At 38.6% G+C, this 216,122-nt stretch overlaps 2 protein-coding genes and 1 pseudogene across 2 annotated transcripts; 1 reads left to right on the top strand and 2 right to left on the bottom strand.

The window, feature by feature from the left end:
• Positions 1-217: 217 nt before the first annotated feature.
• On the bottom strand, positions 218-139,328 carry TRPM6 (transient receptor potential cation channel subfamily M member 6). Its single transcript, XM_068553856.1, is given in 40 exon segments — positions 218-1,062; positions 3,612-3,718; positions 8,214-8,265; positions 14,941-15,146; positions 15,904-15,986; positions 18,197-18,480; positions 20,689-20,754; positions 22,739-22,789; positions 25,436-25,461; positions 27,343-27,401; positions 28,730-28,821; positions 32,160-32,283; positions 37,267-37,379; positions 37,526-38,658; positions 46,145-46,277; positions 49,138-49,331; positions 52,822-52,936; positions 53,141-53,315; positions 55,214-55,465; positions 56,771-56,899; positions 60,279-60,425; positions 65,323-65,475; positions 68,957-69,185; positions 70,502-70,782; positions 72,572-72,706; positions 74,972-75,112; positions 76,946-76,999; positions 78,104-78,238; positions 81,209-81,309; positions 81,429-81,501; positions 83,548-83,671; positions 84,700-84,868; positions 89,725-89,896; positions 94,300-94,424; positions 99,713-99,926; positions 110,648-110,825; positions 117,789-117,827; positions 119,983-120,062; positions 138,992-139,069; positions 139,071-139,328. Coding segments are annotated over 40 exon segments (6,414 nt in total). The 3' UTR covers positions 218-928.
• On the top strand, positions 62,087-63,038 carry LOC137770846 (dynamin-like GTPase OPA1, mitochondrial pseudogene; annotated as a pseudogene).
• Positions 139,329-203,036: 63,708 nt separating the features above from the next.
• C10H9orf40 (chromosome 10 C9orf40 homolog) lies at positions 203,037-209,015 on the bottom strand. Its single transcript, XM_068552506.1, has 2 exons — positions 208,308-209,015; positions 203,037-204,241 (listed from the first exon to the last, which is right to left on the bottom strand). The coding sequence occupies exons 1-2, from the start codon at positions 208,734-208,736 to the stop codon at positions 204,083-204,085; spliced, it is 588 nt and encodes a 195-aa protein (XP_068408607.1). The 5' UTR covers positions 208,737-209,015; the 3' UTR covers positions 203,037-204,082.
• Positions 209,016-216,122: the final 7,107 nt, after the last annotated feature.

Raw genomic sequence — 216,122 nt, 5'->3', positions numbered from 1 at the left:
AATTACCTGTGAAACATGTTTTCATTCAAAAACCCCATCTTTCCTCTTAGGACCTGACATAAAGTAATTTAGCTTGTAATATTATATACCCAGCTTTGAAAAAGGGAGTAATACTTTAGAGGTTGGCTTAGTCAACTCTCTAACCAATAGTGTCCCTGAGCGTAAGGGAAGGGAAAACATTTCTTAATAATTTCTAGTTTTATATATCCTTGTTCCCTTCAAAAAAAAAAAGGATGCAAGGGCATTTGTTTTAGATTTCCCTTTTCTCTCTTCCAGAGAAACCTGAAATGCCCGGTTATCATAGGATTCACTGACAATACTCAAACCCATCTAGATTTCACCAGGATGCTAGCTTTTCACTGGTTAGTTTGTACAGGAGCGTGCTCCAGTCTGTGCAAATACACCCTTACTCCATTGTTTTCCTTTCTGTCACTATTCAAAGCCCTATGCTGCTGGAAAGGAGAGGAGGGAGTCAAGTGACTTTTTTATGTACATATATACATAAATACAATATGTGGGTGAGGTGATGAATAGTAGTGGAGGTTAGAGTCTGCACACATAGTAAGAAAATAAATTAAATTTATCTGCCTGGTTCTTTAGTGCCCAGCATTCTGCACCAAGGAATGAGGTATGAAGGAGCAGCATTCCTGGCTGAGTCACCTGTCTTCTTGTGCAACCTGAGGATGACGAACACACGCAAAGCACCCTGCACACAGGTCAATATCTAGGAGAACCCATTCATCATACACCAGTGAGGTCCTTGGGGAGGGGAGACATGAGGCTCAGAAGGCATGTCCCAGGAGGCCCTCGGGGTAAGGCCATCCTGGCAGAGGCTCTGACATAACCAGTGTTACATCAGTCAATCTATGTTACCATAGAGTTCATAGAAGGGAGGGCAAGGGCTGTCATCTTCTTACTTCTCCCTTTTTTACAGTCGTGTGAGGTCTTCTGGAGAATTATTACCCTCTTCCTCTGCTGGAGTCTCGTCAGCTGGTTCAGTTTTGATTTCAAGTCCAAAGGCGGAATTTATCCTTCCGGGGGAATAGTCATTTCTTTTTAAATCTGCAAGGAAGACAATTAAGACAGTTATAGAGAATCCTTAAGAACATAACATTCACACAGATAGACTGGACTTCGGGACTTTAGGCCAAGTGCTCAGAGAGGACTCTGCTCCCTTGGGCCACTGCTATGTGAAACTCAAACCCTCAACCATGTCCAAACTACACCCCACCATGCACATGTGTGACTCTAACTCCCCAAGGCCGTGTTCACTGGGGCAGGGGAGGCAAGCTTTGGTCGCTTGACTCAATACACGGTGCCCTGTAAGACATGACCTGCCCAGAGTTAAGTGAGGCCAAACTGGAAACAGGGCATTTTCACTTGTTGAATGATGACAGAGCCAGAGAGTGCAGCCAAAATGGTGGACTCGGGATGTCAGTGGTCAGTTTTCTGCAACAAAGCTGTACCTCAGGTTTGGCTGCACCTATAAAGACTTCATCCAATTATCAGATCTTATGCTTCCTGAAGCCTCCTTCTTTAATTTCACAGAAAAATTATCAAAAGAAATCATTAATAAAGGTAACCCTTGGGGAGAAACTTACGGAGGAGAGTGACCTTTAAATGTTTGTAAACCGTTGTATGCTGTGTCGATTAACCTTGTTAACCTTAAACATGCATTCCTTGTATTATTTTTTAATGTTAAATGGGGATTCTCTGGACATAAAACTAATACATATTATAGTTTAATAATAACCAACAGTTATTACATTATTTCAACCCTCACGCCAACTTTATGAGATAGGTGCTATTATCCCCAGCTTACAGATGAGAATGAGGGCCAAGGTCACAAAACTAGTAAAAAGCATTTCTGGGATGTGAGCTCAACCTATGAATCCCATGCTCTTATACTATCCTAAACTGCCTCTCTTTAAAAAAAAAAAAAGAAAAGAAAAAAAAAGTAAAACATAAACAAAAAGAAAAATCACCCCAATCCTGTTTTCCGAGCTAAACTTTTTAAAATTCAAATTACAAAATGTTCAAGTAAATGAGGATATTTTTTGTCTCCATTTAAATGTGTTAACTAAGGTTTTGAAAGGAAGCAAGGATTAGGTCCAGAAATGGAGGAATTATTGAATTACTCAAAAGCCACCATGGTAGGGAAAGAAAGAAAGGAAGAAAGGAAGGGAGGGAGGGAGGAAATCTTAATCATACAGAAGAGCTAACTGGATGGAAGCAGTGAGTTATGCCTCAAGGCCCCCTTTCTCCTGGCTGACCAGATACAGTCCCTGATCAAGAATGAGAAGCTGCCCTGCCCAGGAAACAGTGAATCAGTCCTGGGAAGAGGTCAGCGCCTGAGGATGCTGAGTTCATGGGCTGGACTCCAGCCTGCAATCACGGGATGGAGATATGTGTCAGCTCCTGCCTCCCACAGGGCCCTTACCTGGGGGCCTGGATGCCACTCAGCCCAGCCCCCTCTCCTTCCTGGGCTCCTTCTGACCAGAGGAGGCCAGTGGGCAGCTTGGCCAATGTGCTATGGACTGATCACTTTGCCCAGTTCTTCTGGGTGGTTTGTGAGAAGGAGTCCTGGGCAGCTCCAAGATGACATCGAGACCCCTCCTGTCTGTACTGCTCCAGTCTGATGTTCCCACCGCCACCACCCCTGGCTAATAAGCTATTTCCCACAGGAACTGGAATCTGCTCCCCATCCCAGTCTTTTGCTACCTCGTGCCCACAAGAGCAACTCCTACCTCTAACTCCAACAAGATTAGAAATTGCCTTTCTTTGTTGTAAATTTACACCTACTCCATCCCAGGTTACAATGGATGTTGATCTTTTACTGATTTCCAATTCAGGGTTTGATCATTTATGATAAGGCTGGAAGGGCTACTCAGCTTAAAAGATGTGAAATTCCATTCTAAGAACAAGTGTGGCGCAACCTTAGAAAAATAGTGAGCAAGCTGAGACAGACATAAAGCATCCCTTCTGAGATAAAAGGAGAAAATGCAGCAGAGCTGGGGCTGCCAATCTGGGGGACACAGACCTCCAGCCGCTTACTTTTATGTTAGAAATATTTTTCTGTGCTGACTCTATTAGTTTCAGAGAAAGTGTGCCATATTATCAAATCAGATTTTTAAAATATACCTTGTGATGTATGTTGAAAGTGGCAGGTTTTTATAGTGAAAAGCACTACTTTAATTGATAGCTGTTGTTTCCCTCCATGCCACACCCTCCCAAGTGTCCAATGAGTAAATAAGAATAGAATAGAAACTCTGTGGGCTCCACTCAAGACCCAAAGGGGAGGGGGCGGGGCGGGGAACAGAGACCTGCCTCGGTCCAATTTTGCCCCAATTAAGTAGGAAGAACTTTTCCCTTGGAGAGACTGTGACAAGTATTGGGCCCAATGTTGTTTTATCACATTTTGGCAGAACCTGAAGTAAATCCCTGTCCTTTTAATCCCTTTAGAGACTTGAAAAATTTGCAGTCAGAAAGTCAGGCCTCGACTGCGAATGAGATAAAAATGTGATTAAGATTTTCTACTCTATCCCAGGTTACAATGGATGTTGTTCAATGAGAGATTTACTAAGAGAAAAATAGAATTGTTTGGGGCATACCCGGGAGTTTGAGCTTCCGGCAGCAGGAGTTGCAACGATGTTTTGCAATGAAGTTTCTAATTGCATCTTCCCCTAAATTGGCTGGTCCAAACACCATTCCTCTTGATCTAGAGGAAATATCAGAATATCAATTAGATCACAGCTCAGAAAAAGGAGCTCAACTAGGATTCTCTGAGATACCGAACAGTATCCCATAGTAACCCAGTAAACTTGAAGGAGCCAACAAAGAACAGAGCACTTTGGGGAAGCAACAATGTTAGGTTTGCAAATTTAAAATTCAAATGCACTTCAATCTTTGTACCCAACTCCAAGACCTACTGTGAAACTCATTTCCACGCTAATCTGATAGAAAAGTGAATTTTCTATGTACCACATTAAAACAAAATACAGTGAGACCCTTTTTAATGCATACGAGGTGAGAGAATGACATTCGTTACCAACTGTTCTACTAGAATACCTGAAAGGTAAGTATAAAGTAAAATAAACTTGCTATTGGAAAACCCCTTCTGAAAAAATTGATATGCATTGTTTCAAACCCAAATACTTTTCTGAAAATAACCAATGTCCTCAAACACAAAAGCCCGACAAAACCCGACACCCAGTATTCATGGCTCTTTTGATAGCTACTTCTACCCTGCAAACTGCTATAGCTGGGCTCTTTGTGAAAAGACAAGACAACTAGGAGATGATGAGTTTGTGGAAGTAAATCAGTATATCTTAGGCACATTTTTAACACTCTATAATTATAATAGATCCTTAGCAGATTCTAGGATCAACGTTCATCCATTATTTGATCATTCACAACCATTATTCTTCGGCTGACACTCTACACACCAAGGAATAGAGCACACCAGAAACACTTCCAAAGAAACTTTATGAAAGCTAATATTTTATTTTAATGACATGCAGAGTGGGAAACAGCACATTTTAAAATCTGAACTCAATTACCGCTCTTAAATACCATGTCTTAAGAAAAAAGAAAAGCAAACTATCACAAAAGGAAACAATAAATTTCGCTTCTAAGGAATGCGGTTTTTCAAAAGGGATGTGGTGTAAAAATGGACTTTTCCATCTGAGTATTGAAACATTTATCTCAATTTCCACTTCCTTTTGGCAGAATAACAGTAGCTGCTCTGAAGATGTGCCAAGCTCGGAATAAGGGCTGATGTCAGTTTGATCTCAGATTGCCTCTTTGCTCTGAGGCGAGTAGGTGGAGGAAATCTCTTGGGAAGACAACGTGAACAGACACCCAGGATTAACTTTCCTGGTCACTCAATCGCCCTTACAAAATACAGCTCTGGTGGTATTTACCAGGCTGCATAAGCTGCCTCTGTTAACTATTCCTCTTTCAATCCATCTGGTAAGGAACCACTTCTATAAGGTGAAACCAAATATGGCAAAGAAATAGAATCACTCAATATTTAGTACTGGAACTCTATGATGCTGATAAAGTGAAAAATGAAGGCATTATTTTAGTCATTAAAACTGAAGAATTCCTTTTATAGTCTCTCTGGCATGACCCTGTTGGAATATTTCACTCGTTTGCATTCCACACTGCCATTTCCTTCCCCCCAATAAAGCATGAAAGTTCCCAACTTAGAAATGTAACACTGATTCTCAGATAAAAGCTGTAAGCAAAATTGTTTCCCTCTATGAGCTTTGTTAAAGTTAAGACAAAAGAATCAAAATGACTATAATATGTATGTATCAGGCGTTCTACCACTCCCTGTGCAGGGGAGAGTGAAGGAGGGTCGTAGGGACATTCATACGCCATGCCTACAGCCTTGCAGTCTCAGATAACAACATTTGAAAAAATATACAACTGTTTTCTAGATTTTTCACAGCACAGGAAAGCAGGAGGTAGCTTGGTTCTGCCTTCAAGGAAATGCTAATTAGTGCCATGTACACAGAGATTTACTAAAGAACATCTCACCATCATCATCGTCATCATTATCATTTCATACTTGTCAAATGCCCAAAACCATCAAGGCAGTAAGTGAAAAAAAAGGTGCAGTCCCAAACTACCAATAACACTGAGGCAGCCTCCACTGAAGGCCAGTGACCTGAGGAACCAAGTTAAGTGGCCAGAAAGGATTTGGGGGAGCAGGTCTGATGACTTTGTCTTCATGTGCAAAAGGTTGGGAAAAGTTAAGAGACAAGAGGCATTAGAGACAATATCAGAATTTGCACTCCAAAACATCTTTCCTTTTGGTAGAGGATCATTCCCTTTCATTGACCCCCTTCTCCTCACAGGCTAGTTGCCATCTCCACTGAGCTTCAGTTTTCTCATTTGTGAACTGGGATTGAAGACACTTCCTTCCAAGGTTGTTGTTAAGAATAAAACAACATGTGAAAGCACTTGCTTCTCAAACTTTAATTTACACCAAAACACCTAAAGATCTTATGAAAATTGAGATTCTATTCAGGAAGTCTAGGGAGGGTCTTGAGAGTCTGTGTTTCTAACCATCTCCCAGGTGATGCTGATGCTATTGTCACGGCCCGTGCTTTGTGTAGCAAAAGTTTAACAAATAGACGGCATCCCAAAATGTGAGCCTCATTGAACTGATTAGATGTAATTCACCACATTGTGAGAAAATAATACTTATATCTTCACCATGAAGACCAACTGCACCCAAAATTAGGTGACCCCACAAAACCAGGCAGGCTACAGTGATACCAATCTATCAGCTTCCAAAGTTTATGACATCCTCAAGTCATAAAAAATAAAGTTTGACATAAGACAGAGGCTCCCAACCCTGACTGCCCATTAGAATCACATGGGGAACTTTTGAAAAATACAGACATCAGGGTCCTATACTCTGAGATTCTGACTTGATGCTAATTCTGAGCAGCATTTTTTTTTAAGTTCCCTAGGTAACCCTAATAGAAATTGAGACCCACTGGCCTATAGAATGCAATTAAATACTCAACTGTCAAGAGGAATAATATAATCTTCTTAGAATTCTAAAAGTTGGAAATATTCAGGTCATATTACATATATATACCAAGGTCAAAATTTAATAAATGATAGAGTATACATCAACTTGATCCATTTTATATGCAAAACAAATTTTCACTGCAAAATTATAAAGGAAGTACTTGTAATACAGGTTCCTACTAAAAACCCTTGGGCACACTGGGCTGCTGAAGAAATAATATGTATTTTTAGCCAAAAACACTTCAACTCTGCTAAAGTGAAAAATAACCAAGCCTTTATCTGTACCCTAAGGGTTACAACATGAACTCCATGGTCAAATATCATGGGATTTGGATTCACAGGAGCAACATGGCTCACCTTTATCTTCTCTAGCTCTCTTAGTTCACAGGAGTAGCTAATACACTTTTAGATGTACCTCTTTGCATAGACGCCTACAAATGGTACCATATTTAGATTAAATCGTTCAGTAAAAGAACAGAGCATTAAAGCAGTGAATATTTACAATATGAGTCCAATAGGAGGGAAGTAAAAGTTTCAGATTTCATCATATATGAATTGCCCACTTATATAATTATATATATGTGTGTGTGTGTGTGTGTGTGTTTTACAACCCAGGGGCCAAGTATAGACACTTAGGACAACTAAGAAATTAGAATTTTGTATGCTAGCAGTTCTCAAAGTGTGGGCACTAGGCCAGCAGAATTAGAATCATCTGGGAACTTGTTACATTATTTGGACCCATCCCAAACCCACTGAATCAGAAACCAGGGTAATCAAATGCTGGGGGTAGGAGGCAGCAATCTGTGTTTTAACAAGCTCTCCTGGTGATTATGATGAAAGCTCGTGTTTGAAAACCACTGTCATCTGCCATGTTGATCCTCCCTTAATCATCACCATCTCTTCCTTTTACTCCACCTTTAACAGAAGAATACCATCTCCTCTACTGCCAAGTCTTCCCAAAAGCCTGCTTATGGGATAAAATGCCCATGGGAATTCAAAGGATAGGCAGATGACTCATCTCTCTATATAATTTACACTTCAGTCCTGAACTAGCAATCTGATGGCTCCATATTTAAGCCCCACTGTTTTGTCCTCTCATAGATTTGCTGTTACTGAATACCACACTTCATGCCCTCAGCTTTCGTTTTATAGGCATGTAATGGAAGACAGTGCCCATGATAAGATGCAATGACTCCACTGTGATGACAACAAAGGAAACTGTGCTTCTCCTATGACATCAATTGTTTTCATGTCAAAGCCTATGGAGGCTGAATTTACCCATATTTCTCTTCTGTCTGGGCCACTAGAAAACTCAGAGTCAAATTTGCAACAAAGTTCTGGCCACTGCATTGGTCTTTATACATAGTTTCCATTTTTGTGTACTAACAACTCCAGATTTAATCTTATTTTATTTCCTTATTTTCTTTTTGCCCCTATTTCCTAATCTATGCATTCTTTAAAATCTTATTGTATTTTAAATCTTACTGTATTTTATTGTATTGTATTTGGATATAGATATTTTTGGATATAGATACAGATATAGATAAAAGGGACATCAAAACCTTTCTAGGATCTAGGCAAGATATAGAAATGTTTAAAAATTATTTTTAAGAAACCATGTACAATGTGTTAAATGCAATTTTCTAAATGATAAATTAACTTACTGTTTTTCTTCAGGTTTTATAACAGATGGATCTGTCAAATTTTCTCCAACACCTCCAAAGAAAAAGAAAATTCATTTACCAAATGGGGAATTTCATTTTCTCAGAAATTCAAGAAAATAATAACCAAATTTAAAATTCTTTCTTATACCTACATCCACCCTGTAGTAAATTCAACATCATGTGAATTAACTCTACTATTAACTATACATCCATCCTGTAGTAAACTCAACATCCTGTGAATTAACTCTACTATTAACTAGACACCCACCCTGTAGTAAACTCAACATCATGTGAATTAACTCTACTAAATTGTCCAGGCAAGTCTGAAAACTTTAGTTGATGCCCTGTCTCCCGCAACCCCCTCTATTATGCTGCAATAAACCTCTAGGCTACAAAAAAGTGTTTTTGTGATGTGTTCACAGTTCCTGATAATAGCATCCATCATTCATTTACCACTTGTACATACTAGACATTCTAATTTTATTTTTTCTAATTTTATTTTTTCTAATTCTTGGCAATCGTGAAAGAAAAGTATTAGTATCCTCACAGCCTCATTTTACCAATGAGTACACTGATGTTCAAAGAGATTAAGCAACTTGTCAGAGGTTGCACAGACCACAAGATGTCATAACAGGATTGAAGCTAAGCCAAAGCTTGTGTCCTTCCCCCTAGTCCGTGGTCTCCTTAGATGGAGTCCATCAGTGCTCAGCAAGGTGCAAGGTGCTGTGTGGTTCTGCAGGTATCACCTCCGCTCCATCAAAGACACATATCAAATGCTATATATATATATATATATATATATATGTATATAGCGTTTATAAACAGAAGAATACAAACACCCCACATGCCTGATCTGGGTGCTGGTTACACACACGTGTTCAGTTGTGGAAATTCTTTGAGATGTACGCTCATGCTGTGTGTAATTTCCTGAATGTATGTGATCCTTCAATAAATTTTACTTCTTAATAAACGGCACCAAAGCATAAAAGGATAGCATGTCATATAAAACTAACATTTATCAAAACAGGGATCAACACCAAAGTGAATCTGTTATAAAATGCGAGTGGTGGTGAGACTGACTTCCAAAGGCAGCATTTCACAGGTGAGCCAGTCAGACAGGTGAATGCACCATGTGGGATAAGCCGACAATGTCTGAGATCGTCCTCTAATCAGCACTGGTCCCCTTGCTTTGGAAGAGACCAACCTTGTGGGAAATTTATTTAAAAATCATATAAAATGTATAACATGATTGTATATTTCTATTTGTTTAAAAAAAAACACATTTTCTAACCACTACTTTAAAAAAGAAAGATTTTTACTATGTTCTGTATGTTTTACCATATGTTAAACCTTTCACAAGAAAATGTAATCCTTATAGTTTATAGACCATTCCCCTGAGAAACTGACTTCCTTAGGAAAATAACCTGTTTAAGTAGGGGGTTTTCAACCTTTTTTGGGTCATGACCCTTTTGGCAGTCTGATGAAGCTAAGGGACCCCCTTCTCAGAATAATGTTTTTAAATGCATAGTTTGAATACATGAGATTACAAAGTAAACCAATGATACTGAAATACAGTGATCAAAATATTTTTTAAATTGTATTGCAATACACGTGCTTCTTTATTAGTATGTTAAATAACAGGACCAAGCACAAGTCTAATAACACTATAACATCCAACAAGTAACAAATACAACCAGTATTTTGAGATATCTGCCAACACTGCAATGTGCTATGTTAATACCTGTAATTGCTATTGCAAACAGTCACGGGTACTGCTAATACCACTGTGATCTGTCGTCTCCGTTATAACTGAAGGAAATGATGAATTTCAGCTATAGGTTAGTGAAATAAAGGTGTAATTTTAGTTTTTTTACTATTATTTTTTAAATAAATGTATTTATTTATTGGCTGCGTTGGGTCTTCATTGCTGTGCACAGGCTTTCTCTAGTTGCGGCGAGCAGGGCTACTCTTTGTAGTGGTATGCGGGCTTCTCACTGCAGTGGCTTCTCTTTGTTGCAGAGCACAGGCTCTAGGCACGGGGGCTGCAGTAGTTGTGGCACGCGGGCTCAGCAGTTGTGGCTCACGGGCTTAGTTGCTCCGCGGCATGTGGGATCCTCCCGGACCTGGGCTCGAACCCATGTCCCCTGCATTGGCAGGCAGATTCCTAACCACTGCGCCACCAGGGAAGTCCCAAGGTATAATTTTAATTTCTTTTTTCATCAAAGTACACAGATCCTCTGAGTTCTACCCAGAGCCCCTTTCAGAACCCTTGGCTTAGAATCTCTTTGTACACTGATTTTGAATAGGGAAAGGGAAAATAAGTCTGAAACACAGGCTCAAGGGGCAGTATGCAAAATGTGCTTTGCCTTTTAAAGAAAAAGTCATATGAAGAGGCTGCGCTCTTTATGCTTTTCTCATTACAGATATAAAAAGGAACAGCCTAACAAGACGCTAACTATACAGCAAACATGTAGCAAATAAACAGAACAACTATGTTTAACTATGTAGTAAATAAACAACAAACAGACAGCCCATGTACCACCAATAGAGAGACTAAAGGCTACAAATCCTTCACACATTTAAGCTCAGACCTGACTTTATGCCTACAATTCCCAGCAGTGATGAAAGCTTTAGGCTGTCGTCTGAGTAAACTGTAAATTTAAGCTGAAATACGCACAATACCTAAAGAATTGTGGAAAAGGAGGTTTTATAGGGGAAAAAAATGTCTATCAAAATCACATCAGCTCCCATTTACTTTCAGTCTTGTAGCCTGTTAAATAGGCAGAAGTCAAAGGATCTGGGTCCCACTCACAGCTCCGTCACTCCCTAGTTGTGTGATCTGGACACCTTCTTTAATCTCTCTGAGTCTCAACTGTATCACCTGGAAGTGTGGATAATCACAGGCCTTATCCTATAGGGTTACTGAGAGGATTACATGAACTAGCATATACAAACTGCTTGGCAAAATGTCTGATCCAGAAGAAGCTGAAACATGTCAACTGCTATTTTTATTGTCTTTATTCTATCAAGAGCTCTTGTGAAGTAAAATTCTATTTTCTTACCACTGGTAAAATCATGTTCTGATTATCTCACTTTCCTAAAGTACTATTTCCTAATGAATAGAACCTCCTATAAGACTGAGGGTAAAGAGTTTCTACAAACCTTTATATCCCTAAACTCAATCTGACAGCTCAAAGCTTAACTGCTAAAAACATCTTTTGGGACCCTTGAATGGCAGAAGGGGCATTCCAATGAGTTAAAAAAAGAAAGCAGTTCAGAGAACCAATCATGCTGCACCACCACACCCACTACTACCACCCCAGCCTCTCCCGGCTACACAGGAGTCACCCAATTGGCAAACTTTAACATAGGTACCCGTCCTACCCACGTACGGAGATATTTGGAAAACATGAAAGACAATAAGACATTTTAAGATCTAAAAATTCCAGTGCTATCTCTTTACTGGCATTAACAGAGTAAATGCCCATGTACAGGCAATACATAGCACGCCCTTATGAGAAACTCAGAGACCTACATTCTGATTCCAATCACCTTGGGATGCATCAATAAACTTCTACATCAATGGAAAGAAGTCACCTTCCCTGTAGCAGCAGAATGCACCATGCTGATGCTGATGCTAATGCTGACTTATACTGGAAACTGCTTTGTTGAATAAAAAATTAATATCTCCAAAAGTTCTTTGAAAAAAAATAGTGAGCTTAAAAAAAAAAAAACATGCCACAGACCACTGTAATTTGAAATACAATTGTTTTTCATTCCTATTGCTGGAAACTAAATATTGGATTTCACATATAATGATGACGATTCAGGCTCTCACGTGTAAGATTTTTCAATGGAAGGAGGCTGGAAGACTACAGTATAATTACAAGTGATCAGAAATTAGTCAAGCCTCTCCCTAGAGTTCAGCTTCCTGGCCTGATGTGGTAGCTCCTGGGTTAATGATTGGCACTCCCTTGGAAGAAAGTAAAGAGAAGAAAAGAAGAAACTGAAAGAATAAACTGCCCTGAGTGTTTCTCATTCCTTCTTTCCCTCAAAGCAATAGGGAGCCACAGCAAGCCGATCAGGACTTCACTCTACAGAGGCCAAAGCTGGGATCTCCCTCAAGTATCACCAGGACCACACAGCAAGGAGTAGACTACCCACAACTGAAGATTAACTTCCATTTTAACAAGCCACACAGAGACTAACACTAACAACAATAACTAACATTTACTGTGTCGGGAACTTGCTTCATTTCAGCCCCTTAACAACCCTCTGAGTTAAGTGCATAACATTATTTACCATTATTATTACAAATGAGGGAAGTGGGACTCAAGGTGGTTGCCCCCTGGTCATGCAGCTAATTCACGGTGGAGCCAGGAGTCAGCCCCCAGGACCGCGATGACAGGGCCTCTCCTAACTGCAGCTAACTGGTCTTTCAGTCTCCACTCCCTGCCACCCAGACAACGCACATCATCTCTCCAAAGACTAGAAAGACTAATCAATTAAATGTAAAACATAACTGAACTGAAAACTATTATGATATTTTAAGGATACATTATATTACCCCATTTTTCCTTTCCAACCTGGTTTGGATTAAACATATTAATGCACATAAGCCTTTAACTTAGTGACTGACACAAAATAACTATTTAGTAAATGTTAGCTAGTAGCAGTAGTAATATAACTGCTTGTAATTACTATTATAGGATTCACGTTCTTCCGTAAATTCAGGGCTAACCAATTGGCAAAACTCTCCGATAAGTATTTCAATTTCTTCATGTTCATTCTATGATGTCCACTCTTCCCTCCTTTGAAGGTCAATGTTTTGATATAGTTTACTTGGAGTGGTCTGTTTCTGCAATTCACATAATTGCCCAGTAAAAAAATAAAGTTAATTCCTTTTTCCCCCAAGACTATCAATGCAGTGCTTGTTCTGTTTAATGTCACTTTGGATTACTAAGAGACATAAAAATCCCCAAATATAAACATCATTAAACAAAAACACACTGAAGAGTCATCATTAATTCCTTAAAGTTTTTCTTTGATTGTTTTTTTGTTTGTTTTTTACTTTGTAAACATCTCCACCCAAAACTCAAAGCACAGACACTCAAGTATAGATGAAAACAATCAACCTTTCCCCAACATGAGCTACAAAAGCAGCCTTGGGCATCAGTGTGCAGGGTTTACATGGATCATACTGTACTTGCTGGTTTAAAAGCTGAATCATCTTGACTGTTTTAACTTTGTTTATATTGCTTCCTAAAATATTGTGTTTGAGGGTTAGAAATATAATTCACACCTTGTGAACAGCATAGATCTGAAAGGACAGAAGGACTTAGGTGTAGTTTGAAAAGTATATATATATATATATATATATATATCCTTGAGCATGTGGCAGAAATTTCAGTCAAAATGGGTTTGCAATCTTAGTGTACATTGCTCATGATGTCCCAGGATTGCCTGTTCATCTCGACTGTCTCCATCCTCCAAGTCTGGCTTTCAGCACAGAATCCCAGGTGTGGAGAGATGGGAAAGTCAGAGAGGACAAGGAAAAGGCCTTATCATTTTAAATGAACCAGAACATGGTAATGTCCTATAGCTATGAAACTTATAGAGAAATAAAAGACAGAACAGTGAAAAGGAAAGAACATGGATGGTCAAACCAGCTCAAGTCTGCATCCTGGCTTCCGCTTAAGCTGCTGTGCAACCTTGGGCAAGTTATTTAAACTTTCTGGGCCTAAAGTCCCCATACTATCTACCTCAAGGTGCTGCTTCTGGGATTAAATGAGATAATTTCTATGAAAGTGCCTGGGCTAAATCCCTTATTTAAAACCAAAGCCCCAGTCAGTGAGCCCAGAGACTAAACTTTGACCTTAATACATATTTTGTTCTGTCCCTGCAAGGAAAGCCTGCTAGAGATACTCTGTTTCATGCTACAGGATTATAAGTCACATGTGAGGTGTTGATAGTAGAAAGATGCATTGATCAAAGGCTTCCATTAAGTAAGAGTGCACTGAGTTGCCCTTCACAGACTGAGTTTATACTTTTGTGAACTCTTATATCAAGGTACACAGCAAAGAGAACAAGCTAAACTATAAACTGCTAAAATACTGAGCTCAAAATCATGAAAAATGACCAGAATTTAAACTTTCCTGTGTGTATAAATGCATGCCTAAGTGTTATTGTGAACATAAGTTCAAAGAAAAGCCATAAAACTGGAAAATTGGGTATAAAACTCATTCCCCATTTAGATTAACATTTTAGATAACTTTAAATTCTGGGCAGCTAATCATCTGCCTATATTTTTCTCTTGATCTAGGTGAGAAGCAGCACAGTAGGTGCTCATGATCATCGCTGTACAATGTCTCTGAAATAAATGGTGCCACCTCCCTTCAAAGCTAGATAGAGCAACTCCATACATTACCCATCTTGGTTCTTGCATGATCTCTCGGGACACCTGTCTGGCTCCTCCCACTTAGTACAGTTCCAGAAACAATAAATAAGTTCAGAAAACAGATACCATCTCCTGTTTTTAAAAAAAAAAAAAAAAAAAAGTACACACTGCCAAGGAATGTCTCCACTGAAAGACCTTAACTATGGCTTTGAGTAAAGAAAGAGCTGGGGTCAAATGTAGGTGACAATGACACTGAGAAAGCAATCCCTGGTCAATGTTTCCTGAACTTTGCCTCATGCTTGTTGTGTCAAATCCTCAGCTATCAATCACCTTGCAAGTCTAAAACCAGCAGCTCTCCCCGAGTATACTCATAGGTCCAGTGAGAGAAAGCCAACATCAGCTCCTCCAAGGTGTTGCTGGGGGCAATTTCATCACCGTTGTTGTTGTTGTACTTCCGGAACTCCCCAGTCATATACTTCTCAATGGTCAACCACTGCTTGGCTGAATGGCAGTAGATTAAGAAAACTTCCAGGAACCTATGGCGAGGGAGGGTGGGAAGAGGCCATTGATTCCCCGAAAGGCAGCAAAGGTGGGACTTATATTACTGAACAGAGAGCACCAGGGGAGATGACCTAACTCTAGTCCCAGCAGCCTCAATGCACATGCCTTTGCCTTTCTACTGAAAGAATGGAATGCAAAGACTGGGAGTTTTCCCCCCGTTTATCCACCTCCCTTCTTTCTGAGGAACTCTTTTATAAAGAGTACTGGATTCAACTTTTCTTGTCTTGCTCTATGAAGTTCCTTGTAAATGAGACAATAAAACTTTACTGTAAGTCCTCAGCACCAAACTATGAACTGTCTTGCTAAATGAATACAAGTGTATGGAAACACTCAAGTTAAAGTAACAAGAGTTCACTCCTTTAAGGTTCCTAATTTCTGTAAGATAACAGAAGAAACTATGCTTAAAATAGAAGTGTTTTTCTACCATCATGTTTCTGGACATTAGTAACTACACCCGGGATCTGCCTGCTTTCGTAACTGAGAGGTTAGTCATGGCCTCTGCTTGATCTTCTCTTTTCCACTCACATAAATTCAGCGATTTAAGCCAAAACATACCTAGGATGTCTAATTCTCTTTTTACTGTCTCCGAGAACTATGTAAGGAAGAAACCAAAGTTAAGGTCATGGGGAACTTCCCCATGGGTCTGGTATTTCTCATGACTAACAGGGGTGAGAAGAAATTGACAGAAATTCCTACATAAGATGAAGGACCAGGGTGCCAATATTTCCTCACCTTGGAGTGTAGGGAATGGTTTGTGGTTTCACTTGGTTGAAGGTATAGATCAGTTTCTGAGCAGCTCTTTGTTGTTGAATTTCCTGCAAAATAGGGAACATTGATAAAAATATTGGTTTACTATCAGATGCCTACTAATTAATGATCACAGAATTACTAGAGGCCTCCCAAGTGTGATTTTCAGCCTTATTCAGCTTCCACCACTACCCACTCCAAAAGCTAAAGCCAAAAATAACAGTATACCACCACCTCCAAAAAAGAATAGGCTATCCTTTGGGTTGAAGATAATGGCCTTCATCTAAAAAAACAGTACTGATGAACCTAGTGCCAGGGCAGGAATAAAGAGGCAGATGTAGAGAACGGACCTACGGACAAAGTGGGGGAAGGGGGAGCTGGGACGAAGTGAGAGAGTAGCATTGACATATATACACTACCAAATGTAAAATAGATAACTAGTGGGAAGCAGCTGCATAGCACAGGGAGATCAGCTCGATGCTTTGTGATGACCTAGAGGGGTGGGATAGGGAGGGTGGGAGGGAGGCTCAAGAGGGAGGGGATATGGGGATATATGTATACATATTGCCGATTCACTTTGTTGTACAGCAAAAACTAACACAACATTGTAAAGCAATTATACTCCAATAAAGATATTAAAAAAATTAAAAAGGCATACTCAGAGAAGTGTCCTCTTTCCCCTATTTTTTCCATCTTAATCTCCTCTTCCCTCTTGCCTTCCACCTCCACACCCCTTTAGGCAATCTATTTCACTGCTTTCTGGTTTAACCTTCCTATGTTTCCTTTTGCGAGAGTAAGCAGATACATTTACGTATGTTTTATTATTTCCCTTTCTTTCTAAGTAGGTGTCTAGCTCCAGAAAAACAAAAGAGTTTATTGGGATTTTTATTGGGATTTTTTTTAAATTGAAGTATAGTTGATTTACAACATTGTGTTAGTTTCAGGTGTATAGCAAAGTGATTCAATTATACACATATATATTCTTTTTAATCTTCTTTTCTATTATGGCTTATTATAGGATATTGAATATAATTCCCTGTGCTATATAGTAGGACTTTGTTTATCTATTTTATACATAGTAGTTTGTATCTGCTAATCTTTATTGGGATAATATTAAATTTATAAATTAACTTTAAGAGAACTTATATTTTGGGCTTCCCTGGTGGCACAGTGGTTGAGAATCTGCCTGCTAATGCAGGGGACATGGGTTCGAGCCCTGGTCTGGGAAGATCCCACATGCCGCGGAGCAACTGGGCCCATGAGCCACAACTACTGAGCCTGCGCGTCTGGAGCCTGTGCTCCGCAACAAGAGAGGCCGCGATAGTGAGAGGCCCGCGCACCGCGATGAGGAATGGACCCCGCGTGCTGCAGCTAGAGGAAGCCCTCACACAGAAACGAAGACCCAACACAGCCTAAATAAATAAATAAATAAATAAATAAATAAATAAATAAATAAATAATTTTTTTTTTTAAAAAAAGAGAGAACTTATATTTTGATGATGTTGGAACATCCTAATCAAGATTAAGGATTGTCTTTCTCTTTGTTCAAATTTAGTTTTATATCTTTCAGGAGTGATTTTTCCTCATATAGATTTTAAATATTTCACATTCCACTTATTTCTAAGCATTTTCAATTTCTTGCTATTGTAAACAGGGTTTTCTTTTCCAAAATATCTTCTACTAGTTATTATTTGCTTATATGAAAGTTATTAATTTTGGTGTGTTAATTTTATTGACCTTGCCACCTTGCTGATTTCTTTTATTGCTTGAGTTGTTTTTATCACTAGTTCTTCAGGTTTTCTAGCATTACTATCATATCATCTGCAAAGAGAGTTAGTTTTCATTCTTTTTCTGTTCCAGTTTTTATACTTTTGTTTTCTCTTGTCTAACTGAGTTGGTTAATACCTCCAGTAATGTGTTGAATAGTGGTGGAGATGGTGGGCATTCTCGCTTTGTTCTGACCTTGATGGGTGTGCCTCTGTTTTCATATTAGGTAAAATGTTGGCTTTATAGATGAATGTGTGTGAATATATACATACATATGTATATAAACATACACATATATATGTGTGCATATACATCAATATGTGTGTATGCCTACTCTAATCATATCAGTGGTATTTGACATTTCCTAATCAATGATCTGTGATATATGAATATTATACATAAAGGAAATATTCACCAAAAAAAAAAAAAAAAAGATAATGGCCTTTGACCAGGATAGACCCAGATCCCCTTTCTTCGACCTGTCCATCTGGGCTCTGGGTCTCTGACTTACCCTGAGGCAAAGATGAAGCACAGTACTCTCCTGGAAGATTTTGTGCCATGCTTGCACAACCTCAGGAAGAAAGGACTTCACAATGAAAACGTGCCCCGGCTTGAGGACATCATCCTCAGACCAGGTACTAATGACTCTCATGGCTTTGCGGAGGCCACCATCCATCTCCTCTTGGGACAACACCTGGATCATTGCAGATCTCCCTCGCTGGGACCAAGAAGACATGCTTTTATCCAGATTCAAAGGGGAACTCTCCTCCAGCCTGTAGACGGTTACTTCTTCTCCTGCGGCAAAGAGAAGTGCAGGGGAGGGGTTCAATGAGATCCATGTCTGTGACATGAACGGCGTCCTAAATATCAACTCAGAATCAGTTCAGTTTCTCAAAGGATCAGAGGGGAATGGGAATTTCATCTGTTCAGAGGCAAGTACAGACATCTGGCCATGTTACAGTCCAGTAAAGAGGGAGGGGGAGAATGAACAAAGCATCAGATGTCACATAAATATTAAGTTGTTCTTCTTATAAATTATAACTAGACAAAAATAAAATCAGAGTAGCAAGGCTATGCTTCTTTTGTTAAAGACAAGTACTTTTCTTTTTTAAACATCTTTATTAGAGTATAATTGCTTTACAATGGTGTGTCAGTTTCTGCTTTATAACAAAGTGAATCAGTTATACATATGTTCCCATATCTCTTCCCTCTTGCATCTCCCTCCCTCCCACCCTCCCTATCCCACCCCTCTAGGTGGTCACAGAGCACTGAGCTGATCTTCCTGTGCTATGCGGCTGCTTCCCACTAGCTATCTATCTTACGTTTGGTAGTGTATATATGTCCATGCCACTCTCTCACTTTGTCCCAGCTTACCCTTCCCCCTCCCCGTATCCTCAAGTCCATTCTCTAGTAGGTCTGCATCTTTATTCCTGTCTTGCCCCTAGGTTCTTCTGATCATTTCCTTTTTTTTTTAGATTCCATATATATGTGTTAGCATACTTTTAAAGAGATAGTTTAACCCTGTGTTTATTATCATCCCCCTTAGGAGCTGTTTTAGACTTTTTCTCCTAATTGCCCCTTCCCTGACATTGTAATACCAAATATATACCGTTTATGTTTATGTACTCTGTGTGTGTGTGTGTATGTGCTTTACACATAAAAATAAAAAGATGTTTTTGCTCTCTTGGGGGTGATATTACCCCACTGAGAATGCATGTTTTAACCCAGTTAAAGTTAGAACCAAAGTCATACCCCAGAGCCTTTCCCTCCTTCCTTTGTGCCTTTGGACAAGTTACTTAAAGCCTCACTTTCCTCATCAGTAAAATGGAAATGAAAATAACATTCTCTTCATTGGGTTGTTGTAAAGATTAGATATGTTAACCTGGCTAATGTGAAGTAGACCCCTGGAGACAAACCCAATCCCACTTCAAAGATTTTACACACAAATGTTCTTTAACCGCTCTACAGCTTCCACTTTTAGGCTGTTGAACAGGGAGCCATTCTTATTCAACCTAGACTCCTCCTAATATATTGGGCAATGCTTCCTAACAGAAGTGACATATTCTATACAACTTCTGTCCAGCCTGTATTTAATTTTCTCCTTACAACTCAGCTTCAAATGACTTTTCTTATAAACACTGTACTGGTTTACCAAGAAAAGAATCTATTCGCTCACTCTTGCATTTAATTGCTTACCAAAGAACATGTCTAGGTAATGCTTAGTAACATGTTTTGAAATATGTATTCCTGGTGCCCAGATAAATGCCACTTTAGAGTTCTAATTACCTAGAGGATCTGAAACAGAGCTACCGAGTTGTAAAACCAGCTATGGAGCCAAGTGGAAGGAGAAGGCATTTGCGTTGACGATCAGAAGCCACCTCATCTGTCCCCATGTGAAGGGTTTGAGGAGAAGCAAGATCTAGGACAGTGTGGCGACCCTTGTTATTTTGTCAATTGGCAGGACAGAGAAACGCCGGTAGCCTTGGCTATTGAGAGCTTGTTTTTCCTTACTATTCCAGCCTTTAAAAATTACATTTGCTCTCTGAGTTAAGAGCAATTAGTTTACATGAAGCAAAACAAACAAAAACAAGACAAACAAATAAAAAGCAATATACAAAGCGTTTCTCTTTAGATGTCTATTAGCTTCTACTGTATTGACGTTTAATGCTTTCTTCTGTATTTATTACGCATGGTGGGTTGGTTCTTTTCTTTTCTACTTACTTCCAGCCTGAAATCAGTGAATGCCAGGTGCAACGTTATTGCTTTTTCCCCAACTGCTGCTCATTATAGGTCCCATCCCCATAGTATATCAGATTTTGACTCTAGATACCAGCCAGGCAGTTAACAAGACTTTCCATTTTAGGAAATTAATATCACTAAACTGCAACCATGGGCAAAAGAAAATTTGCAGCGAAAATTATGCAAAATGGTTTCTCCTATGATTCACTCAGATGTTATGCCTTTGCCCTGGCACAACCTCAAGAAGGTAGAAATGGCACTCACCAAACAGTTGGATTGGCGTAAATGGTATGGTCTGAGAAAGCCTCATTAAATTGTTCCTTTCAATGGCTGCAAACAAAAGCAGATTTACTAGTTTAAGTATGCATCAGTGGGCTGAATTTACAGAAAGCCTCCCCCACATCAATATACTCATATAATGCTAAAATATTTTATTTCAAAGACCCTTTATTTTTTATTTTATCAAAAATATTATCTATAGGGACTTCCCTGGCAGTCCAGTGGTTAAGACTTCACTTTCCAATGCAGGGGGTGGAGGTTCAATCCCTGGTAGGTGAACTAAGATCCCACATGCCTCGGGGCCAAAAAACCAAAACATAAAACAGAAGCAATATTGTAACAAATTCAATAAAGACTTTAAAAATGGTCCACATCAAAAAAAAAAAAAAATCTTGGGGCTTCCCTGGTGGCGCAGTGGTTGAGAATCTGCCTGCCAATGCAGGGGACATGGGTTCGAGCCCTGGTCTGGGAAGATCCTACATGCCGCGGAGCAGCTAGGCCCGTGAGCCACAACTACTGAGCCTGCGCGTCTGGAGCCTGTGTTCCACAACAAGAGAGGCTGCGACAGTGAGAGGCCCGCGCACCACGATGAAGAGTGGCCCCCCCTCGCCGCAACTAGAAAAAGCCCTTGCACAGAAACGAAGACCCAACACAGCCAAAAATAAATAAATTAATAAATTAATTTTTTTTAAAAAAATCTTAAAAAAAAATTATCTATAACACAGTATTTAAAATAAACTATGCCTTAAACAGGAAGGATATCCCAGTCTTAGGAATAGATTATATGAGATTATATAATATGTTCTGAGGCAGCACTATTACCTCCACTCTCCTGAATACCAAATACCATACTAATCCATTCAGATGCGGAACTTGCTTTTAAAGAGCATTTTAATCTGTGGTCTTTCTGGTTTTTCTTTTCCAGATCAAATCTAATGCACAGCGGACTGTGGGGACATCTACTGTTGATTTTGCAGAGTTCATCTTCTTTTCCCAGAGAGAGCTGAAGACCAGTTTTAATTAGAAGCAAGTGATCTGCATTTTCCTGTTAAGAGCTGTATCTTAACAAATCAGAGTCGATGTGAGTTACAGTGTTCCTCACCAGATACTTTCTTCAGTTGACAGCTGGAGTCAAAATAACGGATTACTGCTGAGCTGAAAGACCCAGTTACAAGAGCCTGGAATGTGGAGTCTGAAATCCACAGAAACACTATTCACTACAGAGGAGAATTCAGGATAAGGTAGCCTATTACTGGACCCTGAGCACATGACCTTGATATAATAATAACAAAAATTATCACACCAATACACTTGTACTCTTGTACTGAGCTTCAGATTATATAAAAAGCTTGCTCATGTATTAAACCAATACTGAGAGCAACGATGCCCAAAAGACCACCCAATGGCACGAGTCCAGTTGGTTGTTACACTGCTTTGCATTTCAAAGTGTTTCCCTCTTTATTCTCAACTAGCCCTTTGGCAGATTTTTCCTCAGGAAGGGCAAGTACAATTATTCCCACTTTGAGAGAAAGACAACTGAATCACTGTGAAGTGATGTTGCTTAAGAGAGTCAAGACCCTTGACATCTTGTTTAATAACATCCCTTAAGGTGTCTTTGTTGAATTTACCCTGTGAGGTTGGCATTCATTCAGTGGTTACCCTCACTGAGGGCCCAGTGAGGGTGCAAAACCCTTCCTCAGAGGACTAGCCTCAGGCCTGTCTCCTCCCCAGTCCAAAACACAAAGATCTCTGGCTTTTGAGCTTGTAAGGAATTTTCAGATCTCAAGGTCATCTTTCCTCTTTACAATTTGGAACTTACCAATACACACATTTCTTTTTTTAATCCAAATTCTCTTAAATCCTAAAAGCTTGTTTTCCCAAGTTAAGAAATCTGAATGTTCTCTCATCAGAGTAAACAACAACTTTCCAAGTTGGAGCCATATCAACACCACAAATTCACCAGTATTTCTGTTTCCAAATGCAGAATCACAGACATTTAGCTCCATTGACATGTCTATGTACACAGGCATCCTACCTGAATAATGATGGTGAGACTCTTGAGGGCTTTTTAAGGCGGTTGAGATTTCTGAAATTACAGAGAAGACTGGCATTTTAATTACTCGGCTGGAGATAAATGCACACTTATGAATATATTGCCTTCAAAGTTATTATTGAACGGGTTAATCAGAATGGCTTCTCGGTTTTCGAAAAAGATTGCCTAATATCCTTTAACCACGTTATTGTGCATGGTATCCTGACAGCTTCCAATCATCAATGCAATGTCTCCAAACATATTTATATAGGGAATTGAAGAAAGATAGGTAATATTAGCCTCAAAGATGTATTTCCTTTGAACCAATTACACCTCTGTGTTGCAGAAGGCACTCGGCTGCCCATCACATTGCACGACATCCCAGAAGCACAGTTCCCTGAGCTCCCTACCAAGATGCAGTACCCACATAAAGACATTATTAATACCAAGTTATTAGCACACTACTTCACTGACTTAAAATAACAACAAAATGATGAAAACACATTAAGAGGAATATAAGAGAAACAAAGAAGGAGGCAGAGAACGTGACAGCAAGGGATTTGTTTGGTTACAGACAGACTGTGTGTTGGGAACACCTCTTGCAAGTTTAACTGGTTCTCTTCTATCTGCTCAAGTCCTAAATTACAAGGCTCAAGAGAAATCCTTTGCAACAATTTTGCCATTTCATAAAATCAAAATTAAAGTCGAGAACTTTAGTCTCATGGTGGGAACTACTTGATACCTTGTAGAGGAAGCAGCATAATGAGCCCAGTTTCACAGATGTCTCTGGCTTCTTGTTGCTGGATAAGGAAGGGAAGAAACTCCCTCCCTCTGGGGGTGCTGGGTAAAAGGTAAGATCATCAAAAAAGACCGTTCCTTTCTAAGTTCGATTCAATAATTAAAAAAAAAAAAAAAGTATTTAGCTCCCACTAAGGGTCATGCTAGGCATGAGAGATGTGAATAAGATGTGGCTCCCACCTTAGAGAAAAACAAATATGAAATACATGTAAACTATAATCACAATACAGTTTGCTAAGTAATATAATAGAGTTGTAAATAGAGGCTTAGGGACTCTTCATAGACAAACAATGTGAAATAGAGTACGGGCATCTGAGTCTGACAAAACTGAGTTTCAATCCTGGCTTCACCACTTAAGGAGCTGTGAGATCTTGTTCACATTCATTCAGCATATATCTATTGACCTACGATGTGCCAGGTATTAGTCTATCCTCGAGAGAAAGAGCAGTACTGAAAACAGATAAAGGCTACATTGTAGGAAAGGGAAATAGGAAGTAAATAAGTAAATATATAGTATTATAGTATATTACATATATATTGAGAGAGTTAGGAAGCGTGGGAGACAGGGAGATTACTATTCTATATTATATAGGTTGGTTAGGAAAGACCTCTCTGATAAGGTGAAATGTGAGCAAAGACCCGAAGGCAGAGAGGGGGTGAGTCATATGGATAAATGAAGAGTATTCCAGGCAGAAGTAATGGCAAGTGCAAGCATCCTGAGGCAGGACCATACGTGCTGTGTTAAGGAGGAGAGAGTGGCCAGAGTGGACTGTGCCGAGAGCAAACGAGAGGGGAGAGTTGAAGGAGGGGGAGCAGATCAATAGGGCCTTGTAGACGGTGTTTGGACTTTGCTTTTACAGAGTGAGCGGGAACACCATTTGAACAGAAGAGTGACTCAATATGACTTTGAGTTTAAAAGTGATATTCCAGCTGCTCTCTGGAAATAGAGCGACAGTTTGGAGGCCATCCTGTAATCCAGGGAAGAGGTGAAAAGTGATATGTGGGGGTAGCAAAGTGATCAGCTTCTCAATATATTTTGAAAGACTTACTGATGGGTTGGCTGTGGAGATGTGAGAAAATGGGAGTCAAGTACGATTGCAAGACTTTGGCCTCAGCAACGGGAAGGATAAAGTTATCATTTCCTGAGATGGCAGAGAAGGGAGGTGGAACATCTTGTTCCACATTTGAAGATGCCTTCTAGACACCACGTAGAGAGGGTAATAGGTAGGTGGTCACATTCTTCATGGAAGAAATATTGCATAAAAGGGCTCATTCATGAGCCTGGAAATTTGGACTGGGGCCAGACTCTCAAGAGCATTGAGAAAGAGTAAGGGATTTGCAGCCCATCCTACAGGTAATGGGAAGCCACTGAAGGTTTCACATAAGCGATGAAGGTGCCCAGTCTGTATCAAGGGGTCAGGAAGATGGAAAGGTACAGTTTGTGATGAAATTTGAAAGTAGCTAATGAGAGTGGCTTCACCAGGGAGGTGTCTCACCAAACTAGGCTTGGTCCTACTTAGCCACTTGGGGCATGGAGTCCCACTGAAGACATATAGGAAAGGAGATCCACATACAATCTTATGAATGGTTCTTAAATAGCAATGTGTTAAATGATGACAGTAAGAGTTGTTGAACAGTCTAAATGAGCTCAGTGGCTATACCCTCACTCACAGAGAAAACTAAAATCACAGTCAAAAACAGGTAACAAAAAATTTTAAACCAGACATCACTCCTGATTTATCTGGAGAAAGACATTCAACTTTCTACTTTTCTACCGAACTTGCTACTTTGTATAGTAAACAAAAATCATAAATAGGATTTCAAGAACTATAAAAGTCTGAGACAGCAGGAGAGTAAACCTCACCACTGATAAGATGAAAAAATAAAAATATAAAAACTTACTGTTAACTCCATTTGAACTTCTCAACCTGTTTGAAAAATTAAAGTTGTTTAGATAATGCTTCAAATTTTTCAATGATCAAAGAAAGGAAAAGTGTGTGAAACAGTAATAATATAATCTATAAGTATATATGTATATACATGTGTATATATTAGTTTGAAGGAAGAGTATTAGTTACATTTGACCCCTACCTTTAGAGAAACAGTTTACAGCCCTACAATTGTTTTCATAGAAGAATGAGCACCAGATATACATGTAATTAATTTACTGAGTAGGCCCTAAGCTAACTGAAAAGCAGTTGTTGGTTTTTGTTTTAAATTAGTTATGTGATCACACAACATATATAAGATTTAACTGTGTTTGTGTTGTTCTGGATCAATTAAACTAAAGGCTTCCTGAACTATGCAAAGCAGATGCCTACAAATGAGTCTGTGAATATCTCTGGACAAGCCAACAAATCAGTTTCATTAGCCCATATGGCCCCTAAATGTTCACAGGCTGAAATTAGCTCTCTTTAAATTGTTACATGCCCTGCTCAAGTGCACAAGTGGCCATGGGCAAGTTGGAATAAATACATTCGAAGAATATCTCCAGTATTTAAGGTCCTTGGGGAAGCAAGTACAATTACAATTATTGTTTAATTTCATGCTGCAATAACCCACTACTCTGCATGAGCACAAACTACTGAACCTTTGGGAGAAGAAACTCATGTGCACATTAAGGCTAGAGGCAGGCTTGCACAGAGAGACCTTGAGAGCTCCAGAGAAAAGGCCATCTCAAACAGAGCTGACTGCAAACTGACCGCCATATTCCACCTGCCTGGCATCAACGGGCCCTTTGTAGAGTACAGATGCTTTTGAATTCTGCTCCTGTAACTCTAAGAATGGTTAATTTGATTACGTAACTGGAAAAGTCCATAAAACACTACAAACAGAATAATCTTTGCTTGGTTGGCTTTCAAATTTTCTCTGAATAAATAAAAATCCAGGAGGAACCTCAAGTCTATAAAAAGGTGAGTTCTCTATCTCCTCTCTCTAGCCCTGTCTTCCTTTCTCTCTGTCTCAATCCTTCTCAAACTGTTACTGTTTTGACAAACACTTAGGATGTTAAGGAGAAACCAAAAAGATCCATCTTATAAACTAAAAGGAAAATTTTGAAAAAAAAAACTAAAAAAATGATTTAGTCTTCATTCTAAGTCTTTTTATTTTCAGTCAAGACAAATTTATTCCTACTTTTTAATGCAAATTTCACTCTTATCTATCAGAAAATATATGATACTCATTATTTCATGTGTGCTTTTTCAACACTAAAAAGACAAATGGTTAGGGACTTCCCTGGTGGTGCAGTGGTTAAGAATTCTCCTGCCAATGCAGGGGACACAGGTTCGAGCCCAGGTCCGGGATGATCCCACATGCCACGGAGCAACTAAGCCAGTGCGCCACAACTACTGAGCCTGCGCGCTAGAGCCCGCAAGCCACAACTACTGAAGCCCGTGCGCCTAGAGCCCGTGCTCCGCAACAAGAGAAGCCACCGCAATGAGAAGCCCATGCATCACAACGAAGAGTAGCCCCTGCTCGCCGCAACTAGAGAAAGCCCGCGTGCAGCAATGAAGACCCAACGCAGCCAAAAATAAAATAAAATTTAAAAAAAAGACAAATGGTTAATTTGCTACAGTAGTACATGTATCATTATATTCTTAAAAGGCACTAAGGTGAGATCGTGTTGCCAGAAACAGGAAAACTAGGAGAATAAATAATTTTCATTCTTGCTAACACAAGAAAAATACTGTCATTGAACACACACTTTTTTTTTTTTCTCCTTTTCTGACCCAATTAAACCTTTATTCCCAATCCAGTTAAAAAAAATAAAAGCCAAAGATGCTTAAAGACAGACATTTAGAAATACTCACTGAGAGTTCCTATTGACCTTGGTGCTCCCTGAATTCCACAAAGAGTTTTTGCTTAGATCCTGGGCAGAAGGGAAAGGTCATTACATGTTCACCCAACTCTCTCCCACCCCAAGCTTCCAGTAATACATTTGCAGAACACACTCCTTGGAGGGTATAGTTCTTTTTTTCCCTTCCTCTAGGCTCAATATTTCTCTTACTAAACATGCGAGACTCAAGCTAGAAAGATGCGTAATGTTAGCACAATATATGAGTAACTCAATGTGGTGACTGACCTTAACAGAAAGAATTACTTTTATGGGGACATCAAAGAGAAAATGTAATACATAACAGTTTTTACAAAAATGAGAGTGAACATATAACATCAGTCAATGACATGAAAGAAGAAAAGAAGGTCAAAGTTGACAGGAAACATTGACCATTACATTATTATATCCTATCATCAGATTATTGTTTCAGTTGATGATTATTTAGAATGTTACCTTGAATATATCTCATTCTATTTCTATACTCCAAGCATTACTCTAGGCATTTTCATTGGTGTTATTTTTGTTATCCAGTATCAGTCTCGTAAGGATGGCATTAACCCCATTTTAGAGATACAGGTAATGAAGCTCACAGGTTAATTGATGTATACAGCTTTGAAACCTAGGAAGTGACAGAGCCAGGATTTGACAGGGCAGACAGGTCCCTGCCTCCAATTACTTTCAAGTAGTCTTATATTTTACTTTCACAGATTGCATTCCGACAAGAACATCTGAGGTTGTTAGTATATGTTCATATAGTTCCCAAGGTCATAGAGGTAATATTCAAACCAAGACCAAGATAAGATTTTGGGGGCTAGTCTAACTAGATCACGCTTCCCTCATGGTGGATGGCAATAAAACAGGCACATATTTGCAAATTGTAAGAAAAACAGACTGCAAAATCAGTGGTAGAGAAACACTGAAAGTCCTTTACACCCTGCAATGTCCAAATCCCCTCCAACACATCTGCAAAGATGTTTGCTTAGCCTGTTTAATTAACCACACTAAGTGAGGCACTTACTACTTCAAGAAATAAACCATTCCATCCTTGGAAAGCTCCAACTGCTAAAAATTCCTTCTCAAATCAGGCTGAAATCTGTCTCCCAGTAGAGTCTATATGTTGATGTTAGCTCTACCTCTTAAAAGTGTATTGAAAATATCTTATTTTTCTTCCACATGGCAACTTTTATATATGCGAAAACAGTTTCAAAAATTCCTAAATTCTTTCTATTTCATGATAAAAATACCCAGGATAAATTACTGGGTGGATAAATTGCATAAAGGCGAACAACAAGGAAAGAATAAAGTGTGGGGACAAAGGGTGAGAAACTGAGCTTTTAAAATATCAAATAAAATGTTTTTACCTCTTGAGATTGCCTTACATAATCACTGACTTGTACAGAATGCCGTTCAGTTTCTCTACTTTTCATTTTCTGATATATGTAAGATTCTAGACCTTGTTAAAAGGAAGGAAAAAAATAGAGAATACGTGAAAACATGTTACACTTGAATCACAGTTCCAAATAAAAGATCTGAACACCGTGCATTCATCTAAATTGGAATATAGGGTTTTCTTCCTTTTTTTAGCAAGTTTTACCAAGATTCCTTTGTCCTTTTTGAGCTTTACTCAAGTGGTTGAAAGCTATATACCCTATTTCTATTCTTCAATAGTTACCTTCACATTTATAACAATTTATACTTCTCTATCAAAGAATTAAGTTATCCATAACCTGCCCTCCTATTAAACACCTTTAGTAATTTTTGCACACTTACCTTCCCCTGCACCCTATCATCCATGCTTTATTTAAAAATACATGAAATTTGAGGTCCAAACTGTTAGGAATTCTTCCTTAACAACTGCATCAGGCATTACAGTAGGCTACTTAAAAAAGAAAACGAAACAAAAACAAAAGAAAGATAGAAAAGAATGCCAGCCAATAGTTTTAATTTTTATCCTTTTCTTAAAAAAATCTTGACAAGGATCATTACTGTTATTATTTTTTATACCTGGTACTTACAGAGTCACTGGCACATAGCAGATGCCCAATAATGATTTAATAAATATTTGGTTGGATTAATTCTGAGAATAATACTTATTAAGGGTCCCTGGCTAAGGACATGGAAGCAACCTAAATGTCCATCAGCAGATGAATGGATAAAGAAGATGTGGCACACATATACAATGGAATATTACTCCACCGTAAAAAGGAACAAAACTGACACTAACGCATATATATGGAATCTAAAAAAACGGTACTGATGAACCTAGTGGCAGGGCAGGAATAAAGATGCAGATGTAGAGAACAGACTTGAGGACACAGCAGGGCAAGGGGAAGCTGGGATGAAGTGAGAGAGTAGCATTGACATATGTACACTACCAAATGTAAAATGGATGGCTAGTGGGAAGCTGCTGAACAGCACAGGCAGATCAAATGGATACTTTGCGACCACCTAGAGGGGTGGGATAGGGAAGGTGGGAAGAGAGGCTCAAGAGGGAGGGGATATGGGGATATATGTATATAGCTGATTCACTTTGTTGTACAGCAGAAACTAACACAACATTGTAAAGCAATTATACTCCAATAAAAATGTGGAAAAAAAAATAAGAGTTCCTGGCTAAATGTAGGAAATAACCATTTAATTTTTTTCCTACTGTTTTATGCTGAAAAAAAAAAAAAAGGATACAGGAAATGCAAAAAAGCTACTGGAAAAAAAAATCAAAAAATTTCATGTATGATACTTTTCGTAACATCATAAAATTACGATAAATATGATTTCAATGATAGCACAGTATTATAATTAAAATTAAACAAACTATGCTTTCCTTTTTTTTTTTTTTTTAATTCTTTCCTTTTCATAGTTGATTTCCTCAGAACTTTACTTTTTGTCTTTAGAAAGATCTACCTGGGCTTCCCTAGTGGTGCAGTGGTTGAGAATCTGCCTGCTAATGCAGGGGACACGGGTTCGAGCCCTGGTCTGGGAAGATCCCACATGCCGCAGAGCAGCTAGGCCCATGAGCCACAACTACTGAGCCCGCGCGTCTGGAGCCTGTGCTCCGCAACAAGAGAGGCCACGATAGTGAGAGGCCCGCGCACCGCGATGAAGAGTGGCCCCTGCTTGCCACAACTAGAGAAAGCCCTCGCCCAGAAATGAAGACCCAACACAGCCAAAAATAAATAAACAAATAAATAAAATTTTTTAAAAAACAAAACAAAGATGGCTCATGGCTGGCAAGCTTGCCTTCCACCAGCTTTAAAATCTCAGCTGAGAGAGAATGCTTCTTTAAAAAAAAAAAAAAGAAAGAAAGATCTACCTGATAGGGCACCTCCCCACCCTCAAAATTTTATTTTTTTTAAATTCTTTTTTAATTAATTCTTAACTCAGACAAGTTTTTAAAAAATAAAATTCTCAACCCAGAATGTGGTTCAAGTTGATTAGCCAGGCGCCTGGAGTCAGCCTAACTCCCTAAATCTTCTCTTTCTTTCTGATCATCAGATTTGAATGAGATTCTTTGCCAGAACCCTCCTGCCACTCCCATCTTTCTCAGTTTGAAATTTTTTGGAAAGAACTTAAATAATTTGGGGGATGGGAGGGTGAGAGAGATGAGTGAAGATGGTCAAAAGGTACAAACTCCAGCTATAAAATAAATAAATACCTGGGGAGGTAATGTACAAGCATGGTGACTGTCGTTAACAATACTGTATTGTATATTTGAAAGTTGCTAAGGCAATAGATCTTAAAAGTTCTCATCACAAGAAAAAATAATTGTAACTATGTGATGGATGTTAACTTATTGTGGCAATCGTTTTCAACACATACATATATCAAACCATTATGTTGTACACCTAAAAATAATACAATATTATATCAACCATATCTTTTATAGTTTTTTAAAAAACATAAATAATTTATGCAAAAATGACGCCAAGAGCAACTGCCCCTCCTTCAGTTGTGACAACCAAAAATGTCTTACAATGTCTGCAGACATTGTTGGTTGGGGAGGGGGAATCACCCCTTGGTTGAAAACCAGTGACCATAGAGCAAACAAAGTTTTAAAGAAGCATAGTAACATAGATTTCAATACAATATCTATTTGTACCTTAAGGTTAGTATTTCAAATAATTTTAAATATTTATGACTCCTTAATCACATAGTCCCCTCTGTTTAAAAATTAGTAAAGTTCTCTTATTATCAAATGCAAGAAGTTCAATGTTCAGTTCATTGCTCTTAATTCATAATCTGCCCTCATATATCCAGGCTTATTTCACATTCTATGCCTAGCTCAGTCTTCATTCCTAGCTCATTGATCTGCCTTCTATCCTCTACAAACATCATTACGATTAAGCTTAAGAGATATTTGCCAATGGAACAAACACTATATGTAAGCAGTAGTAAATAACCAACTACAACTCAATCCACTGAATTCTGTGTAAAGGTTCATATCAATGTCACTTGAACTTTAAAGAATTTGTAAAATTAGACAACCCCACCCATAAATCAGACTAAATGAATATTCTCTGATCCAGATTCAACAGCTCTGAATATGAGACTATCTAAATTTTAATTAATTTTAATTTTTCTTTTCTAAATTCTGACAACTATTCCATTAAGCAAATGGAAATTGCATCCCTTTCATAAAAACTAAAAGCAGAAAAGAGCTATTTTCTTAAGAGAGTGTGGTCATTCTCATCTCCCACTTGAAAGAACAGCAGGGACCGCCACTGGTCTAAAGATCATACCCTGAGGAAACACTACCAGAATTTTTGGGATTCAAGAGTGTAGACTGTTACATACTTATCTGATTAAATTTGGACACTGGAATCCAGTTCTTGCTGCAATTCTGTTCTTCTGAGATCTTATTTTCTCCTGGCTCTGGGTTCAGTTGGTCACTTTGAGAGCAGGTGTTGACTGTTATGACCTGGAGAGAAAAACACTTGTTGGAACACAGTGACATTAATCTGAATACGCTTTGAATCACATTAATAGAGGTACTATGTTGAAGAGGAGTGGTTGTTAACATTGGCTGCACATTAAAATCACCTTGAAGCTTCGAACTTCCATCACTCATGCTGGCAGGACCCAAGCATCCATGTGACTTTTCTATCTGCAGTCATGACTGAGAACCAGGGTGGGGAGCAGTTCTTAAACTTGAGTGTGCATCAGAATCACCCAGGACTGTGTTAAACCACAGATCACTGGGTCCCACCCTCAGGATCTGTGATTCAGTAGGTCTGGGGGGGAGGGAGAATTTGAATGTCTAGTATGTTTCCAGGTGGTGCTAAAGTTGATGGGAGACCACAGTTTGAGAACTACTGGTATAGAGCAAAACAACAAAAACGTAAGGGTTGGATCCAAAAGAACTTGTTAGAATTCTAGCTCTGTCACTTAGAAGCTATATGAACTGGGCAAATGATGTAATGTCTGTGAGCTCCATTCCCTTCATCCTTAAAATAATAGATAGCCAATAATAATGGCTGCCTTATGTCCTTCCCAGGGGCAGAGAAGAAATGCGATAAATTGACAAACTAGGACAAACTAGAAGACAACAAACAAATGCAAGTTATTAGTACTTGAGCTCAGTTATAATTTCTAGTTTGACTCTGGCCATTTTAACTATTTCCAAAATAACTCTATTTAAATTCATATTTTATGGGGTCCCAGCAATTCGTGGTATTTTCCCTGAAAGAAGAGTCTTTATCAAAGCTAAGTCTCTCCTCCAAAAGGTGATTTTACATAATTGATTCAATATTTACCTTTTTGCTTCTGCTTCTCATTCTAAAAAGAGTTGAGGTGCTTTGAAAAATGCATACATGTTATTATATGGAAAAATATATGTAGAACAGAAATATGAAGCAGGGCACTAAGATCATGAAAAGTGAAGTCCTACAGAATTGTCAACTCAGATCTAAGGCTTCCTAACAATAAACAAAAAGATTTACTGAATGCAAATGAAAACATAACATATCAGAATTTGTAGGATATAGCTAGAACAATGATTAGAAGGAATTTTATAGCACTAAATGCCTTTACTAGAAAAGAAGAAAGTCTCAAATCAACGACCAAGACTTCTACCTTAACAAACTAGCAAAAAAAAAACAAAAACAAAAAAGGAGCTAATTAAACCCAAAGTAAACAGAACAAAGGAAATAATAAGGAGCAGAAATCAATGAAATAGAATTCAAAGAAAAATCAATGAACCAAGAGCTGGTTCTGTGAAAAGATCAATAAAGCAGATAAACCTGTAGCCAGACTAATCATAAAACAAAAAGAGAAAACACAAATATAAAATATTATGAAAGAGAGAAGTGATGTCACTACAGATCTCACAGACAATAAAAGGATAATAAGATAATATTATAAAAACTTTATGCCAATAAATTTAAAAACTTAAATGGACAAGTTTCTCAAAAGACACAAAGCACACTCAAGAAGAATCACATAACCTGAATAGCCCTATATCTATTACAGAAATTGAATCTGTAGTTAAAACTTTCCCACAAAGATGGTTTCACTGGTTGATTCTACCAAATAAGTAAGATTTAAATAATATCTATACAAACTCACCCAGAAAAATGAAGAAGAGGAAACACTTCCCAACTCAGTCAATAAGCCCAGCATCACCCTGATACCAAAACCAGACAAAGATATTACAAGAAGAGAGATCTGAAGATAAATATTTCTCAAGAAAAAAGATGCAAAAAAATTGTATCAAGATTTTAGCAAAATGAATACAGCATCTAAAAAAGATAATACATCATGACCAGCTGCGGTTCATCCCAGCAAGGCTGATTTAACATTCTAAACATTACTTCTAACATTATAAAATTAATTAATATAATTCATCATATTAACATAATAAAAATGAAAAACCATCTGACCATATAGGTTGACACAGAAAAAGCATTTGACAAATGTCAATATCCATTAATAATAAAAATTCTCAGAAAAGTAAGAATAGAAGGCAAATTCTTCAACCTGATAAAGGACATCCACATAAAAACCCTACAGCTAACATCATACTTACTGCTAAAAGACTAAATACTTTCCACCTAAAGAGAAGAAACAAGGAAAGGCTACCTGCTTTCACCACTTCTATTCAGTATTGTACTAGAGGTACTAGCCAATGTAACTGGGCAAGAAAAAGGAATAAAATACATCCAGATTTGAAAGGAAAAAGTAATAGTATTTTCATTTGTAGATAACATGATCATTTATATAGAACATTCTAAAGAAGTAACAAAAAGAAAAACCCTACTCAAACAAATAAGTAAGTTTAGCAAGGTTGTAGGATACAAAATCAATATTTTAAAAATTATACTTCTATATACAACCAACAAATAATCAGACGTTAATTTTTAATAATTGCATTTATAATAAAATTAAAAATTTAAGTACACAGAGATACATTTTAAAAACCCCTGTTCACTAAAAACTACAAAACATTGCTGAAAGAAATTAAAGACACAAATAAAGAGATACATCATGCTCATGAATCAGAAAGCTCATTATTGCTGAGATGCCAATTCTCCCCAAATTGATTCACAGCAATTCCACTCACCCCAGCAGGCTTCTCTGGAAAAACTGACAATCTGATTCTAAATTTATGTGGAAATGCAAAGAAACTAGAGTAGTCAAAACAACTTTGAAAAAGAAGAAAACATCTGGAAGACCCACACACATGATTTCAAGACTTATTATAGTTACAGTATTTGAAATAGTGTGATACGATATAGACATAAAGACAGTCATATAGATAAACTGAATAGAATAGAGACTAGAAATAGATCCACCCATATTGTGGATCTATATGGTCATTTAATTTTTGACAAAGATGTCAAGGCAACTCAATAGGACCAAGATAATCTTTTCACCAAAAAACCTGGTAGAAAAATTTGATATCTGTATTCAAGGAAGGAAGCAAAGTGGGAAGGAAAAGGGAAGGGAAGAAAGAACCTCAATCCTTCCCTATCACCATGTACAAAAATTAACTCAAAATGGGTGCTAGACCTAAATATAAGGAAAGGAAAAAGTAATAGTATTTTCATTTGTAGATAACATGATCATTTATATAGAAAATTCTAAAGAAGTAAAAAAAAAAAAACAACCCTACTCAAACAAATAAGTTTAGCAAGTTTGTGGGATACAAAATCAATATTTCAAAAATTATATTTCTATATACCACCAACAAATAATCAGAACTTAACCTAAATATAGACCTAAATATAAAATTCCTAGAAGAAAACGTAAGAGAAACTCTTAGTGATCTTGGGTTTGGCAAAATTTCTTAAATATGATATGAAAAGCATAGACATTAAAGAAAAAAATCAAATATTGGACTTCATCAAAATAAAAGTGTCCTATGTTTCCAAGGACATTTATGAAAAATAAAAGGCAAGGGGGCTTCCCTGGTGGCGCAGTGGTTGAGAATCTGCCTGCCAATGCAGGGAACACGGGTTTGAGCCCTGGTCTGGGAAGATCCCACATGCCGCGGAGCAACTAGGCCCGTGAGCCACAACTACTGAGTCTGCGCGTCTGGAGCCTGTGCTCCGCAATAAGAGAGGCCGCGATAGTGAGAGGCCCGCGCACCGCCATGAAGAGTGGCCCCCGCTTACCGCAACTAGAGAAAGCCCTGGCACAGAAACGAAGACCCAACACAGCCAAAAATAAATAAATAAATAAATATTTAAAATAGTGTGGGGAAAAAAAAAACTTTCCTTTAAAAATAAAAAAATAAAAAAAAATTTTAGAAATAAAAGGCAAGCCACCAACTGAGAGGAAATATTTGCAAAACATATATCCAACAACAGGCTTATATCTAGAATAAGAAAAAAACAAAAAATACTCTTACAACCTAACAAGACAAACAACCCAATTTTATTTATTTATTTATGGCTGTGTTGGGTCTTTGTTGCTGCGCACGGGCTTTCTCTAGTTGCGAGCGGGGGCTACTCATCATTGCAGTGCACAGGCTTCTCACTGTGTTGGCTTCTCGTTGCAGAGCACAGGCTCTAGGCACACGGGCTTCAGTAGTTGCAGCACATGGACTCAGTAGTTGCAGCACGTGGGCCCTAGAGCATATGGGCTTCAGTAGTTGCAGCTCATGGGTTCTAGGGCTTGCAGGCTTCAGTAGTTGTGGTGCGCAGGCTCAGTAGTTGTGGCTTGTGGGCTCTAGAGCGCAAGCTCAGTAGTTGTAGTGCACGGGCTTAGCTGCTCTGCAGCGTGTAGGATCTTCCCGGACCAGGGATCGCACCCGTGTCCCCTGCATTGCCAGGCGGATTCTTAACCACTGCACCACCAGGGAAGTCCCACAACCCAATTTTTTAAATGAACAACAGATTTGAATGGATATGTCACCAAAAAAGATATACAGATGGAAAATAAGCACATGAAAAGATACCTAGCAGCACTAGTCACTATGGAAATGCAAACGAAACCACTGTGAGATACCACTACACACCCACTAATATGCTAAAATTAAAAAGACTGAGCATACTAAGGATTGGCGAGGATGTGGACCACTGGAACTCTCAAACTACTGCTCATAAGCTGGTGGGGATGTATGTTTCTTCTAAAATTAAACAAATACTTAGTATAAGACTCTAGCATTCCACTTCTAAATATTTACCAAAGAGAAATTAAAACGTATGTCCACACAAAGACTTGTACACAAATGTTCATAACAGCTTTGTTTGGAATAGCCAAAAACTGAAAATAACACAAATGTCCTTCAACATATGAGTTGACAAATGAATTGTGGCAAATCCACTCTGCTGACTCTTAAATTTGCATCTTCATTCCTTCCAGGACAATGCTATTTTGTGTACGTGGCACTTTAGAATAGAGAAAAACCAAGCTAAGTTAGGATACTACCTCAATTGCCAAAAACATAAATGATACTTACTGGCACCTGTAGTCCTTGTGTTTTCTTCTTTTTCTTCGACAATTTCCTATCCTTGGTTAGCATTTTTGCTTTGATCCATTTTGACTGTCCTATCTCTGAGGATTTTGAAAGATCTGTAAGGGAAATGATTTACATGAGAAAGTGTTAAGATGGTAGGCGGAACCATTCTGTTTCACAGAAAGGACTGACAGAATGGGGAGAATGAGAATGGTAGCAATGCAAGAATTTAATACTGGTTGTAAAAATGTTTACTTCTTACTTTTAATCTTACAGATCTTCAATTTCTCCTCTTTGTGCAATCTCAAACTCTGACTCCTAATGAAGGGCCTGTCTCTACGAAGGGGACTGATCCGAAGGGATGTGTTTTGCTGAAGCCATGGTCCCACCTCTGAGCAATCCCTCTGGGCCAATCTTGTTGAGTTATCAGATAGGGATCTGTCCCGGATCTGCCTCTGACATTGTTCACTCTGTTTGGAGTCACAGTTACAAGTGGAGGCCAAGCAGGTTTGCCATTGTTTCTCGGTGCTAAACACACCAGTTTCATCGCCTTCTGAAAATGCCCAGTTCACATATCCACCTCCAGTTTGCATGCTCTTGACTTGGGAAGGGAGGGAGGTCACTTTAATGGGTGCAGGTGTGCAAATCAATGTGGGTAGCACTTGCTCCCCCTTGTCTTGTCTGGCTGGTAACTGAGCAACTGACTCATACTGCTCCTTGGTTTCCACCACTGAGCCCTGAGCTGAGACAACCGGGGTCTGCCATGTCAGATGAACAGGGACCTCACTCTGGGTGACATGTTCAGTTGCCAGCACATCTGTGCCTGCTTCCAAAGATGGTCTGGACAGAGGCAAGTTGGTTTCTGCAGAATAAGGAACTTGCTCTAGATGAGAAGGGACCAGGAGAAATTGGCCATACTTTGGGTGTGCTTGCCTGTTCAGGGACACCCCAGAGGCAACTATACTATTTTCTGTTTCTTGCTCTTCCTGGTCATCTCTTACGTTTGAAAACTTTCTGTCTGTAATCTCAAGAAAGGGCCCTGTCTGCACTCGTGGGGGATGCCAGCCTCTGGCCAGGCTCCGCAGCAAAGAAGGGGGCATGCTATAACACTGGTATTTCTTCTTTCCAGAGATCTCCAGGCTGCCTAGAACCTCTGCACAGATGACATTGCTCCAGCTGTGGGGAAGTTTTCTGCAAGTAGAATGCTTTCTGTTGGCCAGGAGGGCCTCATCCTCTTGTAAGGTGTCAACAGCAGAAAGGACTTTTAAGGTATCCACTGTCAGGGCAGAGAGGTCCTGCAGGTGTCCCACCTGGCTGTCCAAAGACAATAAGGAGTCCCTTATGAAAGACACCTTTTCATTCATTTCTTTCAGTTGGAAGCACATTTCTGTAACCCTAAGGGAAAAAGGGAGGGAGAAAACCAATAAACACAGTAAGCCAGTGGGAACTTGCCTTACTCTCTTCCTGTCCTGCTTCCATCCTTAGGTGGCTCCTCAGCCTAAGCCGCTTCCCAAAGTTAGGTCTGTCTCCTGCCTTCTTCTCTATCCAACACATACTCTCATCCCAGGTGATCTCACCCACTCCTGTAATTCCCACTATCACCTTAATAAGGAAAATTACAAATTGTATTTCTACCCCTTATTTCTCTCCAATATTTCAGAGCCACATTTTCAGCTTCCTACTAGTTATCCCTTCAATTATCTCATCAATCAGCCCATTTGTATTCATTAATACATTCGTTAATTTACAAGGCAAACATTTTAATATCTCTTATTGTCAAGCACTGTGCTATTTTGGTAGAGAAAGGAAATCCTGAGGAAGAAACTAGAATGATAGGAACAGAATCAATAATCAAATACATAGTTAGAAAAAAAAAATTACAGATCTTTTAGAATAATATTCCAAGTCTACAGTACAACCAGGCATCCCAACTTTCAAACAAAACCCATTTTAAGAGACCTACATTCAGAGAAAGCCCGAGGCAAGTTTTTAAATGACTTTGAATACTTTAACCCAAAATTATGATGTCTAGCCATTGATTCATGTAAAAGCAACACAAGGCACCTTCAGCTATGCAAGTACAAAAGTAAATTGCAAGTAGAGTCAAATTAAATGTAACAATTGATTTCATTTAGAGAATTAGAAAGAACAAAGAAAATATATCTGTATATATCTTTGTAAATACCTCTGTATGGGGATAGGTTTTGTTTTGTGTCCTCCCCACCGCCCCAAAAGGTATGTTGAAGTCCTAACCCCCCAGTACTCCTAGAATGTGACTTTATTTGAAAGTAGGGTCTTTACAGAGGTAATCAAGTTAAAATAAGGTCATTAAGGTGCGCCATAAGCCTATACAACTCATATCCTTATAAAAAAAGGGAAATTTGGACATAGAGGGAAGACAGTGTGAAGATACACAGGGAGAAGACCACCTTATGACTGGAGTGATGCATCTACAAGCCAAGGAACACCAAGGAGTGTCAGCAAACACCAGAAACTAGAAGAAGCGAGGAAAGATTTCTTCCCTAGAGCCATCAGAGAAAACATGGACCTGCCAACATCATAATTTCGGACTTCTAGCCTCCAGAACTGTGAGATAACAAATTTCTGTTGTTGTAAGACACCCAGTTTTTGATACTTTATTATGACAGCCCTAGGAAATTAATACAGTTATCTAAGCTTAACAATCAATAAAATAAATTACAAAATACATATATTGTGGTTACATAAAATGAAACTCATACACATGAAAATAAAACACAAAATTTTGAAACAAAAAATAAACAGGAAATTATTCTAACAAATACAGTGAGGTGTTTGTATCCCTTAAGTAGTCAAAAGTTTTTACAAATTGTTGAGGAAAAAAAAATATAAAGGCCCCAAAGGACATGAATAGATAATTCACAAAAGATAATGAAATGTGGTAAAATATCCAATCTCATTAGGTAAGCAGAGAAATTATCAATAAAAATAAGACAACAATGAGTTCGTCTACACTGTAACATTTTTTTAACCTAGCAAATTTTAAAAAAGAGATTTAGTGACTCAAGGTTGGCAGGGATGCAACATTGGAACGTTCAAATAGCCAAGACAAATAAAGAGGCAGGAATTTTACTATGCTAAGGCAGACAGATGAGATAGAATATTATGCAGCCATTAAAAATCATACTTACATTGTTAATAGTCATTTTCTTTGTCTATTTCTGATGACAGGGGTGGGGATGTGGATGTCTGTTGTGTTCTGCATTATATACTTTTAAATTTGGTATAAAAACCTTGTAAGTCAAGAAACAATAAAAATTAAAATATGTTTACAAGGAATATTTAATTATTTGGAGAAATGTTTTTGATGTGTAAGGTGGGTAGGGGGACAAAATGCAAACCTGTATAATTTTAACTAAAAATATATGGAAGACTAAATGGAAAAAGACCAAATTTTTCACAGTGGACTCTAGCTTATGACATTTTTTTTTCTTTCTTTTCTCTGTGTTTCATTCTTTTATTTGGAGGAAGGAGTATACTTTCCAATTTCCCCATAATGAAAATCTTTGATAAACAGGAATAAAGGGAAAAATTGCAAGGGAGGAAACCAACAGTTTCACGGCTGACATGACCGTATGCAGAAATAACGAATTGCCCCCAGTCTTATTTGAGGGCTGGGAAAAGCAGTAATTATACCATGAAGAGCTTAGCACTCAGCTTTAGCAAGCACTTCCCAAAATAGTGTTAGTCATCCCCTCTCTAGAATATATCTCAAGTCACATGGATTGAGAAATCTTCCACTTCTTCCTGGAAGCTTTGTAGATAGGAGTTAAAGAATAAAGAGGATGGTATAATTTTGATTATCACCTATGTGGGTGGAACCCTCTCTTTCTTGCTTCAACTTCTATAACTCAGTAGAGCCTTAGTAAAGGCTTCTTGACCTTCTGGAACCTATAAAACTAGAATTGGCAAGGATGATGAAGAAAAGAGCACAAAATATATGTATATTCCCTTCCAAATATGCTTAATTAGAGCCTCTTCATCTAGTGCACTGTTTCAACTAATCCAAAAACTGTACAGTCCAAACAGCAGTAATGGAGACTTATTAAGTTCCATTAGCAGCAGTCACATGGAAGGGATACAATAGACACCAGCAACTATTCACAGCGACAGGTAACATTGCTACAATAGAGACTTAGACAAATAACCAGATCCCTCTCAAATCAGGCCCTCTTGCTTTCATAGGCACTTCTTTTCTAAAGCTCAATGTCCTATTAAATATATTTTAATTATATTCCTCAGCCACCATCTACATTATTTTAATCTAGTCTTTTAGTCATTCTGATATGTAAAAGAAATTCTCGTAATTTTAGTTTCCTCTGTGCAAGGTTTGAGGGTGGTGGGAAAACCAGTATGGTTATTATTTCATTGTGGGTCTCTGGACCAGATATTGTAAAATGAAATTATAACAAGTATGATTATAATCATCATGATAATCATAATATTCACTGAGTGCTCATTATGTGCCAGGCATTTTACATTATTTTATTTAATCCACATGACCACCCTACAAGGTAGGCATTACTACTATCCCTTCATGAAAAGAGGTCACATGGCCAGTCACACGGTCAATGACAGGGTGAGGCTTCAAAGCCAGAGAGTGCGGCTCCATATTCAATGGCATTAACCACTGCACTACAGCACCTCTCAGCAACTCAGCAGGGATCCAGGCAAAGTTCTATTGGGGTCCTAGAGTCCCATGAAGGGGTAAATGAATTGCACCCACATTTTCCATGCTGGGAGTTGTTCACAAAGGTTTCCCAGTAAGGCTTCATGGCAAAATGATTATAGGACCGGCTCAAACTATAATTCTACTGAGTCACAATGCCCGTTATGATAAAGTGTTTAAACTTTTTTTAAATGGAGTATTTCCCAAATATGACATACCCAAACATGCTTAATATGGGAAAATACCTCGTTAACATCTTACTCCATAGGACAGAGAGAGGAAAAACACTGGCTTACGTAACTAGGGACAAAAAGTAGCTGGCGTTCCAAATAGAGAAAGTAAGATATGAAACAGCCTTAATATGTTCTCCTTCCACTTTTACAATTCACTTAACTCTATAAAGATATAGGTGATCTCTTCTTCAGAGGTAGGCAAACATGCAAATATCTTCCTAACTTCCTTTCGCTCCCTCTTCAAACTGCTGCTCAGTTACCACTGGAAAATATTCTTCCCTCTCTCCCACACTTCATTTACAAGGTCCCCAGAATGACCTCAACAAGGACAACCATGTAAAAAGAGGGCTGGTGAGACAGCTCTATCAAGAAGGAAAATTGATCGACTGTGTTTTGAAGTTAAATTAGGGCTTCATAATCAAATGCTAGAGCCCTTGAAAGCATCTAGAATATTTTTCAGAAGCTACATAACCATCTACCATCTAACCCTTCTCTACTCAAATCCCAAGAAAAAAATTCAAGATAAATGTGATAGCATATGACGATTACTGGTGTTCAGTTTACTATTAGTATTATTATTATTAATTATTATTATTGAATTACTTTTTTTAAGTGTCTGGTTCTCAAATTTTTACTCTGTATTCACTTGACTCATGATACTACCTTCTCCTGGTTTTCCTTATACTCTTCTGATCAATTATTTTCAGTCTTCTCCATGAGTTCCTCTTCCTCGGTCCATTATACAGGTGTTGACACCTCGCAGGGTGAGACCCTCAACCCGCTGAGTCGCCTCACTCCACTTGCTTCCTGAGCATAAGCGCTTCCTCTGTCATAATTTTATTTTCCTAAAATAGGCAGATGACTCCCAAATTTCCTTGTCCAGTTCAAATTTTGCCCGAGGGCTTCAGATTCACATATGTAAAGCCTTCCAGACATCTCTGGATAACTGCACCACCAGAATCTCGGGCTCAACAAAATCAAACCTCATTGCTTTCCCTCCACACCCTCCCTGCCATGCATTTTGTACTCTTTATCCTTTAGTGCCAACTTTCACATAATTACCCTGCTACAGATATGAGTCATCCTGGACTTCAACCTCTCCCTTATTGCCACAGCCAATCCTTAACTCACCTCTTGAATTGTCCTCTCTAAATATGCCTTTATCCTCTTTGCTAAGGCCTAAATGTTTGTGTCCCCACCCAAAATTCACGTTGAAATCCTAACCCTCAACAGTGATGGTATTAGTAGGTGGGGCCTTTGGGAGGTGATTAGGTCATAACAGTGGAGCCCTCACGAATGGGATCAGTGCTCTACTTTTTATAAAAGAGACCCCAACAGAGCTCCTTAGCCCCTTCCACCAGGTAAGGACACAATGAGAAGTTTGTATCCCAAAGAGGGCCTTCACCTGACCATCCTTGCACCCTGATCTCAGTCTTCCAGCCTCCAGAACTGTGAGCAGCAACTTTCTGCTGCCTATAAGCCACTCAGTCTATGGTATTTTGTTACAGCAGATCTAATGGACTAGGATCCCTTCTTTCAATGCTACCACCAATTTGGCTAGCCCTTGGGCGTCATCTGTCTGCTGTATCAATCTCTCGCGTGGTCTCCCTAGTTCCAATTCTGACTCCTCAAATCCATATGGTAACAACCTAGAAGGTAAATCTGTTTGACCACCTAAAATTTTTCCTTAGTTTACAGTGTAAAGTGAAGGGCTCTCCGTGACCTTGTTCCAGTGCATAATATTGGGGGGCGGAGGTGCCTATCTTGACCCATCTTATCTATTTACATCCCTTTTCTTAAGGTTTGGAAGGGAATCTGTATTTTAGAAGAAATTATACTCACAAAATTGGAGTCTGATTTTACATAATAATAGATAACTTTCACTGCTCCCTTACTATCCATTAGCACACTGCCACACAGTTCATCTATATTATCCCATGGAATCCTCACAACAACTCTAAAAGGTAGGTCTATTTTTGTGTCCATTTTACAGAGAAGAAAACAAGGCCCAGAGTAAACTTGCCCAAGTACGCATAGCTAGAAGCAGGACTTCATGCCGGCTCTGTAAACTCCTATCTGGGTACATGTTCCATACAAAGCAGAACCAAGCTGGCCCGCAGGACTCAATGAGCATAGCTACAAAGGAGGCAGAATGTGTGGAAAAAGGAAAGGGAAAGAAGGAAGCTCACAGAGTTTTGGCCTAAAGATATTATTTAAGTAAAACAGAATGTTGTGGGTTCACAAATTGTTACTTGATACTCAATTTTTTCCTCAATATTAAAATTTGATCTGAAATTCAATCAGCTACCTAAAACATATTTACATAAATATGGTATTAATTTTAAAAGTTCAGAAATAAGTCATATGCCCAAGGTGACCATTTAGCAAGTTCTTAATGTGATTCAATTTTAAATAAAGCCATATTTAAAGATTCACTATCTATCTATTTGGACATCAGAAAATATATATGCATAATTAGGTATAACATTTTATAGTCAGGTCCGTGTGTTATTTAAAAGTAAGAGAACACATTTAACTTCTGCCAATTTGCTTCCAATTAAGAAAGCAATGCTGCATTTTAAAAAATGCATATAATCACGGGGACTTAGTTCATAATACTGGATTGTACATTTGAACGCTGCCAAGAGAGCAGACCTTGAACACTTCATCACAAGAAAAAAAATTGTATGGTGATGGATGTTAATGAGACTCACTGTGGTGATCATTTCACAATATACAAATATCGAATCATTATGTTGTATACTTGAAACTAATATAATGTTATATGTCAATTATTTCTAAATTTTTAAAATGCATACAATCACATGCAGTCCATATTTTGATCCAGTGCTGTGTACCCGTGATTAGTGGCACATGTACAGCAGCTCTGACCTACGGGCTTCTACGTTTGTCCACTTTCTCTAACACGCCTCCTCTTTCCTCAAACCTCTGAATGGCCCCCCCAAATCACACACACCCACAGACACCCTTAGCTGATGACTGCCGTGAGATCTGCGTCCCCGCAGCCTGGCTGCATCCTCTGGAGCGCTCTCCATATTCTCTCCTGGCCCCCACCGTTAACTGCCCTTCCTGAGGACTTCACTCAGCAAATCACCTCCTCCCTCCGGCTCCTGCAGTTTCTCCCTTGCTGGTAGATCTTTTCCAGGAACAAATATGTTACTTTTATTATCTCCACATGAAACAAAACCAAAGAACCGCACCATGTCCCCATACCCCTCTTTACCTCCCTTCAGAGTAAAACTTCTTAGAAAATCTGCCTCTAATCACTGTCTCTACTTCTATTCACCCTCCACACGCTTCAGTGAATCTGCCCTCAACTCCACTGCACAAGTGCTAGTCAGGCGCCCCGAGACTATGACTCCATGATTCCCAGTGCAACCAGCACCCTGCTGCTCCTGGACTCACCTGCATCCACGTTTGCTGCTCCAGCCCACCTCCCTCAAGTCTCTCCTCCTCAGCTGCCTCAGAGCGACCTTCCTGCACCAGGCTCCCAAAACGGTCCAACCCAACCCCCAACTCCAGCAGACCTTCACCACGATCCATCTCTATTCCCTTATACTACTTTTTTTCCCCTTCATTGCTCTTTTACTGTCTGACATTAAATTACATATATCTTTTTTGTCCTTCACTCCACCCCCACCCCTCCACATGCACGCACTAGAATGTGAATGCTATGAAGGAAGGGCCCCTGCTCTCTTATTCACCATTTATCTCCACTAACTTAGAAGACTGCCTGGAACATAGTAGATGCTCAATAAATGTGCACTGATTGCATGAATATTATACGATACTAGAGAAAATTTTAGAAAATCAAAACCTCTGGGTTTTAAAAGTAGACCTTTCTACTTTTTTCAGACATTCTAGTAGAATCAGGTTTAGGTAGCAGTTTACAGGGTGAAAATACATATATGACTTTTACCTTTCTGACGTCACTCGGATTCGTTCCTCACAACTACAATTCAGACCTTCCATCTTCTCATGGAAGTATTTTTCCACACACTGTTCTTCAAAACTGTGAAGTTTTTTCAGATCCTCCTTACTCAGGTAGAGTTCTATGGAAATAAGTATAGTGCATAAAAAGAATCATTATTCATCCTCCATAGGAAGCTGGTACAGCGTCTGAGTGACTTTTCTTCCATTGGTGTTAAAAATGGATAAAACCATAGCTTGCATGATAATAGTTTGCTGCCTTGTCACACTGTATTCCTAATATTAATTGGGAAGCACTATGTAGAAATAACTGGAAACACCAGGCTGGGTCTTTCCTTTTTGTCCTATAAACAGATGTGGGAATTTGAAGGTGACCCGTGGAACAGATACTTTATCTTCAATATTTTCTTAAATTAGAATACTTTTACACATAAAAATTCACCACACTTATATGCATATGGAAGTTCCCCCACCAACTGGTTTATCTGTCAAAATGACAATAAGTAACCTACAGGTTAAAATCAAGGTTAGAAGAAGTCAAAGTCTGTTGAAATTAATCCAGTAAGTAAAAGAAAGTTTTACCTTGTTGCATTGAGTTTATATATACACTGAGTTTGTATATACTAAGTTCTTCTATTGAAGAAAGAGACATTATGACCAGTCAATGGCCATTCAAGGCTATACTTCTTCCTTGACAATTACAATTAATTCATTAAAAGACACATCATTTCATGATGTTATGAAACTAATGCAATTCTACATCAAACTTCAGCAATCACATTTGGTCTACCACCTTGACTCTTACTCTGACCTAGCAGAAAAATGCATTATCTTTTGAGCAAGTTTCTAATACTTGTTAAATATAAAAATGATGTTGCAAAAAGGGTAAAATTGGAATATTCTTTTCCTTCAATCATTTCACCTAAATTAGGAAAAAAAAAAGAACCATTAAAGTTCTCCAGAATTTATTAGATATGCAAATGTTCTGTAATTTTCCAATAAAATGAGAGACAAAAATATTCATTTTAAAAGATAACTAAAAGAAAATACTCAGCCATAAAGGGTGTTCACAACTCAAAGGTACAATGTTTTCTGATTTTTATGGCTTGGAAGCATCTTTCAGACACCAAAAAAATCCCCATTCCCCACTCAACTCTAAATGTGTGTTTGCACTAAAGAATCTTGTATGAGTAAGGAACTTTAGAATTGTATGATTTGAGCCTTCTGTGGATTCCTAAGAGCAAACACCCCACAGAGCAGTTCCAGTGATAGGTGCAGCTTGCAGTTATGTGGCACGTTCTTGTGACTGTCCACCAGGTGGCACTGCTGCCCCATGTGCAAACGTCTTGATCCTCAATACAGAGAATCAAAGGCAATCTCACACAAATTCAAGAATTTCCCAGAGTTCAGGGTGAATGTACCTCTGTCCATCAGAATACTTCCTCGAGTTTTATAACCGAATCATCCTATAAACTCAGATCAAGGTAAGCCCAGGAAAGCGTTGTTTGTTATCGTGCTAGAAAACGGGGCCAAATCCTAGTTAATCCCAGGATCTCTCAAGTGGTTCACACTCTCCTGTTAGATTACAGTTGTTCTGGGATGGCACTCCATTAGAAGCCGGGAAATTATAATATAATTATAAGCCTTTAAATTAACTTCAGTTGTGCTTTGACTTCCATATAAAGGCTGAATCTCTTAGGGGAAAGAAATGGAACAGAAAAATAAATCACCAAGTGACTCAAGAGAAGAAAAATACTTCACGGAGCCAACTACAGCAGGAGCAAAAGCATGTCACCCTGTCAACCTTGTGATAACATCTGTCCTCCTAAAGGCCCACCGAAATGTATAAATAGTCCACAATCCCTTATCTGAAACTCCTGGAACCAGTCCATTTCAGAATTAAGAAGTTTTCTAGTTTTGGAAAGGTAATATAGTGCATATGCCATAAATGAAGTAAAATCCCTAGTTGTAGCTAGGGCAATACCCTGAAATCAAACACATCATTTCTGCAGCAAAAATCAATGAATATCCATATTACAAGGGATAAAGAGTATAAATGGCTTACATTAGTCCCGTTAGCCTCTTCTGTCCAAATGAGTCTTTCTCCAACTTATGAAGAAAAAGACTTTCCATTTTCAAATGTATTTTGAATTTAGGGATTGAGATAAAGGATTGTGAATTTATGCTATCCATTTCCTCTATATCTAGGAATTATCTAGAAATGGGCCTAGTACCAGTGGGCCTAGAGGAACTACAAAAGATCTCTGAACCACAAGACGGAATGTTCTCCTATGACAATTAGTATGACAGTCATATCATGCAGGCAATATATGGATAAGCAAAATGAACTAGGAAAATCTCAAAATATGTCGAGTTAAGCTTTGCCAAAAAAAAAAAAAAAAAAAAAAGAGAGAGAGAGAATCCACATTTCTGCATCCTGAGTTGAAGTTCTTGAAAATATGAAACATCTATAAAGAATCACCTCCACATTCAGTAGATAAGAGAACCAGAGAGCCATGATTCTGGTGAATAAATTAAGCAAAGTCTGGTTTATCTATTTCCCTTAGTCCACAAGACCTTCTGTATCCTTTCGATTTGGATTCCATCTTCAACGACAGGGAAATAAGTATGGGTCACTCTGACTACTCTCTAGGAGTTATTCTGACGTCTTCCCAGCTAAGCAGAGTAAAAACACGGGGTTTTCCAGGTGACAAAAAGCCTTTACACATTCAAGCAGAGATTCTGTTCCTACCTATTCCTTTCTTTCAAAGTATCAGCTACTTTTAGCGAAAGGTACTACAACCACGTAATGAGATCCATGTATTTACTTAGACCCAGGTGCTCAGCTGATACTCTTTTGTCAGTTAACTCCCAGAGCCTTCCATCCTGTGCCCTGAATTTAATCGACAACGTTCCAGGTGTCTTCACCTTGGATCTCCACTCTTGCACGCTCTTCCTCCTGCCCCACCAATGAAAACTTACTTAATCCAACATCACCCTCTTCTTGGTCATTTGGAGCTTGGTGATGGCAAAGACGGCGAAGGAGGAGACCAATGTGACTCAGCAGGATAAAAGGCGGGGGCAGCCAAGGCTTCTCGTGGTAGGTCATGATGTAGCGATAGCGATTGTATTTCCACAGGTTATTTGAAATGGATTTCAGATCTATGTAAACGTTACTGTAAGTTGTAGTAAGAGAGGGACAGTGTTTTAATATGGAATCCTGAAACATAACAGTTAGATTATTGCTTTATTTTCCAACTTTTATGATTGGTTCGCCTGACATGGATGGTAGTTAGTCAATAAAAATAATATCCATTGCATTTACGATTCTTCTTCAACCAAACAACATACATTAATCACCTTCTACAATAAAATATGCTAATCAGAATAAGCAAAAGGTAGAAATTACAATCAGAGAGAAGAAAATGCCAACATTTTAAATGCAATGAACAGAAACTGTCCTCTGGAAGTAACATTATTCTTGATTCACCATCTCTTCTCACATAAGAAGATCTTTTCAGTCCATAATTCATCATTCATGGTAAACAGCTTTAATGTCCCTCTATATCATCAACCTTATGAAGAGATTCTCCTAATGTCAAATGTGAGACGTGCTAGAATAATCCTAGTTAAAACATTCAAACGAAAGAATATTAATGAAGAAGAAGAGATGGAAGAAAAATCAATTCATCCTAAAATAAGTCAATAAGCAGAGCTTCGATTCAGCAGCTAGATCAATTATTTACATTAACCTTACAATGAAAGTGACTCCTTATTGGTAGGCCACCTTGGAATTTTTCTCCCTTTAATTGTATCAATTATAATATGCAGATAGTGCAGTAAATATGTTGATATTATAGAACTTGTAATAGAAGTTGTGGTGAGTGGTACAAATTCTCAAACAACATATCACCCTTAACTATTTAAGTCTATAACATGATGTGGGTGGGGAAGACATAATGGAATATCCATCATAATATTTTGCTTAGGCTAACATGTAATTTATTTTCTTTAGAGAAAGATGGCAGAGAAGTACTTGAGAAGGGCAGCCACATTTGGCAAATAAAAATGCAGGTAACCCTAAACTGCAGTAATGATAAAGAGAAGGAACCCAAACTATCCTGGGGAAAGCCGGCTTAGGATAAGAGGAGGAGGGAAGTTTCAGAGTTCATAAAATAGATGAAGGAAACACTGACGACTGACTGAGTTTAACAGTACTTCTCAAAGTGCAGTCACTGAGCCAGCAGCACTGCATCACCTGAGAACAGGTCAGGAACGCAAATTCTTGGGCCCTATCCCGGAACGACCCAATTAGCGATCTGTGTCTCAGTGAGTCCTTCGGGTAATTCTCCTGCACAATCAAGTTTGAGGGCCACCAAAATTACATGTTACTCCCACTCCAAGTGTGATCACAGCCTGCCCACCAGCAGGTGGTGATCTTCACAGTGTATTTCAGGTTCTTTGTAATTACAGAATCTGGAAAGGGGCCTTTGGACAAGTAGTCCGATCTGGGGTTGCTCAGCTTGTGTGGTCCTCAGTGTATTCATCTCAGTGAGAAGATTGGCCTGTGGGAGGATTTGTCAGCCTCCCTTTTGACACCTGTCGTTTTTGAGAAACAAAAATCTCATACCCACTCTTAATCTTATTTGAAATGTCAAAAAAATAGCCACAGTAATTAAACACCAACAAATGTTACAAGTGCATAAAATGGTGAGGCTAAAGGGAGATGATAGCTATCATATAATCTTGCAACAAGCAAAAAAGTATGTTTTCCCCATATATACGCAACAACAGTCCTGTTTTGTGTGTTCTGATTTATTTTGCTTGCCTTCAGCCTTTATCTCCTCTACCTTCTTTACTTAACTTCTATGCATTGATTTCCCTTTTCTTATCTATCTCTCTTCAGTGAGATAATTAATGAATAAAATACCTAGTACAGTGCCTGGCATAAAAGAGGCATTCAGAAAATACTAGTTTCTTCCCATCACTTCACTTGATTTCTTTCATCCATTAAACAAATATGTGCCAGGCACTCTTTTCAGTGCCTGGGATAAATTCATGGGCAAAAAAGGCCAAAAAAAAAAAACCCCAAAAACAAAAAAACAAACTTGTTCTTGTGGAGCTTATATTCCAGTATAAGAGATAAACGGGGGAAAAAACACAATATAGAGATAAATTATAAAATATATTTGTATATATAAGTGGATAGTATAAAGGAAGAAGAGTAAGGGGCACCAGGCATGCCAAGGAGATGGTCAAAGGAAAGGGGGCTGCACTTTTAAATAATATCCTTAGGTTAGGGCTAATTAAAGAGGGGACATTTGAGCAAAGGCTTGAAGGAGGTGAGGGAATGGACCACACTGATATCTGTGGGAAGAGCATTCCAGGCAGAGGGGACAGCAACTGCAAACACCCCTGTGTTGTTTGAAAAACTGTGAGGGGCCAGTGTGGCTGGAGAGGCATGGATTCGGGGAACAGTAGTGTGATGGGTGACTGGAGAAGTAGCAGGGAAGCTAGGTCATTGTAGAAACTTTGACTTTTACCCAGAAGGAAATGGGGAACCTTGAATGGTTTGGAGCAGATGAGTGACATCATCTGACATATGTTTTAAAGGTCATTAGGGAATAGATTGATTAATTAAGTAATTTAAAAAATTTAAGTGTCATTAGGGCTACTGTGTTGAGAACAGAATATAGGGGCCAAAGACAGAAGCAGAGAAATAAATTAGGAGGCTTTGTGGTAGTAGCAGTGGGGTGGTGAGAGGCAGTTGGACTGATGATCTATTTGAAGATGGAGTCTACAGGTATTCCTGACAGTCTAGAGCTAGAAATATGAGACGCATTAAGAATGCCAAGGTTTTTGGTCTGAACAATGGGAAAGACGAAGCTTTGACAGAAACATGGGGTCTTCCTTATAGATTTGGGAAAGAATACAAGCAGAATAAGTGTATGTTGGGAAAGAGGGGAGATCAAGAATTTGGACATTTGAAAGTTCAGAAATCTATTGGGTTGGCCAAAAAGTTCATTCGGGTTTTTCCGTAAGGTTACTGAAAAACCCGAACGAACTTTTTGGCCAAGCCAATATTATACATCTGACTGGTAATGGAGCAGGAAAGCTGGATCTACAGGACTGAAGTTCAAGAAAGAGATCTAGGCTGAAGATACAAGTTGGGATTTGTCAGTGTATATATACAGGAAACTGAACAAGATCACCAAAGTGTAAACAAAAGGTCTGGGCCCAGGGACATTCCAATGTTAAAAGGTTGAAGAGAATATGATGATCCAGAAAAGAAGATTGAGAAGAAGTGAGAAGTAATATAGAAGAAAACAGAGAATGAGATATACTGAGAGCCAATGAAGGAAAGTTATCAAGGACTCTTTAACCAACTTTCAACCTCGTCAATTGTTACTCTCCATGATTCCAAATTATTGCTTAATTACAGTGTATGATCTCCTTTCAGTCCGCTTTTATTACACTCTCTATTTATTGTTTTTTCTCTTCTCATACTCTGCTGCCTTCCTGCCAGTAGTTCCATGCCCATATTTTAAAACCATAGTAATTAAACATGAAACACACAAAAAACAAAGGTTACATGTGAATCTTTCAAAATACCTGCACCCATTTTTGATTCATACAAAATAACTGTATTTGATTAAAATAACCTACTTGAAGAAAGCAATCAACAGGTTCACCATGATGATATATTGCACGAAGAGGTAGACAGCTTGCAGGAATGGAGTAAGAAAAGAACCAGGAGGGCAGGACGGCTGGCTTGAACAAACTACAAATAAAGAATTTAAAAGAATGAGAGATAAGGTGAATCATAGTCCTATGACTCTAGACAAATATTTAGCATATTGACTTAGCAGAATACCACAAACTCTTGACATTTTTAAGATTCAGATGGTTGTTTTCCAGGGTTCTTTATTACTCTGAGTATCTACAAAGGTTCACTTGCTGCACGGTGGCGGAATCCTCTACGTACCATCTATCTCTGAAGCATAGACTTCTCCATAGATCATCCAGTATGGCTCAAACACGATATCTCGAGCAAGGCTCCAGGATGGAGGCTCCTTTGGTGAAAGGATGGCCTTGCGTGCCACTCCAAAGCTCAGCAGGACGATGGCCATGATGATCACAATGTAGAACATGTTTGCTGTCTGCAAAAAAGCACGTCACAGCCAGAAGTTTACTACAGATTTGAAATTTAAAACAAATCAAACACCTGCAGCCATCATAATTATACCTGCCAATAATAAGACTGTCTAGTCATTGCCCAAAATGCCTAGTCCATGAATAGCTGGATTTCCTTTGGCTAAAACATTTTGTTTTCTCTGCACAGTATATGTTTCATGTCAATGTAGTCTATGGAGTAATTTAAGTGTGCTAACTGTAGAGGATCTGTGCTTCTTTTTTTAAGATGTGATGAAATATGAATAGCTTTTGATTAGCTAATATCTAACTTTTCATCAGAGATTAGGAAAAGAAAAAAAAATAGGGATATTCAAATTAGTAAAATGGCTCCTTATTCCCAGGATTATCTTTAGGAGTTTGAGTCTAAGAAATTGATCAGGCCAAGAATCTGCTCCAAGGTACTGAACTCCAAGATACTGAACATCTTGATGAAGTGAAGAATTTTGTTTTAAAGATGCAAAAGCAACTATAAAATGTTTGTTAAATCCAGTGGTTCATTAACTCCCAAACACACAGTCTTTGTATTAAAAGTAAGCCTGATTGTTAAAATGCACAATGGAGCACATACAGTACACACATGTACTATACACACATGTATATATAGCACATGTACTGTAATTTTCTAAAGGCTCTTTTAAATATTTCATTTCAATTACTAAATGTACATCAGTTCAACCCACTTGTTCCCTGTGGCAGAGACATACTCCGTGAATAGTCCATGAGCTTCCCTTCCATGAGGCAGGAGCCACCTGACCTATTCCTGGCCAATGGGCTGTGGAGTAACAGTGATTTAAGTCACTTCCTATCCAGAGCAGTTAAAAGCTGTTAGATATTCTCCATCCCTCTTATTCCCTGTCATAGGAAACCTCAGAAGCCACAATGTTGACACAGCTATATCCCAAGATGGAACGATTTGGGATCCCTGAGTCACTGGGTAGAGGGCGGCCTCCATGAGCATACATCAATCTTTGTATCAGGGAGAAATAAACTTGTGCTAAGTCACTGAGATACAGTGATTACCTCAGCATAACCTACTGAATTAATACCAATGTCACCAAGACCAGAGAAAATATTGCTGGTCTAAGAGAAAAGTAAAAAATAAGAAAAATCTATCTTTGGAATCCTGGAGGTTCTCCCTTTTCTGTCTTCTTCCTTTGTTTCAACACTACCTTTCCTTCTCAAGAACTTGCCCCTTCCCTGCCAGTGAGTATTCCAGAAGAAAAAGCAAAGATGATCTTGAGGTACTGTCCTTCTTAGGTCCTGTGCAAAGCCAGTTGGACAGGGCTAATACAAGTGCACAGTGAGCTCAGATGGCAGACAGAGCCAGGTGGCCCAGATTTGAATCCTGGCTCCCCGACTTATGCCTTTGGGAAATTTACCTGAACTCCATTTCCTTGAACGTACAATGTGGATAATAATAGTACCCATGTCATAAAGTTGTTTTGAAGATTAAATGAGTTAATACATACAAAGTACTTAGAACAATGTGTGGCCCACAGTAATCACTATTTAAGAGTTGGCTGGGGGTGGAGAGGTAAAAAGACAAATCACTATTTCAGCAGAAAATATTATTGGCGATAGCCTCACATAAATCTGGCCCTCAGCAATTACTGTGCTCAGAGACAAATATGATTCAACCCCCCATCATCTGGCCCTAACCAAAAGGGTAAGCTGAGTATAGTAATCAACTACCCAATATGCTATCCAAGGACATTTGTTAAATAAGAGTTTATGGTTATAAGGAAAGTGGGGATGAAGTGTGTGCTTCTTTAAATAATTTCAAAAGTTAAACCAATGTATGTGAACCATGAAATTAAGTAGAACTGTTAAAAGAACACCTGATTATACAGCAGACTGTACTCACCATTTTTGCAATCATGGTCACATAGGGACCAGCATGTTGATTCACAGCAAAGAAGTCCAGGAGCCGTGAGAACCAGAATATGATGTCGATGCAGTATATTAGTCTTCCCGCTGTGTAAAAAGGAGGGTCACCCCACCGAAGGCCAAAACCCACCAAAAACAGGCCAATAGCCACAGTTTCCATCAGATTCCAGTACTCGCTAATCCATACCTTCACCTTTTGAGTAAACTTCCCAGGTTCTGAAATATAGACCTAAAAGATGAAAGAAAGAGGGAAACTTAAAGAATGGGTTATAACCCAAGATCAATATGATCTTTAATACATCAACTGTTCTTTTAAGGAGTATTTGGAATCATGCCAAACCTTAGATCATAAGGGGATTTTGGAGACGTAAGTTATCCTTGGGGAATGAATTATTTAAACAATTCTATAAATGTAGTTTAATCTCACTGTTAGTACTGGCCAGCTATTTAAAAACGAACCAGAAATTTTTCTAAAAAAGAAAAGTTTTTCTAGCTTTCATTAATCCTAAACTAACACAGGGAAACACCAAGACATTTAAAACTCAATATTGCAATGGAATATAGCCGCAATTCCATTTCATGACGTATAGCCTAGTGCAAAGAAACCAAAGAATCCTGTAATCTGGCCCCACTACTGCTATTTAGTGAGTAGTTAGCAAATTACTCAGAACATGATATTAGAATTCACTATTATAAGAAATTACCCCTGCAACAAAACATCAGACAAACTGAAATGTAAAACAGTAAAAAGCCATTTTCCCTGAAGCATAATAAAAATGGTAGAATTCGGATAACGTTTTTCTGCTGAATTGTTTTCTACATAATATACAAGGTTGGTCATATTAGCTCTAGGACAAAATCATTGTATGTAAATGCACAGAGGTAGAGAGAGATACATATACAATGATATCTAAAACAGCCTAAGTCATACGGTATGTGATTGCAGTTATAACTGGATAGGAATATTCATTCCTTTTCTTTTGTTTTAAGTGACTCATTGCAAACTAAAAATGAAAAGTTTGCTTTGTTTTGTTTCTTGGACTACTTGCCCCAGAGGGATTTTTATCTTAAATGTTCAAAAATGTTTAGTAGGAACTTTCGAAAACTATAAATGAATTCTTTACACATTGCACAACTTTAGCCATTTATGTGCCACTCTGTGACATGAAAGCAATAATATGCAAGTAATGTTACGCTATAAAAAAACATCAACTTTATTAAAAAAAAACACTTTTGGGAAATCAAATAGTTGGAGGGTCTAAAAACAATTAGATACCATCACTCTAGAACTGATAAACGCACTAAGATGTCCTCTAAAATAACTGCTTTCAAAGAGCAGCAACCAACAGAAAGTATTTGGCAACAATAAAAGGTTGAGATCAGAAATTTTCCCCCTAATTACCTTTCCTGTAGCATACAAATCAGGATCATTGCCTGACTCACCCTCATGCTTGACCTCTCCATTTTCATCACCCAAGCGCAGAACACGTCTAGCAGAGGTATGTAGAAGACAAAGGTAGAAGGGATAACTCACCTCCCTGACTTTCTCAATGGCATTGGTGAAGATGTAAATGATAACGAGCCACTCTTGCACGGTGGGCTGGGGTTGCATCTCCACCAACACGGTGTAAGTGAACAGCATGAGGAATGCCAAATACACCATCTGTGAGGGGGACATGGATTCCCTGCACATGAGTGAGAGTCATAATGGAGGATGCCAAGCACACACAGACCCAAATGAACAGAACCACACACATGAACTTCACCATGATAGCATGAAAATATAACTGGGACCACCCTCTGATTACTGATGACCTAATTATCAAAGAAGGCATCAGAATCCACAGTTTTCTATTCTAGGAATTTGTGGAAGGAAAGAAGATCACTGTTCTCAAATGCATGGAAGTGGGCATGGTCACATCTTGTTGACTCCTGACCACAATTTTCAGAACCCTGCACATTCCGGCACGGACACAGTCAGGCCAACAGCAAGCCAAGAGAGAATCACACACCTGCCCCTCCATTTAAACAGAAAACGTGTGTCCCAAGAATGCCAAAGGAGCAGTGTTAGTAGGTACCTATTTTCAAATATAATAAATTGTGATATTTACTATTGCTGGGAGTTTTATTTTATGCTGATTAAAATATTCCGGTTACCACTTATGGACTGGGTTCACGTCTTCTAACACATGACTCACTGGGCCTACGCAGATTACAGAATTTAGCCAGGCAGCTGTTTCACGGTCCTGAGCTTTCCATAAGTGAGGGGTTCTCAAAACAGTCTATGCCACCTAGAGGCTGCTCTGCCCAGAGCATTCAACCTAGACCTGCAGGAAAATGCCTCACTAATGTCACTTGCCAGGCTGGTGGAGTGTGATCTCAGACCCAGGCCGATGGCATTGCGTACAGAGTATGATAACTTCCATAATGCAAGTCTACTAAAGGCATGACAGGAATGCAGAGGATGAAGCTGGATTTGAGACTTGGAGAAAGAGGTATATCAGCTGAGTCTTGTAGGATGAACACCATTTCCAGATAAGCAGATAAAGGAGGAAACAGTTTTCCATTTGGAAGTGGCAGAACAGAAATTAAAAAAGCTTAGAGGCTGGAGGTTAAAGAGCCAGAAAAGTATACATTAGTATAATAGAAGGAGAAAGAAGACAAGATACAAAAGGGAATTTTTACATAAACTGCACATCCATGAGATGCAGATATGTAAAAGATAGAAACGTACTTATAAACATTAAGCATAATCCTTCTAGTAAATTTTAAGCATTTGTGATAAACTGTTAAGTTAAAATGGTTTAAAACTGCTGCATACACTATGATCTCACTTGTGGAAAAATTTGAAAATATTTGGATAGAAAAAAGTTGAAAGCAGATGTTAAGAATCGCTATCTCTGGGTGCTAGAAATATAATAAAATTTGATTCTGTTTTTTTCTTAAAAAAAAAAAAAAAATTCTGGTTAGTGGAAACGTATTGTCCAATTGTGAGTCTTCGTAGTTAAAGACTGTTGACGTTTTTATCTACAGCACTTAAGCACTCAGCCTGACACATGATAGACATTCAAGAAGTGTATGTTTAATTACTGTGCATATTAAACCTAGATTTCCAGTCTATTCCAAGAATTAAGACGCGGTAAACACGTACACACAGATACACAGTGATTAATAGCTTTGTGATCTTATCTAACATTCTTATCTTCTTACAATTCCCAGAAGTAGAATAACTACACACACATTTAAAACTGTGACACATATTACTAAGTTGCCTGCCAGAAAGGCTTTATCAGTTTCCACAATCACCAACAATGCATGAGACAGTGCAGTCTTTTCAATAGCTTCAGAGACAATGCACAGTGCTAGCTAATAAACACGTATTAAAAATCCCAGATCAACAGAGAGAAAAGTGCCTATGTATGTGTTCCTTCTCACAAGAATCATATTATTTTAACCTGGATCCCTATTTCTCATATCTTTTTAAGCTCTACCCAAGTTTGATAAGTCTTCTTCTAAGCTTAGTTCTACATAGAGAATGGCTGAAATCACTTCTGACTCTACCATTTGATATTATATACAATAGGTGATATTTCAGGCAGGCATAATGGGTATTAGCATTGCCTATGAGTTAAGAAGCTTAGTAGAGAAGCATATAAAAAAGTTAAAGCAAATTCTATTAATTCTATACTTCTCTAGGTCTATGTTTCAAGGGTTAATATATTTGATGACCCCTTAGGAACATAATTTAAATAAATTTATACTATTAAGCAGTCATTTTTTACATTGTTTTCATGGTGGCCAGGCACTAAAACACTGTAGATATTGGTGGTATTGCTTCTGACTCTTCTTTTTTTTCTTTCCAATTCTTAAAAAGATATCCAAAAATGTTTACATTTCTTTTTCATCATAGCATTTATAACAAGACACTGCTTCAATAAAGCACACGTACCATAACCTAGCAATGTAACAGCCATGACTAAAAATGCCTGTGCTCACTGCTAACACCATCCTTAGCTATTTTTGTAGTTGTTGTTGTTCCATTTGCTTAGCTTTACTACTGTCTCTAAGAGTTCATAAGCTAGAAATTTCTAAGGAAAGAAATAGCTGAATACTCTTTACCCAATGATGTGACTATGGTTAAATTCTCTCGAAGCTACTATCAGAGTCTCTAGGATTTTCTGTATTCACAAAATACAGAAAATACAGTATTTCCATATTCACAAAAATGGTGAAATCTCATCATCTGAATGAAGACTTTATTTTTGAAAACAGATAAAAGTTATTCAGAGCTACATACTTATTGAATAAGTATATGAAATAAGTGACTGGTTGGGCAGGTAAATATTTTGAAATATAACACATTTAGACAAATATCCTTTTATAATCACTTCAAAATGTTTTAGAAATATACAATCTTGAGCAATTTAACTAACTATAGGTTAGCATTAGAAAAATAAATACTGTTAAATAAATGTGAAAAGCACTCAATACATTTAGTGTACAGTTGTTTTCTCTGTATCTCTCCCATCCATGATAGATTTAGTATTTGTTTACACAACTTCTAAAATGTTTCTTGTCCTCTACATATTTAGAAGCATTTGCAACTGAAGACAAAAAACAAACACTTGAATTTTTTGGTCTATACTACCCATTATTCCTACAAAGAAAAAATCAATTCAACTGCTGATTTTTTGCCCAAGATGGGCAAAGAATCCACCCCCATCACTTAATTCTACAACCATATTGTTCATTCTGTTGTTCCACACAGTTTCGGATTCTGAGTCCCAGCTGTGTTAACTGGAAGCACTCAAAAAACGAAGAATGCTTGTGCCTTCACTCCCAAAGTCGGAGAGATCTGCTCTCACCTTTTCTCACCTCCCTCCAATCTTCTTCCCTACCTCCTTTGTCATCCCTCCCTTTTTTTTTAACTGCACTTTTTACATTTTTATTACAAGTTGGTAAATCAGGCATATCACTATCAACATTATCATTAACAATTAACCATCCTGAATACTATATATAATTTTTGAAATGAGACCAACCGTATAAAACCAAAACTTGACAATTGGAGCACTGTAGAACTCATAGACTTTCCTGGTCCATGGGAGGCTTTGGGGCACACTCTTTAAATCAAAGTGCTGATTTTCATCTGGTTTCTCATCAGGGCCACTTTCCAAATCATAGTCTTTCTGTAAAATGAGCAAACAATCATTTATTGTCAGAGGCGTAACTAAAATACTGACATTTACAAGTATCTAAAATATTATATATTTCATAAATACATAAATATAATAAAAATATTAGAAATTAACTGGGCACCCACCTGACAAATTACAATCTTAGTCTTGAACAGAAGGAAAACTACATTTATTGTATCAATCTTTGACAGGGTAAGGAGAACAGGGTATTTCTGAAAAGCAAGCTGAGTCTCCCATAAGAAAACCTAGTCAAACTGAGTAGTTCCAAGCATTTAAAAATGGTCCCTCTTCCTGTTCTTTTTAATCTCCTTCATCAGTAATTTTGGAACCTAAGGATATTAATAAAATCCTTGTGAAATCAATAACAGAGAATAGAATTATTTCCATAATACAGGAGGACAAAATGGACACATAATGGTGATACATCTTTCCCAAATTATAGGGAAGTCAGGCACAGTGTTAGTTTGAGGATTCTGGCTTTGATAGCTTCTCCACTCATTTATAACAGAGGTTTTACGTGAAACTCATGGACTCTCTGAGCTTCTGGAGTTCCTTGAACCTCCTGAAATTATATGCAAGTATTTGTGTTGTGCATGCATTTTTCTAGGGAAAGCATCTTCCATCAGTTTCTCAAAAGTTATGGGCCAACCTAAAGGGGTTAACAGTTGTAGGTGGTGAGAAATGAGTATCTGTGTGACAAGGAAGTGGTTGCATAAATGTGACTACAGAGGTGTCTACATAGAAGAGCTGATAGAAAGAGAGAAAAAAGAAAGGAAAAGAAAGGAGAAGAAAGGAAAAAAAAAAAAGCACTTGCAGCCTGGTTGCTTTCGAGAAGAGGGAACTTAGGGATGATGAAAGAAAAGAAAAAGAGATATCACCCTACTTCATAGATTTCTGTGTGGTTTTAATCTTTTAACAGGAAATGTGGGCTTCCCTGGTGGCACAGTGGTTAAGAATCCACCTGCAAATGCAGGGGACATGGGTTTGAGCCCTGGTCTGGGAAGATCCCACATGCCGCGGAGCAACTAAGCCCGTGCGGCACAGCTACTGAGCCTGCACTCTGGAGCCCACGAGCCACAACTACTGAGTTGGTGCGCCAGAACTTCTGAAGCCTGTGCGCGTAGAGCCCGTGCTCCACAACAAGAGAAGCCACCGCAATGAGAAGCCCACACACCGCAACAAAGAGTAGCCCTTGCTCACTGCAACTAGAGAAAGTCTGCACACAGCAACAAGGACCCAATGCAGCCATAAATAAATAAATAAATAAAGTTAAAAAAAAAGAAAAGAATTTTTTTTGGAATTCAAAACTCCTAAAGACAAGCATGCTAAAGGCACACCAAATGACTACAAGAAATTGAAGCCTTGTTGTGTTGGACTTTTGGAAAATGGTATGAGAGTCAATTGAACAACAGGCTGATAGTTTCAAACCAACACGTTTTAACCTTGAAACTGAGTAGAAGAATAACTATCCTCGCCTGCGAGAACTTGACCGGAAAAAACTATTTGAAAAAACTAAAAATGAAATCCTCAGTGAAGTTATCAGTCTGAGCCACGTTACACCAGAACACTGGGAGGAAATTGTTCAGCAATCTTTGTGGGAAAGAGTATCAATTCATGTGATTGAAAACATCCATCTTCCAGCTACACAGACCATGAATTCAGGGGCTTTTAATACTACAGTGGATATCAAGCTTAAACAGTGAATTGATAAACAGCTTCTTAATAAAGCAATAGAGGTTGCTTGGGAGACCCTACAGGAAGAATTTTCCCACTTCATGACAGAACCAAGAGGAAAAGAGCATGATAACATATTTGATAAATTTAAAGAGGCTGTTAAGGAAGAAACTATTAAACACCAGAAGTGGAATAATTTTGTGGAGGACAGCTTGAGGGTTATTCAACACAATGCTTTAGAAGACCAGTCCATGTCTGATAAACAGAAGTGAGATGCAGCTATTTATTTTATGGAAGAGGTTCTTCAGGGTCATCTCAAGGATACTGAAAATGCAACTGAAATATGGAAGGTCCAGATTGGGAAGAGAGGTGGTTACATTGGAAGAATCAGACCCAAGAACAGTGTGTTCACAATGAAACCAAGAATGAACTGGAGAAGATGCTGAAATGTAATGAGGAACACCCAGCTTATCTTGCAAGTGATGAGATAACTACAGTCCAAAAGAACCTTGAATCCCAAGGAGCAGAAGTAGATGGAGCTTGATTAAGGATACCTGGCACCACGTTTATAGAAGACATTTCTTAAAAACAGCTCTAAATCACTGTAACCTTTGTTGAAGAAGCTTTCATTCCTAACAATGGCATTTTGTAGATTCTGAGTAGGAATGCAATGATGTTGTCCTATTTTGTCAAGTACAGTGCATGCTTGCTGTCACCACAAATACTTTAATGCAGCAACTTAGAAACCCTGAAGTCAGGCAATTAGAGAAAAATGTCAAAGAGGTATTAGAAGATTTTGCTGAAGATAGCGAGAAGAAAGTTAAATCACTTACTGCTAAACAAGTTCAAATGGCTGAGGACCTCAAGAAAGTTAGAGAAACTCAAGGAAAACTTGACGCATTTATTGAAGCCCTTAATCAAGAAAAATAAATTGTAATAAAATCCTACTCATATTATAATCAGCTCTGCATACATACAAGAAAATTCCAAAGTCTTTGTCCTCCATTTTTTTCTTCTGCTATTCCACCTTTCTGAACATAAAATAATCATAGAATAAAAATTTTTAATAAATAAAAAATAATTTTTAAAAAAGAATAATGGCTTTCATTCTCCTCTTACCAGTGCTTTCATCATATTTATTATCACACTATTACCATGACGACAAAGCACAAAGACACTCTAAAAGAGCATCTATGTCCCTCCTGTCTTTGGCTTTCCGCCAAAATACATAATGCCAATTGTGTTCCTCAACTAATCAAGTACATTATACTTAATCAGCATTATGAAAACTTGTATGTCCCACCAAATGCTGCCTCTAACCCCTTATTCTCTGGTTAACAAAATTTTAAACACAAAGCAGATAATCCAAACCTGTTGCTTTAGTTAAATTCAAAGATAAAAGAACATTGTTACTATGATTATAATCCATTCATAACAGACCAGATTTGAAACACTTTTTCAATAAATGCTTTAAATTGAATAATGGTGAGGTATCTCGGATAGTCAGTCTGATTATAGGCTCCATGGTAGCAGGGGCCGCATCTGCCTTAGTTAATGAAATGCCCCCAGAACTTGTCTGGCTCGTGGAAGGTAGCTATTAGATATTCGTTGAATTATTAATTGATGTGGCCATGTCCAAACCACCAGGTGAGCAATTGCTGTAAGAGAACCACTATATTACAGACAAAATTTAATTTTTCAGGGAACTGTGAGGGCTTACTATCTTTTTTGAATGTTAAGAGCACATTTAATTGCCATTCAAGGAAGGAGTTCTTTCCCTAAGAGTCTCTGCTTTAAGAAGAACTGCTTAGTGGAATGCTCCAGCTATCTGCAATGCCTTCAGTTTCAGTGAAAGCTTGTCTTTCTATGAAACCTCTAAGAGTCAAAAGTGAAGTTACATCCACTTCCAAAGCACTACTTGCAACCAAGTGCCAACATATTTACATATTTGTTTGTAGATAGATGATAAACAGTTTCCTTCATTGTTTACTTCAACAAGCTAATTAAACTTAATGTGAACACTGAAGTAGTATAAAGGCAAACATATATATGTGAATGTCTCACATATAAAGATTGTCTTCTATTTCTAATGGGGTTAGGCAAGCACTACATTTCTTCTCTTTCCTTAAAAAAAAAAAATTGAAATGGCCTAAACTTAGTAACCATATAATCTAACCAGTACAATCACAATTATGACAACTTGACTAACCCAGCTTTGCAAAGGAGAACTCACACACTCTATTGAGTTTAGAATGTACCTGCCGTCTTGGACTCTGAGAATCCCAAATGGAACTATCAGGCTTAGAAAAGTAAGAAGGGAAGGGAAGGGAAGGGAGGGAGGGAGGGAGGGAAGGAAGAGGAAAGGAACACACATATACCGAAACAGGCATGATAGCAAAAATATTTAACAACTGATCCGGTTAACTGTTCTGGCATTAACCAATCAGAATAAAGGCTCAACCAATCACAGCAGATGCCAGCCATACAAACTAATTATAATTATTTTTCATTTAACATTTATCAAATACGTTTTTAATATTATGACAAATACCTCATAAGTACAAAAGCACATCAGACAAGATGCTAGCTAAAGATGCCTCACTGAAGTATTAAGTACCAGAAAAGATGTTTACTACATCTCACAGTAAATGACAACTTTATCAGCAGTGATCCAAGTTGAAACATAAAATTCAAAAAATGTATGCATAGACAGCATATTGGAGACTCTCCAGTGAAGATGGGTTGCAATAGAAGCAGCTCAAGTTGCCCATGAAAGAGTATACATCTGGGAACTCAAGTAAAACTATTCAAACTCATTGGATATAACAAATGAAAAAACTATGGCGTGAAACAGTGAAGATCAATGCACATTTTAAACCAGCATCTTTTTAAATAAAGATTTTTAAGGATGTGAGGCATCCCTTATTGTAGCTTTAGAGAAATATTAAGTCTATTTATTCCACTAGTCACAAAGGAAAATGAAAAGTTAAGCAGCTTTCAAGACATAATAAAGTCTTTGATTTTGGCAGAAATAGGATATTTTGCTTAATAATATACGGGGGTTAATTAGAACTATCATACACGCTATACCTGACCTTACTATAATATGATTAAGATTGTTAAATAATTTGTTAAATAAATAAGCTTTGTGCCTGTGTATGTTTGAGTGCAGTCAATGCCATGAAAACCTAGTTCATTATGATATTGCACTAACCAGACAAACACTTTCTTTGGGAGCGCTGGCATTCTGGTCACCATTATACCACGTAAACTGGGAGTCCTGGGACTGGGGAACATGTGACATCTCTGCTTTGCTTTTAAATTCCAATGTCAAAATGGTGGGTGGGAAAAGAATACTGATGATGATCTTTAAAAGAAAAGAAAACAAAGTAAGTAGTGGGGGTTATGCAAGGCACAAGTATGATCCAAATAAAGTTAAGATTTGGGTGTATATAAAATGTCAGATCCATCCCCAATTCAGTGGATATCCTGATTGTATACATACTTTCCGACTCGAGAATTCCAATTCTAGAAGTGTCTCCCTCAGAAATACTCATGAATCCAAGCATGTGTAGATAGGGATGTTCTTTGCATGGCTATTTGTAATAGCAAAAAACTAGTGTCAACCTGAATGTCCATCTATAGAGGGAGAGCTGATGTGGGACAACCTAACAGTGGAATACAGTCAGCCCTTCATATCCATGGGTTTCGCATCCACAGACGCAACCAAGTGTGGATTAAAAAAAAAAAAAAAAAAATCCAGACAGTTCCAAAAAGCAAACTTGAATTTCCCATACATTGGCACCTATTTACATAGCATTTATATTGTATTAGATAGTATAAGTAATCTAGACGCAAAAGTTATATGTAAATACTACACCATTTTATATAAGGGATTTGAGCATCCACGGATTTTGGTATCCTGAGGGGTCCTGGAACCAATCCCTTGTGGATATTGAGAGACAACTGTACTATGTAATCATTGAAAAGACAAAAGCAGTTCTGAATATAATGAAAGTTATATTGTTAAGTCTAAAAAGAGCAAGTTATAAAATAATATGCACAGTGTAATCCCATTTTATTTAAAAAATTAAAAATTAAAAAATACGATGCATATACATACATGCATTTGAAAGTTTAAAATACATATACCACACTGTTATATGTTATAATACCCAGAGGCACGGCAGTGAGAAGTATTCTTTTTCAATGAGCATATTGCTTGAATAATTCTTTAAAGCCACTAAGTAGTTACTATCATATAAAACACATGAAAATTTATTCATATTATAAAATCAAGAATATAAAAACATAGCAAGTCACCTTCTGTTAGATGCATCTCCCATCATACATATATTTTCTCTGCCAGTAAAACCCAACAAAGATAGAAATCTAGACATCCATGATTTTTTCATTCTATTGCTAACATTCATGAATTTATTTATAGTCTATTCAAAAGAATTTTTATGTTCAACCTGTATTGGCCTTTCAGGGTAAAGAGTTTAGAAGATTTACTAAATATTGTAACAATCATCTTGGTGAACATTATCTCTTTTGAGCTAAAATTAGGCCTGGAATTCTGGGATTCAGTGAATAAAGGTAAGATTAACCCAGACTATATACCACTCATGATTAAAGAAACTAAAGTCATGTCCTTGTCGACTTCATTTTTTTTTATGCTGAAATGACCTTTTGTTGTTTTGTTTTAAAGCTTGATTTCCTGTGAAGGTTCTCTGGACTTTTCCCAGTCTGATAGGATTGGTTTGTTTGTGTGTTTGTTTTCTTTTCGCATGTAGAACCCAAAATACATGCAATCTTCCAGGTCTGGAAACACCATAGTTAGCAGGCACAATGATAATATTACACTAATTAATTCCTAACCCACTTCCTGAAAAGGCTCCACATTCTTTTGCCCTTGACCATTGCAGAACAATTGGCTTGTGAAACAGTATTCAATGAAATAAATATTCCATTTCCAAGGAATAGGTCAGAGTCTACCCCCCAGAAGCACTTAAATGAGTTTTCCCTTCCACATAAAACTCTACAAGGTCTTCCTCCAGTCTTCATCCACATGGAATTAGTCTGACCAGGACATTTTACATTTGCAAAAGTGTTCCCAAAACTCACAAGCCAAGCACTGAGGAATTAGGATCCAGGCATGGAGAGCAATATGGTCTACTGCAACTCAAAGATTTTAAGTAGCTAATCAGTCTTCTTTGTCAACTCACTATGTTTTGGGGCAAAAACATTTAGTCTTGCTTCAATTAAGTCTCTTTGTTGATATAAAAATAAAGTATATGAGGAGCAAAAAGTTATTAAGTTCTCAGTAACAAGGATTTCTATTCAACTAAAGTATGTACAGGACAGAGCCATGGAGAAAATTATTCCTCAAAATCCCAGCTACCTATACCCCCATCTCTCTCTCTGAACATTAAAAAGATTTATTGCCAGCACTTGTGTAGCTAGAGGTGGACCCATTTACATCTCTGCTTCATCATTTCCAAGGCTGAAATCGAAACAGATCAAAGGAGAACTTCTTCTAGAAACAATTGTTGTTTCTCCAATATTTTGTTAAAGAGGAATCTATGTGAAATAATTTCTGGTTGACATTTCTCTTGTTTCCACAATCTCATTAGTGGAATTAAAATGTACAAGCTCTTTTATATATTTTATGTCATATCTTTTATTTGTTTGTGTTTTCTATAGTTTGCCCACCAAAAAAAAGTTTTTAAAAACAGTCATTCTATTTGGGACACATCATACTTTTAAGAGCTCTAGGAAGAATAAAATTAAAATATAAATTATAACCTTGTGTAGCTCTTAATGATCATGCTTCATCTCCTTTTTTTCTGTTTCATAAGCTATGTACTTCTTAAGCATGACCATAACCTAGAGCTTTTTAGGCTTAGGTTTGATGTCAAAAATTAAATGCCTTTAATAATTAACTAAATTACTCTTGATAATTCAAGAAGAAAGATGAGGCTAAACCATAATGGAATAGAAAAATTTGGAGATAGTTAGTGGTGTGAACAAATGTGTTTGAGGGCAGCTTTATAAAATCGCCATTTATTTCCTGAAACATCACATTAGATGAACACAACAACAGAAATTGCTAATTTTATTTAGTTTATCATGAGTTAGTATTTTTAAGCTGAGAAAATTTTCACTAAAAAGTCTCATTTACTTCTGTTATAATTATCAGAGACAATGGTGTTTACTAATAACGAAATCTTGTTTATGTTTGTAGATGCTTTTAACTTCTTCTAACCACCTTCTCATGAGTATGCCTTTGTGACGGACGGAGCTGGCACAATTATGCCCATTTTTAAAAAGAAACTGTGGTAGGGCTTCCCTGGTGGCGCAGTGGTTGAGAGTCTGCCTACTAATGCAGGGGACATGGGTTCGAGCCCTGGTCTGGGAGGATCCCACGTGCCGCGGAGCAGCTGGGCCCGTGAGTCACAGCTACTGAGCCTGTGCGTCTGGGGCCTGTGCTCCGCAACAGGAGGGGCCGCGATGGTGAGAGGCCCGCGCACCGCGATGAGGAGTGGCCCCCACTAGCCACAACTAGAGAAAGCCCTCGCACAGAAACGAAGACCCAACACAGCCAAAATAAATAAATAAATAATAATTAAAAAAAAAAAAAAAAAAAAAGAAACTGTGGTAGTGGGAGATAAAGTAGTTGTCAGAGGTTCCACTGTGAAGATCTCAGCTCATCTATGAGAATCAAAGACATTAACTGGTTTTCCTGAAGGTAATCTTCTGGAGCAAGGGAAAAATGAACTCAAGAGTATAGACCTCAAGAGTATAGACTAAACTAACGTTAAACTCTATAAAGCAAGTAAATATACCTTTAACCAAGAGTTTTTCCTCATTTTCAGACGCCCCATCCACATATCTGTCAGTAGCATTTGGGTACAAGTATGTGAAACAAAGGGCCTCAACCCTCCAGAAACAGCCAGTTTTAAACAGGTAGAATTACTCCAGTTCTTGAGTTCATAGGTCAACAGTTTCATGGCCATTCTTTCATTCTGTTTGAATGCCTTCTCCAACACATCCAGGGCAAGCTGGCCAAACTGTCTGCAATGACACAGTGGTGAGTGGCAAAAATAAATGCAGGTGAGAGCCCCAGAAACATTAAAAAAGATTAGATATGAGACTCAGAAAAGACCAAAAGAGGGAACAGTAAAATGCAGAAGCTGTTTTAAAGGGATTGCTGCTCAGGAAATGGATTGTTCTCCCTTTCTTAAAAGAACAGAACTAGAGGGTTTCCACCAGGAGTGCCTGAGCTATCCATGGGGAGAAGCGAATCCACACCACAAAACAAGCTGTGTATGGCTTGGTGTGGGGCTCCCTGATAGTACCTAATAAAGAATTTTTTGACAGAAAAGATTGTTCATAAACCGAACTAGCATTTAAGGAAAAACTGTGGAAACTCCCCCCGCCACTCCTTTTTTTTTTTTTAAAGATTTTAGGGACTTCCCTGGTGGCGCATTGGTTAAGAATCCGCCTGCCAATGCAGGCTGAAACAGGTTTGAGCCCTGGATCGGGAAGATCGCACATGCCGCAGAGCAACTAAGCCCGTGCGCCACAACTACTGAGCCCGCATGCCAACTACTGAAGCCTGCGCGCCTAGAGCCCATGCACCACGACGAAGAGTAGCCCCTGCTCACCGCAACTAGAGAAAGCCCACGCGCAGCAACAAAGACCCAACACAGCCAATAAATAAATAAATAAATAAATTTAAAGATTTTACAAAATACACAGATGACTTAAGTAAGGAACTAGACCTGGAGACACCCCCAGGTGATCTTCTTGGAGGTTGTTTTCTCTAAAAAGTAGACACTGTCATTCTCTGGAATTTTTTAAATCAAAATGATAAATTAGTTTCTATTAACTCTAGCTTGCTTTCTTTCCCTACTACTATGATGCTTTACTACATCAAAAAACCAAAACATTTCTAATTCTTCTATCTTCTACCATCACTCTCTGGTAATTTAATACCTAATATATTTATTTGTTTTCCTGCCTGAGCTGTACTTAAAGAACAAATTTTAATATAACTTAGTATCAAAGAGTTTGAGAGTTAGGAGGCACTTCCAAAATCATTCATTGAACATTTTAGAGTTAAGAAACTGAAGTCCCAAAATCTGGTCAAGTGATTTGACAATTAGTAAAGAGCTGGACTAGAACTGGAACCCGAGTCTCCTGACTTGAAGGCCACCTCTCTGCCTTTTAGTCCTTAAAATACCTCAAGACCCTTATTTATGGGAGAGTCCCTGAAACACACGGCTATTAGTCCACTCATCTTACAAGTTCTAGGCTGAGGGAGATAAACGTGTCTAACCATTCTAAGAACTGTCGATGTGAATGTTAGGTAAAGGTAGAACTCCTACTTTGAGTAATTTTTCAGCTCTTCTGAGGCATCATCCACCATGTTGCTCTCCTTGGCTTCCCGGGCCATTGCTCGGTAGAGTATACAAGCAATGACTGCCTTGACTGTGGCCTCCTCTCCGTGCTGCCAGAAGAACATGGCCATCTTCTGCCTTTTCATTAGCACAGCCCAAACCAGCAGGTCATTATAAGGATAAATAAAGCCAGTAGAGTCAGGGTCATCTGATATATTTTGTTCTTCTTTTGACTTCTTCCTTGATTTATGAAGGGCTACAGACTTTTCCTGTTAGAATATAAAATAGGAATGGGTGTCCAAATACTCAAATGCACGATGTTCTACCTGACAAAACACATCGGGTATCTTAAAAATATTTTTAAATCACCGAAAAGAGATGGAAATAATAATAGAACTTTATAAATCAGAAACCAAAATTTTGGCCTTTTTTAATCCATTTCTTGTTGCATCTAATAATTCCAGGGTCCCTAGGCTGAGATACCTTAAGTTCACTTAACACAACTTAAAACACTATACCTTTGGAATAGAGCCACTAACTATACAACAATTTTCAATTTCTCAAGGAAATGGGCTAAAATAACATATTAGATAAATGATAACTATTAAAAAAAAACTCTAACCTCACCTTACAAATAGATTCATTATCTTCCTCTTAGAAAAATGGCACTAGTGTTGCCAACATTCATACAGATAGATTGGTTTTAATTTTGCTTTCCTTTATTCTGACTATATTCCCCTAGTGATGGTAATAGGTAATAATGAAATACTATTCTCTACCTGGTAAACCCACCTTTTACAGCTCATCTCAAAAACCATTCTCTAACCCCCATAGTCTTCTATATCACTTTGTATGTATCTCTCTCTCAATGCTCATCATACTGCACTGTGGTTATTACTTTGGGAGGGAGGGTGGGACCATTTCTCACTCATAATTATATCTTCTCCAACACACCTGCATCTCAAATTAAACCAAGTGTCCAAAATAATGCCTGGCAAATAACAAGATTCAATAATTATTCTTTTTTTTTTTAACATCTTTATTGGAGTATAATTGCTTTACAATGGTGTGTTAGTTTCTGCTTTATAACAAAGTGAATCAGCTATACATATACATATATCCCCATATCTCCTCCGTCTTGCGTCTCCCTCCCACCCTCCCTATCCCAGCCCTCTAGGTGTTCACAAAGCACTGAGCTGATCTCTGTGTGCTATGCGGCTGCTTCCCACTAGCTATCTATTTTACATTTGGTAGTATATATGAGTCCATGCCACTCTCTCACTTCGTCCCAGCTTATTCTTTCTAATTAAACGAGATCATAGCAAAAATAGTAATAAGCTTCCTCTATTTCTATAAATGAAGGGAATTTATGTTCATTGATTATGACCAATGGTAATTTTATGAAACATCTTTTCATTCTAAGAACTATAAAAAGCAAACCTCTTTCAGCCAACATAGGAACCATTTATATGGAAACTCTTAAACAAAAGCATTCACCCCCAGAGGAAAGTGGGATTGAGGTAGTAAAGGGAGGGGGGCATAATACTGCTCACACACACACATGCACACACACAGTCATAAATACATTATCATTGTCATACTGTAACATTAGGCCAAAATTATTTTTTAGAAAGCTTCAAAAGGGAAAAGAGAAGATGCAAGAGGACAGTGTCAGAGAAAAGAAAGGAGAAGGAAACAGTCACCTCCAATTAGCCTTGGGGAAAGGAGGAGGAGGGTGCAATGTTGGGCTAATGATTCTATTTTTTAGTACCATCCCATGGACTGCCTTCCTGAGTCAACATCTGGACATGGTAGAGGTAGGAACAAGGAAGGCAGCCTGAGGTGCCAGCCCCGGCAAATCATTTAGTTGCTTGTCCTGGGCGTTTGCTCATCATTGTTAGAGAACACCTGTATTATGCTTTTGACTTGCACCATCTGTTTATAGTACTTGTAAATGATCCCTCTATTTGTATTCCCCATTCTCAAACTTTAAAGGAAGAAAAGATCTCTGTCTTTAAGGACAATTTTCTTTTCAAATCTAAAATAAGTAACTGGTACCTTGACTTTGTAAGGTTGGGCAGTTCTAATGAACTGGTAATGCAGTGTGCTTTCTGCAGATTCATTTCTATTTCCTGAGCGGCATCTTCGGTGAAGAGGGGGCTGGGGAAAGCTTTGAGTAAAAGTGGTCACTTGCTGGAATATGTTATTTTATTTTTAAAATAAAACAAAAAGGGAAAAAGATGATTATAGTGGTAACAATTAACATTTTATTTCTAGACAACAATAAAACCAAATATAATATTGTGTCCTATCCAATGGTTCTGTCTCTGATCCAAGATTAGTAATTAATTACTCCTCCAACAAGAGCCTCTCATGATCCCCTTCTTACTAAGCACACTCTTATTTCCTAACATCTTAGAGAACATGTTCTTTTGCTCCCTATCATATATCTGTATTCCTTTTCTATGTGGAAATTCCATTAGAATCAATCGATGTTCTATACCTGAAACAAGTTCAGAATAGGCAATAAAGATTCACAGTTCTGATAAGAAAAAGTTCCCATTCACAAACAGCTCCAAGGTTAAGCTTCAGTTAGAAAGTTACGGAATTTCTCCAGGTGTTATATCGCTACTGGAATTCCAGTGGCTAGGCCCAATAACAACATAATTAATTGCTTGTCAGCATGAAGCTTTCATCAATGAAAAACAAAAACAAACGAGAGCATTCTTAAAGGGACTGACATAAAATTCCCAATACAAACCGTATCGGGAACTTTGAACTTTATTTTACTTATTTATTAATATTTATTTATTTATTTTATTTGTACTTTATTTTCTTTCTTTCTTTATTTTTAGTTTGTGTTTTACAGATATAAATTAGATGCAGAAGTAATGGGGGTCCAACTTTTTAAAGATGCTACTCAAATTATTATCATTATTATTACTGTGATATAGAATTAATAGTATCACTAGTAATAATCATAATGACTATTAGTATTAAGTTACTCTACACCCTCTATGTACCAGGAATATGGGTTTTCCTGGGTATTCTAGGTATTATTTTATTTAATCCTTTTGATAAATTTATGAAAAGGGTATTATATTATTATTCCCATTTTAAAGATAAGGAAACTGACACACAGAGAGGTTAAGTTTCTCACTCAAGATTACACAGCTACTAATGAGCAAAAACTAAGATTCAGTCCCAGATCTCTCCGATTCCAAACCATGTATTCGTTAACTGCTACGATCTAATTTACTAGGAAACACAATAAACTCTGTACTCCTTCACTAGAAAATAACTAGAGAAATGGGCAATTTCCTACCCATTTCCAGAAAGGGCATTAGAGGAACCTGCCTAGCATGTTCCCCACTGGGCTGCACCAAGGTCACAGTCAGTCCTATACCTGCCACTGGTAACCTCATAGCAAGGCGTATTTTGTTTACATGAAGGCACTGATACCTCAAGTGTATCCCTATGTCTGTGAAATGCCAATAAAGAACATTTTCTCTTTGAGAATTGGGTTTCTTTCTGTTTTGTTTTCTCATCCCTTAAAGCCAAGTTGGGTTTTCACTTCACCTCATTCTTTAAAAATAAAGGTCAAAAGTAGCTTGATATTCTAGACTCTTCATGTGATCTTATCCCAAAGTATCTTTCCAGTGTCATCCCTCACAACCTTCTGGCGCTTGTCCAGTGACAAAGGTCTCCTTGTCACTGCAAAACCATACCCTGGTGTCCACAGCACTGTGCCTCTAACTGTTCCCGCTCTTCTCTCAGCCAAAAATGCCCCAAACTACCTTTTCTAACACTTTCATCATCCCCTAATAAGAACTAGGCTCTTCAGTTTACTGATCGGTACTGGCAATTTTAAGAAACAAGCAACGTTTTCTCTGCTAATCAACTAACCAGCAACTCTAATTTTACGTTCCTAGACTTTCAAAAATATGATGGAAAATAAAATATGTATAATATGTATTTTTACGTGGTACGTTCTGCATGCATCTTCCAGTATAACCCCTAGAGACTTGTTGCAAGTTTGTCATCTCCAGGCTATGTACTATTATGAGTTATAGATATAATCCTATTAAGCTTTTCACTTCTGTATTTTCAAAAGAAAAAGAAAGATAAGGAAAGAACCGGTCATCTCTCCCTCTAACCCTTCTCACCACATACTTCTGTGTCAATACGGCACATATTATATCCTGTTTTGTATTGTGGCTAGTTATTCATAAATCTGTTTCCTCTAAAAGTTTCTAAACTCCTGATCTTTATGTCCATCCCAGGCCAGCATGCCGGCACTTAGCACAGTAAGTTACATGCAGCAGATAGTCAATAAGTGTCGATAAATAGCATGTCCGTTTTGGAAGCTCTTCCCACCTAAACTTCCCGAGCCATTTTTCTAACAGTATAACTCCTAGGAATCCTTAATTTTACTAGGGTACTTTTCAATTATGCTACCTTATGTTTTCTGTAGAGGTTGCTGTAGAGGGCTCTGAAATTTTTTCTGGTATAGCTGCTGCGATATGCTCTACCAATAAGGTATTCTATCACCAGTCCAACGTCAATCAGCGTTATTCTGTAGCCTGAGAGAAGGGCATGCTGAAACAAAAACATGTAACACGTAACTGTCAGTTCTTTTTTTCTATCTCTTTTGCCATGTCACTAGAACATAACCAAATCAACTGCAAAGAGGGAGACTCACACTCTTCAGCCCTAGAACAATGCTTAAGACTCACAAATGAAGGAAGAGCCCCTGAGTTATCACTAATAACTAAAACAAGAACAAAAGCAACTGATCACTTAATATGGCCAGCTACTGATACAACCTGGTTGTTCAAATGGGAAAAAATACTTAGCCTTAAGATGTTTTTAGTTTCATAGACATGGAATGTCTGCTTTTAAGAGCTCATTTCCTCTCTTTTTCTCTCTCATGCATATACACACTTTAGAATAAAATACATTTAAAGAGAGTACAAAAGATTGTTTTTAGCTGGAAATGACAGAACCACTACAACAAAAGTATAATCACTGGAGGATATGCTGGAGGGTCCAAAACTAACACTAAGTTAAATCTTAAGCTTCTCTATTGAAATGGCTGTAACACTTGGCACCATGTTGACCAAATCATACACAAAACAAGAATAGGAAAGGAAGTAGAACAAATAGAAATAAGGAACATGAAGCGGCAGAGCAAAATGAGATTTCAAAACACGAGGCTGTGCCAAGACCAACGTCATGGCTGGTAGGGGCCTGAGTAGCAGGTTTCCAAGCACATGGGCCTTAGGCCAAATGAAAACTGCTCTGACCCCTTAAAGGCCACCACAGTGCCTCTTCATAAGTGTTACTTCCGCACTGCCATTCATAGCACACTTTTAAAGGCACAGAGTGCTGAACAAGATCTTTGAAATGAACAGATTGTGAACAATGTTCCCAAAGCTTTGAACAACAAATAAGGTTACAGATATAAATAAATGCAAATAATTTAATTTTTCTCTTTCACATTCATAATTCACTTTTTCCAAGGAACACAAATCATGCTCTCATTTTGCTGCTAGTTAAACACACATCTAACTATTTCACTCCTTTTTCTTCAGTTTACCATGATAGAATCAGAGTTTAAGGAGATAATCTAAGGAACATCATTTTGACCCAACATGAATCAATGTAAAGTAAATTTACATCGGCATGGACACTTCTGCTTACTGCTAATCTGCCAACCAAATGTCTTCCTCCAGTACTTTTACTCCCACCAAGTCAACATAATCAGAAAGAACACGCTCTCTCCATCAAGATATTAGACTTCAGAATTAAGGCAAAAAAAAGTCCGTTAAAGTTGGAAAGTTCTGGTAACTAATGGGGGATCAGAGATGATTTTAAGTCTGCCTTAACTCAAAGTTCAATGAGAATACCATGAGCAAAATATTAGCAAAGGTATAGACCAGTGGGATCCATCCTGGTTCCCTAGAACAATGCTTAGACTCACCAAGAAAGTGAGAGTCCCAGAGTTATCACTAATAGACAAAACAAGAACAAAAACAATGGAATCACATACCAGTCCTTCAATAAAGATAACAGAACCAGGAAGTTTCTCTATTTTCAGCAGGTATTATTATCATCATTGGCAATATTGTTGTATCATGTTAAGCTGAAATTCTGCTTGGAAGTTTCTATGTCTCCAATTCATGTTTTATAAGAGAAAATAATTATTAGCTAATTCCACTTACTTGGTGGGTCAAATCTTTTAAAACACAAATATCAAGAAAAAATATGAGTGTGGTTTGGTGATGAAATTGTTCAGAGTCACAGGTAAAGAAGGTAGGTAATTCGCTAGAAAATCCAAGTCTACATTTTACAAAGCAAAATCTGGTAACACTTCACCACAAAGCTAAGACAATACCAGAAGAAATTTGTACACCTTCATCATTAGGTTACCTGTTTTACATCTCGGACAAGATGATGCAAGAGCATATTGGTTGGTCCTTGTTTCTGTAATAAAGAACAAAAGGAAGAATTTTAATTACCTTTTAATTACCATGTGCTAGGGAGAAATAAAAAACCTTTATTTCAGAATTCATAAATAATCCAGAATACTGAAAACTTTCTTCAACATCTTTAGTAATGAAGCTTAAGCCAAATTAATTCTAAGGAAGGTATTTCCCAAGAGAAGATGTGATTAGATTGAAATATTTTTCAGTGCAAGATGTATAGTAGGAAGTAAGGCCTTAATTAACTTTTATAGTAGGAAGTAAGGCCTTAATTAACTTTGTGTGGCAAGAGGCAGAAATAAATTTTAACTAATCTGTAACTATCCTTTATTATATATAAATCACACAATTACAAATTTCATCACACAATTATATTCTATCAACAAATATTTATTGAACACTTACTACATTCATTCAAGCTACTGAGGGATTCAATGAAGAATAAAAGTACTTTCTTCATAGAATTTTTACAATCTAATAGAAGAGAGTGGGACTTACACTAAAAATAACCAACAATATGAAGATAGGTATGTTCAAAAGAGTGGCAAATAATCTGTATTATAGGGGCACTGTAATATGTGAATTGGAATAATCAAGAAGATAGGACTTGAACAGGGCTCTAAAGAAAGGGTAATATTCAAAGGCAAGGAAGGACATCTCAAGAAGGGTGCTTGGCTTAAGCAAGTGGTGTCTTTACAAGGAGTAAGCCAGTCTCGTTTCAATAAAAGGTTTACATAGGAAAATTGCAGGAACAAAATTTTAAGTGTCCTTAGGTTGAAATGCTTCTAATTACTCAATAAAAGCAATTTGTTCTTATTCACATCTTTGGCTTTAATTATGGTCTTACTATCCTATTTTCTTAAATTAGTTTATGCTTCTATTCTGTATAATTAATTAAAATGGGAAACACAGAAATGACTATAGGATACAATGGATTTGGTAAGAAAGTCTCTTCTTTGGTTGAAAAGTCTGTCCCTCTATAAGCTATCTTTGTACATGAACGCTGAAGGAGACTTGAACATTCAAGATATAGTTTAAGCTGAGTGTTAAGCTAATTAATAAATAAATCTTAAGGAGGTGACTAATGAAATGTTCCAGTACTCACTGTATTATAGAGCTCTTCCAGTCGGGAGATGGTAAGAAAGCGATGGAGGTTCATGCCATATTCTATTAAGAGCTTCACGAAATCCACTCGATCCATCACCAAAGCATCTAACATTGCTTGTTCTAGCGAGCCAGGCTTCAGAGGACAGAAATAAATAAGAGATATACAGAAATCAAGAAAGTAGAAATAACTAAAGAATTACATGTATTTGAACTCAAAACTAGACAGACAAAATAATCATAAAATACAATCTTACTAAGAAATGTTCAGGACCTAAGTGAAGAAATAACAAAAGGTAAACTGAAGGCATAAAAGACCTCTTGAATAAATGTGTTCTTGGATGAGAAGATTGACTGTGGTAAAGATCTCAATGCTTCCCAAATTAATGTTTGAATTTAATGCAATTCTAATAAAAATCCAAGGTTTCTTTCCCTTCCTTCTTTTCCTTCTGCTTCTTTTTCTTTTTTGGTAACTTGGCATGTTCCCATTTAAACTATACCCGACTTCTGGGTATAATGGCAAATTAAACACACTCATCTACTTTTACTCCTACCTAAAACCCCACTAAAATTATAGTAAAGGGTTTTTCTGTCTTTCTGTGTTTTTTTTTTAAAGAAATGAATCCACAAGAACAAGGAGGTCAAGAGTGAAACATTTTAGAAGTTGAAAAGCAGATGGTCAAATGGTAATTGACTTAGCAGTCCCCAAAAAGCCAAAAAATGGAAGTCTGGAAAAAAAGTCAAGAACCAAACAAAATCTATGCCACAGAATTCTGGCAGCATAAATTGCTAACATTGGGACCTTCCCACTCATCTTTCCCTATTGGTTTCCGTAACAGTAGGAACAAGGCTTTACCTTCTAAGCAGGAGATTGGAGGATTTCTTTCTGATATTGTGATGAACACAAGAGAAAATATATGAATATGCTAACACTTCAGGTTCCCCAACAAATGGGGGCAGCCAGATCACCCTACTGTGAAGCCCAAATCTACAGGCTCAGAATTTCTAATGAGCTTTCTTTCCTCCACACTTAAACAAAGAGTCCAGGACAAACAGACCAGAAAACGTCAACTAGGAGGAATCAGACAAAACAGGAAGAAGAAAACTTCAAAAGAACTATCATTAATAGCTTCAAAAAGACAAAAGAAGATATTATATTCAGGATGGTAAGACCTAGGGTCTGTCATACAGAGTGAAGTAAGTCAGAAAGAGAAAAACAAATACCGTATGCTAACGCATATATATGGAATCTAAAAAAAAACGATGGTACTGATGAACCTAGTTGCAGAGCAGGAATAAAGAGGTAGACATAGAAAATGGACTTGAGGACACAGGGTGGGAGGGCAAAGCTGGGGCGAAGTGAGAGTAGCATCGACATATATACACTACCGAATGTAAAATAGTTGGCTGGTGGGAAGCAGCAGCGTAGCACAGGGAGATAGGCACGGTGCTTTGTGACCACCTAGAGGGGCGGGATAGGGAGGGTGGGAGGGAGGCCCAAGAGGGAGGGGATATGGGGGCATGTATATGCATATGGCTGGTTCGCTTTGTTGTGCAACAGAAACTAACACAGTATTGAGAAGCAATTATACTCCAATAAAGATCTATCAAAAAAAAAACAAAGGTACATGTACACCTTCCCTATGACCCAGTAATTCACTTGTAGAGAAATAAAAACATATGTCCACAAAAAGAAAATAAATAAATAAACAAATAAAATTTTTTTTAAAAAGACAACATATTTGCTCTCAGGAATTAATAATATGCTATCAGAAACAAAAAGATACATACAAGGCGTGAAAAATTAAACTTGAGGAAATCTACCAAAGAAAAGATATAGAAGATTAAAGGAAAAGATAAGATTAGAGGAGCAGTCCATAGGTCTAACATTTAAATGACAAAATTCCTGAATGAGAGCAGAGAAAACAGGGGAGGAAACTCCCCAGAAAGGAAACACATGATTGCCAAGTTGAAAGCAAGTGCCCAGTGTAATGGATATAAAAACTCATAACGACGCACATCATTGTGAAATCTAAGAACACTGGAACAAGAGAAGATTTTCTTAAACTCCCAGAGAAGAAAGAAACGGTCATAAACAAAGGATCAGAAAACAGAACGATTTTTACTTCTCAACAGTACTGCTGGGTGCTGGAAGCTAAGCATTCAAAATTTTCTAGGAAAATTAGTTCCATCTTGAATTAAAATATATCCAAACATATAAGGCCTCAAAATTTTTATCTCCCATACTCCCTTTCTCAGGAAGTTACTGCGAGATACACATCATCAAATAAAGGAGTAAAACAAGAAAGAGGAAAACAGGGGATACAGAAAACAGGCGTTCTAACAAAGGAGGGAATCTCCAAGATGATGAAGGATGACAGTTCAGCACCAGGAATAGCAGGCAACCAGTCCAGATTGCAGCAGGGAGGGCACAGACAGAAATGTTAAGAGCTCTCTAAAATTAATCAGAAAACAGCAATATGACTTATTATTTAGAAATACGGAGATTTATAAATGTCAGAACAGTCCAAAAATGTCAAAAGTGCTTGGCTCTACTGATTAGCAGGGCAGGGAACTACTGTCTTTTTGGTAGCTTTTTAGTACCACTTGATGTTTTAAACAATGTGCACAAATTAGTTCAACCCCAAACTAACAGACCTATGGTCTGGTCACAACTGTAATTTTTTTAAAATGAAATGTTAACGGTGATTAGCATTAGCACTATGAGTAATCTTTCTTCTTCCTGCTTTTCTCTGTTTTCACTCATTCCTATTGTGAGCATGCATTACACTTTAATGCAAAAACATATGATAAACTTTAAGTTTTGAATAACAGTATAAAAATCTGCCCATTCAAAAAGTAAATAAAAAATCCTTCCATTTGTCTTTCCCCCAACTTCCTTTGTCAGCTTCAATTAGCTTTTCAGGGAGGCAAAGTAGATGAGAGAAATGTCTTAGCGATGGTGTGTAGCCAGCATCAGAGATGCTACCCTATCCCCACACCCGTCCCCAAAGCAACCTATCTCTCCTCCAATTCTCTCTTTTGTCCCTCCCTAACAAACCAACACACGACACAGGTCTTCCAAATAACTTCATCTTCATTATACCTTCCAATGTTGTCCATAAATTAGGATATGTTTCTTGGCAATGTCCATCCTGTCCCAAGCCATTGCCAGATTTAATTGTTCTGATGCTGATAAATTTGTGCCTAGGGTAAAAGAAAGGAATCACATATTCTGTTTACGATATCAACATAAAAAGCACAAAGTGCCACAGAATGTGAAAAGAGGGAAGGAGGAACAATTGTAACCTTATTTAGACACTCACCCTTTAGCAGAGCTGTTAGGATTGCTAAATCAAGGTCCTGTGACTCCTCAGAATCAGCATCAAAAATGGTAATCTGTAACAGTTGAAAAACAGAAAGCCATACATTTTGGAAACTAGCAAAGAAATGCTTTCAAAAGTACCCACAAAATTTGCTCTTGAGCTAATGAATTACGCGAAACATTCATCATTAATGTCAAAAATCACAGAGTTAAAAAAAAATTCTTTTTTTTTTTTACTAATAAGAGAGAAAACTTTTAAGTAGGGTAAAGGCGAATTGTATACATTCAGGGGATAAAAAAAAAAACTGAAAAATTCCAAGTATCTTAGAGGAAACATGCATGAAAGAACATTATTACATTAATTTACTATTCACATGCTATAATGGAAAGAAACTCAGTGTCAATTCCTCATGTAAAGAAAACCATTCCTCATTTTGAAAGAATACGAAATGAGATCCTTCTGTTCACCTAGCTTTAGAAACTAAGACTTTTGCTTTTTAATGAGAAATGAATCCTCAAGGATTTGTCATAAAATAAGTGAGGCAATTACAATGCACCCAGTGAGCAAGTACAATGGACAGTGAAGAAAGCCTTCACAACGTCAAAGCCTCCAGTGCATCCTGGCACGTGACTGATTTTTTTAAGACAAATAAGGACATTATTTATGATTATAAAAGGTCTTCTCCTGTTAATGAATGTATCTCAATCTTTACAAATGAAAATATATAGTAAAGGGACCTGTTCAACAAAAAGAGCCAAGATTGGCAAGTTCTAGCCCCAGATATGCCACTAACTTGTCAGTCCTGGGTAAATATCTTAAAACCATTGCATCTCAGGTTCCTCACCCACAAGATGAGAGGAACCCACTAAATAATCTCTAAGGTCTCATAAAGATAGAATTTTTCTACAATTCAAGCTAATAGCCCCTCTACCTAACAGCCCCCCACCATGTGCATGAATAAAATCAACCCTCAACTGTGCAGGAGTTGAGAACCTTTCTGTAACATGCAAACCCTTAGCTGCCTTCTCTAGTTCCCTCTTGATTATTACACCGCTCCCTGGTTACTCTCCTTGATGACAGGAGGAGACAAATATAAGGGTGATCCCTTTAATATATCCTTTTCTTAACCTGCTGACTACTGTGGGGAATATAAAATGTAGTAGCTCATGCACACGATTTCAACTCTGAGCACCAGTTTCAGTTCTACTCTTTCATAACTGCATGACTCTGGGCAAATCACTTAAATTCTCTAGGCTTCAGCTTCGTTATCTCTGAGACTGAAATAAACAATCACTGCCATATTGAACTCACTCATGGGGCTATTTCACGTGAAAAAATATACTGGAAAGCACACCGTTAATTGTAGACATGGTTGTTATTTTCGTTGTTACTAGGTCAACCAAAATCCCAAAGGGTTCTTCACATCTGTTTAGCCATGCTTAGTCTAGACTGAACTTGTTCAATTGGTTTTTTGAGGGAAGGTGCTTTAATATTACCAAAATCTTGTATGATTTGGTCCAGCCTTCAAATTCTGGAAAGATCACTATGATATGACATATCTGCATATTTAATGTAACTGTCAGCTACATATTATCCAAATCACTGATAAAAATTTTGATCAAAGTACCCTAAAACACTAAAATCTTTTCCTGAATCTATATTATGTTCATAGCCCAAAGTTCGTGGCCTCTATTTTCCATCTGAGAGTTTATTCACATATTTCCATTGTCCAGTGCATCCCCAATGATCTCCTATGGGACATACTGAGGATACTGTGATAGAGTCATCTAAGCCAGCAGACTTGAGTTTATTTAAGACATGGAGCTGTTCCTTTACCCTCTGAAAATATTTACATGTAATTTTCACTAAATTCAATCACTTTTCTGTAATACTGTTATATTGTCTAAGTGTTTTTTCCCAGGTACGGTCAGGAATATGAAGCATGGTTGGAGGGCGAGAGGAAACAAGAAGTCAAGTTTACTCAACTTAAAGGTCAAGTTCTGTAGAGCTATATATAATCAAGTAAGAAATGAAAAAAAAAATTTGTGAAAATAAATATCACAATTGTTGAACATTAGCATTTTTTAAGTCAGTTGAGTCATCAACTCATCATACTCACAGAATCCCTGTGCACCATACACTCCATCAGAATTTGAAAAAGGTGCTTGGACTGTTTAAGACTAAAGTTGAAAGTGTTCTGAATCATGCAGATGATCTCCTCCTTCACTTGAGGACGCAGGGTCCTGGGAGAGAGAGAAATGGTCGTGACTTGACACAGTGCAGAGAAGGGGACAAGCCAGAAACATCAGTACAAGTACAACATCCCTGCATCTGTCCCATGTGATGGAGAAGGTTTCTATGGACAGGACTGCCAAGAGACAAATGAATGGGAAGGAAAGCGAAGCAGCAGCACGAGGAGAAGGCTGAATTGAAAGAGAGAATGGACTGATCTGCCATGCTCCTGGGAAGAATGCACTTGGGGCAGGGTTCTTGAGCTGATAGATTTCCAAGAGTCTGTGAATCTCCAGAAATTACGGGCATAATATTCTCAAAGAATCTGACACTGCAAAACGAAAGAGAGAGGTGTAATAGAAGAGGAAGGGGGTACAGGGTGGAAGCAGGGCTGAAAGGGGAGAGAAACTGTAAGAGAAGAGTTGTCAGAGAGAAATTATAAGCAGTGAATGAATATTTATTAAGTAAATGAGTGGGGTCCACATTTCAGTTTGTACGCACTGTATTTACTTACCTGGCAGAAATATCACACTTTTGAAATTGGAAGAATCACAATGTGTATAGGGATGGATAGAGAAAAACTACCATCTTGTTTAAAAAGGAGAAAGAGTTAAAACTTCAACTAAGTACAACATATGCGACAAAAATGTCAGGATGTTGATTTCCCCAATTTCTGCTATTTTTACTAACGGCAATTGAACTTAAAGGTGATCTGGGGCCACAGTGGTCTCCTCCCTCACTCCCCCTGGAAATGCTTTTTCCCTAAGCTCAGACAGGGCTCAAGGTCCTTGTTAGAGGCCAGCCATTCTTCAGCTAAGCTAATAGCAACTTGCATCACTGGAGGGTATTTTGGTGTTGCTTAATAAATACAAAAACCACTGAAAAATGAATTCCAGTCTCAACCTCTGTCCTCCAAGATATCCAGAGAATTCCAGTCTCTGTCCTCTAAGGATATCCGGCCTACATGAAAGCAGAAATTAAAGAACTAAAATGGAAGAATAAAGAGCATACTTTCAGAAATGAAGACTCAACAACTCACCCTTCATCTGCAAAGTGTTTGTGAGTGAAGGCCAGGAGGTCGGCAGCCCTGCCTGTACCTTCACACACCACCACTGGATCTTTGTCTTTCACAGTCTCCCACACTGAGAGGATGACATTGGGACCACCTTCCACCACCAGCCCCACCACAGGCACTCCTTGTCTTGAGCCTATTTCAGATGACAAACAATATCAAATTGTTACAAAGGAACCCCATCAGCAATTCTGATTACCAGACACAAGTCTTTCAATTACCACATGTATTTGTTGCTTGCACTAGCCATTCTCTCTTCTTTGACTCAGGCTTGCTTAGTTCAAGGCCAAGCCAGAAGCTTGGACTTTAAATAAAAGTAACTCAAATATGGTGAGAGCATCTTCTCCCAGTTAAAAAGTTACCGAAAGGCTTTTGGTAATTAAAAAATAATAATAGGGCTTCCCTGGTGGTGCAGCAGTTGAGAATCCGCCTGCCAATGCAGGGGACACGGGTTCGAGCCCTGGTCTGGGAAGATCCCACATGCCGCGGAGCAACTGGGCCCGTGAGCCACAACTACTGAGCCTGCACGTCTGGAGCCTGTGCTCCGCAACAAGAGAGGCCATGATAGTGAGAGACCCGCGCACCGCGATGAAGAGTGGCCCCTGCTCACCGCAACTAGAGAAAGCCCTCGCACAGAAACGAAGACCCAACACAGCCAAAAATAAATTAATTAATTAAAATAATAATAATAATAATAATAATAATAATAAGTAGTAGTCTTCAAGAAACTAACTTTTTATCGTGGAAATTTTCAAACATATCTAAAAGAAAACAGAATGATATAATGGATCCCAATGTATCCATCACTCATCTCCAAAAATGATCAAACTTTTGCCTGTTCAATCAACTTTGAATAGTGGTTATTTCTAAGAACAAGATGGGATGGGTAAACCTCAAAGACTTTTATATTTCAATTTATTCCATTTTTCACTATTTGGCTTTCTTATCAGACTACATATTACTTTATTAAAGTAAGGAAGACAAAAAAAGGAAAGACCATGGAGTCATTCTTTTTAAAAAGATATTAAGTGAACAAAAGTTACAGAAATGATATGCCCAGTATGATCCTATTTAAAATCCTATTTAAAATTTTAAAACCATATATATGGGTATATATTTTATATATACATATGCATATATCTATAACATGTTACATAAATAACCAGAAAACTCTGGAAGGATATATATCAAATTATTAATAGTAAAGAAGAGAGGAGAGGATTTGGAGAAATGTTGACTGTTTATTCTATAGATTTCTTACTTGATTGAATTTTTACACCACATGTGTATTGATATATTTAAATCAATTTTTTTTTTCCAAGAGAAGGAAAATTGGCAGGCAACACCATGTTCACACCTGAGCGACAGAGGACTTTACTCTGGGCCCCATGTTCTGCAGCGCCCTCCTCTGACCATGTCCTTCCCCTCACAGTGAGGAGTCTATAGGGTCAAGGTTCAAGGAAAGCCTGTGCTCCCTCTCCTACTTATTAGATTGCCCAAGACCCCAAAATTCTTGCTTCCAGGGGCTGCTTGAACCTCTGCCCCAGGAATATACTTGTCAAAGTCAGAGGCAGCTTTGGGGAGTAGGAGAGAAGTGGATAGAGCTTGGACACATAGGCTGGGGTGTCCAGGTGACAACGTGTGTGAAGCCTGGACATCACGAGATGGAGCCAAAGGTGGGAAGAGAAGCAGAGAGTGACCTGTAGGCCAGGGGCCAAGGTGCTAGTTCTCTTTCATCTCCACGTTCTGGCTTAGTACTCCCAAAAATCCAGGACTCTGACCTCAAACCTGGTCTTCCTGCTACATGTACAAAAGTAAAAGGATTGAACATTATTCTCTTGTTATTTTTGCTGGTTAGCTTGATTTAAAGCTTTTAAATATTTAAACAAATAGTATGTGGGTTTCCATGTGTAACCTTTGTCCTGACTCCACAAATGTTAAGGGTGGGCCTCTTAGCAGGCACCCAAATATCTCATTCAGTCTATTTAATGGCTTTGACATTATACTTCTTTCCTTTTCCACATATCTCCACTTCCTTATTATTTTCTCCTTATCACTAAAAATCAGACGAAAGATACACCAATTGATAGTCATAGGGTTCTTTTAACAACATTGTCCTGTAAAAGCTAAATGAAATGGTGACGATGGTTTATTAAGGCATAAAAGTAATAGAAGAAAATTTAGATGAAAATGTCATTAATTATAGAATTATTGAAACGGATGGAAAAAAAACTTTTTAAAGAGAATCTCATATCCTATATAATGAAATACTATGCAGTCATTAAATATGTGCTCAATTATGCTTACTGATATGGAAATACATCCATGTTTAGTGGAAGAGGAGGGAAGGCTACAAAAGATATTATATGATCCCAGTGTTCATTTTTAAATGTTGCTCTGTGTGTACATAGAAAATTTCTGAAAGCATACAGGTGAAAAAGTTAACAATGGTTATTTTTTATAGTAAGATTACAGAAAGCTATACCTTCCTTCTCTTCTATGTTTTCTTTCTTTATCTGAATGTGAGAGTATGTAACATTTTTATCATCAGAAAAAGAAATCAGTAAGGGTATTCTGCAGGAGAAGGGAAAATAATTCAATTTCTGTTAGATACATCTTTTTTAAAGCAATAACTAATCCTCACAAAAATAAATATAAATATATTTATGATTGTTTTCTACAAAAAGGATCTTACTGATGCTATTAATTAAATTTGTTTTAAAAAAATCGTGAAGTTCTTTGCTGACAAATCTCATGAGAGAGCTGCCTCTACACCTGGCTCCCAGTTTAGGCAGGAATACAACATTACAGCTCCAATGAAAGGCTCTTAGAATACGCATCCCAGGAAAGGGCTCTCTTCTCCACCAAGACTTGGATTACGAAGACATACAGAGCTGATCCTATGCTTTCCATCCTCAGAGGCTTACAGAACAGGAACTGACATTGGCCACATTTCAAAGGGATTTCTACAGCAACTTTATGAAGTCATCCTTTTTTTTTGGTAAGTGCTTTCTGTGAACATCAAGGATTTGCCAGGGACTCCAAGAAGCCCAGTTGAAAAGAAATGAAAGAAATCAAGAAAATATTTTTAACCACATCAAAGACAAATACAAATATGGCAGAAAGCCTCCCTAGTGAGCACAGGAGGTGTGAAGATCAGTTTTGATACCTAAGAATTTTGGGCTTGTTAGGGTCTGTTTTCATTTGTCTTTCCTTTCTCTCTTTTATTCTTCCTTTCTTCTTTCCTTCCTTCCTTCCTTCTTTCTTTCTTGTGTGTGTGCATGCATGTGTGTGTATATGTGTGTGCGTGTGTGTAAGTGGTTTATTGTTTTTGCTGTTTTCCTGTCAGTTCTCCATAGAATAATAAATATTACCAATCCACTGAAATTGACTCCACATTCTCTCTCCATGGACAGCAAAACCCTCCAAATGAATCCTAAATTTTAAGGACTTTGAAAGTAGAAATGTAGAATGGCATATGGCGATATGCAAGCTCGGGGCTGTTTTCATTCATCAGGGCTGTTTTCACAAATGGAGAATCAGCAGGAAATAAGAAAGACAGAGACTTTGCTCTCCTGGGACACACATCGTAGCGCTGCACAGAATCCCTGAGCACAGGTGGTGAGCCCAGGTCATCAGAGGCAACAGGACAGTTCAGGTAACTGACATTTCAGAGCCCTGCTGGGCCCTCGCTTCAGGGATTCTCCTTCAGGGCAATCTCTGACCTGCCCTCCTTCTCCGCTCCTCTGTGGGTCTTCCTCCCCACGAGCCACCCCCACCCTGTAGAGGACCACATACCTGCTCCTCTCTCCCCCTTCCTGACCTAAATAAGCCTCCAAACTTCATTCACACTAAGCTCTAAATGACTGACAACAATTCCCAGAGTCCCTCTCTGTACCCCCACCCCAACCAGCAGACGACCCCCTGTACCAAAGGAGAATAAAAGGAAAGAAAGAAACACATTTGTTGAGGACATGTTATGTACCCAATACTATTCTGAGCACACCTAACATATTTTATCCCCTCTAATTCTCACAACAAAAGGTACAGGTAGACAGTTTCTTCTGTCTTGTATTAAGAGAACAATTTTTTTTTTTTTTTTTTTTTTAAGAGAACAATTTGACAGACGCTAATTTCATTGCCCAAGGTCACAGGCAGTAAATAGAGCTTTGATCCATCTGACCTCACTACATCTGCTGCTTCAGGGAATCTGGGCCAAAAACTCAAAGGATGTTCAGCATTTTCAGCCCAAAGTCAGAGGTTGAAGAAGACTGAGCCTCCTGAGAATCTTCCTATTCCCTGGCATCTCCGCTTAAAGGGTAGGAGTAGTCTGTGGAAGATTTAACTCACCAAAAGAGGCAGGGGCCACCTTCTGCTGCCCTGGATGCAGAGTCTCCATTTCTCCAGGCAGCATCCAGCCCTCTTCCTCCCTGTAAGGATTCCCACCTCTCCACCCAAGGACACTCACTGATCTTGCCCCCCACTCCTCCTCCTTAGGCACTACCAAAGCACCACTGCCAGCATGTCACAACATACCTTCAAAGGTCCTTATTTCTAAAAGTCCTGACTTCAACCCCTTCCCTGACTGAAGCCACACTACCCACATAGAAATGTCATCTTCCCTGACTATCAAGGCTCATAGCCCTCTCTTCTCAGGCTAGTCTCTTTACGGCTTTTCAGCCATCCACGTTCCCAAATCAATTCTTTCTCTACTTCCTCCCTCTATCCATCCAAGCCTAAGGACTCCCAGAGACTCTGCTAAAGTCTCCACTCTGACACCTCCCCTCTGCTGTCCCACAAGATCCCTTCCTCTCTTCTGACTGTCACCCACAATTTCATATCCTGCTTTCTTCTCACTGAGGGTTCACAGGTGTTAACTTAAGGCAGGGGCCGGCTTGGACCTCTCTACCCTGTACAGATGGCAATGGAGCACCTTGCTCCACAGCAAGGCCCCCGGCCAGGACCTGTTGGTTGAGCCCCTGTGGTACTCACGGCTGTGTATTTTCTGCAGAGAGAGGTACTTTTCCAGGTTCCTCCTGAGCTTCATCTCATTGCCATACTTGCCCACGGTGCCATCATCGGCCAGGATGAAGTGGGAGTGCATGCAGTTGAGTGTGGTGAGTTTGCTGAGGGGGTTGCCCAGGGTCTGGTACAGGCACACCGCCTGCGAGACAGCGAGGACAAGAGACGGTCAGAGCTTGAGATCCTTCCCAGGCCGACGGCTCCGAAGGCCTGTCTGTGTCCTACCGAGTTCCTGTCCAGGTCAAAAAGTAGTACCTGCTACCAAGGGCAGTGCTTCTCAGGCTATCTGCAGTGAAGAATCAATTTGAGATTTCTTATTTCTTATGTCTTTATGGACAGATAGGTAGTCCCCTAACGCATGACTAGTATGCGGCTTGTACTACATGAGACTCACAAGTTCAACAACACTCGCACACACAGCAAGATAAGCACACTTACCATATGCTTGGATGTCACAGCACCGTCACATGGCTAAAAATGGTTCCATACATTTATTTTCAATTTCTGTACTTACCTTGTCTCAGATCATTAAAAAACAGTTTAAGGATCTGCATTGGTACACAGACTACATCACTATCCAGAAACTATGCCTTTTAATAGATCTATTCCAGAATAATATTTGGACACTGATTTTTTTTTTTCTAGTATTCCAAATGAAGTGAAAAGTAAATGGAGATGCATTCATTCAATAAAAAATATCCAGATCTTTATTAATATTTGCTGATTCTTCTATAAGCTACTCCAATTCTCATTTGTTTTTAGAGAGGAGAGAACAGTACAGTCATTTGGTACCTGTGGGGGATTAGTTCCAGGACCACTCGCAGATACCACAATCCACGGATGCTCAAGTCCCTTATATAAGATGGCTCAGTAGAGTCGGCCCTCAGTATCCCCTGGATCCGCGGTCGGTTGAATCCTTAGGATCCACTGTCAGTTGACTCCTCAGATGCGGAATCCACAAATAGGGAAGGCCGACTGTGTTTGGAGTCAAAGAGCCCAAGTTTAAGGCTAGGCTCTTCTGCTTTCTAACTTTAACTCTGGGTAACACCTGCTTCCTTTCTCAGGCTTATTTTCCTCATGTATAAGTGATGATAATGATTCCTAGAGCAGAGGGTTGCTGTGAGGCTTTAAAGAAATAATGGGGGCTTCCCTGGTGGCGCAGTGGTTAAGAATCCACCTGCCAATGCAGGGGACACGGGTTTAAGCCCTGGTCTGGGAAGATCCCACATGCCGTGGAGCAACTAAGCCCGTGCACCACAACTATTGAGCCTGTGCTCTAGAGCCCGTGAGCCACAACTACTGAAGCCCGCACACCTAGAGCCCGTGCTCCACAACAAGAGAAGCCACCTCAATGAGAAGCCTGCGCACCGCAACAAACAGTAGCCCCCACTCGCCACAACTGGAGAAAGCCTGCGTGCAGCAACGAAGGCCCAACACAGCCAAAAAAAAAAAAAAGAAAGAAATTAAAAAAAAAAAAGAAATAATGGATGTAAAAAGCACTATAAACATTACAAACGTTAGTATTTAAAAGTTACTTTTATAATCCCTAAGCATGACACTGAGGCCAGAAACCAAAAAGAAAATAATTGATAGATGTAACACATATTTTTTACACATGGAAAGATGTTCATAAATGATACAAATTAAAATCTGGGAAATGCAGCACACATGGCAAACAAAAATGTTAATAGAATGAATTATAATACAAAAGGTCTTTCAAAATATAAAAACTATGCTTAAAAATGCATAAAAACCACATGGAAAGATGTTGAATCTCACTAGTAATCAGAGAAACGTACATAAGAAAAATTACGTGTTATTTTATACCTATCAGAATGGCAAAGTTTAAAAAAAGCCAGAATACCCGAAGCTGGAAATGGTACAGGGAAATGGGCACCCTCATATCCTGTTGGTAGGAATGTAAATTGTTACCACCTTTCTGGAAGACAATTAGTCACATTTTAAAAGTTACATACCATCTGGTCCAAACATTCTACTTTGAGAATAACTTCTAAGGAAATAAGCGTTTTCAGCTAGTTTCAAAAATATATGTGTCTCATCACAACATTAATATCATTTTCTGTAAAAGTTAAAAATAGAAAACATAAATGGACAATATAGAGGAATGGTTAAATAAATTATAGTACTTTAGTACAATAGAACTTTATCAGGCATGAAAAATAAAAATGCACCCTTGGCTCTCAGAATGTGGTCTCTTAATACTACTTCCCACTAAAAGCAACCAGCCATTTCTCTAGGAGCAAAAATTATATACAATGAGCCAAGAACAGTTTTTTTCATACTAAAACGCAAGGAAGCAATGATAAATGACTAGATTTGTGTTAAAAGGACTCAGGAGACAACTTGAAAGGCTCCACTGGCCACAATGGGACAATATGAGCGTGATAAAGAATAATAACTATATTAGAATAATGGCTTAAAACATACCAAATATGTTTAACTTCCTGAATCAGAAAAAAAAACAACAACAACAGACTGTTCACCTTGGGGGATGGTAGATAACCAACTCAATGCTTTGAAAACTGGCAAATAAAGAAAAAGAATCAAATATTTATTCTACCCTTTCCCATACAACCGTACCACAAGGTAAACCAAGCAATTGAGGAGAAAATGTTTCTCTTTATAGAGTATTTAAGCTAATAAATGAAGAAAGAACACTATAATTAAATATTAGCATTTTTGCAACCCTGTTGAAATAATAAATCTAGGCAATGACATCATAAAAAGAGTGAGGATGTTATGTCACAAGGGAAGGACACATCTCCTAAACCTGTACAAAAAGAACCTGAATCTGATCATACCTTTGGATCAAACTACCAATTTACAAGAAAGACAAAAGACAGAGAAATAGGCTAAATGCTACTACAAGAGCTTAAATCTGCAAAATCCAAACTGTGGGAAACTCTTTAGGAATGACCCAGTTTCTTCAACAAATAAATTGAAACAAACAAACAGAAAACAAAAAAGGAGACGGAGGGAAAATCCAGAGATCAAAAGCGACTCAAGGAAAAAAACTAAGTGACCGAAGAGACAAATCAACCCATCACAATGTAGGGAAATTTTTTGGATAATGAAATCAAACAACTGAAAAATTGAGACAATCAGAAACTTGAACACAGACTGGATATTTGATGATATTCAGAAATTATTGTTAATTTTTTAGGTACGAATATGGCAATGTGGTTATATTTTTTAATTGTCCATATACTTTAGAAATAACTACTAAAATATTTACCAATGAAATTATTTGACGTCTGGAATTTGCTTCAAAATAATGGAGGGAGGAGATGGAGAATGGATGAGGGACTAAACTAAACAAAATTGGCTCTGAGTTCATAACTGTTGAAACCGGGAGAAGGGCACGAAGGAGATGATTATTCTCATCTCTCTACTCTTTAATGTGTTCGAAATTTTCCAAAATGAAAGTTAAAACAAACCATAAGCATGTCTATATTAACTGACATAGAGAATTAATTATGTTAAATAGTTAAGCTGAAAAACAGATTCACAACAATAGGTTTCTGTTGTTACTTTTTTAACACACAAACTTTTTTTTACTATACATACGTACGCATACATAGAAAAAAATTCTAGAATGATACACACCAAAATATTAACAGTGGTTATCTTTCTTCTTCATACCTTTTGTAATACTTGAGATACCTACCAAAAATATACATTAGTCTTATAAACAAACTTAGACAAGTCCGTCCCTTTAGAATCATTCTGGCTACTGTGTTGGGATCAGACCTTAATAAGAGACATGGATGAGAGTAGGGAAGGCTATTACAATCATCCAGGTGACAGAAAATAGTGGCTTAAACCTGCTCAGTAACAGTGGAGGTAATAAAAAGAGGTCGGATTCCGGATAGATATATATATTTTTTAAAATAAATTTATTTATTTTATTTATTTTTATTTTTGGCTGTGTTAGGCCTTCGTTGCTGTGCGTGGGCTTTCTCTAGTTGCGGTGAGCAGTGCTACTCTTCGTTGCGGTGTGCAGGCTTCTCATTGTGGTGGCTTTTCTTGTTGCGGAGCATGGGCTCTAGGCGCGCGGGCTTCAGTAGTTGTGGCACACAGGCTCAGTAGTTGTGGCTCGCGGGCTCTAGAGCGCAGGCTCAGTAGTTGTGGCGCACGGGCTTAGTTGCTCCACGGCATGTGTGATCCTCCCGGACCAGGGCTCGAACCCGTGCCCCTTGCATTGGCAGGTGGATTCTTAACCACAGCGCCACCAGCGAAGCCCCCAGATAAATTTTTAAAGTGAAGCTAAGATGATAATTTACTGGTGGATCGGGTTTGAGGCGTGAGACGGAGATCATTCCAGGATAAGTTCAGGGTTTTGGCTTGAGAACTGCAGGACAAGATTGTCACTTTCTAAGATAGGGTAAGGGAGGCAGTAGGAAGTCAGGAGTTTATTTGGGGTATATTACATTCAAGATGTCTACTAGATATCCGGATATAGTGCTAAGCTGGCAACTGGATACATGTTTATCTCCTTTTGTTGTGAAAGGATTGTCTACTTACATCTCTTCCAATAAGATCTTTCCGGTTCTCAATGACACCCCAAGGAGGGATTCCAACTGTCCAGATTTTTCTCAAGGACTGGGAGGAATGGGCTTTCAGGGCATCCCCAACATGTTTGGACACACCTATGAACAATCAGTTTAGAAGTCAAACTTTAACTCACAAATCACGCAAAACACTGTGACTGCCGGAAAGAGACAAGTAGACAAGCATATGCAAAAGACTGTTATCAGGGAAAGTTGCTGGCACAGTGGAATTAATTTCTGATACGTTGACTTGCTCTACTCCCTCTTGACACCTCCTTCTCCTATCACTAACCTTTCTACCTGAACAATTCTCCTCTTCCTTTGAGAAATTTCTGCTTACAACCTCAGTTCTGCCCCTATTCTTGCCTGGCCAGAACATCCTGTAAACCCACCCCTGACATCATGAATGTTCTTAGTATTTTTTTCTCTAACCTTCTTGACTGTCCCAGTAAAACATCCTGAAGATCCTTGCTTCATTGAGGCAAATTAATTTAACAGCTCTATATTCATAAATATTCCAGAACTAATACATTAATGTTTGCCTTTCTGGGACTAATAATAATAATAATAATAGCCAACACTTACTGAACTCTTAACTACACACCAGGTGCTTTTTTAAGTTTTACATGCATTTACACTTTAAGTAGGAATATTTTTAGTCTATTTTATAGGCAAAAATTGAGGCACAAGGAAGTTAAATAATTTGCCCAAGGTTATAGAGCTGGTAGCTTGTACAGTTTGGATTCCAATCCATGATCTGACTTTTCTTTTTTCAATAGACTTTACTTTTTTTTTTAATTTTATTTTATTATTTTTTTATACAGCTGGTTCTTATTAGCTATCTATTTTATACACATCAGTGTATACATGTCAATCCCAATCGCCCAATTCATCACACCCCCACCCCCACCCCCGCTGCTTTCCCCCTTTGGTGTCCATACGTTTGTTCTCTACTTCTGTGTCTATTTCTGCCCTGCAAACTGGTTCATCTGTACCATTTTTCTAGGTTCCACATGTATGCGTTAATATACGATATTTGTTTTTCTCTTTCTGACTTACTTCACTCTGTATGACAGTCTCTAGGTCCATCCACGTCTCTACAAATGGCCCAATTTCGAATGGATAAAGAAGATGTGGCACATATATACAATGGAATATTACTCAGCCATAAAAAGGAATGAAAATTAGACTTTACTTTTTAGAGCAGTTTTAGATTCACAGCAAAATTGAGCCAGAGGTACAGAGATTTCCCATATACCCTCTTCCCTACACATTTACAACCTCCCCACTGTCAACATCCCCTACCAAAGTGGAACATTTGTTACAAATGATGAACCTACACTGACACATCATAATCATCCAAAGTCCACAGTTTACATTACATTAGAGTTCACTCTTGGTGTTGTACATTCTATGGGTTTGGACAAATGTATAATAACATGTATGCACCATTACAGCATCATACAGAATAGTTTCACTGCCCTAAAAGTCCTCTGTACTCTGTCTATTCATCCCTCATTCCCCCAATCCTTGATAACCACTGATCTTTTTATTATCTCTATAGTTTTGCCTTTTCCAGAATGTCATATAGTTGGAATTATGCAATACATAGCCTTTTGAGATTGGCTTAATCTGCCTTCTAGCAGAAATAGAGTCACAGACATAGAGAACAAACTTATGGTTACCAAGGGGGGAGGTGGTGGGTGGGATGAATTGGGACATTGGGACTGACATACATACACTACTGTGTATAAAATAGATAACTGATGAGAACCTACTGTATAGCACAGGGAACTCTACTCAATGCTCTGTGGCAACCTAGATAGGAAGGAAAGCTAAAAAAGAGTGGCTATATGTATACGTATGACTGATTCACTTTGCTATACAGCAAGAAACCAACACAACATTGTAAAGTGACTCTACTCCAATAAGAATTAATTTAAAAAAAATTTGCCTTTTAATCACAAACACTACATTACACCACTTACTCTTTCTATGTACAGTCTGACTCTATGTGTCATTAGCACAGGAAAAAAAAAAAGCCAACAAAGCCCTGCATATTGCATGTATCTAATGCATAGCACCTAAATCATTTCCTTCTCTCTGGAATCCTCCCCTCCAGCCATCTTTTGCACTTTCCCCAGTCATTTTCTAAAATTGGGGGTCTGGACCACAGAACACACATCAATACCAATAGAGATTCAGATCCATAGGTTTGGCATGCGTTACCAGCATGTGGGGTGATCGTTTGTCAGCAGCCCACATGTGATCTTAATACATATTATCTGCTAAGACTCTCTGTAAAACCAGATCTGACATTATCATTCCCTATTCATTCTTCTGTTCAAAATCTTTTGAGGGCTCCCTGCTACATAGAGAATAAAACCTCAGCCCAAATAACATGGCACCCAATCTGGCTCCAGTCTCCCTTGCTGTCCCTGTCCTCTGCCACACGGCACATCTGGCTAGCAGCCTTATCACCTCTTTCTACACATGTCTTAATCTCCAGCTGTGTACCTTGCCCTGAACTGCCACCTCTGCCTAGAATGCTCTTTCCCACCCTTCTCTCAAGGCCAACATTAAGTGCTATATCCTTCACCAAGCTTTCTTCTCAGGTTCCCTCAGTTGGAACCGGAATTTGTTGTCCTCTTCCTCTTCCTTTTGCTCCCAAACACTTTCTTTGTATCTCAACTATGACCCATTCAGCATCGATTTTTGGTTAGTTGCTTACTCTCTGTTTGTTACAGTCACCCACCCCATCACTAAACCCGGGGTCCATATCTTACTCGTCTTTCACCCATAGCATCTATCCAAATGCTTGATACACAATAGATTCTTAAAGGCTTCTGGCATTCAATTTAAATAAATGTAAAAAATTCATGCCAAATAATGTTCAACTACAGTTGAGAAGCATCTCAAGCATAGGTTGGAGCTGGTAAGCAAAGCTTCTCAAATTTCAATGTGCCTAAGAATCACCTGGGGATGTCATCAAAATGCAGATTCTGATCCCACCGGTCTGAGAAGCCCGATATCTGCATTCCCAACAAGCTCCTAGGTGATGTTGATGTTGCTGGTCCAGGGACCACTTTTTGAGCAGTCAGGGCCTAAGGAGCTGAGGCTGAATCAGGTCAGACCCTGATTATTGCTTCAGGAAGCTCCAAGTATACCTCATTTCTCATTTCTTTTGTTCATTTGAACTATTTCAATAGTCTTCACACTATTATATTTGTGTTCTTTAACTGGCCCTAATCTAAAATATTTTTTTCTTAAAAAAGCAATAAGTAAAATAAAGCCTGTAACACAATTCAAAGAAAAAAACCATGCCCAAGTTCACCTTTTTCTGGACTCTACAAAACTTCCCCATCCACCCTCTTGTTTTTACTGGAAATAAAATAAGTACTACACATTGGACTTAGAACTCTGCAACCTTTGCTTTTTTCTAAGAATGTGAAACAGTAATTATCTCAATGAAATGTACCAGAGGAACTACCAGGTTACCCATTAGTGACAAGACGAATCCCTTGGTTTTATTTTTATTTTGTTTTTTCAATCACTTGCTTCCTTCATTCCTTTTTAATCAAAAGAAATTATTCATTACATTAGTACCTGTTGCTCAGTTCTTAGACATATGTATGGGCCCTGGCCTCTACCTCACAATCAGGTAGATTCATCCTAACCTAACCTGTAAGGCAAAACATAAACGTGCTACAAGTGCTACAGTCAATAAACGCTATAGAAATTAAGAAACAAAAGCGAGTTGAGATAGAGAATGCTTCCTGGGTATGTTGGCATCTAATGTAGATCCTAAAGGTCAGGCAGAACTTAATAGGAAACATTGGCTAGGATATCCCAAATCAAAAGAGGGAGAAGTAAAGGGAAGATGGAAAGCCACAGGTGTGATATTGTGACTTATAATAATATATATTTGGTCTGTTATTGACACAGAGCTCCTTAAAACCTTGGAATTTCCTAAGTGGTGAGAGTGACAGAGGTGCCTTCTGTTATGTTAATGAGGTGACTTTTTGACCTACTGATGGGGGCTGGTTGCCAAGGGAACCAACCAACCACGTGATTAGAGGGTAGGAACTTCCAGTCTCACCCTCAACCATTGCGGAGGGGAGAGGAACTGGAGATTGAGTTCAATTGTCAATAGCCAATGACTTAATCAATCGTGCCCAGGTAATGAGGCCTCCATAAAAATAAAAAAAAAAACAGGGTTCAGAGAGCTTCCAAGTTGGTAAACTTGGGAGGTTTACCAACTTGGGAGGAGGGCATGAAAGCTCCGTGCCCCTTCCCACATGCCTTGCCCTATGCATCTCTTCAATCTACCTGTTCCTGAGTTACATCCTTTTATAATAAACTGGTAATCTAGTGAGTAAACTGGTTTCCTGCATTCTGTGAGCTGCTCTAGCAAACTCATCAAACCCAAGGAGGGGATGGTGGGAACCTCTGATTTATAGCCAGCCAGTCAGAAGCACGGGTAACAACGGACTTGAGGCTGACATCTGAAGTGGGGACAGTCTTGTGGGACTGAGCCCTTAACCTGTGGAATCTGACGCTATTTCCTGGTAGACAGTAATTCAGAATTGAGCTGAATTGTAAGACACTCAGCTGGTGCTGGAGAACTGTGGTGTGTTGGGAAAGAACCCACACATGAGAACTGGTGTCAGAACTGTAACATATCAGTAACAGATTAGTAAGAGAGGAGTTTGTGAAGTCAGTAATCCTCAACCCTGGCTGCACATTAGATACCCTTCAGAAGCTTCACCCTGAAAAACTCTAATTAATCTGGGGTAGAACTTGTGCATCTGTATTTTTGCAAAGCCCCCAGATGATTCTCTAACACGCATACAGTTCATAAACACTGATGCAAAAGAGTAGGGTTAGAGGTTCAGGGGCTACTAAATGAAGTTCTTGAATGTCAGATTTCAAGAAGTATGAAAGAGTCATTGACAGAAACAAGTGAGTGAAATGCCAGTTACGTAGTTAATTATCTCCTCATGCCCCATACACTCAATGCAGTTGTTGCACATGTCACTGATTTCCAATTCCTGAGAAACCTGACCATGGTGAGTTTAGCTCACGTCTATGCCCACACACTACCTCACCACAGTCCAAAGCTCATGAAAACCTATTTTCTTTGCCAGACGTTTACCCAAAGTTATATTAAAATAGCATATTTTAAACAATGGTAAAAATACATTCCAGGAAAGGGCTAGGATTCTTCTGGGTTTCTTTTCCAGTCACTACACTTTCAGTCTTTCTCACGCTACCACATCTCCTGGGAGCACTGCAGAGCAGAGGTTAGGTGCTATACTGCCTGATTCACAATTAAAAAGAAGGAATTTAAAAAAGAGAAAAAGACTGAAACACGGAATGTGCCTTACCGGTATTAATGCCTTCTGTTATTATCCACGCTCCCGTTGTCTCTGCAGCTTTGACCAAACCTTGGCTGAAGATCTCTTTAAGTTTGGAGGGCATCTTGAAGTTTTGGATGCCCCCGTGCACAGAGATCACCAACTTTGGCAGTTCCATCTTCCACTCTTTCAACATTAAATGTAACAGATGATCCAACTTTGTGTCATAAGAAGTTCTAATATACTGGAAGATATGCATATACACATATACATAAAATAGTGGAAAATACCTGCCACGTCGCAGTAAGCACACAGCAGGGCAACTGAAATGCCAAAACTTGAAAGAAAATGTCTAGGATCTCTTTAAAAGTTCATCTTCATATAATGGAAATATTTACTTTGAAAAGATCCCACACCCCCTTTAAGTTCCTTCTGAGAATTACAAGTCACGATCGGAAGGCTTCCTCTGGTTTTCAGGGTTAGTCCACCAATGTTCTCTAGAAGGTCTGAGGTAAGGCAGAAGTACTTCAAACTGGCAAAAATCACTACGCCAGCAAACCCATTTAAAAAAAGTTTTAGAAATAAGTGAAATGAGGTTTTTTCATAAATGCTATGGCTTTTAATTTACTGGACCATTTCACATATTTGCATAATTTAAATTAAGAACCAGAAGCATGTTCATTTATTTTAAATTTTACATTCTAACCATTTCCTATATATATCATCTCTCTAAAAACTTCTTTTCCAAAATAAATACTTTTCATAAGAGAGTCAATGTAACCAAAAGAAAAGACGAGGGAAATCAAGCAGCTCCAGAATCATTTTGCATTTTACCCAAGATTATAGTGTGTGGCTGGGTTTCTTTTCCCAGCCAATGCAGCCACATGCAGACTGGTAAAATCATATTGAGATATGCAAATAGGAATTATCCATTGCAATTACACATTGTCCTCCAGAATGTGATAGTGATTTAAAACAATTGTCTTCATCTTTGAAATTCTTAAAACATAATCTCTTCATTTCATAATTAAAATATTAGAATTTCTGACATGAGGATGGTGCAGCCATCACAGGATGTAGTAGAAAGAATCTAAGGGTAACTAGGATTCAGTCTACAAGTGAGAAAACTGAGTTGCCACGGCTTTATCACATATTCAAAGAGTAGGAAAAATACAAGTTGACCTTTGTGAAAGGGTTCATGTTGCCCCGAATGATGAATAAGGGCAGAGGAGGCAGCTCTGGTTTAGTTCTCCTTCTCTCTCTCTCTCAGTTCTTTCTCCCAGGTAGCCCTCCCTTTCAGTTATAAGTCCTTTTAGTCCTAGAAGATACTTCTCCTTGAGATTTCAGGATAAACACCTTGATCAACTAAATTATCAGCACTAGAGTCTTTTCTTCCAAAGGCCAGCTGAAAACGGTGCTAAGGTTTAATGACTCTCTTTCCCCTCCTCCTCCTTTATCGTAGCTCACCTCCAAACCTCTTTGGAAGGAGGTGGGAGGGATAACAACTAGGAAGGGAAATGCAGCAGAGGGAATGAGTAACCAGCTCTCACAAGCTCTCCTGCTGTGCACCCTAAACCTGAAGTGCAATTCCAGGCTGAAATATAAGGGTAGCCTCTTCTGAAAGATCAAATAAAATGCATTCAGGCACAGAGGATGTAACAGGAGCCTAATGTTAGGCATAAAACGTATTAGTGATCAGATCTGTCTAAACATGTTTTCAGTTTTCCTAAATGTACCATATTCCCCCTTGGCCTTCCCACAAGCTATTCCTCACACCTACAGTGTTCTTACCCTTCTGTCTCACCAGACACCAAACACCTCACTCATCTTTCCCATCTCAGCTTAGCCATCCCTACTCTCAGATGGCTTCCTTGACACATGCACACCACCCCAGAAAAACAGGAGGAGTTCCCTTTTCATTCTCTCAAAGAACCCTGTATTCCCCTTTCCTAACATCCCCACCGTCTGGGGTAATTGTATATTTATTTCCTGTTTCCCTCACTAGACTGTGAGCAATGTTAGTACACAGAACATATTCTCTTTGGGGCATAGCAAAGTATGGGCAACTGATAAAGATCTGTTGAATGGATTAAAAAAATGAGTAAATGAAGATGATCATGAACAAACATAAAAGCAAAAGGAAGAAGACGAACAATTAAGTGAAAAACTACATAGAGTTCTATGAGAGTCAGCTTCCAAAAAGGACTGGAGGACAGTTTTCTTGCCAACTAAAACAAACAAACAAAAATCAATGCACAAAGTTAGATGCAAGCGGATTAATAATCAGAAATGTAGATTACTGTACAATTATATTATGAAACCTTATTATGATTGCACTATTAAGAACAGTTTTTCAAATCCTTTTGACTGATGATGCACTGCAGGACACAACTGATTCTGAGCTTTCCTGAGGTAGGCTCCCCCTGTATTTTCCCCAAGGAAAGCTGCCTCTAATAAAGCAGTGTACAGTTAACAAGCTCAATAGAAAACAGCTGAAAGACAGCTGACCTGTCAATACTATGTGAATCACATGTAAAATTACTATATTAGGGACAGGAGAAAAACTGGCCTGTAAAGCCCAGCACTATCATTCAGGGGGTACAGAAATTTCTCCATTTTCTTCCTGAGAAAAGGCTCTCACAAGGGCATAGCAGGCACCAACAGCCACAGGTTAAGTTACTGGGAATTGCTATGGCCGTGATTCAGGTGAAGTCTGTTCGTTGGTAGTAACTTTTGTACATTCCTTAAGAAAAGGGAAGCCGTTTGGCAACTGCCTCATGAGTAATAAGCCATTCTCTTCTGCAGAGGGCACTAACCTGGCTGAAAGAAGTCAATCAAAGAGCTGGCCACACCACACCTGGGAAAGGTATCATGCCCCTCAGACATAAAAGAAAAAGAAGAGTCAGGTCATTTTTGTCAACAGGTGAGTAACATGGATCGCCTTTGCAATAAAACCTGGTCATTTGATCATCTACACTTAGAAATACAATTTGGAGATACATTTGGAGGTTATAGCCTCTGTTAAAAATCAGCAAAATAGGAGACCTTCAAGATGGTGGAGGAGTAAGACGTGGAGATCACCTTCCACAAATACATCAGAAATACATCTACATGTGGAACAACTCCTACAGAACACCTACTGAACGCTGGCAGAAGGCCTCAGACTTCCCAAAAGGCAAGAAACTCCCCACATACCTGGGTAGGGCAAAAGAAAAAAGAAAAAACAGAGACAAAAGAATAGGGACGGGACCTGCACCAGTGGGAGGGAGCTGTGAAGGAGGAAAGGTTTCCACACACTAGGAAGCCCCTTCGCGGGCGGAGACGGGGGATGGCGGTGGGGAAGCTTCCGAGCCACGGAGGAGAGCGCAGCAACAGGGGTGCGGAGGGCAAAGCGGAGAGATTCCCACACAGAGGAGCGGTGCCGAGCAGCACTCACCAGCCTGAGACGCTTGTCTGCTCACCCGCCGGGATGGGTCGGGGCTGGGAGCTGAGGCTCCGGATTCGGTTGGATCCCAGGGAGAGGACTGGGGTTGGCTGCGTGATCACAGCCTGAAGGGGCTAGTGCGCCACGGCTAGCTGCGAGGGAGTCCGGGAAAAAGTCTGGAGCTGCTGAAGAGGCAAGAGACTTTTTCTTGCCTCTTTGTTTCCTGGTGCGCGAGGAGAGGGGATTCAGAGCGCCGCTTAAAGAAGCTCCAGAGACAGGCGCGAGCCACGGCTATCAGCACAGACCCCAGAGACGGGCATGAAACGCTGAGGCTGCTGCTGCAGCCACCAAGAAGCCTCTGTGCAAGCACAGGTCACTCTCCACACCTCCCCTCCCGGGAGCCTGTGCAGCCCGCCACTGCCAGGGTCCCGTGATCCAGGGACAACTTCCCCAGGAGAACGCACAGCTGGTGCAACCTCACGCTGGCCTCTGCCGCCGCAGGCTCGCCCCGCATTCCGTACCCCTCCCTCCCCCCGGCTTGAGTGAGCCAGAGCCCCCGAATCAGCTGCTACTTTAACCCCGTCCTGTCTGAGCGGGAACAGAGGCGCTCGGGAGACCTACACACAGAAGCGAGGCCAAATCCAAAGCTGAGCCCCAGGAGCTGTGCAAACAAAGAAGAGAAAGGGAAATTTCTCCCAGCAGCCTCAGGAGCAGTGGATTAAATCTCCAAAATCAACTTGATGCACCTGCATCTGTGGAATACCTGAATAGAGAGCAAATCATCCCAAAATTGAGGCAGTGGACTTTGGGAGCAACTATAGACTTGGGATTTGCTTTCTGCATCTAATTTGTTTTTGGTTTTATGTTTATCTTAGTTTACTATTTAGCATTTATTATCAATGGTAGATTTGTTTATTGATTTGGCTGCTTGCTTCCTTTTTTTTTATATATATATATATTTTTTTTTTTTCCTTTTTCTCTTTCTGTGAGTGTGTATGTGTATGCTTCTTTGTGTGATTTTGTCTGTATAGCTTTGCTTTTACCATTTGTCCTAGGGTTCTGTCTGTCCATTTTTATTTTTTTTTTTTAGTACAGTTTTTTTTTCTTTTTTTCTTTAGTTTTGGCTGCCTTGGGTGTTCATTGCTGCCTGCAGGCTTTCTCTAGTTGCGGCCAGTGGGGGCTACTCTTTGTTGCGGTGTGCGGACTTCTCATTGCGGTGGCTTCTCTTTTTGTGGAGGATGGGCTCTAGGTGCACAGGCTGCAGTAGTTGTGGTGCACAGGCTTAGTTGCTCCGTGGCATGTGGGATCTTCCTGGACCAGGGTTCAAACTCATGTCCCTTGCATTGGCAGGTGGATTCTTAACCACTGCGCCACCAGGGAAGCCCTTTAGTATAGTTTTTAGCGCTGGTTACCATTGGTGGACTTGCTTCTTGGTTTGGTTGCTGTCTTCTTTCTTTTGTTCTTTATTTTTTTTATTACTTTTAACTTTTTTCATTTTAAATATATTTTTTTATTTTTTATTTTAAAAACTTTATTCTATTTTTTTTTCTTTATTTCTTTCTTTCTCCCTTTACTTCTGAGCGGTGTGGCTGACAGGGTCTTTGGGCTCGGGCTGGATGTCAGGCCTGGGCCTCTGAGGTGGGAGGGCTGAGTTCAGGACATTGGTCCACCAGAGACCTCCCAGCTCCATGTAATATCAAAAGGAGAAAGCTCTCCCAGAGATCTGCATCTCAACGCTAAAACCCAGCTCCACTCGACAACCAGCAAGCTACAGTGTTGGACACCCTATGTGAAAAAACTAACAAGACAGGAACACAACCCCACCCATTAGCAGAGACGCTGCCTAAAATCATAATAAAGTCGCAGACACCCCAAAAGACACCACTGAATGCAGACTTGCCCACCAGAAAGACAAGACCCAGCCTCATCCACCAGAACACAGGCACCAGTGCCCTCCACCAGGAACCCTACACAACCCACTGACCCAACCTTAGCCACTGGGGGCAGACACCAAAAACAATAGGAACTATGAACCTACAGCCTGTAAAAAGGTGACCCCAAACACAGTAAGTTAAGCAAAATGAGAAGACAGAGAAACACACAGCAGACGACGGAGCAAGGTAAAAACCCACCAGACCACAAAAATGAAGAGGAAATAGGCAGTCTAACTGAAAAAGAATACAGAGTAATGACAGTAAAGAGGATCCCAAATCTTGGAAATAGAATGGAGAAAATACAAGAAACGTTTAACAAGGACCTAGAAGAACTAGAGAGCAAACAAAAAATGATGAACAACACAATAAATGAAATTAAAAATTCTCTAGAAGGAATCAACAGCAAAATAACTGAGGTATAAGAACGGATAAGTGACCTGGAAGATAAAATAGTGGAAATAACTACCACAGAGCAGAATAAACAAAAAAGAATGAAAAGAATTGAGGACAGTCTCAGAGACTTCTGAGACAACATTAAACTCACCAACATTCAAATTATAGGGGTCCCAGAAGAGAAAAAGAAAGGGACTGAGAAAATATTTGAAGAGATTAGTGTTGAAAACTTCCCTAATATAGAAAAAGAAAGAGTCAATCAAGTCCAGGAAGCACAGAGAGTCCCATACAGGATAAACCCAAGGGGAAACATGCCAAGACACATATTAATCAAACTATCAAAAATTAAATACAAACAAAAACATTAAAAGCAGCACGGGAAAAACAACAAATAACATGGAAGGGAATCCCCATAAGGTTAACAGCTGATGTTTCAGGAGAAACTCTGCAAGCCAGAAGGGAGTGGCAGGACATATTTAAAGTGATGAAAAGGAAAAACCTACAACCAAGATTACTCTACCCAGCAAGGATCTCATTCAGATTCGATGGAGAAATTAAAACCTTTACAGACAAGCAAAAGCTAACAGAATACAGCACCACCAAACCAGCTTTACAACAAATGCTAAAGGAATTTCTCTAGGCAGGAAACACAAGAGAAGGAAAAGACCTACAATAACGAACCCAAAACAATTTAGAAAATGGTAACAGGAACATGCATAGCGATAACTACCTTAACTGTAAATGGATTAAATGCTCCAACCAAAAGACACAGACTGGATGAATGGATACAAAAACAAGACCCGTATATATGCTGTCTACAAAAGACCCACTTCAGACCTAGGGACACATACAGACTGAAAGTGACAGGATGGAAAAAGATATTCCAGGCAAATGGAAATCAAAAGAAAGCTGGAGTAGCAAATTCTCTCATCAGACATAATAGACTTTAAAATAAAGACTACTATAAGAGACAAAGAAGGACACTACATAATGATCAAGGGATCAATCCAAGAAGAAGATATAACAATTGTAAATATTTATACACCCAACATAGGAGCACATTAATACGTAGGTGAATGCTAACAGCCATAAAAGGGGAAATCGACAGTAACACAATCATAGTAGGGGACTCTAACACCCCACTTTCACCAATGGACAGATCATCAAAAATGAAAATAAATAAAGAAACACAAGCTTTAAAAGATACATTAAGGGCTTCCCTGGTGGCGCAGTGGTTAAGAGTCTGCCTGCCAATGCAGGGCACATGGGTTTGAGCCCTGGTCTGGGAAGATCCCACATGCTGTGGAGCAACTAGGCCCGTGAGCCGCAATTACTGAGCCTGCGCGTCTGGAGCCTGTGCTCCGCAACGAGAGGCCGCGATAGTGAGAGGCCGGCGCACCGCGATGAAGAGTGGCCCCCACTTGCCGCAACTAGAGAAAGCCCTTGCACAGAAACGAAGACCCAACACAGCCATAAATAAATAAATAAATAAATAAAATTTTTAAAAAAATTAAAAAAAAAAAAGATACATTAAACAACATGGACTTAATTGATATTTATAGGAAATTCCATCCAAAAACAACAAAATACACTTTAATCTCAAGTGCTCATGGAACATTCTCCAGGATAGATCATATCTTGGGTCACAAACCAAGCGTTGGTAAATTTAAGAAAATTAAAATCGTATAAAGTATCTTTTCTGACCACAACGCTATGAGACTAGATATCAATTACAGGAAAAAACCCGTAAGAAATACAAGCACATGGAGGCTAAACAATACACTAGTAAATAACCAAGAGATCACTGAAGAAATCAAAGAGAAAATCAAAAAATACCTAGAAACAAATGACAATGAAAACACGATGACCCAAAACCTATGAGATGCAGCAAAAGCAGTTCTAAGAGGGAACTTTATAGCAATACAAGCCTACCTTAAGAAACAAAATATCTCAAATAAACAACCTAACCTTAAACCTAAGGCAATTAGAGAAAGATGAAAAAAAAAAACAACCCCAAAGTTAGCAGAAGGAAAGGAATCATAAAGATCAGATCAGAAATAAATGAAAAAGAAATGAAGTAAATGATAGCAAAGATCAATAAAACTAAAAGCTGGTTCTTTGAGAAGATAAACAAAATTGATAAACCATTAGCCAGACTCATCGAGAAAAAAAGGGAAAAGACTCAAATCAACAGAATTAGAAATGAAAAAGGAGAAGTAACAATGGACACTGCAGAAATACAAAGGATCATGAGAGATTACTACAAGCAACTATATGCCAATAAAATGGACAAATTCTTAAAAAAGCACAACTTTCCAAGACTGAACCAGGAAGAAATAGAAAATATGAACAGACCAATCACAAGCACTGAAGTTGAGACTGTGATTAAAAATCTTGCACCAAACAAAAGACCAGGACCAGATGGCTTCACAGGTGAATTCTATGAAACATTTAGAGAAAAGCTAACACCTATCCTTCTCAAACTCTTCCAAAATATACCAGAGGGAGGAACATAACCATACTCATTCTACAAAGCCACCATCACCCTGATACCAAAACCAGACAAAGATGTCACAAAGACAGAAAACTACAGGCCAATATCACTGATGAACAATGGTGCAAAAATCCTCAACAAAATACTAGCAAACAGAATCCAATAGCACATTAAAAGGATCATACAACATGATCAAGGGGGATTTATCCCAGGAAGGCAAGAATTCTTCAATATATGCAAATCAATCAATGTGATACACCATATTAACAAATTGAAGGAGAAAAAATATATGATCATCTCAATAGATGCAGAAAAAGCTTTCAACAAAATTCAACACCCATTTAAAATAAAAACCCTCCAGAAAGTAGGCACAGAGGGAACTTACCTCAACATAACAGAGGCCATATATGACAAACCCATAGCCAACATTGTTCTCAATGATGAAAAACTGAAACCATTTCCTCTAACATCAGGAATAAGACAAGGCTGTCCACTCCCACCACTATTATTCAACATACTGTTGGAAGTTTTAGACATTGCAATCAGAGAAGAAAAAGAAAGAAAAGGAATCCAAATCAGAAAAGAGGAAAAGCTGTCACTGTTTGCAGATGACATGATACTATAAATAGAGAATCCTAAAGAAGCTACCAGAAAACCACTAGAGCTAATCAATGAATTTGGTAAAGTAGCAGGATACAAAGAAATCTCTTGCATTCCTATACACTAACGATGAAAAATCTGGAAGAGAAATTAAGGAAACACGCTCATTTACCATTGCAACAAAAAGAATAAAATACCTAGGAATAAACCTACCTAAGGAGACAAAAGACCTGTATGCAGAAAACTATAAGACACTGATGAAAGAAATTAAAGATGATACAAACAGGTGGAGAGATATCCCATGTTCTTGGCTTGGAAGAATTAACATTGTGAAAATGACTATACTACCCAAAGCAATCTACAGATTCAGTGCAGTCCCTATCAAACTACCAATGGCATTTTTCACAGAAACAGAACAAAAAATTTCACAATTTGTGTGGAAACACAAAAACCCCGAAAAGCCAAAGCAATCTTGAGAAAGGAAAACGGAGCTGGAGGAATCAGGCTCCCAGACTTCAGATTATACTACAAAGCTACAGTAATCAAGACAGTATTGTACTGTCACAAAAACAGAAATATAGATCAATGGAATGGGATACAAAGCCCAGAGATAAACCCACGCACATATGGTCACCTTATTTTTGATAAAGGAGGCAAGAATATACAATGGAGAAAAGACACCCTCTTCAATAAGTGGTGCTGGGAAAACTGGACAGCTACATCTAAAATAATGAAATTAGAACACTCCCTAACACCACATACAAAATTAAACTCAAAATGGATTAAAGACCTAAATGTAACACCAGACTCTATAAAACTCTTAGAGGAAAACACTGGCAGAACACTTTGACATAAATCACAGCAAGATCCTTTTGACCCACTTCCTAGAGAAATGGAAATAAAAACAAAAATAAACAAATGATACCTAATGAAACTTAAAAGCTTTTGCACAGGAAAGGAAACCATAAACAAGATGAAAAGACAACCCTCAGTATGGGAGAAAATATTTGCAAATGAAGCAACTGACAAAAGATTAATCTCCAAAATATACAAACAGCTCATGGAGCTCAATATCAAAAAAACAACCCAATCCAAAAATGGGTAGAAGACCTAAATAGATATTTCTCCAAAGAAGATATACAGATTGCCAACAAACATATGAAAGGATGCTCAACATCACTAATCATTAGAGAAATGCAAATCAAAACTACAATGAGGTATCACCTCACACAAGTTAGAATGACCATCATCAAAAAATCTACAAACAATAAATCCTGGAGAGGGTGTGGAGAAAAGCGAACCCTCTTGCACTGTTGGTGGGAATGTAAATTGATACAGCCCCTATGGAGAACAGTATGGAGGTTCCTTAAAAAACTAAAAATAGAACTACCATACGACCCAGCAATCCCACTACTGGGCATATACCCTGAGAAAACCATAATTCATAAAGAGTCATGTACCACAATGTTCATTGCAGCTCTATTTACAATAGCCAGAACAGGGAAGCAACCTAAGTGTCCATTGACAGATGAATGGATAAAGAAGATGTGACACATATATACAGTGGAATATTACCTTGCCATAAAAAGAAACAAAACTGAATTATTTATAGTGAGGTGGATGTACCTAGAGTCTGTCACACAGAGTGAAGTAAGTCAGAAAGAGAAGAACAAATACCGTATGCTAACACATATATATAGAATCTAAAAAAAAAAAAAAAAAAAATAGTTCTGAAGAACCTGTGGGCCAGACAGGAATAAAGACGTGGATGTAGAGAATGGACCTGAGGACACAGGGAGGGGGAAGGGTAAGCTGAGACGAAGTGAAAGAGTGGCATGGACATATATACACTACCAAATGTAAAATAGATAGCTAGTGGGAAGCAGCTGCATAGCACAGGGAGATCAGCTCGGTACTTTGTGACCATCTAGAGGGGTGGGATAGGGAGGGTGGGAGGGAGACGCAAGAGGGTAGAGATATGGGGATATATGTATATGTATAGTTGATTTACTTTGTTATAAAGCAGAAACTAACACACCATTGTAAAGCAATTATACTCAAATAAAGATATTAAGAACAAAAAACAAAAAACAGCAAAATAATGTAGGTTATTAGCAAACCTTAGAGTGGTGGGTGTGCTCTCCATCTTGGAAGTTAATCGTGCCAAAGGTATCTGTAGAGCTTTTCGTTGTGTGCTTTTCAACAGACCATTGTTCATTTTCACTACCGTTGGCAGCTGAGATGGTCCAGGCATAATCTATCCCGTAATGGTCTCTAATCAATCGCCCACAGTAACACCTTAAATTTGGGATGAATACCAATTTCAAAAGAGAAAACACACAATTTCAGAATAGAAAATAGATGTAATGTTTCTACATGTTCCTAGGGTAATGTATAGATGACACATATGAACAATTTTTAAAACTTCACACTGAGATTTATATTTGATTTCCAACACTGGGTTGTTTTCTAAGTTTAAAAACATTCTCACTGGTTCTGTCCCTTGGCTACACATTAGAATCATTTTTGGGATGTTTCAAGAAAACACTAAAAATCTCTTACACACCCATGTTCATAGCAGCGTTATTCACAACAGCCAAGAGGTAGAAGCAACCCATGTATTCATCAATAGATGAATGTATGAACAAAATGTAGTATACAGATTCAATTTTGCAAGATAAAAAGTTCTGGAGATCCATAACACAACAATGTGGATATACTTAACGCTACTGAACTGTACTCTTAAAAATGATTAAAATAGTAAAGAAAACAAAAACAAACATCAAATTGTATATTTTAAATATGTGCAGTTTATGTCAATTATACCTCAAAAACTATTTTTAAAAAATAACCTTGTGAACAATCATTGACAGGAAGACACTGGAACTCACCAAAAAAGATACCACACATCCAAAGACAAACGAGAAGACACAGTGAGATGGTAGGAGGGGCGCAGTCACAATAAAATCAAATCCCGTAACTGCTGGATGGGTGACTCACAAACTGGAGAACACTTATACCACAGAAGTCCACCCACTGGAGTGAAGGTTCAGAGCCCCACATCAGGCTTCCCAAACTTGGGGTCTGGCAACGTAAGAAGGAATTCCTAGAGAATCAGACTTTCAAGGCTAGCAGTATTTGACTGCAGGACTTCGACAGGACTGGGGGAAACAGAGACTCCACTCTTGGAGGGCACACACAAAGTAGTGTGCGCATCAGGACTCAGGGGAAGGAGCAGTGACCCCATAGGAGACAGAACCAGACCTACCTGCTAGTGTTGGAGGGTCTCCTGCAGAGGCGGGGGGTGGTTGTGGCTCACCGTGAGGAGAAGGACACTGGGAGCAGAAGTTCTAGGAAGTACTCCTTGGCGTGAGCCCTCCCAGAGTCTGCCATTAGCTCCCCCAAAGAGCCAGGTAGGCTCCAGTGTTGGTTCACCTCAGGCCTGTTTGATTGTTTACCAACAGGGAGGGAACCCAGCCCCACCCATGAGCAGACAAGCAGATTAAAGTTTTACTGAACTCTGCCCACCAGAGCAACATCCAGCTCTACCCACCACCAGTCCCTCCCATCAGGAAACTTGCACAAGCCTCTTAGATAGCCTCATCCACCAGAGGGCAGACAGCAGAATGAAGAAGAACTACAGTCCTGCAGCCTGTGGAACAAAAACCGCATTCACATAGAGATAGACAAGATGAAAAGGCAGAGGGCTATGTACCAGATGAAGAAACAAGATAAAACCCCAGAAAAACAACTAAATGAAGTGGAGATAGGCAACCTTCCAGAAAAAGAATTCAGAATAATGATCGTGAACATGATCCAGGACCTCGGAAAAAGAATGGAGGCAAAGATCGAGAAGATACAAGAAATGTTTAACAAAGACCTAGAAGAATTAAAGAACAAACAAACAGAGATGAACAATACAAAAACTGAAATGAAAAATACACTAGAAGGAATCAATAGCAGAATAACTGAGGCAGAAGAACAGATAAGTGACCTGGAAGACAGAATGGTGGAATTCACTGCCGTGGAACAGAATAAAGATAAAAGAATGAAAAGAAATGAAGACAGCCTAAGAGACCTCTGGAACAACATTAAATACAACAACATTCACATTAGGGGTCCTAGGAGGAGAAGAGAGAGAAAAAGGACCCCAAAAAATATTTGAAGAGATTATAGTCGAAAACTTCCCTAACATGGGAAAGGAAATAGCCAACCAAGTCCAGGAAGCGCAGAGAGTCCCATAAAGGATAAACCCAAGGAGAAACACGCCGAGACACACAGTAATCAAATTGACAAAAATTAAAGACAAAGAAAAATTATTGAAAGCAACAAGGGAAAAACGACAAATAACATACAAGGGAACTCCCACAAGGTTAACAGCTGATTTCTCAGCAGAAACTCTACAAGCCAGAAGGAAGTGGCATGATGTATTTAAAGTGATGAAAGGGAAGAACCTACAACCAAGATTACTCTACCCGGCAAGGATCTCATTCAGATTCAACGGAGAAATCAAAAGCTTTACAGACAAGCAAAAGCTAAGAGAATTCAGCACCACCAAACCAGCTTTACAACAAATGCTAAAGGAACTTCTGTAAGTGGGAAACACAAGAGAAGAAAAGGACCTACAAAAACAAACCCATAACAATTAAGAAAATGGGAATAGGAACATACATATCGATAAGTACCTTAAACGTGAATGGATTAAAAGCTCCAACCAAAAGATACAGGCTCACTGAATGGATATAAAAACAAAACCCATATGTATGCTGTCTACAAGAGACCCACTTCAGACCTAGGGACACATACAGACTGAAAGTGAGGGGATGGAATAAGGTATTACATGCAAATGGAAATCAAAAGAAAGCTGGAGTAGCAGTACTCATATCAGATAAAATAGACTTTAAAATAAAGAATGTTACAAGAGACAAGGAAGGACACTGCATAATGATCAAGGGATTAATCCAGGAAGAAGATATAACAATTATAAATATATATGCACCCAACACAGGACACCTCAATACATAAGGCAACTGCTAACAGCGCTAAAAGAGGAAATCGACAGTAACACAATAATAGTGGGGGACTTTAACGCCTCACTTACACCAATGGACAGATCATCCAAGCAGAAAATTAATAAGGAAACACAAGCTTTACATGACACAACAGACCAGATAGATTTAATTGATATTTATAGGACATTCCATCCAAAAACAGCAGATTACACTTTCTTTTCAAGTGCACATGGAACATCCTCCAGGATAGATCACATCTTGGGTCACAAATCAAGCCTCAGTAAATTTAATGAAAAGTTAACTCATATAAAGCATCTTTTCTGACCACAACACTATGAGATTAGAAATCAATTCCAGGGAAAAAAACATAAAAAACACTAACACATGGAGGCTAAACAATATGTTACTAAATAACCAAGAGATCACTGAAGAAATCAAAGAGGAAATCAAAAAATACCTAGAGACAAACGACAAAGAAAACACGATGATCCAAAACCTATGGGATGCAGCAAAAGCAGTTCTAAGAGGGAAGTTTATAGCTATACAAGCCTACCTCAAGAAACAAGAAAAATCTCAAATAAACAATCTAACCTTACACCGAAAAAACCTAGAGAAAGAAGAACAAACAAAACCCAAACTTAGTAGAAGGAAGGAAATGATAAAGATCAGAGCAGAAATAAATGAAATAGAAACAAAGAAAACAGTAGCAATGATCAATAAAACTAAAAGCTGGTTCTTTGAGAAGATAAACAAAATTGATAAACCATTAGCCAAACTCATCAAGAAAAAGAGGGAGAGGACTCAAATCAATAAAATTAGAAATGAAAAAGGAGAAGTTACAACAGACACCGCAGTAATACAAAGCATCCTAAGAGACTACCACAAGCAACTCTATGCCAATAAAATGGACAACCTGGAAGAAATGGACAAATTCTTAGAAAGGTATAACCTTCCAAGACTGAACCAGGAAGAAATAGAAAATATGAACAGACCAATCACAAGCACTGAAATTGAAACTGTGATTAAAAATCTTCCAACAGGGCTTCCCTGGTGGCGCAGTGGTTAAGAATCCACCTGCTAATGCAGGGGACACGGGTTCGAGCCCTGGTCCAGGAAGATCCCACATAAAAAAAAAAAAAAAAAAATCTTCCAACAAACAAAAGTCCAGGACCAGATGGCTTCACAGGTGAATTCTATCAAACATTTAGAGAAGAGTTAACACCCATCCTTCTCAAACTCTTCCAAAAAACTGCAGAGGAAGGAACACTGCAAAACGCATTTTATGAGCCCACCATCACCCTGATGCCAAAACCAGAAAAAGATACTACAAAAAAAGAAAATTACAGACCAATATCACTGATGAATATAGATGCAATAATCCTCAACAAAATACCAGCAAACAGAATCCAACAACACATTAAAAGGATTATACATCACGATCAAGTGGGATTTACCCCAGGAATGCAAGGATTCTTCAATATACACAAATCAATCAATGTGATACACCATATTAACAAATTGAAGAATAAAAACCATATGATCATCTCAATAGATGCAGAAAAAGCTTTTGACAAAATTCAACACCCATTTATGATAAAAGCTCTCCAGAAAGTGGACATAGAGGGAACCTCCCTCAACATAATAAAGGCCATATATGACAAACCCATAGCAAACATCATCCACAGTGGTGGAAAACCGAAACCATTTCCTCTAAGATCAGGAACAAGACAAGGATGTTCACTCTCGCCACTCATATTCAACATAGTTTTGGAAGTCCTAGCCACGGCAAGCAGAGAAGAAAAAGAAATAAAAGGAATACAAATTGGAAAAGAAGAAGAAAAACTGTCACTGTTTGCAGAGGACATGATACTATACATAGAGAATCCTAAAGATGCCACCAGAAAACTAGTAGAGCTAATCAATGAATTTGGTAAAGTTGCAGGATACAAAATTAATGCACAGGAATCTCTTGCATTCCTATACACTAATGATGAAAAATCTGAAAGAGAAATTAAGGACACACTCCCATTTACCACTGCAACAAAAAGAATAAAAAACGTAGGAATAAACCTACCTAAGGAGACAAAATACCTGTATGCAGAAAACTATAAGACACTGATGAAAGAAATTAAAGATGATACAAACAGATGGAGAGACATACCATGTTCTTGGATTGGAAGAATCAATATTGTGAAAATGATTATACTACCCAAAGCAATCTACAGATTCAGTGCAATCCTTATCAAATTACCAATGGCATTTTTTACAGAACTAGAACAAAAAATCTTAAAATTTGTATGGAGACACAAAAGACCCCAAATAGCCAATGCAGTCTTGAGGGAAAAAAATGGAGTTGGAGGAATCAGACTCCCTGACTTCAGACTATACTACAAAGCTATAATAATCAAGACAGTATGGTACTAGCACAAAAACAGAAATATAGATCAGTGGAATAGCATGGAAAACCCAGAGATAAACCCATGCACCTATGGTCAACTAATCTATGAGAAAGGAGGCGAGGATATACAATGGAGAAAAGACAGTCTCTTCAATAAGTGGTGCTGGGAAAACTGGACAGCTACATGTAAAAGAATGAAATTAGAACACTCCCTAACACCATACACAAAAATAAACTCAAAATGGATTAGAGACTGAAATGTAAGACTGGACAGTATAAAACTCTTAGAGGAAAACACAGGAAGAACACTCTTTGACATAAATCACAGCAAGATCTTTTTTGATCCACCTCCTAGAGTAATGGAAATAAAAACAAAAATAAACAAATGGGACCTAATGAAACGTAAAAGCTTTTGCAAAGCAAAAGAAACTACAAACAAGATGAAAAGACAACCCTCAGAATGGGAGAAAATATTTGCAAATGAACCAATGGACAAAGGATTAATCTCCAAAATATATAAACAGCTCATGCAGCTCAATATTAAAAAAACAAACAACCCAATCAAAAAATGGGCAGAAAACCTAAATAGACGTTCCTCCAAAGAAGACATACAGATGGCCAAGAAGCACATGAAAAGCTGCTCAACATCACTAATTATTAGAGAAATGCAAATCTAAACTATAATGAGGTATCACCTCACACCAGTTAGAATGGGCATCACCAGAAAATCTAGAAACAACAAATGCTGGAGAGGGTGTGGAGAAAAGGGAACCCTCTTGCACTGTTGGTGGGAATGTAAATTGATACAGCCACTATGGAGAACAGTATGGAGGTTCCTTAAAAAACTAAAAATAGAATTACCATATGACCCAGCAATCCCACTACTGGGCAAATACCCAGAGAAAACCATAATTTAAAAAGACACATGCACCCCAATGTTCATTGCAGCTCTTTTTACAATAGCCAGGTCATGGAAGCAACCTGAATGCCAGTCGACAGATGAATGGATAAAGAAGATGTGGGGCTCCCCTGGTGGCGCAGTGGTTGAGAATCTGCCTGCCAGTGCAGGGGACACGGGTTCGAGCCCTGGTCTGGGAAGATCCCACATGCCGCGGAGCGACTGGGCCCATGAGCCACAGCTACTGAGTCTGCGCATCTGGAGCCCATGCTCCGCAACAAGAGAGGCTGCGATAGTGAGAGGCCCGTGCACCGCGATGAAGAGTGGCCCCTGCTGTCCGCAACTAGAGAAAGCCCTCACACAGAAACGAAGACCCAACACAGCCAAAAATAAATAAATAAATAAATAAAATTAAAAAAAAAAAAAAGAAGATGTGGTACATATATACAATGGAATATTACTCAGCCATAAAAAGGAATGAAATTGGGTCATTTGTAGAGACGTGGATGGATCTAGAGTCTGTCATACAGAGTGAAATAAGTCAGAAAGAGAAAAACAAATATCATATATTAACGCATATATGTGAAACCTAGAGAAATGGTGCAGATGAACCGGTTTGCAGGGCAGAAAGAGAGACACAGATGTAGAGAACAAACGTATGGACACCAAGGGGGGAAAGTGGGGGGGGGGGGGGTGGTGGTGGTGGGATGAATTGGGAGATTGGGATTGACATGTATTCACTAATATGTATAAAAGAGATAACTAATAAGAACCTGCTGTATAGGAAATAAATTAAATTTAATTTAAAAAATAATCTTAATACTGAAGGAGATTAAGAAAAATCCTCATGTGAAATGTTAGATGCACATCAAAAGGAAGGATTGTTAATTAATGCAAAATATAGATGCAACTTCAGAGAAATATATAAACATAGAACGGTTTATCTGTCTTACCTGATTAAATTCTGACAAACCTGGCATCCTGCAGTACATCTAAATTAAAGAAATAAAACCACTGTTAGTTTATTAATATATTTGAAAACATATTTAATGCTTATACAGTAAATATCTGTTAATCTTCCATAACCTGGAAATCAGGGTTTACTGAGTACTCATACATCACCTCCCAAATATTCCCATATGTCATTTACCATATATAATTACACTGCAGCAACTATGATCTAATTAACAGAATACTGAGTTTGGAACCAAAATACCTGGATTTAAATCTCAATGATTTAACAATTTCTCTAAGCCCCAGTTTTCACATCTGAAAATAATATCTGACCCATACAGTTATTAAAAGGATTAAGGGTGATAATATATGTAAAGTGTCTTATAGTATCTGGTACATTGCAGGATGTATAATAATGGTGGCTATTATTATTACACTATGAAGATAACACAGAATTCTTGAGAATTAAGTAAGAAAACATACATATACAATTTTAAAACCCTAAAACACTATCAAACTGAGGAACAGTTGGTATGATTATAATAATTATCTTTATTAATATATTTTTTATGATTCAAAAAAGCCTTCTGGATTTGGGAGTTAGCATTATGATCATCAATGATCATATTTTAAGTGTGAAGAAGTTTTAACTAGAAGAGAAATCTAGATAAAATAATGGAAGAAAAGGTAGTGTTCACAGAATCAATCATTCTAAATTATTCAGAGATGAATATTCAGGCCTTTCACTTCTTCCTGTCCCCAGCCTTTTAGAAATCTTTTTTCTCAGAAGCTTCACTTCAGCAAGTTCCAAATGAGAAAGAAAAAGACGTTGTAATCAAGTCTATCAGATTTGTTTCTTATTAGGAGCTACAAAAAGAATCAGTAAAAGACAAACCTTTATCTTAATTTAAAATAGTGAACTACCACTCTTTTGCTGTGCACCGTAAGGAAGAAAACTGCAAGAAAGCCACAGTTTTGAAAATCTTACTAGGATCTAAGAAAAAGGCTGGCATGGAAGGAATAGCCATAGTCATCCATCCATTTTTTACAATTACCAAATAAGAGAGACTGCTTTTTTCCCATAAAAAGTAGTATATCTTTGACCATTCATGGAATTATGATCACTGATACTCTTCTTGAGTCTGTGGGCTAATGACCTATAGGTTTACCACTTTTCATGAGGCTCAAGGTGACTGTGAAGATGATTTTCCATTTACAGAGCAGTGGAAGCCACCTGAGCTCAATGTGCCTTCTACTGCAGCCACTATCATATTACAAAATCTCATAAAAGATGAAGGGAAAAAACAAGGTTACCCTGCCTTTTTATTCTGTAAACATTTTATAAGCAGGTAAAATGAGGATTTCCAATCACGGGGCTTACAAGCCACAGGTAACTCAAAGAGGGTGGGACTAGTAAATATTTAACAAAGGCAAAGAACACTATTTTAGTCATCATTCCCAAAGAACTAGAATTTCAGTGGCCTCACCATGCTACCTTTCATGAGCATACAGCTGTGATTTCTAAACTTCAAATGAATGTAAGGCCAAATGCTCAGCAGAATCTAAAAATAGAGTGGTCCCCCTAATTAAAATACTGCTCTCCTATTTTCCTTTCCTTTTAATTCTTTTCCCCCAGGGCAATGCTACCCAATCTTAATTTCATGGACCCGATTACCCTGGGGAATTTTCCATAGACCTCTCTTCCTCTATCTTTCACTGGCTGCTGTTTTGAACTTTGTTCTGCAAGTGGAACTTCCAAAGGGTTGTCAAGAACTCAGAATAATCAAACTCAAATCATTCCATTCTGCTGCCCATTATCTGTTCAAGCAAAAAGCCTGCAGGAGGAAAAAATTAACTGTTTGCATAATCTGAGCATGGAGTCCTGAAATATCCCAGTTACTATATTCACAGACACTTGGGGATAAGGAAGTCACACTATTTTGAATATTCAGTACTCAAAAGTTGTAAATTTTTTATCCAAACCCGGTGGAATGGATGTAGCACTAGATATTTCCCTGGTATCTATCCTCCCAGGAAGAGGAACAGGAGCATCAAAGATAAAACAGCAGAGTGAAATCTACCACAATATTAACAGTGGCTCCATCAGGGTAAACAAGTCATATCTCTAAATTTCAGTAAACAGTCCTCCAAGTACTGTTGCTTTAAAAAGAAAAATGTAATTAAAAATTGTACCTGTGAGGGTCTTTTGAGCTGGGTATGATTTTGTTACATTCTCTCTTGTCGAACACTCCTTCAATCCAGGATTTCTGGGACTGAATAGAAAAATGTCATTATTTTCATAGTCTCATTAAATGAGAACACAGTATAACCACAGTAGTCCAGGTAGGCAAGATATACTTAAATATAATAGACCCTAATTAAAATGCCAAGACCAGCCCCAAACCCCTAAGCATTTATTGGCTTCTATTACAGACAACATAGACACAAATAAGCCAATGTGAACACAAAAATATTCACAAAGTTAATTGGTCCACAATTTCATTTTAAGTGAAAGATCCCTAAATGCACAAAACTCTACCAAGGAAGTAAAGATATAGAGGAAGCATTCTCTTAATTCTGCCAAAAGTCACTTTTAAATCTTGTACCATAACCCTACAGAGTGAATATTAAGCTCTCAAACTTCAGAATTCTCACTTATAAAATCCCACTTTGGCTAAGATTTGACAGGAAGCTGGGAAGAGTGTCAGAGGAGAGATGTAACCTCAGCAAGATTCTGTAAACTAAAACTAATCTGGAGGATATGGAATGGAGAATATCACACGTGTGCCCTCAGAAGGGAACTTAACTGAGAAACTGATTTCCCATAAATGCCTGACTCACAGAAGACGAGACTTATTTCCTGACCAATAACCATATGCCAAGAATCTCTCTCCATCCTCAAGACAATGAATTTACTGCTTAGACACTGGCTGGACGTCCCCCTCTTTGCACTTCCTGCCCCAAACCCTCAACAGACTCGCCTGTAGCTTGCTACAGCATGCATTTCCCAAATTGCAATTCCTCTGCTATTCCTGAATAAACTCAATTTCTGATCATCCAAGCTTGCCTCAGTTTACCTCTTTATTTAGGGTGACAATTTGATACACATTGTATAAGCATGGCTTACCATTGGCTGAATTTCAAAATATCTGAATTCATTCTACAAATATTTTAAAATAGGCCTCCATATGGCATGCTGGGAATTCTATGGCAAATAAGACAAAGTTCTTACTCTGAAGGAACTTAGAATAAAAAGAAGGAAACGGATAACAAATTGATATCATTAAACTTCATGTGTAACATTTACCTATTAAAAATGGCTCCAGGGACTTCCACGGTGGTCCAGTGGGTAAGACTCCACACTCGCAATGCAGGGGGCCCAGGTTCAATCCCTGGTTAGGGAACCAGATCCTGCATGCGTGCTGCAACTGAGAGTCCGCATGCCACAACTGAGTCCGCATGCCGCAACTAAGACCCGGTGCAGCCATAATTAATTAATTAATTTTTAAAAAACAGCTCCAAAAAGGGTCCCTAATTTAGGAGCCCATGTATACAAATTAAGCAAGCTATGCTCAACCACTCCCTTCTTTTAAAAGGCTAGACAGCTGAGTCTAGTAGAACTATGTGGGCAAATTACTTTCTTCAGGCCTGTTTTCCCATCTATTAAAAAGGAGATAATAATAACAGTAATACCTCATTGGGCTACTGAAAGGAATTAAGGCTTAGATTTCTCCCTGGGACTTACTCGGGCTCAGTAAAGCTTAGTTATTATTATTGGTAATATCAAAGGTAAAAATTAGCTTTTTGGTTGGTAGCATGGGAACTTAACTTTGATGTATTTTTTTCATAGAAAAATACTTCCTGACCTCCAAATCTCCCTCCTAGAACCTCTCATATTACAAACAAATGACTTTTATGGGTCCATTTTCCCCCACTAGACTCCAGCTCCTACAGGCCCCATGCCAGTCATTTCTGTTGCCCCAGGGCCCAACCCAATGATTGTTGAATGAGCAACAAAATGAACACACTTAAAATAGAACTTCAAGAATCCATGTATACAATTTTCTCTCCAAGGGTGTAAACAGGAAACCTGTGCCATAACAAGAACATGGAAACTTTCCTCCTGCAACTCCCATATCTTATCTCAAAACTACAGGAAAAGAAAAGCAGGCTTAATTTGCAAGTGTTTCAAACAATTCTCAATTTAGAACTTTACTTTTTCCCTCTACCTCATAATGGTAGCCTTTGCAATATACTCTTCAGCACATATGGAAGAGGTCCCCCCGTGTTCAGTTCAACAGAGAACTATTAGGAACCATATGTTTGTTAGCTCTGATTCAATAGCCCAAATCTATTAAGGCCAAATACTCAACATGTGTTTGCCACTTGGAGCAGCACACTGTCGTTGACGGCAGAGAATATGTCATTTCTGCAACTATCATGACAGTCTTTACAGACTGGGTGTTTTTTATATACTGGGGCAGGAGAGTTGTGTTTTAAATGTGGTTGTTATTTGGGGAAGGGAAAGGCAGAGGATAAAGAAGGGAAATAGTGTTGGTCTCAGGCTGTGTTGGCACAAACAGTTTGCCTTACCCTAAAATATAATCAGATTTTACATACAAGCCCAGGACTGGGGAATAGCAAAGAAATGTCCAAAGACTAATCCTCTAATGGTAGCTATACATGAATTAATTCCTGATGTCACTGAAAGTATTTCTACACTGGGGCTTTTTAGGGTTTCCAGATAACAGAGTCTTTCTCAGGGGAATCTCTGAGAAGGAATAGTCTTACAGGCATTCCTTGATTTAAAAAAAAAAAAAAAAAAACCCTTCTAAATGTGCATGGATTTTTTTTTAACAGGGGACTGTGTGATTGGGGGTTGAAGGGCACACAGGTAACAAGTAATTTATTTTCTTTTTTAAAACCTTTTCATACTTAAAAAAAAAACTAACATTTAAAAAATACTTTTCCAGGTGAAACTACTTCCTTTTTATAGCCCCCACTCTATCTTATATACATCGCAGCACTCACAATGCTTAACTGCACCTATTCTGTTGTTTTTTTCTTAACATTATTGTAATCTACTTCAAGATAAGCATTAGTTTATTTATCATGGAATCTATAGCATGCAGGGAAGCACCAGGATGGATCAAATAGAGAAAATATTTTCAGACTCCAGACTGACATTTTTTATTTTCTCTATACAGTCCCTCCCTTGGAGCAAGGACCTCTTCAAACTGAGTGCCAGGCAGATGGATTTCCACAGCGCACGATCTGTTGGCTGGGGAAACTCATCAGTGCAAAGCCAGCCTGTATACTTCAAAGACTCAGCTCAGGGTCTCCTACAGGGTCTTGTCCACAATCTGAGGGATACCTTGGGGGACTCACTTGATCCAAGATTAAGAGTCTCAGGCAAAGGGCATCCAAACCTAAAATAACCCAAACCCAAGGATCTGGCTCGCCAACACTGCCACAAGTTGACCTCACTGGTTTTCCAGTAAATAATCTTTCCAGAAGGCAGCATTTAGGAGTACTTCATAAAGAACACAAAATAACCTTACATGTTTCCTTCTCTTTGGGTAGTTAGAGGTAAGCACTATTTGCTGGTAATGATTTCTTTTTTCTTTTTTCTTTTTTTTTTCTCTTGTAACATCTTTAATAGAATGTCAACTAAATAACTCACAATTCCCTAAAATGCCACTTCTTCTGTTTAGGTGAGAAATTTATATGAAATGTTCATATACTGCCTTGTTGAGCAAAAGCATTTAGAACTTCAGAATGACTGTTTAGATTATATAAACTCATGAGTACATGAGTAAAACATTTATGAATTCTCCACAGAGCCTAATGGGGAATTAGAAGAACTCAACAGTGACCTACTTAGTAGAGCATATCATGAAAGTTCAAACTAAAATGTCATACCCCATCCCTTAACTCCCCAGATTGGTGGAAGCCCTCTTTATGTTCGTCCAAAATCACAATTTCAAATGGCAATGAGAAGACATCCTTTCCTCTGTTTGTCACACATGCTTCAGCCTTATTCAGTATCCTAGGGAATTAAACTTGCAAACAAGATGTTTATAATTTCAGATCATGTGAAATCATTTTGATAAGAAGGGAAAAGGAAATGGGAGGTTTCCCTTATGGGTGTTCTTTACAACTGCCCGTGGAAAGTGAAATACAGAGTTTAACTGAATGCTGGGCCTATTTGTTGTATAACCACTCTAATCTATTAAGGTTTCCAAGTTAGATATACTCAATTTCCAATTTCCACCCAGCAAAATATCCACAAATATGTTATCCAAGTACACAGATGGTCTTCATTTATGCTACAAATATCTTGTTAAATTATCCAAAACTTTACTAGGACTACATCCAAGTGAACTACATAGTCTAAAAAACAATTTCTTGGAGTGAAGCTTCACTATTAGTGGAGCTATACTCAAATAACTGACTTTTAGAAAACCCACCATCCTCTGAGACAATAAAGCCTTTATTAGGAATTACAGGTTAAAGGCAATTTCATTTATGTCATCCACAGTAAGGTTTATTTATACAATGAAGACTACTTGTTTCATTTTCTAAGTGTAACACGGCAGAAAGAACAATGCTTCTTGAAATTCCATGCAGACACATACCACATATTTAACTTGGACAAATTCAAAATCTTTGCTAAAAGACTGAGAGAGGGCTTATCATATTGAGTGAAGTCAGTCAGACAAAGACAAAAATTATATGATATCACTTACATGGAGAATCTAAAAAAGATACAAATGAATTTTTTTACAAAATATAAATAGACTAACAGGCATAGAAAACAAACTTACGGTTACCAAAGGGGATAGCGGGGGGATGGGGAGAGGTGGGGAGGGATAAATTAGGAGTTTGGGATTAACAGACACACACTACTATATATAAAATAGGTAAATAACAAGGACCTACTATATAGCACAGGGAACTGTACTCAATATCTTGTAATAATCTATAATGGAAAAGAATCTGAAAAAGAATACATGCATATATGTATATGTGTGTGTGTGTATATATATATATATATATATATATATGGCTGAATCACTTTGCTGCACACTTGAAACTAATACAGCATTGTAAACTAACTATACTTCAATTTTTAAAAAGTGGAAAATAAAAAAGAATGAAAGAGGACTAGAAGAAGAAAGGTGAGAAGAAGATATAAAAGGTTGAAGTATGGGCAATATCAATGCCATTCCACATTCAGGAGTATAGTATGCCCAAGAGCAGCAGTTCTCAAACTTTTGGGGTTTAGGACTCCTTCACAGTCATTAAATTTACCAAGGACCTCCAGAAAGCTTTCACTTATAGAGTATAGCTACCAATATTTACGTATTCAAAATTAGAACTGGGACTTTTTAAAGTATTTACCCATTAGATAATTTTAAAATAATTATGGTAAACCTATTACATGTTAAAATAAATAACATATTTTTCATGAAAAATATTTTTAAAAGGTTTATGAGAAGAGCATTGTATTTTTGTCTGGCTTAAGACAGCTGGATTCTCATATCTGCTTCTGCATTCAATCTGTTACAAAGTGTTTTTGGTTGAAGTATATAAAAAGAATTGGCCTCACATAGACATGGAGTTGGAAAAAGGAAATAGTATTTTAATAGCCTTTTTAGATATTATGGATTTGTCATGTAACCTCAGGAAAACTCCACTGTATGCTCATGATAGAATGAGCAAAACAGGGAAATAATGTACCATTATAAAAATAATTTTGGGGGACTTCCCTGGTGGCACAGTTGTTAAGAATCCACCTGCCAGTGCAGGGGACACAGGTTCGATCCCTGGTCCAGGAAGATCCCACATGCCGCGGAGCAACTAAGCCCGTGAGCCACAGCTATGAGCCTGCGCTCTAGAGCCCGCGAGCCACAACTACTGAGCCCACGTTCCTAGAGGCTGTGCTCCTCAACAAGAGAAGCCACCGCAATGAGAAGCCCTCGCACGGCAACGAAGAGTAGTCCCCGCAACTAGAGAAAGCCCACGCACAGCAACGAGGACCCAATGCAGCCAAAAAAACCCAATAATAATAATTTGGGGACTTCCCTGGTGGTCCAGTGGGTAAGTCTCCGCACTCCCAATGCAGGGGGCCTGGGTTTGATCCCTGGTTGGGGAACTAGATCCCGCATGCATGCCGCAACTAAGAGTCCATGTGCTGCAACTGAGTCTGCGTGACGCAACTAAGAAGTCTGCATGCTGCAACGAAGATCCTGCGTGCCGCAACTAAGACCCAGCACAGCCAAAAATAAATAAATAAATAAATATTTTTTCAAAAGTAATAATTTTGATTTTGAGGACCTTTGAAAGGGTCTCAAAGATCCCAAGGAGTCCCCGGGGATACCACACATGAAAGACCACTGCCCCAAAGTGACCTCATAGGCACTAGGGTTGAGTGTGAGTGAGAGACAGGACCTACTGTTTCCTGGTTGGTCTCAGGTCCCACATGCATGTCTTAAGTCTGCCTATCTCATCTCAGTGATTGCACTGTAGTATTTCAACATCCCCTATTTAATCTGGTGCTCAACTGAAGAAAGTTCCAACATAGAGAAAAAGCAATTAGAGACCAAATCTTCACGTACTTCTCTTTCTAAGCAATGTAAGGGACTTTTGAAGGATAATTTTGACTGCATTCATTTTTAATTTAACAGCTGACTTTAGTGCCTACCACATCCCTCCTCCCAAAGATGTCATTGAAGCATGATAAGTGTGGTTATCAGCCCTCCAGAACCCATAGGCAGCATATATTCTATCAGTTTACCCATTCTTCCTTTAAAATATTGATATCGGGCTTCCCTCGTGGCGCAGTGGTTGAGAATCTGCCTGCCAATGCAGGGGACACGGGTTCGAGCCCTGGTCTGGGAAGATCCCACATGCCGCGGAGCAACTAGGCCCGTGAGCCACAACTACTGAGCCTGCGCGTCTGGAGTCTGTGCCCCGCAACAAGAGAGGCCGCGATAGTGAAAGGCCCGCGCACCGCGATGAAGAGTGGCCCCTGCTTGCCGCAACTAGAGAAAGCCTTCGCACGAAACGAAGACCCAACACAGCCAAAAATAAATAAATAAATAAATAAATAATCCTTCCCTCTACTTAAAAAAAAAAAAAAAATTGATACCGCCAAGAATAATAGCTTCATTCATTCATTCATTCATTCAAAATACTTTGATGGGCATATCATATGATTGTAATAAAAATAAATAAATAAAATTGTGTCCCAAAGACCAACACCAAAAGAGAAGAAACTATGTTTACTAATAGATACCAAGTATGGCACAAGAGCAAGCTGTGGGACTCCTTGAAAGTAGAAATCCCTTCTGTCTGCCAGTATTTGGGGAGTCTTCATGGAGGACACAAAACTTAGGAAAGTCCTTGAAAGATGACAAAGGTTTTGAAAGGTGGTTGATGAAATTCGGTGGTGGTTAGAAATGCAGAGATTTAGGCCTAGGGGAGGATTCAGAGGACAACGATGTTAAGGTATGGCAAAAGCCACAAAGTCACTGGGGAGCAGAGAACAGAGAAGGTAAAAGAGCCAGGAACCTCTGGGAGCATCTAAGCATAGCGTGTAGAAGAGTTCAGGGAATAAAAACAGAGAGTTACTAATCAGGATGGTAACATGATACCTGAAGATAAGAAGGGAGAAAGTTTTTCTCTTTAATAAAAATGTTTGCATTATTACAAAAATAGGTAGTTTCAAAGAAAAACTGAGAAGTGTTTAATACTGAAAACAAAGTAAGGAGGACAATTTTTGTCCATGACAAACAAATAGATTGAGAGAGAGTCAGGAAATAGTTTGTAAAACAGAGAAGAAAGCTAGCGTAAGATATCCTTGGGAGAAAGAAATAAAAACAGCCACTAGATCAACAAAGTAAAGCAAAAGCCAATGTTAACGTAGACTTTCATATATGCCAAGGGCTGGGCTAAATGCTTTACACGCTAGCTAAAGTAATATTCACAACTGTGAGATAAATACAGTGATTATCACCTCTACAGAGGAGGAGCAGTTTCTATCAAATACCAGCACCAGCATTCTTTTACACTATGTTCAATAGGCAAAGTTGAAAGAAAGTTTATCTTATGTTAAGAAAGTTTGAACCTTGTATGTAGATAAAGGAGAGTGAAGATGCAAGAGAGAGTAAAGATGACTTGAGACTTTGGGGGTGGGGAGCAGGGGAAAAAAATGGTATGAATAGCCAAGGAGGAAGGCTCAGCCTTGAAGAAAATGCTTCCTCTTCTGACAGACGCAAGGAGTGGAGTGGCAAACTTTCCCTTCTTGGTAATTTTGCCCCAGACCCTATAATCAATGTTCTATAGAAAGTCATAGACCATTTAGCTCTGATGGCTGCAAATCTCAGCATTCTCCTTTGCTCATCTTAACCAGAGAGAAAGGAAGGCAGGAGATACACGTGCAGTCACAGTGCCCCTTTCTATTACCAGCTCTCTACAGTACAACATCAGTACAGTACAGTATGTATTCTATGAACCACAAAGCATATGAAATGCTCTCTCCGTAGAGGATCCACCAAACTTAAAAGATAGACGGGGAACACCAATAGTATCCCACTGATCACCCTATGGAGAAACTGCCACACAATTTTCCAGGAATGTCCCTCATATACTAACCAAAAAATGTGTGCCCCAGGTTATGAGGGTCTGCAGACAACTAAACAGAGGGAATAGGAATTTACAGTAAAAAATAAGAGTAAATGTAATTGGAGATTAACGGGCAGTCAGGGCAAGGTATAGAGAAAGGAAAGGAAGCGGGGAGCAAGAGCAAGGTAAGTGTGTTTTCTTCTCTAGTCTGTAAGAAATCTCTATCAGCAAACTGGAGAAATACTGTTCTTCCTGGCTAATTCACCCCGGGGGTTGTTAAAATAATTTCCAGCCGTCCAGTTGTGCAGCTGTAAATTTTCATGAGCATTCCTTTAGCTACACTTAGGTACTCCACTTCCATTAAAAAAAATTAATTATAATTACTTTAGGTAAACATTTTACAACTGTGTGCCTAATTGCTACATAGCAAAAAACAAACAAAACAGATTTGCTATAATGTTATAATTGTTAAACTGCCACTCTTAGTTCTTTTACTCTAAGCCTGTACTCTATCATTCATGGAACATGTAAGCCAGGCCCCAGTAACTTTTTCTTAATAGGGAATTTTGCAAATGGTATAAAAGCCACCAGTACAACAGATAAGAAAGAAGAAAATGTTTTCTGCTCATACAAGCACATGGAAGTATTATGACTCTCCAGAACAGATAAACTATCCATTGTTTCCCTAAATATATTAAATCAAGGATCATCTTTGAGGATATCACACACTTGTTTCCACAGGATGCAATTTTGATAAATTCTTTTCCAAGAGTTTTCTACCGGTTATCAACTAAGAATATTCCCTCCCCTAAATCTTGTATATTAATATAAGATTTTAACCTTCATCTTTAGGATTTTTTAACTTAATTTTTTAAAAAATATCTTTGAGATGTTCAACTTAATTTAAAAGATAGAAATCGTAAAGATTTTTATCTTAATTTAAGCTGAGAGATTTAGGGTAGGGTACAGATCAGGTTGGTTTTTTTTCTTTGTCTCAGAAAAAAAAAAAAAAATCACATCCAGAACAAACAATTCCCCTAAAATTCAAGGAGGAAAAAGATGTTTTAATGGAATGAGGGTAGTCCAGTAAGTTGAGAATCAGAAGTCTGTCAGTGGGGTACCAAGAATTCTGTAACAGTTGTTGGCAGATATGAAATCTCATTTGCTAGGAAAAAATTTCCCAACTTCTGTTTCTGGCTGTTATACTTGATTTTCAAAGTTCCAGTGTTGTTGTTTAGAAACTGACTGTACTTTTGATGCAATTCAGGAAGGAAAAGGGAACATAGCTACTGCACAATGCCTTTCTCTAAGTCATTGAGAAGCCAAACGACACAACAGGTTTTCATTTTCACTGGGTTTTGATTATTAAGACATTTCTTCTGCATTTAATTTCTTCTGCTATTTTAAGATGAGAAGAAATATACTCTATCCATAAGGAAGAGACCATGAAATGACCTAAAAAGGCAATTCTAAAAGAGTGATTAAACAAAAGAAAAGCAGCTTTTTTCTTTAAAGAATGTGTTGCTCAAATGCTCACCTATTTTGTGATTGACTGTATTATAAAGAAGAATGTTCTAACTTAGTCACCTCCAGCTGCAAACTGAGGAAGACTCTCTCCCTTGACCAAACTTGAGTCAGGCTCTTTCTGACTTGAGTCCTCTTTCTAACTAGGACCCAAACTTGGGCTCTGTCCTTGGCCCATTTAGTCCATTTTTATCAAGAATCCTGCTGAGTTAATTTAGCAAAAATCTCCCATGCTTGCTATCTGATCACTCTACTCTGGCCCACCTTCAGCAAGAATCCTGTTGAGTTGGTTTAGCAAGAATCCCCCTAGCCTTGATGTTTCCTCTTGACCCTGTTCCATCCACTGACCCCATCCTGCTCCTTGGCAATAAATCTCCACTTTCCTCGTATTTGGAGTTGAGCCTGATCTCTCTTCCCTCCTGCAAAACCCACATTGCAGTCATTTTTTCTTGACTGGTCTTCCTTGCTATTTTAACAATGTCATGAAAAAATTTTCTTTAACAAAATCCACATGCCACACACAGACACACGAATCATTATCTGTGGGTCAGAGAATAAAACTGACAAAATACTGGGATTCCAATAATTCTCAGAAACTCTCTCCTGGCCTGAACCTTACAGAGCTCTTCCCTTCATTTAAACTGAAATGAAAGACTCTGACATCAAGGAGACCCCACAGAGAAGGGCCTCAGAGGTCCTCCTCTGGGTAAATGGCTCCTATTCCTTCATCTATCACCCTGCTTTTCACACTCAGTATTTGCTGAACCCGAACACCAGCCAGCAAGATGCACTTTCCATCTGAAATGTCTCCACTGAAAGAGTTGTTTCTCAGAATGTGGTTTCTCTTTCAAAGGCAGTGGCTGTAAGGGACTTCCCTAGCGGTCCAGTGGTTAAGACTCCACACTTCCAATGCAGGAGACGTAGGTTCGATCCCTGGTGAGGGAACTAAGATCCCACAGGCCATGCAGTGTGGCCAAAAAAAAAAAAAAGGTAGCATCTGTAAGCAGCTCAAGAAACCAAAACATGAGCCGGAGAGGCTTGCCTCTTTATTTCATCCAAGAACAAAGATCCAATCTGTAAAGACTTATGTCAATTCACTGACTCCCTCCTAGTTTGCCTTTCTTAAGGCTGTCTTAGGGAATTCCCTGGCGGTCCAGTGGTTAAGACTCCACGCTCTCACTGCCGAGAGGGCCTGGGTTCAATCCCTGGTTGGGGAACTAAGATCCTACAAGCCGTGCGGTATAGCCAAAAAAAAAAAAAAAAAAAAGACTGCCGTAAAGACTCTAGCTAATACTATAAAGCGTTTAAATCTTAAGACTTTGGACCCTCTTTGTTTTAATCCAACAATGTCTACTCACTTGACCTGATCACAGAGCAAAACTGCCTACTTGGAAACTGAGTTTCTCTAGACCAGATAAGGACAAAGATTGGGGGGTTTGTTTTTTGTTTGTTTGTTTTAAATCACTTTAAAGCAGACACTAACAGTGGTAACAAAGGTTAGACAGGATTAACTGATCCAGGCTAAGGATCTGTAAAGTACCCTCTGGACTTAAATCCTTCTGGGAGGAAAATTCTCTTTCCTAAGATTACAGATTCATTTTACAAAAAAACTCTTGGCTCTTTAAAAGATCAGTAGAGGAAAACTATGTTTTCCAGAAAGATGAAAGCTGTTTTCACATGCAAAGACCAACCTGCTCCACTATAAGCTAATAACCTGTTCTGTTCTATAAGATAATATAAACAGTGGGTAGCTTAGGCAGTTGGGTTACTGTAACAGAATACCATTGGCTGGGTGGCTTACACCGCAAACAGTTATTTCTCAACGTTCTAGAGGCTGGAAGTCCAAGATCAGGGTGCCCTCATGGTTGAGCTCTGGTGAGAACACTCTTCCTGGTTTACAAAGGCCACCTTCCTACTGTATCTCCACATAGCAGAGAGCACTCATCTCTCTTGTGTTTCTTCTTATAAGGACACTAATCCCATTCATGAGGGCTCCTCTCTCAAGACCTAATTACCTCCCAAAGGTTTCACCTCCAAATAGCATCACATTGTAGATTGGAACTTCAACATATGAACTTTGGGGGGGCACAAACATTTAGTCCACAGTAGCAACCTAAGAATTCATTCAGCACTTTCTATGCACCCACCTGCCCAACGCAAAGCACATTGTTTATACTAACTCTGCCCAAGAGCATGTGGGAAGTAGGTGCAGTTATTATCCGTTTTACAAATGAGGACTCGGAGTCAGAGAGGTTGAGTAATTTTTCCAAGAACACAATAGCTCATAAAAATAACACTAGGATTCAAACATAGGCAGTCAGATTCAAGTTCATGCCCTTAACAACTTCATTTCACCATCATTTACCCCCAGAATTTGCACCTGTATTAATCCTTGAAGCTGAATAGTGTTTTAGAGTTTACAAATCACATTCCTGAACATCTGATCCTCATACAAATCCCATGAGGTCCTTAATAGATAATAATGAGTGAGATCAAGCATATGAAGTGCCCAGAAAAATCTCCACTTTATACCACATCCTCTGTGGGTATCCTCAGACCCATAGAGAGATATCAAGAGGGTCAGGAATCCCTAGAAACTGTATAACAACTTTTGTGTGGATATGAAGATGGGCATTTCTCATAAGAAAATCTCAAGAGCTGGATCAAAAATAAGTGCCACACAAAGGGTCTGAATATACTCTTCTCCAAAGAAGGTATACAAATGACCAGTGAACACAGGAAAAGATTCTCAACATCATTAGTCATTAATCATTTAGATGCAAATCTAAACCACAATGAGATACCTCTTCACACCTACTAGGATGGCTATAATCAAAAGTTCAGACAATACAAAGTATTGGCTAGGATGGGGAGAAATTGGAACTCTCATAGATTGCTGGTGGGAATGTAAAATGGCGCAGCTGCTGTGGAAAACTGTCTGGAGGTCCCTCAAAAGGCTAAACATAGAATTACCATATGATCCAGCAAGTCCATTTCTAGGTGTCTACCCAAGAGAAATGAAAACATATGTCCACACAAAAACCTGTACACAAATGTTCATAGCAGTACAGACAAAGAAGCAAAAACAACAAAAATATCCATCAACTGATGAACGGACAAATAAGATGTGAGGTACCCACACAATGGAATATTATTCAGCAATACAAAGGAATGAAGTACTGATACATGCTATAACACATACCAGTACTTGAAAATGTTATGCTAAGTGAAAGAAATCAGTCACAAAGGCATACATATTGTATGAGTCTATTTACATAAAATGCCCAGAATAGGCAAATCTATAGAGGCAGAAAGTACATCAGTGGTTGCCTAGGGCTAGTGGAGAGGGAGGGATTAGGGATTAAGAGTTAAGGAGTGTGAGGGATGATGAGTAAGTTCTAAAATTGACTGTGGTGATGGATGCACAAATCTGTAAAGATAATAAAGTCATGAAATTGTATACTTTAAGCGGGTAAATTATATGATATGTGAATATATCTCAATAAACCCGCTAAAAAAATTTTAAGGGGGGAGTGGCACAGACAGAAAGAAAGAGAGAAAAGCCCAAAAATAAACCCATAAATAATTTGGGTTTAACCATAGTAGAAAACGAAATACAGATATACTTCTGCCCACAGGCAGAAAGCAGGCCACAAATGTGTTTTGTTCAGTCCATAAAAGTGTTTTCAAAAATCTTTGAAGCAACTAGTAAAATGTAAAAACCCAGGGGTTTCACATTCAAGAAAGAATCTATACATCTGCATTTTCCTCAACAAGGAAAGTTAAAAAAAATAAAATTTAATTTAAAAATAAATAAATAAATAAATAACCAGAATCTGGCAATACTAGGCTTGCATTCCAACTTTGCAACAATCTGCTAAGGCCAAGGGTGGGCAGCCATTTTTAGACAGAGCTTACACTGACCAGTAAGCCTGAGTGCCCAGCAGGTCAGGTTTCCACGCTACTTTGAGTTTTTGAGTCGATTATCTATTGCTTTTATCAGATTGTCAAAGGAATCTCTAACTCAAAGCACATTCAGAGCCCTTAGAAAGAAGTGGCCGGCAAATAGTGGCCATTTGCTTTATAGATAAGGAAACCAACCTAACTTGCCCGAGGCCAGGAGAGTGCGCAATCAGCAGTAAAACTACTTTTTCTGACTCTTGGTTTCTTTCATTACTCTTCTGGCCTCCCTGCTGATATTTCTAGAGAGTCTACAATTACCATATCCTGTTCCTTTTTCGGCAGCAACTGAGGGAAATTAGTGAGAAAGGAAAGAACTTGCTAGACATTCCAAAACGGCATATGATTTTCAGGCTCTATGACCTTCTAATCACAAGCAAATTTTTCCTGGACTTAAATCTCTCTGGTTTGTGTGGGCAACCTGAGCGGTCCTCCTGGCCCATAGCCCAAGGAAGATAAAGAGAATGTTAAACTCTCAGGACAGGGAAAGACTCCCAAGAGTGTGTTTTCTCCAAGGTTACCAGTAGCCCTGCTACAGAAAGCACAAGTTCCTAATAAACAGGAATGGTTCTTCCCCTGGGCCAGGTGGTTTGCTCATGTCAAAAATGACTATTTACAAGAAGCTCCGAGTGCACAATAGGCTAAGTGAGGAGAGAACTTTGGTTGCTCATCGTCATTCACCCCACTGGGCTTTGAGTCTGCCTGGAAAGAAATTCTATATGATGCCCACATATAGTTGGGAGAGGTGGAAGAATAAAGAACAACCCAATTCACCAGGCTGATCTCTCCAATCAAAACTCATAGCATATTTGCAATCCCGGGATATCTGACCCTTATCCGATCTTGGAGTGCTTCAAGATCCAGAGCCAGCAAATGGCAGAGGATCATTGCACATCAGGCCAGGTCGGGAAAGCAAATGCCAGCTGGGAAAATGCAGGAAAACCAGGGCTAGGGAAGGCACCTGTCTGTGCCATGGAGTAAAAGTCGTCTTTTCCAATCAAAACAGACCAAGAGGTTCTTGCAGAGGCACGTGCTTACGAAGCCTGAGAAATAATGAAACCTCTAAGGCAAACAAAATGACCACTTCTCACTGCTCCCAATTGTGTAACTCTGAAATAGTCTCAAAGTTTACCTGTGCTATAAACAACTTAGGAACCTTTTCCCCAGAGATATGGAAATGCCAACACTCGTGGAAAAAGGAAAAGCAGCATTGGGCTGTCCCCAACAAGGGGACACGCTAAAGGTTCTGGTGCCAAGTCCATCAGAAGAGTTTCCAGGGCAGTGTATTGTTACCCACTCCCCAAGCCCTGGAAAAACCATGATTTCAGGCAAAAGCTGAACCCAGCTGAAAGCAGGTTCAATCATGAATTCAAAGTATAGGACATAGCCCACTGTGGAATTTGTGTCAAAATTTTCTTATTTTTTTTAAATTGTGGTAAAATACACATCATGTACAATTTACTATCTTAGCCATTTTATAGTGTGCATTTTAGTATTACTAACTATATTTATATTTTTGTGCAATCAATCTCCAGAACTTTTTCATCTTGCAAAAATGGAACTTTATACCCATTAAACAACTTCTCATTTCCATGTCTGCTCAGGCTCTAGCAACCAACATTCTACTTTTTCTTTCTGTGCATTGAACTACTTTAGACACCTCATATAAATAGAACCATTCAATATTTGTCTTTTCATGACCAGCCATTTCACTTTGCATAATGTCCTCAAGGTTTATCCATGATGTTGCATATAACAGGATTTCCTTCCTTTTTAAGGCTGAATAATATTCCATTGTATGTATATATCACATTTGTTTATTCATAAAATCTATTTCTATATCTCAGGGATATGATTCTGTTGCTCTGGTGGTATACAAGTTATGGAGTTCAATTTGTAATGGTCACGATTTTATACAGAGGAAGAGACAGACAGACAGACAGACTTGATTGAATGATGTTTGTACTCCAGGAGAGGAAAAACAAGCTAACTAAAGCTGCAGCTGAGCTCAATTCCATCATCTAGAACCATCTCACTATCCCTCTTTACCTCAAAAATAAAAGTTTTGTTAACTGTATATTCCCAGGTCCTGGGAACAGGACTTAGCATACAGTTGACACTCAGTAAATATTTGTTGGCTGAGTGAATCTAGAAGAGTGATTGCTCAGAAAATGCTATATGCTTGATCTTGATTGATCCAGCTCATCTGAACATATGAGCCAAGAAAGGATCAATATGTATTGACATGGAAAGATGTCCAAGAACTATTTTTAAAGGAATCAGGTTGCATATCAATAAACAATATAATTCCCTTTATGTAAAAGCAAATGCACAAATCAAAACAATAAATACATACGTATATAATAATATACCTAAATAATATGCTACAAACCCAACGGTTTGAGTACCTCTGGATTGAAGGGCAATGAGGACAAAGGATAGAAAGGGAACTTTCTGTTTGAATTTCTATTTGTAGTGTTTTAATTATTTACCAAAAGAACTTATTTTTGTATTGTCAGTGGAACTTTTTTAAGGAAAAAAAGTCTGGAAGGATAATATGTCATAAGAATACATTGATTCATTCTCATGACATATAGCACAGGTAACTCTGCTCAATGTTATGTGGCAGCCTGGATGGGAGCGGAGTTTGGGGGAGAATGGATACATGTATATGTATGGCTAAGTCGCTTTGCTGTGCACCTGAAACTATCACAACATTGTTAATCGGCTATACTCCAATATAAAATTTAAAAAAATTTTTTTAAAAGAATATGTTGATTCAGTTTACCTTACGTGTACCCTTTCTCAGAGACCTACTGGAGAATGTGCTCCACCAAAACAATGGGAAATAATCAAGAAAGAAGAAGACATGGGATACAAGAAACAGGATCCAGCATAAGAGAGAGGCAAAGGGAATCTCCAAAATGATGGTAAAAAGAGAAGTAACAGCTGTGTATCCAACATCAAGGGCTACCATTCTGGACAGGCAAAGCAGGTCAAAGAGCAGTATTCAACAAGATAAAATTGACTGAAATAGCTGTTGCACTGGAAGATCTTGAGAGAAGATTTAGACAACTGGCAAAGAACCTGTGGTTAAATTAGTGAAAACTCCATAGAAAATTCTGCAAACACACACAGAAAGACAGCTCTAGGGGAAAACAACAGTAAGGAAGGGAAAGTAATCATGTAGCACATAATCCGGTTCTTAATAGTGGATAGGAAGGCATAGTAATGTTGACTGAACTAAATATTGACCTAAATAAAAATTATGAGTTAGCTACATTCTGAAGATAGATGGAAGGAACAGGAAGGATGCATGTGAGTGGCAGGTGAAGGAACTCAAAAGAAAGCTAAATACTCATATTCCACGCTGGAAAGTCAGTACATGATGACTAAACCTGAAAAATCAAGAGGGAGCAATATAAGCATTATTTAGAGACACAGGGAAGTACCAGCCAGCTAAAAGAGATGAACATGACTGCTCTTTCTGAAAAGAAGAAAATGATAGAGGTTCTGCTGTTTTTAGTAATGAACCTTATGGAGTTATTTGTCTCTGAACTATGTGTATATACAAGTTCAGTCAAACTAAGAAGTAAAAAAGAGAAAAATCACAACTGAGACCCACATCACAATACCTTACCTAACCATGTTTTGTTTTTTTGTTTTTTGTTTTTTGTAAACAGGAAAATAGTTGCTGTGTAGATTTCTGATGTGACACAAAGAAATAACAGTTACAGGTAGGATGGCCACTTTCGGTTCCAATACTGGATGATTCTACCAGAAGTGTGAAGGGAATCATTCTGAAAATGGTTGGGCTTTCCAGCCTATACGGAAAACCCATGATAAAAAACCCAGGGCGAAAGAAAAAGAGGCAAGACATATTTCAGGTCCAATATTTACCAAATGCTTGAGTTTTGTCATAGAAGTCCTGCCAAAAAAACTTAGCTATGATAGAGAATTGTAAATGGGCAAGATAAGACCAAAATTTGTGGCAAATCGCCAATATTCTGCCTGGGTCTTTCCCTCTCCTCTGGGGTACAATCAACTCAACATGTTATTCACACCCTTGTCTATTAAAGCAAGTTTAATACTTTCTGAGGGTACTAATCCCCAATTTTGGCCCCAAAAAGTAGGTTCCTGCTGGGTTCCATCTCAAATGATTTTCAACCCCCTGACCCCGTGGTGGTGGTGGTGAGGGATACCTAAGAAACAGCCAGGTTCTCACCAAACCCAGGTGTCAGTCAGGCCAGAGTATCTAATGCTTTATCAGTTATGGAAGAATCCAAAGCAAATGAAAAATCAAACACCAAAATTTGTACACAGGGAAAAAGAAACTGAAGAACTCAGTTCCCACGTTGGTAGTTAATAATGAACCACCCTCTCCCTAGGAACAAATGCTCAAAATCCTGTGTATGATATCCATATTCTCAGTGTTTTAAAGCACTTGCCTGGGTTCCAATCCTAACTCTGTTCTTCTCCCTCAGCTTCATTTTCCTTTCCTGTTAACCGGTGGGGTGGGATTGGGTGGGTGGTGATACTCAGATCTCATTGGATTATTGCCTGGATGAAATAATAACAACCAAACTTTTGCAATCTGCTAAATATGTTACGCATTATTCTAAGTGCATTGCATATATAGCATCTCATTTAATGTTTAAATTATAACTATTATCCCATTTTCCAGATGAGGAAGCCAAAGCACAGAGGTTCAGTAACTTGCTCAAGATGGTAGCTAGTGGTGGAGCAAGGAGGCTAATTCAGGTGATCTGGCTCCAAAGAAAGTACCAACAACCAGACCATGCCGAAACGCAAGAAATAAAATGTGCACCATAAATGGTACTTATTCACACACCACGTGTGCCAGTCCAAAAAATAGGTTAAGTGACAGGCAGTTTGAGGTTTGGCAGCCTTACAAGAGACCAAGGCATGACCAGGGCCTCCACTCCTCTCCCTAACTCCCCAAGCTCCCCAGAACTTCCCATCGCGCTTGGGACTTAAGGCTTCGTGGACTTAAGGCGGCGAGTCCTGGTGGCTGGAGGTAGAGGGTGGAGCGGAGGCGGGGGAAGGTGGTTGGGACGCCGGCGTTTACCTTGACCTGCACTCTCATCGCTCCGGGAGTCCGGGGCGCGGCGCGCGGGGACGCGCAGAGGCGCCCAGAGCGGCCTGGGCACTTCTCCCGCCGCCACCGAGAGCCGCGCCGACGTCCCGTCCCCTAGATCTCCGCCGCCCAGATGTGGCCCTCCGCTCCGGACCGAGCCTTCTCTCCTACCCACTGCCGACTCACGCCACGTCCGGTCTCTTCCGCCACCGACCCGGAGCGGAACCACAGAGCTGCCTCCTCTCCCGGGACGTGTCCCCACCGCCCTAAGCAGAATCCCCCGCCCCGTTAGGTTTCCGCTCGGATACCACCTCCGCGCTGGCCCCATTCCAGCTCCGGCAACCGGGCTGTGGGGCGTGCCCTTAAGTAAGTGTCCTACGGTAGCCGAACCCTCAGATATGTTAATCAGACCCGTGTGGAGACCACAGGACTTGAGCGCAGGTATTTCGTAAATCCCAGCTATGCCAGATCCTAGTTAGATATCTTGTGGCTGGCCTCACCTAAAGCACCCAGGGCCCTGGGCTCAGATCTGGTAAACCGCCTAAGACGCTCTGCCCCGCCGGCTGGCAGCCCACCGTACCTGTAAGCGCTCCTCCGCAGAGCGAGCTGTCATCCTGGACTTGCAGACCCGCCGCCAAAGCCTTGTCTGAGCTTCTGACTTGTGGAGTCAGATCTGGGCTCCACCTCCGCACGCTGCCTTTTACAGCCCTACAGATTTGTCACAATACCTTTTGGCCTCAGTTACCTCCCGTGTAGAAAGGAGGTGATTCCGACCTTACCTGGATCAAAGAGTAGAGGAAGGGTCAAATGGGATTTTCATCACCATCACAGACGTATTTAATTGTACTGTTATTGTTGAGTCAGTGTGGTGCGGGGAGGACACAGGAGGTTTAACCTAACAACCAGCAGTTTACTACCTGGGAGTTACTGGGTGTTAGGTGACCCCTCTGGGCCTGGGTTTATCTACACAGTGGGAAGGATAGCGAATAAATCCCCTTTCCTCAGAGGCTATACTGAAATCCATAAAATACGATCAAAAGCTTTGTGATTTCTGTTATTTTCGGTGGGCTGCTCTGGCTAGTCGGTCTTGATTAAGGCTGTGGTCAGTTACTATGGGTGAATCCCAGCATGCTGGCAGAGGTGATGCTCACTTATTACAAGTGTTGTAATTAACAATGCTAGCCATTCATCCCTAACTGACTTCAAATTAGGACCACCTATCCTTTTAGTCCATTCTGGACTTCTGCCCAGTGAGCTCACATTTGCTGACACTTTTTTCAGCCTGATTTCTTAATGTGGTTTTAATTTTTCTTTGTTAGAAAACTTGAACATCTCATATATGTATTAACATTTTGTCGTTGTTTGTTTTTCTATTAATGCATTTAATCTCATTCTCCTTGACCCAGCTCCCTCAAAATGTTAATGATCTGTGAGCAGTTAACAGATTCAGAAGCCCCCCTAAGGCAAGTAAGCACCTCTTGATTGGTGTTTCTCCATACATCTCCCTTGTTAGGTCTGTCACAGCACTAGAGACTGGGAGCTCTCAGAAATCTGCAGACCCACCAAGAAGACGTTTGGAACTCAAGATTCTTAAGAGTGTTGGTGCACTGTAATTACCAACTTCCAGTTTTAACTCTTTGGTAAATTTACATGTTAGGATGGTCATGTATTCTTTTCAGATCAAGCTTCAAGGCAGAGAGTCTAAAATATCAGGACAATTCCAGGGCTTAAGGTATCTGGTATGCTAGTTTGCAAGCTGCCTTTGGTTCCCAGGCTGTATCAGAAACACCTGAGGCATTTGCTAAAAGTGCAGATTCCCTAGCCCCCACCCACCCCACCTAGACCATCTGTATCAGAATTTCTGGGGTGGGGCCCAGGAATCTGTATCTTTCACAGGCACCTCACACAACTTGAAAGCTTGCGTAAAAAAATCTCCTGGCCACAAATATACCTTTGCCAAGCGGCTAGCAATGAAATTTAAATTTTAGGGTGTTCATTAGTGTTCTAGGGTGGTTTAATTCAAGCCAACAAATATTTCCTGAACACAGACTGTTTGTCAGGCATCCTGCTGGGTGCTGGGAAAACAAAGATGAATACGACATTGTCCAGTCTGCAAGGAGTTTGAGTTTATAGAGGGAGGAGGGACAATCAAAAGTGAAACCGTACCTGGGGCACCATTGGTAACACTCATCAACATAAACAGATTTTCTCACTTGTTTGCCCTCCCTGATCCCTTTCTCCCTCTTCCCATTCTTTTCTCCTATGTTTTCTTCTTTATCAGATCTTCGTTTTTACCCTGAACATTGTGAATGTTTTATTCCTGATCTAACATGGTTTTAAGACACTACTCTAACTTTTAAAGTCAACCTAATGATTTCAAAATGGAGGGAAACAGCTGATTTTTCAGCAGAGAAAAATGGGTATGAGAACATTTTTTTTTATATGTGAAGATCTTTTTTGTTTGTTTTTGTTTTTGTTTTTTGCTGTGTCGCATGGCTTGCAGGGTCTTAGTTCCCCAACCAGGGATTGAACCCATGCCCTCACAGTGAAAGCACATAGTCTTAACCACTGGACCAGCAGGTAATTCCCTATACATGAACATCTTGATGAGCCCCAGTTATTGGAGACTACTAAAGAATAGTTTCTAATATATGCACTCTTCTCCTAAAGAAAATTGTTAGAAGCTTGGATTTGGTTTTGGTTCATTTTCATTTATTTGGATAGGGCTGAGGGTTGTTGGGGGATTTGCACAGTAATACTTCCCAGCCTCTCTGGACAGCCCAGGGGGAGAAAAATGAGCAATAAATAACTCTATTTCTGGGACTTCCCTGGTGGTGCAGTGGTTAAGAATCCACCTGCCGGGGCTTCCCTGGTGGCGCAGTGGTTGAGAATCTGCCTGCCAATGCAGGGGACACGGGTTCGAGCCCTGGTCTGGGAAGATCCCACATGCCGCGGAGCAACTAGGCCCGTGAGCCACAACTACTGAGCCTGCGCGTCTGGAGCCTGTGCTCCGCAACAAGAGAGGCCGCGATAATGAGAGGCCCATGCACTGCCATGAAGAGTGGCCCCCGCTCGCCGCAACTGGAGAAAGCCCTCGCACAGAAACGAAGACCCAACACAGCCAAAAATAAAATTAATTAATTAATTAATTAAAAAAAAAAAAAAAAAAAGAATCCACCTGCCAATGCAGGGGACATGGGTTCAAGCCCTGGTCCGGAAAGATCCCATATGCCGCAGAGCAACTAAGCCTGTGCGCCACAACTACTGAGCCTGCACTCTAGAGCCTGCGTGCTACAGCTACTGAAGCCCCCACACCTAGAGCCCGTGCTCCACAACAAGAGAAGCCACTGCAATGAGAATCCCATGCACCACAACAAAGAGTAGCCCCCACTCGCCGCAATTAGAGAAAGCCCACTCGCAGCAACGAAAACCCAATGCAGCCAAAAATAAATAAAATTTTAAAAAAAAGAAGTTACTAACTGCATAAAAAAAAAAAAGCAGAAACAACTCTATTTCTTTGCACCAAGAAGAAAGAGTAGGGCTTCCCTGGTGGCGCAGTGGTTGAGAATCTGCCTGCCAATGCAGGGGACACGGGTTCGAGCCCTGGCCTGGGAAGATCCCACATGCCGCAGAGCAACTAGGCCCATGAGCCACAACTACCAAGCCTGCGCGTCTGGAGCCGCAACAAGAGAGGCCGCGATAGTGAGAGGCCCGCACACCGCAATGAAGAGTGGCCCCCGCTCGCTGCAACTAGAGAAAACCTGCCAGCAGCAATGAAGACCCAATTCAACCAAAGATAAAATAAATAAATAAATATTAAAAAATATATATTAAAAAAATCTTTTTTAAAAAAAGACAAGGTCATTATGCTTAGATATTAAATTCAGAATCACTGCGATCCAACCACGAAATTTATTTAGTCATTTTAGGCTCTGATAAAATGGAGACTATCTTACTGACCTAAGAACAAAGTGCTGTCATAAAAGGCCTCATAACCCTATGACCCAGAAAGATCACATCTCCTGCCCAAAAAAACCCTAATATGATGAAAATTTACATAATAAGATATTTATATCAAAATTATATAACATAATACATTAGGGATTTGTTAAAGTCTATTATTTGAGAAGTAATTAAGTAAGCTATCAGATGGGCAACTATATAACTGTTAAAAAGTGTTAACAATGAAGAGTATGCAAAGCCAAAAAGGGAGCTAGAACATTGTATGTACTGTATGAGTACAACTATGTCAAAGACCATATAGAAAAAAATTAGGAAGAAATGACTTCTTTTCATTTTTCTAAGTATTCTGTAATGAGACCTTATATTGAAAATAATTTTTTAAATTAATTTAAAATTAAAATCCTATATATCTTGGAATGACTTACAGGATTAGTGTGTCTGAAATTCCAATATTACCCTTTTACTGATCAGTTATTCTTCCTGACTTAATAAAACATGCATTTCACTCACTTCGCAGGCCCTTTGAGCCCACAAGTTAAGGACCAAGGCTATTTTTATTTTATTTTAATGTTTTATGATTTGTGTATTACACTGACTAACCTGGTGCTTCTTTTTTGTTTTTTTTTAAAAGCCTGGTGCTTCCTAACCACATAGTCTAGGATAATTTTGTTTTAGCTACAGCTGTTTAACTGAACACACAACAGTGATATGCCAATTTCTTCTTTGCCAAGAAAATGTGTGTACCACTATTTTATCTATACTTATGAAGATCAAGATAAATGAAGAAAGCATAACATAAGAATAAGAACAATCCTATGTGAATTTCAGCGTGGAATCTACGTGTCATCATAATGTATGAAGTTTCTCATTGACCTTTCACGGTAATGACACAAGAACACAGATTGCATTTTGCAAGCAGGTAAAGGCCTAATGTTCCTACATCTAAGCCACTAACCTGTAAGCCAAACAAAATGTATATTCCTCTCCCTAACTTTTTGTCTGCCTGCTATTCAATATTTTGAAAGTATAAGTGATCAGTTTTATATGCAATTTCACGAACATGCCCAAAGGCAAAAAACCTTTGTCACTATAACCACTTTGAAGTAACTCAAGATCATTCCTCCACAGAGCTCAGAATTCATCATATTTATTATTCTGTGAATCATAAAATCCCTGTGGAGATGGGGAAAGGAAAAAATAGCTTTAATTTCATAAGTAAAGTCAGATCTCATAGTAGAGAATTATCAACTAATGTGGTAAAAATTGACCAGTCTATTTGTGGCACCTCCCAGACATGGCATCCCATAGCTCCACATGCTCTAGTCAACTGTCACTTGAACATCCTCTGCCACGAGTGTCCAGTCTTTATTGCCCAATGGAAGGAGGAATTGTAGAACACTAATAATCCCCCAAAATAAAAGTTTCTATTTCTCTAATCATCCTCCATTCTGTTTATTCTCCCCACCCATCTTACCTTATTAAAGCCTATAATAGAATTGCCTCCTGATCATGATGTATACTAAGAAGACAGTGCCCACTAGCCATCCAGATGTAACATCTCTTCTATTGTGGTGCTCTTGTCAAGTTTCTACCATCTTTCCTGTTATTAGTTAAATCATGCCCCCCACCAAACAAAGATACATGAGTGTACTAATCCCCAGTACTTCAGAATGTGACCTTATCTGGAGATATGGTCTTTATGGAGGCAATCAAGATAAATGAGGTCATTAGGATGGACTCTAAGCCAATATGACTAGTGTCCTTATAAAAAGGGGAAATTTGGACATAGAGACATGCATAGAGGGGAGATGATGTGAAGATACAGGAAAAAGACAACCTTCTTCAGCCACAGAGAGAGGTCTGGAACAGATCTTTCCCTCACAGTCTTCAGAAAGAACTGACCCTGCTGACACCTTGATTTTGGACTTCTAACTTCCAAAACTGCAAGACAATAAAATTTCCATTGTTTAAGCCATCCTTTTGTGGCAGCCCTCGCAAACTAATACACTTCCCTACCATTTATATTCATGGAAGTTCTCCTAAATCCATTTTTTTAACGAAGGGCATCATGACTCCCTGTTGGCCTAAAATAGACTAAGATTGTGCCTCTTGCATAAACATAAATATTAGTAGCACCTCTTTTATTCTCAAAAGTGCCCAGGTTTATATAGTCATCCTACCTCTCATGCCACCCACAATCCTTCCTACACCCCACTTCCATTCAGCCAGGAGGTTCTTCACAATCACTTTAGTGTCTCTGATTATTACAGACCTCCTTTGGTACGATGACAAAAGGGATATTCACTTAAAAGCTTTCATCAATTTTTCTTTTGTTTTGACTAGATTGTACACCCTGTAAAGATAGGAACTGCGTCTTTCTCACTTTTGCTTCACTTAGCATTGACATGGTCCAGCATGCAAGAAGTGTTTATACAACAAAATTAAATTGAAGTAGGAACTTCATTATCTTTACTAAAATATCATATTTGTTCCAAATTGACCTCTCTTAAAGTTATCAAGAAATAGATGCAAATTGCTAAGTATCTCTATTTTATGGGACTGAGGAATTCTCATTTTTTTAAAAGCATGAAGAATAAGCAAGTTGAAGCATTTTAGCTTTTTATGGCATTAGTATGCTTAGGCCAGCATGATTGTATCTACAGGGAGAAACCAAATATATTGCACATGTATTAGTATCATGTTCCCATAAATATTCTACGAAGCTGTAATAGCATAATGGAAATCAAAAACTACAAAAGCAGATGATTACTGGAAGTAATGCAATCATCACTGAGATAAGGAGAGATGAGAAGACAAATACTTTCATGTGGGCTTGTAGACCATATTTAAAGGGCATGGCATAAGTATTTATAAGTATCTATAGACTTAAAGTCCCATCTAGGACAGCATAGAGAGGACCTAAGAAGCCTAAACACTGCTGTTTGACGCTCTGGGCAGAAATGGAAAATGATCTGTGAACATGCCTTAACATGCATGGTTTTCAGTATAACTTCTTCCAGAATGGTGATGTAAACCCAGGGCTTAAAGGACTTATGGCTCAGTAGCAATCAGGCTCCTTTCTTGACTCTGGCAGGACCCTGCCCAAAGGTGTCAATGGTAGCTTTGTATTTCATTGCAGGAACCAAGGAAAGGATAGCATCTGTGCATTCCCAGAGTAAACCTCTCCCCTGTAAAGTTCTGAATTGTGTACATGCCTGTGCCCACTCAGAAGGTTCCTACCTTTCCAGGTACCTGTTACTGTACTTGGAAACCACCTTGCTTCTACCTTGTGGAGCACATTGTTCCATATTCTACCCCCTCTCCTGCCAACCATATTGGGAACTGCTTCAAAAACCTGCATGCACCTCTTTCATTCCAGAGCACTCTAATTTTTGTGGTTATAAAAGCAATGCATCCCAGTTGTAGAGAATTTGGAAAATTCAGAAAGATACAAAAGAAACAGAGAGAGTGAGGATGAGGGAGAGGGAGAGAGAGAAAGAGAGAAAATATGAAGAATGAATCACTGGTAATTCCACCTCTCAGAGACAATCACTGTATTATTCTGGTGTATTTCCTTTAAGGAGCTCTCTTTTCAGTATTTCTCTGCCTAGTTCTCCTAACAGCTCCCTTGTCTGCACTTCCTCTGTCATCTCTTACAGAACTGATAGTTAAGTGGGTGAATACTTGAATTAGGAAAGATTTTATTTTGTGTAATTAAAAGTATAAAAAAGGGACTTTTCCTTTAATATTACCCATTGTATGCAGTGGGAGTTTGTAGCAATAGAACTCCTGTTAAGATAGGAGCCCATCTGACATAGCAGAGAATCCTCCTCCCTAACTCTCAGAAACCCAACCACTACCACCATGTACAGTAATGATCAGTATTGTTCTGTAAAAAGATTAGTTACATTTTGAGTTACGTGGCCCAGAGATGGGCCAGGGAACCCATAATCTATGTACCTCTGTTTCCATGAGAAAATCTGTTCTGGGTTCCAACTACTTATTTACAAACTAGCTCACAGAAAACAAATGGTTTCTAGGAGGGAGACTGCCTATGTTTGGATCACTGGAATAAGAGAACAGGAGTGACAGATGAATGGATAAAGAAGATGTGGTACATATACACAATGGAATACTACTCAGCCATAAAAAGAGCAAAATAATGCCATTTGCAGCAACATGGATGTAACCAGGGATTATCATACTAAGTGAGGTAAGTCAGAAAGAGAAAGGCAAACCATATGATATCACTTATATGTAGACTCTAAAATATAACACAAATGAACCCATCTATGAAACAGAAACAGAATCACAGACATAGAGAACAGACTGGTGGTTGCCAGTGGGGAGAGGGTTGGTGGAGGGATGGAGTGGGAGGTTGGGGGTAGCAGACTTAAGCTTTTATATACAGAATGCATAAACAACACGGTCCTACAGCATAGCACATAGAACAATATTCAATATCCTATGATAAACCATAATGGAAAAGAATATTTTTTAAAAAGAGCATGTATATATGTATGTATAACTGAATCATTTTGTTGTTCAGCAGTAATTAACACAACATTGTAAATCAACTATACTTCAATTAAAAAAAAGAGAGAGAGAGAACAGGAGTAAGTGCTTGGGCAACATTTGTGAAGAGGAGGTAACAAGCCAACCTCCAGTGAGGAAAAGCAGTGTGGTTAATTTGCATAGGGGATGCCTAAGAGTTGGAAGAACAAGAAAGAGGGCAGTTCTTCAAAGTAACTATCCTGTGAGGCTTTGTTTATCTCTAGTTTTTTTCTCATTCCTCTTGTCTATTGAACTCATTTATCAAAACTCAGCTCCATGGAAGTGTGTGCATGTAAAACTGGTGAAATCTGGAAAAGAGCTGTAGGTTGTTTCAATGTCGGTATGCCAGTGTGGGTATTGTACTCAAGTTATATAAGACGTTACTATTGGGGGAACCTGGGGGAATGGTACATGGGACCTTTTTGTACTATTTTTGTTACTTCCTGTGCGTCTATAATTATTTCAAAAGAAAAACTTAGCTCCAGAACTTGTTGCAGCACAGAGTCTTGCCTGACAATTGGATTCACATTACCTTCCAACTGCTTTGGCTTATTGTCCCTTCACGTAATTTTCATACTTTCTAACTATCTGTGCCACACCACTTAGCATACGTGTATATTTACGTTGTACTGCATATGTTTATATATGTTTACATACATTGAGATAAACACACAAGATATAATATATATAATACATCTTGTTCACTAGCTGGTTCATATGTATATATACTGTGAATACCCACAAGACTGTAAGCTCTTTCTTTGTACTTCCTTCCTTGATACCCCCAGGGCACCCCACTGCTAACTGTATGGTAGATACTCAATAAATACTACTTAAACCACTGAAAAAGCAAGAAATAAAGGAAAAAAAATAGTTAAAACACTTGACCAAGTTTTTTTTTTTTTAAACAATATAGTTTGGTGCCCAGGAAACATTTACTAGTCCAAGATTAGAGTTTAAAGGCTGTAGAAGCCTGTACCTCTGTCTCCTTTAATCTTGGTTATCACCATAAACAGGCAGTTATCAGCTGAGAAGCACAAAGGTTAGTCACAAGTGCGTTGTTTTAACACTTGCCATAAAATCTCTGTGAGTTCACTGAAGGAAATGCTGAAGAAGCACTTTGCTAACTCCAGAATCCACCCTTCCCTAGGTAATCTTGTCTGAATCAAAGGGTGAACAGGTTTGTTTAAGCTGAAAAGTTGGGTGAAAAAAACAAACAGGTAAATTTTAAACTTTATGAAAAATGTGTACCTTCAAAATCAATATGAACGGTATCTCCACATTGAGAAATTAGAAACATATCTGCTGACTTCATAGAGAATATTCTTAGAAAACTTACCTTCTGATTTAAACTGCTATTTACAGGCTAAAATATATGGGTTGTCGCCTAGAAATAGGAAATGACTTTATACAGTTGACCATTGAACAATATGGGTTTGAACAGTGGGGGTTCACTTATACGCAGATATTTTTCAATAAATACAATAGAATTTTTAAAAATATTTTTGACAATTTGAAAAAATGTGCAGATGAAATACGTGGCCTAAAATATTGAAAAAATTAAGAAAAAGGCATGTCATGAATGAGTAAAAATTATGTAGATACTAGTCTATTCCTACATAGGCATAAGGTGAGTGATATTTAATACAAAATTAATAATGTGTTAGTTTTCTTACTGTTTTATAAGCTTTCAAAGAATTACGTTACTATACAGGATGCCTCTCTCTCCTGTACTTGGAGAAACTGCATATCAGCCTGTTACCACAGGTAAGTGTTTTTTTAAAAAATGTAATGATGTTTCCAATACTGTGTTATAAATAAGACTGTAATACTACATGCCACAAAAATTTTATAATGATTTATTCATTAGTGTATAGGCTACTCTACCATGAAGCAATCTTATTGATTACACAAAGCTACCATTAAAGCAAACACATTGCTGCTTCTTTGTTATCAAAGCATGAATCGTTTTATCTGTTAAAAAATATGAATTTCTTTTTCACATTATCTTTTCATTTTTGATGTCTAGTGTTAGTAACATGTATAACATCTACAGTGTTTTGTATTACATAGAATATTAATGTAGGTAGTGACAAGTAACTCACCTTGTAAACAGAGGACATAAACTTAAGTATAGTACTGTAAATGTATTTTCTCCTCCTATGATTTTCTTAATAACATTTTTTAATCTAGCTTACTTTATTGTAAGAAAACAGTATATAATACTTATACAAAATATGTCTTAACCGAGTGTTAATGTTATTGGTAAGGCTTCCAGTTAGGTTTTTGAGGAGTCAAAAGTTATATGTGATTTTCGACTGTGAGGGGAATCAGCACACCTAACCCCCATGTTGTTTAAGGGCACTATGTGATAGTAGATATATTATCCACAAAATAAAATATTTAGTGAAATAAACAAAGATCAGAATATGTGTATGGTATTCTTTTTTTTTAAGTTTATTTTGTATTTTAATAACTTTATAATTATCAAAGTAAAAGCCACACAATTTTGGATATTTAGAAAATATGGCAATGTAAAGAGAAAAAATCGTTTTTAATTGAAGTATAATTGATGTACAACATTGTGTTAGTTTCAGGTGTACAGCAAAGTGATTCAGTTATTTTTTTTCAGATTATATTCCACTATAGGTAGGATATTGAATATAATTCCCTGTTGTGCATGGTATTCTAATTCTACCACTTATACTTTTAAATGAGAGGAAATTTTATACACATTTATATTTATATATACATACATATATATATATATATATACACACATACATATGTGTATGTGTGTGATTTTATGTGCATGAGATCTCTCTGGATAGATACACAAGAAGCAGGTGACAACGGCTACTCCTAGGGAAGAAAATTACTAGGAGATGAGTTGGGAAGATTGATTTTTCACTATATAAAATTTTCCACTGTTTTGAGTATTTTACCACATGGATGTATTATCTTTAGAGAGGTTGTTTTTATCTTTTTATTGTAAAATAAAACACAGGTAAAGAAAAACCACATGAAACAAATTCATGTCTCAGTAAATTATTAAAAGGTAAACACTTTCATTTACCTTGACACCAGGTCAAGAAATAAAACTTTGCCAGCCACCCAGAAGCCTCTCCATGTGCCCCATCTCTATCACAGACTGTCCCCACCCTTTCCAAAGTAACTACTATCTTGGCTTTTAGAGTAATCATTTACTTCCACTATCCTGCTTTGGTAACTTCCCTTGCACTTCTTTATAATTTTATCAATCAAGTGTGCATCCCTAGCTGCTATAGTTAGTCTTGCCCGTTTTTTTTTTTTTTAATTGGTCTTTTATGTCTCTTGTAAGGTGTAGTTTTCTAAATTTTTTCTACTGTGAACTCATGGACTTAAGCATATCTAATGGGTTTCAGATTGTGGGAGCCAGAGTCCAGGATGGCCCCCAGTGATCCCTGCCTTCTGGTATTCACACCTTTATATGGTCCCCTCCCACATTGGACAAGGGTCGGTCTGTGTAACCAATAAATTACAGGCATACCTCAGAGATATTGCAGGTCGGGTTCCAGACCACCACAATAATGAGAATATTGCAATGAAGTGAGTCACAGGAGCTTTTTGGTTTCCCAGTACCTATAAGTTATATTTACACTATACTGCAGTCTATTAAGTGTGCAATGGCATTGTCTAAAAAAATGTACATATCTTACTTTTAAAATACTTTATTGCTAAAAATTTCTAACCATTATCTAAGGCTTTAGCGAACCCTAATCTTTTGCTGGTGGAGGGTCTTGCCTCGATGTTGATGACTGCTGACTAATCAGGGTGTTGGTTGCTGAAGATTGGGGTAGCTTTGGTCAACCCAACCCATTTCTTAAAATAAGACAACAATGAATGTTGCTGTGTTGATTGACTCTTCCTTTCATGAACAATTTCTCTGTAGCATGCATTGATCTTTGATAGCATTTTACCATGGTAGAACTTCTTTCAAAATTGAAGTCAGTCCTCTCAAACCCTGTTGCTGTTTTATCAACTAAGTTTATGTAATATTCTAAATCCTTTGTTGTCATTTCAGCAATCTTCACAGCACCTTCACCAGGAGTAGATTCCATCTCAAGAAACCAATTTCTTTGCTCATCCATAAGATGCAACTCATTCTTTAAAGTTTTATCATGAGATTGCAGCAATTCAGTCACATCTTCAGGCTCCACTTCTAATTCTAGGTCTCTTGCTATTTCCACCACACCTACAGTTACTTCCTCCAATGAAGTCCTGAACCCCTCAAAATCACCCGTGAGGGTCAGAATCACTTCTTCCAAATTCCTGTTAATGTTGATATTTTGACCTCTTCCCATGAATCACAAATGTTCTTAATGGCATCTAGAATGGTGAATCTTTTCCAGAGGTTTTCAATTTACTTTGCCCTCCATCAGAGGAATCACTATCTATGGGAGCTATAGCCTCATGAAGTATATTTCTTCAATAATAAGACTTGAAAGTCAAAATGACTCCTTGATCCATGGGCTGCAGTATGAATGTTGTGTTAACAGGCATGAAAACAACATTAATCTCATTGTACATCTCCATCAGAGCTCTTCGGTGACCAGGTACATTGTCAATGGGCAGTAACATTTTGAAAGGAATCTTTCCTTTCTGAGCAATAGGTCTCCACAGTGGCTTTAAAATATTCAACTTAAAGTCACCAGCTACATAAGCCCCAAACAAGAGAGTGACCCTGTCCTCTGAAGACTTGAAGCCAGGCATTGATTTCTCCTCTCTAGTTTTAAAAATCCTAGATGGCATCTTCTTCCAATATAAGTCTGTTTTGTCTACACTGAAAATCTCTTGTTTAGTGTAGCTACCTTCATTAATTATCTTAACTAAATCTTCTGGATAACTTGCTGCAGCTTCTGCATCACCTTGCTGCTTCATCTTGTACTTTTATGTTATGGAGGTGGCTTCTTTCCTTAAACCTCATGAAGCAGCCTCTGCTAGCTTCAGACTTTTCTTCTGCAGTTTCCTCATCTCTCTCAGCCTTCCTAGAATTGAAGAGAGTTAGGGCCTTGCTTTGAATTAAGGGAATTTTGTGGCTGGTTTGCTCTTCTAACCTGATCACTCAAACTTTCTCCATATCAGTAATAAGGCTGTTTCACTTTCTTAACATTTGTGTGTTCCCTGGAGTAGCACTTTTAATTTCCTTTAAGAACTTTTCCTTTGCATTCACAACTTGGTTAACTGTTTAGCGCAAGAGGCCTAGCTTTCTGCCTATGTCTTTTGACATACCTTCTTCACTAAGCTTAATCATTTCTGGCTTTGGATTTAAAGTGAGAGAGAGCATTGAGTAGAGTTCCCTGTGCTATACAGGAGATTCTCATTAGTTATCTATTTTATACATAGTATCAAAAGTGTAAATATGTCAATCCCAATCTCCCAATTCATCCCACCTCCCCTTACCCTCTTGGTAGCCATATGTTAAAAATTTTTTAAATAGGCCAGTGAGAGGAGAGACCTTCAAGATGGCAAAAGAGTAAGACGTGAAGATCACCTTCCTCCCCACAAATACGTCAGAAATACATCTACATGTGGAACAGCTTCTACAGAACACCTACTGAACGCTGGCAGAAGACCTCAGACCTCCCAAAAGGCAAGAAACTCCCCACATACCTGGGTAGGGCAAAAGAAAAAAGAACAAACAGAGACAAAAGAATAGGGACAGGACCTGCACCTCTGGGAGGGAGCTGTGAAGTTTCCACACACTAGGAAGCCCCTTCACTGGAGGAGACAGGGGGTAGCATGGGGGAAGCTTCGGAGCCACGGAGGAAAGCGCAGCAACTGGGGTGCAGAGGGCAAAGCAGAGAGATTCCCGCACAAAGGATCAGTGCCGACCAGCACTGAGAGACAGTCCAAGAGGCTTGTCTGCTCACCAGCTGGGGCGAGTGGGGGCTGGGAGCTGAGGCTCAGGCTTCGGGGGTCAGACCCCAGAGAGAGGACTGGGGTTGGCTGCGTGAACACAGTCTGAAGGGGGCTAGTGCGCCACAGCTAGCCGGGAGGGAGTCTGGGGAAAACTCTGGACCTGCCTAAGAGGCAAAACACCATTGTTTCAGGGTGCACGAGGAGATGGGGATCAGAGCACAGCCTAAAGGAGCTCCAGAGACAGGCACGGCCTAAAGGAGCTCCAGAGACAGGCACGAGCCGTGGCTATCAGCGCAGATACCAGAGATGGGTATGAGACGCTAAGGCTGCTGCTGCAGCCACCAAGAAGCCTGTGTGCAAGCACAGGTCACTATCCACACTGCCCCTCCCGGGAGCCTGTGCAGCCCGCCACTGCCAGGGTCCCGTGATCCAGGGACAACTTCCCCAGGAGAACACACGGCACGCCTCAGGCTGTTGCAACGTCACACCGGACTCTGCCACAGCAGGCTCGCCCCACATTCCGTACCCCTCCCTCCCCCCAGCCTGAGTGAGCCAGAGCCCCCTAATCAGCTGCTCCTTTAACCCCGTCCTGTCTGGGCAAAGAACAGACGCCCTCAGGTGACCAACACACAGAGGCGGGGCCAGATCCAAAGCTGAACCCCAGGAGCTGTGCAAACAAAGAAGAGAAAGAGAAATTTCTCCCAGCAACCGCAGGGGCAGTGGATTAAATCTCCGCAATCAACCTGATGTACCCTGCATCTCTGAAATACCTGAATAGACAATGAAACATCCCAAAATTGAGGCAGTGCACGTTGGGAGCAACTGTAGACTTCGGGTTAGCTTTCTACATCTAATTTGTTTTTGGTTTTATGTTTATCTTAGTTTAGTATTTGGAGTTTATTATCATTAGTAGATTTATTGATTTGGTTGCTCTCTTTTTTTGATATAGATATAGATATATATTTTTCTTTTTCTCTTTCTGTGAGTGTGTATGTGTATGCTTCTTTGTGTGTTTTTGTCTGTATAGCTTTGCTTTTACCATTTGTCCTAGGGTTCTGTCTGTCCTTTTTTTTTTTTTTTTTTAGTATAGTTTTTAGCACTTGCTATCATTGGTGGATTTGTTTTTTGGTTTGGTTGCTCTCTTCTTTCGTTCTTTCTTTCTTTTTTATTTTTCTTTTTAATAATTTTTTATTTTTTATTTTTAATAATTTATTTGTATTTTTTTATTTTAATAACTTTATTTTACTTTATTTTTTTTCTTTCCTTCTTTCTTTTTTTCTCCCTTTTCTTCTGAGCCGTGTGGCTGACAGGGTCTTGGTGCTCCAGCTGGGTGTCAGGCCTGTGCCTCTAACATGGGAGAGCCGAGGTCAGAACATTGGTCCACCAGAGACCTCCCACCTCCATGTAATATCAAACGGTGAAAGCTCTCCCAGTGATCTCCATCTCAATGCTAAGCCCCAGCTCCACTCAACGACCAGCAAGCTATAGTGCTGGACACCCTATGCCAAACAACTAGCAAGACAGGAACACAACCCCACCCATTAGCAGAGAGGCTGCCTAAAATCATAATAAGGTCACAGACACCCCAAAACACACCACTGGACGTGGTCTTGCCCACCAGAAACACAAGATTCAGCCTCATCCACCAGAACACAGGCACCAGTCCCCTCCACCAGGAAGCCTACACAAACCACTGACCCAACCTTAGCCACTGGGGGCAGACACCAAAAACAATGGGAACTACGAACCTACAGCCTGCAAAAAGGTGACCCCAAACACAGTAAGTTAAGCAAAATGAGAAGACAGAGAAAAACACAGCAGATGAAGGAGCAAGGTAACAACCCACCAAACCAAACAAATGAAGAGGAAATAGGCAGTCTACCGGAAAAAGAATTCAGAGTAATGATAGTAAAGAGGATCCAAAATCTTGGAAACAGAATGGAGAAAATACAAGAAAAGTTTAAGAAGGACCTAGAAGAACCAAAGAGCAAACAAACAATGATGAACAACACAATAAATGAAATTAAAAATTCTCTAGAAGGAGTCAATAGCAGAATAACTGAGGCAGAAGAACGGATAAGTGACCTGGAAGATAAAATAGTGGAAATAACTACTGCAGAGCAGAATAAAGAAAAAAGAATGAAAAGAACTGAGGACATTCTCAGAGATCTCAGGGACAACATTAAATGCACCAAGATTCAAATTATAGGAGTCCCAGAAGAGGAAGAGAAAAAGAAAGGGACTGAGAAAATATTTGAAGAGATTATAGTTGAAAACTTCCCTAATATGGGAAAGGAAATAGTTAATCAAGTCCAGGAAGTGCAGAAAGTCCCATGCAGGATAAATCCAAGGAGAAACACGCCAAGACACATATTAATCAAACTATCAAAAATTAAATACAAAGAAAAAATATTAAAAGCAGCAAGGGAAAAACAACAAATAACATACAAAGGAATCCCCATACGGTTAACAGCTGATCTTTCAGCAGAAACTCTGCAAGCCAGAAGGGAGTGGCAGGACATATTTAAAGTGATGAAAGGGAAAAACCTACAACCAAGATTACTCTACCCAGCAAGGATCTCATTCACATTCGATGGAGAAATTAAAACATTTACAGATAAGCAAGAGCTAAGAGAATTCAGCACCACCAAACCAGCTTTACAACAAATGCTAAAGGAACTTCTCTAGGCACGAAACACAAGAGAAAGAAAAGACTTACAATAACAAACCCAAAACAATTAAGAAAATGGTAATAGGAACATACATAGCAATAACTACCTTAAATGTAAATGGATTAAATGCTCCAACCAAAAGACACAGACTGGCTGAATGGATACAAAAACAAGACCCATATAGATGCTGTCTACAAGAGACCCACTTCAGACCTAGGGACACATACAGACTGAAAGTGAGGGGATGGAAAAAGATATTCCATGCAAATGGAAATCAAAAGAAAGCTGGAGTAGCAATTCTCATACCAGACAAAACAGACTTTAAAATAAAGGCTACTACAAGAGACAAAGAAGGACACTACATAATGATCAAGGGGTCAATCAAAGAAGAAGATATAACAATTGTAGCTATTTATGCACCCAACATAGGAGCACCTCAATACACAGGCAAATTCTAACAGCCATAAAAGGGGAAATCGACAGTAACACAATCATAGTAGGGGACTTTAACACCCCACTTTCACCAATGGACAGATCATCCAAAATGAAAATAAATAAGGAAACACAAGCTTTAAATGATACATTAAAAAACATGGACTTAATTAATATTTATAGGACATTCTATCCAAAAACAACACAATACACTTTCTTCTCAAGTGTTCATGGACCATTCTCCAGGATAGATCATATCTTGGGTCACAAATCAAGCCTTGGTAAATTTAAGAAAATTAAAATCGTATCAAGTATCTTTTCCAACCACAATGCTATGAGACTAGATATCAATTACAGGAAAAAATCTGTAAAAAATACAAACACATGGAGGCTAAACAATACACTAGTAAATAACCAAGAGATCACTGAAGAAATCAAAGAGGAAATCAAAAAATACCTAGAAACAAATGACAATGAAAACACGACAACCCAAAACCTATGGGATGCAGCAAAAGCAGTTCTGAGAGGGAAGTTTATAGCAATACAAGCCTACCTCAAGAAACAAGAAACATCTCAAATAAACAACCTAACCTTACACCTAAAGAAATTAGAGAAAGAAGACCAAAAAAACCCCAAAGTTAGCAGAAGGAAAGGAATCATAAAGATCAGATCAGAAATAAATGAAAAAGAAAGGAAGGAAATGATAGCAAAGATCAATAAAACTAAAAGCTGGTTCTTTGAGAAGATAAACAAAATTGATAAACCATTAGCCAGACTCATCAAGAAAAAGAGGAAGAGGACTCAAATCAACAGAATTAGAAACGAAAAAGGAGAAGTAACAACGGACACTGCAGATATACAAAGGATCATGAGAGACTACTACAAGCAACTATATGCCAATACAATGGACAACCTGGGAGAAATGGACAAATTCTTAGAGAAGCACTACCTTCCAAGACTGAACCAGGAAGAAACTGAAAATATAAACAGACTAATCAGAAGCAGTGAAATTGAGACTGTGATTAAAAGTCTTCCAACAAACAAAAGCCCAGGACCAGATGGCTTCACAGGCGACTTTTTTCACACATTTAGAGAAGAGCTAATACCTATCCTTCTCAAACTCTTCCAAAATATATCAGAGGGAAGAACACTCCCAAACTCATTCTACGAGGCCACCATCACCCTGATACCAAAACCAGACAAAGATGTCACAAAGACAGAAAACTACAGGCCAATATCACTGATGAACATAGATGCAAAAATCCTCAACAAAATCCTAGCACACAGAATCCAACAACACATTAAAAGGATCATACACCATGATCAAGTGGGGTTTAGCCCATGAATGCAAGGATTCTTCAACATACACAAATCAATCAATGTGATAAACCATATTAACAAACTGAAGGAGAAAAACCATATGATCATCTCAATAGATGCAGAAAAAGCTTTCGACAAAATTCAACACCCATTTAAAATAAAAACCCTCCAGAAAGGAGGCATAGAAGGAACTTACCTCAACATATTAAAGGCCATATATGACAAACCCACAGCCAACATCGTTCTCAATGGTGAAAAACTGAAACCATTTCCACTAAGGTCAGGAACAAGACAAGGTTGTCCAATCTCACCACTATTATTCAAGATAGTTTTGGAAGTTTTAGCCACAGCAATCAGAGAACACAAAGAAATAAAAGGAATCCAAATCGGAAAAGAAGAAGTAAAGCTGTCACTGTTTGCAGATGACATGATACTGTACATAGAGAATCCTAAAGACTCTACCAGAAAACTACTAGAGCTAATCAATGAATTTGGTAAAGTAGCAGGATACAAAATTAATGCACAGAAATCTCTTGCATTCCTGTACACTAATGATGAAACATTTGAAAGAGAAATTAAAGAAACACTCCCATTTACCATTGCAACAAAAAGAATAAAATACCTAGGAATAAACCTACCTAAGGAGACAAAAGACCTGTATGCAGAAAACTATAAGACACGGATGCAAGAAATTAAAGGTGATACAAACAGATGGAGAGATATACCATGTTCTTGGACTGGAAGAATCAACATTGTGAAAATGACTATACTACCCAAAGCAATCTACAGATTCAATGCAATCCCTATCAAACTACCAATGGCATTTTTCACAGAACTAGAACAAAAAATTTCACAATTTGTATGGAAAAACAAAAGACCCCGAATAGCCAATGCAGTCTTGAAGGAAAGAAACGGAGCTGGAGGAATCAGACTCCCTAACTTCAGACTACACTACAAAGCTACAGTAATCAAGACAGTATGGTACTGGCACAAAAAGAGAAATATAGATCAGTGGAACAGGATAGAAAGCCCAGAGATAAACCCATGCACATATGGTCACTTTATTTTTGATAAAGGAGGCAAGAATATACAATGGAGAAAAGACAGCCTCTTCAATAAGTGCTGCTGGGAAAACTGGACAGCTACATGTAAAAGAATGAAATTAGAACACTTCCTAACACCATACACAAAAATGAACTCAAAATGGATTTAAGACCTAAATAACCAGACACTATAATACTCTTAGAGGAAAACACAGGCAGAACACTCTATGACATACATCACAGCAAGATCCTTTTTGACCCACCTCCTAGAGAAATGGAAATAAAAACAAAAGGGACCTAATGAAACTTAAAAGCTTTTGCACAGCAAAGGAAAACATAAACAAGGTGAAAAGACAACCCTCAGAATGGGAGAAAATATTTACAAATGAAGCAACTGACAAAGGATTAATCTCCAAAATTTACAAGCAGCCCATGCAGCTCAATATCACAAAAGCAAACAACCCAATCCTATAATGGGCAGAAGACCTAAATAGACATTTCTCCAAAGAAGATATACAGATTGCCAACAAACACATTAAAGAGTGCTCAACATCATTAATCATTAGAGAAATGCAAGTCAAAACTACAATGAGATATTATCTCACACCGGTCAGAATGGCCATCATCAAAAAATCTACAAACAATAAATCCTGGAGAGGGTATGGAGAAAAGGGAAACCTCTTGCAATGTTGGTGGGAATGTAGATTGATACAGCCCCTATGGAGAACAGTATGGAGGTTCCTTAAAAAACTAAAAATAGAACTACCATACAACCCAGCAATCCCACTAGTGGGCATATACCCAGAGAAAACCATAATTCAAAAAGAGTCATGTACCACAATGTTCACTGCAGCTCTATTTACAATAGCCAGGACATGGAAGCAACTAAGTGTCCACTGACAGATGAATGGATAAAGAAGATGTGACACATATATAAAATGGAATATTACTCAGCCATAAAAAGAAACGAAATGGAGTTATTTGTAGTGAGGTGGATGGACCTAGAGTCTGTCATACAGAGTGAAGTAAGTCAGAATGAGAAAAACAAATACCGTATGCTAACACATATATATGCAATCTAAAAAAAAAAAAAAAATGGTTCCAAAGAACCTGGGGGCAGGACATGTATAAAGACACAGATGTCGACGATGGACTTGAGGACACTGGGAGGGGGAAGGGTAAGCTGGGATGAAGTGAGAGAGTGGCATGGACATATATACACTACCAAATGTAAAATAGATAGCTAGTGGGAAGCAGCCGCATAGCACAGGGAGGTCAGCTCGGTGCTTTGTGTCCACCTAGAGGGGTGGGATAGGGAGGGTGGGAGGGAGATGCAAGAGGGAGGAGATATGGAGATGTATGTGTATGTATAGCTGATTCACTTTGTTATAAAGCAGAAACTAACACACCATTGTAAAGCAATTATACTCCAATAAAGATGTTAAAAAAAAAAAAAAAAGAAGGCCAGTGAATGCTAATGAGGGAAGTGCAATATGAGTGAAGACCCCATCAACAGAGGAGGTTGCAGAGAGAAAGGCAGTAGCCTGGGTGCTGAAGTGACCTCAGACTTAGGGGACCACACACTGGCTGCCCTACTTGTTTCATGATGTCCCCCACCTCAGGCCCCTGGTCTAATGGCTATTCCTGTTCCTATTCCATGTTTATTTGATTCACTTTTTTTGTATGTCCCAGTAGTGGGTGAACCTAGCCCTCTTCTCACTTTTGATTTCTTTTCGTTTGGGCTTTGATCTCTTTTTTGACAAATCCAATGGGCACACTCTCGTTCTGCTTCTCTTCCTCAACCAACATGGCAATGAACCCCCCTCCTGGACCATACTCTATAAAATCCTGCATATTCCATTACAATCTACCCCCTTTCTTTATATGATTTATCCCTGTCGACCTTATGTCATACAAGCATTTGCTTCATTGTTCTTTGCTTTCTTCATTATAATGTATTATCCAAACGAGCAGGGACCTCATCTGCTTCGTCCACTTCTATGTTTTCACAAAGGTGTGCATTTAAGCAGAAACAAATTTTAGAAAATGGCAATTCATTAAATAAAAAGAATGGTACTGAAAATAAAACTCTGTTCAATATAGTAGATTCAAATAATTGTATTAAAAATTAATAAATATGTAATACTAACATCTCAAAGAAAATATATAAAATAATAATAAATTAATCACACCAAAAAAAAATTTTTTTTAAAATAAAGCGAGAGAGATATGTGACCCCTGCTTTCACTTGAACACTTAGATGCCACTGTAGGGCCATTATTGGCCTAATTTCAGTATTGTTGTATCTCGGAATAGGAAGGCCCAAGGAGAGGGAAAGAGAAGGGGGAACAGCCAGTTGGTGGAACAGTCAGAACACACACATTTATCGATTACGTTCGAAGTCTTATATGGGAGGAGTTCATGGTGCTCCAAAACAATTATAATAGTAACATCAAAGATCACTGATTGCAGATCACCATAACAAATATAATGACAATGAAAAAGTTTGAAATAGTGCAAGAATTACCAAAGTTTTACACAGAGCCACACAGTGAGCAAATGCTGTTGGAAAAATTGTGCCAACAGACTTGCTCAAGGCAGGGTTGTCACAAACCTTCAATTTGTAAAATAAAAGCATTATCTGCGAAGTACAATAAAGCAAAGCACAATAAAACAAGGTAAGCCTGTACAGCAGAAGTAATGGTGTGTCACTTCTGAGATTAGGTTACAAAAGTCTGCAGCTTTTATTTTTGGTGATCACTCACTGGACTGCTCTGTCTCCCTACACTCACTCTGGGGGAAGCCATGTTGTAAGTAGCCCTGTAAGCCTCCCGTCAAGAGCCATGTGAATGAGTTTCAAAGTGGATCTTCCACGCCCAGATTCAAATAAACATATTCCCATTGAACATCCTGACTGCAATCTCTTTAAGGACCCTGAGACAGAATCACCAGTTAAGCTGATCTTGGAGTCCTGACTCTCTGAAACTGCGCAATATGATAAACATGTCTGGCTTTAAGCAAAGCTTTGGGGCAACTTTTTACACAGCAATACATAACTGATTTACAATCCACTGCAATTCTTATTGTTACTGAAAGTCAATTTGTCCCATCTTCCCAGTGGAGGCCTCTTCGAATTGTCTCCTGAGTTATTTGAGATAATCCTAGTAGTCTTTAATAGTTCTCTTTCTCTCTAATATGTGAAGATTTTCCAGGGTTTTCTTATACATTGCTTGCTCTAACTTCCTGGTGGTCCAGTGGTTAAGATCCCACGCTTCCAGTGCAGGGGGCACGGGTTTGACCCATGGTTGGGGAACTAAGATACAACATGCCCCGGGGCACAGCCAAAAAAAGAAAAAGAAAAAGTATGGGTTAAAAAAAAAATTAGCCATTTCTCCAAGAAGTCCTGGTTTATTTTATTCAGAATGGTCTTGAGAAAGACCACAGTCTGGGTGCCACGGGTGCTTGGTTGGTCATTACTTCTAGATCTTTTCAGTAATGAGATAAAATATTTATCTTGTGAGTTCATACTTAAATTTCCAATTCATATTCAGGATTAAAGATTTTTATTTAACTTCTTTTATATTAAATCTGATTCTTTTCAACTACATGAAGAATCTTAGTCCTCAAAGACAGAGCCAACAAAATTAAATATCCATTAATTAGTCATTTGCTTTATTCCACATAAGCACACAACAGTCTCAGAAAACAACTCCAATACTATAACCAATCATTATGATTTCTGAAAACCATTTGAAAAACTTCTGCATATGCTACCATACTTTTCTCCTTTTTAAATACTTGTACCATGTCTACATTCTATGATCAGGTAATCATTTTTAATGATTAAACCTTTTTAATATTCACATAATGTTAGCTCTAGAACTAACCATACAGTATATTTGATGCCTACCACCAGTACAATGATATGATAGGGTCTTTCATATCATTTTGGTTGGTAAGTTGTTCTTTAGTAGATTACTCAGGGAAAGCTCAGGAAAATAATATTCTCTAAATCCTTGCATGTTGCTAACAGTTTATGCCCTTCATACTTGATGGTCAATTTTGTTGGATATAAAAGCCTCAGTTCACATTTTCTTTCACTGAATATCTAAAATGTGTTACTTAAGTTCCTTCAGAATAGATTATTGTGGTCAAAATGTCTGATGATAATATGATTTTCTTTCTCTTATACATCACATGCTATTTTTTTTCCTAGATGACAAAATTTTTTCTTTATTTTTTTAATTTTTTAAAAATATTTATTTATTTATTTATCTTTGGCTGCATTGGGTCTTCGTTTCCGCACGTGGGCTTTCTGTAGTCACGGCGATCGGGGGCTACTCTTCCTTGTGGTGCATGGGCTTCTCATTGTGGTGGCTTCTCTTGTTGCAGAGCATGGGCTCTAGGCACACGGGCTTCAGTAGTTGTGGCATGCGGGCTCAGTAGTTGTGGCTTGCGGGCTCTAGAGTGCAGGCTCAGTAGTTGTGGCGCATGGGCTTAGTTGCTCCATGGCATGTGGGATCTTCCTGGACCAGGGCTTGAACCCGTGTCCCCTGCATTGGCAGGTGGATTCTTAACCACTGTGCCACCAGGGAAGCCCCTGTTCTTTGAACTTCAGCAATTTTACCAGAATATGACTTGGTCATAGTTATTCTAAGTCAGTGTTCTCAGATATTCAATGTACTCTTTCAATACTTATTTCAAATATTTTTATTTCAGGAAATCTTAGAAAAATTATACCTTTTACTATTTGCTCTGTTCTCTTAAGTTTTCTTCTTCAGGGACTCCTATGACCCACATGTTGAAACATCTTTGCCTATCTTCAATACTTATGGGATTTTCTCAAATACTTTTCCCCCTTTTTCTTCTCCTTTTTCTATTTTTTAAAAATTCCCATTATTATTCCATTTTTATTAAGGCATTATTTGCTGTGTTTATTTACTCTTTTGCCTCTTCTAGTTTAGTCATTAAAATTTTTTTTTGTTTTTTTCTAATTCTTTGAGTTCTGTCACCTGATTTCTGAATTTTTCTATTTCTGTTTCATATTGCTCATTCATGTCTTTTATCATTTCCCTATTGTCTATTAATTTGTTTTGAGATAGTTATAGTTTTTAAATCATTACATTATTTTTAATCATGTTTACATGATTACATTATTTTAATCATGTTTTTCTGATTAAATGCTTTCATTTTCTATAAGGATATTATTCTGATCCTTATTCTATTTTTTTGCATATAGTAATTTTGTGTGAGACTTGAATACTTGAATACTTTTCTGTTACTCATTTTATGTAAAATTAAGTCTCCTGAGATTTTAGAAGGAGAGCAAGTTCAGGATAGTTGGGGTTTTTTGGGGTTTTTTTGTTTTTGTTTTTGTCTTCACAGAGCTCCCTCTTTTATAGGTTTCCATGTAGTGTGCAGAAATGTGGTGTCTCACTTTCTGAGGTTTCCTGGCTCTACTCCAACTCCCACTTGTATCTGGACCTTCTCTTTCCTCTTCCTCTGTTTTCCCCTCTTGCTCAATTTTGTTTTCACTCCCAGCAGGTTTTCCCCTGTTTGAGCTCTTCTGGGAAGAAACCCTAGAGGGTCCATTTCAAGAGTTGATAGGGGTGGACTCACTAGTCCTTTATGCTTTATCACAAGGCCACCTGCCCTCATTCACTGGTAGTAGTGTTCGAGTAGTGACACTGAGTAGCGTCAGCTGATGTTCTCAAAGTGCCCACCGCAGTTTTCAGTGATTACCTGTTGGTTCCTTTGAGTTTCTCCTGTTCTCAGTCCATCTGCCACCCCATTGCTTCTGTCTGCTATCTCCCACATAGATGATAAAAACATACACAATCTGGTTGTTGATGATTTCTCTCTACCTGGTTGTACTTGGGGGTTCCTAGAGTTGTCACTTAGTTTGGTATTTATTCTTCTTGGTGTTCTCTGAGCTTCTGGATCTGTGGTTTGGTGTTTATCATTAATTTTGGGAAATTCCTAGTCATTATTTCTTCAAATATTTCTGTGCTCCTCCCTTTCTTCTCCTTCTGGTATTCCCACTGCATGTATGTTACACATTTTCTAATTGTCCCACAGAATTGAATATCTGTTCTGTCTTTTTCATTCTCTTTTTCTCTTTGCATTTCAGTTTTAGAAGTTTCTATCAACATTTCTTCAAAGAAGAGTTGGTGGGTTTCAGTTTGTTCAGCTTTTTTCTTGTTGTGGCATTGGGAGAGAAAACTTCTAATCTCCTTACATGCTGGACTAGAAACTGAAGTCTATTTAGTTCTGTTGTAAATTTTGTTCATGGGTTTTTTGTTTTGCCATATATTTTATATGTGAGGGTTTAGGAGGGGCAAAAAAATATACAGACACTGCTATCCTCTCAAAATCAGAAATAATGTTTAATAATAATAAAGTAAGAGGCATTTGGCACAAAGTAATTCAATGTTACAACTTAAGCTAAGTTTCTTGGTTTAAAAATGATTTAATAAACATTTAATTATAAATTAACAAGCAGGGACTTCCCTGGTGGTCCAGTGGTAAAGAATCCGCCTTCCAATGCAGGCGATGCGGGTTCAATCCCTGGTCAGAGAACTAAGATCCCACATGCCATGGGACAACTAAGCCCACATGCCAAACTTCTGAGCTTGTGTGCCTCAACTGGAGAGCCCGCGTGCCACAAACTACAGAGCCCACGCTCTCTGGAGCCCGTACCACAACTAGAGAGAAGACTGCGCCCCGCAACGAAGAGCCCTCGTGCCACAACTAAGACCCGACACAGCCGAAAATAAATAAATAAAAATAAATTTTAAAAATAACTACTATATTTTAGAAATTCTGAAAAAGTTTAAAAAAATAAATTAACAAGCAGAAGACAAGAATTCCCTTAGTAAAAAACAGAAAATATATTTACAATCAGGCAATTTATAGAAGAAAGTGAAATAAACATGAAGAGTTTGAAACTCATTAGTAAACAATCGAACACCTATTAGAACAACAATGAAATATCAATTTTAACCCTGTTAGTCTAGCAAAAATTAGAAAACTGGGTAATACTAAGTGCTGATAGGGTTGTAGTTTATAGAAACCCTGACACAGAGCCTGGAAATGTTTTGTTTTGTTTTGTTTTTTTATTTATTTTTGGCTGTGTTGGGTCTTTGTTGCTGCACACGGGCTTTCTCTAGCTGCGGCGAGCAGGGGCTACTCTTTGTTGCAGTGTGTGGGCTTCCCATTGCAGTGGCCTCTCTTGTTGCAGACCACGGGCTCTAGGCACGTGGGCTTCAGTACTTGTGGCATGCGGGCTCAGTAGTTGTGGCTCATGGGCTTAGTTGCTCCCTGGCATATGGGATCTTAGTTCCCTGACCAGGGCTCAAACCCGTGTCCCTTGCATTGGCAGGTGGATTCTTAACCACTGCGCCACCTGGGAAGTCCCCTGGAAAGGTTCTTACAGGCAGACTTTTTTTTTAAGTGAAAGAGACTTTATGGGGGGGCGGGTGGGGGAGAGGGAATGTGTGCATAAACTAATGCCACCATTCTGCAGTGAAATCTGGTACTTCTTAGTCAAATTAAATAGATGCATATCCTGTGATCCAGCAATGCCATTCCAGGAGATACATCCCAAATAAACTCTCAGACTAGATGTATGAAGAAACAATATGAGATTGTGCTATCGGTCTCCATCACTGGAGATGTAACTAGGTGAAATGTAATGAATTCACATCATGACGTCTTATGTAGCAATTAGAAACAACAGATCTATAGCAATATGCAGAGATCTTTAAAACCTTAACACTTAGTGAAAAAGGTAAGAACCCAAATTGAGATCCATAACGCATTACAGCATATATAAATGTTTTAAACACATGCTAAAAAACAAAAAAAAATACACATTTTACAAAAACTGATACAAAAAGAGAACACACATTAACCGAATTAGAATGGCTGTTGTGACAGTAATGACAATAGGAAAGGAGATAAAGAGGAACACAATAAATAGATTTTTTTTTAAAAAAAGAGCAAGATCTTATCAATGATGATAAATTTCCTTAAACTAAGAAGTATATCAACTCATTTCTCCACATCTGAATTTCCATAATGTTTTAAAGTAAACTTAAATATTGTCTCTCAAAACCTGTACCTCTTGAGAATACCTCAAATCACAAAGTACTATTTATTTTCCTTGTCCTATTAGCATCTCCTCTAATTATTTTCCATTCTTTGACTTCCTTTTTTAGCAGCATTTCTAACCTCATAACTTTTTATTCATCTGACTCATTCATTTATTTACTCAATAAGTATTTAAGTGTCTACTCAAATATTAAGTGTACATGAAGTATTGTTGGGCACTAAGAGGATATTCAGGAAATGTCTTATGGTCCTTTTTTCCGGAACATTTATTCTAATGGTGGATGTAAAGCATTAACCCATGAAACAGCTCAAAACAGTCCAAGGCAGTACTGATTTAGTGTCTAAAAATGAGAGGTGAATGCTAACATGTGATGAGATCCAGAGAAGAGATCAGTGAGGATTGGAGTAGATGGGAAAAATCTGTCGAAAGTGTCAAGGTGCAGGACTTCCCTGGCACTCCAGTGGTTAAGACTCCAAGCTTCCACTGCAGGGGGCATGGATTCGATCCCTGGTCAGGGAACTAAGATCCCGCATGCCATGCGAGGTGCAGCAAAAAAGAAAAAAAGAGTCTAGGTGGATTGGATCTTTTTTTTTTTTTTTTTGGCTGTGTTGGGTCTTCATTGCTGAGCACGGACTTTCTCTAGTTCTCCATTGCGGTGCGCGGGCTTCTCATTGCGGTGGCTTCTCTTGTTGCGGAGCACAGGCTCTAGGCACCCAGGCTTCAGTAGTTGTGGCACACGGGCTCAGTAGTTGTGGCTCACAGGCTGTGGAGCGCAGGCTCAGTAGTTGTGGTACATGGGCTTAGTTTTTCCGCGGCATGTGGGATCTTCCCGGACCAGGGCTTGAACCCATGTCCCCTGCATTGGCAGGCAGATTCTTAACCACTGCACCACCAAGGAAGTCCTGTGCACTGGGTCTTATATAATGAGTGAGAGAGAGAGAGAGAGAGAGAGACAGAGAGAGAGACAGAGAGAGAGAAAGAGAGAAGAGCATTCCAAGCAGGGATATGTCTTTTTACAAGGCACAAAGTTAAGACTGAATAAAGCATACTCAGAAAGCATAAAACTAGAGGGTAGGAACTGAGGTAAGGAATTAAGGGCAATAAGATTAAACCAGGGGCTTCCCTGGTGGCTCAGTGGTTAAGAATCTGCCTACCAATGCAAGGGACACTGGTTCGAGCCCTGGCCCGGGAAGATCCCACATGCTGTGGAGCAACTAAGCCCGTGTGCCACAACTACTGAGCCCGCAAGCCACAACTACGGAGCCCACGTGCCACAACTACTGAAGCCTGCACGCCTAGAGCCCGTGCTCTGCAACAAGAGAAGCCACAACAATGAGAAGCCCACGCACCACAACAAAGAGTAGCCCCAGCTCGCCGCAACTAGAGAAAGCCTGCGCACAGCACCGAAGACCCAACACAGCCGAAAATAAATAAATAAATAAATAAATAAATTTATAAAAAAGAAAAAAAAAGATTAAGCCAGCAGAGAACAAATTACAGAAGACTTGAAGGTCTAACCTAGTAATCTTGATTTTATACTGTAGGTAGCTGGAAGCTTCTGGAGGTTTTTTGATTTGGAAACTGAATAGATTTTTCTGTGTTATATTATCACATGAAATCTTTCACCAAATACTGCTCGGGATCATAGTTCTCTTTCTGTCCAGTCACACAATGATAGACCTTGTCCAAGATCGGTCCAGTGAACTGCTACAACCCCTTCATTGTTCCCCTCCCTCCCCGACTTGCTGCCTTTTTTCCTTCACTTCTTCCACTTCTTCAGCTTCATAACTTGACCTCATTCCATCAGAGTTTGGGTTAGGTGTGTTTCCCTGGCATCCTATGCTTGCCTCTACCACATTAATTGATCATTAGTTTATTCATCAAATATTTAGTGACCCCCTACTGCTTTCTAGGCTGAACCCACAGTGATGAGCAAAAACAGAACCAAACCCTGCCCTCATGTAGCCTAGAAGCAGAGAGAGAAGCTATCATATTTTGGAATCCTATTTTTCACTGTAGAATGTACTGCACTGCATTTCAACTGAGCTCAGAGTGTCCCACACTTTGTAGATGCTCAATAAATGTTTACTGAATGAATGAATGCGAAGATGCTTGGAGAATCCTACTCATACAGCCACAAGCATTATCATCAGTCTTGGATTGATAATGGCAATCTCATCCCTTCTCAGAACTGCTTATCACATAAAAACGTAAACTCTAGGTCAAAGGTCGGCAAACTTTTTCTGTAAAGTGCTAGCTAGTAAATATTTTAGGCTTTATAAGCCATATAGCGTCTGTTACAACTACTCAGCTCTGCCATGGTTGTGCAAAAGCAGCCATAGGCAATATGTAAACAAATGAATGTGGCTGGTTCCAATAAAATATTATTTATAAAAACAGGTGGTGGTCTAGATTTGGCACACAGGCCCTTGTTTGCCACCCTGTGCTGTAGGTCAGGGGTCCCCAACCCCGGGGCTGTGCACTGGTACGGGACCACGGCCTGTTAGGAGCGGGGCCGCACAGCAGGAGGTGAGTGGCAGGCGAGCGAGCAAGCAAGTGAAGCTTCATCTGCCACTCCCCATCACTCCCCATCGCTCGCATTGCTGCCTGAACCATCCCCCCCCCACCCCCATCTGTGGAAAAATTGTCTTCCATGAATCCAGTCCCTGGTGTCAAAAAGGCTGGGGACTGCTGCTGTAGATGATGCCACTTCTGTCAATTTTTCAGGACCGCCTTCATGCCTAGTCCATACTCTGTTCTTTAGTCAGGTAAATTGACTTGCTACACCCAACAGCTGAGTTCCCCCTTAAACTCATGTCTGACACCTGTAATTGTGGTAATGCGAAAGAGTATATAATTTGGAGCTCAAAAGACCCGCTTTATTTATTGATTGACTTTTTGCCAAGTTACTTTAGCATTATTGAACCTTTATTTCCTCACGGTAAATGGAGTTTGGGTTTTTTTTTTTAAATCCTGACTATGAAGATCAAGTGTGAAATGTATATTGAGAACTGAACACGATGCTTACACAGAGTAGACAGTTCACAAATATGCCCCCCCCACATCTTTGCCCAGTTATGTTCTTTTCCTCTTTTAAATCAAGTCATCAGATATTTATGGAGGATCTACTATATCCAAGGTACAGTTTCAGGTACCTTTAAAACTATTCTAAATCCTCCCTGATATCTCTCTTGACCACTGGGTCTCCAAATTGCATATAACACAATACACCTGGGAGCCTAAAAGTACTGATGCTTGAGTCCCAACACTAGGTATTCTGATACAAGTGTTATAAAGAGTGGCCTGAGCATCAGAATTACCCACAGAGAATTTCAGTATAGAGCAAATGTGAGAGTCACTGCTCCAGATAGGACTCTGGGTTCAATCAATTCAGAAGCTCTCTTCTTCCATCTTTCCAACTGCCTTCTCTTTAACAGTTAGTACCTGTACGCACATCCTTATAGAGTTAGAGTTGATTGAGTTCTCCCAGCGATTACTTACTCATATGTGGATATATTTATGTTAAGGAGAGAGGAAAAAAGAGAATGAAGTAATTCTCTTACCTTGCATTTGACATTTATTGTTTAATTAACAGGCATCCATTCCCCTTTCTTGTAGCAACAACCTTGATTTTTATTTGGGGATCCTCCTCTCCCCACTCTCAGTTCGCTTGGCCTACTTGAGGCTTTATTCCTGGCCCCTAGAAGCTCATGAAACCAGTACACTAACATCCTGGTTTCAGTTACTGTTGGTCCACTCTGAGCAACTGTCATGGTTTAGTTTTCTAGGATTGCTGAAAGACACTCACTTTTTTTCTGTTGCATTGGAATCTGAAAGAATATGGTTCTTGGAGATTCTGGCAGCTATTTTATAACCTCAAAGAGAAAGCCTGTCTGAGAACAGAATAAGAGAAAGAGAGACAGACAAAGAGAGAGGTATCACTTTGTGCCACAGTGTCTAGCTATTTCTCAAGCCAGGTGCACCATTAAACTGCTATATGAGCCAATAAATCCCCTTTGCTTCCGCTTCTGCTTCTGCCAATTTTAGTCAGGTATTCTATCACTGGCAACCAAAAGAATCCCAAACTGATACAGTCTCCTCTCATCTCCCTCAGAACCCCATTTACCAGCCATACACACAGAGATTACATGCCAGAGTCAATCACCAATCATTCGTTCAATAAATGTACTGAGTGCCTATTGTATACGATGCTCAGCCTAGGAGGAGGGATTATAGTAGTATGCCATCATTAAGAACTGCACAAAAGTTTGTGGAAACTTAGCCCTACTAACTCACTATTTTTTTTTGAAACTTGCTTTTTTAAAAAAATAACTTAGAAATATTATTTGGACTGCCTTCATGTTAATAAATATAGATTCACCTCATTCTTTTTTACAGGTTATGTAGTATGCCATTGTCTTTAACCGCTGTTCTGGTCATTAACATTTAGTTCTTTCCAGGTTTTCACAATGATGAGCAATATTGTTGTAAAAAACAGGTGGCATTTTCTATAATTTTTCAAACACTCAGAAGAAAAGTATTAATTACAGTTCTCCAAAATGGAAAGGTTTGGTTCATAGTGGGAAAGAGGTGAATTAAATTCCTTCCAGATAAAGACCCTTTTCTATTTCCTTTTTAATTCATCATTGACATATTGAGTACTGAATAAAGTTTTACACAAGTGACTAGAAGATATCTTCTAAAATCCATTAATGTAAGTGCAGACTTAAAAATAAATAATCAGTAGCTAATTCCACAAAGTCTTCTATGTGCCCAGGACTATTTTAGGCCTCAAAAAAGAGAAATTCTGTATTTTTCTTGAAATAAAAGGTCACCACAATTGAACTGGGCAAGAACAGAGTCAGTACTCTTCTAATGAAAGCACTTCTATTATACCCAAATATAATTTTCCTTTTCCAGAAAGACAATAATTCAAATATCATTATAGGTTTAATTCATAAAACTGTTATGACTACTTTAAATAGATTTCAAGAAACAAGAAAAAAATCATCTTGCTAAATAAAAACACACAGCTAATATATTTCTATTAGAATTATTTGACATTTGAAGTCTGCCTCCAGATGTTCCATCCAGTTCCTACCTTGGCTATTTCCAAAAATCGAAATTATTTATGTCTTTTTGTTCACAAAAAATTGTTTCCAGTCTATTTACTGAACAGCCCAACATTCCATTAATGCAGAAAGACATTTCAATAACAGTTCAATTAACTAAATAAACTGTATAATTAATAGAAATGATTTTTTTTAGGAGGACAATGAAACAATTTTGTTTGGCATGTATGCCTAATTGTGTTTTAAATTCTTGGTTTTGGCCTGTGATCGCTTAAAAACAACCTCCAAACACATCTAAATGGTTAACTATAAATGCAAGATTATGCCTTTTGCATTTTATGGTGTATAAAATCTAGCATAAGAGAAAATAAACCCAAGGGCAACAAAGAGGTCCAGTCACTTACCCTCTTCATAACCACAGGCAGGGTAAACTTCACTCAGCCTTCAGCCATTGAATTTTATCCTGAGGTTCCCATCTACCACACAATCAGATAAACCCCAATTTGTGGGAGCAACTAATGGAAACTGTGATGTAAAAAGAATTGCCAAACAAATTTCCACGTGCTTAACCTGAAAGGGAGAAACTGCAAAGTGAACTGAGTAAAAAGTTTTTTAGCTGCTTTTAAACCCAAGGGGCTGATTTCACTTTTAGTGAACTTCTGACTAGGATTGCCTGGTCGGGAAATGATTAACACTCCTGTTGTCGTCATCTGCTTGAGCTCTCCAGCTGCAGGAAATTGGCTGAGGGAACCTTATCAATCCTGGGCATGTGTGCTGTGAATACACTGTCCTCCTGAGCTGGCATTTAGTTATTTTAAATAAAAATGTACTTAGAACCTCTACCAACTTCGTTAGTGGTAATTTTATTAAAACTATTATTATAAAACATTTTATTTTCATTTTTCATTTCCTTACCACCCCCTTAAAGGAAAGATCATCACTTAGATCCTTTTTCTTTAAATTCCAAAGTTTTATAAGTAACATTAGCAATACCTCTGTGTTCTCTCAGCCTTGTTTCTCTTCCCAGCCATGCTTGTGTCTAAAGCTTCAGTGTCCTTTTGAACTGCCAGTTTTCAACTCATCTGGAAACAGGGGCATGAAAAAAATAAGGAGTTAACAGGTGTACATAATTTGGAGGCATTAGATAGCCTGTGCTCGGCTGCGATAGTGAGACCCCCGCGCACTGATATGGAGTGGCCCCCGCTTGCCACAACTAGAGAAAGCCCTCGCACAGAAACGAAGATCCAACACAGCGGGGGTCTGGGCAAGATGGCGGAAGAGTAAGATGCGGAGATCACCTTCCTCCCCACAGATACATCAGAAATACATCTACACGTGGAACTGCTCCTATAGAACACCCACTGAATGCTAGCAGAAGACGTCAGACCTCCCAAAAGGCAAGAAACTCCCCAAGTACCTGGGTAGGGCAAAAGAAAAAAGAAATAACAGGGACAAAAGAATAGGGACGGGACCTGCACCAGGGGGAGGGAGCTGTGAAGGAGGAAAGGTTTCCACACCCTAGGAAGCCCCTTCGCGGGCGGAGATGGGGGGTGGAGGTGGGGAAGCTTCGGAGCCACGGAGAAGAGCGCAGCCACAGGGGTGCGGAGGGCAAAGCGGAGAGATTCCCGCACGGAGGATCAGTGCCGAGCAGCACTCACCAGCCCAAGAAGCTTGTCTGCTCACCCGCCGGGGTGGGCGGGGGCTGGGAGCTGAGGCTCGGGCTTCGGTCGGATCTCGCAGGGAGAGGGCTGGGGTTGGCGGCGTGAACACAGCCTGAAGGGGTTAGCGCACCATAGCTAGCCGGGAGGGAGTCCGGGAAAAGGTCTGGAGCTGCCGAACAGGCAAGAGACTTTTTCTTGCCTCTTTGTTTCCTGGTGCGCGAGGAGAGGGGATTCAGAGCGCCGCCTAAACGAGCTCCAGAGACGGGCGCGAGCCACGGCAATCAGCACGGACCCCAGAGACGGGCAGGAGACGCTAAGGCTGCTGCTGCCGCCACCAAGAAGCCTGTGTGCGAGCACAGGTCACTCTCCACACCACCCCTCCCGGGAGCCTGTGCAGCCCGCCACTGCCAGGCTCCTGTGATCCAGGGACAACTTCTCCGGGAGAACGCAGGGCACGCCTCAGGCTGCTACAACGTCACACTGGCCTCTGCCGCCGCAGGCTCGCCCCACATCCGTACCCCTCCCTCCCCCCGGCCTGAGTGAGCCAGAGCCCCCGAAGCAGCTGCTCCTTTAACCCCGTCCTGTGTGAGTGAAGAACAGATGCCCTCAGGCAAGTAACACGCAGAGGCGGGGCCAAATCCAAAGCTGAACCCCCGGAGCTGTACGAACAAAGAGGAGAAAGGGAAATCTCTCCTAGCAGCCTCAGAAGCAGCGAATTAAAGCTCCACAAACAACTTGATGTACCTGCATCTGTTGAATACCTGAATAGACAACGAATCATACCAAATTGAGGAGGTGGACTTTGGCAGCAGGCTATACTATTTTTTCCCCTTTTCCTCTTTTTGTGAGTGTATATGTGTATGCTTCTGTGTGAGATTCTGTCTGTATAGCTTTGCTTTCACCATTTGTCCTAGGGTTCGGTCCGTCCATTTTGTTTGTTTGTTTTTACTTAAAAAAATTTTTTTCTTAATAAATTTTTTAATAATTTTTTTCTTATTTTAAAAAATTAAACAATTTTTTTCTTAATTTTTTCTTAATAATTTTTTTCTTATTTTTTTATTTTAAAAAATTAAAAATTTTTTTTCTTAAAATATTTTGTTCTTAATATTTTTCTTCTTATTTTTTATTTTATAAAATCAAGAAATTTATTTTAAAAAATTAAAATATTTTTATTTCTTAATAAATTTTTCTTAATAATTTTTTTCTTATTTTTTATTATAATAGATTTATTTTATTTTATCTTTATTTTATTTTATTTTATACTCTTTCTTTCTTTCTATTTTTTCTCCCTTTTATTCTGAGCCGTATGGATGGAAGGCTCTTGGTGCTCCACCCAGGCATCAGGGCTGTGCCTCTGAGGTGGGAGAGCCAACTTCAGGACACTGGTCCACAAGAGACCTCCCAGCTCCACATAATACCAAACGGTGAAAATCTCTCAGAGATCTCCATCTCAACACCAAGACCCAGCTTCACTCAACGACCAGCAAGCTACAGTGCTGGACACCCTATGCCAAACAACTAGCAAGACAGGAACACAGCCCCATCCATTAGCAGAGAGGCTGCCTAAAATCATAATAAGGCCACAGACACCCCAAAACACACCACCAGACGTGGACGTGCCCACCAGAAAGACAAGATCCAGCCTCATCCACCAGAACACAGGCACTAGTCCCCTCCACCAGGAAGCCTACACAACCCACTGAACCAACCTTAGCCACTGGGGACAGATACCAAAAACAACAGGAACTATGAACCTGCAGCCTGTGAAAAGGAGACCCCAAACACAGTAAGATAAGCAAAATGAGAAGACAGAAAAACACACAGCAGATGAAGGAGCAAGGTAAAAACACACCAGACCTAACAAATGAAGAGGAAATAGGCAGTCTACCTGAAAAAGAATTCAGAATAATGATAGTAAAGATGATCCAAAATCTTGGAAATAGAATAGACAAAAATGCAAGAAACATTTAACAAAGACATAGAAGAATTAAAGAGGAACCAAGCAACAATGAAAAACACAATAAATGAAATTAAAAATACTCTAGAAGGGATCAATAGCAGAATAACTGAGGCAGAAGAACGGGTAACTGACCTGGAAGATAAAATAGTGGAAATAACTACTGCAGAGAAGAATAAAGAAAAAAGAATGAAAAGAACTGAGGACAGTCTCAGAGACCTCTGGGACAACATTAAATGCACCAACATTCGAATTATAGGGGTCCCAGAAGAAGAAGAGAAAAAGAAAGGGACTGAGAAAATATTTGAAGAGATTATAGTTGAAAACTTCCCTAATATGGGAAAGGAAATAGTTAATCAAGTCCTGGAAGCACAGAGAGTCCCATACAGGATAAATCCAAGGGGAAACACGCCAAGACACATATTAATCAAACTATCAAAAATTAAATATAAAGAAAACATATTAAAAGCAGCAAGGGAAAAACAACAAATAACACACAAGGGAATCCCCATAAGGTTAACAGCTGATCTTTCAGCAGAAACTCTGCAAGCCAGAAGGGAGTGGCAGGATATACTTAAAGTCATGAAGGAGAAAAACCTACAACCAAGATTACTCTACCCAGCAAGGATCTCATTCAGATTTGATGGAGAAATTAAAACCTTTACAGACAAGCAAAAGCTGAGAGAGTTCAGCACCACCAAACCAGCTTTACAACAAATGCTAAAGGAACCTCTCTAGGCAAGAAACACAAGAGAAGGAAAACACCTACAATAACAAACCCAAAACATTTAAGAAAATGGGAATAGGAACATACATATTGATAACTACCTTAAATGTAAATGGATTAAATGCTCCCACCAAAAGACACAGACTGGCTCAATGGATACAAAAGCAAGACCCATATAGATGCTGTCTACAAGAGACCCACTTCAGACCCAGGGACACATACAGACTGAAAGTGAGGGGATGGAAAAAGATATTCCATGCAAATGGAAGTCAAAAGAAAGCTGGAGTAGCAATTCTCATATCAGACAAAATAGACTTTAAAATAAAGACTACTACAAGAGACAAAGAAGGAAAGTATATAATGATCAAGGGATCAATCCAAGAAGAAGGTATAACAATTGTAAATATTTATGCACCCAACATAGGAGCACCTCAATACATAAGCCAAATACTAACAGCCATAAAAGGGGAAATCGACAGTAACACAATCATAGTAGGGGACTTTAACACCCCACTTTCACCAATGGACAGATCATCCAAAATGAAAATAAATAAGGAAACACAAGCTTTAGATGATACATTAAACAAGATGGACTTAATTGATATTTATAGGACATTCCACCCAAAAACAACAGAATACACATTTTTCTCAAGTGCTCATAGAACATTCTCCAGGATAGATCATATCTTGGGTCACAAATCAAGCCTTGGTAAATTTAAGAAAATTGAAATCGTATCAAGTATCTTTTCCGACCACAACGCTATGAGGCTAGATATCAATTACAGGAAAAGATCTGTAAAAAATACAAACACATGGAGGCTACACAATACATTACTTAATAACGAAGTGATCACTGAAGAAATCAAAGGGGAAATCAAAAAATACCTAGAAACAAATGACAATGGAGACACGACGACCCAAAACCTATGGGATGCAACAAAAGCAGTTCTAAGAGGGAAGTTTATAGCAATACAAGCCTACCTCAAGAAACAGGAAACGTCTCGAATAAACAACCTAACCTTGCACCTAAAGCACTTACGAGAAAGAAGAGCAAAAAAACCCCAAAGATAGCAGAAGGAAAGAAATCATAAAGATCAGATCAGAAATAAATGAAAAAGAAATGAAGGAAACAATAGCAAAGATCAATAAAACTAAAAGTTGGTTCTTTGAGAAGATAAAGAAAATTGATAAACCATTAGCCAGACTCATCAAGAAAAAATGGGAGAAGACTCAAATCAATAGAATTAGAAATGAAAAAGGAGACGTAACAACTGACACTGCAGAAATACAAACGATCATGAGAGATTACTACAAGCAACTCTATGCCAATAAAATGGACAACCTGGAAGAAATGGACAAATTCTTATATATGCACAACCTGCCGATACTGAACCAGGAAGAAATAGAAAATATGAACAGACCAATCACAAGCACTGAATTGAAACTGTGATTAAAAATCTTCCAACAAACAAAAGCACAGGACCAGATGGCTTCACAGGCGAATTCTATCAAACATTTAGAGAAGAGCTAACACCTATCCTTCTCAAACTCTTCCAAAATATTGCAGAGGGAGGAACACTCCCCAACTCATTCTACAAGGCCACCATCACCCTGATACCGAAACCAGACAAAGATGTCACAAAGAAAGAAAACTACAGGCCAATACCACTGATGAACAAAGGTGCAAAAATCCTCAACAAAATACTAGCAACCAGAATCCAACAGCACATTAAAAGGATCATACACCATGATGAAGTGGGGTTTACTCCAGGAATGCAAGGATTCTTCAATACACACAAATCAATCAACGTGATACACCATATTAACAAATTGAAGGAGAAAAACCATATGATCATCTCAATAGATGCAGAGAAAGCTTTCAACAAAATTCAACACCCATTTATGATAAAAGCCCTGCAGAAAGTAGGCATAGAGGGAACTTTCCTCAACATAATAAAGGCCATATATGACAAACCCACAGCCAACATTGTCCTCAATGGTGAAAAACTGAAACCATTTCCACTAAGATCAGGAACAAGACAAGGTTGCCCACTCTCACCACTATTATTCAACATAGTTTTGGAAGTGTTAGCCACAGCAATCAGAGAAGAAAAAGAAATAAAAGGAATCCAAATCAGAAAAGAAGAAGTAAAGCTGTCACTGTTTGCAGATGACATGATACTATACATACAGAATCCTAAAGATGTTACCAGAAAACTACTAGAGCTAATCAATGAATTTGGTAAAGTAGCAGGATACAAAATTAATGCACAGAAATCTCTTGCATTCCTATACACTAATGATGAAAAATCTGAAAGTGAAATTAAGAAAACACTCCCGTTTACCATTGCAACAAAAAGAATAAAATATCTAGGAATAAACCTACCTAAGGAGACAAAAGACCTGTATGCAGAAAATTATAAGACACTGATGAAAGAAATTAAAGATGATACAAATAGATGGAGAGATATACCATGTTCTTGGATTGGAAGAATCAACATTGTGAAAATGACTATACTACCCAAAGCAATCTACAGAGTCAATGCAATCCCTATCAAACTACCACTGGCATTTTTCACAGAACTAGAACAAAAAATTTCACAATTTGTATGGAAACACAAAAGATCCCGAATAGCCAAAGCAATCTTGAGAAAGAAAAATGGAGCTGGAGGAATCAGGCTCCCTGACTTCAGACTATACTACAAAGCTACAGTAATCAAGACAGTTTGGTACTGGCATAAAAACAGAAACATAGATCAATGGAACAGGATAGAAAGCCCAGAGATAAACCCACAAACATATGGCCACCTTATCTTTGATAAAGGAGGCAAGCATATACAGCGGAGAAAAGACAACCTCTTCAATAAATGCTGCTGGGAAAACTGGACAGGTACATGTAAAAGTATGAAATTAGAACACTCCCTGACACCATACACAAAAATAAACTCAAAATGGATTAAAGACCTAAATGTAAGGCCAGACACTATCAAACTCTTAGAGGAAACCATAGGCAGAACACTCTATGACATAAATCACAGCAAGATCCTTTCTGACCCAGCTCCTAGAGAAATGGAAATAAAAACAAAAATAAACAAATGGGACCTAATGAAACTTAAAAGCTTTTGCACAGCAAAGGAAACCATAAACAAGACCAAAAGACAACCCTCAGAATGGGAGAAAATATTTGCCAATGAAGCAACTGACAAAGGATTAATCTCCAAGATTTACAAGCAGCTCATGCAGCTCAATAACAAAAAAACAAACAACCCAATCCAAAAATGGGCAGAAGACCTAAATAGACATTTCTCCAAAGAAGATATACAGATTGCCAACAAACACATGAAAGAATGCTCAACATCATTAATCATTAGAGAAATGCAAATCAAAACTACAATGAGATATCATCTCAAACCGGTCAGAATGGCCATCATCAAAAAATCTAGAAACAATAAATGCTGGAGAGGGTGTGGAGAAAAGGGAACCATCTTGCACTGTTGGTGGGAATGTAAATTGATAACAGCCACTATGGAGAGCAGTATGGAGGTTCCTTAAAAAACTAAAAATAGAACTACCATACGACCCAGCAATCCCACTACTGGGCATATACCCTGAGAAAACCATAATTCAAAAACAGTCATGTACCAAAATGTTCATTGCAGTTCTATTTACAATAGCCAGGACATGGAAGCAACCTAAGTGTCCATCATCGGATGAATGGATAAAGAAGATGTGGCACATATATACAATGGAATATTACTCAGCCATAAAAAGAAACGAAATGGAGTTATCTGTAGTGAGGTGGATGGAGTTAGAGTCTGTCATACAGAGTGAAGTAAGTCAGAAAGAGAAAAGCAAATACAGTATGCTAACACATATACATGGAATCTAAGGAAAAAGAAAAAACAAAAGGTCATGAAGAACCTAGTGGCAAGACAGGAATAAAGACACAGACCTACTAGAGAATGCACTTAAGGATATGGAGAGGGGGAAGGGTAAGATGAATAGAAATAGAAACCCAAATAGAAACCCCTCTCCCTATCCTTGGTTTGAGAGATGCTACACTCTCTTCCCCTGTCTCTGACTGCCCTTCTTCTGCCTCCTACCCTTTCTATAGTTTTAAAGAGGCAGTGGTCCTAGGTATGTGGCCAGAGTCTTCTTTCTGTCTTCTCCCTCAATATCTCAATTACTCTTTTTGCTTCAATGGGCACCTCCAGGCAAATGACTCTGAAATCTAATACTTCAGCCCCAAGTCTTCTCCAGCCTGAGATTTCCTGACTACCTGCTGAACATTTGCAGCCACCGCCAAGTTCAGTTCAACAATACTAAACTGGCCTTGCACTCATTCTCAGAATTCCCATTCTTACTTCTCTATTTCTAGCAATGGTCCATTATTGTCTCTCTTACCAAGGTCTGAAACTTCAGTGCCATGTTTTATCTAACTCTCTCTCTGTCTCAGGGTCCTTTCCCACTCACTAGTATATCTAATCATTGCCTAAGTTTTATGGGGGTTTTTTCCCTTCATTAAAAAAACTCTTGGGGGAGGGACTTCCCTGGTGGTCCAGGGGGTAAGACTCCATGCTCCCAATGCAGGGGACCCAGGTTTGATCCCTGGTCGGGGAACTAAGATCCCACATGCATGCCACCACTAAGAAGCCCACAGGCCACAACTAAGAGAAGTCCGCATGCTGCAACTAAAAGATCCTACATGCCGCAAGGAAGATCCCGCGTGCCACAACTAAGACCCGGTGCAGCCAAAATAAACAAATAAAAATAAATGATAGAAATAAAATAAATATTAAAAAAAAAAAAACTCTCGGGGGAATTCCCTGGCGGTCCAGTGGTTAGGGCTCCGTGCTTCCACTGCAGGGGGCATGGGTTCGATCCTTGGTCAGGGAACTAAGATCCCCCATGCTGTGTATGGCGCGGCCAACAAAACAAAACAAAAAACTCTTGGGAGGGAGAGGGAAAAACTGAAGTTGCTGGAGACAAAAAAAAAACTCAAAGGAGGAGATGAGAAGGAGGGGATCGAGGATTTGGAGGGAAGTATTAGTCTTAAACAAGAAGGGCAATGCTTAAGATCGGAGAACATAGATAAACAAAGACAAGTATAGGTATGAATAAGTGTATGGGGGTATGTGGGAAAAGAATGAGTACTGAAGGACAACATACATTGTAGCCTAGGAAGAGAATGGTTATGAAGAATTAAGGACATGGGAATTTCAAGATGAAATAATTAATAGCATATCTTGGCACAAAGATGCCAAGGAACATGAAGAATGATAGAGGATCACTAGATTTGCAAAACCATCCATTGGTGTCATACAGGAGTGTATTTTTAGGAGAATGGTGATGATAGAAGCCTGATTATAAGGGTGAAAAAAGAAAAGAGATATAAAGACAAATAAAGGGATATAAATAACAGGAAAACAAAACAAAACTCTGGAATTCCCTGGCAGTCCAGTGGTTAGGACTTGGCGCTTTCACTGCCGTGGCCCAGGTTCAATCCCTGGTCAGGGAACTAAAATCTAAGGTCTCGCAAGCTGCTCAGCCAAAGACAAAAACAAAAAAACTCTTGCCTCCATTCCTTCTTTTTTTAAATTATTTTTCACTCCTACTGTCATTAGCCTACTTCAGCCATTCAGCCCCAAACTTCTGGGTAATTGGGGTTATTGTAATTTCCTCCTGGTTGGTATCCTTCTCTCTTCTCCATCTCTTTGCTACCAAATAAAATTTCCACAGAGCATCACTTCAATAGTATCCTTCCCCTGATCAATAAGCTTCAACAACAGTATTTCATAGTTTAGATGAGGGTTCCTCAAACTTCAGTGTGCACATGGACCACCTGGGGCTCTTCCTAAAATGCAGATTGAGATTCAACTGGTCTGGAGTGAGGCCTGAGACTCTGCATTTCTAGGTCCCAGGTGATGTGGCTGCTCCTGGTCCATGGACCACATGTTGAAGGTTTATGACCTTGGTCATGTCCAAGTTACATTCTCCTCATCTATCGCATGGGGAGACTAATAGCTAATAACAGGCCACCCTGCCCTCACCCTTGTCCCATTCAGTCTATTCTCAATAAAGCAGAACAATTTTGTTATATGTAAGTCTGATCATGTCACTTCTCTGATCAAGATTCCAATGCCTTCCTTCTCAGGCAAAAAGAAAGTCCTCACAATGGCCTGCAAGGCCTACATGATCTCACCCACCCTTTGCCCACCTGACTGCATCTGACTGCATCTCCCTGCACTCTCCTTCTTGCTCACTCTATTCCAGCCACACTGCTTTCCTTGTTTATAGAACACAACAAGCTCCTTCCTCTAGGCTTTTGTTCTCATCTTTTCTTCTGCCTAGAATGTTTTCCTCCAGACAGTTGGACAGCTTGATCCTTCACTTCCTTTAAGCTTGGACTCAAAGGTCATTCTCTCACTGATATCTTCCTCAGCCCACTATCTAAAACTGCAAACATCTCTCCTTCATCACCATTTCCTCACATCCCCTTCCTTGCTCTATTTTTCTAAGGAACATTTATCCATATCTAGTATACCAAATATTTTCCTTGTATAATGTAAGCTCCAGAAAGGTGTAGATTCTTGTCTGCTTCATTTAACTATTCATAGATTTCTGTTTCTTTTAGTTGATTCCCCAACACCTAGAAAACTGCCTGGAACATAATAGGTATATTAATAAATATTTGTTAATTGAATGAGGAATGAATGTATGAATGATAGTATCCACTTCTAGGATTATTATGAGGATAAATAAGATAACACACATAAAGCATTTAACACAGTACTTGACCAATTTCATAGAAACAGAATAAAATGGTTGCCAGGTACTGGGGGGGAGAGGAAAATGGGTGATATAGGTTAAATGGGCACACGTTTTCAGCTCTAAGAAGTATGAGGATCTAATTTACAGCATAGTGACTATAGTTATTAATATGATATTATGCATCTAAAACTTGCTGAGGGTAGATCTTAAGTATTCTCACCACACACACAAAAGAGTTACCTATGTTAACTATGTGAGGTGTTATAATTAACTATATGTTAACTACCTTGATAATCATTCTATGTATGTATACCAAATCATCATGTTGTACACTTTAAATATTTACAATTATACTTGTCAATTATTCCTCAGTAAAGTTTAAAAAATACAGTGCTTGAAATATAGATACCAAATCATCATGTTGTACACTTTAAATATATACAATTATACTTATATATATGTATAATATATATATGTATACCAAATCATCATGTTGTACACTTTAAATATATACAATTATACTTGTCAATTATTCCTCAGTAAAGTTTAAAAAATACAGTGCTTGAAATATAGAACCATAATTCTTTGATTCTAACTCAATTGTCCATCAACAGTAAAATGGAAAAATAAATTGTGGTAAATTCATACAGTGGAATTCTTTGAAGCCATGAAAATAAACAGCTACATGTAATAGTATGGATAAATCTAAGTAACATAATGTTGAGTGAAAGAAGCCAACAAATAAGGAAATAACATATATTTGTGTGTGTGTTTGTTTAACGATGGGCAAAACCTAATCTGGAGTGGAAGAATTTTTTTTTTTTTTCTGCTGGGCCGTGCGGCTTGCAGGATTCTCACTTCCTCAACCAGGGACTGAACCCAGGCCATGGCAGTGAAAGCCTGGAATCCTAACCACTAGGCCACCAGGGTACTCCCTGGAGTGATAGAATTTAAAATATTAGTTACCTTTGATGGTGGGACAAGAATGACCGAAGATGCATAAAGTAGGCATCTGAGGTGCTGATTATGTTTTATATCTTGATCTGTGTGGTGCTTACACAGCTGTATTTACTGTGTAAGAAATTCAGTGAGTTCCACACTTATGTGTGCACTCTCTGTATGTTACATTTCAATAAAAACACTTCCTTTAAAAAAGAGAAAATAGTCTTTAGACTAGGAAACACAAAGCAAAATTAAGGTAAGAGAAATTAATCAGAATGTCATGTAATAAATGTCTAGACCATCAGTCTTCTCTTTACTTGCCAATTAGAGCACACTCAGTCAGCATTTTCCTTCCAGACAGGAGGTTAGAAGATTCTTCCCTGGGAACTCTGACTAGTTGGAAGAAAAGACCTATAAGTATTAATATTAGGAGTTCCTCAAAATAAGGCATAGCCGGACCACTGTCTAATGAAGGTGGCAGTTGACAGGCTTCACACATGCACAGAGCATGTAATAAGCTTTTTACTATCCAAATCTTAAATATGAACACATAGCTAAGGGCTACTGGATATTTAAAAAAATATTTAATAGGAGTAAAAGGAGAAAAAATTTTCAAAAAAGAAATCATTCCTACACTTAACAAGTTAGGATCATATTACATCCATGAACAAGAATAGGATTGTTATTTTGAAGGGAATAGTGTGAGAACAAGCAAAAGCTCTTAAAAATTAAAAGTATGGTAGGAGAAATAAAAAAAACTCTACAGAATGGTTGGAAGATAAAATTGAAAAAAATCTTCCAGGAAGTAGGACAAAAAGACAATGATATAAAAAATAGGATGGAAAAGCTAATCAATAGACCAGTTTGAGAAGTCCAAGATAGAGAGAAGAGAAAATCCAGAGTCAAGGATATTATCAAAGAATAGATTTTTTAAAAATTACCAAGAATACAAGAACCTAAATTTCCAGACAGAATGAGCACCTAACACAAAGAATGAAATGAGAGTCAAACTGCTGTGAAATTCGACAACAGTGGCAACGAATAAAAACTCCTACAAGCTTTCAACAGAAAAATGTCACACAAAAACTGATGAATCAGGACTTCCCTGGTGGTGCAGTGGTTAAGAATCCGCCTGCCAATGCAGGGGACACGGGTTCCCACATGCCATGGAGCAACTAAGCCCGTGCGCCACAGCTACTGCCTAGAGCCCTAGCGCTGCAACTACTGAAGCCCGTGTGCTCTAGGGCCCGTGTGCTGCAACTACTGAGCCTGCGTGCTGCAGCTACTGAAGCCCGAGTGCCCAGAGCCCATGCTCTGCAACAAGAGAAGCCACCACAGTGAGAAGCCCACACACTTCTATGAAGAGTAGCCCCCGCTGGCTGCAACTATGACCCAATGCATACCAAAAAAAAAAAAAATGATGAATCAGAAGAACATTGGGGGAATTCCCTGGCAGTCCAGTGGTTAGGACTCAGAACTTTCACTGCCGTGGCCCAGGTTCAATCCTTGGTCTGGGAACTAAGATCCCGCAAGCTGTGCTGTGTGGCCAAAAAAAAAAAAGAAAAGAAGAAGAAGTTGGGAAGTCTAACTCCAATGCTGGTGCAACTGTCCAAGGATCTTAGAGAACCATAACCCTTCAATATTTCTGCTGTGCAACGTTTAGTATGTGATTTCTGACTTCATTGTTACAAGATGGCTGCTGCCCAACCACATAAAAGACATATGACTATGTTAATTAATTAACAAAGGATAAAATTTAAGAGCAATCCTTAATAAAATATCTATTTGAGTTTTCTAGGTATGATATTTTTAAAATCTACATAGAGGTCATTTTCTCTTTTCTTCTCCATGTTTGGCTGATTATTTTAGTTTCTGAACCATTAGCTAGAATCTCCAGAAAATTTTTTAAATAAAATAGTGATAATGGACATTATTTGCTGTTCTTAATTTTTCCAGAAATTGATTCAGTAATTCACTGTTTTTATTTCATTTTCTTACTGTATTTGTAGGACTGCCAAAACAATGTTGAATAATGAGGATAGTAGTGTACCTTTTTATATTGTCTTGATTTTACTAAAAAAATGCTTCAGCATTTTATTACTCAGCATGATATTTATCACTTTTAAGGAGTTTTATTTGTGTTTTATTTAGAATAATGCCTAAAAGGTTCTGAGAGGGAAAAAGTGAGACTTAAGAATATTATAGCCAGTCAAGCTTTGTTGAAATGTAAAGGCAATGGGCAGACAATGTCCACCATGCAAGAGCTGAAGGACTATAGAAATTGAGCACTCTTCTTGAAAAAATTCCTTAATTATAAATTCAAGACTATCAAAAATGAAAAATTTTATACCAGCCAAGATGTAATACAAATATAAGAATAAGGCATAGGCACTCTTGAATAAGCAAAGCAACACATATAAAAATAAACTTTACAGAAAAACTATACAGCAATGAAATCAGCCAACCAGAAGATAACTTTTTTTAATCCTCTAAAATGAATGGGGTATGGTAAAAAATATGTTAACAAGCATCTATGGCAATTATGTGTAGAACTAAAAGTAAATAAACATGGAATTATGATTACAGAGGGAAAATAAATGTTTTTAAGCTGACAAAGTAAAAATAATGTAAGTAACAAAAGTTAGAAGAAGGGAAATAGAAAAAAATATGAGAATATTAATTTCCTTGTCTTTTAGTAAAGAAAATCAATCAATATGATCTAAAATTGAGGGAATTCCCTGGGGGTCCAGTGGTTGGGACTCTGCTCTTCCACTACAGGGGGCCCGAGTTCCATCCCTGGTTGGGAAACTAGGATCACGCAAGTGGCGTGGCGAGGCCAAAAATAATTAAATAAGTAAGTAAATAAGTAAATAAATAAAATTGAAACATGTAGGTCATGTAGAATTCTTCATGATCTTTCCTTTTTAACTTTTGATAATTTTTTTTTAATTAATTTATTTATTTATTTATTTTTGGCTGCGTTGGGTCTTCCTTGCTGCGTGTGTGCTTTCTCCAGTTGCGGTGAGCGGGGGCTACTCTTCGTTGCGGTGCGTGGGCTTCTCATTGCGGTGGCTTCTCTTGTTGCGGAGCACGGGCTCTAGGCGCGCAGGCTTCAGTAGTTGGGGCACGAGGACTCAGTAGTTGTGGCTTTTGGGCTCTAGAGCGCAGGCTCAGTAGTTGTGGCGCACGGGCTTCATTGCTCCGCGGCGTGTGGGAACTTCCTGGACCAGGGCTTGAACCCTTGTCCCCTGCATTGGCAGGCGGATTCTTAACCACTGTGCCAGCAGGGAAGCCCTGATAATTTATTATTTGCTAAAATATTTAGCGGTGAAGAAACATTTACCTGATGTTTAGCAATTTCTTCTGTTTTACTTCAATTTCTTCTATTAAATTCAAGTAAAACTGCATGTAATACTTTTCATGGTGCCATTTTATAAACCTACTTCTGTCTACCTTTCCTCTACCCACCAATGTATTTCCATCCATCAATTCCTCTATCCATCAAGAGGTGCTAGATATGATGCTCACTTAGTGTTGTCAAACATTACTTCTAAGTGATAGTGGTGGCATTTTACATTCTTCTTTGCATTTACCTGCATTGCTTAAATTCCTGTGAGCATACTTCATTTTAATAAAGTCAAAGCCATTAAATTTTAAAATACTTGGGAATTTCAAGCACACAGCAAGGTCAGAAAAGAAGAGTGTGTTAACAGATGTAGAGAACAAATGTATGGATACCAAGGGGGGAAAGTGGGGAGATGAATTGGGAGATTGGGATTGACATATATACACTACTAGGTATAAAATAGATTACTAATGTGCTACTGTATAGCACAGGGAACTCTACTCAATGCTCTGTGGTGACCTAAATGAGAAGGAAATCCAAAAAAGAGGGGATATATGTATACATATAGCTGATTCACTTTGCTGTATGGCAGAAACTAACACAGCATTGTAAAGCAACTATACTCCAATAAAAATTAATTTAAAAAAAAGAAGAGTGTGTTAAAACAACTCAAGAGTTTTCTAAAAACAATGTGAATTTGAAAAAAATTAAATGTATATTCAGCCATGTCCCTGAATTTCTTTGATTATATAAAGCAATAATGGTGAATTCAAATATATATATAAGAAAAATCAAGCTAAAACCATGATTGTCTCTGGAAACAGGATTTTAATTTTTTCTGTATCTTCATGCTTTCATGAATTTCCAAAATGGGCACACATTACTTATATAGTCAGAAAAAGAATATATGTGTTTTAAATATAGATTTATCATTTATAGATGATAGATTTAGCTATGTACAGTTAGAGAGTCATGTACTGGGTTAACATCTTTGCCTGCAAGACTTTACAGCTGCTTGTTTAACAATGAAACACAGTGATCAAATGATGCCTGTAAAGCTTAGAGTTAGAATTCTATTAGACATTACTGAATACACCCACACTTTTGCACCTGCAGTTTTACAAGCTCAAGTTAGAAAACCTATCATATTAGAAAAATAAAAATATTTTCAAATTTTAATAAGCATTATAAAATTATATAATAATGCCCTTTGTAATTCTAACTACCACCTTTCATCTAAAGGTCAAGCCAGTATATTTTAAAGAGTTGATTAAAAATATTGTGCTACTTATATGAAAAGCAATACTATTTTTAAAAGTCCAGGTGTTCAAAAGACTCATTAAGCCTTAGAAATACCCAAATAAAATATTCAGGAGTAATAATGATTACAGCATCACTCTATCTTGGACTAAAAAACAAAACCAAAACAAAATAGACACACAAAAACCAGAATTAGCTTATTGTAAGAAAAAAAAAACAACATTTATATCTATTCAATCTATTCTAGTAGATTAGAGGGGGATATCTATTTCTATCTTTTTGTACATTATCATTTTAATATATTGTTAGATTTATTTGTGAATTTTTTCTAGAGGATTTTTGTGTTTAGCTTCATGAGGGGTACTGATCTATCGATTTTTTTTTTTTTTTTGTAATTATTTGTCTGGATTTGGTAGCAGGGTAATGCTGGCCTCATAAAATGAATTGGAAAGTGTTCTCTCCTCTTTTATTTTTCTGAAAGAGATTATATTATTTCTTCCTTAACTGTCTGGTAGATTCCCCAGGGAAACCATGTTAAGTCTGGAGTTTTAAAGAATTAACTAGGAGTTTAATTTTTTTAATAGATATAGGACTATTCAGGTTACCTATTTTCTCTTGACTGAGCCTCGGAAGATTATGCCTTTGAATAACTTGGTCCATTTCATCAAATTTGTGAAACGTACAGGAATAAAGTTGTTCATAATATCTGAGACTACGATGACACAAGTAAATTATGTGTTTTGATACATACAGGTCACAGAGGCTCTGCTTGCTCGTTTTTCTCCTTGTTTTTCAGACTGGAGAATCTCTATTGATTTATCTTCAAGTTCACTGATTCTTTCCTCTGTCATCTCTATTCTGCTCCTTAGCACATTTACTGAATCTTCTACTTCAGATATCTTATTTTTCTCTTCTAAAATGTACATTTCTTTCTTTTCTTACCATTTATATTTCTCTTCTGAGAAATTCTATATTTTCATTAAGTTCATTTTCTTTATGGAACATAGTTTTAATAACTGCTTTAAAAGCACTGAAAATTTGGAGGAAGGGATCAAGATGGCAGAGTAGGAGAAGGTGGACCTCACCTCCCCCCAGGAACACATCAAATATATATCTATATGTGTAACAGTTATCACTGGAAACTAACTTCAAATTGGCAGCAGAACTCCTGTACAACCAAGACTGTAAGAAAGATACACATATAATCAGGTACTAGGGGAAGAAAAGTGTGATTGGTTTGAGACCTGTGTCCCTGGGAGGGGACTCAAAGAAAAAGGAAAATTACATGGGCAGATACCCTCCCTGATGAGTGAGTGGTTTGAGCCAGATTTGGGGCCCCAATTCTGGGGTTCTATGTGAAGGAGACAGCTGCCTGGACTAGTTTGAGGACCACTGAGACAAACAGAAAGGCTGTGGGAAGACTGGACTCTGATTGTGAGGAGCATGTGTACACTGGCTTGCTCATGAGGCAGAGCACAGAGAGGTCTGCTCTAGTGGCTGTCGGGTTTCCCATTACCACATCATTGTGTGCCCCAGCCCAAGCTGAGCGAACACTCCAGCCTCATTCACTCCATGCCGCGGCACAGCACTAGATCTGGGGTGCCCACAACCGGGGAAAATACTCAACTATGGGACACAGAGGTGACCTGGGCCCAGGGTGGAGCCTGAGTAGGGTGGCGGCAGCCACTGTTGGTGCTTACTCAAGCAGTACCTCAGAAGACAGATCTCTGATGGTGGCTGCTCCACCACAGCTGACCTCCTGATACATGCTGAGAGTCCATGGGCCCTGCCAGCCATGTGGAGTCAGTCTACAATGGTGCAGTGATCAGCTGTGAGGGACAAAGGGGACTTGCACCCAAGGCTGCATCTGAGCAGAGCCACAGATGCCTGCACAGGCAGTACATCAGACCTCAGGCTGCACATGGGCCACACTTGCACTCCCCTCTGAGGCAAGGGCCCCAGTGTGGGAAGGGGTAAAAATCACACTTAAAAGCAACAGAGTCAGCTTGGGCCCAACCCTCAAGGCTTCAGCAACTTGGGATCAGACCCTACTCCCAACAGGGTGATGACAGCCACCAAGCAGAAAGGAAGTCCTGCCTCACAGCTGGCACCAGCTCTAGCCCCTCCATCTCTAGCCCCACAACCTACCAAGGTGATAGCTGCCAAGAAACCCTGAGGACAGACATGACTTGCATCCATGTCAAACCCAGCTCTTCCACCAAAGGCACTTGACAAATATAGTCTGCACAGGGATGCTCCCACATAAGAGCATTCCTTCAAGACCATAATAGGTAACTACTTCACCTAAGTTCTTAGAGGCAGAGAAAGTTAAGCAAAATGAAAAGTCAGAGGAACTACTCTCAATTGGAAGAACAAGAGAAAACACCTCTTGTTTTCTCATAAATAATGAAACAGAAATAAATAATTTACCAGATAAAGAATTCAAAACATTAGTAATAAAGATGTTAACTGAATTAGGGGAAAAATCAATGCAAAAAGTGAATATTTTAACAAAGTACTAGAAAATGTAAAAAAGACCCCAATCAGAAATGAATAATTAAATAGCTGAAACACATTAGAAGGAATGAATAGCAGACTAAGTGATATAGAAGAACACATAAGTGATCTGGAAGATACAATAATGGAAATCACCCAATCACAACAGAAAAAAGAAAAACAAATTTTAAAAATGAAAGCAATTAAAGATATCTCTGAGATAACATTAAGTATATCAACATTCATATTATAGGGGTCCTAGAAGAAGAAGAGAGAGAAAAAGGGATCAAAAATTTATTTGAAGAAACTATGGCTGAAAACTTCCCAAACCTGAAGAAGGAAACAGATATCCAGGTCCAGGAAGCACAGAGGATCTCAAATATTAACCCAAACAACCCGCACCAAGATATATCATAATTAAAATGGCAAAAATTAAAGATAAAGAGAATTCTAAAGGCTGCAGGAGAAAAACAAAGAGTCATATACAAGGGAATCCCCATAAGGATATCAGTTGATTTCTCTGCAGAAACTTCACAGGCCAGAAGGAATGGCATGATATATGCAAACTGCTCAATGGTAAAACCCTGCAACCTAGGATACTCTACCCAGGAAGATTATCATTTAGAATAGAAGGAGAAATAAAGAACTTCTCTGACAACCAAAAACTAAAAGAGTTCATCAATACTAACCCTACTCCAAAGTAAATGCTGAAGGGTCTTCTCTAAGGGGAAAAGAAGAAGAATCTATAGAATAGGGAAAATCCCACCAGGAAAGGCAAATATATAGTAAGGTCTGAGGATCAACTACTGAATTAAGCCAGTATGTAGATTAAAAGTCAAAAAATTTAAAAAGCAACTACAACTCCAATAAACAATTAAAGGATAAGCATGAAGATGTAAAATATGACATCAAAAACACAAAATGTAAGAGAGGGGGGTAAAAAATGTAGATCTTTTAGAATGTGTTTGAACTTAAATGACTACCAGTTTAAAACAAGTAGACATAATTATAGGTCAACATATATGAACCACATGGTAAATCACAAATCAAAAACCTACAGTAGAAAAAGAAAACTAAAAAGAAAGGAACACAGCACTCTACTGAAGAAAATCACCAACAACAAAGGAGGAAACAAAAAGAAAAATGAACAGAGAAGAACTACAAAAACAACCAGAAAACAAGTAATAAAATGGCAATAAATACATATCTATCAATAATAGCTTTAAATGTCAATGGACTAAATGCTTGAATCAAAAGACATGGGGAGGCTGACTGGATTTTTAAAAAGACTCTTCAATATGCTGCCTACAAGAGAATCACTTTGAGGCTAAAGACACACAGACTGAAAGTAAGAGGACAGAAAAAGATATTTCATGCAAATTGAAATGAGAAGAAAGTGGAGGTAGCAATAATTATATCAAACAAAAGAAATTTTAAAACAAAGTCTAAACCAAAGACAAAGAAGGGCATAATATAACGATCAATGCAAAAAGAGGATATTACACTCATTAACACATATGAACCCAATAAAGGAGCACTTAAATGTATAAAGCAAACACTAACAGACAGAAAAGGAAAACTGACAACTATACAATAATATTAGGGGATTTTAACACTCCACTTACATCAATGGACAGATTAGCCAAATAGAAAACAGTGGTCTTAAATGACACAATAGACAAGTTGGACTTAATCTACAGCTACAGAACATTACATCCAAAAACAGCAGAATACACATTGTTTTCAAGTGCACATGGAATGTTCTCCAGGAGAAATCAAATGGCAGACAAAAAAGTCTCAACAAATTTAAGAGGACAGAAATTATATCAAACATTTTTTCTGAACACAACAGTATGAAACTAGAAATTAGTTACATTAAAAGACATGGGAAAAGAACAAACACATGGAAACTAAACAACATGCTACTAAAAATCCAATGCTTAATGAAGAAATCAAAGAGGACATCAGAAAATACCTCCAGACAAATGAAAATGGAAACACAACACTCCAAAATGTATGTGATACAGCAAAAGCAGTTCTAAGAGGGAAGTTTATAGTGATGCAGGCCTTCTCCAAGAAACAAGAAAAATCTCAAATAAAAAACATAACCTACCATCTAAAGAAATGAGAAAAGGAAGAAAAAGCAAAGCCCAAAGTCAGCAGAAGCTAGGAAATAATAAAGATCAGAGAAGTAAATAAAATAGAGATCCAAAAAAAACAATAGAAAATATCAATGAAGCCAAAAGCTGGTCTTTGAAAAGATAAACAAAACTGATAAACCTTTAGCCAGGCTCACCAAGAAGAAAAGAGAGAGGAACAAATAAACAAAATAAGAAATGAAAGAGGAGAAATTACAACCAATACCACAGAGATACAAAAAATCATAAGAGGATACTACCATCAGTTATATGCCAACAAATTAGACAGCCTAGAAGAAATGGATATATTTCTAGAAACATACAACCTGCCAAGACTAAATCAAGAAGAAACAAACAATTTGAACTGCTTGATCACTAGTAGTGAAATTGAGCTTGTAATTAAAAAACTTCCAGCAAACAATAGTCCAGGGTTGAACAGCTTCACAGAGGAATTCTACCAAATATAAAAAGAAGAACTAATACATATCCTTCTCAAACTATACCAAAAAAAAAAAAAAAAAAAAAATTGAAGAGGACAGAACACTCTCAAATTCATTCTATGAGGCCACCATTACCCTGATACCACAACCAGACAATGACACTACAAAAAGGAAAATCACAGGCTAATATTTTGATGAATATAAACAAAAAATACTCAACAAAATATCAGCAAACCAAATCCAACAAAAAGGATCACACACCATGACCAAATGGGATTTATTCCAGGGATGCAAGGATGGTTCAATATCTGCAAATCAATCAATGTGATACACCACATTAACAAAAGAAAGGATAAAAACCACATGATCATCTCACTAGACACAAAAGAAGCATTTGACAAAATTCAACATCCTCTCATGATAAAAACTCTCATCAAAGTGGATACAGAGGGAATATATCTCAACATAATAAAGACCATTTATGAAAAACCTCAGCTAACATTATACTCAATGGTGAAAAGCTGAAATCCTTTCCTCTAAAATTGGGAACAAGACAGCAACATCCACTCTCCCCACACTTTTATTTAACATAGTATTGGAAGTCCTAGCCACAGCAATCAGACAAGAAAAAGAAATGAAAGGCAACCAAATTGGAAGGGAAGAAGAAAAACTGTTTTCATCCCAATATTATTAGAACTAATAAATGAGTTCAGCAAAGTTGCAGGATACAAGATTAATATACAGAAATATGTTGCTTTTCTTTTTTTTTTTTAAGTTAATTCATTTATTTGTTTTTGGTGCGTTGGGTCCTTGTTGCTATGCGCGGGCCCTCTCTACTCTTCATTGCTGTGCGTGCACCTCTCACCGCGGTGGCCTCTCCCGTCGCGGAGCATGGGCTCTAGGCACGCGTGGGCTCAGTAGTCACGGCCTGTGGGCTCCAGAGTGCAGGCCCAGCAGCCAGGGCACACGGGCTCAGCCGCTCCGCAGCATGCGGGATCCTCCCAGACCAGGGATCGAACCCGCGTCCCCCACACTGGCAGGCGGACCCTCACCACTGCCCCACCAGGGAAGTCCCTATGTTGTTTTCTACACACTAATAACTATGAACTATCAAATGAACTATCAGAAAGAGACAGCAGAAAAAATTCTATTTAAAATTGTTTATCAAAAGAATAAAATAACTAGGAATGAACTTAACCAAGGAGATGAAAAACCTATACTCTGAAAACTATAAGACACTGATGGAGAAAACTGAAGATGATACAAACAAATGGAAATGTATGCCATGTTCATGGACTGGAAGAATTAATATTGTTAAAATGTCCATACTACTCAAAGCTATCTACAGACATTTTTCATAGAACTAGAACAGATAATCCTATAGATAATTATGGATAATCCATATGGAACCACAAAAGTTGCCAAAGCAACCTTGAGAAAAAAGAACAAATCTGGAGGTATCATACTCCCAGAGTTCAGACTATACTACAAAGCAACAGTAATCAAAACAGTATGGCCTGGCACAAAAACTGACACATAAAGCAATGGAAGAGAATAGAGAGCCCAGAAATAAACCCATGCACTTATGGTCAATTAATCTACGAGCAAGGGGGCAAGAACATACAATGGATAGAAGACAATCTCTTCAATAAGTGGTGCTGGAAAAACTGGAGAGCTACATATAAAAGAATGAGATTCAAATATTTCCTCACACTATATACAAAAATAAACTCAAAATGGACTAAAGAGCTAAATGTAAGACCTGAAACCATAAAACTCCTAGATGAGAACACTCTTTGACATAAATCATAGCAATATTTTTTAGACCTGTCTCCTAAGACAAAAGAAACAAAAGTAAAAATAAACAAATGGAACCTAATTAAACTTAAAAGTTTTTGCACAGCAAAGGAAACCATTAACAAAATGAAAAGACAGCCTACTGACTGGGAGAAAATAATTGCAAATGATATGACCAGCAAGCGGTTAATATCCAAAATATATAAACAGATCACCAACTCAATATTAAAAAAACAAACAAACAACCAATCAAAGAATGGGCAGAAGACCTGAGTAGACATTTTCCCAAAGAAGACATACAGATGGCCAACAGGCACATGAAATTATGCTGAACATTGGTAATCATCAGGAAAATGCAAATCAAATTCTCAATGAGATTTCACCTCACACATGTCAGAATGGCTATCATCAAAAAGTCTACAAATAATAAATATTGGAGAGGATGTGGAGAAAAGTGAACACTTATCCACTGTTGATGGTAATGTAAATTAGTGCAGGCACTATGGAAAACAATATAGAGGTTCCTCAAAAAATTAAAAGTAGAACTACCATATGATCCAGCAACTCCACTCCTGGGAATATACACAGAAAAAACAATAACACTAATTCAAAAATATACATGCACCCCAGTGTTCATACCAGCACTATTTACAATAGCCAAGACATGGAAGCAACCTAAGTATCCATCAACAGACAAATGGATAAAGAAGATGTAGTATATATATGCAGTGGAATATTACTGAGGTATAAAAAAAGAATGAAATTTTGCTATTTGCAGCAATGTGGATGGACCTAGAGAATATTTTGCTTAGTGAAATAAGTCAGACAGAGAAAGAGAAAGACTTTATATTATCACTTATATGTGGAATCTAAAAAATAATACAAACGAATATATATATCAAAACAGAAACAGACTCACAGATATTGAAAACAAACTAGTGGTTACCAGAGGGGAAAGGGAAGGGGCGAGGGGAAAATTAGGGGTATGGGATTAAAAGATGCAAGCTACTGTGTATAAAATAGATAAGCAACAAGGCTATATTGTATAACATAGGGAATTATAGCCATTATCTTTTAATAACTTTTAATGGAGTATAATCTATTAAAATACTGAATCATTATGCTGTACACCTGAAACTAATATTGACTGTAAATCAACTATATTTCAATACAAAAATAACTTTCACAATTCTAACATCTGTCTCATCTTGGAATTGGCATCTGCTGATTACCTTTCCCTTGTAAATTGATCACATTTTCTTGATTGTTTGCATATTAAGTATTTTGGATTGTGTCCTGAATATTATGTTGTGAGATTCTGGGACTTTTTAAAATCCTCTAGAGGATGTTGGTTTTTTTTTAAAAGCAGGCACTCCGCCCAGTTAGGTTCAGACCATAAATTCTGTCTCTTCTGTAGGTACGGCTCTCAGGTCAGTTCAGTTTTCAAAGTCCTGGCTGTGCTGCTATGTGCCGGTCCCATGCATGCATCACTCAGACATCAGTGAAGAAATTGGGCAGAAGTTCATACTGTTGTTTAGTTCTCAAAGCCTTTGCTATATAGCTTTCAGTCTGTGCCATGCATGTGTACCTTAGGGATGAGCCCAGGATTAGTGCCAGTTTATATACAGAATTATGGGATCACTTACCCAGCTCTCTCATCTCCAGAATTCTCTCTCCTGCTCAAAGCAGCTCCCTTTCCTGGTCTTCTACCCCAAAAGTGAAGCTTCTCTCAGAATTTGAGCTGCCCATGCTGCCACTGCAGTTCTGCTGGGTGTTCACTCTTGGTTCAAAGCTGGGGAAGAGTAAGAAATAAAACCAGAAAACTTAATGCTGTATGAGTTGCTTTGCCAAATTTGACTTCTGTTTCCAATCCAGTAATGCTTTCATTTAGTTTTCAGAGACCACAGGTATGTTTTAGCTAGAGTTTTTAGTTGTAATTAGTGGGAAAGAGAGAGTGTACTGAGTTTACTCCGCCTTGATCAACTCTTAAAGTCCTAATTTTTTTATTTTTAAGCATTTTTCTATATCATTAAAAATTCTTAACACTATTTTATGATTTCATTATCTTCTATTACACATATTTAAATTACCCATCCGTTCTCTTTAAAGCTATTTTTTATTTCTAATATTTTGCTATTACAAATAACGCTACAAATAATAAGTGTGCATCTAATTTTCTGATTATTTCTTTAGGATAATTTTTAGACATAGAATTACCAGTTCAAATTATAATAAGGCTCTGAAAGCATATTATCAAATTGCTTTACAGAAAGGTGTTACTAAAACTAAAGCATTATCTGCAACTTTTGCCAATTTATATAGAAAAATATTACAGTATCTTGTTTTAAATTTAGGACCACAATTGATTAGAAATGTTTATTTTTTATACTCACGTATATTTTTTCTTTTATAAACTATTTTTTGTAGTTTAATGCATGTCCATTACTCATTTATCAGAATCATAGTTTTATAATAAATTTGTATGAATTATATATATAAATAAAGAAGAAATTACATGTCTACCTGCCCACTAGTGCAAAAATAAAAACAAAAGATCAGAAATTAATGAGATTTTTACTTACAGGGGCAAGTGACAAAGTAGGAAAAATAGGGGAGTGAGAGTGGGGTAAAATATTTATGGGGAATGACTTCTCTGATGATACATTTTTGTATAGTTCTGACTTGTAGAACTATATGAATGTTTTACAAACTTATAAAATTAAAAGAACATAGATGGAAAGTCAAAACAAAATAGAAACAACTGAATCCAACTATATTACAAATAAATAACATAACCACTTTGAAGAGAGGGATGGGAAAATAGAATCAAATGAAGTAACTTTGGGAAACAATATTTTAATTGCATATCCAAAGACTAAAGACAAAAAGCAAAGTGTATACAAATATTTTGCTCTAATTAGCCGCCTACTTATTACAGAAGTATGGGTTAGCAGTTTACAAACTATGTTATATGTATTTGAGGACTGAGTAAATAAATATACTGTGGATGAAAAGCCTCATTTTCTCACAGTTGGAGAAAGGAGTTACAAATAAGGAAAGATGGGAAGATAAAATGAACCCTGTCATGTTTATCAGTATGAATTCAAGTGTTTTTAAATATTTTTAAATGTTTTAAAAATCCACTTAAAAATATGTATAGGAATTCCCTGGCGGTCCAGTGGTTAGGACTCCATGGTTGCACTGCAGGGGGCATGGGTTCGATCCCTGGTGGGGAACTAAGATCCCACAAGCCGTGCAGCCAAAAATAAAAATAAATAAATAATTAAAATATGTATACACAGATATAGACAAAACATACAGATACATATAGAAACACATTAGTTGTATACACAAAATATATTTTATTGTTCTGTCAGCTGAGAGGACCTAAAAGGAATGATACCCAATACCAATGAGCAGATCTTGCACTGAGCTCATTTCTAAATACCATTCTCTAATAAAGGAATCAGGGCTTTTTGGAGAAATAATTTCAGGACTAGGGTAGAGAAATTACAAGAGAAACATCTGTGCCAAACATCTTGTATGAGAAGCTAAGGAAGTGTTAAAAAGTGATGGGGTCTGTATTAGCTGTCTATTGCTGCATAATAAATTGCCACAAATTAAGCAGCCTGGAAAAACAGAACAAAATTTATCAATTTATTAACTCACTTCTAAATGTCAGAAGTCCAGCTTGACATGTAACATTCTCTGTTCAGAGTATCATTAAGCTGAAATCAAGGTGTCAGCCAGGCTATGTTCCTTCTGAAGGTTCTGGGGAAGAATCCACTTCCAAGTTCATTCAGGTTGTTGGCTGAGTTGATCCTTGAGGTTGTAGGACTGGGGTCCCATTTTCTTTCTGGGTTGTCACCAGGACTTAGGCCCTCGGCCTCTGGTGGTTGCTCTCAGGTTCTTGTCACATGGGCTCCCTCCACCTTCAAAGCCAGATGAAAATTACTCTCAGATTGAATCCCTCCTCCACTCTGTATCTCTCTGACTTCTCTAGCCTCTCCACCCATATTTAAAGGGCTTGTATGATTAGATCAGGCCCACCAACTCATCTCCCTATCTTAAGGTCAACTTGTTTGAGACCTTAATTATATCTGCAAAGGTATTCAAGTAGTACCTAAATTAGTGTTTGATCAAATAACTGGATGTTAACAACAGGGTCTGGGAATCTTGGGGCCCATCTCTGCCTATCACAGGGTCATATCATTAGAATACAAGATACAGCAATCAACAAATATAAGGTGTTATGGTATTACTGTTTAGGTCTGTGGACTCCAGATAATTCAACAGCTGAAATTCTTTAAAACTGATCTTCCTAGAGTGTTTTCCTCAATCAACTTCAGGTATTGAGAGATCACTAATAGTTATCTGTCTGTCTATCTATCCATCTACCTATCTGAAAGATAGTGAATACATGCATTTCAAGTACTGTAAAAGAAGAGAGATATGTATTTAGTGCCCACTATGGTTTCCCCACAGCCACCATATCATTTCACCCCAACTCTGCTCCTCTGAGGGAAGTATTAGTGTCCCCATTTTCTGAGGAGGATACCAAGGCTCAAACTGTTTAGTGAGTAACAGAGTTGCCACAGCTGGCACTGATTTCCATCCAGAGACCTTGTAAATGCAAAAGTGCACTGCCAATATTAACCAGTATTCACACAATAAATAATAAAATACATTTAAAAAGGGGAAGGCACAAGAGCCAACTTGAAGGGACTCCCAATGGCTAAACCTAGGATTTGTGCAACAAAATAATGATAGTAACAGATTATAACTCATAGAATAAAATATATACTCATTAGTCTATACTGATATAAACAACTGAATATAGAAATGAGGACGAAAGGAAAGCTCTTCCTTTACAGTAGAATTCCAATAAATAAATATACTAGGGATGATGGAAATAGAAAATTACCATTTGACAGATACCAGAGAAATAAGTATTTCAGGCAAGAATCATCAAGATTCTAAAATTTGTGGGCAGAATGAGAAATTTATATAGTTTCGAAGTATCTTTCCAAAAGATAATTATTAATTACAAAGGAGGAAATTGTAACTTTACAAGAGAGAAACCTGGCAGACACCCCCTTGACCAAGTAATCAGTTACAATCACCAATAAAGAGACAAACTGACATCCCATGCCTCCTGGTATGATGCACTAAGGTTACATCACTTCTATGGAGTTCTTATCAAAAATGTATAATTATGGGAAGTAACAAACAGAAATTGAGTGCCATCTGATAAAATAACTAACCAGAATACTCGTCAAAAAGTATCAAGATCATGAAAGGCAAAGAAATTCTGAGGAATTGTTTAAAGAGGACTAAGGAGGTACAACTAAATATATGACACGGATTGAATCTTGAGGCAGAAAAGGGATGTTAATAAGACAGAAAAGGGATGTTAATAAGACAATGGTGAAATCTGAACCTTCCTTTTTTTTAGGTTTTTGACATATATTCTTTAAAAGAGTTGTCTGAAGTCACTCTTTCCATGTCCTCATCAAAGTATAATAGAATTATATTGATGCTAATTTCCTCATGTTCATAATCATACTGTGATAATGTAAGATATTACAATAGGGAATCTGGGTGAAGGGCATACAAGTTAAAAAAAAAAAAAAAAAAAAGAAAAAGAAAAACCTACTTTTTAATTTCCATCTCAATTTATCCACAATGCAATTTTGCCAAGTTACCTGAGGGTTACTAAATTAACAACTTTTTTTTAAAGGACAAAATTATTTCAAATCTCTCTCTGTATATATATGTATACATACACACACACACACCCTGCATGTGTATATTATACATATTTAACACATATGTGTAAATGTTTACATTGTACTTATACACCTACATAAAAATATTAAATCTTTTAACATATTAACAGCAAGTGTTTTCCCTGAATCTTTGCCTTATTTTTTTTCTTTTCTTTCTTTCTTTCTTTATTTTTGGCTGCGTTGGGTCTTTGTTGCTGTGCGCAGGCTTTCTCTAGTTGCGGCGAGCAGGGGCTACTCTTCATTGCAGTGTGCAGGCTTCTCATTGAGGTGGCTTCTCTTGTTGCAGAGCTCAGGCTCTAGGCCGTGGGCTTCAGTAGCTGCGGCACATGGGCTCAGTAGTTATGACTCGCAAGCTCTAGAGTGCAGGCTTAGTAGTTAAGGCACACAGGCTTAGCTGCTCCGTGGCATGTGGGATCTTCCCGGACCAGGGATTGAACCCGTGTCCCCTGCATTGGCAGGCAAATTCTTAACCACTGTGCCACCAGAGAAGTCCTACCTTATGGTTTTGATGTTTTTTGACATATGCTTGAAAAAGTCATCCAAGCTACTCTTTGGATCTCCTTCACTCAGACACTGCAGTGTGGTGTCCGATGAAACTTCTTGTCAAAGTAACCACCTCCTATCGTTCATCCGGTGGACATGTCTTAGTCCTTACGTTACTATACAATAAATATAATAAAGTTAGCACATTTCCAATGTTTTACTACTGGATCTCTGTAACAAAACTTTTGTATTTGCATCTTTAGGAAATGGTCTAAAATTGCTGGCATGACCCTCCCATCAACAAATAGGAACACCCATTCATTCGTTCATGCAATATTTATTGACTGACCACTATGTGGCAGGCACTGTTCAGGCACTAGGAAGAGCAGTGCACAAAAATAGACACCTTCCAAAAATAAAAAATGAACACCTTCCTACCCTCAGGTCAAAGAGAAAGGAGGAAGAAAGTTTATCCTTTCCACAGTACTTTAACTGCTTCTTCCCCCCGCCTGCCTGCTTTGTTTGCTATTTCTTCAATCCCAACTCTTATTCTTAAACTTCTAGTAGCAATTTAAAGTGGAATGAAGTGCAACTATAGGAAGCACATTTATTCCAATTATTTTTTTTGTACCCATAAGATCATTACGAGAATTAAACAAGATGTTGCAGGTACTTAGTATACTGCTTGACAATAAACATAGTCTGAGGTAGATACTATTTATTGTTTCTCATTTTACAAGTGAGGCATCTGGAGCTTGGAGATGAAAAATAACTTGCTTAATGTTACACAGGTAGAAAGTGGCAGGCCAAGACTTTGAACTGTCTGACTTCAAACCCTTAATTATACAGTTTGTCTTCTGTTCTAGAATATTATTAATGTCAACCCATACTTAAATCCTACAGTACACACAAAACATTGGTGGTTCTCTCTCTCTCTCATTGGCATTTATCATCTTTCCTAAATTTTGGATCTAACGTCATTAATAACAACAAAAAATATACAAGCAAGATGAGTTAGTCAATTACAAAGCCAACATTCTGAATGCAATACAAAAATTAACTTAATTACTAAGTTATTAGTAACTTAGTTATTAATATAACTTAAACACAAATTTCTTACTTTATTTCTTTAACAATGAAACAGTAATAATGACACAATAATTCAGTTGTAACAAAGCCATCAACAGAGCAAAATAAAAACAAAGCTAACTAAGGAGGCAGTGCTTCAGCTCAAGTTAGTTATCTCCTTTAAACAGGAAAAACAATCATTAGTCTAGTGGTTCTTGAACTGGCCTGCTCATTTGAGGAATGGGAGGAAGACTGGTGCTTAAAAAAATAGCTACACCCAAAGCCCACCTCAGAACAATTATATGAGAATTTGTCAAGAGTGGGGCCCATTTGAAGTGTTGTCAGTGTTGACAAGTACAAGTCTAAAATAATAAGCAATAAACAGCATGCCCTCAGAGCAATTCAAAACCAAGAAATTTAAAAAATAAAAGAAAAAGAAATATAATAAATTTCTTTCCTCCTATCCTGGGAAAAGGGGGAAGGAAGCACCTACTCATTTCTCTTTGTTCTTTATCCATCTTTGATTGCCCAAAGCCAAGTTTAACAAACGTTAAATATTGGAAGTTATGCAAACATCCTACCCAAATTAAAATTTTCACTACTGTACATTTAGAAAGCTCTTTTAAAATACCAGGTTTCAGAAAGAATCCCCCACATTTTAAGTTTGCATAGGTGTTTAAGTCAGCTATTTGTTCAACGAAGAAGAGTCGATGAAATGTATTAGAAAGCATTTTATTAATAAGTTATTATAAAACAATATTCATTTCATGTACCACAAATTAACTTTTTGGTGCAACAAGAGGAATATCTGAATGTTTCCCATCTATTTCTAAAACTGTCACAATTCCTTTTTATAAGATTTATATCTTCAAATTTAGAACCTAAACATAAATTTTTCTTAAGAATGCATACATAAAATACTTCTCCTATAACTGCACTATATCCTTGACAAATCCCTATCGGGAGGTATAGTAGTGACTGCAGGCATTTATCTTTAAAACAACTTTTCCTCATTTTTCAGGTTTGGGGATGATATCACATCAAGTATGGAAAATAACTTTTTTCCTTAAGAATACAGAAATTCACTTAGAGATGTCTCCTCAAATTCAGAAAAACCCATTTCTTCAGCTCCTTCTGTCAGGACTCCATATCGATCTCAACAACTTCATTCTTGTCCTGAAGTGTTGTTTCTGTCAGGTTGTCTTCACTTACATCTTCAATGTCTGCCAGATCAATAGGTGGTAAAGGATTCCTCCAGTACTGGAAGGTGTTATACTGCCAAAATTCTTCATCGAGCTTTAGTGAAAAGAAGAGAGAGATGAAAGTACATCAATGGTGTAGAAAAAATTAAGTTTTTTCATGCAACAAATTTTTTTCTGTTTTAAAAGCAAACTCACGTTAAGATTTTGCAGTCTTTAAGTTTGCATCTTCAACAAATATATATTTTTAATTCTGCCTAATCAAAGTACTTCATGGACTCAGTCAAATCTGTGCATTTTCATATTCATGAATTTGTGAAAGTATTTCCTGTTAGTAGTTTAAATTTAAAAGAATTTCCTCCAAGAGCTTCTCTTCCCAGAATTTTCTTCCATTTTTCAACCAAAAAATAATGCCTGAAGATGGTCTTAAAATTTTTTACCTTTCAGTGAGGAAAACAATTTATTTAAAAAACACATGCACACATCTTCAAATTTACTCTTGGTCTTTTTCCTGATGTTTGGTATTTTAAGGGATTGACTTGACGTAGGCTAAAATATTTTGACAATCTTCTAAAAAGCATTAGAATAAAAACATGGTAAATAACAAGAAAATCTTAAACTGGTTATTTTATTAAAGATACCATTTTGTACAAGACATGAGTCAAGATACCAAAACTGATAAATCCAAGTGAATGCTGGCCCCGTCAAAATTCAACAGCTTACTGTAACAGGCTATAAAATTGTTTCAAGTAACTATGAAGTGAAGTTGATATTCCAATGAAGTTCAAAACTGGCACAAAACTAAAATACTTTGTGCAAAGGAAGTGGCATTGCAATTACATACAGGCTTCCAAAGTGACCATTTTGAAGGTTAACACCTTTCCCAGATGGATATCTATATATCTATATTTAGTCTACTAAGTTGTGTTTGTACTTTAGGTTCATACTTGCTATAGCAGCATTAACCAACAGAAATATAATGAAAGCCACATACGTAATTTAAAATTTTCTAGTAACTTCAGTTAAAAAAAAAAGTAAAAAGAAACAGGTGAAATTAATCTTAAAATTTTACTTGACCTAATAAAGCCAAAATACTATCATTTCAACATGCAGTCAATATTTTTTAAAATTAATGAGATATTTTACATTCTTTTTGTCTAACTAAAAGTTTTCAAAATCTGCCAGGTATTTTACACTTCCAGCACTATTCAGACTAGCCCCATTTCAATGTTCAATAGCCACATGTGGCTAGTTACTTAAATGGGGAGCACAGGTCTTCTCAATAATAAGTTTACTCACTGCCTTAGACACTAAGGCTTAAGAGAATTAAGAGTCTCTTTGGAATTCCTTAACACTGGGATAAAAATGTAATAACTCAAAGGATGCCAAGAAAAACTTAATTTTAATAAGTAAATAGGGTTAAGAACAAGGACCTATTTCTCTGTCTTTTGGAAAAAAAAACTATTGTTCAAATGATCTACTTATAAAAACAAACCAAAAAAGATCCTTAATGAGGTCAGTATAACCTAGTAGCTAAGAGCACAGACTTTGCCACCAGACAGACCTGGGCTAGCATGATAACTCCTCCACCCATTAACTCTGATCTTGACCTAGGTCTCTTTCATCATTGGTAAAAAAGCAGAAAGGCTCTTGTGCAAATTACAGTTTAGCACTATAAGTGCCCAATATAGCTAGTTATTATATCCCAAGAAGCCTACGAACCAATATCACTATGAACCAAAATCACAACATTTCTGCTTCCTTTCTATTTAAAGTATTTAACAGTAAGGGTCAGCACCGACAGAGTACTCAATCTGCATAAAGTGACACTAAAGTGACACTAACATGAGAAAATACATGAATATTTATTGCAGTAATACCTGGTTTTACTTTAGTTGTCCGGTTAAAAAAACACCTGAAACAACTCAAATATTCTGAGGTTCTAGGACAGAAAAATAGGTACCACGATTCTGCCTAGATTGCATCCTCAATATGGAAAGGACATATTTGAGGAAATTCTTCCCAAATGAGATCCCAAGGGTAAGGGTAGGGACTTAAGCTCTTTTCTGAGCAAAACAGGAACCAGGGAGACATTTGCTGCATGAACTGAAAAAGCTTTTTAACTTCTACATGTTTTTGCTATATCCTATTTTCCCTTGGCCGTAAGACCCTTAAAACAAAAACCATGCATCTTTGGTGGCAGGAAAGAAAGAGGGAAGCTGGAGAAAATTAAGTTTGCACAAAGAAGCAGCTCAAGGAACAGAAAAAGAAAAGAACATGAGGGTTTCTGGGCTTTTGCCAAAAGAGAACAGGGGACTAGTCTTGATGAAGAAGGAACCCCTAGAGGCAAGCTTGTTCCCTGTCACAGGCTTGTAGTGACTACAAGAAGCAGAGAGCTGTCAGATGTGGTCACTGCTGTGGAAGAAGACACAGGTGTGTCTAGGAGATTCTAAGCAAATGTCTGTGTCAGTTTACTAAAAAATTCCTTTGCTTACCTGCCATTTCCATGTCCCTCTTATCAATTTGTGGCATACTGCAGTCAGTATATTCTGGTAGGAAAGACAAGCCTAAGTATGGGTTGGGTACCAAAAATGGTCAAGTTTGCAAACTACACAGTACTTATCTCCATACCAAATAGGTCTGGATGACTGTCACTCTGGATTTTTGTTTTTTCAGGTTTTGCACATTGGTGTGACATGATTTAATTGGAAATTCTAATTCTTTATTCTACTTTCAAAACATAAGTGCTATCTAAAAGCAGTCTGAAGAAAAAAAAATCTAAATAAGGCTCATGTTTTCTAAATTCCAAGAAAACTGGGGGTAGAAATATTTACAATTTATAGTTTCATACAAAAATGCTCATCACAATAATTATATCTAAAGGATAATTTCTCATGACCACAGAAAAAGATCTTTCCCAACTACTGTATTTTATTGGCAAGGTGTTTGATAAATTCTGCATAAGATACTTGAGACAATGGAAAAATGTGGGGAGGATGCTATGATGGAGTAGTTGAAGAGAATTTGGTGAAGTCTGGGCTCTACATTTGGCTCTTCCACCCCCAAAGCTCCTGGTTCAACCCAGAACTGCCGAAACGCAACTTGAATTCCAAAGATTAGACCAACGCTGCCCAATAAATACAAAATGCCAGCCACAAACGTAATTCGAAATTTTCTGATGGCCATATTAAAAAAGTAAAAGAAATAAGTGAAATGAATTTTAATATAATTTATTCAATCCAATATCTCCAGATTATTCCAACGTGTATTCAATATAAAATTTTTTGAGATCTTCGAAATCTAGTGTGTATTTTACTTTGAGTGCATCTCAATTTGGACTAGTCCCATTTTAGGTGTTGTGTCACATAGCTAGTGGCTGCCACACTGAATAGCACAGATCTAGACAGATCTTATGTGCAGTGATAGGGCAGGCTCATTTCCCAAGGAAGAGGAGCTCTCTAAAGATCCTCATACAGACGCTTGATCTTAAGAACCAAATTAATTCTCAACGATCCTTTTTCATAGGATCAGATTTAACACTGCCTTTTCCCAATATACGGAGGCCCTTCCTCTCAACCAAAAGAGCTGTACCATGCCTAAAGGATGTCCAACTGGTGGCTACCACATTCGTCACCCTCTTTAGAAAGAAATCGATCACGAATTCCAGAAAAAAAATCATCGTTAAACCAAGGAAGACGCAGTACATCTTTCTCTGACGTTTGTTGTTGAGCTTAACTTATTGCGGTTCACGGTCAACGTCTTCCCCAAGTTCTACAGTCTGTCATGACCCACGCCCCTGCTTCCCTCTTGGACAGCACAGATGCTGAAGGTGCAAAGGCCACGTCTACTACCTCACCCCACGATCTGTCTCCCCCTAGTTTAGCTTAGTGCTCTCAGCTCGTCGGACTCTCCCAAAACGTTGCCAAAGGTGGGCTCTGGGGCCCCTGGTGTGCTGCCTGGGGAGGGGGGTCGGTGTTCATTCTTGCGGCGAGGATCCCAGCTTTTCATCTTTTGGGGCGTCGTGACGAACACGAGTCTAGAGGGGAACGATCGGTTCCTTCCCGGGACGCGCAGTGCCCGGGAAAGTGTTACCCTTTTTCCCCTCACCCCGGGCCCCGCCTCCCGTCCCCCGCCGGAGCGCCCAGCCCACCGCCAGCCCCTACCTGGCGCGGTGCGGCCCCCCAGTCTCCCCGCAGGGACTCTGCGCGCTCCGCCCCGTCGTCGCCACCGCCCCTCGGGGGCCGAACGCCCCGGGGCTCCTCCCCTGGCCCGCGGGGCCGCACGGGCGGCTGCAGCAGCGGCGGCTCGCCGGCCTCCAGGCCGCGGCCCTCACGCTCCGCGCCGTCCGGAGCGCCAGTGTCCCCGCCGTCGCGGCGCTTGCTGGGCGAAACCAAAGGCTCAGTCATACCCCCTGCGTCGATTTTACGCTTTCGGGGCAGCTCCGGGACGCCGAGGGGCTGCTCGGGATGGGAGGCCCCCGGCGGCGGGATCCAGAGCGGTGGCCGCGGCGGCTCCTCAGGAAAGTCGCAGAGCAGGAGCCGCTTCCAAGGCACGTGGAACGTCAGGGGCTCGGCTGCACGCCGCTTGGCCATGGGCCCCGAAGGCTCGGGCGGAGCCCGCCGGGCGCGGGAGGCCGAGCGCCGATAGCTGTGGGGGCGGAGGGCGAGGGCGGAGCGTGCAGAGCGCTAGGAAGGGCGAGGACCGAGTCCGGGCGAGGCTGCGGCTGGAAGGTGCAGAGGGCGGAGGGGGCGGGGCAGCCGGTGCGGCCCAGCCCGCGCACGCTGCCCTCGCCACCGCCGAGGTGCGGCCGGACGCTGAGGAGCAACCACGAAGCGGCGGAGATTCGAACCTGCGCACAAATGTGCGCGCGCGCACTCGCGCCGGCGAGGCGGAGCCTTTGGTTGGTGGAGGCTCGCGGGGCGAGCTCCCGAGCGCCCCTGCGGCCGGAAGTGCGCGCCCCGGGGCGAGGCGGGAAGGCCGTGGCAGGTTTATTAAAGGCCGAGTGGTGGTGTCTTTGGAGGGTGTGATTTTTTTCCTCAGGGACGGGGAGAGGGGTGTGCAAATCCCGAGCTTAAAGAGTATATGTTAACATTCCCTTCCTTGAGTCAGTGGTCGCCGGGACGTCCTCCGGAGGTTAAAACAGAATTATACAAATTTAATAAATTAGTATTAACAGGCTTTAGCGCTACATTAAATGATTACGCCAGACAGACTGCTGAACGGGGGTCGGGGCTGAGGGAAATAGATAAAGCCAGTATGCAAACACAAAACAAAAGAAAACAAACCAACGAGCGTGTTTTGCAGTGGCTGTTGTGGAAGGTGAAGTAGGCACCACATTCCTTGACCTTTTGATTAAAAATTCACTGATGACGTTGCAGAGAATATGCGTCGCTCATCTAAGAGCTAATCCTGGAGCACAGCCCTCTTCCGACTGAAACCTAAAATCGTTTGCCTCTTAAATTACGTGGGAAGCGCACAGAATTCCCTGCTTGCTCTGCGCGGTGATCAAAAGTGAGATTCCAAGACCTTTGTCATATCAAACTTGTGTGTGTTGTCAAAGAAAATGAGGAGACGATAACAACATATAAGGTATTTACCTTATATTTTAATAGTTAATAAAGACAGTAACCAAGTAAAGAAGAAGGTAAGGAAGAAAATTATATATAAGTGCTTTGAAGGGAGAAACTACTATGATCTTCTAGAGGAAAAGAGTGCAAGGAAGATAACTGTCCTCTAACTGGTTGGTACTACCTATATATTAATTACCCCACGCCCCTATACCTCAAGGCTGTTGTGAGAAGATAGGGCAACCAGTTGTTTATTAATAAGCACAGAAATATAATAAGTAGGGTAATAAACAGTAGCTTTTCTGTTTGATCTTTCCATTTCCTCTTGTTTTGTTTTCCTCTCATCCCCGCGTCCCCCTCCCCTCTGGCAACCACCTGTTTGTTCTGTGTATCTATGACTGCTTCTCAAGTTTGCTCACTTGTTTTTTTAGATTCCGCATATAAATAAAATGATACAATATTTGTCTTTCTCTGACTTACTTCACTTTGCATAATATCCTCTAGGTCCATCCATATTGTTGCAGATGGCAAGATTTCATTCTTTTTCATAGATGAGTAATTTTCCATTTATTTTATTGATATTTATATTTTTATATATATATATGGATGGATATATCACAATTTGTTTATCCATTCACTGATGATGGACATGTAGGTTGCTTTCAGTTTGGGGCTATTACAGATAAAGCTGCTGAGAACATTTGTATGGACATAGGCTTTTTTTCTCTTGGGTGAATAAATACCTAGGAGTGGAAAGGCTGGATCACATAGCAAGTGTATATTTAACTTATTAGCAAACTGCCAAACTGGTTTCCAAAGTGGTTGTACCATTCTACATTGCCACGAGCAGTGTATGAGAGTTCTAGCTCCTACATATTCTCTCCAACAGTTGGTTTAGCCAGACTTTAATGTTAATCTTTCTAAATAAGTATCTCATGTATCCCATTGTAGTTTATCCCTTTGCATTCCCCTAATGACTAATGATGTTGAGCATCTTCTAAGTGCTTACTTGCTATCTGTATATCATCTTTGGTAAAATGTTCAAATTTTGCCCAATTTTATTTTATTTTATTTTTGCCCAATTTTAAAATTGGGTCATTTGCTTTCTTATTTTTCTTATTTCATATTTTTATGCATGTAATCATATTTCATTCATTTGTATTAAGTATAGTATTCCATCATATGAATCCACTTCATTGTTGATAAACGTTTCAGTTCAGATTTTTGCAGTTACAAATAGTGTGCTATGAGCATGCTTGTTCATAATTTCTAAGGCACATGTGCAAGAATGTCTCTACAGAATGGAATTACTGAGTTGTAGAATATGTTTAACTTCACCTGGACTAGGTAGTGCCAAAGCTTCCCAAAGTGCTTTTTACCAGTTTATCATTCTAGTAGAGGACGAGAGATGCCTTTATGTCACATCCTCACCAGTAAACTGAGTATGGTCTTACCGGAGCAGTGTGATATGGTATCTCATTGTGGCCTCAGTTTCTATTTCCCCAGTGAAATTGGACATCTTTTTATATGGTTTATGGACCATTCCTGGAGCAGTGATCCTGGCTCTTTACTCTGCATGGTGTCTTATTGAACAAGTTCTAAACTTAAATGTGGTCTAAATTATAAATCTTTTCTTTGTTTAGTTTATGCTTCTTTTTTGTCTTGTTTAAGGCATTGGGCCTTTCACCACCACCTCTGCCTCAAGACCACCCTGCCTAATCCCAGTCTCTGCTTGGCCCAACTTGGATCTCTAGCTTTTTGTAAAAGGATTGTTAAATTCTTTGCCCTCTAAAAAAATTGGTTTAGTTGGGTTTTTTCTGATTTGGAAGAGCTTCTTTTATATTCTAGAAAGCAATGTTCTTATGGGTGGTAGGTGTTGTAAATATTATAAATATTTCCTCCCAATCTGTGTCTTGTATTTTTATTCTCTGTGATACCTTAATTTTAATGTAGTCAAGTTTATCAATGTTTTCTTTTCTGGTTTACACATATTACATCTTGTTTAAGAAGTCCTTTCCTGTCCCAGTTCTAGACATTTTATGGTTTTATATTTTTGCTTCCACATTTAAATCTTTCATCCATGTGGAATTGATTTGTGTGTTTTTGTGGTGTGAAAAAAGACTCAAGTTCATTCTCCTTCCCTGTATGGAATAACTAGTTTTCTTAACTTCATAAATTGAATAGTTGTCCTTTTTTCACTGTTATGCAGTACCTGCTTTGTCACAAGTTAAGTTTTCATAAATACACACAACTTTGGGGGAGCTCTCTATTCAGTTAGATTGGTCTATTTGCTATCTTGGGCCAATTCAACAGTGTCTTAATTACCATAGCTTTGTAATAAATCCTTGATATCTTTAGAGCAATCCTCCACATCTTGTTCTTCAGGAATATCTTGACTCTACTAGGCCCTTTGCTCTTCCATGTACAGTCATCTTGTAGCATTACATTACCCTTTGGAATCATAATTGCATTGAAACTATAGATCAATTTGGAGAGAACTGTCATCTTTACAATATGGAGCCCATTTCCTTTTCAATGATATTTTATAGCCTCAAATTATTTAGGTCTTTTAAAAAGTCTCTCAATAAAGTTTTATAATTCTCACTGCAAGGAGCTTATTTATCTTTTGTTAGGTTTATTCCTAGGCACTTTATAGTTTTTGTGAATAGCTTTTCCCCCCACACCATACCTTTTTTTTTCTCCAACATTTTGAGTTATTACTCAGGAGTTGTTACTCCTGCGCTGTCTTTAAAAAATTAGTTTACTCCAAGTTTTATATAGTACCAGATTCATTGCTTCAAGGAATTTGTCCATTTCATTCCAGCTGTCAAATTTGTTGGCATAGTATTTTCTATTTTCTGTTTCCTTGATTTCTACTTAATTGGGGTTTACTTTGTTCTTCTTTCTCTAGGTTCTTTTGATTTAACCTCTAGCGTCATTGATTTTAGCCTTCCTTCTTTTCTAATATAAACATATAAAGCTATAAATTTCCCTGTAGCACTTCTTTATCTGCAGCCACCCAAATTTTGATATATTTTCATTATCTTTCAGTTTGAAATACTTTCTAATTTCCCTGATTTCTTTTTTGACCTATGGATTATTTCAATGTGTTAATTTTTCAAATATCTGAGATTTCCCTAAATATCTTTTTCTTATTGATTTCTAGCTTAATTTCATTCCCCTTTAATTCATACTCTGTGTAATTTTAATCCTTTTAAATTTATTGAGATTTTATGACCCAGTATATGAATTATCATGGTGCATGTACCACGTGCTCCTGAAAAGAATATATAGTCTGCATGTATTGGGCACAGTGCTGTCACGTAAGTAAATGTCACTTAGGTAAAGGTGGTTGATAATGTTTTTTAGATCTTCTATGTCTTTACTGATTTTTTTTTTTTTGTCTAATAGTTCTATTAATTGCCAAGAAAGGAGTGTTAAAAATCTCCATCTATGATGGTGATATTTTGTTTCTCCCTTAAGTTCCATCAATTTTTGTTTATGTATTTTGAAGCTCTGTTATTAGGTACACACGTATTATGATTGTCATGTCTCTGATGTACATCCATCTTTCTCTCTGATAATGCTCTTTGTTTTGAAGTTGTCTTAATTTGAGATTAGTATAGTTGTTCCAGCCCTCCTATGCTTACCATTTGCATAGTGTATCTTTTTTTCCATCCATTTACTTTCAGCTTGTCTGTATTTTTACATTTAACCTATCTCTTGCAGACAACTTACATAGCTGGATCTTGCTTTTCTGGCATTCTGACAATTTCTGAATTTTAATTGGAATGTTTAGTCCTTTAACATTTGATATAAATTATTGATATGGCTATATTTAGGTCTGCTGTTGTACTATTTATTTTGTTTGTTCCCTTTCTTTTCTGGCTCTGTACCTCCTTTCCTGACTTTTTTTTTTTTTAATATTTATTTATTTATTTGGCTGCACCAGATCTTAGTTGTGGCACGCAGGATCTTTAGTTGCAGCATGTGGGCTCTCTTAGTTGCAGCATGTGGGATCTAGTTCCCTTACCACGGATTGAACTCGGGCCCCCAGCATTGGGAACGCAGAGTCTTAACCACTGGACCACCAGAGAAGTCCCTTTCCTGACTTCTTTTGGATTAACTGAATATTTTGAATTTCATTTTAATTCTTAACATTTAACTATATCTCTTTGCATTAATTTTTAGAGATTGCTCTAAGGATTGCAGTATACATCTTTAACTTCTTAGTCTATATGAAGTTAACACAGTACCACTTCGTGTAAAGCAGAAATCTTGAAACCCTTCTTTCTCACCCCTGCCCTGTCCCAGAAGCACTATCCTATAATTTCGTTAGAAGCACTCTGACTTCTTTCCCCAATACTTCTTGTGGAAAATAACCCAGAACTCATCATTAGTAACAACAAAGCAACAAAGAAGTTTTCTTAATGTCTTCTTGGTAAAGAAGACTCTCATGAATTTATTCTGCTTTTCTTTAAACTTGCCTGTTTCAGACTGATTGAATGAAGCCTCACAGCAGTCTAGGATAGGGAAGTGGTTTAAAAATTTTTAGCAACTACGTATTTGCCAGACCTTTTACATATCTCATTTAATCCTAAAAACTGCAGCAGATGCTATTACCAATTTAACAGATAAACCTCACCCCTGAGCATCAGATCCCTGTCAACTTCTCAATGCGTCCAGACTTCACCACCGTATTTAGAATTGCAACTCACTCGGCACTACCCATGTTAAGATTTCCCTTGCCTTTTTTTCCCCCATAGCACTTTGCACCTTCCAATCTGTTATATAATTCACATATTTGTTATTCTTATTATCTCCCTCTCTAGAAAGTAAGCTCCTTGAGGGTAGGGTTCTTTGGGTTTTTTTCACTGATATATTCAAGCACTTAGAACAGCGCCTGGCATGTATTAGTAGCTCTTTACATATTGTTGAATGAATGACTATTCTTCATTTTACCTGGGTGTTTCACAGGCGTCTCATACTCCATCCTCCAGTATTCCCTATGAGCCATCATTCATCCAACCAGGTACTCATATCAGAAGTACTCCTGTGCCCCTTCACAATCTTATGTTCAGTCATTAATTTATTCTTTTAACAAATATTTTGAGCATCTGCTGACTGGGCAAAATTCTAGACACTAGAGTTTCAACAATAAACAAAGCTAAAATCCCTATCCCTCGACTCTCCCACCGAAGCTTTGTATTGGGGGAATTAGACAAAAAACAAGTACATCTGTCAAATGCTGAGGAAAAAAATAAAGCAGGGTAAGAAGGATAGGGAGGGTTTATATAAGGTGAGCAAGAAAGATCTCTCTGATAAGGAGACTTAAGCAGAGACCTGAGGAAAATGAAGGGACAAGTTGTATATATATATGGGGAGTGATTGTAGGCAGAGGCAATGGCAAATACAAATGTCCTAGAGCAAGAGCATACCTGGCATGAGCTTGGGACAGCAAAAAAGCCAGTGTGGCCTTTTTTCTCTCAGTGTTTTGTTTTGCATAGTTGCTGTATCTGCTGTTAATCTATACATTTTTTCATCCCAGACAATGTACCTTTCAATTCTAGAAGCTCAATGTGGGTTTTATATGTCTCTACATAACTTTTTGAACATATGGAACACAGTTATGCTATTTTATTATTTTTTAAAATATTTATTTATTTGGCTGCACCAGGTCTTAGTTGTGGCATGTGGAATCTTTTAGTTGTGGCATGTGGGGTCTTTAGTTGTGGCATGGGGGATCTTTAGTTATGGCCTGTGGGATCTAGTTCCCTGACCAGGGATTGAACCCGGGCCCGTTGCATGGGTGCACGGAGTCTTAGCCACTGGACGACCAGGGAAGTCCCCAGTTATGCTATTTTAATGTTCTCTGCTAATTGTTGGTTCTGGGTTGGTTTCAACTGATTGATTTTTCTCCTCTTTATGGGTGGTGTTTTCTTCTTTCTCTGCACACATGGTAATTTTTGATTGGATATCAGATATAAATTATGAGTTTCATTTTGTTGGGTGCTTTTTTTTCCTCTGGCTTGGGTATCTAGTTATCTCACACACATGCACTGATCAGTACTCTACAGATTACTCCAGGGGCACTGTCCTCAGATCTCCAATGTTCTCTCTGTGTGCAACTCTTTCCTCTCACGAACTCTGTCCTACACGAGGTAACAACAGCTCACTGCCAGTGGAATCTGAAGCCTGTGATGCTGTGTGATAACGAAAACAAGACGCAAACCCAACTCAAGTTCTTCTAAGATTGACTCAACCTCCCATGCCTGCCTGAGAGGCATATATTTACACCCAGGCATAAATACTGTTTACTTCAGGTTCTGTTTTTTTTCTACACAGTAAGTGGAATTCAGTATTATGAGACTCAGGAAAAAAAAGGAAAAAAAAAAAAAAAGCCCTTGTCAG

The sequence above is a fragment of the Eschrichtius robustus genome, chromosome 10 (genome assembly GCF_028021215.1).
Source record: "Eschrichtius robustus isolate mEscRob2 chromosome 10, mEscRob2.pri, whole genome shotgun sequence".
Lineage (NCBI taxonomy): Eukaryota > Metazoa > Chordata > Mammalia > Artiodactyla > Eschrichtiidae > Eschrichtius > Eschrichtius robustus.
The sequence above is the reverse complement of the archived record's forward strand: the minus strand, read 5'-3'. Positions and strand labels throughout refer to the sequence as shown.

Excerpts from the sequence above, each read along its gene's own strand:
- C10H9orf40 (XM_068552506.1), bottom strand. The coding sequence starts at position 208,736 with ATGGCCAAGCGGCGTGCAGCCGAGCCCCTGACGTTCCACGTGCCTTGG. Across the intron at positions 204,242-208,307 it reads GGGGGGCCGCACCGCGCCAG|CTCGATGAAGAATTTTGGCA; the intron begins GTAGGGGCTGGC and ends TTTTCACTAAAG.